Consider the following 288,358-nt stretch of genomic DNA (forward strand, 5'->3'; position numbering starts at 1 on the left):
GGAGCCCCTCAACCTGCATCAGTGGTTTAAAACTATTTAAGACTTCCGCTTACCTGTCTTGAAGCAAAGTACTAGTACTTCTAATAATAATTTTTTTGCAATGGGGGATTGAACCTAGGGGTGTTATTCTACTGAGCTACATCCTTGATCCTTTCTATTTTTCATCTTGAGACAAGTTCTTGATCAGTTGTTTAGGGCCTCGCTAAATTGCTGAGACTGGCTTTGAACTTACTGTCCTCCTACCTAAGCCTCCCAAGCCATGGGGATTATAGGAGTGCACCTCTGTACATGGCCCTCATAATGATTTTAAGGCTATTTACATAGTTATGAATTACTAATTCATACTTCCTAATTCTTCAAGATTTTCTGTTGTGCTCAAAAGGCTTATTTTGCAAAAGGTTACAGAAAGTAAAGTGTCCAATCTATTTCAAAAAGCTTATTCTCAGTGCAATACCAGCAAATAATTGCCCCTCTCTCCTCTCTCTCTCTCTCTTTCTCTCTCTCTCCAGAAAGACATGTAGACATATATCTATAAATCTATCTAGATCTAGTTGTATTTTGTGAGCACAGGTAGAGATAAAAAAATAGGTTGCTAAAATCAGCCACTAATATCTAAAACTGATATGTCTGGAGGTCTAAAAATATTGCATGTATTTTTTTGAAAAAAATTTTAGTTGTTGATGGATTTTTATTTATTTTTTAGTTTATATGCGTTGCTGAGAATTGAACCCAGTGCCTCATATATGCTAGGCAAATTCTCTACTACTGAGCCACAACCCCAGCCCCTATTTTATGTTTTTCTAATTTGAATGATTGAAGGATAGTTCTGCCTAGAGACAGGAAGTTTAATTAGGTGATTAAGTAGATTTCTTCTAGATATTACATTCCTGAAGTTTATGACAGTTCTTGATGTAATAAATATTTCCAGGTAAAAAATGAATAAGAAGAAATTTACTGCTTTAGAAAACATATTAAGACATGATATCAAGTTATCAGTCACTTAGTGAATGATGATGATGATGCTTGCCTAATTACTAAACAAAACATAGTAGATTTACATTTTACCTGACCTAGGGTTATTGAAGTTACTATTGTCATGGAAAATGTCAGGAGACTGAGAGTGACCATGTGTAATAGTCCATGAAAATTTGTGCTGGTTCTGGTCCCTCAAATTAGAAGACTCATTTTCTATCATTTCAATATTTAGAGCTTGGACTGTTGTCAGGTAGCTTTTATGCAACATTTCTGACCTTCCTGTTTCACCTGTCTGTGGCAACAGCTCTATGCAGATTCCTTCCAGCCTCATGCAGGTGCAGCAGGGTTATGGCCTCTCTCTCAAGGCCATCCATGTCAGGATGACCCCATGGCTGCTTTGCATGCCTCTCACCTCCTGCACACAGGCTTCCCATGAATGACCACCCTCAGCATGTGCCTGCAAAATTTGGAAGAATGAAGGAACTTATGCCTTCTGGAGCAAAGCTCATTTGGATAAATGTCCCTTTCATTCTATCCTAGAGAAAGAGTTCTGAGAAGTATTTCTTAAGGCTCTTCATCGACTTGCTAACATATCTAGTGTTGGCTCTTCCTTTCCCCTAATTCTTTGCCCTCTACCCTCCTGTTGTAGAAAACTCCTAAAAAACTTCCAGTGTCTTAGGAGTCTCTTGGTATTGTGACCTTCAGGTCACACCCTTGGAACTGGAGTTAGGAACTCTTCTAAAAACTTATTGTAGCAACAGAGATATAATGCCATTTCTGAGATTAGGTTAGAAAAGACTGATTTCCAACTTGCTTGCCTTCTTTCGCACCTCATCCTCTTGAAGTCCTTGTTCTGAGGAAGGCAATTTGCCTCATTTTGAGTAGCCCTGTGCAGATACCCATAGTGGAAAGAACTGATGTCATCAACCAGTAGCCAGCAGGAATGTGAAACCTGCTGATAGCCATGTGAGTGAGGGGGAAGGAGCAGATCCTCCTCCCATCCAGCCTTGGTGACTTCAGCCCTAGCAGACACCTGGATTCCAGCTTTGTGAGAGTCACTTATTAGCTAAGTGACCCTGGAATCCTGACTCACAGACATTGTGCAATAATACATGTGTGTTGTTTTAAGTGGCTAAGTTTTGGAGTGTAATGTAGCATTTGTAACACAGAAATTGGTAACTAATACACTCTATGTCCTACCCCTACTCCCACCCTTCTTCACTCCAGCTTCTTGGGGTCACACTCCCTAAAAAAGTGCTCAAATATAAGTTTTTGCCTCAGGCTGTGCTTTCTGAGAAATTTTGGCTAAGATGTATTTCCTTCGTGTTTTCTGGCATGTATTTCTCATTAGCTCATTCTCTATGATAGATGCAAGCCTCTTTTGAAGACTTATTTAACCTAGATGAAAGCTAACTAGATTTCTCATTCCCTCTTTTCTTAGCTAGGATAATTTCTCAGTCTTGTTTTTGTACCAGTTTTTCTCATGTCTCCCTAGGGAATGATCATAAGTTTGGGGTGTGCATCTCAGCTCCTCCCTGCCTGTTATTGCCTCTGATTTCTTGCCTTCCTTTACATTCTGAAATAAGTGCTCATATTAGTTTTTTACATTTCTGATTTAGTTTTCAAGTAAGTTAGCTGTTTCCTTACCCATTCTAAATGACAGTGACTTCTAAAGTTGGTAAAGATACCTTTTCTGAAAAAGTTATATAGATATTTCTAATTAAATTTTACATTGCTTTTGTTTGACTAAAATCTATTTTGAGATATAGATTATAGTAATAACCTAAAGGAACTCAGGTAAAGGGTAAATTAACTCAGGATCAGAAGTGTAGCAATGACATGGGGCCAACTTAGAGAGTAAGGAGACTATTGACTTCCTCTAATGATAAGTACATCTATATTGTAATAATGCCCATGTTTCCCATGAGATGTGCCAGCTACATGTCCCTCTTTCTATGTGTTTCTATGATGCTACAGGTTACCTTTCTGTGATTCCTTGTCTTTTTCAAAGTTACTCTTGCTAGTCATTCAAGTTAGATTCATGTATATTAGAATATTTAGATATGGACTTTGATTTATTCCATAGCCTTGGAAATAAGCAAGCAATGCCTGTTTCATCAATGAAAAAAACTTGTTCATAGAGCAGTTCAGTAAATTTATCCAAGATCAGAAATCTGGGGCAGTGGTAGAGAATGTCATGACATTCTTGTATTTGCAAGAAATGCTTCATTTTAACAATGGCACTAGTTTAAAATAACAAACATATGAAATTTTAAAAAATATAAATTGAGACTGTGAGTGAAGACCTCAAAATTTATCTTCCGTTTCTGTGGAGTTTTTTCTTCCTTCCCTCTTTTACCAACTCTGCCAATATTTCAATCACTGATCCCTTGTCAAAATCTGGTCTCAGCAAAGGAGCTGAATCTATACCCTCATAAGAGAAAAGTATTTATGAATGTTTAGATATTACTTATCCCTGAAAATTAATCTCTATTTGTAGAAGTTGGGGGCTCTGAACACTGGGAAAGAGGATTGGAAAACCAAGGTGAAGAGTCAGGAAAGAAGTTGGAAGAACATTTCTTCTGTTGGCTCTTGGAGTTCACCATGTAATTTCCACTTAATTCCCTTGCCATTGGAACACGCTTTGCAGAAATTAGCAGATGCACCCAGGTGGTACAAGAATAGTCGTCCCACTTGCTCAGGCTTACATTATGATATGTGAAAAATAGTTCCTCTTTTGCATTAATTTACTTTTTGGCTACTGAGAAGCAGCCAACACAGCCGGGATGATGTGAAAAGGACATTTTATTCTGATAACCATAGGACAGGGAAATCTTTTTTTTTCTTTTTAATATTTCTTTAGTTGTAAGTGGACACAATACCTTTATTTTATTTATTTATTTTTATGTGGTGCTGAGGATTGAACCCAGTGCCTCACACATGATAGGCAAGCACTCTACCACTGAGCTTCAACCCCAGCCCCAGAGCAGGGAAATCTTAAAATCCACAGTTTATTTCTTATCACTTTCCAGCTGCTTGTTTACATACATCTCATCATTAGCAGCTTGTACAGAGAGACCAAGGGATAGAGCATGTGGCATCTGGAATTGAGGTTACCCCTGGGGATTTCTGCTGTATTCCCTGTTCTTGGAAATTTTGGATCTCAAATCCAAGTATATGTCTCATATGGCTGCTGGACAGGCCCTGTCTAATAGCACTACTTATCAATATAATGAATTGGTTCCTCCAATGTGTAGTGATCTCATTTAATAACAAGCACAGTTATTTTGTGATAGCATGCATGTTTCCCATGAGATGTGCCAGCTGCACATACTATTTCTAGTGTGTTCTCCCCAGGCTACAGGTTTCCTTTGTGTGATTCCTTAGTTCTTTCAAAGCTACTCTTGCTAGTTACTCAAATTAGGTTCATATATATAAGAATATATTGATTGGTCAATATTACTATGATTTATTCCACATCTTACCCTGGTTGTAATTTCCATTCCCTTAATAACTAATGATGATGATCATTTTTTCATGGGTCATTTATATGTCTTCTCATGTAAAATTTAAATATTTTGTACATTTTAAAAGTTAGGTTGTTTTCTTGTTGAGTTGTAAGTGTTCTTTATATTCTATGTTCTATGTCAGATATAGATCACAACCAATAATTCTTTTTTCTAACCTTTTTAATTAGTGTCATTGATAATCAAAAGATTTTAATTTTGATGAAGTTCAACTTAACCATTTTTTTCTTCTTCATAGTAGTGCTTTGTTTGCCTATCTAAAATCTCTTTACTTAGAGGACATGAAAATATTCTCCTGTACTTTGATCTAAAATTTTTAAATTATTATTTTTTACCTAGGTCCTTTATGAGTTTTTTGTGTGGTGTGAGGTAAGAATCAAACTTCATGTTTATTCATGTGGTTATTAGTGGTTCCAACATTATTTGGAACTGTCCTTTCTTCAGGGACTTACATTGCAACTTGTATCAAAAATCAACAGCCCAGCTGGGTATAGTGATGCTTGCCTGTAATCCCAGCAATTTGGGAGGTTGAGGCAGGAGAATTGCCAGTTTGAGGCCACTCACCCTCATCAACTTAGTGAGGCCCTCAGCAACTTTGCAAGACCCTTTCTCAAAATAAAAACTAAATAAAACTGGGGATATAGCTCAGCGTGTCTGAGTTTGATCCCTGGTATATACAAATTTTTAAAAATCAATAGTCTAGCTAGGTATGGTGGCATATGCCTATAATTCCAGCTACTCAGGGGATTGGAGCAGGAGGATTACAAATTTAAGGCCAGTTTGGGCAACCTAGTGAGACCCTATCTCAAAAAAAAGAGCTGGGGCTGTAGCTTAGTGATGAAGCACTCCTGGGTTCACTCACTCCCCAGTATAAACAAACAAACAAATAAATAAAGTCAATAGTTCATATACATGTGGATCTACTTATGGACTTGCTTGTTTATTCCATTGATCTATGTGTCTAACTTATCACTAATCACACACTGCTTTGATTACTTAATTATAGTGTGTAAGTCCTCTAACTTTGAGACTTCTGTTTCCAAATTGAGGCTCTTCTGGTTCTGCCAAGATTGTGTAGCCCATTCATTCCTCCCAACTCTTTCCCCTTACAACTAAAAATTTCTAGACACCACAACCACAAGCATACAAAGTCTCTAAAGTGTGGAAAAGAAGTGGACTTCCTAGAGACTTTGGGATTTAAGGAAGAAGAAGGTGGTATGCTTTCAGGTATCCTTATTGTCTCTCCTATATTCTAGACAGGGAACTGCAAACCCTCAGATCTAGACATCCAACAGACAGGACAAAGAAAGCTAAAAGTAAAAGCCTGTTTACTCTCATTCTCTCAAGAATGGGAGAAAGGGTGGCCTAACAACAAAAAACATTTTTGTCAACACCCACCCTACTCCATTCAAACATCAATGGGAAACACTGAGTATGCTGATTTCTCTCTGCATGGTGGTGAATGGAAGCTGATCTTCATTCCCTGTCCAGTGAAAGAAAAGGGTGCTCAGTGTCTCATGTCAGGGCAGTCATGTCTGCAGGGATCAGTGGGCATGGAGCTTCCACCCTACCTGTAAAGCAACCAGTAAGAATGAGGCAGTAGGAGGCAATTCAGTCATCACCAGGTGAAAGGAGAAATTAGCAAACCCACAGGTGGAGACTTCAATATCCTGCTCTCAGCAATGTATAGATTTATGAGACAGAAAAATGTTTTGGCTATTTTAGGTCCCTTATATTTTTCCTATAAATTCCGACTAAGCCTTTGAATTTCTGCATAATATCTCACTGGGACTTTAATTGGTATTATGTTTAGCCTGTAGGTTGTAAATCCTACATGTGAGCTTAAAAGAAAATAATTTCTTAATATTAAGTATTTTAATCTATAAACTGTTTATCTTTCTATTTATTTAGGTCTTCTTAAACTTCTTTTAGAAATGTTTAACAATTTTCATGTACAAAAGTAAATTTATTCCTAAGTATTTAATAGTTTTGGTAATATTTTCAACACTTAAAAGAAAATACAGGGGCTAAGGTTGTGGCTCAGCAGTAGCACGTGTGAGGTCCTGGGTTCGATCCTCAGCACCACTTATAAATAAATGAAATAAAGATATTGTGTCCAACTACAACTAAATAAATATTTTTAAAAAGAGAAAATACAATATCTTGCTGCGTGTGGTGGCACATACCTATAATCCTAGCAACTCAGAGGCCAAGACAGGAGGTTTGTGAGTTCAGGGCTAGTCTCAGCAACTTAATGAGACCCTATCTCCAAATAAAAAATAAAAAGGTCTGGGGATGTGGCTCAGTGGTTAAGAGCCCCTGGGTTCAATTTCAGGTACAGAAAAACAACAACAAAAACAAAACAAAACAAAACAAAAATACTAGCTTTTATTTTTGTAGGATATTTTTGGTTTCTGGTTGATATAGAATTTGGATAACAATATTTTTGTTTTTCAGCATTCTACAGATGTTGCTTTATTGTTTACTTGCCTCCGTTGTTTCTGATAAGAAGTCAACATTCATTTGCATTGGACCCTTGTACACAATGTGTCATTTTGTTGGCTCCTTTCAGTATCTTTCTGTGTTTACCTTTCTTTCTTTTTCTTTCTTTCTTTCTTTCCTTCCTTCCTTCCTTCCTTCCTTCCTTCCTTCCTTCCTTCCTTCCTTCCTTCCTTCCTTCCTTCCTTCCTTCCTTCCTTTTCCCTAGCACTTGAAGTATAGTTTTTTTTATATTTATTCTTCTGGTATTTGGTGCGCATCTTCAATCTTTAAATATGTTTTCTCTAAAGTAGAAATATTTTTGGTCATAGCTATTCAAAAACTTTGGTCTTTCTGCTTCCTCTCCTGTTCCTCTATAACTTTAGATACATTTATGTTAGACCTTTTTATATTGTTGTACAAGTCCGAGAAGCTCTGTTAAATTTTTTTTTTTCAGTCTTTGGTATTCTTTCTTTGTGTTCTTAATGAGGCAGGAGAAAGGGTTAAAATGAACAGGCAGGAAACTTGGGGTCCTTCAAGGTCAGGTCTCTGTAGCAGGGCTGAGAAACTATGGACACAAGCCAGGCCTCATCAAGGTCAGGCCAACTCCTTCACAAGTAGAGAAGAAAAAGAACTAACTGATAGTGAGACATCTATTGCCTGGTACCCAAAAAAGTATGGTAACCTAATTGGACCAAAGAGCACATAAAGAGTTCATGGACCCTGAGTGCCTTAGCTGGGATGGGTAAAGGGCTAACTCCCTTAACCCGGTAGATCTATATAAACCCCATAGACAATACACTCTCCAGTATCCCTCTCTTGGGACCCCTCCCCTTGTGTCCATGGATTTCATTTTTTGAATTCATGAGACAAACCCATGTTCTATGTTACATTAATATTGGATAATCTCTATTGATTAATAATCAAGTTTCAAATTTGTTGCTCCTTTTATCTGATTCTTTATTGAATTCTCCCCTCACTTTCTAGCAATGAGGGTACCCTGAAATCTGTATTCTATTTCTTCAGTCCAAAAAGACTGGATTTTCTTTCAAAAATTTAGTTACCCTGCATAATATAGATGCAGCCTGTCTTTAGACTAATGCCATAAGAAATAGGAAACTCACCCTTTGTCATTACCTCCTTCCTCTGATCCAGAATCTGACTATTTTTTACATTCCAGGCCTTTAGATAATATTGTTTTTGTTTTTTTCCTCAAAGCTTATTGTTATTATCTATGGAAGAGTCTGACCAGTACGACCCCATTTAGCCATACTAAAAATAAAATACCCAACAATATTGTTTTTAAAATTAAAAAATCCATTCTTCATTTTTGCTAATGCATAGAATTATAATGGGTTTTTGTATAAGAACCTTATGTCCTGTGTCATTGCTGAATTTACTTTATAGTCACTTTCTTGTACATTATTAATGTTATATATATCTAATATATTTACATATATGGAGAGAGAGATACAGACAGAAAGACCATGACAGTTTTACATTTTCTAATCCAATCTTTATGTCTTTCGTCTCTTTTTTCTTGCCTAATAACACTGGTTTCAAATCCCAGGACAATACTGAATACAAGTAGCAATATCAGAAAAGCTTCCCTCGGTTTTGATCTGAAGTTGAAAACTTTTGCTATTTTACCATTAAATGTGATATTGATGTAGGTTTTTCATAGATGTTCTTTATCAAGATAATCCCTTTCATTCCTTATTTGCTGAAATTATAATTTGGTGTTTAATGTTGTCAATTGCTTTTTCTGCATCTCTTGAGATGATCATGACTTTTCTCTTTTAGTCTGTCAATATGTTGAATTACATTGATTTTTGAATGTTAAACCAAACTTCCACTCCCAGAAAAAATTCCATTTGTTGATGGTGTATTTTCTTTTCTCTATATTGCTAGGTTTGATTGCTAAAATTTTGTTTGAGGATACCGGCATTTCTGAGGGACATCAGTCCTGCCCTTTTTTTTCCTGTAATGTCTTTGGTTTTGTTTTCAGTATAATGATTGGCTAATACAATGAATTGGGAGTTGTTTGATCTGCTTCTACTTGCTGAAGGAATATTTTTTTTTTTTAGGATTGTTAGTATTTTCTTCATACATGTTTGAAATATATTTGTGAAACTATTTGTGACCCAGGTGCTTAACCACTGAGCCACAACTCCAGGCCCCCCACTTTAATATTTTTTTAGAGATAGGGTCTTACTAAGTTGTTTTCGGGCCTTGTTAATTTGCTGAGGCTGGCTTTGAACAAGTGATCCTCCTGCCTCAGCCTCTAGAGTGGCCATCTGGCTGTTTTCCTTCTTAAAATATTTTTAATTATGAATTTTTATTTATTTCCAGCCTTTCTATTGTTTTTGCATCAACTTGATAATTTATTGCCTTTTAAGAACTTTTTCCATTTCATTTAAGTTGCTATATTCATTGGTACAAAGTTATACCATAATATTTCCTTAATGTCCCCTCTTTTATTCCCGATATGGGAATGCATGTTTTCTCTACTTTCATCTCTAAGAGTGCTGAACTTATCCATCACAGGCTTTTAGGAATGTTAAAAATATTGGGCCACGCCCTGAAAGGGGAGTGCCACCTTGGGCTAGGCAGTTTCCTAGCTTAAGGCCAAAGGTAATGAATGCTCAGTTAGGGACACTGCTGTGAGCTGTTAGCAATCCACTCTAGAAGGAAAAACACATCTTGAGTGTGAGATAACGTTTGAGCAAAAGCAGTGTGTTAAGTAGAAAAGGTTTGTATAGATAGTATGGAGTTTGGCTTGGTGAGGGCCAAAGAATAGAGAAATAAATGGGGAAAGGCTCAAAGATAGTGCTGACAACCTGGGTTCCTTGGGTCCCTAGGGGACTGGGGAAACAGTCATGTGAATTCTAGAAACAGTGACAATTCTGCCCCCCTAACTCTATCAACTCTATTTTCTAATCTTAATTACCTCAAGCTTATGAATACCTAGACCAATGGAGATGTATGTTCATTTTTACTCAATAAATACAGTATACTTCTATGTTCCTGATCAAGAGAGTAATTTTAATGTATTCTTAAATCTTAAGTCCAGAGCTGCAAATTAACTCTGGAAACACAATTTTGTTATTGTGTATTTTACACAGGCTTTTAAAAAAAATTTCTCTCTTAAAAGGAAAAAATAATCTTACAAAACTTTAACTGATCATCATTTGAGTGTCTACATGCAATTGTAGTATTTATCATTCAGAAATTATCCAGAAGTGAATGTATTATGCAAATGTCATTTTGTATCCCCTCTCTCAAATTCTATCATCCCACACAGAGATAAGTAGGACTTTTTTTCTCCTAATCTTTGCCAGAAGTAGAGACTGTTTCTGATTTTAAAGGCTATCCATCTTTTCCTTTTTAATTTCTAAAATTCCTACCCTTCTTGCCATTAGAATCTGTTCCCAAGAATATATCTGAAATTCAAAGAACAAGTGCTAATTATCAAGATTATCCTTTCCAAGTCAATTTTTAGTCTAATAAGAATTAAATAATAGGAATTAAAACTATAGGAAAATGCAATTTTAATTAGCTGGTAAATATAATTTATTACAGATACTCACAAATCTAAATCCCAACTCTTCCCCAAACTGCTATATGTCCCTTAAACTGCTGGCAAAATTGCTCCAAAGTTTCTTCTGCCTACTGGCTCCTTCACCTTGCTTGGGTTGACCAGAGCTGCTACATGGAACAAACATCAAATTCATCCTCTTCTCTCCTCCCACATTCTGATTTTTTCCCTCCTTCAGTCCTCATTTCTGTGTACCCCTCAGCCAACCCGTTTCAGATCTCAGTGTCAACATTGGCTTTCCCCTCTTTCGCTTTTCATATTCAATCATTCACGCAGCCACCATGGTTCTACCATGAAATCACACTGCATTTTTCCTCCTCATCTGCCTGTGTGTTGCTACATTCCTAGAGGACACTGTCATCACCAAGATCCAGATGCTGCATTAGCCTCCTGACCTTTCTTGAAAGATTTCTGTTCTCCAGTCCCACCTCCATGGTGACAAAAAATTACTTTTCTAAATCATGTTACTCCCATGCTCTAAATTCTTTAATGATGTGTATTTCCCCATAGTCCTCAACCCTCTGGCCCAACCTAGTTTCTATCTTCTCTCTTTTTTCTCTTTATCTAACCCATCAGGTTTTGACCCCCTTTTAAGCAGGTTGAAAACTTCCCTGTTTATGGCCTTCCTTGATAGAAGAAGAGGCCTGTAGAAGAGCAGGATTCTACTATTCACCTGTAAAGGATTTTCAGCCCTCAGCTTGTAACATCTTTGCTCCATGAAAACCTTTTCTGGCTATTCTGATACAGAGATCTCTTCCTCTCCTGTGAACATCTGGAACTCAAATTCTATACCTACTTAATATGTATTACTTTATATTGTTAGTTCCCTTTTTTGCTGTACCAGGTTAAAAATATGTTAGTCATAACTATGATCCATGTCCCTCATCTACTGAAAGTGGATCGAAGGTTGAGCCTATTCTTTTGTAGAGCAAATGGGAGGAGCTGGTAAAAGGGGAGATAACTGCCTACAAAGGTCTAGTGGCTAGGAGGGCAGGCTGAAGAATACCTGAGAGAGAGGATAGGGGCAGAGAGGAGGAGGAGAGGTAAGCACAGTGGCTGGACTGAGAGAAGAGACATAGGGTTTCTACAATACAGAGAGAAAGTCACTGTGTATGACTTGGCACGACCTTCTTTCACCCATTCTCAACAGTCCTTCAATAAGGGCTTACATGACTTTATATTGAAGATCATGTCAAATGTTTTCTCATTAAGTCAGACACTGGGTGGAGGTGAGATTTCAGGTGAGCTCAAGAAGGGCTAAATCTGTATATACCCCCCCCCACACACACACACGCACGCACACACAGTTCTTGTACTTCTTGCTGTCCCATGCATTGCTAAGCAGTACTGGGAATATAAGGAGCCCATCTGCTAACTTGGCTATTTGTCTCTGGTGTTTACCTTTGTGCCACTCTTCACTCAATTCTCAGACCTGTCATGGTCTCCAGCTGGTATTCCACTGACATGCAGGTATCCCAGTGATTCTGCAAGGGAATCTATCAGGGTTTGAGAAGAAACTAAAATGAAAACAAAACATATATGCACACACACAAAATTGTCTTCTAAAATGTTAGTGTTTTATAAAATTCATGCAAAGTAGAACTGGCATTAAAAAACTGTTTAACAATGACAGATAAGTTGTAAGTATCCTTTGAACAGATCTAAATTTCAGATGTCCACTCCTGGATATACTTCAGGGAACTGTGCATTTTTAAAATACAGATTCCTAGATATCCTGGAAGACCTACTGAATTGTCATCAAGTGAATGTTAGAAATGGGAATCTGAAGTTTAACTAGCTCCTTAGTTCATTCTGAGACAGCCTAGCCTTGGCTCTGCTTTCAATGAAATCTAAGCCCCTCATTTTCTTGAAAAGGAAACCAAAGCCCTTACAAACAGAATGACTTACTGAAGCCATGGCAGATTAGTAGCAAGCCCAGACCAGAATCCCAGTGTTGTTCTTCTAATCCCATGCCGGTTGCATCTTTATTCATGTGGTTGATTTTTTAACTATGAACAGCATTTTCTAGCATTTTTCAGACTCTCATTTCTCCCATTCTATCACTCTGGACACTTCCCAGGGGTTTATTATCTGTGGAAAGATACCCAGTATGATGTCATTAACATCACTGCTAACAGAATCCTGCAGTAAATGGCTTGAGGTCCAGATGGAATTTACAGGGAACAAATTAAGACTACTAAATTATGTCCATTATAATTGGAAAAATGCAAATCAGACTCATTTGACAGAATAAGCGAGTGAGTACATGGTGCTCCTCACAATTAAAATAGAGAATTTAGAAGGAACAGGTTTAGGAAGTTTGCTGATATGGTTGTTATCTATTTCTATGTAACAAATGACCTCAAAATTTTGTGGTTTCCAACACTACACCACTGGGGTGCTGCTCAGCTACATGCCTCAGGCTGGACTTTTCTCACAGCTTGGCTGGGGTTACAGTCTCATCTGAAGGCTTCCAAGCTCACTCACATGACTGTCAGAATTTAGTTCATCAAGGGTTATTGGCAGGCCATTTGTTCCTCAGTTCCTTGCCACTAAGTCTCTCTATAGGGCAGTTTACAACACAGCAGTATATTTCCTGTGGGTGGACAGGAGAATAAGAAAGAGTGAGTTCAATCTCCCCACCCCCATACCAAAAAAAAAAAGGTGGAATCTGTAGTTTTTGTAATATAACATCAGAAGTGATATCTCATCTGCTCTAATGTATTCTGCTAGAAGAGACTCATTAGGTCTAACCCATACTGAAGGGGAGGGGATTATCCATTATCCCAGGGCGTGAATCCTTAGTGGTGGGGATCACTGAAGGCCATCTTAGAGACTGCTACCACAGCAAGTTTGAAAACTTGTGGGAGGAGTAGGTGGAGGCTTCCAGCAGGAACTTGGATGTCTGAACTTGAAGCTCTAGGGAGAGGTCTGGGGTGGAGATACTGATTTGAGAATTAATAGTATTATAAGCTGGGGGTGAAATCATGGGAAGAGATAAAGTAGGGCAAGAACCCCCCCACCCTTTAGGTATCCACTAATTACTAGTATCCACTAATTGCTAAACTTTTAAGAGAAAATTCAATTGAAAGTAAAAACAAAAACAGATGTAGAAAAAGATAAATGTCGCTAGCTAAGGCTAGTTGTCACTCTTAACTAGGCTTTCTGGGTTGGCCATGAAAATATGGGTTAGAGCTTATGGTATAATCAGAATATTATTAAGAGCCTGAGAAAAAGTTCATTCTCCATAAAAATGCCTTGATGTAGGTGACTAATTGAAACCTGGAAAGTTTCCTGATGGAGAAAAATCAAATCTAGTTTGCCCTTCATTAGTTTTAAACCAGAGATCAGATGGATCTCAGTGTTTCCAAGTTTGGGTGATGGATATTATAAATAACCATATAGTATGATTAATCACAGTCTAAAGAACTGCTCCCACAGGATACCCCTCCCCTTCATAAACACCAGGTTCTGGGCGTGTTTCAGAAACCTTGGAGAGCTAAGGAGTATGTCACAATGAAGGATGGGGAAACACCTCATCGGTCTCCATTGGCCCATGATCTTCCCCTCTTCTGTGCTTTTGCCTCCTGCTCATCCCTTCTGCCTGGAATGTTCTGCCCAGACTGTTCTATGCAGCCAAATCCTGCCCTCCTTCCAAGGCTCTTCTCAAATCCCATCTCTTCCATTAAGTCTTCCTGACCAGCCCAGCCCAGCACACCCCACCCCATTTCTGTCCTCTCTGGACTCCTGTCTTGGTGACACCCAGTTTGGAGAGGAATCTCCAAGTCATTTTGTGCACTAGCTTTTTTTCTTCTACACCAGGAGTCAGTAAACTATGGCACATAGGACAAAACCTCCCCTCCTCCTCACTGCCTCTTTTTACATAGCTTGTAAATTATAAATAGTGCATTTTTAAATAAGTTTAAAAATCAAAAGAATAATATTATTTTATTACACATGAAAGTGAAATGAAATTCAAATTTTGGGTAAAGTTGGATTTTTGTCTGTAAGATGCTTGTGGGAATTGGCCTTCATCTCTTTACTCTCTGTCACTTTTTGGAAGTCTGTTGATAATGCAGTCATTTTCTCTCTCCTGAGAGAGGGTGTAACCCCTTGGGGCAGGAAATAGCACTGACACTTTTTGGTGGCTTCTACCATAGTCTGAACACAAAGCTGATGTTTGGTAAACACTTATTGAATGGAGCTGAGAGAGAATGTGTTTTTAATTTGTGATGGATACAATGTTATATCCTTTCCTGCTGGCCAGGCCTCTTCTTTATTCTCTTCTGCTGTTGGGCTGGTATCTGTTATGTCTGGTAGAAAAAATGACAGGGAATACCAGGGTGGGTCACAGAACTCATGGAAAACACAAGTGAAATGAAGTCTGGGAACCAGAGCTTTTGTTTTGGGTGGAGAAGAACTGTTTGCTTTGGGGGATTGAGGTAATGAAAGTTATTTCAATAACATAATTCAACAGTTGTACATGCTCTCTGCCAGAAGCATGGCTAGGCAAACCTCACCCAGGGACACCATCTGCAAAATGCAAAGGTTAAACACTGACGTGCTGAACAAATTCTGTTCAGCAGAAGACAAAACTATATATACTCCAGGGTTTTGACTATGTAAGGTGCACCAGGATGACAAAGACCAGAGGGAAACAGAAAAATTCAAGCAGTTGCAATAAGGTGGTGAGATTTGTGAAAAATACTTTTTAAAAAACCCTTGAAGTTGTTAAAATGTTTTCACAATAAATAAATTTTGGTAAATCATGAAAATGAAAAAAATTCTTATTGTTTTCCTAGCAATATTAACTTTCACCTGTTTTTAAGAAATTTTTTTTCCATATTTTTCCCCTCACAAAATCAAAATTTTACATTGAAGTGGGAATTACTCAGGATTCTGGATATAACATACAAACACATACAAATTTTCCCTAAAAGAAAATATCGGTTTATGTCATTTTAAACTGAGTTTTTAAACCTTAACCTCTATGAATCTGTAAAATTGGAAGAACATTTGTAGCATCTCACTTAGAACAGTATGTGCACTAAGAAAAAGGTGCTTGTCACTCAAAGGGCCTGCTCCAATGCACTAGGCCTTATGATTCTTGCAAGCAGAAATGCATCCTCTTTACAGTTGAGGCTTCAGCTCTGGCACAATATTTGGCAGATAGTGTCTAGCTTTCATCAAAATTGTTTAAGTGAATAAATGAACTAAACAGTTTAAAAAGAAAAAAGGAGACCAAAGCAGAAGGATTGCAAGTTCAAGAACAGCCTTAGCAAATCAGTGAGGCCCTAAGAAACTTAGTGAAATCTTGTTTCAAAATAAAACATTAAAAGGATGGGGATGTAGCTCAGTGGGTTCAATCCCCAGTACCAAAAAAGAAAAGAAAGGGTCATACACTATGTTGACAATCAGGCAACTTAATTCTGTCTTCAGGTCCTCACAGCTGAGATCTGCCCATTCCTATTACCCTAAAGAAGGGAATAATGGGACAACTGAAGTGCTATTGGGCAATACCACACACTAAGGCTTTGTGAGTGGTTGGGTAGTTGTAGGTCTTCCTTTTACACAGAGCACAGAGGATGAGAAAGAAGAACGGGGTGAGATTTTATAGTTCTCATCGTGTCACCATCTAGATAGGAAATTTATTTATTCATTTGTTCATTCATCTAATATTTATTGAGCACCTGCTGTGTATGAAGAATTGTCCTTCCAGACAAGAACTTGATTGGGAACTAGAAACTGTAGGAGAGAGGCAGGTAAGTTGACTATGGAGGCTCTTGTGATCCCTGGGGAGAGTGTGGTGACTGCAACATGAAATAAATGGAACTCCTAAGTAGGATAGAATACAGATTTAGATCACAATGAGGCTCGAGGGACAAAATTGTATCTTTCCTGAAGAAGGAAGCAAAAGTGTTGCAGATACTGGGAGTAGCTCCAAGCTACATCTACCCTAGACCTTGGCTTAGATTTTGTGGCCACAGATGAGGTAGCAGTGATGAAATAAAAGTTCCAAACCTGCCTCTCCCTCTGATTTTGTAAATCTGAACAAATTTATTAACCCTTCTGAATGTGAGTTTATTCATCTGTAACAATTGTTATTTGTTGTGACAATTTTTTTCTGTCATAAAATTTGGAATAGTTATATACTCCTGCTGTATGGAACCACTCTAATAACTGAGTGGCATAAAGCCACAACAATATATTTATTTTGCGGATTGATTGGTTAGTTCTGTTGCTCTTCTGGGCTTGCACATGTAGCTATGTGTAGCTGGAGACTTGGTGAAAGTCTTGACTGAGCTGGGACATCTGGGGCTCTCTTCACTTAGCTTTTTACCTTGGACATCTTGACAGCATGGCCATCTAAGAAGAGCAACATCTAATGGAGTGAAAGAAGAAGCTGCAAGGTCTCGTAAGGCCTAGTCTTAAAGTCATACAGTGTCACTCCACCATAATCTATAGGTCAAAGAAAGACATAAAGCAAACTCAGATATAAAGGGTTTGGAAATAGACCCTTGATGGAAGAAGATAAGAAATATTGTAAATCTAGTTTTCAATATACTGTAAAATTGTGGTGAAAATTGAACAATATTATGTATGTGAAGCTATTATTTTTCTCCACATGCCTGTAATTAGGTATGATCTGACAGCAGACACACACACACACATATATATATATATATATATATATATATATATATATATATATATATACAAAATTCTATAATACTAAGAGTCAAAAGTTAGTTTTTGATAATATAGCTAATTACATCATGAGTGATCTACCCTCAATGTGGGGAATTGGAGCTGTGTGAGAGTTTAGTTAACTCTTTCTGTGAAGTCATGCTTTAATTTGTAATGTTAGATCTCGGGAGCTGAATTTAATATATTTCTTATGCACTTGAAAATGCTTTATCTCAATACGTTCTAAACATAATCAAAAATTTGTGAGATAATGTTATAGACATCTGAAGACTTTTGTGTGTGTCCACATCAATAATTCCCATTTTTGGCGTATAACCAAACTCCATATACACAGCAACTCCTTTCCTGTGGCATGCATTCTCGTTGGGACCATCCACATAAAATGGTCCATTATCCTCCATTATTCAGGATCATGGGCAGGTTCTCTGAAATATGTAGGTCAATAGGATCCTTTGAATTTAAATGCTGAGAGGAATGACAGAAAGACCAACATGGCTGGAATTGATTAACCTAAATGGCATCACCCTGAAGAGATAAAAAGATATGAGAGTGGGTTTGAAGCTCAAATGCCATATTCCAATTGATTAGTCAATAAACTATTTGTCTTTTGCTATAGTTTTTAGGACACTGTGCAAGTTTCTGTGAATAAGATATGCAGAGATGGAGTTGTGGCTCAGTGGTGGAGTGCTTGCCTAGCAAATTGACCCCACTTGGGTCAATTCTCAGTACTACATATAAATAAATAAATAAATAAATAAACAAATAAAATAAAGCTCCATCAACATCTAAAAATATTTTTAAAAAAGAAATGTAACCTTGTCCTTAAAAATCTACAGTATAGGTAAGGACAATAAGTAGCTTGAGTGCAGGAAAAAAATATATAGTTCACTCTAACAATAGAATAAATATTCTAATTGTTAGTACCTAACATAGTGTGTAATGCATAATAGGAATACTATAATTATGTGTCATTATTAATTTCTAAGTAAATTATTCTGTTAATAAATGCATTAAATCTGAACAAGAGAGACTAGCATAAGCTGTATCTTCTAAACAAGGAGAAAGTTAAATAGATTTTCTTAGCATAACAAATTTGCTTGAAATGAAAAGGTGGGACAAGGGAATTATAGCTCAAAGACTTATTTTGCAAACAGTGCTATGAACTGTGCTAAATTTAAAGAGAAGTGCATCTTGAAACTCCTATTGCAAAGATGAGCGTTTTCATTATCGGTTATTGAATTTTGTTGCAAATAGTGTGATGATTACCTGCCCAGAAAATGTGGCTATTTCTTACATATTTAAAAAAAATGTATTTTCTTTTCAGTAATCAATTAAGTTATCCTCCCCACTCCCCCCTCAGAGCTTCCACTATTATGGTTGAATTTCTCAAAGAGTGAAATATATGCCCTAAAGTTCCTTACCAATATGAAGAGAATTAAAGAGTCTTTCCTCTACTGGAGGAAGGGGGCCAATGAAAAAAGAGAAAGATGGAAACCAAAGGTCAGATAAAAGCATTTAATCTAAATTTCTCCCTTGGAGGTGAACCCCTGGAGGACAGTATAGGGTTGAGTTGGGAATAATAGAGATGTCTGGAAATGCTGGGAGGAGGAACTTAAGGAGCACCAGAGTTTGCTCTTTGCTTCCTGGGCCAAAGCCTTATAAAAGCCCTGCGTTTGGCTGCTGCTGTCCTGTCCAACGTGTCACTGGATGGGAGAGTGTAAGAGGGGCATGTGGTGTCTGGCATGCTGCTGGAGTACAGGGAAAGAAGGTGGGATTTCCACATTCTATGTAAGGTATAAAACAGTCCAGAAAACTCTGGAGGTCAGGATAGGGCCGTCCTGGATCTCTAGCAGCCCTTTCTCTCTAGTTCTTCTGCTTAGACCCTCTTCCTATCCTAAATAACTTCCTTACCTCTCCATTTAGGGAGCTTTCATAAATATCCCTGTCAAGGCTCTACTCCAGAATCTCTGGTTTGGGGTTCTGGTATTGGATTTAAACAAAACAAAACAAAACAAAACAAAACAAAACAAAACAAAACAAAACTCCTCAGGTCATTCTACTGTGTAGCCAGGATTAAGAACCACTACCCTCTCTACATGTTAAGGCTAGTCATGTTTTAGATTTGAGTTAAATGTTGTTTCCTCCATCAACCCTAACCTAGGTCAAGTCACCCTGTTATATATCCTCCAAGCAAGCAAGTACAATTGAGTCATTATTTGTTTCAAGTTTGCCTTTCCCTGTAGGTTACTTGTTGTGTGAGGAGAGAAAATTTCTGTTTTGCTTACCAGTAAGTCTGGGTCCTCCATGCACCATGTGGTAGAAAATTGGTGCTCAAAAAACACATCTTGAATGAATGACCTACTTTACTCAAGTGAGGTTGTGTGACCAAGGCTTTAATTCATGGATTCGTGAAGAGAATTTTTCCAGGTAAGGATTAAGTTAGACAACATACTTAAAAGACTATGACTTTAATATATGTTCAACACTTTGAACGTGTTCATCATCACTATTATAAGTCTGTGTGGTCCAGCTTGTAATTAGAAAGAAGTTGAGTAACTTTCATAAGCCCCTGGGCACAAACTATTGCAAAAAAGGAAAATTCCCTTTAAAAGATGCATACTTTGGGTTCCTGTTTGTGGTGAACTCTTATTCTTGTCTTGAGAGCTGGTAGTTGTAACTGGGGCACTTCAGTTCCAGAGCTAGGGTCCAATTTGGATTCCCTAATTTCCCTAACTTCTATAGGTGCAGGCAATACTGAATTTTCTAAGGACGCCATAAATACTATGAGCTCTGGAATCATTGTATTCATTGCACCTTGCATATGCTTGACAAGCAGCTCTCTCTCTCTCTCTCTCTCTCTCTCTCTCTCTCTCTCTCTCTCTCTCTCTGTGTGTGTGTGTGTGTGTGTGTACACGTAAAAGAAATCATCCATGCAAACAAATCTTAGTCTAAACTATGGGCTGGGTGAGGGGACTATTTCTTCATTGCCCCCATTCCAAATCCCCGTATTCACAGGCCCCTGATTCCGTATCCGGCTCAGACTCTTCCAAGCATTTTGGATTTAGCCTGGGTGCGTGGCTTGAACTGAGTCTCAGAAAAACCACTCCTCCAGTGGGCTCTGTACACCCCACAGCAAATGGTCGCAGCAGAATCCCCTTCCCCGCCCGCACTCAGTCCCTGCAATGGCCCAGGCCTGTGATGTGCCCTGCCTGTCCGGCCTCCTGCCTCTGCTCAATGCTGGATCCAAGAGGCGCAGAGGAGGCGGCGCCGAGACGCTCGGGCAGGCAGGATGGGTCTCCTCTCCGGCCAGGGCCTCCCGCGCCTCCGGGCTGCGGTCTTCAGCGTGCATTCTTGGTGCAGGTGGCACAGCTTTCCGCGCCGACTGGCTTCCTGATCACGGGAGAGGTTAATCTCGGGTCCAGACCTCTCAACCACAGAACAGGGTAAACCGCTACTCCACTTCTTCCCATTCTCTCTCCTCCCCACCCCAAAACGAAAAGTCCCAGGCCAGGCAGGACCCGTTCACCTCTGCCTCCTCCCACTGCACTAATCCAGCGAGTGAGGGAGGCCCCGCGCCGAGGCGGTGGCTGGCAAAGGGGAGTGGAAAGGGAGGATGGATGGGGCTGGGGGGTGGGGTGGTGATGAGGGGGATGTAGGAGGGGGTGTCATTTTCTTTCTTTCTTTCTTTCCTTTTTTTTTTTTTTTTTAAAAAAAAGTATTTCTCTCGCGAGAAACCGCTGCTCTGACGATACTTGAAGAGGTGGGGAAAGGAGGGGGCCGCGGGAGCCGGGGCAGACTGTGGGTGCCACAGGCGGACAGGCGGCCACAGCTGGGACAGCTGCGGGCGGAGCGCAGCGCAGCGCAGCAGCGGCTGCTGGGGCCAGGTCCGAGGAGCAGTCACCGCCGCCGCCGCTTCCGAGTCGGAGCCGAAGCTTCTCCAGTGGGTGCAGCCGAGGTCCCGACAGGGGTCGGGCGGCCACCAGGGCTGGGGATCCAGCCACGGAGGCTTTGCGTTTGCGCCGCGCCGAGGGCAGGGACAGGGACAGGGGTGAGGGGCTGTCCCGGAACATTCACAGCTGGCGCTGGCTCTCTCCTGCCTGACAGCTTCCTGGCCCGGGGCGCCTGGTGCCGGGCTCGGCGTCAGTTGCTCTGGGGGCGGTGGTAGCCTCCGCAGCCGGCGGGACGGGTTTCCAGTCCCGCGACTTGGCGGAGAGGACGGGCTAAGGAGCTGGGGCGTTCAGAGAGCGCAACGCGCGCAACTCGTGCTTTTAAAAACTAAACGCAGCAAGCTCGCCCCGGGGCTTACGACCGTTTCGGGCGTGGGTACTTTGTGCCGCGCTAGTCAGCCGGAGCAGAGGAGGCCGAGGGGTCCGCTGGAGCCGCTGCCTCCGGGGGCCTGGGCTTTTCAGCCAGATGTGGACCAAACGGTCTTCACTTACCCAAATTAACTGCGCCACGCGCAGGCGGAGCGCGGGTTGGGCTCCGGAATGGGGACCGCGAGGCTTTAGCATCCCGATGCCCTGAATCTCTTCCCCACTTCGGGGATTTGTTTCTGTTGCAGCTGGCAGGGGCCTCCTGAAGTGGGAGCAGCGCCTGAGGAAGGCGGGAGGAGCCCAGCCCCGGGGACAGGCGGCGGGACAGCGGGACCCCGGCGGCGCGGTGCGCTTAAGGGCGCAGAGGCTACTCGAGACACAGCCTCGGGTGCGGCAGGAGGAGGCGGGAGCCGGCGGCCGCTCGGCATCATGCGGCGAGAGGGGCTGCTGGAGATCGCCCTGGGATTTACCGTGCTCTTAGCGTCCTACACGAGCCATGGGGCGGATGCCAATTTGGAGGCTGGAAACGTGAAGGAAACCAGAGCCACCCGGGCCAAGAGGCGAGGCGGCGGAGGACTCGACGCGCTTAAGGGGTAATGTAACGGGTCAGCTTCTTTGGTGTGGGTCTCCCTTCCCCCTCTCCCGAGTTGAGTTTAAGATCTAGAGCAACTGACCGGGTCAATTCTCCACAGTGCCACAGTGGAAGGATCCTTAGCAAGATCTCCCGGGGACACCTTGGAGGTCCTAAGGTTACACATTCTTCACCGCCTTAGGAGCTAAGCCACCTTGCTCTGGCTCCTGAAAGATTCTGGCCCCAGCAGAGGGGTCTTGGTTAAAAGGAATCTTGGGCCATTGTTGAGGCAGATTTTGGGAGGCGAGAAGGGTTCCTTGAGGAAAAAGGGGAGGAGCTGTGACTGAGAGAAAAGGAGAAGCTCGTTCCTTTCCCTTCAACGGTAATTCGGTAATTCCGGTTGTGTTTAGGGCAAAGTAGTTTGCTTGTGGGGGTCTTTGCAGATACTCTTTTTGTAAGGGAGCAAAGATAGGAAAACATTCCAATGACAGAGAAGATGCATGGTTAATAGCTGGCCCTCCGGAAATTATGCTTATTAAGATTGGGGACTGAGTTTCCTGGGGGTATACACCCCCTCAAATATCAACACTGGAAGCAAAGCTGGACAAGTGTTTCTGAGCACTTGTGGTTGGGTTGTGCTGAGCTTTCCATGTCACTGCTGCAGTTATGTCGCTGTGGCTGGTGTGTGTTTCAAACTAGTGGTGTATGTGTTACCTGCATGCAGCATTATTTCACTGGCTTTAAATGCTCCTCTTATAGAAAATAGTTCAGCAGGAAAGTTTAAATTAGGTAGGTTGAACTAAGTGTTGGTTGTCAATTCCCTGAATGGAAGGAGGGTGTGAATGAATACACTTTAAGATTTTTTAGATCAAAAGAGAAGTCACTTTCTGAGATCAAGTTCAAGCCTGCATAGAAATAGTAGGATGGATTATAAATGATCCCTTTTATCTACTTGGAAGATCCTTTTAAATGAACTCAGGCAGTAAACATACAGTTTTTTAAAAATAAATTTTTATAATTCTCACTGATGCTCTTTTCTTGAATGTTGTGTAGCTTTATTATATGGCCTTGTATGACCAAGTGAAGGTGCCCACTGGATACTGTTTTTTTTTTTTTTTTGCTATGGGCTGTTTCAGTTATGTGTATGTAGTGAAGTTTGTGTTTTCATAGTCCAGGTATGAGAAGAAGATGTGTGGTGAATGGAGCAGACCAGTTTTTGAGTCCTAGTCTGGACTAAGGACAAGATGCTTGTGAGAGCTGAGTATGTAAACAGCAGTGAAATGTGTGTGATTTTCTAACCCCAGAAAGTAGTCACGATTAATTCAGTTTCTGTCTTGGCTGTTGTGGGAAATAAACCCAGGATTCCACCAATACTGGAAATGAAATTTGCTGATCCTGATCAGGCGACAGACATTTTTGCCCTGTATGCCAGCCATATGATAAGTTCAATAGATGGACCGAAACTTTACTTTTCATGTGTTCTCTAAAGAGCTTCATTTAATCTCTCATTTCCCCCTCAAAAGTATATTTCTGTTATACAGTATTATCATAATAACTATTCTTGATGACATTGCTTCTATGCATATAGACAGAGGAAGTTGGAGTTCAGTTCTGTGGATAAAAATCTGTGGGGAGACATTAGGTCTGGCCAGACATTTGTCTCATCTCCATGTGCTGTCACTGACCCTAGTATTTCCTTGGGAGGCACAGACCCCATGCAAAAACAGAAACTAAGCTTTTCTTTGTTGCTTAACAGGATGCCACACTTTACTCACACCAGCACTTATTTCTGTTGATTTTTCTAGTTAATTTTTTAAATCACCAAAGAAATCACTCTTTGTACTTCTCACAGATTTGATCACTAATGTATCATTGCACTAATGGATCACTAATATATCAATACTATTGCAAATTATTTATAAGGTCTTCCTAAAACATATTATGAACAGATTAGTAATTCTGAGTGCTTTTGTTTGCCATGTTATCTATAAAGTTGCCTATCTATATTTGCGGGTTCAAAATAATAATTTTGAAGAATATATAATTAAAAGTACTTCTCTCCTGACTTTCAGAGGCCATTTTCTTATGTATTTTCCAGAAATAAGCATGTATATATACACATAAATATATGTATATACACATATGTATATTATATATACATAAATATATGTACATATGCATACATCACTTTTAGTACATGGAATATACTATACATAATGTTCTGAACTTTGTTTACTTTTTATGTATTTCTAGTGTAGTTATCCATTAAGTCATATGAATCTAACCTATGTGTTTTCTTGGTGTATAGAATTCCATGATGTGGCTGGAACAGTTCACTAATGATGGCTGTTTAGATTATATTAAATATTTTGCTGTTACTAACATTTTTATATATATACCTATGTGTATATGCACAAGTTTATATGTTGTATAAAGTTATAAAAGTAGAATTGCTGTATCAAAGTTTTTCCCATAGATTTTAAACAAACACCCATTCTGATGTTAAATTTGAACTGCATTTGAAATTTATTCTCTACTTATTGCCATTAGAGTCTCACATGAATGAGTCTTTTAACCATGTCCCGCTGTGTAAATCATCAGGAAAAGCAGCTATGTATTACATTTTTCCAGTTACTGCTTGAAATTTCTATTTTTTCTCATTAAAATATTATCCGCTTCAAAACTAAGCCTTTGACTGCAGTAAAACCTGCTTGCCATTTTGATGGAGATGCATAGTTTATGAAGTGAAAGTGATTTGTAACCCCTAAGCTGCCTGATGTGAAGTTGGTGGCAGCAACTTTCAGCACCTCACTAATATTTCCCCTGGCTAAAAGGTGCTTTAAGCTCATTGGTATCTGATGTGCACTGGTCTAATCTCCCCCTGAAATACTGCCTTCCAATTTTTCTCTGATGTGTCAAGTGACTCTAAAATTTGCCTTGCTATTTTAAAAATATATATTCCTTTCCTTTCAGCTCCTTCTCTTCATAAACTAGGAACCTGCCTTGTCTTTCCTCCTTGGATATGTCTTCCATCCTCGCTCATGTTCCTTTCCTCCTATCCTGTTGCAGGTGTTTTTTTTTTTCCCCCCTCCAGTGGGCAGCAGAATTTGTTCCACAGTGGAAATTTAAGCATCCTCAAGTTTCTTCCCAGCTTTTTCTGTTTTCTTAGACTAAATCGCCAATTTCTGCTTTTACAGGAAATCCTTTTTTTTTTTTTTAAATATGAGTGTGGTCCCCATTCACTCTGCAAAAAATTGTGCTTTTCTCCATTTTCAAGTAAGAATTTTGCAAGTTTTAAAAATATTTTCAAATAGTGAATGTATAGTAGTTTTCCCTTGGGCATGGCTTAACACGTGTGAAATGACTTTAGGAGAAATAATAAAATCCTAACTTTGTCTGTATTTCAGTTCACAAGAATTTTTCTCAGAGCTAAGTTCTAAACTTCTGTGATTAGGTAAAAAGTGTGGGAGACAGTACAGTATTTTTTTTTAAAAAAACACATGCATAAAAAAAACTAACTCTACTTGAATAGCAGTAGTTATATGCCCTTTATTTATGATTGCCTTATTGCTTTGGCTCCCAAATATGGAAATACTGCAGTTTCATGTCAAAGGGAAAAATTCCTTACAGTAAGACATCCTTTTCCTAAATCTCCAGTAATATGGATTGAGTCTTCTGTCCTTTCTTCTCAGCTCATAAGTATATGAGACCTGATTGTAGTTTGTACCCTCATGCATATTCCTTTTGGTCTTTGTTTATTTGTTTACTTTTTCCAGAGGTCTTGTTACCAGAAAAATACACATGGAACAGTTCATACACAGGGTAGATTATGTGACGGCAAACTCCAAGGGATTAATTACACAGAAGTCTGCTATTAAAATAAAGAACTTTAACAGAGAACACAGAAAAAGTTCTGTAAACTTTATACAGTCCATTTTAACTTTACAAAGAAGACTTTAATACTTCATCTGAAGTCAGATGGGCTGATAATTAAATATGGGGGAAAAGACTCATGCTGCGGTATGATTTGATTTTGTATTTACCAAAAAAATTAAGCTAAAATATTGAGACACAATTTTAAAAAGATATTCCTGAATAGAAGGTTTCAGTAATTCCACATTTTAAGCAAAAAGATAGAGATAAAATATTTATTTATGTGACTCTTTTGTAGCATTTAAGACATTTGAGATTCTTCACAGAATTGCATAAATTATTGGTAACACAAATTAATTAAAACATCTCAACCTATAATGAAACAAGGTGAGGGCTGAAGGAAACAGAAGTATAGACATCTCTTCAAGCTTACTTGAAATTTTAAAGACTGTTGAAACATTCCTTTGTTGTCTTCTGTAGCAGAAGAACTTAAAAATTATAGTATTATACCCATGGCTCAAATACAATAGTAAATAAATTATTAGGGTATTCATATAATAAACCAAATAGCTTATCTGGACAATCTGGTCATTTTTCCTTTAATTTTTAATGTGACTGTTTTCTTTAAAGAGAAATAAACTAGTTTAACAAGTTTTTTGTTTCTAAAAAATAATATAGCAATGGGCCTACCTTAGTGACCTAATTTTTTTGCCATGAAATTCTTTGTGAAAACTGAAATCTATAATATAACAGGACTAATTTACACAGGAGAGTTTAGTGTTTCACCATGATTAAACTTGATTTTCCCATTAGTTTGTAAAATCATCAAAGGCAAGAGTCCGCTTGTAAGCATTTTACCACTAACTCGTCATTAAGTGGAGTTTCAGAGTTCATTAATTCAGGAGGGCTTGATTGAATGCCAGTCTAAATGTAGCTTGTGGAATGCCAGAATCATACCCCTCAGCCTGGAGGGGCTGAGCAGTGAAAGTAGGAGAATGGAGAATAGGAACCAGGAGTCAACAGGCAGGTTGCGGAGGGCATGTAGTCTAGTAGTCAATAAAACAGATGAACTTAAAATGGGGTTCTGTCCTGATAAATGGTGCCACGCATTTCGGCAAAGCATATCGCACCAGCATGTTCACTGGCCTAGGAAAAGAACAAAATGCAAAATTTGAAGCATGGTTTCTAATGAATAGTTACTGTTTTCACATCATCATAAAGTAAAAAATTGTAAATCCAGAACAGTCAAGAGCCTCTGTAATAATAATTGTAGCTAGAGTAGGTAATATTTAGATGACATTTATGTGCCAGACAACTCTATATAAGATGGGTCATTTTATTAATTTCCTTTTAAATGAGAGCTGAGGTATGCAGAGGTTATGTTCTAAAGACAAAGTCTTAATACTAAAATTGTCTTTCTCCATTAACGTTATGGTTTTGGTTTCTCATTCCATTGGATGATAATGTAGGACTAATCCATTGGTAAAATTACACTTAAAATTCCTATTATGAAATTAAAATTAAAAAAAATCCTAATATGCTATGTGTTAGTTTACAAATCCTAAGTATAGTTAATGGTATAGTGTTTAAATTAGAAATGTTCTCTCTCATTTCTACCATGATACTGATAAAACACAGAAAGAAACATAGAATGTCACAGCCAGCTGGCACCTTGGATGGAACATGTATTGTGTGTGTGAGTGTGTGTGTGAGTGTGTGTGTGTGTGTGTGTTTGGTACTGGTGATTGAATTCAGGGGTGCTCTACCACTGAGCTACATCTCTAGACCATTTTATTTTAAATTTTGAGACAGAGTCTTGGTAAGTTACCTAGTCTGACCTTGAATTTGCATTCCTACTGCCCTAGCCTCCAAGTTGTTGGGATTATAGACTTTTGAGAATCTGCCTGGCACATATAGTATATTTTAATGTCATATTTTGATTTTTTATGATGGTGGTAGAGTCACGACATTCTCCTTCTACATTGTTCTGGGTTCTGAGCCAAAGGTGTTGCTTATTATGTCATCAGGAATCTCTTATTCTCATGTCCCATGTGAGAAATTTCTCTCAGATAGAATTGCACATGGTTTTTCTCTTGCCAGAGGAAACAATATGTCTTAAATCCTTACTGGTAAGATAAGTTATTTAATGCTTTCTGTTTAACTTTTTTGCTTTGGTTGCCTGTGAACTCAGATCCATCTATTTTTACATTAAATTGAAGCAATTGGGGTAAAAAAAAATAACAAAGTCTGATTTGTCTCTTAATGATTGCACTTTACAAATACTAATTTCTTTAATACAAAGTTCCTCATGTGGGACATTAAACTTTTTTGCACATTTAACAGGTGAGGAAACAGTGACACAGAGTTTGGGTAATTCTTTCAGGGGTGTAAACTTACTTGGAGTAAAATTGGGAAATCTGGCTTCATAGTTAGATCTCTTAACCAATATATGTTACTGCTCAATTACAATAATTCTTGTAGCTGGTGAATTTCTTTCATTCATATCCTTCATGCCTCCTTTCCCCAGAATCTTCTTCTACTGTTGCTGTGGGGAAGGCCCAACAATTGTTGAAGACAGATGCTATTACAAGCCAAGGGAAAGATCACAATGGGAATGGGTTTTATCAGAAAGCTCCAAGTACTAAAAGTCTCGAGGTTGGCAAATTGTGGACTGAGCCCTTTTGATTTTGAAGATTGAATTTTATTGAGACAAAATCATGCCCATTTTTTAATGGATTTTCTGCTTGTGCAATGTGGCAGCAGAGTAACTATGACAGAGAGCATGGCCAGCAAAACTGAAATATTTGCTCTTTGCCCTCTAAAGAAATAGTTGACCAGCCTCTGATCTATGTGATAAAAACTGACAGTCAATTAGGACTGAGACTTTCTTGAAGGTAGTGATTCTGTTGTCTTATTTATCTCTAGGGATACCTAGCAACTGGACATGTGGTAGATGGTCAGTAAATATTTTTGATGATCAGATAGTGAGCAGTTTTGGTTGATTGGCTTGACAAGTTTGATTATATAAATGAAAGCTTAGAGGAGAGTAGGAGAGAAATAAGGGAAACATTTGAGTGAAAAAGGCAGGAAGTGGAAAGGATATGAAGTGTTTGAGATCTTGGGACATTGAGATCAGGGTTTGCACTGCATGGCTCCAAGCAGGGTTGCCCCCAGTGTAGTCTGCTGACTAGTGCCCCTGGAATTGTGCAGTTTGACCTTGTGAGCCTGTGCTTAGCTTCAGAGTGATGTTTGGGATAAGAGAGGTACTAATAAAAACATAATGTTCCTGCTTATGAAAGGTAAGGATGGGGAGCTATTAGAGGCTGCTAAGATGGGAACATGATCAGATCTTCCCACTAGCTGTGGTGTAAACACTGGGATTAGAGAGCAGGGAGACAGAGATGGGAGGCTTGGGAGGAGGGTGGGGCAGTCAGAATGAAAGTGTATGATGGTCTTGGCTAAGGCAAGGGAGGGGCTGAAGAGAAAAGAGGCTAGTGGCTGGAGAGAGTAAGGGCGAAGGCACCTGGAGAGCTCTTGCCTGGTCCACATTAAACATGTCACATGCAAAGACATCGTAGCACCATTCATGAGAAACCAAAGGCGAACAAGATCGATGCTTAGCTTCCCAGTACAATGCAACCAGCTATTCTCACTTGTGAGTGTTTTGATTTTCTTATTGCTATGTAATAAATTCCCCCAAACTTAGTGACTTAGAACAACTGACGTATTATTTCTTATGATTCTGTGGGTCAGGAATTCAGACAGGACACAGTGGGGAATCTTGTCTGTGCTTTCCACAATGTTGGGCTGGATTGAGCTGTAGCATGACTTCATGTATGCATGATGTTTGCCACTCTGTTTGCTTTAGCATGATTTATCTAAATGGATAGACGGATGAGGGGACTAAAGAAGCAAGGAGCCATTTTCTTGCGCTGGTGGGGGTGTTCTAGTTTTGTTTTGTTTTCCAATACTGGGGATTAAATCCAGGGCCTCACACATGCTAGGCAAGCACTGTTTCACTAAGCTATATTCCCAGCCGCCAACCTTCTAGATTTTGAAGCTCTCTTTCATGAAGTCTCTGGCTTGGATCTGCCCCTGGGGATGGAGCCATTGAGTATGTTTTTCGAAATAGGGAAAGTAAGTATCAGATGCAAAGTAAACCTTGCTCAAGGTTTGTGTCTGTTTGGGCTGGTTCTGGAACTACAGTCTCCTGACCCCTGGCCTCATGCTTGAACCCTACATGTTGAGTGCTTGCTGACTCAAATGGCTGGATGGACTTGAATGGGCTTGTTCTTGTCCTTGATTTTCCTGCATATAGTGTCAGGTTGTCTCCTTTTACACTTGGCCTCTGTATATTATCTTTCCAGCAGCAAAGCTAGACCTTTTACATGGCAACTCAGGATCTCCCAAGAGCAAGAAAGTGGAAGCTACCCAACTATCTTCAAATAGTCTTGAATTGCATGACTTGGAATTGCGTGACAGTCACAGCCTTGCCTAGATTCAGGGGCACGGACTAATGCCCTGCCTTTTGATGTGAGGCATCTTAAAGGAAAGGAAGAAATAAATGAGGCCATCTTTAGAGACTAAAGCTCAGTGAAGCAATGGATCTTTGAGAAGGATAATCATATATTTAAATTTTTAATTATAACTTGGTCTAGTCAGATTAGCTGAGCTCTCTTTTGAGGATGCTTCATTGTATTTTGCTGCTGTGACCTCAGAATGAAAAATGCTCTATAATAATGTGACAGCATCTCCTGTTAGATAAGCGATAAGGGCATTGCTCTTAGTTTATTCACATTTCCGCATTTAAAGAACTCAAACATCAGGAACAAGATTATAGTTCCTAATAAACTGATGCATTTTATTTGAATATAAAAATTATAAAACTCCTTACCTTTTTTACTTTTAGCTTTTAAGAAACTCTGATAAATTTAATGCATAATCTAACTTATTTAACTTGGGTATTTGATATGTTTTGCCTTTCCCCTATATGGAATTTTACTTTAAATGTCTATTAATAGCCTCACTTTTATATGTCTGTTGGTGTCAGCCATCTCATTTTTTTTTTCAGTTAGGAGTTAATAATAACAATCCAAATAGATATACAGTTGCTAATAGAATTGATATTGTAAAACAGTTCAACTCTTCTACTAGAGGGCCTTGTAGGTTTTTTTTTTTTTTTTTTTCAGTACTGGGGATTAAACCCAGGGCCTCACACATGCTAGGCAAGCACTTTTTCACTGAGTGCTTTGTCACAAATTAAGCACATTGTTAGTAGAATGAAACTAGATTAGAACCTTGGTCAGATTTAGATTGTGATTTTTCTATACCGTATTTAATCTTAGTTTTAAGTTTCTTGTGGCTCTCTAACTTCTCAACTCAAGTGGCTTTCTATGGCTAAAGTAATCTCTGAGAATATTTATTCAGCCCCCTCAGAGCGGAAGGGAGAAAGGAAAATTCCCTATCTCCACCTTTCCCAGCCAAAGATGTATTCCAGACAGCAAGCAGGCTCTGAGCAGGAGAACTGCTCCGTTAGACAAGTGATTCGGGTCAGTGTTTTGAAGGGCTGTGAATTCCTAGACCATCAGTCATACTTACATTCAAATATAAGTATCCAAACACATCTAAGTCCAAATATAGTACACCATTTTATGATATTGGTGTCAGGAGACAGGATTTATGTGGGCCCTATGGATACACTGTCTGCTAAATTTCATGGTTTTGAACTGAAGTATGGCAATGGCAATATCTATTAATAAAGTGAATGTATTCCAGAGACAGGGTTTTATCTAGTCTTTTGTTTGTTCTCTTTTTCTTCCTTCCTCTTTCTCATTGTCATCTTTATCTTTTTCTTTTCTTTATTCTCTTGTCTCATCTTTTTCTTCTGTTTTTTTTTGGGGGGGGGGTGGGAGGGGAGGTTACTGGAGATTGAACTCAGGAGCATTTGATCATTGAGCCACATCCCCATCCCTATTTTGTATTTTATTTAGAGACAGGGTCTCCCTGAATTGCTTGGCACCTCCCTTTTGTTGAGGCTGGCTTTGAACTCATGATCCTCCTGCCACAGCTTCCGAGCTGCTGGGATTATAGGTGTGTGCCACTGTGCCTGGCTTTTTTCTTCTATTTTTAAAGTGCCTTCAAAACCTGAGCTACAAATAAAACAAGGAGAGTAAGAATATCAAATAAGAGTTGAAACATTAAGAAAATAAATAAATTTGGAGTAAAATGTAAAAATTTTACCTGGGAAGCTTGGGGTCTTCAAAAAGAAAAATTGGTGTAAGGTTTTTTTTAGGGGAAGGAAGGAGGAAGCTGAAGAGAAAGGAGGAGGAGGTGCTGGAATGAAGAGCCCTGTCACCCATGGACCTGAGCTGGGCAGAGCAGGTGCTGAGTTTCCACAAGTGTGGATGAAAGCTTCCTCTCTCCTCGAAGCCCTGGTACCAGTGACCTCAGCCCTTCACCAGCCTCTTTAGAGGACAGAGAGCTTTGAGGGGAGAGTCAGAGCATGACAGAACGACAGATACTTGAATATGAAAAAAATGTTCCATCAAACCATTTAGAGGAATGCAGTGGAAGAGCAGGTTAATCCACGTTTACTGTGTACCGTGTAGATACCATGTAGAGTTTGATGTATCCTCTTGCCCCATGGATGATGGTGATTGTCCATAATTTCCCCTATCCCTTCAGTGCTAATTTATCAGAGTGTGTAATCAGACCCTAATAGGTTTGTACCTTTGATGAATATCTTTCAAATGCTCTTTTTCTTATTTTGTAATTGAAGCCCTGACTCGGGTCTTCTTCCATAGTCAGATCTTTCATCTTCACAAAAATATTACAAATGAGAGTTAAACCTATCCCACTGGACAGATTTTAGAAATTCATAGATGCTGAAGCCAGAGCCAGAGAAGGTTCATTATAAAGTGCTTCATAGTTAGGGAAGCCAAGTCACATGGTGTCAAGAGCTGATTTAAGCGGAAGTGTGGTGTTGGGTAGAAGATGGTGCCTCTCTGTGTTCATATCCTGGACAGCTGGCTGCTCTCTGCAAGTCCTCCACTGAGCTTGATGTAAGCAAACCATCCACATAACGTAGGCAGGGGTGCTTTTCTTTTTCTCATTTATTTGGCTTTAGAGGATGTGATCAGTGATTCAGTGGTCAGTCCTTGGTGGCGGGGGTGTCGCTGTGTAGTAGGCTTTTGGATCCATAATGGTACCCTTCTATTGATGGAAGCTTTCCAGATTAAGTAGGGTTGTATGGGATGGGACTTTTCCGGGGAGGTTATTGCTAGTGAGGTAGCAATGGGGGATCAGAGAGAGAAGTAGGAGTCTTTTCTGAGAGCCCTTACCACAGATGATCTTACACTTCTAATTGACAGTTAAGGTATGAAATGTTCCGAGGTGCACCAAGGCAATTCTGGATCTGTGTTTGAGCTCAGTCTCTTATTTTATAACTTGATGACTAAGTTATCCATGTACTAACTTACACATTTAGATTCCATGCAATAAGTATGCCAAGATGAAAGAATTTCTTGAATTCTTGCCTTTTCTCCTATATCATCTCCCCAAATAAATTTGTAGAACATCTGCATAACCCAAATGACAACTACTTATTGAGTATTAGATGTGTTTTAATTGGACTGACTGTTTAATTCTCAGAATGAACATCTTGTGTGAAGCCTACTGATACTATTCTCTTCTTTCCAGTGATTGTAGGCAAAACCACCATTTAGAATAGCTTTCCCTTTACTGAGGGGGTTAATGTCGGAGGTGACGAGAATAAGTGCTTTGCAATGAAGAACTTGATATGAACCTTCAAGTCGACAAATAGTTTTTAATCTTTCATGGACTGCTGCTGCTTCACACCCCAGAGTTTAGGCCACTGACCTCAAGTTTGCAAATTTTATATCCCATTACCACCCTGTGAGCTCTGTACTCCCCAGGGCCACATAGTTGATGTTTTAGCTGGAATCTGAGAAAGTGTCTGAACATTTCCTGAAGAGCTGGCTAGAAGCTATTTGGCAGTTCAGTCATAAAAACCCAGAGCTAGTGGCTGGGGTATATGCTATAATTACCTCACACTGTTTCCTATTTGAGCCTGGTTGTGGGTCATGGGGTAGAGTGGTATTGCTTGTGGGACTGTATTTTAAAGGACTGAGGAATCGTTTTCAATGAACATTGGCCATGTTTTCAGGGAGGCTTGAAGTGTGTGTGTGGGGGTGTGCATGCCTGGGGTCAAATCCTGGCTCCATCACCTACTAGGAAGAAACCTCAGACAAGTGGCTTGACCTCTCAAAGTCTCATTTATTCACTTGTAAACAGGATTATGACACACACTCTTCTATATTGCCCCAAGAATTCATGGGAGTACATTTCTGGTTCCTAGTACAGTGCCTGACATGTTTGATTGTGATGGTTAAGATGTGCTATTACAGGTCAGGAGAATGGGGAATGGAGTCATACAAAATGTGATCTTTTCTTTTATGGCCAGAGCCAAATACTGGATAATCACTAGTATTTGAATATCACATACTTCACTTTTTCTCTTCTTGGAACTGGTTATTTTCAGAAACATAGGAAGCAAACTTGGTATTTAAAACATTTTTTTCAATGCAATTTTAATAGAAACATTCTTTTTCTATGCAGATCTGGTTATATTTAAAGGTAGTATGTACATAAGTTTTTACTTTTAGATTCCACCCCCTCCCCACAGTTGTGTTACCTTTATTGGGAAATGAACTAATATATTCCCCTGAACTTTTCCAAAGAAATTTTACTCTTTTAATTGGCATATCTAGCAAATAGGCCTCGTCTCCTTCCTAGTGAGTACTTTTTTCCTTTTCCCCTCCTTCAAGAGCTTCTGTGAAAGAATTTAGATATTAGGAAACGGAAGGACTGATGAGAACCACTCTTTTTGGCAGCAGTGCAAAGAAATATTCTGGGAGTTAGGACTGTTTTGTAGCAAGATGGTTGGTCATTATTGAAAAGTACTTTGTCTGCCTTTATTAGTGTAAGGACTTGGTTATGATCAGGTAGACAAGATGATTACTGGCAATTCCAGGCTTCAGGACCATCCAGCCCCAGATCTAAGGTAGGGAGATGAACTCCCACATCACATCTCCTGGAGAATTCAGGTACTTCTCTGATCATGTGCACATCATGGTGGCCAAAAGACTGAGCCATGTGTCAGTCCTGTCTGAACCATGTGGAATGGCTACTAAGCTTTTAGAATCAAGAAGAGTTTGGGGGCTGGGGATGTGGCTCAAGCGGTAGCGCGCTCGCCTAGCATGCGTGCGGCCCGGGTTCGATCCTCAGCAGCACCACATACCAACAGAAGATGTTGTGTCCGCCGAGAACTAAGAAAAAATAAATAAATGTTAAAATTCTCTCTCTCTCTCTCTCTCTCTCTCTCTCTCTCTCTCTCTCTCTCTGTCCCCCTCTCTCTCACTCACTCTTTAAAAAAAAAAAAAAAAAAAAAAAAAAAAAAAAAAAAAAAAAAAAAAAGAAGAGTTTGGTTAGAAAGGAAGGGGAAGGGGTATTAGGTGGGTAAACCTCCACTCACTTGGTTATCCCTGTCTCTCAGGGTAATTTGTGAGCAGGACCCACTTGTGTGATTGGGGCCAGGCTGACGCAGTTTGGCCACCCCTGAGAAGAAGCAGAGCCTTACTTTCCAGCTGAGTATCCCCTTTCTTTGGCTTCAAGCCATGTAGCAACACAATGCTCATTTGGTACAAAGGGATTCTTGTTCCTTGTTTTTTCTTCCATGCCCTATTTCTCTTCAGAAATTAAAAATCTTTTTATATCTTCATTTTTCTTTTAATGATTTCCATTTTGATTTTAATGGGGGTGGACTTTCAGAGAGATCTTAAATATTGAACATCTGGGAAACTGGAACAAATCATGCATTATCTTAATTTAGGCAAAGCTTGGAAGAGTCCCTGTACTCTGCACCCTACATGCCAACCTCTGGTTAACTGATTGGCAACAAATTCTAAGAAGTTGTGTTTGCTTCATATTCATTCACAGCCTATAAAAATAAAACCATTTTAAATAAGGAGTGGCTTAAACAGATAATGGTTAGTTTTCTATTTGCCATTAGACATGTTTAACTTCCCAAATGTGGCTCTTCTGCTTGGGGTAAATCATACCACCACAAATACAAAGTTTATAAAAACTGCAAAAATATAAAAACAAATAAATATCAGGTACTTTCTGGGCTCCAGTCACTTCCCAGGAGAAAAATAAACCTCAAATAAAATAAATGTTTCTTTTTAAAGTTTTGAAAACCTTTCAGGAATTTTACAGGAATATGCAGACCCTTTTTTCCTTTTGTAAGCAATTCCAATTTAATGTAGACATTGTCGAACATGTGACAGCAAGACAACAGGGTCTGTTTGACCTCAGACTGACTCATCTGCTCAGTTGCTTTTGGACTTTTCTTGAAAGTAGGTTAACACACATTCTCACACATGGAAGGCTCAGAAAACATACCAGGATTCCTTGCTGAATAATTTCCTCCCCTCATTTCATAGTTCCCATGACTATAAGTATAAGAATCCTGGCATTTGTGTACAGAAAAGCCAAAATTCAGCACTTACAGACCTAATACGAATCGATACCTTTCCCCTCAAATTTTTCCCTTAGATGCATCTTTTGTTACCTGATGGGTTTGTTTGTCAAAAAGATGAAGTATACTTATGAAAATGAATCATGTCAGAAAGTAGTGTAATGCCCAAGGGAATCTCAATTATTATTAAGCTCAATTATTTGCATGAGTGTAGTTAAGCCATTTGTTCTTGGATTCCTCATCTAGTGAATATTAACCTTATTTCATAGCTGTTGGATATTTGAAATTCACATAAACACTGGCCAGCCCTGGCCACTTATTCAAGATGGCAAACATGCTGGAATTGGATTGTTATTATCTCCATGTCTGGGCCCTTGTCCCTCTGAGGAACATGAAGGTATATTAATAGATGCAAGTGGTTCATCAAGTGAATGAAGAAAAGAAAACTGAAGTGTGGTGTGATGTTACCCATCAGGACTTCCAGATCCTGCTGTTGTCTGTTTTATTCAGTTTTTTAATGTAGAATTTCAGATACCTACAAGACTGGAGAGAGGGATGCAATGATGCTTCAGCTTCAGCATTTATCAATTAATTGGCGGTCTTGTTTCATCTATTCCTCTGTGCCACAGATTCTTTTGAAGCAAATTCTTGAAAAATTCTTTCATTTTTAAACATTTAATATATATCTCTAAAGATAAGGCTTCTTTAGGAAACATAAACACAACAGCATTATTACATTTAAGATTAACATTAATCTTTTAGTATTGTCGATGATTTGGTACGTTTCCCTGATTAGATCATATATATGATCTAATATTCAATCCCTGGTATAATATATATATATATAATATATATAATATATATATATATTATATATATATATTTTGCAGAATTATTTCCTTCCTTGTCTGCTCCCTCAAGTGTCAGGACCATTCTGTGTGAATTGTCCACAAGTGTCTCCCTTATAATAGCCAATCCTTCCTATTAGACATTACCTAATTTTTCTACAACCCTCAAAGACATGGATCAGAAAAAGCAGACCCAGCAGCACTGGGTCTTAATCACTGAGCCACATCCCCAGACCTTTTTCATTTTTTGAGAGAGGGTCTTGCTAAGTGGCTTAGGTCCTCACTAAGTTGCTGAGGCTAACTTTGAACTTGCAATCCTCCTACCTCAGCCTCTGCATCACTGGGATTACTGGTGTGTAATGCTGCACCTGATTCATAAATTTTATTTGATTTTCTTGACATAGTTCATTCAATTCAGGATCCAAATGAAGTCTGTATTTTGTAATTGATTGATATCTTTTAAAATTTTTTAAAATATATTTATTTATTAAAGAAATTGGTCATGTCCTGTAGAGCAGTGCTTCTCAAGATGTGAGTCTACAAACTGTCACCAGTCTGGAAGAAGACAAGAAACTTGTGCATAGATATAAATTCAATATTTTATTAAGTGCACTATTTAGCTCAGCTTATGTGTTTTCCATAGCAAGACTTTATCAATGAAGGAGGCAATAAAATAATTTACATTCTACTTATATTCCTTTTCTCATTAAAGACTAGTAATATCTAGTGTGTGAATCAGCACTGGCCAGTCCTTGGGCCACATCTGGGTACACTGCTGTAGAGTTTCTCATAATCCAGTGACAACTGCACTCCTCTGGCGTGGAGCTTACCATGTTCCTTGGTCTCCTGTGTGTGTTGTGAATTGCTAGCTATGGCTAAAAGTTCTATCCATCTCAGAATCTTGATAAGGGGAAAGTGTCATTTCATTTGGAGGCACATTGAGGCACATTTACAACCACTAGTTTCTCTATTTGTGACTTTAGCAGCCATTGGTGCTCATTGCCTAAACTCACTAATTTATTAAAGCCCCAGGGTGGAAATATTTTAATTCAGTTTTTCACTATTTATTTACTTACGCTGTAAAGTTTTATACCTAGTTCTGAATTTACACCCAAGTTTCACAGCCAGCAATGTCTGCAGTGCTGCTGGGTCTGCTTTTTCTGATCTATGTCTTTGAGGGTTGTAGAAAAATTAGGTAATGTCTAATAGGAAGGATTGGCTATTATAAGGGAGACACTTGTGGACAATTCACACAGAATGGTCCTGACACTTGAGGGAGCAGACAAGGAAGGAAATAATTCTGCAAAGATCTATAACTCTGCCCTTATCCTACACTATTTTATGCAAGTCAAGATGGAAACACTCAGTGTTATTTTAAGGAGTTCCAGGCAAGGACATTATGAAAAATTGGTAAGATTTTGCACTACTGGTGGAAAGAAAAAGACATCTTCAGATCTTCTAATGTTCAGAAGGGAATGTTTGTACCCTCATTTCAGCATGTCTTCCTCAGGAATGCTCATTTATTTAAGAAACTGGCCTGAATATAACTTTAGCAGTTCAAATGAAAGGTTCTGAAAACCAGTGGTCCACCCGGTGCCCCAACAGCTTCTCTCTGAGTGCTGGTGAGGATTGGTGTGTGCTTGTGCGTGTGTGAAAGGTGCATTGTCTGCATGCATTTCATGTCATGGAAGGTCACTGTGGTCCCCTAAGGCCAGGTTCATTTCTATTAGGTGCAATAAAACTCTCTGGTTTCGAGAACAAGATTTTAGTTTGTCGTCAGGGGCTGCTGCAAAGGATTAGAAACATCATAGGTACATTTGGAAGTAGACCTGGCATATGACAGCGACAGCATCCACCTTAGGTGCTCCTTAGGTTGAAGCTTGCACTGGCATTTAGCACTCATTCTACTTAATTATAGCTTGAAACACAAAACACTGTCACCATCCCCAGAGTGGAAAGGGGTTGAGAGGACAGTGTTGGCACCAGTCAGGCTGAGAGGGAAATCCTTTGGACTGGATTTCAGGAAAGAGCTATGTTGGAGGTGGGGATGAGCAGGGTTGCCGCAACCTCTTCCTTAAGTTACAGACTGTGAAACTGGAGGTTTTAGGACCATCTGGGTCACCTTGGCCTTTGGCCTTTGTGTAACTCATTGTCTTCAGGGCTATCTCAGATGTTTGCTGGTATTGCCTGATGATTTTGCTTCAGAAACTGCTTTTCAAAAGACGAGACACACCCATGTTCAAGGGTACGTACAGCACATATTTCAAGGTCTGCTCTGAGTAGGTTTCAAATTATCTACATTTTAATTGTTATATTGCTCCCCATTCTCAAATACTGGACATGTTAAGAGATGACTGGTGTTTTTATGAGAGGAAGCAGGACAGGATTCTCACCATGCAGAAGCTAACTCAGGATCAGCTCTCTCTCCCAATATATTTTGTAAGATTTGTTTTAAATTTTTTATTTTTTGCAGAACTGGTAAAGGAAAACCAGAGCACAAAAAATGTTGTACAAATGAGTTTATAAAAAAGAGAACAGATTCTCTTTGAGGTATTTATGCAAACATCTTTCTGATCTTCAATCTAGAAATCGTTAGCATTAATCTTGGAATGTTTTATTCATAAATTCTCCCTTTTTTAAAAATTAGTGATTTAGGACATGTTTCCTTTGGGTAACCTTTGCAGAAGAAAGATTACTTCACTTCTCTGCTTTTCAGTTTCTTCATTTGAAAATGAATACAGCATTACATTTTCTTGATAGGGTTTTGGGGGAAATTTGCATGATCATTTTGTAAATTATAAAGCTCTCTGAGAATGGCTAATTATTTTTATTTTACAGTATGACTTCACATGGACTAGATAAACTACTGACTTAATTATATTCCTTCACATTTAGGTTATTTTATTTAAAAATTTCCAGATATCTGTATGCTTAGAAATAAATGTTTGCAACCTAGTTTCAATTGCAAATTTTTTAAAAAAAAGCTTGTCAAGTTTTATACCCCTAATATTAGGAAATACTAATTTCAGTGAATGACCTCCAAAGCTCTATGCTTTTACCCAACTTTCTCTGACTCTTTAGAAACTTAAAATTTATCAATGATCTCTCTCTCTTTATTTTTTTACTTTTTAGTTTCTTAGCAACAGTGTTATTTCTGCTTTGATGAAAGGGTTTGGTAGAGAAATGTTTTAAAAGATCTGTTGCCTGTTGACAGCTATGAAGTAAAGTCTGAGCTAAAAGATACATGAGTTTGAGCTACAAAATATGGAAGGCTTTTGAGATATAAGTTTCTAAGTGATGCATTTGTAGTGTGGAAGAATTATACTCTCAGACTTCATGTATTCCACTGATGGGTTATCTTTTGTTTTGCATTTTATTTTTTAATTTTAATTTTCTAAAACTAAAACACAGTGAATGAAATGACATTGATTTCTTACTAGTAATTATCTTTTTCCTTTATTATTTCTTATAAACCTTTCCAGTAAATTAAATACTATTGTGATAGAATTCTTGCTTGCATATGTTGTCTTAGTTGGAAGTATGTTTGAAACCCTAAATCTTTACTTACCACTTAAGATTTAGATATTGTGTTAGCAACTGAGGTTACAAAGATAAATCTGAACTGTCTTTAAGGAACCCCCATTACAAAAGAGGGTAATTATCCAGTTCCAGGGGATCTGAAATGCTTGAATAATTTGGAATGAAGCCACCAAATAAGGTTCAAAACTGACTTACTTCTTTGCCTCATCTGGAAACCACTCTTTTAGGAAATAGTTCACTAAACTCTTGGTCTTTGAGCTAGGTCTGGGTGCTGATTTTGTATTACAGTTGTTGGCAGGGTGGGATCTTTTGGTCTTTAAAATAAATCAGGTTTAGAAGTTTAGAACATCCTACAACTTTTTCAGTCCCTAATTTATGGCCTTATGGATATTCCATATTGGTCATATTGGTCTTCTGCTTGGGGTTGGGGAGAGTGTTGTACCTAGGGCTGGCTGCCCTCTTAGGACTGTGTGGGGTTGCTTGAGTTTAAGGTGTTGGGTTCTACAGATCACTGGGCAGCTTACTACAGCTGAGGCATGGTGGGTTTTCATGGCCAAGTTTCCTTCAGATTGCCTGCTGTGGAATGTTCCCCATAAAACAACATTTTTAAGTTGTGGTCAGGTTCCCAGACCAGCCCACAATGACCTATTTAGCTGATAATGTAGCCTAGAGACCGCTATTTGACTAGCTTGGGGACTAAACCACCACCTATTAACATTGTTTCTGTTGGAAAGGCCATTCCAACTTCTAAATACCAATGTGTAGAAATGAAATTTTAGAGCTTACCTGTTTGTCAGTTGGGAGCTGCCAGTATTCAAAACTAACATATCAAATCACCTTGCACTCCTAGATCCTGAGAACCCACTTCTATCCTCTACTCTTGACCCCATTGGCTGGTTTTCCTGAGGCTGCCAGAACATTCAAAAGATATTATCTCCCGGGACAGAACTCTTGGTTTGAGGATTTCTGGGAAGTGGTGAGAATCATGGTTTCAAACCCACATTGCTTCTGTGAGGGATAGCAAGGAGGTGAGGGGGAGTGAATTCCATGACACCACCCCAACCTGCCTCACTGCACAAGCTCTGTATTCCCACCCTGCTTCACTTGTTTTGTGTTTTTAATCATTTCTATAATTTTGTCTACCCTTTGGAAAAGTACATTGTGGCTTTGGCTTGAATAAAATAGAGCAAATATCCCAGTCAAAGAAAATGTCATGGTAGTTTGAACTCATGGGGAAAGTCAGGGAAGGTTGCAGAGTTCTGGGAAGCAGTTCTTCAAAACACCGTGTTTTTGTGATGTCATTGGTCAGATTTTCTCAGATGTTCAAGAAACACAAATCTGAGATGTGCCATTTTGTGTGTGTTTGTTCGTTTTGTTTTGAGGGTGCCTTTTCTCATCCCTAAAGGGTCAAACAGTAGTTCCAACTTAGAAATAAATAACACCTCTCTCCATATATTTAATGGGAGCACCTTTTACATCCTTGACAACAAGTCAAGGATGCTAGCAGGCCAGAGACAGATCCCTTCTCCAGAAAGGAGGTCCAATGCAAAGTCAGCCAGCAAGTTAAATCATTGCTATTAGGGAGTTTGGGGAGCCACTCAGGTGGTTTATCCATCTGAGCAGAATCCTGGGTTCTTAGTGATATCTAATCCAGAGATCAGAAGCATGAAGTGCCTCATGCCTCAGAGGAGTCAGGACTTGCCGGGCACAGATGTTCTTTAAACATCTGTGCTTCTGGTCTTGGTGTTTCAATGTCTTGTTTCCTGTTATAGTACACCCCATGGCTTTTTGAGCTTTAAATCCACCCCCCTCAAAGAAAAACACATAGAAGCACATGTTCCAGTCTCCTATAAAAGATTCTAACAGGATGTAAATTGGCTGTCAGTTTAAATTGACCTCCCAGATTTGGGGAACTCTCTTTTCAGCTTTCTGTTTCCTCAGCTCTCTCCATGTGTGGGGTGGAGGGCATGCCTGGTGCCCACAGTTGTTAGTATTTATACTACCATGGTACATTTGTCACCGTTGTGAACCAGCATGGATACATCCTCATTATTTTGAACTCTATTCTTTTTAAAAAAATATTTTTTTAGTTGTTGATGGACCTTTATTTTAATCATTTATTTGTATGTGGTGCTAAGAATTGAACACAGTTCCTCACACATACAAGGCAAATGCTGTACCACTGAGCCCCAGCCCCAGCCCTCAAAGTCTATTCTTGATTCTCACATTTCCTTAGTTTTTTCCCCTGAAGTCATTTTTATGTTCAAGATTCCATTTTGAGGATGCCATATTATAGTTAGTTGTGAAGATTTCCCAGGCTATTGACAGTTTCTCAGACTGTCCTTGTTTTTTATGACCTTGGCAGTACTGTAGAGTGCTGGTCAGAAATTTCGAAGAATGAGCCTTAATTGGAATTCTTTGATGTTTTTGTCACCATTAAACTGGGATTATGGGTTTTGGGAAGAAGACCACTGAGGTTGGGCTTCATCACATCATCTCCAGGGTTTATAGTATCAAAATGACCTTACCTGTAAACCTGGATCACCTGGCTGACGTAGTCTTTGTCGGTTTCTCCTCTGTAATGTTGCTTTTTTCTCTCCTTTCCATTCTGTGCTCTTTGGATGGACATTAGAATGTGCAACCTATATGTAAGGAGTAGGCGTCATGCTTCATCATCTCAAAGGCAGACCATCGGGCTTTGTAACGCACCAGCACAGGAGATTCATCACTTTTCTCCCATTTATACATTTATTCAATCATTTATTTATGAGCATGAACTCATGGATATGTATTTTCTAATTTGGTCTACAATCCAATGTTACTTTTGTGATTTTATTGCTCAGAATTTCTAGCTCTGGGCATCCAGAGTTCTTTTACTTGGCTCCTGTCCCTTGCCACTTCCTGGTCATTGTGAGTATTTGTTTGCGGAGCACTCTCTTACTCTCTGTAACTGCAAGATGCTATAGACTCATCTTGTGTATTTCCTTTCCAGTCTTAGAATTGGTTGTTTCTCCCAGTGTCTCTGGTACTTTTTGTGGCGAATTGGTCTAGAAACCAAGTTCTGAGAATTAGATGTGCTATTAGTCACTTTCATTTCTTGTCTGACAGAGTACTTGGTACATAATAGGTTCTCATTAAACATTGATTGGCTAATGGCTTTATGCTTGTGGGCAAGGTACTTGATCAGTTGTGTACCTGTTGTGTGTGTGGTGATGAACTTACTGATTACACAGGAAGATGAACCACGGAAAGCTGGTACAGTGAGTTCAAAGTGGTAACAAGACATTTGATTCTGTATGCTCTGAAAACAGGCACTGAACATAGGAGGGGGGAGGGAGAGAATATGAATGAATCAGAGAGAAGGACAAAGGAGAGAGAAAAGGAGAGGTGAGGAAGAGAGGGAGGGAAGAAAAGGGGAGAGAAAAGAGTAAAAAACAGATTCTTCTTGGTTTGGAGGAAATGATAATGAAGTCACTAGTCTACTGGTGATGGAGAAAGCAAGGAAATAATAAAACTTTGGAAAACCAGGGTATGAACTATTCTTTACGTTCCTTTTTAGATTATTTTTATTAAGAAAAACTGCATGAAGTAGGCTATCGAGGTTGGCTGGCTTGCATCTTCAAAGTAGAAAACCAGGATTGCCTGCGTCCCCGCCAGTGTTGAGCCAGACAATCCCAAACTGAGTCTGTGATCTACAGAGCCCAGCTGAAGCTTGAGGAGGCCACAGAAGTTGTTTTCATTACCAGGGTTTTTGACGTTTTATTCCTCTAGTTGTTGTGACTGGCAGACGGGCTGGGACAGTCACACGTGGTATTCAAATCATTGCTGAGAGACTTGACCTCTGCCTTTAGCAAAGAGGATCAGAATGAAGGTGTTAAAACAAAGGTGGGGGTGGGTTTGCAAAGTCTGTTGAAGAATTATAGGAACCCTCAGCAGACAGCACTCAGGGATTTTCTTTCTATTTTTTTTTTTAATCTTGATAAAAGTTTGTCAAAATCAAAATCATGATGTGTAGTTAACAATATATAGAGCCCATATGTGTTGGTCCTATAATTGTCCTGTGACCTATCACATTTTTGTCATTGGAAAGTGTTTTCACTCTGGAATAGTGGGTTATTAAGGTATTATCTTGGAACATATTACATGAGCTTTTGGGTGCCTTTTCTTTTGTGAGGGACTTGGCATTTTGATATCCCTTCACATTTATACTCTAGAGGTCAACTGTCATTTTCCCTTGAAAGATCAAAAAGCAGGCTACTCATGGAGCAGGGTCAACCTCATTAGCCTTTATCTGATGCTTAGTGTTCTCCTTGCCCAGGGTTTTAATCACTACGCAGCCTGGGAAACTCTCACATATGAAATAAGAGCCCCCGACCTTGTTTTTATTACCCCAACCTTGTCTGAAAAGGAGTTTGCACTTGGGAGAAGAAGCAGAAAGGCTATCTTGCTATATGAGAGGCCAAACTTGCAGAAGTGGGTTCTGGCTAAGGAATGTGGACATGCTGCAGACATCTTGCACAGAGGCCAATTCTTGCAATGATGTGGTCAGATGTGGTACAGCCCAGCTGTTTGCTCCATCGAGAGAGGCTTTAGTTAGCCCACACAATCTCTGAGTGCTGTGTCTGAACCGGATCCAAATATTGAGCCTGTTGAGGCTCACCCATCCCCCAGAGTGATGGAGTTGGGTTGTTACAGAGCACAAAATTTAAAGTAATTGGTAAGAGAAGTTACAGATGAAAACTTGGCTATTTTAAAAAAAAATGTAACAGTGGTAAAGTGTAATATGAACTAACTCCTTTGCCCTGTGGACTGTTAGAATACAGGTTAAAAAGACAAAATATGCTTTATCTTTAGTCTATTGATGGATGTTGTGTAGTTTTTATTACTCATGTCATTACAAATGCTAGTGGGTGAAATATCATCTTGTCTTTTAAAATGAACCTCTGCTCTGACATAGTGGTTTAAAGAATGTAATTCAGGTTTCCTGAGTTCCCAGCCCCATTATGTACTTCCAAGCTATGGGACCTGGGCTACTTAGTTTATCCCTCCTAAGCCATAGTTTCCACAGTGTAAAAGATAATAGCAATAGAACTTATCTCAAAGAGTTGCAATGAGGATGAAGGAAAGTATCTTTAGCATTTAGCACAAAGTTGTTTTCCCTGCCAAGCATGGTGGCGCGTGCCTGTAATCCCAGCTACTTGGGAGGCTGAGGCAGAAGGATTTCAAGTTCAAAGCCAGCCTCAGCAATTTACTGAGCCCCTAAACAACTGAGTGAGACCCTGTCTCAAAATAAAAAATAGAAAAGGACTAGGGATGTAGCTCAGTGGTTAAGTGCCCTTGGGTTCAAATCCTCATGCATACAAAAATCTTTTCCCTTTGAATATTAATTCTTTAATTTACTAAATACTACTGCTACTAGGTAGAGTTTTAACTCTGACTTTTTTGGGGGAATGGGTTGGTGGAGATGGCTTTTGAGGAGAAAAGGAAGAGAAAATGGTGTGAATGATACACTCTTATTTATACAAAAGAGTAACTTTATTAAAAATTTATCTTCTTCATAAATGCTGTTTGTACTGAAATCTTAGAATAAAGTCTTTTATAATGGAAGTAATCCAGCATGTCTCCTTCAGACTTTACATGTTTTACTGCTTTCCAACTTAAATAAGACATTCATTTATTTCTAGAATTAGAGCTATTTTCTTTCTGTAGAAAGAAATGCCACCCAGCTTGTTTGAATGAGTTCCGTGAGTTTGCAGTTCTGAAGACCAAAATTAGCAGGGGAGAAATTGTAGATCTTTCTAATACTTTTTGTTGAGCCACACAATGTAATAGTGTTTAACACTGCTAAAGAATGTCAGGGAAAGTAAAAGTCATTGTCATATGATATTGTTGATTGAAACAATTGAAAATTAAATGATATATCACTAGTTAGAAAAGATAAAGTTATAAAATGAAAAAGTCAGAGATGCAAACACAATCACAATCTAAAATTATATAGAATTTTAAGAAGTGGGGTAAAATGAAAATGGAATATACTAATGAAAGGGAAACTGTGAAAGCATTCTGTTTGAAAGATAAGATAGTCATACTTTAAAGTAATGTTGCCTTAAAATATGGATGTCTAAGTGTAAAAGCACAAATTTTGTGAATGGGCATTAGATGACAAAGCAAAAGAAAGCTCCTTTTGCTCTCCTCGTTCTCATCATTTAAGGCTGGTTTTAATCCTTTCTGTTTTGAGTTCTTCTCCTTTTTATCTCTACAGCACCATCTACTATGCTTGCACTTCTGTGTTTAGACAGTACCCATTGCTATGAAAGGTGAGGACTTATCACCAAGAGAGCTATATTTTTTCTCTCTTCTTAATTTTTTAAAATAATTGCAGTAGGAACTTTACTTATTGGGTATTTTAAAACACTATGTAATAAACTCTTTCTTGTGTCAACTGCCCCCGCCTCCTCCTAACTCATTTTCTAGTTTGTTCATCTATCTGTGTCATTGCTTTTACACTGTGAAATTTTATTTTGTAACTATAATAAATTGTAAGATCTTCCATGTTTTGGCTGTAAATTGATTCTAAACACTGCAAAAAAAAATAAAGATATTTTATAGTTCATAGTACTATCATTTTCCAGGTACTTTTGGGAATTCTTATGCATATCTTACTTTGGAGGACTGAAATGACTGATTTGTGACCCTTTTCTGTTAGCTTTTTCACCCTGTTATATGTGTTGTTACTCCATAAATACGCTCATTTTTGTCAGACAATATGACCTGATTTTTGTTTGAAAAACATAGTTACTGCAGCCACAGGGCACCCTGTGAAGGCCCAGGGGTTCTGTGAAGCGATTCCAGGATTTGCTTTGGGGTTGGACTGGATCCAGGGGAACTGTTATACTGGCTTTTGGTGGGAAGGTTTGAGGCAGTTGACTTTGGCCTGGATTATCGTTTCAAATTGAGAGAAATTTCATAAAATTTGGAAGTTTTGAGTGTCTCCGTCCACATGCCCTATCCTTCTACCCTATCTTCTCTCACAACTGTTTCTGGGATTCTGAGTCTTCCCAGAAAGCTCTGGACACTGATTTTGGGACACTACTTTTTCACAGGATGGAAAAGGGGTTGAGAACATTGGCTTAGAATCCTCAATACAATGCTTCTCCGATAGAATCCTTTGTAGTTCCTTTGGCTGAGTGAGAGGACGAGTAGGAGCTCACACTGGAAGACGATCCCATCATGATGATCATCTGTGCTGCACACACATTGTCCTTTTCACACATGAAACCTTGCATGTAGACAACTGAGTGCCTCACACCCAGCCGGGGAGTTAACTCAGTCACGTGTGAGGATGGTCTCCCATAGTAGACAAGGCAAAAAGTTTATTATCCCGATCTGTACAGAAAATAAAATCGGACTCAGAGAGGCCCTAAAGTCATACACATAATAAGCCTCTTTCCAGTTATTTCCCCTCTTACATTGGGGCAGCCCCAGGCTGCTGGGCGTGGAGTTAGGGACCTTTCCCTGGCACCTCCGTCTTCCTTCCTAGTTCTCTTTCTGATCTTGGCATCAGTCAGTCTGAACCGTGTATGTGTATATTGTGTGCTGCACAGTGATCCAGGCTTTCTGGGCTATGAAAAGAGTAAAGGACAGAGCAAAGACCTTACCTTGGTTTTCAATCCTGCAAGAGGTGGAAGGAGAATTCAGAGGAATTGCAGGAGGGCTCCATGCCACTGCCTATGGTCTGCGTGTGGAGGGAGAATGTGTGAGTGCCCCTCGACTGAGAAATAAATATACTTTAGCTATGATCTTGTGTTTAGAGGCTTATGCTTGTGGAACTACAGTATTTATGCTAGCAAACCTTGGAACAGCCTCTAGTTTGTATAATTGATTGCAAAACGTTTGACCTTCAACAGCTAGCTTCAGCATTTAGGCTCAAAGGATGCGGCAGAATAAAGTGAACATTTTCTTCTGGGTCTCTGTGTGTTACATTGTGTTTCACTTTCCAGTGAAGGAGTAGCCATATCTTTACCTAATTGCTCCCTGACATTGTTAAATATGGATCATCTGCATTCTGAATGGAGTCTGTGCTCCAAGTCATTTTGTGATGAGCTGTCTGTAAACAAGAACCCCAGAGTGACACTGATTTTATTTTCCTGTAACTGCTGGTAGCAATTGTGTTTCCAAACTTTTGCTAAAATATATATATATATATATATATATATATATATATATATATATTTACAAGTTTTTGCCTTTATTTTTTCTGACTGATGTTAAGAGTTTGCATTCCTGTAATTTTGGTGAAAGGAAGAATGTGGTAGCATTTTAGATGTGAGCTGGGCCATAGGAAAAAAAAATATATCCAGTTTGAAAGAGTAGAAATTTAGATCTTTGTGTGCGGTAGATTTTATTATGACCTTTTAAAACTAGATTGGTAGAAATTTTATTGTTTAAATTAGACTCCTGTGGCTACATGAATTTTTACACCTGTGTACTACCATATGATGCACTGCATTTTGCATCTCAGGATTTTATTGTCTCGATGTACTGTAAACATAGATGATATTAAGGGATATCTCTATCTGTATCATTATGATAAAATGTCCCAAACTACTAAGCTAACATTGAGTGCCATGATTTTATTTTCTCTGTTTGCCAGGATTCATCCTGCTTTTTAATTTAAGAATTTTTACCTCCTTGTTATTTAGTCATATCTTCTCTTTTAAAAAAAAGTATGGAATTTTATGTTTTTGTTTCAGACCTAATGTATGTGGATCACGTTATAATGCTTATTGTTGTCCTGGATGGAAAACCTTACCTGGTGGAAATCAGTGTATTGTCCGTAAGTACACATTATTTTGCTTATTCTTTTGTTACTTTGGTTGTATGATGATCTTTAGAATTTGTTCCCTTGTAACCACATGCCATTAATATGTTTAAAGTTGAATCATTCAACTTTAAACTTTTCTTTTTTCTGAACCCCGGTTAGGATTGCATTAGTTTTGTCAAAGTATTTTCACACTTTTAACTCGATGATATCCTTTAGAATGTTACTGAGATATAGAGCTTAAAGCCATAAAGATACTTTGATGGAGGTTGTATGTCATTTGCATATGTTGTGCTTGGATGCACAGACTATGTAATCACTTTGATGAGACTTTGAGATAAAGGGTATCATTGCTGATTTTCTTATTGTAATTTCTAAATTTGTTGGCCACAGCAGGCCACAGGTCTCCTCATACCATGCACATTGAATTAGGGTAATCAGAAGCAGATCTAATTCTTAGACAAAGGTGAAAGAAAGGGGACAGAGAATCCAGGAAAGATCAGGAGAAAGACTAAGGAAGAACTCCAGAGGCGTCAGACATTCTTTTATTGATTTCCACTGTATGAAAAACCTCCATATTCTCATAATTATAACAAGTGTTGAGTGACAATCACATGCCAGACAAAGTACTATTTAATGGAGACACTAAGTCAAATGAGTGATGGTGTCTTCCCTCCATGAACCTTTACAGACATTATTCCTGTGAAATAAATTCCAGAAAGGAAATCCCATTAGTATAATGAGAAAATATAGAGCTGAAAGAACATTAAGGAGTCACTTAGGTCCACTTTATTGGCCATAATAGTGTTGTATGGAGAAGAGAAGAATAAAATATTTTAGGCATTTTTTTTTTTTTTGGTATCAGAGATTGAATCCAAGGGCACTTAACCACCGAGCCACAGCCTCAGCCCTTTTTTATATTTTATTAGAAAAAGGGTTTCAGTGACTTGCTTTGGGTCTTGCTAAGTCGCTGAGGCTGGGTTTGAATTCACCATCCTCTTGCCTCAGCCTCCCAGGTTGCTGGGATTACAGGCATGTGCCAATTTGCTTGGTGACCTGAAAAAGTTTATCCATTCCCAATTCTTGACTCTGACTAGAAAGTTATGTTATTCATCTGGCATAATGTGGTTCATTTTAAGATCAAAATTGAATCACTAGGAGGGGGAAATAATGGTATTTGGAATTTTCTAAATGAGCTTGACAACAAAACCATTTCCCAGTGATCTGTAGAATTCTCTGAAAAATGTTATCAGCAGGTACTGAAATAAATGTTTATAGAATTCTTTGACAGTTTATTTCATAATAGTTTCTGCTCTCCATCCTAAGGTCTTTTTGTGTTTTAACCCATTCTGTCTCATCATCCCAGATGTGAAATACCTATAAAAACTTAAACTAAGCAACAAATATGCCACTTATGGTAATTTTGAAACAATATTTGAATATTATGTTTACAGAATGAAAACTTGGGACTTAATGAGTTTAATGCAATTAAACTGAATGTATTTTAGCCTGCACATTATGCATGCCTCTCACAGGACTGTGCAAGAATGTATTATTTAAACTTACTCCTCAGACCACTAGCAGAGAGTTTGGAACCAGCATGACATTGGTCTTTGGGTGGCATGAAAATATAAAACTCTAAGAGATGAAGGGTTTCCTAGTGGGAGTCAGAACTAGGGCAGTGGATTCCAGATTCTCCCCTCAGGCTGTCAATGTCATTCAGAACCAGACAAAAATTAAACATTAAACACTTAACAGTAAAATTGTCTCCCAAGAATATTACTGCAATTTTTTAATCATTAAATTATAAAGTTAGTAAAAAATGGAGTTCTTGTAAGCATATATTTAGGTGCAAGATTTTGGTTTTTTTTTTTTTCCCTTCATAGCCAGTCCTGAGCTTTTGATAGATTGAGTGCTGTTGAGTAAGTAGAGAGAGACTGAGGATCACTAACAGGGTAAAGGAGCTACCAACTTCTAAGGAAGTTTTAGTCCAACAGACTTGTTTTATAGGTCAATATACCTGAGGCTTAAGGTCATGTTCCAACAGTGGAGTTAGTGAGGGGCCTGAGAGCCCTGGGCCCTTCAGTTGAGTACTGGATCCCTGAAGTTAACCGTGTGCTCAGTCTACATGCTGACAGACCTCTGGTTTTATTCACAGCCATTTGCCGGCATTCCTGTGGGGATGGATTTTGTTCGAGGCCAAATATGTGCACTTGCCCATCTGGTCAGATATCTCCTTCCTGTGGCTCCAGATCTAGTGAGTCTAACATGTCATTATATATAATATTATTTTATGTGGTTACGCCCTATTTTCTCCTAAATTTGCTTTTGGCTTTTCTCTTTGCCTGCAATACATTTTTTTTCACTAGAACATCTGCCTTGTCTGCTTTGCCCAAAATACTTGGAAAGGCTTTCCTCAATCTGGCTTTGCATTTCCTTCTTCACTCTTTATAGGAAAATTACCTATGGGGCATAGTTACATGAATAATATAAGGATTATGACTTTCTATGTAGGTATGGCCTTATTCATCTTTGTATCTCCAACATAAACACTGTAAAAGATGCTCAATGAAATGATTGCTTACTGACCATTTTTGGCTCAAGGAAACAAAGCATTTTTCCTTGTGGTACTGAAATATGAATTTGATTAAAAACTTGTTTAAAACTCAAAAGACCCCTGCCTTTGCAAGAAGAAAATTTAGCAAGTCTTGATGGCAATTCCTGGGGATGATTTGTCATGAAGCACAAATGTATTTTCCTTTTCAGAGTTTTGCCACTTTTTTCTATGATCATCATCCTATGATGCCAAATAAATGTCTATAGTTCATCATAAAAAGCCTGTGCTTTTTTTTCTTGTTCTACTTTTTTTAAAGTGTAGTATCTACAGCAGTGAATTAGGGAATTGTGGGGGTTGAAAAGGAGGTGAGTCATTAGTTGTTTAAAAAGTTGAAGTTTATATCTGTATAAACAGCCTCTCAATACCTCAACCATCACCAAGACAAAAACAAAAACAAAATCTAGAGACCTTTTTCCATTTCTAATTCTTAGTGAGAAAACATGTTCTCTTTATATTATGTTCTGTTTTTGTCAGGGTTTTAAGAAAAAAAAATGTTGTGGAGTAAATATTTCCTCTTGATTTCAAATAGAGACTTTGATGTGTCAAGGTCCATTACCTTTTTTGGAGGGAACTGGGGTGCTGGGTATTGAATTCAGGGGCACTTGAGCACTAAGCCACATACCCAACCCTATTTTGTATTTTATTTAGAGACAGGGTCTCACTGAGTTGTTTAACACCTTGCTTTTGCTGAGGCTGGATTTGAACTCACAATCCTTCTGCCTCCGCCTCCCAAGCTGCTGGGATTACAGGCGTCCTCCACCATGCCTGGCTAAAGTCCCTTACCTTTTAAGAGTCCTAGCATTTAAATGTGTCTCTCATAAACCAGTTAACAGGCTAGGGTGAGTTGTTGTGTTTAGAAGACCCTCTTGGTATCCATTCACGTCCTTTGTGAACACAGGTGAACAGGGCAGACTCTGCCTGAGAGCTTTGTATAATTTTTCTGGCAGGGGATCATGCCATGTCTAATGTATATACAGGGCAAGTTAGAAGTGCTACAGAGTTAGTGGACTTAGAATCAAATTTTAACCAATGACATATGGAGAGTTGTTGGATAAGGGTCCCAGCTTCCTTGCCTCCTAGTTGTGATAACTACGAGGTTTATCCTGCACTGTCTCCTAAAATTCCCCACTGAATGGAAATCTTATTCATGGAGTTAGTAGACTTGATAATGTAATTTATTAACTTCTTCCTTGTCCCACTCGCCTATCAGTGTTTCATGGAGTTACTTCAAAAACAAGTTACATCCATTGAAATTATTGTCTCAGAATCTGCTTCTGCGGGAACCCAGCAAAAACAGCTTAATACTAAAAACAGCTTGTTGTAGATTGGGATAGACACCTCCCCATAGGATGGTGACTTTTTGCTTATTGCACTAAATGTAGCATATTATTATTTGACTTCAGCTTAGTTTTGAATGTGCATTCTCCAAGTAACAGCAGGTTCACTCAACACAGCAAGGGCACATGAGCTAGAGAGATAGAAAAAGACAGAGAAATCAGCAACTCCAGGATTATGTCAGACATCTCTGTCTCTATCAGGAAGACCTCCAAGCTGCCATGGAGGAGGGACATTCTCAAATTGGGTAAGAAGTATAAATAACCAGTTGGGAATAGCTCCCATCTCTCAGAATCACCTCACACTGCACTTCTCTGGGGGAAGAAAATAAGGCCAGATGGCAAAACGGGGTTTCCAGCTGGAAAGATCTTCAATAATAGTGGGAACTGCTCATGACTTCTCTGTCAAGTAAAATTCATGAGATGTGGAGACAGGATATTAGCAAGGCCAGAAGGGAAAGTGTGGTCCCAGTATACTTCAAACTGGACATGGAATGGGAGTTAGAAGTGCTGTAATAAAGTAATAAAGTCCTGAGGCCAGATTTAGGCAAGAGATTGAACTCCAAGACTTGGGGGTGGTACTTTCTGAAGAAGTTTGAATCTCATCTGTAATACCTGGACATTGGACAAAGTCCCCAAATGGCCTGTAGATCAGAGTGGTAAAAGGAGGATGATCTGATTTTACCAGGATTTTTTTGAGGTATTTGGAGCCTTTAAAATTGTTGACTTGGGCTCCCCCTGAACTAATGTTATCTATCAGCTTGCAAAATTTAAGATGTCAGGTTTTAAATTAAGGGTAATTGGAGATGATCAGAATTCCTTTCTGATTCTTGGATGTTCTAGGGAAGAGCTGGTCATTATACAGAACTCTCTGGTGACAAGGTGGTAGACAGCAAGGTAGAGAGATCACTGGATAACTCTTCTGCTAATAAGATAACCTCAATTCAGTTAAAGGTTTGCATTAACTACCTATCATTCTACTAAAAAAGACCAGTTAGATCATTCCACCAATTTTTCCTATGTTTAAATTTGTACTTGCTCTGTGATTGGGTGAAGGAGGACTATCAAGTCGTGGACCTCTTAGGGCCTTAGTTTTCTCATCTGTAAACAGAAAGAATGTTATCAGGGCTGCATTTCCAGGTGGTTTTTGACTTGAGTGTCCTGTGCCTCTGAGAATAGATAGTGATTTTTTTCTTGGTGGTCTAAATGAGAGGATGCTTTTCTAGAAGGTTCAAACCACCAGTCAGCAAATCTCTTGGACATCAAGCTGTGGCTTCCCTTAATCCTGGGGCAGTTCTTTACACTGGTCATTGAGGCACCAAGGCAAAAGAAGGTCAGAATAGTGGTTTATCTAGACTTCAATTCCAGGTCTCTTTAGGACTCTTCTTTACTCTGTCAGCCTCTGAGGCTAGAGATGGATGCTGAGCAATCCTAGTTCTCATAAAGACCTATCATGGTTCACTGATCTGTGAATTTACTCTAACTCTTCTTAACTATTTATACACACACACGCACGCAAATGCATGTTAGCATGTGATACTGGGAGTAACAAACTCTTCACCTTAATAGATTGTCCTAGTCCATTCAGGCTGTTCTAATAAATGCCTTAGGAACATTCCTAACAATTCCAGATGCTGGGAAATCCAGGGTCAAGGCACCAGCAGATTGCATGTCATCTTCTGCATCCTCACCTGGCAGAAGGGCAGACCAGTTCCCTGGGGAGTTTTCACAAGGGCACTAATCCCATTCATGAAGGCTCTGCTGCATGACTTAATCACCTCTCCAGAAGCCCCACTGCATGCTAGCATCACACTGGGGATTAAGTTTCAGCAAATGAATTCTGAAGGAACACAAACACTCAAGAGTACAGTATCTATCTATCTATCTATCTATAGTTATATATAACATATTGTTGTAACATTTATTCTCTATACTTTATATTTTAGAAATTTGTAAAATTTGTATTTGGAAGTTTACTTTATGTTCATCCTGTTTTAGTTTTCACACTCTTTAAAAAGGACTTTTAAAATTAAACATTGAGATGATTGTATGCTCAGAGACAATTGTAAGAAATAAATTGGAAAGAAATAAGAGACCCAGAATAGCCTGGAAAGATCCTGAATACCCTTTACTCAGTTTTCCCCATAATAACATCCTGCAAAATTTTGGTACAGTATAATAAGCAAAATACTAACATTGGTACAGTCAAGACATAGGACATTTACATTATCACAATATTTCCCTCACAGTCATTTCCTTCTTGCCCCCTGCCTGCCTTTATCCTGAAAACTACTAACATGTTCTCCATTTCTATAATTTTGTCAATGCAGGAATGTAAATGGAATCACACAGTATATAATCTGGGATTGGCTTTTTTTCACTCAGCATAATTCTCTGGAGATTTTTCTAGACTGTTGCATGCATCAAACAGTTCATTTCCTTTATAGTTAAGTAATAATATATGCTAAGTTATGCCATGGTTGGCTTACCCATTCACCTGTTGAAGGGTATCTGGCTTTTTTTTTTTTTTTTTGTCCAAATAAACCAGCTACAAACATTCATGTGTAGGCTTTTGTGTGGACCCACTTCTTCATTTTTCTGGGATAAAGGCCCAGGAATGCGACTTCTGGTTTGTATGGTATTTGCATGTTTATCTTATTAAGAACGGTCAAACTATTTTGGAGTAGCCATACCATTTTACATTCTCACCAGCTGGGTATAAATGACCCAGTTTTTCTGCATCCTTTCCAGCTTTTGGTGTTGTCCCTATTTTTAATTTTAGCCATTCTCATAAATTTTAGCATATAGCCATATCTCATTATGGTTTTAATTTGCATTTCCCTAATGGTCAATAATGTTGAACATCTTTACATGTGCTTATTTGTAACTTGTATGTATATCTTTCTCAGTGAAATGTGTCCTGATATCTTTTGTCCAGATTCTTATTGGATTGCTTATGATCATTTGACATATTCTAAATACTAATTCGCTGTCAGATGTGTGATTTGTAAACATTTTCTCCTACTCTGAAGCTTGCTCTTTCATATTTTAATGGGCTCTTTTATAGAGAAAGATTTTAGATTTGATGAAGTCCAGCATATCAATTTTTTCCTTATTAGATTATACTTTTGGTGTTCAGTCTGAGAATTCTTTGCTTAATACTAGATTTCAAAGATTTCCTTCAACTTTTTAAAAAATGTTTAATAGTTTCACACTTACATCTCTGACTCATGTTGAGATACTTTTGGTCTGAGAACTGAGGTTGAGTTCTAGGTTCAGTGGTTGCTTACCAATGTTCAATTGCTCTAGCACCATTTCTTTCTGAAAACGCCTTGAATTATTCTATATTATTATTATTCTATATTATTCAATACTCTATATATGAAATATTCTATATTATTCAAGGCATTCACACCTTGAATTATTCTATAGTTTGAATCTTAAATGTCCCGCAAAGGCCCATACATTGGAAGTTTGGTCCCTAGGGAGGAGCTTTGGGAGGTGGTAAAGCCTTTACAAGGCTTGGTGGGTGATGTGCCCTTGAAGGGGATTATGGGACCCCATCACCCTCCTTGTTCTCTGTTGCTCCCTGGTGACGAAGTTAGCATTTTTTCTCCACCACACATTCCTGCTGTGATGTGCTGCCTTACCACAAGCACAATGGGGCTAATGAATCATAGACCAAATCCTCCCCAACTATGAGCCCAAAACCTTTTCACTTAATAAGTAGATTATCTCAGGGATTTGTTATAGTGACAGAAAATTGACTATCACACACACTTTTGTATCTTTGTAATATATCAGTAGATTTTTGAGAGTCTATTCCTGGATTCTGTATTTTATGTCATTGATCTACATGTCTGTCATTGAATTACACAATCTTGATTACTGTAGCTATAAGATAAAACTTGAAATTGGGTAGACTAGTTCATCCCACTTTGTCCTTCTTTTTCAAAATTGTCTTAGCTATCCTAGCTCCTTTGCCTTTTCATAAAAATTTTAGATCTTGTCGATAGATCTACAAAATCTTTGACTATTTTGTAGAAGTTATGTTAAGCTAGTATATCAATTTGGGGATCATTGACATTTGGGGTAACTACTTAATTTTTTTTCCAAGTCATATCATTTTTCATTTACTTCCATTCAATGAGAATTAGGAGCACTTGTGCTCTCTACATGAATCTGAGCTCTAAAGCTGTAAGAAGGCTGAGGAATTCTAAGCCATGTATTAGCAAGTTTGAGGGAGTGTAGTGTGACCACATGCCAAAAGAGTAAGCATGCTCAGAGGAAAGGTAAGTGGTACTGTAGCTGACTCTGGAAGATATGGTCTTGGAAAAGTTCTTCAAAGAACTGTTGGATTTATATGGGCAGGTAGGAGAGGAGTGCATGGAATCTATTCAGACTTGCCTTTAGAAATAGTTGTTTGCTTTCTGGTTAGTCCTCAATGGAAGAATCTTTATTGCTGCTGTCATTTAGTTGTCCTTCTCTGGACCTTTTCTATCCTTGATAGGTTTTTATATTTTGAAATACTTTATTGACATTGCTCTCCTGAGCTGTGTGTCTTGAAGCATCACAGAACATTTATGCATTTTAAGGGAAATGTCATTGCTATTCTCTCTCCCATTGAAAATTATTTTTGTCCTACAGTGACTTTGGCTGCCCCTGTGGATTGTTGTCTCAGTTGTAGTTTCAGGAGTTGGTCTGGCTGTTGAATTTGTTTGTGCTTTCCTTAGTACCCAAATTAAAACACATGTTCACCATCAGATGTTTTTTGCAGATTGCTCCCAGTGCTCTTTCTGTGGGTTGTGCCACCCAGAGGTTGGCTTGGTCTTAAAAATCATTCCAGAGCGAGGGCACCCCAAAGAGAATCATTGCCTGAGGTGTTTAGATACAAGTGCCAGCCCTGCATCTCTTTGTTCGTATAGCATGCTCATGTCATTCTCTTCTGGGTATTGATTTTTAAGAATTAATTTGTATTATGCTGTCATCTAAAGAAAGTCTCTTCTGCTGCTCTTCCTGCTGCCTGGGCAATGGAAGGTGTTTAGTCAGAATTTGATGAGTGACTAAAACAGATGACTGACATCTGAAAAGAACATAAAATGATTCAGGATCTTTTATAAATGCAGGCAAATGACAACATTGTCTGTTACTTCTAGATAGTGAGCCTTATGTGAAACCCTTTGATTCTGTCTGTTCATCTTCAAGGGGACATCCTTGAAGTAAGGACTCACAGGGTCACTGCATGTGGCAGCATAAGATGAACACTGATGCTTTGTCTCCCCTAGCATTCTCAGTTTCTGCTAAAATATTTTTTTAAGATTATATATATATATGTATATATATATATATATATATATATATATATATATAAATTTGTAAATGGACATAATACCTTTTTGTATTTGTTTATTCTTATGAGGTGCTGGGAACTAAAGCCAGTGCATCACACATGGTAGGCAAGCACTCTACCACTGAGCTACAACTCCAGCCCCTCTGCTGAAATCTTAATACAGATTGAGTTGAGGAATATGTTTGGATGTGGGGTATTTAGCTTATTCAAAGGATATAGCAACCTTATGGATGTAAGTGGAGCACCTATTTTTTTAGCTGGCTTTTTCTAGAGCCATAGAACCTGTTCTGTTATTCATGACACATAGGGAATTCTTGTTCAAATAAGAGTAAATTTAGAATATGCATCAGTGGCAGGATTCAATCCAAATTACAACCAAACCATCTATATGTACTCTCTAAACTGTTTCCTGTTTGGGTAGAGAAGTTGCATATTCACTCCTTTTATTTTCTTGCAGATATCCTGAGTGACTCTCACACCTTTAAAGAAATATTTTTCCCCACTAAAGCTCTAAGAGACTCACAAGACATGTGAAGTTTCTCATGGTGAACATGTTATAGTAAAGCAGGTGATGAAGATGCCTTCATTTGACAGTGGACTCATTCCCCTTCCTCCCCCAAGGATCCATGGTTCATTAGTTTGTGTGGACCACTGGACTAACCGTGTCTTACTGTTTTAACAGCCTGAGCAAGTGGTTTTATTTTTTAAAAGAGAAAGAATATTTTATGATAGAAGGAGTTCACCTGAAAAACAGAGTAAAAAAAAAACATATAAACGCATATCAAGGGAGGTTTTAATTATACTGCATTTAAATGTAAACTTAATCTTTCTTCCTGGGAAGAATTTATTCTGATTTTTCACTTTAACAAATAATGTAAAGTCACTATTTAAACTACTGTTGGTCTTTTTAAAAGTTTTATCTCAAAGTAGCTAAATGGCTTTGTTGCTCATGTGGGAATGGAAATTAGCTCTTGGCATGAACTGCTTTAATTGAAATCAGTTTGTGGGCTGAGTTCCTATGCTGCTTGACTGATGACATCATTTCCTGTGCTTTTCCCAATCCTTACTGTTTTTCTAAGATAGGATGAAGCTAAGTATAACTTCAGATTTTAAAGCAACTGTACACCTTTTCCTGACCTACTTAGAATATTATCCAGCATTTTTATCAAATCCTTTTTGCCTTGGTATCTTTACAGATAACTTTTTAGTTAAAAAGCATTTTGGCTGAGATATTTTAATGGACTTATAGGAGCCTAAAATAACAGTTTGTTTGAATCAGTTTCCTGGGTTGCTTGACTTCTATAACAATGCTCCATCAAAGGAGTTATTTCAGCTTTTATGCATAGAGAAAAAAGACAAAAATATTTTTAGTAGCAGTATACTGTGTAAGTGCTGTGTAAGTGCTTAGTACACAATAGGCAGCTTCTCAGTCTCAGTCTTTGAGCCTGGCTTTTGATTTCATTATCATGTAGCATGAGTTGAGAAAATAGAAGTTAATTTAGCACCATTATGTATAGCACCTACATACAGGTAAGGTGCTACTCTAGGCGTTTGAAGGGATGTAATTAATAATTGTGGCATTCTTCGCTCTCAAGAAGTTTTAGGATAAAATCAATTGGGAATAGGAGAAATAACAAAATAATACATATTCAAAGAGAAATATAAAGTACTTTGAGAGGAAGGAGGGTTTGGGAGAGGGGAGGGAACAGAGATCAGAAAAGAACAAGAAAAAGAAGATACATTTGAAAAGGATGTTGGAAGCAGGTGGAATTTCAGGTTTGTGAGAATTGTGTGTTGGTGATTGAAAATTGGGGGGAGGGTGCGGAGGGAGAGAGAGACGAGGTGGGGTGATTAGAGAGGCGATTCCATGAAGAAAGAGGCTAGCACAAAGCCCCTGGCATAGGCATGCTGCATAATAGGCATCCATAAATATTTGTTAAGAGAATAAAAAAATTGATGTGTAGATTGGAGGACTGGTTCACAAGACATCTTATGAGTGTGCAGACGAGCCATGAAACACGTCATGTTATCATGCTCAGGAGAGCATTTAATGCTGAGGTGCAGGGAGTCCTTCATGATGATGGTGTTTCAGTAAGTGTGTGGCTCTTGAAAAGGCATATTGTTTTCAACTAGACTCTGTTTTCTTTTTGTTGTTGGTTATTTTTTTAATCTAAGAGGCCATTATAAGTATTGGGTTCTGCATCTTTCTTTCTCTGTTGTCAGGGTGGTTTGTGTAGCTGCTTAGTAAAATGGCCCTTTGTCCTGTGGCCACTTTCTGAGACTGTTCTGGACTCTCCATAAGGGGCACTGAAGGAGGGTGGTTGCTGGGAGGAGTCTTCTCTGGTTCATGGAGAAGATTTGGCCCCTGTGCCTCAGGAAGATTGAGCCTCAAGAATGAGCAGAGCAGCCGATTTCAGCTCTTGGACAGAAAGAAGGAGTTCTTTTCTCCTAACATAAAATTGTGGAGTATTTTCCTCCCACAACATAGAGGACAAAATAAGCTAAACTTCCAATACCCAGTTCTGGCCTGTTTGTATAGAGATGTGTTAACAAGAATTCATGATTAATTCAAGCCTTTAGTCCTCTCCATCCACTCCAAGTAGGACACTTCTAGATGATGAGGAAATAGCCTGAGATTTTGAAAGTGCTATCAGCATACCTAAGCTTCCCAAGTATATCTATGCTGTTATTTCTCCTAGTGGAACCTCCTGGCATTTTTAAGAATATAGCATCTTCTGCTGTCTCATGGTCTCAGGTCTAAGACTATCCACCCTAAACCCTGAAATGTCTACTCTTGTAGGTGAAAATGTGGCAAAGAGTGTATTCTAAACACTGAGGGTCTTCTTGAGTTTAAGGTTACAGTTTAAACAAGCAGCTTTTTCTGAGCCCAGTCCAGCCTCCTCCCATCTTCAGGCAGCCTTGTTATTAAATGCCTTTCTAGGTATTTTTTTTTCTCTTTTCTGCCTCCAATGTGGAATTTATTACTCTTGTTTCCCTGGCCACCTACCTGGGACTCTGAATCATTTCACGGAAAAATTATTGCTATTGTAATTTTGTCTTGTATCATTACTCACAGCACTACTTTCTTGTTGATATAAATTATAAGAAATGACATTGAGTTGTAAGTTGTGCTACATTAGGGAAGTCATTTAGCACTATTAAAGTAAATGCCAAAGAAACAATTACAGTGCATTGTAAATGATTTTGTGCACACAAGTGATAACATGCTTAGCATTGTTGATTAGGTCACTTCTGCATAAATATGTGAATTCTGATACATTGTTTTATTTTCTCTTCAAATACTACAGATCAAATGAACTGTTGAAATCTATGCACTTAAATTGCAAAACTGAATCATTCTCCTTCTTCTTTTTTTTTTTCCAAGTACAACACTGCACTATTCGCTGTATGAATGGAGGCAGCTGCAGTGATGATCATTGTCTGTGCCAGAAAGGATACATAGGAACTCACTGTGGACAACGTAAGTAAACCAGGTGGTCACTTCCATGTAGACACATCATAGCGTAATGAAATAAGTGCTGATGGATTTTCTTTGATTCCCCGGGACACGACATTTTTAAAGACACCTAGGGACCCTTACAGATGAACACATCACTTAACCAACATATTTGGCACCAGATTTCCTTTCGGAATATTGATAATAATTTGTTTGATTCATTTTCCTCTTGTTTGTCTTTACCACCCTGCTTGCCTCAGACCTTTGATTGACAGTTACTACCTAAGGTGCAGGATCATTGTTAGTTCCTAATGTTACCTTCCATTCATTTGCTGAACTTTTCCATTTGGATTTTCAGGAAGCATCTCAAATAAAGTATTTGAAAACTCAACCTCATGTTTCTCCCTAAACATGTCTTTTCTCTTGATTAATAGCATCTGCAACTCTTTTTAGTTTCCCACACTAGGTTCTGCTACTGTAGTACTTATTACACAGTGTTCATTCACAACCACCATTTATTGCATCTGCTCTCTACCAGTCCCTGTGCTTTGCAGAAGATGAAAATTCCTTTCAAAAAGCTTATTTTTAATTACTCTAAGAAGAATATATAGAAACTGGGAAAAGTTAAAAATATGAAAAATAAATGATAACTAATTCCATCATCCCTGATGCTATCTTCTAGATTTTTAATGCATATTTAGATCTTATTCTATTCAGATCTTATTGTGTATAATAATTTTTCCTACAAGTTTTTCACTTAAAATTTTATTAGAAATATATTCATATCATTAAACATTTTAAAATACATTTTAATGGTTTCATAAAACTCTATTATATTCATGCTTTACTACTTGCTTAATGGTGAATATTATTTATGTAGTTTTCAGTTTTTGCCATTGTGTATATATTTGTTATGATGAAAACTACTATTATAAATAAGCCAAAACTTATATAATACCCTACTGACCATCCCCACATTGCTGCTGGTAAGAATATTGACTGAGTTTTGTGCAGCTCAGCATGGAGAGAGAAGAAAGGCAGTGCAGCCTTCCCCAGTGTGAGCGACCCTTTGGCCTGAGTCTCGAGGGATGCTTCAGAGTTTACCTGTCAAGTGATGAAGGATGGTCCTTTTAGGCAGATAATATCATGTTCCAAAGCACTGCAATAGGACAGAATAGGGAATGTGGGATGTAGCAGGTGCTTTGGTGTTGCTGGACGTTAAATATGGAGAGAAGTGAGGAATGGGAATAAGGTCAAATAGGAATCATGGGCTAGGTTTTGATGTCTTTATACATATAATCTTCCTTCCGAAGTCAAGACAGGAAGGGATATTAAGGTAACAAATGACGAAGTGCACTTATGAGTTACTTACTCTATGCCTGACACTTTTAAAACACTCTTTACATGTTTTAACTCATTTAATATAATGGCTTTTTGAGTGGGAAACCATGAATACTACTTTCTAACAATGAGGAAACTGGGGCACGGAGACTTCAGTACTTTCTCTAGGGATATACAGATGTAACTGCAGAGTTGGTGCTGGAACCCAGGCAGTCTGACTCTACAGCCCATGTGTTTAGTACTATGAATACCCATCTTCTATACTTTATTTTAAGAGGGTTTACAATGAGAAAGATCATTGTGGCCACAGTGGTGAATCAACTGGAGTGGAAGAAACAGAAAGCAGAAAGACTAGGCTAAAGTAAGGCTCTGGTTACAGAGATGGCAAAATGGGATGGATTCAGAGGCATTTGGAAGGAGAAACAGGAGGGGCACCTCTCTTGCTCCATTTGACGCTCCCTGGAGGGGGGAGTTTAGCCCAAAGCCCTGCACACAACAGGTGCTCATGTAACTCTTGCTGAATTCGAAAACCAAACCTTTCCTTAACTTCATTTTCCTCATCTGTAAAATGGAAGAGTTGGGTTCAGCAATCTCAAAATTTCTTTTTTCTGCTTAAAATCTCTTAATATTTCCCTGACTACAAATGAAGAGGTGAAGCAGAACAACTAATAATCATAAATCTCTCTAGTTTTTATGATGAGAAATAGACACCTGTCATAATTTTAAGCATTAAAAGGTTATATCAGTTCAGGTCTTCTGCTGCCAAGTGGATGCCAAGAAAGCATTAGATGTATAAGAGATTTATGTGGGGAGAGGCTTGTGGAAGATAATGGGGAAAGGAAGCAGGATAGTGAGGGCTTGGCTTTCAGATCACAATGTGGTCTGTTTAAGGAGAGAAGAGAGGAAGAACAATTATGGGGTAGGAGCCTCAGACAAGTGCACCTCTGATAGAGCCTTGGCTAGGCTGGTGACAAGCCTAGAGCAAAGATTGCCCATCAGAGTTTCGTGTTGGCATCAATGGCCAGATCTTAGTCATTGGCTGAGGGGGTGCCTCAGGTGAGACTGTTGGAGCACATCTGAAGGTGTGGCAGCTGGAAGCTGACTGCCAGCTCAGCTCCCTGCAGAAACTTCTCCAGAAGGGAGAACTGAGTGGCTCAACTTCACAACTGCCACAGGAGTAGAAGCAAGGGAAAATGTGTGAAGGAACCTTAAATTTAGAAGGAGGTAATAGGAAAAGCATCATGGAAGAGTCAGGTTTAGCTGGGCTTAGAAGAAAGGATGGGATGGCAGATTTGGTAGGGAAGAGCCTAGAACCTGTGGTGAAGATGCCTACAAAGTCATGCCTGCAGAGTTATAGGAAATTGTACAGGGAGGAGTTGTTTACAGCATAAGTTTTCAGCTCTTATTTTAATGCCTTTTCTATCAAGGAAAATGTCTCTCTCTCCAGCATCTCAGGGGTTATCTCACCAATTCTATTATGACACTCCATTGGGTCTTCATTATGACACTCAAATTACTGAATCATTGTTTGCAGTTAATTGTGTAATTTTACATGCTATATTTCTGTAAGGGTGATATCAGTGGGAACAGATATCATGCTTCCCTTCCTGGGAGCCCTCTCTAATTGAAACAAATCATAAGTCAAAGAGTCAGCTTGCTAAAATGTAGTTGCTCTCTGGTGAAGTTTTCCAGAAAACACCACTTTGGATGCAAGACAGAAAGCATTGCTCAGATACTGCGTGTGATGTGACTGTCAGCATTAACATGGAAAGAAGTCACTGCTCAGGCAGTTGCCTGAGGGACGTCTCAGGATCTCTGACTGTGGGGCAGCTGTTCAAAACAAAAACAAATACCAGAGTGATTATGTATATTTTTATTGTTTTCCTTTCAGGGGACTGCAGTGTTACCTCATTAGCATCTATTTTCAGGTAAAGCTTCTCAGTTCTCTCCTTATCTTACAGCTGTCTGTGAAAGTGGCTGTCTCAATGGAGGGAGGTGTGTGGCCCCAAATCGATGTGCATGCACTTACGGCTTTACTGGACCCCAGTGTGAAAGAGGTAATGTATTTTGAAATCATATGCATAAAGACCTTCTGATGGCTAACCTATTATTGATTTGTATAGGCCCTGGATTTGTCCAGCTATGTTTTGAATTTTGCTGAGCTTTATGGAGGTTTCTGAATTGTCCCTGGAAAGTATGACAAGGCCTTGGCCCTGAGTCTGTGCATGTTTTTCAGCCATCATGCTGGTGGAATGCAATATTCCTTAGGAAGCATATATGTAAGATTCATAGATGTCCAGGGATGTCCCAGGAGTACTCCAAATAATAAACAGCTTTAATTTTAATGTGAATTTCTGTTTTCAAGTTTAAAGCTCACTGTTACTTCTGATTAAAAGAACTGTTTTACCTGATTTGCCTGCCTATACATGCAAATATGATGTTGAGATCTATATGGATGTGCAGTATTCTTAAATTTCCCCCCATGAACTTGGCGTTATTAATCATTTTGTCTCTACATGTTATTTTCTCATCACTCCTGATTTTATAGTGAACATTTAGGAAGTTCATGTCATTCAAAACTGAACTGGAAGATTACTTGGGAACTTTTTAAGTGGCACTTGTCACTTTTATCCAAAGTTGTATAAAAATCTTCTTCTAAGATGGACGGTAAAGATTAAGTAGCAGATATTCAATGTGTGACATTTAAAACATAGCTGAGAAAAGCAAAGAGCAGAAAGTGGTATGTGAAAAATTGTTTATTTTCTCTCTTTGTACATGTTCAACTAAATTCAGTCATTTTCTAACAAATCAACAGTACATATTTTGGTGAGCAACTCTAGGTCAATTGCTGTTATTATTGGATTAAAATTATATTGTAATTTAATTAAATCCCTGCAAGGTATTGCTGATGATGCATAATAGACCCTTGGCATCCTTCTGAAGTCCCTCCTTAAAACTGTCTTACAACTTTTGCACTGGTTATTTTTGTTGATTTACAGCTAATATACATCATCCAGTGGTATTGAGAGTAATAAAGACAACTGTTTATAATAGGTAGTATCATTCTATACCTTATTGTTTACTCATTGAAGATGTTGGAGATTAAAATCGTTTACATGTGAAGATAATTTCTCAGATGATAATGCTGAGTTTTACTTGTTTTGGAAAAATTACTAATAAAAGGAATTTATAGGTTATTTTTATTTCTAATGAAGTTGTTAATCATTTATTGAAAAGAATCTTGATTCCAATACTTCAGATATTGATGATAACAGTCTGAAATAAAGAGGGCATAATATCGAACCTCTCTACAGTTATTTCTTCAAGATTTTATCTTTGCTTAAGAGGAGGAAATGGCTTGAATGGGTTAAGTGTTACTCAGGGTTTCTCCAAGTTTTGGGGTGTCTATAACTACTCCCTTTCAGGGAGAAAGGCTATCCTGAAACCTACATAAAGGTGTCAATGTCTGTTGGCCCCAGAGAATCTTCATAGTGGTGATTATGTAAATCAAAACAATCCCTTAAATGACAGCTTTCGGGGCCTTTGTGGTAGTGGAGAGGGAGTGGAGAAGCAGGAAGAGACTGTCTCTATTCATTGTCCTCTACTTATTTGGACCATGAGCACAGCTCTGACCTTCAGTTGGTCCAAGGAGACACCAATGTCATTTCCCTCATTATATGGGAGAGGGGAATCTTTTTTATTCCAGAACTGTGTTTCCATTTATAGAGTCTCTGCTGTTTGAGGGCTCTTCTGAAAGTTATCCACTTAATTCCTTAAACAATTAGAGTCAGTCTACCCTCTTATCAGATGTATGTTTGTGATTTCAAGAGTGAAGGATAAATATGTGGAATCAAGTCAGGACAAATCCATCCTGAAACACTAGAAAATATTCAGCATGGTTTCTTGTGATGGTGAGTTAGTATACTTCTTAAGTTGTGAATAGCAGGATAATGCCTAGGCTAATTGTAATCTGTTTTTATCAGGGTGTGACGTTTTATTTTTAAAAAATAAATTTGCAGGAAGCCTTCACTGTTTTCCTTGCTCAACTCACATTCTCACTAGTTCTTTGTCTATATCTCTTTTTTATAGCACTTACCACTTTATATCAAAACTTCAGATTTCTACTTACTCCACTAGAGTGCAACCTCTTTGGGAGTAACTATAGTTTCATTATCTTTTTTTTTTTTTAACATACATGACAGTAATGGAATGTATTACACTCATTATTACCCATTTACAGCACAAGTTTTCGTAACTCTGTATATAAAGTATGTTCACACCAAGTTTAGTGCCTGATGCATGGCACATGATTGATAGACATTGAGCTGGATTCCTTGTATAGTATCAGAAGATCTGGAGATATAATTATCAGATATGGCTAATATCTTATGGAAATAATTGCTGTTTGCCTGCTGTGGGTAGTCCAAGAAATTGCCTGGCTCTCTCAGGAACCCAAAGTGACTGTGCAAGACCCCTTGGGAATGAGTGGCAGGCTTTGGATCACTTAATATCAATAAATGAAACTTAATAATCCATGAACATCACATTTTGGTTTTTGATGGATATTCATGCTTGAATTATGAATCATAACATTCAGACAATCATTGATTATCAAATTTGTCTCACTTGCAACATTTATCCGTTAAAATAATTTGTTTAAATGTCTTGGTTAGTTGGCCACCTTAGGCAGGTAGTGATGATATATTGTAGCATTGCCTGTCTTTCTTCACTCAGAGAAAGAAACGTTGTAACCACTGGGTTGTTTGACCTGCAGGGCTTACTTTGTAAAAACTGTATAGGAATAGCCTTAGATATAGCCTGGAGTTTATCACAGTCCCCACCACTTCCTGTTGTTACATACACTGCTTACTTCATTCATTTAGCTTCCCCTGGTCCCTGTGGGCACTTAAGTTTGCCACCTCCTGCTGCATTCTTTATCAAAGATGGTATCTCTGTTTTTTTTTTCTTTCCATTTTTCTTTCTCTTACCGGTTTTTCCTATAGATTTACATTTATGGTTTTCTTGTTGTTCCCCATCCCCTTTGCCTTCTCTCTTCCTGGGCTTTGACCAAGCAGTAGAATTTATCATTGCCTTAGCTCAGTGGTACAGTATGTTAACATTTGTTATCAGAATACTGAAATGAGGTCAGTGCCTGTTTTTGCAATGACAACACAAGTGAGTTGTGTATTGCTATAGTTACTGCCAACAAAAGACTGTGTGGAGTCATGCTTTCTCTTGCCATTTGCTTTAAAATGCAGACCATTAAAAATCTTGTTAAATGATCTTGCATCAAACACAGTGAATCATGTGAGTAAATGAGGTCTTTGAAGGTCATGAAAAAAAGAGAGAAGAATGATGGGGACAGACCTGAACTTGGAGTTGAGGGTGTATGTCATGTGGATAGGCATATAGAAAGAAAGAGAAACAAAGGAAAGACACTGGGGAAACATGAGGGGAAGCAAGAGAACCAAGACAGCAAGGAGCCAAAGAAACTGAGCCAAGAGGGAGTTTGAGACTTAGTTTGGTGGTCACAAGACTTACTGAGGGGTCAAGAGAATGAGAATCACAGAGGCTTTTGACATACTAACAACTGATAGGTACTGACTCTTTTACAATGTCCCAGGTGATGTGTTGAGCATTTTAGCTTTTCTGCAAAAACATTATGAGAAATTTCCTATAGTGAGACCCATTTTACAGGGAAATAACAGAGGTAAAAAGAGATCAAATCTGAGCAGTCTGGCTTTTAAGACTGTAAACATCAGCGCTGCGCTACACTTGGATTTCAGTGGGAAGGGGTCATTGCTTAGCCATAGAGAATTTTCTGAGGAATGGTAAAAAGAAACCCAGAAGCATGAATTTTAGGGTAGCAGTAATACTTTTTAAAAAGTGCCATTCAAGAAGTTTGGTAGGCTGGGGTTGTGGCTCCGAGGTGGAGCCCTTTTCTAGCATGTACAAGGCCCTGGGTTTGAAAACAAAATGACAAAAAACAAACAACTACAAAACACAAAGATATTGGGCTAGGTGGGTGGTTGTCCTCCATGGTAGGGTTCAACTAAGTTGTTCTGAAATAATTTTAAAAAGCAAGAGAAAGAAGCGTTGAGTATTGCTTGGATGTGTCTAACACAGGGTTCTAGAAAACTCTTCTGTTTGATTGATTTTGGTGATTTAAAAATGTCCACTCACTCTTGGGGAGAGTGATTTCTATCTGTTTGCAGAACATATAAATGGGCTCCAAAGGACCAAAACAAAACATGCCTAAACATAGATGTCGGAAATGAATATTATTGTTTAGTGTGGTTACCATGGCAGGCTATATAGTTTTCCTACAATGATACAGTTGCTCAAAACATATTTGGAATCTTCTGTTTTTGGAAATGGCTTTACAGAGTCAGCAATACATTCAAATGAACATGTGGCCATTTTTCCCCTTTGGGGAGGAATTTTGAATTTTTTAGAAATGGCCTAAAATAATTTAATGCTAATTCTAGTGACAACAGTGGGTAATTAAAAGTTTTAGCTGTTTGGGGTCAAACATGGGCTTAGGAGAAAATAAAACAAAAACTAGTGAGAATAATTTTCTCACATGGCTCATAAAGCATGTAGAATTGGATTAATGTTTTAATGTCAAATTTTATGTGAGCCAGAGGATAAAGCCTTTTGGAAGCATAAATGCTAATAGCAAGAAGTTTCCTATCATTAGTCCATCTGGAGATCTTCATCATGTACTGTCAGAATGTGAACATGCACAAGAGTGCTTCTAAATCCCGATTCATTTGTTCTGTTAAATTCCTACCCATGTCTAATCTGTGAAAACAGTATTTGGATTTTTGCCAGCTCCAGAAAGTCTGTTGGCTGTTTCACTGACTATCAGTAGGTAAGTATAGGGTAAGGAATTGTCAAATTGGTAGCTTGAAGAAAAAGAGACAACGGGGACAAAGGTGAAGAAGAAAAAAAATGAAAATATGGAAATAGCCCACATCCCCCTAGAGAAGCAGATCAGGGGAGGTGAACTAGATATGCATGAGTGCATACATGCTTCCTGGGAATTGCAGTGTGAATGGAGCTAGAAAGGCTTTAGTTTGTTTGCACAATGAGGGAAAGAATAGAATGAACAATAACTAGGTTAACTGCAACCATCTCATTTTTGTATGGGCATTTGTCTCTTGAGAAATTGCTGTCCTCATCCGTTAGGTTATCTTATGATATATACATGATGATTTTACCCAGATATCTTTATGATAATTTCATTGATCAAGTATCAGAAAAACATGTCACATTAAGTAGTCAATAAATAACTATTCATTGTGTAAATCTTGGCAGTGAGGTGTCTACACTGTTCCTAAGGAATGGAAAATATTAATATCTAAAGATGTAAATTGATAATAATCGGATGGTCCACTCTGGGTACACTTATCTCATAAAAGAAAGTAGAAACATGACCTTATCTCAGAGGCCTGTTTGGAGAGCTTCATGGTATCAAGAGTTGCTTTGTCTTTAAGAATTTTTAAAATAAATTTTATTATATATTTGCAGTTTACAACATGTTTTTATGTGATGCATATAAGGAGTAAAATGTAGCCAAGTGCACTGGTGCACGCCTGTAATCCCAGTGGCTTGGGAGGCTGAGGTAGAAGGATGTCAATTTGAAAGCCAGTCTCAGCATCTTAGTGAGGCCCTCAACAACTCAGCAAGACCCTGTCTCAAAATAAATAGGACTAGGGATGTGGCTCAGTGGTTCAGCACCCCTGGGTTCAACTCCCAATATATCCCCCACACACCCCAAAAAAGTAAAATGGCTACTATAGTGAAGCAAATTAGTTTATCATCTCACAGTGTTACTTTTTGATGACAAAAGCAGCTGAAACCCACTTATTTAACAAAAATCCCTAGTACAATTTTATCAGTTATAGTCATTGCAGCATTACTCGTAACATCTAAGATGCGAAAATAATCTAAGTGTCCATCAGTGGATGGCTGGGTAAAGATATGTGGTATATCCATATGTGTAATGGAATAGCACTGAACCTTAAAAAAGGAGAACTTGCCATTATCCACAACATTTATGGACCCATAGGACATTATATTAAGGGAAATAAGCCAGACACAGAAAGAAAAATATATTACAGTCTCACTTATACCTGGAAACTGAACAAAACAATTCAAAGGTCAAATATATAGAGATCAAGTATAAAACAATGGTGGGTCAAAGTAGTAGCAGATATATAGGTTGAAGAAGTGTAGAGATCTAATTTATAAGAGGAGTTATTTTTCTTGTGTTCTTTTTCCCTTGGTATTTTCTGAAAGACATTGATCAAATGTATATTTCATGTCTTTCTCAGTGTGCAAGTAAATTTTACATAGCACAGTTCGTTCCTTCCTTCCTTCCTTCCTTCCTTCCTTCCTTCCTTCCTTCCTTCCTTCCTTCCTTCCTTCCTTCCTTTCTTTCTTTCTTTCTTTCTTTCTTTCTTTCTTTCCCTGGGACACTTAACCAGTCTGAGCCACATTCCCAGCCCTTTTATATATATATATATATATTTTTTTAGGGACAGGGTCTTGTTGGGTTACTTAGGGCCTTCCTTAGTTGCTGAGGCTGGTTTTGAACTCATGATCCTCCTGTGTCAGCCTCCTGAGCCTCTGGGATTATAGGGATGTGCCACTGCACCTGGCCAAAGCTCAGTTTCTGATACTAATTTGATCAAATTTTAAATTGTAGGTGGCTATTTTTTAAGTTCCTAGAGTAAATGCCAAAGGCTGACCCCCATTTGCAAGTGCCTTTGGAAGGCAGAGCTCTATGAACTATGTATGTTTCTTTTTTTTTTTCCTTTCCAAAAGGTAACAAGCAATAACCTGTTGTTGATAAAATATGTTGAAGCCTTCTGTGAGTCTCACTTCTGGTATTTAGTTGAAATGGAAAGTAAAAAAACAACAACAACAACAACAAAAAAAAAAAAAAAACAAGGTGTAGATAGCAGAAACAGAATGCCCTAAATATTACTGTGCATTTAAAGTGGTATTGTAACATTTGGCAGCTGGTGGATCATTAAATAAACTTGATTTTCCTAGAATAGTTCCAGGAAATAGTTGACAAAAACATTCATTTTTATGGTTGAGTAACGGTATGCACTGAGGGCATACTCTCTAGCCTGCCTGTCTATGTGCCTGGTATGCACAACAGGACTGGTGGGATGCAATCGGAAAGCAGCTTGATTCTCATCTCCCAGCTCACTGTGCCTTTCTTCCTACTCTGTGTGTTGTTAGTTCTGCTGGTGGATAAGATGTTGTGATCCCTTTCAGAATTTCTTCCCTGCAGATCCCTTAATATGGGCAAAGGTGTCCATGTTCTCACTGTTGCTTACATTTCTTTCCTAGCCTCTGATGTCCAGTGGTAGCTCCAGTCTCTTGCATCCTTGTTGCTGCCCCAGGCAGCCCTCCGGGAAAGGATCCAAGCTCACCCCACATCAGCTTTCTCTCATAGTGGCTCACTGCTAGAACCACTCATGCATTGCCACAATAAATTGCTGGAGTGCAAACTAATTTTGACACAGTAGCAAACCCTCCTTGGACCAGTGACTTAGCATCTGGCCAGCCAATTTCTGGACATTTGACAGTGTCCAGTGCTCAGTGTCCTTCAGAGTGCAGAGGATATATGCATGTGGTCCAAGCAATTGCTTTGAAGTTTCTCTCATGAATGGGATCATAAAGTTTCCCAGAAAGAGCTAGTGACAGCTCAGCCTTCTCCCAAGTAACTTCCCTCTCTTTTCCATCTCTTCCTACCTTGGATACATTAATATTTTCTGTATGCATAAGGGTTTAAGAAGTCATCACCACCACCCACATTACAAATTATGCATCATAGTGTCACATTGAATTTTGAACTTGTCATCTGTTTGTTCTGATGCTTCAACTGAAATTTTCATTTCAACATGGTTTTATGTTAACAAAGCTATTAATAATTTAATACAGCTATTAAATTTGTTGTAAATTTTGATGTCATGGTTTCATTTTCAAAGTTTGTTTCAACTTTTTAATTTTTAAAAAATTTTTTCATTAAAATTCTTTTTAGTTGTAGATGGACACAATACCTTTGTTTTATTTATTATCTTTATGTGGTGGTGAGGATCAAACCCAGGGCCTCACATATGCTAGGTAAGCACTTTACTGCTGAGCTACAACCCTAGCCCAACTTTTTTAAAATTATTTTTTAGCTCATGCAAACTTTAAAAATGATAACATTAATTTTTGTAATTTAGCAGCCAAATTTAATATTTGGACTACTTTTGAGTCTTGGATTAAAAACATTAACTCAGCACTGACCAAAAGAAATATAATGTGAGCTCCATTATAATTTAACTTTCCTAATAGCAACATGAGAAAATAAAATGAAAAAGTTGAATTTTATTTTAATGTAGTATATATTGTTTAACCCAATATATCTAAAAGTTTTATTTTGATACTCAGTAAGATATATTGATAAGATATATTGTTTTCTTTTTTCCATACCAAGTCTTTGAAACCCAATGCATATATTATACTGCATCTCAATTAGGACCAGCTGATAGCCTCATATGGCTGATGGCTACCATATCAGACAGCTTAGTTCTCAAACCTTGCTTCCATTGATTTACATCAAAACTTTAAGTAGGTGTCTATAGGTCTCCAGTTTCCCTTCCTTCTCCTTCTCTTGCTGCTGCTTCTCCAACTTTTCAGAAAGCAGCACCTTAGTAAGAGAATCAATGAGAGGCTATGTCATTATTTGAAAATCAAACCAATTAAAAAAATAGAACCAGGGGCCTCAAATTAGAGTTTAATTCCTCAGGATCTTTTAGTGGAATCTTGTTCAAATAAAAGTGATAAGCACAATCTTCTGCAGTCATACAAATTAGATATAACAACTATAACAAATATTTAATGAAAGCTCAGCAGAGAGCTAGGCACAGTGATAGAATCAAGTAAATGGTTCTCATCATCATGGCCTTAAGATGTTTCTGGAAAGACAGACAAATATACATGAATCAGGGTAAGGATTTAGCTAGACAGGGAAGATGAGGGAACGTGCTACAGAAGAGAAGAGAAAGTATACATGTTGAGGCTTAGTTTGACTTGGGGCAAAGAGAGGACATAGTCCGTAGGAACCCCTCCTATGCCAGCTTTCATGGTGCTGGAGTCCTGTGGGAGAAGAGGCGGAGGTGCAGTGCTAATTTGCCCAATTTCAAAGAAGGGAGAGTCTATTGCATGCCTCACCTCCGTTCTTCTCAACTGTGCTTCTGCGCATGTTCTGTTGGAGGCAGCATATTGGGATTTAAGAAAAATTCTCCTTTGTGTGTATAAATTGGGGGAGAGGTCCTATCTATTTCTGAAACTGTTTTAGCTTAATCTTATGGATAGCAGTCTGGAGACCCTTACCAATTTTTATAGGTTCAATTGAGAGTATTCAGAACACTTAGTGTTTATGCTCCCTAGTAGTTAAGGTCTCTAGAGAGTCTATGCTGTTTTTAGTTTATGAATATATGTTGGACAAATATATGGAGCTTCATGGTCCAGATGATGTGCCAAAGTACTTTTTGTAGAACATTAGTCCCGTGGGGGCTTCCAAGAAATGAAGTTTCCATGGTCAATATCATTTTGGAAACTCTATTCCATGTCCTTTGTTGGAGAGGCACTGAGTGTATTAGCCTATTACCTCTTGGGAGTCCTGCAAAAAGGAAACTGTTTTGTCTTAGTTTAACCCAGTGATTCCAAAACAATCAATTCAAGAATCCTTTCCCTCATTTTTTTTTCCTTTAATACCTTCAACATTCTTATCCTGAAAATCTGGATTCTGATTATTTTGTCATTCATTGGATAGGTCTCTTACATCTTCGTATTCTAGGTAGATATTTTATCTCTATACATCATCTTTATTCTGAAGAGATGAATATTTGTCTGAAAATCTAGACGTTTTGGGGAGGAAGGTCTCTGTTATATAGTCACTACCTTTATGTTCCTAAGAAGATTAATTTGACCATAAATTTAAGTGTGGCATAAGATACTCATTGCCTTGCTTCTCAAAGATTTTAAAGAATGACTTACAAAAAGTAGGTTATCCCATTACACACTGGTAAACCCATGGTTCTAAATGGTGTGATGTGCTTGGCATGCATGTCTTTCTGTTTCTTATCAGCCTTGGGGGTACTATTTCTAGAACTAGTAAAATCAAGAATTCTTAAAGCTGGAGCCCATTTTTCTAAACTGGTTAAATCCTTTTCTTTCTGTGTCAAGTGTAAGGCTCATTCTCTCCTCAGTCATTTCCTGACTATAGGGAGCTTCCTCACCTAACTTCATCAATTTCCATGCAACTTTGCTGACATCACCATCTCTGGCTTCCTGAACCCCATTCATCTATTAAACTTTTGGTCTTTAGTCATTCGTGTTAAGGATTACATAAGCCATTTTAGCCTTTTTAATCCTCTAATGCGTTCTTATTTTTCTTATTTTTTTACATTTTAAAATAATTGGGTGAAACACTCCTTGTCTTTGGAGATATGTATTGATGGTTTTTAATGATATTTACTAATAGATTAATAATTATTCGCCTTGCTCAAAAACTTTTTTCTTTGTATACTTATTGATTCTTGTGTTTAAATACTAATATCACCACAACACCTGGAATCCTGTGTTAGGAGTTTCAAGAAGCCTTCTCAACAAGTTTTAATATTTTAAGTTTTCTTAAAAACATTTTCTTTACTGAGTGAAACATAAATGATTTGTTGATTTTTTAAGATGAAGTAATTATGAATGTATCTTTCAGTATTTTTCCTGAAAAGTGGACTTGGCCTATCAGTTCCATGATGTGGAAATTATAAAATTTGCTAATCTACTTTGAGGATTACCAAAATACTGGTTTACGTGTATCTCAGTCAGTCTTTGGCACTTTCCACAAAACAAAGACCAAAATTATGTCTGTTGTTTCCCCCTAAGGGCTATAAAGAAAGTAGATATTTATTAAGCATTTGATGATTTACCTAATTTAGCTGTGGAATAATCGTTACTAGGAGGTTAATGAGAGAATATTAAATGTTAAATATATCTGTTTAATGTAAATTTTTAAGAAAAGGTACTCTGAACAACAGTAGTTACAAATCCATCTGTATCTAATATGGAAATGTGAATATAGATATTTATAATCGAAATGTGTGGAAATGAATTCTATGAAGCACGTGAAAGGAGCTTGTTCTCCAATTCTCCTACCATATTCCCTCAACAATACTCCCTTTTCTCAAACTTATTTAGAAGAGATTTATAGGTAAACATAGATTGGGATATATTTGTTTCCTCAGAAAATTATATTCTAATGGTTCAATTCATAAAATAGGCCCATTTCTATTCCTGTCCCTAGAGAACCCTTATGTTCTTACCTGCCTTCTCATATGGGACCTCATTGATCCTCACTGTTGCAGGACACCAAACCAGGCCAAAAGGGAAGGCTTGCAGGTGCCCAAAGTGAAAGTGGTTGTGTAGGCATGCATGAGCTCTTAAGCAGTTACTTCTTTCCTAAAGTTCCAGTGGAAATGCTCATATTCTGTTAGGGATTCCAGTGATAAATCTTTAAACTAAAGCAAATGACCTTTAGAAGACCAAGGCAAAGCCATAGTCCTGCAAAAGTAAATTTTGATTCATTCTTTATATAATGATTTCTAAACTTCACTTGAAGAGTGATTATTTTGGAACCTTCTTTGTATTATGGGAAAAATAAAAGTAGAGGCATACTCAGTGTCTCAGTGATATAAACCTGGCTTTGGAAAGTAGTGTGTAATAGAATTTGAACTGTCCTTTCAAGAAAAACAACCCTTAAACACCATAGAAAATTCTTTAATTTTTTTCAGATAGCATAATTTGGAGTGGGATATGGCTCTTCTCTTCCGACCTTATTTAGGCCTCCTTTCTTTTTCCAGTGTTTTTCCACATTGCCAAGCAGAATGAGCTATCCCAAAACCTAACAAAAGGCCACAACTCTGAGAAGCTTTCACAGCTCTCTGATGAGCCAACTCCAGTGTACACAGGGCTCTCCTGTTCTCATGACTCCTGGGTTGTTAGTCTTTATTTTTTATGAATGAGAACCAATGATAGGGAAATTATTTCCAGAACTAAATTTTATCCCAAAGGAATCTTCATTCCAACTTGTCAATATTAAGTGATTATTTTAATCTTTTCATTTAAAGTGCTTATGTAGGTGGCTATGTTTTTAATTGCCTGATCAGTCCTAGAAAACTGGTTAGGAACTCAGACTCTGAAGATAAATCCTGCCATTTGAGACTGTGGGTCCTTGGGCAAGTTACTGTCCACAGTGTCTCCGCCTCAGTTTCCTAATTTATACAATGGGAATTATAAGAGTACTTATCTAATGAGATTGTTGGGAAGGTTTAGTGAAATCATTCATGAAGTACTTAGCACAGGGCCTGGCATGTAGTACATGTTTAATAAAAAAATGTTAATATTTTTATTCTCATAAAAATAAGAGTATTCTTGCTTGAAAATTGATGTTTCAGCTTGGTGTGGTGGAGCATGCCTATCATCCCAGCCACTCAGGAGACTGAGGCAAGAGAATTTCAAATTCAAGATCAGCCTGGGCAACTTAGTTTGACTCTGTCTCAAAATAAAAAGGCCTGGGATTCTGGCTTAGTGATAAAGCATCCCAGTTCCCAGTACCAAGAGGGAAAAAGAAAAAAGAAGAAAATTATTGTTTTATTAATGATATCATGAAGTTTTCATGTATCGCTAAGGTTGGACCTAAACTTAGACACCCCATTGCACTTTTTTTTTTCCATTTAGAAGTTTTGTTATTTTATGTGTACAATGTATTTTTCGGATGCTCTATTCAGATGGAGCCAGCATTCCTTGATGGATATGAGAGCAACCACGAGCTTTTCTGCAATCCACACCCAACTGCTGCAATCCCAGCAAAGCCTAAAACCACAATAGGGCAAATAGCAACACAGGGAGGAGAAAGTGAAGGGGCCACAAAAACCCTTACTGTAACACGTAATGTGACTGTGGCCCTGAGAAGCATTTGTCTTCCTAGCAACTAACTGAACATTAGTAAAAGTTTTTTTGTTTTGTTTTGTTTTCTTTTACTGACACATATTCAGATACTGAAGGGGAAGTGAACTTATCTCTTTATAAAAAAGCTCACATTGAAATATGAGAGGAACATTAGAAAAGTGCTGTTTTAGAGATGAACCTTTCTAAAATACATGGGAAGTAAAGGACACTTATCCATCAGCAAAATAAATTGAACACAAATAAAAAAATAGTCTGTTTTGAGGTGGATTTGAGTCTACAATGTGGCCTTGTCAGGTGAGATGGGGGTGAAGAACTGCATGCCTTTCTTCTTTGGTTTTAAAGGAATAAAGGTGTTAATCTGAAAAGAAATTGTTCCAAGAAGGAAAAGAGATGCATTTATCTGTAGTGCATCATTTATTTTCCAGGCACCATGATAATGACTGGAGATGTGTAGTAGTAGAAGAAATGCAGCTACTGTGGTGTTCCGGTGGGGAGGAGTGGGCAAAGGACGCCGGTGGGAAGCATTGCAGGCAGCCCATTAAAACATGTGCAGTGCACCATGACTCCTGTCAATTTTTCTACTACAGCACATCAGAAGCCTGATGGCTTAGGCTGCCCATGAGACGATGCCCTAAAGAGCCTCCAAGTACTGGCTCTATTAAAGTGAGAGAGTACTTATGTGTTTCCAGTCTCGGGCTATTTATGTTGCTTTTCCTCTAATCTTCATGCTCCTGTAGGAGTGCTGACCCCTGACTTCCGCATAGTTTATTTAAATGGAACTCATGTACCCTAAAAATGCACAGAACAAGCATACCATGAAAGTGGTTTGTTTAGGCTTCAAGCATTTTGAGATAATGCATGCTTTGGAGTGGATGCCTGCAGACTTGTCCCCAGGGAACGCCTCGGGATGTCATAATAGAGGAACTTGCCTCAATAAATCATTTGGTATTTGGACAAGCTGTGGCCACCACCTCAGTCACCAGATATGTTTGTAATGGTTTATGTAAACAATAACAACAACCACCTAGCAACATAATACTGTTTGGTCATCTCATTTTCGTATTGCCACATGTAGGTTTATAGGCTTTAGAAGGTAAAATTTTACTTTACTGTGTCTAAAAGACATTGAAAATTAAACAGCATATATTGTTGGAGGCCCACTGTGCACAACAGGTGAAATCAGGATGCATGGTGTGTGACTTTATATAAGAATGATACATGGAATTTTGCATGCAAGTACTTTTCTACTCCAGGAGAGAGGAATTGTATTTGTCTTGTTCACATTTTATGCCCAGGGTCTAGCATCCCATAGCTCTTGAAGTAAGCATCTGTTGACTAGATATATGAATCTCTGAGTAGTTTTTAGGTGTAGTTTATATCTTCATTTTTGTGTAGCTCAAAAAAGAAATGAAGGATCTACTGTCCATACCTTTAGTGGATTGTTTTCCTCTTGACTTCTCTCTCTCTCTCTCTCTCTTTTGGTACCAGGGGTCGAACCCAGGGGTGCTTTACCACTAACCCACATTGCTGGCCCCTTTTTATATTATAAGACAGGGTCTCACTAAGTTGCTTAGGGCCCCGTTAAACTGCTGAGGCTGGCTTTGAACTTGCCATCTCCATGACCTTTTAAAACCACGAACAGTGTCAAACATAGCCAAGTGAATTCTGTGAAATGTTAGTACTTCAGAGAAGCCAAATTTATGGGATCTTTCCATTTATGCAGAGCTTATAAACATACCCTACCTCAGCCGGTCCTTGGAATAACACATGTTTTATAACCAAGGAACCTGAGGTTAGAGGGAACCTCTGTGACTGCTCAGGCAGGTGCCTAGGAACCAGATGTGTGTCTTTTGAATCAGCTCCCAGATAATGGTGGTGCATGTTCAGCAGTGTTTTTAGAACTCAACAGTTGTCTCTAACGTTACTTTTAGCCATTATTAACTCTCCTTTTATAGTAGCCCTATCTTTGTTCTTTCCTCTCATTTCACATACTTCCTTGGCTTCTGGTTAGGCTTCTGGCACTTGGCCCTTTTTGTTCCATATATTTTCATCTTTTGGTCAGTTTTTAAAATTTTTCAGTTTTAGGTAATTAGATAAATCTTTTGGATTGGGGAGAGCTCATCTTTAATTGTGAGTGGATGTGGTACGGTAAAAACACTTCTGCTCAGGCTGTGATGAAGATAGTGAGGGATGTGGGAGTCGCTGAGATTGAGCTGTGGATGGAAGAGGAAGAGAATGTGGTCCCAAAGGAGCCTGAGGACACACAGGACAGAGAACTGCAGCACGTGGATGGAGGTAGTGCTACCATGTGGTTCTGCCCAGAACCTTCTGCTGGTATAATTTCTGTAAGCATAAAGCTAGACCAGGGTTGGAGTGATAATTCAGGGAAGAGTTGAGAATGAGTTTCCTTTTGTGATCAGTTTGATACACATATAAGGAAATTTGAAGTTTCTTTCTTATAAAAATGACTGGGAATTTAGAGTAGGATTGTCTCATGAGTTCCACGAGAATTGGGATTTTTGAACCATCTTGTCATAATCATTAGAAAATGTCTGACACATAGTAGATGCCCAATATATATTGGTTGAATAAAAGAATTACCCAGTGTTTGCCCATCATATCACTTTTAGTAATAGGACTGAGTTCAGAGTGCAGTGAGTGCTTAGCTAGGCCATTGCTGTGATGAGATTCTGAGTTTACCCTGCCCCAGTTGTGAAATGACAGCAAGCTCAAGCCCTGTCAGAGTTGGAATTTGGTTCTCTGCACCTCTGCTAAAGTCCTGCAGTTCTAGTCACTGTTTCAGTGGGTTGTTTCCTACCCATCTGACTCACTATACTTGATTATGAGATTATAATTGGCTTTAGTTTATAAGACAGAATAGTAACTGTAGCTAATCTGTGGCTGAACATAGGGGGATAAGAATGAAAGGAATTAAAATGGATTGCTTTGGGTAGCCCAAAGTGACATGGATTAATATGCTATCAATTTTCTTCCCCTGAGAAACATTTGGTCACAAGGAGATCTGGCTTTCGGATGAAATTCAAATTTGGGTGTGTGGCTTTTGGCACAGTTCAGCAACACTGGAATGGTCTAAAGTAGATTTTTGTTTCCTTTTTCCCATGCCTTACTGTGGTTGCTCAGAAAGACCCGGGTCTTCTGACCGGAGGTTTGTCTGCCATCCATAGACTGAGCATTGTCTTGCTAATCCTTATAGAGAAACCAGTTTTCAGAGTCCACTTGGGGCAGTGCAAACACTAGGCTGAAGCATCTCAGAGAGCCTGAAAACTGATGACAAGCAGGAGAGAATATGAGCTTCCCAGGAGAGTGGAGAAAAAGACTGATTGATTGTTTGGTCTCCAAAGGGCAGGGGTTACATTATGTGTTTCGTAGTACTTGGAAATGGCACACTTTTAACAGAAGTTTTTCAATTGCCCCAAGAAATACAAGTGTCATGTTTGTCAGCTTGTCAGGAGTAAATGGTCTTAAGGATTAAATGTTCTCTTTAAGCCATGCTTCATGTACAGGCTTTATCTTCTCTGATAGTGTCACCATATGGCTAGGTATGAGGATCTGCTGGCTGAGGAACAACTGGAAAAATTGGACGAGGAAGAAAAAGAAAATGAAAATGAGATGTTGGATTGAGAAATAACAAGTAGGATGGAAATTTTAAGCTTTTGCTTTTAATTTTAACTTCCATAACTGCATTAAGAAGAAGAAGAAGAGGAGGAGGAGGAGGAGGACAAGGAGGAGGAGGAATCAAAATGTCAGACTCTATCTCTTCAATTTCAAAATGTATATTGTGTAATTATCCAGTGGCTCTTGTTTCTTCTTTATGCTCTAACTATACATTATTAGACATATTTTGGAAACTTTTTCTCTAAAGAAGTGTAAAGTGTTAACATGAGGTTGCTATCACAGGGGTATTCTCATCCAAAGTATTTCAAAGGAGTTACAAGGCAGGCTATTTCCTGTCTTAGAATCAAGGAAGAACTTATTCCTTTATCCATCATGAATTTATTCTTACAATTATTATTTGGGCTCTTTCCTTCTATTATCATTCAGTAGTTTGTTCCATCCTAGAATAACGTTTGTCAATATACAGTAATCTGATTTTAGAATAAATGTTGTTCTTTTAAGGGTCTCCTTTTTAAACTTTGTGAAGTCATTACTAACGACAACTTCTTTAGTATCAATGGTTGCTAAAAATATATGCATCCAACCCCACTGAGGACAATTTAGAAGAATTGAATCAAAGTATGTGTAGGTTTTATTAAGTATGTAAGAGGTATTCATTGATTAAGAGCATTTCATAGGAGCCTGATTTGTAACCTGATATTTTCCTCCAAACTCTTTGGGAAGAGAGGGACATAGAGTGTCCATTCTTTTCTTACATAGTTCTTTCTCAGATCAGTGTGGACTGAGATAAACTTTATAGATGAGTGAAAGAACTCCACATAAGTCAAAAGTTTTCCAGAAGTATTCTCCCCATTCTTCTGCAGAGTCCCAAACCATCCTAAATATGCACAGATTAAACATACTCTAGAAAGTCGAGACTTTCTAGAGTAGAAACAATCAGCATATCAATTCTTCCCTATTTGTTTGTAAAGTACACATTCAACTGTATGGAGTTGAAACTGCAATATAAAAAGAGAAAGTAATGATCATTATTAAAATCAAGCATCAGAGTTAACGGTAATCGTGTTGCTATCTTGCTTCGTAAGTGGGATTTATTCCTAAATTCAATTGATATGATATTTCTATGAATTGACTTTTGTCAGGAAATTGTCAGCTCCAAGCATGTAAAGAATAACTTCTTATTTTCCACCCTTATTGCTGCACTCTGATATTTAGTATTTCACAGAGTAAGATTCATTGCTCCTCTTAAAAATCTCTGGTTCTCACATTGCATTTGCCCTGCCTGCCCTCCTTTCTAGGCTGTGTTCAGCCCTCTAGTACCTCATCACTCAAAGTGTCTACAAGCTTTAACATGCTGGAGATGCATTTCTGCAGATGACATTTTTCACTTAATAATAAATCACAGGCTGCACTTTGGAGAGCACATGTCTAGAAGTGGAACATCAGCAAAGGGTAAGTCAAACCACAAACACTTCTAGTGGATTCAGTTCACAGTGTTGCCACACAGCCTGAAAAAATAACATGAAGACCAACAAAAGTATTGTCCATAACTGTTCAGTCATTACCTTTGTGAACCCGCCTTTTGCAGAGCCATGTGGATGTACAATGCCCTGTTCCTCTTACCTTGGAACTGGAATTTTCTTCCCTATTTCTCTGTTTTAATGAGTGAACTAAAAACGAATTTGAGCTATTTGTCAACCTTAGGTTTGATTTAGAAACATTTTTTCTTCTTTTCAGATAGTTGAACCAACAGAATCACTTTTGATTCCTTATTCACATTCCCTGGACAAAAATACATATTCCAGTCTTCAGGTTCCTCTTGTAGACAGCCTGTACCAGGATTATTTGTTTGTTGGTGTGGAGACATACTACTTTAGGAACAAGTGCATAATAATCGTTCAAGGCTCTTTTGAAGTGTTAAACTGAATAAATCTATCTTCCACAATAACAGGAATGTTATAAATACACTAATCTTAATCGTGTTTGCACCTGGGACTGTGTGGAAAGGAGATATGAATAGGATGTTCATGCTGTTTTAGCCGCCTCACTTCCTAACTTACGTTAATTCATGGAGAGTCAGCCATCAACATATGAAATATGAAAGAAGAAATGGCACAGCTGATGAACCACAAGCTGTTGACCACAGGGGCAGTGGACATTCTTAATTCAAGAAAGAACAGGGTTTCTTTACTTAAGAGCCCAGTTCATCTTTTCCTGATTATATTCTTATTGTGAGAATGCCAAAGTATATTACAATGGATAAAATTGGAGAAAAAGAGTATAATTTAAGTGGGCGAGGGAAGAGTGGTGGTAGATGTTTGAATGCCCCCCTTGGACTTAATCAGTGGTTCATAAACCTAAAATACTTTTTTGTTTTGAGAACCAAGTTTTGGACTCGAGTTACACAAGAGAAAGTGTTATTTGGCTTGAGAAAGGAAAAATCTTGGTTCACATGAATTTGCGCACAGATTCTTTTATCATGGGAGAATTGTAATTAGGGATTGGGATCCTGAGAACATGATTGTGACCTAGTTATTCCCGTACTGCAAGTACTCTTGGAGGTACTGGCTAGATCTGAAAATAATGAATTAAAAGATTCCAGCTGGGATGTGATGAAAGCATTTTTGGGAATCTCTGTATCTTGGCTGGATCACATGGATTATAACTTGGAGAGACCTGAACTAGTAGTAGTACATTGACAGATTTATAGTCCAATTGATGTTGGGCATCAGAAAAAAAGGCTGAGGTTAAAAAAAAATGGCTTGAGAATTATGAGTTCTAAAAGATTTGCCATTGGAAGAGATGCTGAAGAAGAAAAGCATGAATTCCTTAGATGAAGAGAAATAAATGTTAAGGAATTGAATGAGAAACATAATAGTTTGCTTTTCATAGCAGCCAACGTACCCTAACTATCTTTGTTTTGTAGTCCTCCATGGTACCTCTTCCACCTTGTCTAGCTTATGGTTATCTATCTCTTCGTTAGATTATTAAACTTCCTGAGGGCAGGGACTCATCCCCTTTCCGACCCCTCCTCTCTTTCTCTCTCAATTCCCCTCTTCACTACACTGATCTTCCCTATATTCTTGTGGTATCCAAGTCCTTCATATCCCCTCACTTAGCTCTAGCTTCCACACACGAGAGAAAATATTTGACCCATGACTTTCTGAGTCATGGCATTCTCTAGTTCCCCAGTTTCATCCATCTATTGGCAAATGCCACAATTTTACTATTGTTCGTGGCTGAGCAAAACTTCATTCTGTATATGTACCACATTTTCTTAATCCATCCTATGAGCATCGGGGCTGGTTCCACAACCTGGGTATTGTGAATTGTGCTGCCTGAGATGGGGGATAGGTTACCTATAGGTAGATAGAAATGAGATAGAAATGGAGACTTGGAGAATAGGATCCCACCACCCCAGATTAAAACCCTAGGCTAAAGCATATATATATTTTTTTGTTTTGGGGCTGCCTAACTGGAAGGCCCCACTTATGCTTGGGTGCCCGTACATTCTGTTGTTGCCCCAGGCTTCGTTGACTACCCTAACATTAGTCAACCCTAAAGAGTTGTTTTTGAACCCAAGCAATTCTTATATTTTAAGGAACAAGTACAGGACAAACTCAGGTTAACAAACACATTAAACCATTCCATTATGGGAATAAGCAATTCAAATTGTGTACTTTCAATTGAGTCAGAAAAAGAAAACAATTGGGAGACTTTCCTATGAAAGTTTAATTCCTCATCAAAACACTAGAAAAACCTCTAGACAGAGAGCCACCAACAGTACCCTCTTTGGGACTCCTCCCATGCTGTAGGAAGTTAAGGAAAACATTTTCTTAATAGACACTTAAAGATTCGAAAATTAAAGATTTGTAGAATCTAGAAGGACTTGTGAGAGTCAATTTTTTAAAAAATGACTTGGTAAAAAGGATAAGACCTGGAAGAACAAGCTAGCATGATCGGGAAGAGTGCCCATAGTTCATTGGAAATGGAGAGAGATGATCTGTAGCAGTGACCCTGGAGGTACTAAAATAGTCATTTTAAAATCATTGACTTTGCAGGGTGTTTTGTTGTTTTCATCAAGTGAACCGAATAGATTTCACAGCACTTCAAAGACTCAAGGTCACTCAATGTGAGATTGGGTCATCCTGTCCATACATTTCCTAGCTTCTTTTTGCCCCTGTGCCCCCGACCATGTCCTAGGCTAAGAGTTATGTGAGTTCTGAAGCAGGGATGCCATTTCCTTGTCAGTGCATGATTCTCAGTGTGGACACTTTCATTTTAGCTTTTAATAACCAGGTTCAAGGCTGTTAGGTTTATGTTAGGACAATGGCTCTTTCAGGCTAATTTCCTTATCTGTGATTGTGAGTAGGGCTTATCTCTGAGACAATTCACATGTCTTTCACGCTATTCATTTGAGTTTATGTATACTTCATGCCATGCATGGCCTATTTCTGATCTCTAATCTGCAAATGTTGCTTTCTGGAACCTGTTTTTATGTTTAAAACTATAGGCTTTAGGAACATCTAACTGTTAGGTAAAGTTAGATTACTGTGTTAATTTGATCTGAATTTTAGTGATTTAAAAAAAGCACTAATATCTATATGTGATGGATTCATCATCATATGTATGCATTTAAATTGACACTTAATATTATATGAACAAAACAACAACAATGATTTTCATAAAATTGTATGCTATTTTGTGTCATACTTGAGTTTCCAAATGGAAACTTCTGATTATCTTTTCCTAATGCCACATGGAAGCTGCTACCTTATCCTGAGCTTCTTTCTGTTATTAATAATTTTGGTAACGTTTCTTTGAATCTTTTCTCAATTATTACATTTATACTGGTCTGGCATTATAGTGATAACAAGAATGGGAAATATTTAGGGTAAAGATGTATCCATATATGTTGTTTGCACAAAGTAAGTGCTTAATGCATATTTGTTGAAGAGTGAATCAGAGTTATATTTTTAAAATTGACATTATTTCACTCACTGCTTCCTACTTCTTTTATGAAAAAGTCCAGGTTTTTTTGTAGAGCTACTCGACCATTTATAATCTGGAATTGGTGGACCTTTTTTGACTTTATCACTTGCTGTCACAAAATGATGCAGTCTGTAATATTGGTAGCTCCATACTTCACTCATTTTATTCCTTCTGTCTGACATATTCTTACTGATCCACCAGATGAGAAAACCACTCTAACTGTACAGCAGAGGAATGTTTTATATGTATTTCCATGATAGCTCCCACTTGGTCATTTTGCTTTCTGTATTTATGTCTTGTTTTGGGTGGCATAGGAGACAGGTTCTATGTTACTTACCTTTGCATCTCTATGGTCTAATGTTGTGCCTCTGAACATATCAGACTCAGCAATATTCTTTGAATGAATAAATTTGGTGAATAGGCTGTGTCTTTGCCTGAGAATCACCTGGTTCCATGGCCCCTACTCCAAACCATGAAGACAGGTGCCTCGCAGTTGCCACAAGGCTAAAGAGGCCTGACCCTCAGCTGGGGTATTGTAGGGTCCTACCCACACTGAGTTTAACCTGAAGCCTCTTACTTGGCCACAGGCTGTAAGAGTGACTGTTGCCTCTTTAGGAAGCCTTGGGTCAGGCATGTCTGCCTGGCCGACTTCAGAGATGATTCCTTTGATTGTGCTGCTCTGGGTCCGTCACTAGAAGGCTTTCCTGAGACAGAAGATCCCTCAGAAGTCTATGTCTAGTTCTGATGGTTCTCTTACTTGTTTGTCAAGCATCTGCTGAAAGATATTATGACAGACATCAAGGGATTAATGAGAATCCAAGGTCTCCTTACTGGGCCATGACTTGTAATTAAGAGCTATGTCTTAGGAAGGTAATATAGATTGTGTGATTTTACATTTGCTGAAGCCTCTCTGGTATTTAACTGCCATTTCATTTAGCCTTATAAGACCTTTCTATTTCATTATAATTATTATTTTAAAAAATTTGGCTATTTGTTTTCATAACATAGTAAGCCATATTTTTAATGTATAATTTACTATATTCTATTAAGATATAATGAGACAATGATGATGTTTAGTACACAAATGTGATGGATATCACTCAGTGTGTCATATAAAATTAATGTGCACCATCACACATCCTGGCAACCATGTGTAAACCTTCTACCTGGCACTAAAGAATATCAGTGTTTTATGAATTTTGCCATTTATCTCAGGTAAAACTTAGATCTTTTTTCTGCTCTGCTTCTTTGGCCATTCCTCTCTCTAGAGGCATCTGTCTTCATGAATTTGTCCTTAAGTTCAGAATCTCTACAAAGACCTTTAAAATTTTCAACTATTCCCTTAAAAATTCTGATCTCAGGGTAATAACATGTTCATAATAGATGATGTGAAAATTACCTAAAAAGTAGCCAGAAACATTCAGAGGAGTTGGAAAAAAAAAAAATCATAGGCCCCTGGGCAACTGCTATGAATATTTAATGTACTTGTTGAAGAAAATGTAGAAAGCAAAGGGAAGTAGGGGGAAAACTATCTATCATGCTAATATAATCATTATTCATATTTCTTTCCAGTTTTTATTTTTTTACATAATAATTTCCTTTGTAATCAGGTTATAAGTGCAGTTTGTATTATCTGTTTACCTACACATAAACATTTTAAAAATATTACATAATACTCTGTTTCCATTTTATTAAGCCATTGGGCTCATTTTTTTTCTATTGTATTACCTTTGTACATAGAACTTTTTCCTGGACTTTGACCAGAGTACAATTATTGAGGTGTGGTTATGGAATAATTCTTAAAGGTCTTAATATGTATTGTCATTGTGTTCATGTGTGTGACTGAGTGTCTTAGTTCTGGTTTTGCCTTATTCTTCTCAACATGAATTTTTCTTTTCTTTTCGAGGTCATTAAGAAACTGAAGTTTTTTAATTTTATCTTTTTAGATGAAATATTTCTATTTAGGTCTTTCAATCATTTAAATCTTTTTTGTTGTCATTTTTCTTTTTAGATGTACATGACAGAACAGTATATTTTGACATATTTATAAAAATATGGAATATATTTTATTTTAATTGGAATCCCAGTCTGGTGGTTATACATAATGTGGAGATTCATTGTGGTGTAGTCATATATGTACATAGGAAAGTTATGTCAGATTCATTCTACTCTCTTATCCCTATCCACCCTCCCTTCCCTTTATTCCCATTTTTCTAATCCATTGAGCTTCTTTTCTTCCCCTCTCCTTTTTGTATGTTAGCATCCACTTATCAGAGAGAACATTCGACCTTTGGTTTTTTTGAAATTGACTTATTTCACTTAGCATGGTAATCTCCAGATCCATTCATTTATGGGCAAATGTCATAAAGTCATTCTTTTTTTTATAGATAATATTCCATTTTCTTTTTTCATTCATCTGTCGAAGGGTACCTGGTTGGTTTCATAGCTTAGCTACTGTGAACTGAGCTCTATAACCATTGATGTGGCTGTGTTTCTGTAGCATGCTGATTTTAAGTCCTTTGATTGTATACTGAGGGATGGGATAACTGGGTCAAATGGCTGCCATTCCAAGTTTTCTGAGGAATCTCCATACTGCTTTCCAGAGTGGTTGCACCAGCATTATATGAGATACGCTTTTCCCCACATCCTTGCCAACATTGCAACATATGAGGTTTTTTTAATATTTATTTTTTACTTTTAAGGGGACCCAATATCTTTAGTTTACCTTGATGTGGTGCTGAGGATCGAACTCAGTGCCTCAAGCATGCTAGGCAAGCACTCTACCATTGAGCCACAACCCAGCCCCAACATATGAGTTTTTAAAACAAACAAATACACAAAAAAAACCTCGTTCATCTTATTGATAAGCCTTACCTGTTTGTAGAATTAAGTTATTAAATCTTTGATCACCTTACTTACTTTAAATATTTTTCAGGTGTTTTAATTTCTATTAGTATTCAGATATTTTTAGTTTTTAATGTTACATGTGGATCTTTGTGATTTTGTCTATGGCTTTTGAGATTAGAGAGTTCTGCATCTAAAGATTCGATAAATATTTTGATTTATATTCTACTTATTTTATGGTTTGATTTTTAAATGCATTGGATGCTTTAGTCCAATTTGAATTTGTTGTAGCTTTAAGATAAATGCTACTGGGTACTTTTGTTCTGCTGTATCAGGTTCAAACCAGTGGTGAGTAATGGATTCCAGGATTCGTCCTGGAACCTGATTTTTTTCTAGAAAGTATTACTTACATCATACTGAGGAGTGTTTTTAATATGTTGGGCTGACCCTGGACTTCCAGTACCCAGGCTGCCTTTCTGTGGCTCAGTGGGAATCTGAAGGTGTGTTGTCTTTGTTTTTTGAGTGTCTCCAGCTAGTTCATGCTAGGTCTTTGGCCTTTCTTGAACTTGTGAGCTCTGCCTTCCAGCAAATAATGTGCACTCAGCATTGGCCATTTTCCTTAGGCTCTGGAAGGTCTAAGACAGAGGGTCATTCATCTGCAGGCAGAATCCCTTCTAGTCATCTTTCCTCCAGGCCCTGCTCACCCTTCATCCCCTGCAGCCTGGCTTGCAAATGCCTGTTTGCGTGACCTACTCTGCACACATAGGCCTCCTTAGTAAGCTGAAAGGTTTTCTTTTCTAGCTCCACAACTCTAGAATAAACAGAAATGCTGTTTATAGCAACAACATTGTTTTGTTTTTTAAGGAATGAGTATGGTGCATATGATTCAATAACTGAGTAAGCATTGACATTAAAATAAGTGAGACTATGTAGCAACTACTTAGAAGGTAGTCTCTCGAAACAGTCTTACCTACCCTAAGATTCTAAAATTATATGTGCATCTCGTTTCTGACTTTTTCTATTTTTCTCAAAGCTTTCTCAACATTTATAGTCACAGAGACACAAAACAAAGTTTTTAAGATCTAGGGCCAGTTTGGAGAAAATAGATTCTAAAAAATATAGGAAAAAATAGGATTGGAAAGTGAGTTAATCTGCCCCAGGGATTAGAAACACTTAGCAAATAAAGCAGACAAGTAGTAAGCCAATATACTAGGATATCTAACTGCAGACTCACAGGATTTAGTTTATTGTTTCATCAGTTGATAATATATGCATCTTTTCAATAGTTATAGGAATTGATTCACTGATATTTTTTCCAAAACAGCTTTATGGAGATGTAACTTACATACCATAAAATTCACTTATTTTAATTGTACAGTTCAATAGATTTGCATAAATTTAGAATTTTGGAACCCTTGCCGAAATTCAGTTTTAGAAGATTTCTATCATCCGCCCCGTAAGAGATCCCTCGGGCCAATTTGCAGAAAATTCCTGCCCTCAACCCCAGCCCTGAACAATCACTAGTTTTCATCTCTAAAATTTTGCCTTTTTTTTCCCCTTGTGTATAAAGGAAATCTTATATAGTCTTTTATATCTTGCTTTCTTGGCTACGTATAAAGTAATAATATGTATCAGTAGTTTGTTCCTCTTTATTGTTGAATTATGTTCCATTGTATTGATATACCACAGTTTATTTTTTCATTCAGCAGGTAATGGACATTTTGTATTGTTTTCAGCTTGGGGCAATTAAAAATAATTCTGCTTCATACATACAAGTCTTTGTAGGGCTCAAAAATTTTTTTCTCTTAGGTAAATACCTAGATATGGAATTACTGGATCATATACTAAAGTTTATGTTTAACTTTTTTTAAAACTGAAAAACAATGATTTAACATACTTCCAGGGTATAATGTGATGTTTCAATACTTGTATTATTTTTTTTGTGATAAGAACATTTAAAATCCTCTTTTCTGAGGATGGTTAATGCGTACGGGGGTGCAGTTGGATAAAAGGAAAAACTTCTAATGTTCTATAGAATGGTAGAATAACTATGGGTGACAACAACTAATTGAATATTTCAAAACAGCTGATAGGATTTTGAATGGTAACAACACAAAGAAGTGATACATGTCTGAGGTGATAAGTATGTCGTTCACCCTGATCTAATCATTACATATTGTATACATGCATTAAAATGTTACGCCATACTACTTAAATAAGTACAATTACTATATGTCAATTAAAAATGAAAATTTATAAATTAAAAAAACTTTAAAAATCCTCGTTTTGAAATATTCAATATTAAACATTGTCAGCCTCCTATGCAATAGAACACCAGAAGTTATTGCTCTTATCTCACTGTAACTTTATACCCATTGACCAGTTATTTAACTTTGCAAAAACTACCAAATTACTGTCTAAAGTAGCTGTACCAGTTTACAGTTTACAGAAGCATTTTGTGAAACTGATATTCTAGTTTCTCCAGATCCTCCTAAATACTTGTTACTGTCTTTTACATTGTAGCCATTCTAGCAAGTGTGAAATAATGTCTTATGATTTTAATTTTTGTTTTCCTAGTGACTAATGAGATTGAGGGTGTTTTCATGTGCTTGTTCCTGTGCCTTCGTAGGTAAAATATCTATTCAAATCTTCTGACGATTTAAAAAATTGGGTTATCTTCTGATTGAATTGTAAGGGTTTCTCATAGTTTTTAAAATGCAAGTCCTTTATATGATATTACAGATATTTTCTCCAAGTCTGTTTCTTGTCTTCTCATTTTCTTAATGATTTATTTTGAAGTATATGTTTTTTATTTTGATAATGTTCAATTTTTTTATGACTTTCATGAATCATGCTTTCAGTATTTTATTTAAGAACTGTTTGCCTAACAAGATCTTAAACTTTTTCTCATGTTTTCTAGACATTGTATAGTTTTATCTCTTATATTTAAGTTTTTGCTCCATTTTGAATTAATTTTGTGCATGTTCTGAGGTAAGGATCATGTTTTTTTGTTTGTTGTTCATTTGCAGTAGATATTCATATCCAGTTCTCCTAGTGCCATCCTTTCTCAGTGAATTTCTTTGACACTTTCATTGACCAGTTGGAAGGGTTTATTTCTGGCCTTTCTATTCAGTTCTGTTGACATAATTTCTATTCTTCCTTCACTACGACTGTCTCTTCATTATTGTACATGCAATGATAGTAAGTTTTGAAGTTTCCAATGTAATTTTTTTTTCTAAATTGTCTTAGTTCTCGAGTCCTTTACATTTCCACATAAATTTTAGCTTTATCTTGCCAATTTCTGTGAAACATTTCATTGGGATTTTGATAAGATTGTCTAGAATCTTTGGACCAATTTATGAGGAAATTTTACGTTAACAGTATTGATTTGCCCATTCCACGAACATGGAATATCTCTTCACTTATTTAAAGGTTCTTTAATTTATCTCAGCAATGTTTTATAGGTTTTGATGTGCAAATCTTACACTTTTGTTGTTAAATATATTTCTATAAACTTTATTGCTTTTGTTGTAATTGTGAATGGAATTTTTGAAAACTTCATTTAAGATTATTCACTGTAGTATATAGAATCTTATATTCTGTGACCTTGCTAAATTGTTTATTAATTTTTGTAGATTTCTTTAGGTTTTACGTGTACAGGATTATGTTGTCTGAGACTAAAGATAATTTTACTTATTTCTTTTTATTCTGTATGGTTTTTGTTTCTTTTCTTTGCATTATTACATTGGCTAGAACCCAAAATATAATGTTCAATAGAAGTGGCAAGAGTTGATGTCCTTGCTTTGTTCTTGATCTTAGAAAGCATTATTATTTCAGCAGTGTGTATTGAGACTATCTCTAAGCTTTCCATAGATATCCTTCATCAGGTTCAGTTACTTTCTTTTTACATTTTGTTTAGAGTTTTATTATTATGAATGAACAGAATTTTTCAGATGCTTTATCTAATGAAAAGATAATGTTTTTTTTCTATAATTCTATTAATATGTTTATTACATCAATTGATTTTTAGATGGTAAGCCATCTAAAATTTCACTTGCCAGATAATTCTTTTTATATGTTGTTGGATTTATTTTGACAATACTCTGCTGAGGGTTTTGCATCTCTGTTCATAGGGTGGGGTGAAGGTTTTACTGTCTTTGTCTAGTTTTGGTCTCAAGGAATACTGGCTTATAGAGTGAGAAATAAGCCAATTTTTTATTTTTTCAAATGATTTCAGTTAGGGTGAGGGAAGAATGACGTACAGAGTGTTTCTTGCTTTATCTATAATGTAATTTCATTTCAAAACAATTTCTCATCTTTTTAGAATTGACATTTTTATAAGATACAATAGAAATAAATCACTATAAAAATTATATAAAATATGCAAATACAAGTCCCATTTATAAAATAGATTCAACCTGTTTTAAATTACTCTGTTAAATTGATTCAAATGTTTCCAAAGGCTTATTCTTAATTTCTATATTTACTTCACCACAGACTGGACACACACAGTTCTCACAAATCTGAGACTCAACTTTGAGTATGGTGTAGATCCAATCAACTGGTGTAGATCCATGCTTCTCAAACTTTGATATGCCTCATAATCACCTGCGGAATCCCATTTGAAAGCAGATTCTGACCCAGTAGGTCTGGGACAGGGCACAAGGCTCTGTATTTTTTTATTTTTTTTTATTAGTTGCTCAAAACATTACAATGATCTTGACATATCATATATCAGACATTTGATTCATATGGGGTGTGAATTCTTATTTTTCCCACGTGTACAGATTGCAGGATCACATTGGTTATACATCCACGTTTATACATACTGCCATACTAGTGTCTGTTGTATTCTGCTGTCTTTCCTATCCTCTACTATCCCCCCTCTCCTCCCCTCCCCTCTCCTCCCATCATCTCTCTCTGCCCCATCTACTGTAACTCATTTCTCTCTCTCTCTCTTTTTTTTCCCTTCCCCCTCACATCCTCTTATATGTAATTTTTCTATCAAGCTACAGGTGATACGGCCACTGCTATTAGTCTTCGGACCACATTTGCATACCAAAGCTATGAAATACAATGCAGACAGTAAATAATGTGAAATTTTTTACAACCCTGTAAGAAATTGCTTTGGGACATATTTGGTTTTTCAAAGGCTGTTATATTGTTGCTCAATCATCATGATTCTCTAGATATCAGTTGTTTTTCTTGGTTCGTAACCTTTCTGGGCCTCCAACGGCTCATCTATAAATCAAGGGACTTGAACTAGAAGATTTCTGAAGTCCCTTCCAGATCTCACAGTCTGTGATTTTAAGTCTTGATGCTGTGGGAGAATTATGGCTACATTTGCATTTTCTTTTCATATAAACCTAATAAAATATGAACCCAAAGTTTTATGTTACAACAGTTCTTAACATGATGTTAAAAAATAACAATAAACATACTTTACTAAATTTTGGATGATCCGGAAAGATTAATATCACCAATCAAGGATTTTTCCATGTTGAAGTCTGGGAGAAAAAGGGCGGAGGTCTTGTTTAACCTTATAGTTGGAAATCCAATTAAAAAATAATTGACTTTGCTTAAACTGTGGAGAGACAAGTAAAATAGGTGTTTATATTATAAAATTCAAGTTGACACAAAATAGCTGAAAGGCTTCAATTTTAGCCAAGTAGAAATGATCTCATTTTCCTTTATATTTCATTATATTTACTGAAGTACTTGAAACTTTTCCCTTCATTGCCTAAAAGCAAATGAAAAGGGTGGTAAATCAGTGATAGAAATGTGTTGTCGAAACCTCCAGAGGCTGTACCCTCAGCCTTTAGCACATATTAGACTGATTTTGCTATTCTTCCTACAGAGGATTACAGTAAATTCTTGCAATGAAGGGTGAGGTGCTTGGTCAGCCTCCAAAGAAAGTGACTAATAATTGACCTAATGTACAGAGCACATGAATAACATATTCTTTGGGTAATAGAAAAAAAATTCTGGTTTACGGGGTGTGTTAGAGTTCATATTCCTTTTTCAGTTCTTCCAAAAGATTTAAAATACTCAGCTCTTCTATTACATTTTTAATTCGTCAGACTCAAATGCAAATCACACCATTATGTGCCACTATTCAATTCCATTTAAGAGCAGACTTTTGGGCTGGGGTATAGCTCATGGTCCTAGGTTTAATCCCCGATATAGAAAACAAAAACAAACAAAAAACAAAAAAAAAGTTTAGAATTTTGAACAGAAATAATATCCATTTTATCTCATTTACTCTTATAGTGATGCTATACTATAAGATAAATGTTTAGTTTTGTACCATTGAACAGTCGTTTCCCTTGATACTGTTGTTTCCTTTGCTATAGAGATATGAAGTCTCCAAAAATATGGGTTTTTAAAAAATTTGCTAAAGAGATTAATGGAAAGTAGAATTTTCTCATTTTTCATTTAACACATTGAACATCATTTAACTAAATGATAAACTTACCGTATTTTTGTTATTCTTGGCTTATCTGCAAAATATTTTATGTGGTACATTTCCTTTTATTCATTTAGAATAATGGAGTCAGCTTGACAGACCGTTTTATTTTTAATTAACACTTTACCATAGCACTTGTTAAGACACATCCATTGATGTTACAAAGGTCATGGATCAAAATATTTGCAGGGGTTCTTCCTGAATGATGGGATTATAGTCAAGATTTCATTTTCTGCTTTTCTTTTTATGTCTTTTTAATGTTCTTGGAAGACCAATAATTTTCTTGGTTTAAAGACCAGGGATCTTTATTATTTATCCACAGAGGAAGAGAACTTTTCATGTGTCTATGTATGTGGTATATCTACTATATGCCAGGCTTTGTTGAGTTGAGAGAGAAGGAGGTAAGTGAGAGCCAGCTGTTTACTTTGAGTTCAGGCCCTGGTTCACCATCTTGCCAAAATACGATCAATGGGGGATAAGAAATGGTACCCCATTACAATTACCATCTGAAAAGTGGCAGTGATTCTGTGCATCTCACCTACAGTGTTAAAAAGAATTGATTGAGACTGTGCATGTAAAGCACCTGTCTCATATGTGGTACGATGAAACTTGTCATGGTTATTGTGCTTCACATGCTTGTGGTAATGGGAGACTCATTCCCTTCAGAGGCAACTTAGTCTGTGTTTGGATGGTTTGGAGAGAAAATTGAACTACACACCAACTTAAATTTGTCTCTGGAAATCTCTGCCATTCCTGCAGTTGCTCTTCCACGAGGCATCCTTTTAAATACTAACTACTAGAAGTTTGCCTAGTACCTTCATTCCTTCCAAGTCAAGTTTCTTTTGGAACTTTTCTCTAAGAAAACATCTCTGGTTTTATCATGAGGGATAGTGAGAAACTAGGATTTATATTTTGTAGTTACGCAACTATTTTTATCCTGTAGATATTTATTTTGTAGATATGTGAGGGTCACCTGAGATTTTTGCCTTTCAATTAATTAAATTACTTATATATTATTACTAGAAAATGAGCATTTGAGAAGAAATAGATATAACTAGAAAAAAAAATACATCCAGGATTATCTAAAGCAGTTCAGACGAAGAAGACATTGAGTCCAGGAACTTCCACTTAAGTCTCTCCAAAGTGTCTTTCCTGTGACCTCACAACAAAGCACACTTAAAACCTCACTGGCATTGTATCATAGAAATGCTTCTCTGTCCCAGCAGGTGATTCTAATAAGTTTTCTTTATTGATCTTGTTATAAGGGATACTGTCCAACAAATAATCCTGTACAATAAAAATTCTCTGGAGTGACCATGGAATGGGCTGGGTGGTGTTGGTGTACAGGCAATGGTGAGGATGATGTGAGGAAAGCTAAGCTAATCACAGAGTCTCTGTTCTGCAGTGAAACAGCCACAGTGTCACTCCATGCTCCCCACATGCCTGCCTCCCATACCAAACATTGCAGCCTTCCCTGACATTTCTAGACCACCCACTGTAATAATACAGTATGTAAAAGGATCCAGATGCTTGGAAAGAGAATGGGTGAAGTATAGAGCACTCATGACACCTTCTCCTTGGCCCTGGGAACTTTGGAGCATTGTTTTCACATAGCTGGCTCACTAAAGAGATCAAACTTCATCCCCAAATCTACTTTTCAGAGCACTGTGGTTGGGAGTGGCAGGATTAAACATATTGCAATATATACACAGTTTTTTAAAATGTGCTTAATTCGGGGGCCTCTGTGTCTTTAGAGCCTGCACCTCTTTTCAGTATTCCTTTGAGAACAGGGAAAGTGGGTTGTAGGATGTGCACACACATTGACCTCTAGCAATAGGTTGTGAGGAGTAGAGGAGAAAGCAGAGAGTGTCCCATGAGAGAGAGTGATAATCATGAAGAGCAAGCATCCATATGTGTGGAGTTATCCATTTGCAAAATAGCAGAAGAGAGCTGGCTAAATACAGATAACTTATAGTTTAAAGCTTCATTTGGCAATTTAAAAACATGCTTCATTTTATACACTTTTGGAAATAAACATATATTTGGAACTTAGGCCAGTTGGCAGTTTTACTGTGGTTTAACTGGTGCAATAATGGTTTTGCAATAGTTTGTTCAAAACAAATTTAAGGTGTGGTTTTTTCACCCCTCCACCTTCCCCTGAGAACAGATTTATAAAAGTCATCAATCCTCTTCACAGGAGACTCATTCATTCGTTTATTTATCCTAATCCCTTCATTTTCTATCACCATCCTATCTAATGTTGCTCTCCTAGTCCCTCTACTACATGATTTTGTTTTAAAAATATTTTTCCCAAGTTCTACTTCTCTCTATTGAAAGTTAGTGTCCGAAAAGTAGGAGCTAGCTACCTGTTTTTGATTTGTTTTTTTTTAACTGTAAATGTTCATTATTTAAAATAGTGCCTGACAATAGGTACTCAATAAGTATCAATGATAAAACATGGCTTTTCACAGAATTCATGACAAGAATGTGAGGAATAAATGTCTTCTTAGTTCACTTGTTTCTTCCTTCATTCATCTATCCCTCAAACATCTAGTGAAGACCTTGCTAAGAACTGTAGTGCTGGGGGGGGGTGTATAACCTTGCTCCAAAAGAATTTACATAGATAAAATCACATTAAACTATAATGCAGCATGATGTCTTCATTAAATAAAGGAAAAACTAATGAAAACTCAATTTAAAATGTTTCATTAAAATTTTTAGTATTTCAAAAGACCAAATTTGCATTTATCAAAATAATAATACATTTTTTTTCCTTATAACTTAAATGTTGTAATCAGAGGGCTCATATGGGATGTTCTCTGCCTGATTTAGACTGACAGCCGCAGTTGTAGGGGAAGGTGCTTTCCCAAAGCTAGGGGCATAAGTTGGGTGCAGGTTGGTATGCCAGTGTTGGAGTGACAATCTGCCAGTGGGCCATTACCACCCAAGTGCTATCTCTAAAGGTAGCAGAAATTTTATCCTTGAAAATGAAAATGTTTTGGTTTTAAAAATATGCTTCTCTTTCTAAGAAATCCAAGGCACAGGTTCCCTTAAAGTCATGCACATTTCCCTTTGCTAATGGCTGGACTCGTTCGCATGCACAAAGCACTATTCCATTTGAAGTTTCTGACGTTGACTTAGTTCCCAATTTGTAATACACAGAATTTGACACAAATAAGTTTATTAAAGCAAAGAAAAATTGTAGAATACTGTGTCGTATGCTCTTTTAGATTATGCAGTTACCTGATGTAGATGCATCACAATAACACTCTGATGTCTGTGACCCATTGTCCATCAAAATTGCCCAGAATATCCCAGCATCATGGCATGGACCTGGAGAGGGGGACTTGATGGCTATCTGGCTCAATCTCTGCTTTTTGTAGGGGATTCTATGGTGTTTAAGTGAACCACAGTTACTAACCAGAGTGTCACACAGCTAGTTGGTGAGAGTCAGATTTGAATTGTCTCTCCTAACATCAGTCTAAGTATTTCCCACTTACATTGTAGTTGCTATGATTCCTCAGTAAACTGTAATTTATGGTCCCCAGTGGAATCAGAATTAGTGGGGGTTCAATCCAGATATTTACATTTTATGCACACTAGCATTTGGGCTTATACCAAGCAGCCTCAAGACCTTCTTCCCAGGAAAAGCCATTTGCTAAATAGTTCTTCCAGAATACTTTTTAAAGGAAAAAACTATCTGCCTTCTTATTTTGCTCTGTCTGCTGAATATGTTGACTGTATAAACTTCTTAAAGATAAGCTTTAAAGATGAGTGAAAATATTGCTCCTAGAAGCTAAAGCCTCTAATTTAGAGAGAAATTTTCTCTATAGTGTAAGAGTGGGAAATTTTCATTTGAAGGTTTTTGATTAATTGGATCAATTGGAATTGTTGATAAAGTCTAAAAAGTTAAGTGCGAGTCTTTAGTATTTTGAATTGTGTCTAATGGATCTTGAGTTGATACTGAATGCATTCAATCTTCTTGTGCTTTCACAGAAATCTTTATGGATGAATGTTTAGGGTTCTAATAAAGAGGCTTCCTGTTTGGTGGGAGGAACTGTGCAGAGGAGAGGCAAGGAGGGAAGGAGGCTTTCCATGAAAACTTTCTGTGCTTCTTGATTCCTGAACCCTATGAATAGATTGCCTATTCACAAACTTTGAAACAATATGAAAGTTTAAAATATTGTCATGCATTGTAAGGCCTTTGTAGGTATTCACTCTAACTGTGCCCATGCTTCACGAACACGTATTCTAGAATCTACATCTTCCTGCAGCAGAAGGTAATGAACATTGCTAAAGGTCAGAGTCAGGAAGGGAAAGACTGCAGATGCAGCTAGTTTAAAGGAAATCACTAATTGGCTCAAAAATATGGGCCATTGTGATGTAGCAATTATACCCATGATCTTAAAGCCCCTCCCTGACAGGCCACTCATCACTGAGATTTGGGTGACCTTGAACAGACCACTTAACCCTCTTGAGACATAGTTTTCTAGTCTAGTAATAATGGACACTCCCTGCTTTTCAATTTTCCAACTATTCTGAATACATTATTTCATTTAACCCCCATAACAACTCAGGGGTGGGCCGTATGCTGCCATCTCTATTGTTCAGATGAGAAAATTATCGCCCAGAGAGGTTACATGGTTTAGGAAGGGTCAGCTAACTTTCGTTACTGGACTCTTTCCAAAGTGACATGAAGGGGACATGAATGAGGCAATTTCCAGGGCCCTTTCCAGCATTAAAGTCCATTAGTCTGAGCTATTCAAGGATCGACTTTTGTTGTAGTCTTTTGGAGAAATCCAAAAGAAATTGTAGCCATGGATCCTCAATTTTAGGAGCTTGCATTGTAATTAGAGTCAAAGAACGTGTTCTTTTGAAGATAACTGAGGAATAGTTAAGAATCTATATGTTAAAGTATGCAAATTATAAATATACTAGAAGATCTTTTATCACATAGCACAAACTCTGTACCAAACTGCCAAGAGAGTAGACCATCCCAATTTCCAGGGAATAATAACATTTTACTGTCTCATCCTCTCTATGAATAATAATAGTTCAAAGAGAACACTTTGACCTAAGAATTTGTTGTATATCATCCCATCTTACCCTTACCACAACCCTTTGAGGAAGGTATTATTATCCCAATTTTATAGATAATGCAATTAAGAGATCAAATGATTTGAGTGACTGGCTTGTCGATGGTAGAGCCAGGTCACTTGCCAGGGCTCTTTGTTGGTTTTAGGTGTGTGAGCACTGTCTTGGTGCCTGTCTTGTCTTCGTAGTGGAGACTGCATGCTTGATTTTCTTTAGAGGCAATTTAAGTCACCTTCAGTGGGTCTGTCTATCAATAATGAACCCATGAGCTCTGGCATTCTTGTCTTAAACTAGTATGTGAGCCTAGTTTCTCCTAATGTAGCATGTTACCTCATTTTGCCTTCATTTATAATAAGTAGAAGTAGAAACACTTCACTCTGGTAGGTAAGTTCATTCACCTGAAAGCAAATGATAGGCATAGTAAACAATTTGACAGCCTTTTTCTCTGTAAAAGAAGGTTTTCTGGGGAGTGAGGGTGGGGGATTAAAGTACTTTCAGTCTTTTGAATATGTTTTGTTCATTATTTTTCTGCCACTTAGATATGAGAACTTTTTTATCATGCTTATGCCATTCTTTCTTTCAACCCCTTGCCCATTGCCAGGGTGAATTCATTCTTCCCATGAATGCTGAAGAAACCCCTTGGCAGTTAAAAAAGACTTAGCATTTACTCAGTCATTCTGGGAAGAGAAGGGAATTTTCTTCGTTTCTTTAGTCTTTAATTCACATGGACCCAGGCAAGGTACATAGCTTGGCTGGGTTGGCAGGAGGCTTGTGAAGATTGTAAAAACTGCTTTGCTTGGGACCCTGGCTCCTTGCAGAGGTCTGTCTGCTTGTCCTTAGTCTGTGTCCTCGGCAGGCCTTTCACTTGAGTCAGACTCCTCTAATGAGAGAGTTCTTGGGTTTCAGTGTGGGGGAACCCAGCCTCCACCCGCCAGACTTCCTGGAGAGCTCTCTGCTGATGCTCAAAGTGCCTGGAGCCTGGAGGATTGGATGCAGCTCCCTTTCGAAGGGATCTCAAAATTCTTTAGACATAATATATTTGTGGCTACAATTTGTTAAGAAAGGAACGAGGCCGTTGCAGCCAATAAATTGTCAAAGGAGCACATACCTAAGATAGAGAAAATGGTTTGCAGTAACGGCTCTCTCACTCCCTTTTCTAGTGCTCTGCATTCAATATTTCCAGCAACTTTCAGTAAAAGCTTCTAAGCAGACTTCTGGCTCTGCTCTTTGCATTTACCAAAACCCTCGGGGCATGTGTTGACTGAGGGAATGCCTTTTTATTCACCTGCTTCCTGGTCGGAACTTCAGGTAATCAGTGCTGCTTGTTCCCAGTGGGAATCCAAAGAACTCTGAAACAACATTTTCTTTGTCAGGGAAGTGAGATTTCTCTACAAGCATGTATATCATAGTTCACTGAGTAAGCTTATCTAGAAAGTTTGAGCTCTCTAGCACTTGCAGGAACTCCCAGATTACTTCAGAGATGGCCTTGACATTATAAAAATTAGCTCTCAGAAAAATAGACCTCATCACCTCATCCCACAGTTGTTGCTTCTTTGAAAACGCTGTTGATATCTATTTCTACTAACTCTCTAAATCTGATCCCTCTGATATTCATATATTTCTGGTTTTGTATTAGTGTATTCTATAGCCAGATACTTTGCTAGTTTATATGAGTTTTCTTTACCTTTTCATAATTCCACCCAACTTCTTAGATATAGAATTTCTAAAGCTAGTTGTCAGTGTGCCAAAACAGCCTTCACATTAGCAAAATTACTTCATGCTTCACTTGACTGGGCTCTAAGATGACTTAGATAATTTATGTTTCCTTTTACCGCATTTAAGGGAAATGGTCTTATATCCTGGCTTGGAATTTATCTAATAAACTTAAACTCTCCCTCCTGGAATTACCAAGATATAAAATTAAGCCTCCTGCTAATAATGCTGAAATTGAATTGATGTTCAAAATGATACCCAAATATTAACAGTTCTTTATTTTTTATTTTTATTTTTTAATAGCACAAGCTTTATAAAGGAACACCTTTTTTTTCACATTGTATTAGCAGTTCTTTATATCCTGAACTATTTTGTTTAGATGAACAGAGAGGAGATATGCTGGGATAGGAAATGGTTGACAGAAACAAGACTGTGCACAGGAGTATAGGAAACATGTCACAGTATGAAAGGTTTACCAGATCATACAGAGCAAGGAGAATTAGCAGGGAGGTGGAAAATGGGGTGAGATGGTAACTTGGCCTGGCTGAGAAGACATGGGGTGCTAATTACTACTTATGCCCAACTTGTTTAAGAATTCTCTTCTACAGGAAATCATTTTTGAATGGAGGGGAAAACCACTTTAACTTTTGACTTAGCCACTCACTACAGAAGAAGGCCACTTACTCAGACCTGAAAGCCTTAATCCTGGCAAATTCATCTCTTAGTGATGGCTTAATTATATTTTAGGATACTGTTTAAGGTGAAGGTTAAATATTTTAATTTTTAAAGCGAGAATAGAGCAGAAGCAAACATATCAAGTGATGGCAAATGTACTAGGGAGCCTCCATAAGCAGCTGAGTGTGCTCTGAGCAGCCTCAGTGTGGGACAGATGCCATAGAGGAAAACCCAGCCATCCAGTACCTTTCCTTCAAACTTCACCTAATCATTTTCTCTTGCTTTCCTCAACCCAGACCCATCTTGCCTGGCCTTCTCAATGAATGCTTGGCTTGAACTTCGTTCACTCAACTCCATTGCTGACACACCCGTTGTACTGACGGAATCCTGGCTGGAACAGAGCTTGCTCAGCTGTGCTTTAGACAAACCCTGCTGGCTGACCTGGTTTAAACCTGGCTTTCTTGACGCCATCTCTGGCATGTTCCAAGGTGAAAAAGGCCCCTGCTGCCCCTTCCATCGCTCCTCTGGAGGGGGAACCAGTTGCCACTTGGCACCAGAGTTTATCAGGCTTGCATCCAAAGTAGTAACATGATTTAGTGAGAATAGTACTGGACAAGGAGGCAGGAAACTCGAGTTCTGGTGCCGGCTGTGCTTTTCAATAGCCATATGACCTTGGGCAAATCATTTCACCACCCAACCTCAGGTTTTACAACCGTAGAGAAAAGTTAGACTAGATGTTCCCTAAGGACCTTCCTGATCCTGAAAGTTAGGGATTCACATTAGGCTAACAAACTCTCAAATGAAGAGAATTTGATTCCACATGCATTTCTGTACCGTGCCCTGCTGTCTCTTTCCATGGAGCACAGATGCTTTCTGTGTAGCTTCAGCTTAGCTCTCCATCCTGGGATTACCTCGAAAGCCTTTCTTTCTGCCATACAATCCACTGCAAAGAAGGGCATCTTACAAGTCTATAAATTGGGCAGGTGACTCTGCTTATTGACTCATCTCTTATGGATGCTTTACATTAATTAGTTTAAGAAACTTTTTATTAAAAACTTACTCCTTTACTCATTTTATTGTCAACCCCTTTCTGGATGAGGATTTCAAAGATATCACTGATTTAAAAAAAAAAAAACTGTGCTTAGAAAAAGATATTTTACATGTAATATTTCCCCCAAACCCGAACAACTTTAAAAGAACTTCTGTCGTCTCCACTTGTCAAATGAGGGAATTGAGGCCCACTGAGGTTATACAGTGACCCAGCACTAATAACCAGCAGGATTGGAATTTGCATCAGACTCATGTACATCCACAGCCTGAACTCAACTGTGGCACTGTCTTCACACTGAGAAGTAGCTGCTATTATTTCAAGAGTACCTGGTATTTTGTGCAAGAGGTCTCAGGGAACCCTACTCGTTAAGGTCTTGAAGAAGATGATTTCTAACTGCATTTCACATGCTTGGAATTTATGCTCTGCCATGCACTTTTCCACTTAATTTTAAATCCATGAGTATTTCAAGGGGAATTTAACCCATATGGTTCTGATTCACTTGTACTTAACTCATCAAAGAGGATTGTTTTGTAAACCTTAGTCTCTTCTTATGAGGACTTTCGAGCTCATATTTGGCTGGCATTGCCTGGATTTTGAATCTGCCATGGTTGAAGCTTGATTTTAAATCCTCTTTCTAACCACTATTTCATGGTGGTTTCATCCTGCAAGTACATAAGGTGAGTCATAAAAATCTCTTCAAAAACTGCACCCAGGAGTCCGGTCGTCTAAAAGGAGAGCTACTATCTTTTGAGGTTTGTTGCACTCACCTAAAGCATTACTCAATAAGTTGTTGAATCATGCGTGGATATGATCTGTGAGAGTAAAAAATAAATATATAGATGCTACATCCCTTGGAATGACATGGAACAAAACCCTCTTTGAAATATAAGTTATTCCTGGTTGTTAGATATATTGCTACTTTGGAAAAGGGCTTTTAGCATAGAATTTTCGGTGTGTGAGACATTAGAATTGTATAGCTAGTGGAAAGTTTCATTCAGAGACCCCCATTAGAAATGTAGAAGGCAAAACTTGTTTATTATCTTTGCATTTAGATGCGTTGGGTACATTCAGTTCTGATAACCTGCTGAGTTGGAGATTTAATTAACTTGTCAAATTAATTTCACATGAGCTCCTCTAAGGAATGTGTCTAATTATTGGTAGTTGTGCATGACCCAAAGGGAAGTAAGAATGATTGTTGTACCTGGTTAATATATGTTTGGTTCAATAAACATGTATCGAGTATCTTCTGTTCTTGGCTGTTGGAGCTAGAGGACAATAGTACAGAGATGAACAAGGGACTTTCTCTCCTAGGGAATTTGCCATCTGTAGGTGGTGACCTGTGTGCTTCTCTCTGTATCATAAGGCCAGATGGTGTCACTGCCAAATAGGCAACATAAAGCAGCACAACCATGGAAGCCTAGAAGATGAGGATGTTCATTTTGATTGAACAGCAGGATGGACAGGCTATCCCCAAAACGTAGTGTTTAAATTTGGTCTGGAAGGATGAGAAGACTTTTGGAGGAGGAAGGGCATTCTGAGACAAGGCAGCCTGACACGTCTTTGGGTAATATGACAGTGCCAAATAGTCTTACCAGATTTCTTCCCTGCTTAGACATGGGGTGGGGTGAGTCTGCAGAGATGATCAGAACTTTGGAAGCTTACACAGAGCTAAAGGGGGTTGTGTCCTTCAATAACGAGCAGCTGGGATTAGCATGATAGCCTTTAACTGAGCATGGATTTTCAGAGCTGGGACAGTTTAGTCTTGGATTACAGAGGGAACACAGGAAAAGGGCAAGAAAGGGAACAGAACTCGAAGGAACAGTGTGTGAAATGTACACATCACCATTGCATGCCATATGTAAGTAGGACACTCCACATAACATCTTAACCTGGCCATGTATTTGAATAGTACACAAAGCCCAATTCCATCTGTTGTTTGAGAAACCAATCCAATGATGTATCTTAAGTAAAAAGATTTCTTCTATTTACAGAGTGATTGTCATGGAATAGAAAGAACTACAATTAGACATAAGATTAAATATTTATCTCCTATAATTCTTTCAAATATCTTTTCCTATTATTATCACTGTTTATCATTGAGAAAACTGAGGAACAGAGAATAAACAACTTGCCCACTCTTACATAGAGACATAAGGTACTTCCAGCTCAATCTACACATATAATGTGTATGTATGTGGCTTACCATTTCTATTTTTCAATGCTTTTCAATGTTCTATGACCCATGTAAAGAATACACGTCACTATGCCAGTTACAAATTGAACAAAAGTATGCATATCACCCAACTTACACGCTAGAACATTACCAATATGTATTTTGGCTTCTTAACCCCATCTCCTTCTTCCCCCTGGGGAGGTAGCCTCTGTTATACATTTTAATACATGTATTTTTTAGGTAACATCAAAATTGCTTCTGTGTTATCATGGTTCAGGGTGAATATATTTATGAAAATAAAATAGGGATAATCAGCATTTCATGCAAATAATACCCATTACTGCACTGGGGATTTAAATATAGCTAAAGATTTAGGAGTACATGAGTGAGAATGCTGAAACTGATCTAGACATGGCTTTTATTCTGAGAGCTATGATTTAATCCTGAAGCACAGGAAGGCAATGGTGAGTCCGAAGAGGAGGCATGAAGTAAGACAGGGCCTGATCTGAGATTTGAGAGATTTCAGTTCTAATTCTGTTTGCATTAATTTGTTTGGTGACATTCAGAAAATGACTTCACCCACTGGGTTTTAATTTACCCTTGTGTTTTTAGTATGATTTCTTTCAAAAAGACAAAGTATTGGAAGAAAGCATGGGTTTTAGAATCAGAAACATAAATATTTGAATTTTTAAAAATATATTTTTAGTTGTAGATGGACACAATACTTTTATTTTGTTTATTTTCATGTGGTGCCGGGATTGAACCCATTGCCTCACGCATGCTCAGCAAGTTCTCTATCATTGAGCCACAACCCCAGCTCTGAATTTTTGATCTACCACTTACTCTGTACAACCCTGACAAATTTCTTAACTTTACTTTGAGCCTCAGTTTCCTCTTTTGTAAAATAGGAGAAAAGTCTTCCTTCAGAGAATTAAATGAGACAGCATGTTAAAGTAGCCAGCATCATGCTCCAAAAATGTCCATTGTTTTTCTTCTTTAAGTTTCTTTCCAATTCTAAAATAGGAGATTCCAACGCTCATCTTATGCCTAAACGTTTGAAGCACAACCATCTCATAATTATGGAATTTCCTGTAGTAAAGGACTCAACATTTCTCTCAAATCAGACTTGTCATCAGAAGACTTTCCAAGGTCTGGATAAATCTTTTCAAATTAATAACAACATCTGGGATTAAAAAAAGTTTCCTGGTCTGGGGTTGTGGCTCAGTGGTAGCGCACTCATCTGGCATGTGTGAGGCACGGGGTTAGATCCTCAGCACCATATAAAAAAATAAATTAAAAAAAAATCCTCTCACACTCAGAATGAAGAGAAAGGAAAAGAAAGGAAAGAAAGAAGTTCACTTTTCCTTGAGCCAAAACAATAGGTTCTGTGGTGAAGACTCTATTTTTATTATTTTATAAGTCATCCATATTTACATAAAGTATCAGTACTGTTCCCCTATTTAAAAATTGAATGATTTCCCCATGTTACTGCAATAGTTACCTCTTGGTGTTCTTCTGGTGTCTTCTTACCTGTATACTTGCTAAGCATTTACATAGTTCTTTGCTTTCTTCTCTGTCCATTCTTATAGTTTGAAATTGGCCACTATTTGGTAATAACTCAGGAATTCTGTTATTTTGATATATACACTATATTTTTATGTCTTTATGATTGTTATGGTAACATCAAATACATAATATTTGGGAAACAGGGGAAGGAATGGTGGTCATCTGTCTACAATGAAGGTAACATAGGATGTATCACATTGAAAATATCTCAATCATCTATAAAGTAGAGAAACACAGTCTTCTAACAGAGGTATTAACAAGTTTATTCTCAAAAATGGATGAATTTTACAAATGAGCACTGATGGCAATGATACACATGGCTATTTCAATGTTGATTTAATTTGAAAAATATATATACCTCAAAGAGAAGTATATTAAGGCAGGTCACCTGAGTTGAGTCATGTCCCAGCATTAGATATCTTACCCAGTTTCCAGGAAGGAAAATTGAATTGATTCTCAGAATACAAATTGATGAAGTAATAACATCTCAAATTCTCATTTGAATTTGGATGAAATTTGCTTATGCACTTGACCTACTTTGCTTGATCATTTTGCTCCCAGTCTTTACAATACATGATACATAAAAATTCCAGAAATTAGTATCTTACTCTTGAATCATTCAAAGGACAACAAAATCTATGCACTGATGTCTCCACCAGAAGTGAGTTTGGATGCAAGTAAAATAAAATTCAGCCATAATGGCTTAAACAAATAGGGTTAATTATTTTAATGTATTTGGAGGTCTAGGGTATTAAGACTCAGTGATAGAGTATTTGTCTATCATGTGCAAGACCTCAGACTCAATCCCCAGCACTTCAAAGGAAAAAGAAAATGAATCTGGAGGTAAAGAGCTGTAGATGGTGATTCAGCTGTTCAAAAATGTCACGAAGGACTGGGGCACTGCTTGATTTCTGTTTACCTTCCTTAGTGCATGAACTTGAGTCTTCATGATTTCAAGTGGGCTGATGTACTCTTAGGCATCACATCTTTCTAGAAGGATGAAAGCGTTAAAGGGCAAAGGGTGGTCCATGTGAGTATCCCTCTTGTTATCAGAGAGTGAAAAGTTTTCCTGAACTCTACTCTGGTGGCCTCCCCTTGCATTTTATTGACCAGATGGGCACGTGTCCACTGGTAGCTTGAGGGTGGCTAGGGAGAAGTGGGTTGTGAAGGAAGTGGATCGGTTCTTCACCTGTCTTTTGTCTTAGAGCATGATTGTCATGGATCCAGACTTAGACTTGTATTAGAGCCCAGCTTGCACGTCACTTTTATCTTGGCCCTGTTTTGAAAATTTGGTGGCATCATCTGTTTTTAGAACATCAGAATATATTGGTCATCTGTAGCTATCCTATATGAGGAATTGGGGAGGACAAATGCAAGCACCTGGGACTGTGGTGGGTATTTTATATATGTGGTTCCTTTCACTACTCAGACAACCTCAGGAGGTAGATCAAACTGACTCAAAGGGTAACTCACTCACTGCCACACGATGATCAGCATTCCAGGACTCAAATTAAGCATGGTTGATTCATGGAATCATAAGAAGTTAATTATGCCTCGAGCACAGGGAATGAAGAGTGTAAAAGATTAAGTAAGGATTTAGACTCACTTAAAAATATTTCATTGTCATTTATTCATTCATAAGTACTTGCATGCTTATTAGGAGACTACAAACTATTCTAGGCCAAGGGGATACAAAGTTTAATGAGACAAAAGAGGCTCACGGTCTGATGAAAGACAATCATATTAATCAGTTTATCATGAAGTGCGATTAGTGCCACAGAGGAAGGAAGGAGAAAATGTTAGGGAGGATTTCCAGGAAGAGGATTTAGCCAGAAAAACAGAGGGAAGAAAGGCATACTAGGAGGAGGGAATAGCATTTGGAAAAATGTGTGGGTAGGAAATGTGCGTAAGTTGAGGAATGCCAGTTCTCTCAGTGCTTCTGGAGAGGGACTGCAATTAAGGAAGAGGCCAGAGATGCAGCTGGGCATTGTACCAAGTGCCTTTGTCTCACACAACTTAGGTTCCCCCTTACAGGGTGATAGGAAAGGGTGTCTATACTACCAGCAAACAGTGGGGTTTAGAGGGGCAGGTAAAGAAGCTGTTGAGTCAGTCCACTGACAGGGTCTGCAGGTGACTGAGTGTGGGATGAGAGGAATACTGTGCCTCTCACCCAGGCCTGTGGCTATGTAAGTAAGCAGGGCTATGACAGTGGCCTTCGCCAGAGTGAGAAGTGTGGGAGCAGCAAGTCTGTGGCAGGAGGAGCTCCAGTCAGAGACATCCATCTGCACACTCCGCCCTTTCTGCAGGATAGAAACAGCCTACTCTCCCTCGCCTGACTGCTGCCTTCCTGGGTCAGGCCTGATGAAAGCTCACCCTGGCATCTGGCTGGTTCAGGACTTGGCCTCTTAGACCCCAGTAGGCAGGTGAGATGTCTTACTCAAGACACATCCGGGCCTGGAGTTGTGGTTCAGTGGTAGAGCACTTGTCTCGCATGTATGAGAGAGTTTGATCCTCAGCACCACATAAGAATAAATAAATAAAATAAAAGGTATTGTGTCCACCCGCAAGTAAAAAAATACATATTTAAAAAAAAAAAAAGACACATAGCCAATTAGTTGCTGATCTGAGCCTTCCATGCAGGCCTCCTGACTGGTGGGCCTACTGCTTTCAGTTCTCCCCTGCTCCATGTTTTGCTCCAACAGGTGAGCTAAGATTATCAGAACATGCCTGCCATTGTTTGGGGAATATCAGTCCAAATTTTGTGTGTGGCTGAGGTTACCTACCAACTTATATGTGGCTGTGATAACTTTCATGCAAATTTATCTGTATCTCTGTCTTCTTTTGAGTTATAACTAAGGGAAGGTGAAAGCTGAAAGGCCTTTTTTTGGGGGGGGGGTGTTGTTTTAGTTTCTTTGTGATTGTGCTCCTAACTGGGAGCTAGGAGGTGTTTTATTCATTCATGTATTTATTTTTCAATCTCCTTCAAGAATGAGAAGAAAATATAAAGTGTTTTTGTATAGATCTGGACAAGTCACCTAATTAGTATCACACTCCATTAATTACTTCTTATTAAGTAGTGTGGAGCTTTATCACTGTTTCGAGTCATGGATACTTCTAAGAATCTGGTAAAAGTTGTAGACTCTCTTCCTCCAAAAAGGTACATACTGGATTGGATCACATTCTGCTGGTTTCAAGGAAGGCACTAGCTTAAGCAGAAAGAGGAATTTGTTATGAGGAACTCAGGGCATCCTGATTTCTAAGCAACTTGGGGAAGGAAGTCCTGAAATAGGGCTTGGCCAACAGCTGGAAGCAAGGACCCGATGCTGGGGCTCTCTCACGAGTGACATGGTCTCTCCATGTTCCTGTCCCTTCTCCATGCAAATGCACTTCTTTGCATCCATGTTACCTCATGGTTCCCAAGACAACATCACCTGAGGTTCTAGCCAGCAGCAGAAGTAAAGGCCAATGTCCCTTAATCCCAATTCCAAATTTCTGGAAGAGAACATGAGGTTGCCTACTTAAATTGTGTTCATAGCTATCAAACTTGTTCATACGATTTATGTATAAATTCAGGGCATCTTTGGACCTACTACCCCCAAACTATGGTCTTCAAGTGACAAACCCCTGACTAGAGAAATTAGGTGCTGATAACCAGCAGTATTACTTTTTAGCTATAGAACTGCTACAAAAAAATAATAATAATACATTTGAGTAGAGGGTACTTACACAAATATAGAGCCTAAGAACATTTGCTCTGTGTAGGAGTTGTGAACTTTGAATGTCAGTTGAATGTCAATAGTTAAATTCCAGTATGGTGAATATGATGCATATTGAATTATAAGTTTCCAAGGTTATTGATACTATATTCATAACTTTTGCTCTTAAATGTTTAATAACAAGATGATAATATAATGTTATATTGAATTATAACCGTTTCCAAGGTCATTAATACTGTATTCCTAACTTTTGTTCTTAAAGGCTTGGAAGATTCAATTTTAATTACTGTTAACATGCTTCATAAATATCCAAGGGAATATAATGTAGACCTGTTAATACATCCAAAAAGCTAAACTCTGGTTCAAGTTGTTTTTTCTTCCACAGTTGGAGAAAATTGTGGTGTTTGGCTTGCCTCTTGGGGCATGTTAAACCACTTTTAATGCTGTCTTTTATTATTTTCTAACCATATACACTTTCCACACATATCTAACTAGCTGCCTTAGATGAAACCCCGATGTCTGGCCAAGCAGATGTAAATCTCAAGCAAGTGGCAAGTGGTAACTGAGGAACACAGTCCCCTGCTTGTGGTCCGACAGTATACGATGGAATGATTATAGACCTCATGGTCTCAGAGAGAAAATTAAATTTTTTTTTTCAGTTCCATAAGATGAACTGATAGCAGTGGGCAAAAACTGGCTAATAACTGGATTGACCTATCTGCCTATATTATATAGTATTAATGGTTAACTCTTTGGATCATTTACCTGGGATTTCTGGGACAATTCTTCACTTCAAAGAACAGAGGCATATTTGTATTGCTGTTCTCTGCTGTAAACAGTCACCACTCACATCAAAATCTGGAGGTTTCTGTGAAGGTCACAAGATGCCATCATGATGCCCTGTTAGTGACATGTTCTCAGTCCATGTAGCAGATCTTAAAAATGGATACCACTAAGTAACCGCAAAAACCCATTGCTGAGAGTTTAATGTTTTTAGTCTCTGGTCTCAGAAAATCCACCTTCTGTCATATTTTAATATCTGGGCATGCACATATTTTTTTCTCAGTAATCCTCTTTTATTGACTAATTCAACCTACATAATTGGGTTTGGGTACCACTGCCTGTCCTGTCCCCACAGCTTCCATGCCTGTCCTTTACACAGTTCACTCACGTGTTCTGAGTAACGCTTGTACTTTCTTCCAACTTGGCTGGAAACAGTCTCAGGAATTTTTCATTCATCAGACATTTTTTTTCCAAAGTTCTGAGACTAGGAGGGCCACCTTGAGAACTGCTTAATAGTGTGTTAGCATACTTCAGCAGGGTGTGTGTGTGAGTGTAAGAGAGAGAGAGACACAGAGAGAGAGAGAAGGGTGGGGGGAAAGAGGACAGAACTGCCTATATACCACATGCATATTTGGTGAGGGGCCAATTCTAGAAATAATACTTGCCAGCCAATATATCTAGACTATCTCACTGCTGTTATCTGGCTTGATATTACAGAAAGCCCATATTTATATGAGACATTTCTCAGTGGTGGTTAATAATGACTGAACTTTTGTCCTTACTTTAAGTTTTCCACCAGATCTCTCAGAATTGATGATGTCACTGGAATGAGTGTGTATCTGTTTCCTGTAGAGTGAACTCAGAGCTGGCAGCTAGATGTCTAGTGGTCTTGGATTCCCATGCCCTGTTATTTTCAAAAGCAGCAGCGAGGTTCCTCTGGAGGCAATCCCACCCACCACGCCAGAATTGCCAGAATTCTATCACATATTATTGGTCTGGACCGTGTGTACTTAACACTCAGGTTTCTGTGAGAATTGGCCAAATGTGTTTGAAGTAAGATTCTCATCCATAGCATTTATGTGTGAATATCTGAATATGATTAGAGTAAATGATTGTTCACAAAGAAGAAGGGAATTAAAAGAAATTTAGTGAAAACATACAGTCAAGATATAATTTTATTACATGCAGGTTTTTTGATTGACAACATCAAGATTTTCATTCAAGGCCAGTCTCATCAATTTTAACCTTCTGTCCTGCACTAGATTCTTTTTTTCTTTTTAAGAGAGAGAGAGAGAAAATTTTTTAATATTTATTTTTTAGTTTTCCGTGACACAACATCTTTATTTTATTTTTATGTGGTGCTGAGGATCGAACCCAGCGCCCCGCGCATGCCAGGCGACGCTCTACCGCTTGAGCCACATCCCCAGCCCTAGATTGTTTTTTTATATATTTATTTTTTAGTTGGGCACAATATCTTTATTTATTTATTTTTATGTGGTGCTGAGGATCGAACCCAGGGTCTCCACGTGCTAGGCGTGTGCTCTACTACTGAGCCACAACCCCAGCCCCCTGCACTAGATTCTTTACTGTGAAATGTGAAGAATTTTTATACTGACTTTAAATAGTTAGTGTCTACTCTTCCCTCCGTTCCTCATGTTAGTGAACGAGTGTTCCTATACTCCACTACAGAAGCCAGAAGCACCGATTCATCCTTGTCTTTGATTTCCCTCATCCTTCACCTCCAGTCCATCAGCAAGCGATGTTGATCTTGTAGCTCAGGGACATCCCCTACCTCCAGGCTTTCTTCATTTCTATACCATCAACCTTGCCAAGCCACCATCGACTTTCACCTCAAATCCTCAGTAGCCTCCCTGCCAGCCTTCCCATGTCCTCTTTGGAGGCCTTGGAGCAGTATCTGAAAATAATACATCATGTTTTCAGTAGCTTCTGGTTGAATTTAGGGCCAAATCCAGATTCCTTACTGTGGCCTGGAATGTTTTGTATAATCCCGTCTCTGCCTAATCCTCCAACAAGGAGGCGTCCCCTTCTTTGCTGTGGTCGCAGTGGCCTTCTTTCATTACTGGAGAAGCCAGGTTGTCTCCCAGCTCAGAGCCACTGTTTTTGCTGTCTCCCATACCTGGAAAGCACCTGCGCACATTTTACACAGCTGATTTGTTCTCATCTTAGGCCTTGGTTTAAATGTCACCTCCTCAAGAAGTCTTCCCTAATCACCTTTATCAAGCTAGGAGTCTCCATTCACTCTCTATCATAGCAGCATACTTATTTCATGTGTAGACTACATCATAATCTCAAATCTAAATTATTCTTATTGTATTTACCTGTTTATTGGCTACTTCCCATACCAGATCATAAACTTTGTATGGGCAGGGACTTCATGCTATGCTACTCACTAATACAGCACAGTAACTCCATAAATATTTGTTGAGTGAATAAAGAAGCCCTTGATTCTAGTTTACAGTTGTAAAGTTTACTTCTTGAACCTAAGCATTGAAGTAAAAATATTTAATTTTATGTTGTAGGATTTTTTTTTTTTTGTGTGTGTGTGTGTGTACTGAAGTACACATAATATGAAATTGACAACTTTGACCATTTTTAGGTATGTAGTCCAGTGTCATTTAGTAAATTCACATTTTTGGACAACTATCCCCACTATCTATTTCCAGAACTTTGAAAAATCTTTCTAAACTGAAACTCTTTGTCCATTAACTCTCCTTTTCTCCTTGCCCCCCAACCTCTAGCAGCCCGTATTCTACTGATGTCTTTAAGAATTTGACAACTCTGGGTACCTCACAATAGTGGAATCTACAGTAGGGTATTTTTAATAAATTTATTTTTATTGCCCTTTTACTAACATAGGCCTTTATTCAGTACTCGATGTTGCTAGTGATCTGTTACTGAAAATCTCATTTGTAATAATACTCTAATGATAAAACATTAAGATCCACTGAAATTTTTGTTCACCTTTTGTCGAACTTATAATTGGAAAATAAATAATCTCATAAGGCACCTTTAAGATATGCAGGTTGATCTGGAAATATTTATATTTAATGTCATTGATTATAGAGCCCTGTACTGTTATGTTCTTACTTTTGCTTTAAGATTGTAGAGAATGTTCTTTGCTTGGTGACTTTGAAGAAATTGTAACAGAGCAACTAAATCAAATTGTTCTCTGACACTGTTATTTTTTTTTCTTGCTGCTGCTCAGTAGTTGCTGCTCTGTGGTGAAAATAGAATTTGATGTAACGTGGCACTTCATACAAGCCATTTTAAAAGTGAATAAATCAGAGCCAACTGGTTCTTTGAAGTAGGATATGCAGACCATTAAAAATGAAGAAATCCTCTATGATTTTATTATCTTGATGGTAATATGTCACCCAAACCAGGATTTGACTTCTACCCATTTCCCATCCATTTTTTCTAGTAAACGTAGTTCAGTGATAACTTTGGGGGAAAATTCAAGTCACAAATGTAATGAAGGATTTACAATGAAGAAATAAATAATATCAGGTAAATTGTTATTTCAAACTGAGATATTCTCTTAACCTGAACATGATTTCTTACTGTTTTCTTCATCATGGAACAGAATAAAATGTGGTAACAATTTTCTATAGTTGAATTGCTGCCACACATAATTGGGTCCCACAGAACTTCAGCCAGGATTTTGGTGAATTGCTTAGTCTGCATGTTAGATTAAAAGGTGTACAACAAACTACCTTGTTTCTGCAGTTTTGAATAATATTTATATTTAAGTTTATAGTGATAATACTTTTAATTTATGAACAAATTTAAAATAGAAAGTACTAACAGAAATATTTTGTGCATATTCTTATGCTTTATTTTTAGTTATTTTAAATTTAGTGACAGTTAAAGCATGCTTGAGAGACAGTGGCTAAAGTAGAATCATTTTTCATGATGTTACTTAGTAAATTTTTTTCTTTTCTTTCTTTCTTTTTTTTTTTTTTTTTGGTGGTGCTGGGGATTGAACTCAGGACCTTGTGCATGCGAAGCAAGCACTCTACCAACTGAGCTATACCCCAGCCCCTGACTTAGTGAATTTTGATTATTGTATTCAACCTAACTACCAGCTTCAGCACTGGGAAGGTACAGTACATGGACATTCATGGTAGTGGCACAAGGTCATATATATCAATGCACTTTGAAAAACCAGGAAGAGGGAGACTGGAAATGGATTCCAGTTAATTATTACGACAATGCAATAGTGGACAATCAGTCTTTTAAAATTTTGCCTTTGTTATTTAGTGTGATGAGTTTTCAGTTAATGTAGTTTATTATAATATAATTAGTAAAGAATATAATAAAGTTTCATAAGAGAGCAACATTTTGGAAATGAATATTATTTTGCCGTGATTAGAATGTCCATCCTAGTGAAGAAATACTGGGTTATGTTGAAGTCAGTGATGCCAGTTTATGGGCTATTTTATGTTTTTAAGGTTTTACTTTCATGTAAGCAGTTAACCATCTTACAGACATCTCCAATTCATTATGGAACATTAGCACTCCTCAGTAAAACAGGGAGAGAGAGAGAATTTTGAGACTTTTAGGGGAATCACCCTGGGGAGCTTTTGCAAAATGTGGATGTCTGGGTCCTATGCCACGTGTCCGATTTCATGGGGGAAGTCTAGGAGGGGACAAGGGTGTGGCCCAGGCATCAGTATTTTGTAAAAATTCCCCAGGTGATTCTGTGATGTCCTAAGGTTAATGATGACTGGAGGAAGAAGAAGTAACAGCTATTATTATGAGGCGGATTATGATAATGGGGCCTTTTTTTTTTTTTATTTCCTTTGGACTAAAAGTTCTCTGAACTCCTTCCTCTGAAAGTTGTATTGAAATCCCACAGACCAACTTACCTGGGAGAAATAGGCCTACTGTGACCCTCTCTGTCATAAATAAATTGATATCTCATTCTTTTATTTGTAATTTTCATGAAAAGAAGGATTTAAAATAATTGGAGCCTAGTGCCCAAAATTATATCCTTGTGCCTTCCCTGCAGTTTGTGGTTTAGTGACTGGGCAGGAGTGACAAGAATTCTTTGCACCACAGAATATTCTTTCCCTGTAAATGATGCATTGGCTTCAGGGTGAAGTCTGATTAGAAATGAAAGTGAAATAATGCTGTAAACCACAGCATTCTGAACTGCAGAGCTGAGAGTGAGTTGAGCTTAGAGGCCACAGTGCATGGTCTGAGCCCAAGCCTGAAGGACAGATTGAATAGGACTGAGAGAAGTCCTTGTACTAACCACTCAGAATGGGAACATGTAGTAGCAGAATTTCCCCGGAACCAGCCACACTGCAGTAAGCCAGTTAAAAACAATTAAAATTTCATTTTAATTTTGGAAAGGCTTGGCCTGTTGCCCTAGTTCATGAAGGTCTTTTAAAGAAGTTATTGTAGAGCAATTCGCACATAGAAAGTAGTTCTAATACTATATTTTAGTTACTGTTAGTTGCATTCAGAATGATGATTTACATTGAAGCCAACAATGAGTCAGATGTTATACAAGCATTGAATTAGGTATATTCCTTGTCCAGTGTTGGGACTATCTGAAAATAAAAGAAAGAAAAAAAGAGTATGTAAATTTAGCTTAATAGCACATAAGTGCTATGTGAATAATTGTAAATAATTGGATTATTACTAAAGAATTGGGAGTGTGGACAGATTTCTTTCTCTGGTTGGAGTATTGAACTAAAAAACAGCAAAACTTTGGCAAACTGAATGAAGTGCAGGACAAAAAGCATATGCCGCCAAATCGGAATGACATTTGAAAACCACGTTAACACACATTTCCAAGAGATTTTTATCTCCAAATATATTTTATCCACATTATACTTCTCTCCAATCAGAAATTTTTAGTAAAAATATGAGTCTCGAGTATATTTATGTTCACTTGCTAATCTTTATTTTTGTGGAGCGTGGGGTGCTGGGGATTGAACTCAGCAGCACTTGACCACTGAGTCACATCCTCAGTCCTACAGCCGCTGGGATTACAGGCATGTGCCACTGTGCGCGGCCACTAATTTTTACTGTCAAGCCAATTCTTCCTTTTTCTCTACAGACAAAATTACTTTGTCTGTAGTGAGAAGTATCTAACATGGAAGTAGGTGAAGTCCATAAATTCTATTCCATATACTCAAACTATTTGCCAAATACCCAAATAAACTTAACAAAGATAGGTCCCTATGAACTATGGAGACACTTTATGTATGTTGTCAATTGACAAGTGCCATACCTGTCCGATGCTTTTTTTATTGAAATAAGAACAGAAAAATCTTGAGGTTTCTTTCCTCCCCTTTTATGAAGATCTTCCAACAAGGAATCAAATCTGAAGTCATGAACCAGTGTGAGATAGGACCAAATTGAATTTTTCTTGGCATTTCACGGGGTGCCTGGATTTTGCTGGTGTCACAAACAGAACTCTATGTTGCATCTACCCTGAATTTTGGCAAATCTCGTATATAATTCCATAGAGTATTTTGGCAAAATGAGGAGGGAAAACAAATTCAAGAAGTGTTGAAGAACAAATTATAATAAATTTAAGTTCACTTTCCATTATGCTTTTTCAAAATAGATTGAAAATGGCATGCTAGCATGAATCTGTTTGATTAAAGCATTTGCACTTGTGTCAGTAAATTAGCGGGAAAGAAATAAATGAAGCTAAATTCTCTTCCTTGTTAGCTAACATAGGAAGTTGTAATTATTTTTTAAATAAAAGATTACACTGCTGTAATCTTTTTAATCTCACATACAAAGTTCGTAGAATCATAAAAAACTTGATGGCTGTTGCATGAACTAGACATTTTTCATTCTAAACAGACTTCATCATCAGTGTACACTGAACATTATGTATAATAATGAAAAATTATAAGCAAATTAAATGATACATAGTAAGAAAATTATTGAATAATTTATAACTTGATGGAAAATGAGAACAGTTAAATTGTTTTGCAATAGTATTTAATTACTTGGGAAATGTTGTTGGCACTGTTTAGTGCAAAAAAATAAATATTTAAAATTGTATATTTAGTAAAATATTTTGTGATTAAAAAATAAAACATGAATTTATATATGATAATATAATCAATGTTATCAGGTGGTTCAATATGAACAATTACATTTCCTATTTATGTACTACTGTCTTTTCTGTCAGGCGATGGGGCTAGGTATGGCAAGATGATGTAGAGATTGGGAGAATGGGTCTAAGTTTGTTTTTTTGGAAAGGTAAGGCTGGTGATATTCATGTAGAATAAACACAGTTTTTTTTTCTTTTTTTACCAGTTTGCATATCATTGTGCTTATGTACCCTTAAATTTTTTCTTTAAACTGAGTTAAAAGTGTCTTTAGGTCTAAGGATATATATAATTCAAAGTATGCTTGCCTAGCATGTGTGAGGCCCTGGTTTCTATCCCTAGCAGTGAAAAAATAAAGTATTTTAAAATTCATCATCATGCATATATATCTGTGAAATCACAAGTATGGCACATTTATAGCTCTTATTAATTAAAATTAAAACAAATAAATGACAATAAAATAAAATCCAAAGGGTGTTACATCCCATCAGTAATGCACACAGCACACTGGTAGATGCTGGCTTAGAGGAGGGGAGATGTGGATATGAGGACTCACGTTTTACCATCCTGCCTGTTTCCCAAGTGCTATCATAATTAGAGCTTGTTTCAGTGTACTTTCCTGGGGTGGAGTTTTGTGCTTGGAATTCCTCTGAAGGATGATCTTGCAGCATGGGCTTTGGGGAGGTGCTATTTCTGCAAAGCCAGTGACCAGAGGTTCACTCCAGACACTACTGTAAAGAAGAGTTGTCCTTAGTAAGTTACATGTCTGAATCCTATGAACTGTTTAAATAAAGAACAAAAGGAAGTAAGGAGGAATGGAAGGAAGGAAAGAAGGTAGGGAAGGAGAGAGGAAGGGAGGGAGGGAGGGGAAAAGAAGAACAACCCAGTGGTTTCACTAGCATGACAAGTGATTTTCACAAAACTGCAGAATTAGTGGTGAATAGCAATTTTGGGATCATTTAGGTCAACCTCAGTCTCATGGAACATTTTACAGTTTCAGAGATGACATAAGGAAGTGTTGGGAGGTAGAAAGGGCTTATGAGTCCTGCCCTAGCCCTGCCTCCCCTATCTGTCAAGGTCACTGCAGAACAGAAAGAAGTACAAGGGCCCTGGTTCTCTCACATGCTGGATTTCCTCCTCTGTGCTCACTATGCGCCTTAATCTTCCTTGTTTGTTGGTTGCTGAGTTCAGATCTACCTTCTCCCTATAGGGCAAACAAAAAATAAAAAGGAGAGGGCTGTGCTTGGAAATCCTCCTGTGCCTTTAGCTTTTTTTTTTTTCCTGTTTGCTTTAAGATGGTCCTTTAGCCTATCATCCTTACTGTTCATATTAAATACCTGTTGTGTTATATATGAGTACATTTTTCTAAAAAAGAAAAAACAACTTTTGTTTAGTTGATTATTTTTATTGAAATAAGATGATCCCAATTCAAAAGAAACAACCATTTTTTTGTTCAAGAAATTCTCAGGAAGAAGGTTCCATGACTTGATTCATTGAAAGTTTTGAAATTCTTTGCTTTCTCCCACCCAAATAAAAACAGGCTATAAGCTCTTAGAAGGCAGGCATTTATTCTCTATCATTTAATTTCTTAACTGGTACACATAAATATAAAAATAGTCCCTAGTAATGTGGTAATGTGAAGCTTTAATACATCTACATATTGTATCATGTTTAAACCAGGTTAAACCTATCTATCTCCTCAAACACTTATCATTTCTTTTTGGTGAAAACTCTAAACATACCTTCTTCTAGTTTTTTATATGTATAGGTAACATTATACCTATCTGTAGTCAACTAACTGTGCAGTAGTACTCCAGAACTTCTTTCTCCCACCCAATTTGGTACGTATTGGTCAGTCTCTCGCTGCCATCCTCTCTCTTCCCTACTCCCCTGACCACCAGCTTTAGAAACTATCATTCCACTCTTAACTGCCAGGAGATCAGCCTTTTGCATTCAACATATATGAACTAGATCCTGGGGTACTCACTTCTGTTTCTGGCTTGGTTCATTTAACATGATGATCTCTACTTCAGGCCCATGATAGGATTTCATCTTTCTTCAAGGTTGAATAGTATTCCACAGTGTGTATGTACCACATATTCTTTATCCATTCATTAGTCAATGGACTCTCAGGTTGTTTCCATTTCCTGAGTATTGAGAACAGTGCTGCAGTGATCATGGAAGGGAAGAGTCTAATCGACAAACTTATTCCAGTTCACTGAAGCATCTGTGTCACACACAGGGCTGATTCAGTGTATGCACCACAGATTTTCTTAGTGAATGAGTGGACAATAATATTAAAATGTTCTATTTTTACAGCAATTCACAGTTATAAAGAGTTTTCTACCAGTTCACCTGATCCTCACGATGGCACCTTCAAAGTGGCTAGGAACAGATGCTCAGAAGTAGAAAGGTCAGCCTAGGGCTTCACATGGAGTCAGTGATGTACAATTCCCTCCCAGAATCCAATTCTCCATTTGGAGTTGAACAAGACAGGGCCTAGCTGTTTCTCTGTATGATTGTTCTTGCTTTTCTGGACTGTCATGGACTCCTTTATTTTCAGATTACAGAACAGGCCCATGTTTCACTGTGGTCAGCAACCAGATGTGCCAGGGACAGCTCAGCGGGATTGTCTGCACAAAAACCCTCTGCTGTGCCACGGTTGGCCGAGCCTGGGGCCACCCCTGTGAGATGTGTCCTGCCCAACCTCACCCTTGCCGCCGGGGCTTCATTCCAAACATCCGCACAGGAGCGTGTCAAGGTAAACCTGGGCTCATGGAGTTGAGAATGAATGCATCGTACCTGCTGTAGAGATGTTCTCCAGTGGAGTCAGGGAGAATGGAAAAGCAGTGTCAGAGACATAACCCCACACTTTCACTGATAGCGTGACATCCAGCTAAGGGCTTAGGAACGTAGCTCACGAGAGAGAAGCTGAAGTCTCAGTGGGTTTTCTTGCCAGCAGCTTCCCCCGGATCCAGGCTGTGTTTCCATGCACCTCTGACCCCAGGGGTGCTGTGATTCTATGTTAATGCTGTGTGGAAGCACAAAGCAAGATAGGTGAACAAGGTAGATTATGTTGTTCTTTTTATTCCCCCTTCATTTGAAACTGAGTACTAGGTCTCGTGGGTTGTACTTAACTGACCTGAGGAAAATTGTTCCTCTGGACATTTGACATGCTACATTATGCATTTTTTAAAACAAGTCAGAAATAAATTAGGATTGGTTTCACAGTTTTAAATATCCCCAGATGTCGCCTGCTCGCTGCTTCTTCTACCTCCCCTAGAAGCCCTTACTCTGTTTTTGGCTTTTATTCCTGTTCCTCCAGCTGTACAAATTCTTTTATTGTCTGGCTGTCTGGCAGGAAGGAGGAGGAAGTGAACAGAGGCAATTCTATTAAACTGATGGGCCTGAACACTCTCAGGCTATCTCTGTTTCCTTAGATGTCTTCAGGGCTTTTTTTAAAAGCCAGTTGCAATATTTTCAGAAAATTCAAGATATGCTTTTCTGAAGTGAACAGATAATAGTTTGGCTTTGTTCTATATGTTAATTCTAAGGGTGAGATGCAATAAAGCAGAACTTGAGCTTGGTCTCATGGTTTTGTGGGTCTCTGTTAAATTATACTTTGATAAATTCCACATCTGATATGGCTAGTCCTGCACCCTGGCTTTCAAATACAACAGACAAATCCTTTGTATGCCTTTGAACATATCCGAAGCAGCCAGAAGTCACTTTGGAGCCCTAAAATTATAAAGGGCTTGATCACTGGATTTTATAAAATTAAGAGTAAGTGCCATGTTTGATTCCTTCTTATTTTCCCCATTCTTAGAAAGGCCCAGAGTTTTGAAGAATTTGTTGGTTTTAGTGTTCTGAAGCTAGCCATGAACTTGTTGACAGAGACTAGAAAGGCAGGCCTTGAGTGCCCAGCTGCCTGTCATCGAGTCATGGTCCAAGGCTAGGGTGTTGAGAAGTGGGGACAGAGAGGGACAGGGAGTGGGAAGAACTTGCCTCCTCTTTAGATTGATGTTCATTCCATATAATCTGGATTTTTCTCCAGTTTGCTTCCTGTTCCTTTCTGACTGCTATCCAACATCTAAGGAATTTTTTAAAGGCTTTTTTTTTTTAAATAAGAAAATTTGTGAAAACCCATGGGGTCAAAATAATTGTTAGGTTGCCACTTGGAGAATAGAGTCCTTCATTTTATTCGTTATTGTCTTTGTTGTTGTTGTTTGTTTATTTGATTTTTTATTTTTTGGACCATCATGGGATATCTTCTTGCTGTTTTCCCAGACCTTGGGCCAGATGTGAGGAGTTGCTGGCAAATAGGTTCATAGAGGAGCCTATTCTGTTGTCAGTCTTGGCTCATTCAGCCAGGGGAGAGTTGCCCTCATAGACATTTCCTGTTGGCCAAATATCTTGATCAGCAAGACATTCTAGATATGTTTGTATGTAAAAATCTTGATTTCATATAGCCTTTTAGTAAACATTTAACATATCAAGGGAATGGAAAATTCCAATCTAAGATTAAACTGAAATTGGCTATAAAATAAAATTCAATTGTATTTCAATATAGTAATTCATTTGTCAGAGCATTTAAAACAACAAGTGATATTTTTATATCAGAATAAAGAGCTCTTACTCCTTTCACTATGTGGTGACTTTTCTTGAGAACACAGATGAAGGCCTTACAAACAGAACTGGCTTCTTTACTCAGTAAAGAATGAAACTAAAGACATTGGTCTTCCAGGTTTCTAGAACAGAGTACAGGAGGAAACAAATGTTTCAATGAGGGCTCTTTTTTTAAAAAAAATTCTAATTTGTTATATGTAACAGCAGAATGCATTACAATTCACATTATACATATAGAACACAATTTTCATATCTCTGGTTATACACAAAGTAGAGTCACACCCATTCATGTCTTCTCACATGGACTTACTGGGGGGTCTTTTTCTGTGATGTGAAGGGATGCAGAGATGGAGAGAGTATGTGTGTACTTCTGCAGTCTTCATAGATGAATGCAGTGAGCCTGAGATGATTAATGTTGTTTTGGGAAGTTTAGTATTTGGGGTTACACAGAGGAGCACAGGTTAGTCCTTAGGTGCTGGGGAAAGAGCATTAAATAAAGTGGACAAAGTTTCTGTTCTTTGGAAGCTTATATTGAAGAGTTTTCAAAACAAAACGAACATATGTATTAGGTCACTTGGTGTTGAGGGTCAGGGGGCCAGAGGTGGTGATTTGACTGCTCAAGGAAAAGCTCACTTCTCCAGTGGCATTGAAGCAGAGACTGAAGGATGGAACAGCATGAGCTACACAGCCCTCCAGGGAAAAACATTCCAGGCAGAGGGGCCACCAATACAAGACCCTAACACAGGAACACCCTGGATATATTTGAGGAAGACTGTGTGATGCGAGGGGAATGAGGGAGAGTGGGAGGTGAGACCAGAGAGCAGAAAGGTTATGGAGGACTTTCTGGGACTCAATGTGGACTTGAGTTTTGAGCTGGGAAGGGCATGATCTGACTTATCTTTTAAAAACTTCCTTCTGGCAGGTACTCTGCCAGCAGGGGAAGGCTTCAGCTGGGACGGCATGTTCACTGGGAAACATCTCTCACTGCTTGCCCTGATTTTTTGAATTTTTACCACACAAGACAGTTCTTCAGAATGTCAAGACAACATTTCTCACTTCATTTATACAAAAAAACATTAGCTGTCCTTGTAGCCTAAGATATCTGAAATCAATTGTTCTAACTAAATCATCAGTACAATTCTTAAAAATAGATTCACTGTAAAAATAGATTGTATTTTGATTTTAAGGATTTCTTCAATAACTAGTTATTGCTTCCACTTTGGAGATTAAAGCAAGGCAGTGAGTTAAAAAAAAATCATTGTACCCTCATACTTTGTTGCAATAAGACCCACAAAAGCTAATACAAATATTATCCTCTGTATGAGGAAAGATGGAAGGTGGGAAAATAAAGAGTACTTCTTACAGAACATTACTGACAACTATATAATAACAAATTTTATTTCACATAACATAATTGTGAGAAATAGCTTCTCCCATCATAGTCCAAATATGGTGTTGGACAACTTGATATAAATATGGTAATATAATCGTGGACAAACTGTCACATTTTCTTCTGCAATAAATTTTATATGAATCTTTCTCTCTCTCTTCTAAAATCTGACAGATGTGGATGAATGCCAGGCCATCCCTGGGCTCTGTCAAGGAGGAAATTGCATTAATACTGTTGGGTCTTTTGAGTGCAAATGCCCCGCTGGACACAAATTTAATGAAGTGTCACAAAAATGTGAAGGTAAGAAATCTCGTGCTTTGCAGCCAAGGGAGGTGGGGGAGGGCAGACAACTCATCAGAAACAAGCTTGTTTTCGAATTTCTCCTAAATCCTTCAGTCTTTGTCATCCCCATGAAAGTGTAAATATAATATTCCTACCAGGAATAATATGCCTTTGTGCCATTGAACCAGAAACACCCTGCAGCTTTTTCCAGTTTTGTAGACCCAAAATAAGAGGTCCATCTGAATCAAATTAAATATTAAAACATGAAATATTTTTGAACCAATATTTGGTTTAAAATGTTCAAGACACATGTTTTTGCATAGTTCTAGAGACATGAATTTAAATTTGATCATTAGATAGCACTAAAAATGATATATCTTCTGATGTTTTTCATGTTAAAAATGTGTGTTTCATTTGGGGGAAGTGGGGAGACCTGTTAACTCTTACATTTAAGCTTCTAGTACAAGTTTAGAATTTTCTGGGGTATGACATATGCCTATCAAATGGAAACCTTTCTAATGTTAGTCAAAAAAAAAAGAACATGGAGTACATTTTTATATATGCATTTAGTTTATTGATCAGGCTTCTAAAAATGTGAATTATAGAGGATGTGTTCATATTTGCTACTACTGTTATTTGCATAAAGAGGCCTGGCTTCCAAGTGTGGTCATCATTTCTTTGTGAGAAGGAAGCATCAGAAAAATAAGTAGGTGGCATTGAATTTTCTTTTCTTTGATGACCTCATGTAACTTTCATATAGCAATGTCCGATAGCCATGGAACACTACCCTCACAGCTACATCACTCATTGAGCTCAGAAGAGAACATTTTTTCCTTTGCTCTCAACTCATTCTTCCTAGAGTGCTCTGAGATTTATTTAGGTGCATGCATTTTTATTGAAAACAGTTGCTGTGGTATTCATTCCTAGACTCTAGCAATGAGGAATGGTTCATTCATAGCTCTATGTCTGAATCTGAAATCCTTAACCTCTTTTTTAGTTGCCCAGTATAAATATCAGCAAAAGACAGTTTTAAATTTAAGGTGCAATTCATAAATTACATGTCAGATATTAAATATCAATTTGGCCTGAGTGGAATATTCTAACTTTGATAGAATTACATGTATAGGTTGGAGTTGTTTTTATGTTGTTAAGTCATAGAATTTATAATTACTGTTGCATTCTTGAATATGTTATACATAGTTATTTGAGGTAGCTGTGAAAAATCCTTTAATTCCCTCTGAAGTAAGCCTTCTTAAAAACATTTTTTAAGTTTCACAGAACAGTATAATTGACTCTCTATGGCTGAAAGTACTTTAGAAGTTTTATTGTATATTTGAGTTTGAAGCTGAGTGTTGATACTGAAAGGGGCAAAGAACTCTCTTAGTTCCACCCTTTGACATTATAAATTAAGGGACTATGTCTGTAGTACATTAAGTGTTCTGCAAAGTGCTAAAATTGGCCTTTTTTGACTCACACTCTGTTGTTTTTTTGAGCTATTTTGTATAGTCTTCTTTCCTAGATGAAAGCTATTATATCTACTTTACCAACTATACTATCTAATATTTGGAACTCTGTAAAATATTAGGGTACAGGTTTTCAGGTATTGCCATACATATCTGTTGTGAAGTTTATCCAATGAACTAGTAAGGTTTCTCACATGCAGAGCCCATCTCAACAGTGGATTGTGTCTCAAATTTTTAAGAATTATCAGTTTAACATATTTAGCTCCAAGATACACAGTCAACTTCAAGATTTGGGGCAGTATAGACCATGTTTTCTGGAATAATGATAGCTTCCAGGCTCAAATAGAATTGACTTTTTGTCTTTTGATTTTTACTCAGACCACGTAGTTAACAGGAATGGTCCACGGATGTGGACTAGACAGAAGGCACAGATTTAATTCTCACATTGAAAGAAAAATGATTCAAATCCTTTTATGCTAAGGAACTAATTATGGTGGTAAATCAAATGGACCAAAAATTCAGCCTGAAAATTACTTAATCCTTTTACACACACACACACACACACACACAATTTTTCCAGCTTCATATTAGAATCAGTAGCAAGATAAAAACAGAATACTTTTGGCTAGACATTTTTTTCCTTGCCATCTACTGTTACATTAAATTTGGTTGATGTTTTTTCCCCCTTCTTTTTTATTTTCCTATGCAAAATTGATATTAGATTAGAATATCCTGTTAGTACTGCATGTACTCTGGCCTGGAAGATATTTAAGCTCTGTTGACCAGTCTTGCTCTGGTAGGAAAGTCATCAGAAAGTCCTCTGAGAACTCTTGGCGAGCTGAATCCACTCCTTCAATTCCCTTACTACTTTCCAGTTATGGAACCTCACTAGTTGGCATAGGCTAGCCTCTAGATAATCAATACAGAGAACCCAGGAAATCTGGCTCACAACCACTGAAAGAATAAGAGAGCCTCTTTGTATCCCAGGAAGCTGATCAGGCATAACTGTGGCATTCTGTGCCTTGTGTTTTACTCAGCTTCCCATTACTGTGACAAAATACCTGAGGTAATCAACTTCAAAGGAGGAAAAATTAATTTTGTGTCATGGTTGCAGAGGTGTTAGTCCATAGTCTGTTGACTCCATTGCCTAGGAATATATGTTATGGCAGGAGCACCTAGTAGATGAGGCCTGTTTACCTCATGGCAGCAGAGGAATAGAGAAGGGGTGAGGTCTCAATAATCCCTTTAAGGGCACACTCCCAGTTACCTGTCTTCCCTCCACTAGGCCCAACATCCTAAAGGTTAGACCACCTTCTGCGCTGGTCCTCAAGGGATGGAGCCCTTACTACATGGATCTGTGGAGAACATTCTGAGATCCAAATTATAGTAATTCAATCAAATTGGTCTTAGCAGTTCCACAAGATCCTAATCATCATGTCTCACATGCAAAGTCTATCTTTGAGTTACTTTTTATGAGATCTTTCTTTTCCATAAATCTCCTTTTTTTCCTATACAATGTCCTTTTCCCCAAATTTAAATAAAATGTTGCAGACCAAGATTTATGTAAATATGCACAGTTTAGGTACATTTAAAATGTAAATTAATAAGCTGAACTGATTAAATAATTATTAAAGTTTCATACATTTAAGAAGAAAAAGATTGAGATTTATAGCTGTGATTTGAGAAAATGAGAAATTAAGTTCATGCCCATCTTTTTTGTTGATTTTTCCAATGACTGTAGGGTGCATGTACTGAAAGAACACATGAGCCTTTTCCTTTTGGAAACCAAGTCCATATTTGCATAGGTTACTGTGGGAGGAAATTAAGAAATAAAAAGTGTAATTAAAGGATTAAGTTTTACTTTTGGAAGAAGTCCCTTGGATTCCTAATTAACCACTAATATTTTGGGATTTAGATTATCGTCAGCCCAGCCTCTAACAATTAGAATAGCACTGCATGATGCAAAAGACTTTTTAAAAAATGCGGCTCTTAAGTCCATGCACTCCCTAATATGTGAGCCAAAAACCTCAGGATTTACCCTTTCTAAAATAATGGCTCTTATTCTCTCAGGCACAAAGAATAATTCCTGGAACTGTTTAACCCATTGCTCCAGGTAGGCTGCATCATCTGAGCTGGTTGTAGGTCCCTGACTCTTACTGCTCCAGGTAACTAGTTCTCCATACAATTAGTTGGATAAAATCTCTGCAGTATGGGCAAAGAACCCTGAGAATAAAGAAGAGCTGGCCCTCATCCTGGTCAAATCACTAGTCCTCTTCATAATCTTAGACACATCAATTTCCATCTCTGAGTTACTTCACTTGTCAGATGAGGAGGTTGAACAAGAAGATATATGGAGGTTCTGTTCAGTTTCACATCCAGAACCCACCTTTATTATTTCTAAGTTGTGATCAGTTAACTGATGCCGCATGAGTAAGAAACCATGAAAACTGAGTACGCGGTTGGGGCTCTAGAATAGCACGGCTGATGCTCTTCTCCACGAAGCTTGAGGAGTCAGCTTGTTTCCTTTTGAGTCACACCTTTTACACTGAGTTGAGTTTGTATAATAAAACAAAGTTAATTTCACAGACTCAGTGCCTTCATAATCTTTAGTGTCACACATGACTTTTAAACAGTTGCCACAATTTTTAGGTTGTTTTTTTTTTTTTTTTTTTTTTTTTGGTCTCACTGCGTCAGTGATTTAGACAGTCAGGATCAGGTAATTGGTTTCCCTTGTCAAGTCCACAGTCTTGGACAGAGCTTCTGGGTGACTGAGTGTCTGTCTCAGTGATGCCCTTTCTGGAACTGGTAATCATGCTCCATGCCATCTCTTTTCTTCCCTTCAGGAGTGAAAGAGAAAAGAAACCACCAAGGGTAGAACTGAAGGTTCTAGAATTAACATATTATCTAACGGCACATTTTAAGACAACTAGAGAGGGAAAGAACCTGCCACTTGTGCTTCTTCTCAGGCTCCTATCAAGAAATCCGTGAGGCCATGGCAGCTCCCAGGAACAGCTACTTCCTACCAGCTCTGCCTCTCTCCTACCACAAGGAGACAGGAGCAGGTGCCCAGAGCACAGTAATAGCTCTTCCCAGCCAAGCTCCGTTGCTGGCCGGCCTCCCCAGCTGGTTGGCTTTTACAACTGGCATTTGATACATTCTGACTTGCAGAAACTCTGCAAAAGTCGCCATTCTCAATTTCTCTCTTACTTGGGATTCGTGAAATTCTATTAAAAGGAAATAAATGCAGAGTGGTAAGCGTGAGGGAATAAACACATCAGTATGAATGAGCATCAGAGTGTGATTCCCCTTCAGATGCTTTGTTTTCCTCTCAGCAGCTCCACCACAGCCTCATAATGAGATCAACTTTTACTTTTCCATTTAGAAACAATGGGAGAAGAGGTGGTTCAGGAAAGTTGAAAGACAAAAGGTGCCTGAAGGAAGAAGTATGTCACTGAGGAGGGAACATTTGGGAAGCACAAAGTCATTTAAGCTGCTTTGAACATCATAATCTGTCTTAGTCCCACTTTTATTTGAGTGAGAATTAAGAAGCTGTGCACTCGAACATGTTCCTGACCTGCTGGCCTCTAAAGACACGTACCCAAGGAGACTCCCCTGACCCCCACCAGCCCTGGTCAAGTGGAGACTTGAGTTTAGCAGAAGTTTTTAAATGATGAACTCCTTTGCTTTTATTTCAAATTTTACCCATGTCAGTTTTCTGAAGGTCTCTGTGGAATGCCCAGGCACCAGAGGTGTAGGACTAAGGTCCTGTTGTCACACCTGAATTGTGGGGATTGGATGACTTGATATCCAGTCAGCATTTAGACAATGCCTGGCACTCTGCATTTATGAACTCTCATTATTATTATTGCTTTTATTATTATCTTCAATAAAGGGTACAAATCTAACCTAACCAGCAGGAAGAAGATGTTTTCACCATCTAGCCAAATTCTGTTTTTTAAATGTCTTTTTTAAAAAAATATATATATATGCAGTCCCTTTACCTCTTTGGCTATTGAAACATGTTGAGTCGACTTAATAAAGATGATAGCAGTTATTTATATTAATAGATAGAAAAAGTCTTTTTAATAGATGATGTCCCCTCATGTGATGTTTTGGTAGGTATTCATAATAGATAGTGTTCTCTCCTGTGATGTTTGTGACTCAGACATTAACTTCTAGGGACGTTTTGAGAAAGATACATTTTTATACCTTTGCCTTATAGTTCTCTGTCCTTAAATGAGGTTTTGAGCCCTGTAGGCTCTTTGATAGTCTTGTTTGGGTTTTTTGTTTGTATTAAGTAAAGTGTGGCTGGGGGAATACAGAAGGCTCCATTTTAAGGAGCTGTCTTAAAAATGCGCCTTGAGATAATATGTTGATTCTAGAACCCTCAGCTCTGCCCTTGGTGGTTTCTTTGCGTTTTTCACTCCAGTGAAATTTATATCTGTTGGAATAGAGTATGCACCTTACCATTACATAAATTCACGATGGCAGTGCTGTTTATGTTAGCATTGACTCTGACTTCAGCAGTGAAATATTGCTTGTTTCAGCCTCTAGCCTAGCATGGAAGGATGGTGATTTTGCTTTTCAAAAGGTTAAACTGCTTATAAACAGTGTCACTGCTGCCTTTTTGACTAACAGGGTGAACTTGAGGTAGAATGTACTTAAATCTGATCCACTTAAAACCCTATTTTTTTTTTTTGTTTCATTTATCATCATCGTCATTGTCATCATCATTATTACTGAACCCAGGGGTGCTTAGTCACTGAGCCAGGTCCCTAACCTTTTTATTTTTCATTTTGGGACAGGATCTCACTGAGTTGCTGACACTGGCCTTCTCAGGCATGCATCACCACAACCAGCTTTATTTATTTTATTTTATGCTTTGAGACAGGGTCTTGCTGTGTTCCCCACGCAGGCCTCAAACTTGCAGTCCTCCTGCATTACACCTCCATGTAGCTGGGATTGTAGTGGCCCACTGTGCTTGGCTCCCTATTTTGGTTTTTAAATGAAGAGCAGCTCTAGACTGGAGAAGACATGTTCTTATTTTGAGGTCCTAACCCTTTCTGAGTTTCACTGGTGTCAACCTGGCCATTGCAGCATTCCTAGAAGGCTTGGGGCAAATCCAGCCAGTCCTAGGTCCAGCCAGACAGCCCTCTATTTGTTTTAAAGAGGAGACCATGTAAATCAGGGGGTACGGAGCCCAAGCAGGAAGTTCTCAGTTTCATCTCTCCCCCTCCTGATGCCACATATTGAAGTTTGTCTATGTGTGAGTTGTGCTGTGGAAAGCTTCCCTTGAAGGAAATGGTCGTATTTGACCCAAAGGACACACTTATTGCTTCCTTAGAGGAGATCAATGACCAGGGCCCTAGAGGGCTGACCCCAGCTTTGGCCTCTGTAACATTTAGGATGCTACTAGGGAGTGATGTCCTTGATCAACCCCTGAGGAAGAGAGGGGAAAGGACAAAATTGTGCAGATGGAGAAGGTGAACTGGAGCTGTGGTGTGGCCCAGCAACAGCCTCAGCTGACCCCATGGGGAAGTGGAGAATTGGAGTGGCCTTGGAGTTGTCCACTGTGGGGTTGAAATGATCAGACCTTCGTTCCTCTTCCCAATTATCTGTCATCAGATGAGGTACCTAGAGATGGTGTGACCTTGGGCAAGGCAGCCCTCTACAGCTTGGGTGATCCCTAGAGGGGCTGGCAGCTTCCATCGACTGGGGCAAGGCCTTCCTTGAATAGAATCTGGGGGAAGCACGAAGCTCCATGACAGTTATTCATCAAGTGTGCATTCACCACACCCACAGAAAATCATCATCATGGTAGTTTGGATATGCCCCCACAAAAACAGAGTTAGTACCCTTATGCTTTGAGACAGGGTCTTGCTGTGTTTTACCCTTAGTCTTGTCCTCCACGATGGTCAATTCTTGGTTAGCACCCAGACCACAAGGTCTTCTCTGAAGGATTTCAGTGTATGCTTTGTAGAAAATCAGGTTGAAAAAAAGTACAGGAAGTGGAAATGATGCCAAATTTAAAATCATAAGTAGGGGAGTTTAACTCAATGCCAAACATGGAGAGAACTGGGAAAACAGAATTTCAAAATAAATGACATCTGGCATGTTATTATAGTATTAGCATGCTGTCATGACTTTGTGAAACAATTGTACACAATCTTAGATTCTAAAGGGAAATTAGTTTATTATGTTCTAATCGCCTGAATTTGACCAACTCCTTGGGCAAATCTGCTGCACGAAGTACTCACTCTTGAAATGGACTATTCTCTACACAGGTTTTCTGTAAAGATGGCTATTTCTAGTCTCATGATTTGACCAATATTATATGTGAATCATAATGATGAAGTTCTATACTGTTCTATGAATACTGAAACTCTTTATTATGTTCCAGATATTGATGAATGCAGCACTATCCCTGGAGTCTGCGATGGGGGTGAATGTACAAACACAGTCAGCAGTTACTTTTGCAAATGTCCCCCTGGCTTTTACACCTCTCCTGATGGTACCAGATGTGTAGGTAAGTTTAATCATAGATAGCATGTATGGTTTGTATAAGTCAGTTCTGCAGTGAACATCTTTCTCGACAAGTTTGTTAAGGGGGACATATAATCTCTCATTTGTAGTAAAAAAAAAATGTGCATTTATGGAAATATATTGAACTGTAGAGCACTCTCTCAAAGAACAGAGGAATCTTCTGGTCTTGTTTTGAGATTCATTGTCTCCTATGAAAGGTGGATAATCCAAGAGACACTACAGATATCCTCCAAATTAGCAGTGCAGTGGTGCAGTGTCAAATCTTGAAGCTATTATCTATTTATAACCCCACCTTCCATCATTTCCTAGGGTCTATGTTAATTTAGGACAGAAATTTTGCAGTAATATCTTAATTGGTCTCCCTGTTTCTTGGCTTCTCTACAATCCATCTTGTCAGATTTATCTTCCTAAAATAGTGCTTTGATTAAATAACACTCTTGCTCAAAAATCTCTGGTAGTTTTCCACTCAGGCTTGGAAATTAGCAGTTTTCAGTCTGTATCCATTGGATCCTTCAGGGGTACAGACTCTTCCAAGGCTGCTGGGTATGAAGGGGACAGTGACAATAGGACAGGCTCTTCCTTCATACACATCCTCCACGCTGGCAATTTCACTCTTATTTGTTGTGGCCTCCATGCAAGTTGTCGGTTAAAGGGGGCTCTATCTATTTAAAAAGTAGGTTTGGCAACTGCTGGATTTAGCAATTGTTAAGACTTCCTTCGAAGTCTATTGTTTTAGAATAAAATTCACATTCCAGAAAGCACAACCTGATAGTCCAGGGGCTTCACCCTTCCCAGCTTTACTAACCTGGCAGCACAGTCCAGCCTTCTCACCACCAAGTGGGCCCTTCATTTAGGGCCCCTTCATGCCTCTACTCATACATGTTACACCACTCTGAACACGCATCTTCCGGACTCCCACCCCTTTCATGCCTCCACACAGGTTTTCTGTCTTTGAAGATGTCCCAGATCAACTTACTAGAAAGCAACTTACTCCCTAACTTGAAGACATGCCTCTCACGAGTGGCCTTGTGGGGATACCTGTGTTGGCATGTTTTTGTCTTCCCCATTCAGTTGAAAGCTCTCTGTAAAGACTGGTAACTGCTCTCCTTGTATTCCTGGTGGTTCTCAGCACACTTTCTTGCACATAGTAGGTACTCAGTATTTGTTGAATATCAAAAGGGGTCATTCATTATTAGCTTTAGGGTAAAGCTAAGAAACCTGTGGCACAGAGCCTTGCCAAAAATAAATGCTACTTTTTGATGTTTGTGTCTGGTCCATAATCTCCAAGACACTCAGCTTCACATCTTCATCATGTATTTTGGACCAAACTGAAGCGCATTTGAAGGTCTGGCCTACTTTTTCCTCAGTCACATATAATAACAACAACTGAGGGAGTCTCTTAGAGTTGATAGCTAGTGAGGAAAGTCTACCTGAACTTTTCTTAAAAACAGCAGTGGTGTCTGGATTGCCTGGTTTCCTGGAATAGTCATTGGAACTGCAAAGAAAGAAGGACAAGCGCAATCCACATAGCTCCTTTTTCTTCCCAAACAGCCCCAATTAGCAAGTGACCTCCAGTGGGTCTAACCAGCAAAAAGAGAGAGATGAGGGGCTTTTCTTGTCCAGACAGTGGGTACATTTTGTTTTTAACTCTTCAACAAGAGCCCTGGATTACATTAAATGGATTAAAATACATTTACATACCAGATGGTTTATATTTTGAAAATTCTTTATTTGATCAAATCTATCCATGCTGCCTTTTTACAAAGGAAGAGGGGGAGGGAACTAAGATTCACGGATCACCTCTAAGGTGTGAGGTGTTTTATGGAAACTGATTTAATGTTCAAAGTACTATAGTTGGGAGGAAGCGGAATTTAGAGAGAGGTTAGTAAATAATTTGGAACAATAGTTTAATCAGGAGATAAGCCTGGGAGCTGGGATCCCATGGTGGGCCTGTATGAGTCTGCAGTACAAACCTCTCCCCTTACTTTCTGCCATGAACATCAGATGCAGTCACAACTTTCTTGCCATTACCCCAGACACGCACTGTTTTCCCATTCCTGGAACCTTATTGCAACCACAATTAGCAACTTGCTGCATAATTTGACCCCAGTGACATGGCTGCCTTTCCTGTCACTCATATTTCCCTCCAACCATAGAGATCCCCAAATTTTCCCCAGTGACAAGAAAATACAAATAGTCCCCAACTCAAACGAATCCAAGGTTTGTTTGTGAGATGGTTGTTTAGAATTAGTGAATCTAAGTAATAGAAAAACCTATTTGTAAATAGTCTTATGTAGTATTTTCTTTATGCATCTCTTACAACAATGAAATTCCCACTGTTACCCTCTGTCATCACATTCTGACCCTCTCAGTCTTCTCACCTGCAACACTCCCTCTTTTCTCTGAGCTCTTATAGTACCACTTGATAATAACTTTTATGTAGGACTTCCCTTTTATATTAGTGTGACTTATCACTTCAACTTCTTGGGGTGATAAGGATGTCCTGTTCCCACTTTAGCTTCACAACTCCTAGGTCCTAGTTGGACACAACAATGTTAATGATTCATTAGGCGAGGCCTGGGATGATTTGAAACTATCTATTTTAATTTTTTTTTGGTACAATATGATTTTTGCATCCTGAGGATAAAGGACAAGTGATTCGTAAGATGGGAAAGGAGGAAGGTTCCCTACTCCTTGTCTGCCAGGGCAGATTGAGAATAGTTGAAGATGTCTATGATTCCTCCTACTTCTCTGTAGGCCCTCCAATTCCTGACAGTCTTCATCCCTGGCTCCCGTAGGTCTTCAGGTTTCCTAAAGCCACCCTGACCCTCTATGCAAAGTAGTCCAGGTCCTGGGAGGGCTGCTTTCCCCCTTACTATGGCACTGCTACCTACAGAAGTGAAAAACTTCAGATTGTTCTGAGCTCAGTTCCTCCAAATGGTCCCTGATTTTCACAGTTTTATCCTTCGTTTTCTCATTAGCTTTAGGTTTTCTTTAAAATTAATCCATAAATCAGGAACTTCCACTAATCCAAACACAACTTGTAATTTTTTGAGCGTGGACATTTACCATTTTGATCATTTTGAATTAACTTATTAGTCAGCCAGATGGGCAATAACATGGTATCACAGTTAATTTGCAAAATAATAGACATTAGCCCATTAAGAGTTTACCATTGGCAGCTGTAGATTCCAGTTTTTCTCTGAAGGAGATAGGTCATACTTAAAATTATATGTACAAATTTCATAATTTGGTCAAATGTTTATACTGGGTTTTGAGCACCAAAATAGTTTGAAGCTGGGATCTGAGCCAGTTTGAAGTATCTCTTCCTATTCTTAATAACCATTGGTTTCCATGCCCCAAATATTTACTAAATGAGTATATAGAGTATTAGTGGCTTTAAGGCACTGCAAATCAGAATGTAGGAAGTGCCATTCCTCCCCCCTCCCCAGGCTTCCCAGAGTTTGCTCCACAGCCCCTTCTCTAGCCATTTGCCCAGCATCAGGCTAGAATAAAACTTATTCCAGCTCTTTACTGAGACTGTTAATCTGACCAGAGGTACAGAAACTGGAACCACAAAAAATTTCTGGAAAGCACATTTATACTTGCTAGTGGTTTTAAGTACTTCTCAGAAATAATCTTATATCTGTAAGTCTGACCTATAATTTTCTTTTACGGTTTGTCTAGGTTTGTTTTAGCCTTCTTCACTTAATGTTAATAATTGAAATGTTTCAAAATTAGTTTTTTTTAATTTTATTTTATCGATTTATTACAACCCTCAGAATTTGGAGGCTCTGTGTTTTTAAGAATGATGTTGATGATAAGAATTATAGGCATAACCCTCTGTGAGAAAACTTGATGTTTAATAAGTTAGACTCATAGGAAACATAGGGATGGATTTGGGACTAACAGATCTTTCATGTTACAAAAAGATTTGCTATTTATATTTTTTTAAATGACAAGCATAGTTAAAATATTATTTATTTTTCAAAACATAATTTTATAGGAACCAAGCTGAGATATATTGTACTTAAAGAGAGGTGCACCTTCAACATGTGCCAGGTAGATAAAGGTGTTTCATACTTTACTGCTTCCTTCTCTGTTTTATTAGGACTATCTCAAGGCTTTTCCTATGCTAGACACTCTTTTTGATAATCCAGAGTCATACTGCCTGTGTCAGATATTGTCATGACAGTCAGACATGATGTAACCCAATAAAAGTGATAAATAGAAATGTGTCTTACCATGTTGCTTTGAGAAGATACCTTTCTGCCAAAAAAAAAAAATTAAATCTTCTACAATTCTTATATTCTATAGGGCTAAGAATTTGGAATCCTTTATGCTTTGAACTTGTAAGTCATTACAGCCTTAAAAAAAAATCTGTTTAGGCCCCAGGACAAAAGGAATCTTGATTAATAAGCATTAGATCTAGCTGTGAACTGGCTCATTTCTTAAAAAAAAACAAAAAACTTACAAGCCTGACTCACAGTTTCAGACTAAAATATAAGAAAGATCTTTTTGAAACATAGACTATAGCTCAGACTTAATGTTGTTTTAAAATAGATTTATATAAATATTTGCCTAAAGTGGCTCAAATTAAGTAGATGGAAACCAAGGACAACCTAAGTCTCTCTTCAGTACAGAGACATGTCTTTATAAATAATTAACTGTCACTGCCGGTGATTTTCTTAGTCTCTCTTTCCCTATGGCACATATGGTTTTAATCATTCATTGCCACCTTGGGTATGGAATGTGGGCCTTTGGCCAAGTGCACCAGTGTGCAGGGGCAAAAGGTGCGAGGCAAGACATTTCTGACTGAGCCTTGCACAGGCACAGTGCTCACAGTGTCCCCTGCAGAGGACAGAGGAGTGAGTTCACCCAGCTGTTGCCCACGCATGAGGCATAGAGGTGCTGAGGCAATGGGGTGTGGTCACTGATTGGATCTCAACCAATGAGTGTGTGTTTCTTTGTTTTCTCAGATGTTCGCCCAGGATACTGTTACACGGCTCTGGCAAATGGGCGCTGTTCTAACCAGCTGCCACAGTCCATAACCAAAATGCAGTGCTGCTGTGATGTCGGCCGATGCTGGTCCCCGGGGGTCACTGTCGCCCCTGAGATGTGTCCCATCAGAGCAACAGGTAAGGTCCCTTCTAGTCATCTACAGAATATCCCAAGCCAGTGACAGTGTGCATGATGCGGATCTAACGGAAACTTAGGTAAATAAGTAAGACTCCTGGAAATGTAAGAGATGACAGCCAGGGATCTTTCCCCAGATGATGTATAGGGAATCGCAGATGTTTATACAGCAAGGACTGTTTTGAGACACTACTACTTACTTAGCTTGCATGTCAACACTGAAGAGCCACCTTTTCAGGAAGTTCTTGTTTTCTTTTATTCTCGCTTAGGGACTCAGTAGCTCATGTTCAGGAATCAGACTCAGTAGGATAGAATTCAGCTCCCCCAGAACATATATTTCCTCTTTGCCTGACATTTGAAACTTTGCTCTTTCTGTTGATAACTCCTGCTGATTTTTTTTCTTCATGACGTTTCTTTTCTCTGTTATATTCCTTTCACTTTCAACTAAAAGCTTATTTTTCTCTGGCCCAAACTATTGCAGTAGCCTCCCAAATTGTCTACATGAAATCCAAAGGCGCCACATACATTTCCCAAAGTCTAACTCATCTAAAGTTGAGTTTTAAAATTATGTCTGGAGAAGAAGTAAAGAGAGATATTCAGAAAAATTTTCCTCAGAATGAACTTGGGCAATATTCAGTGGTCTGAGTCACACCTAAGATTTTACTACTTAGTATGGCGTGATTGATGTCCCCAAATCTGATCTCCAGATCTTAATCTTTTAATGTTCTTTTTAGTAATTTTATTTCCTCATTAAATTATATGATTGAATTTTTTTCTTGAACTCAGTCTAAGCATTTTTAAACTCAGTGTGTCCTATTTTTCTGAAATCCTTGCCTAGTTCAGGTCTTTACTCCCTACTGTCACCCTTGCTTGTTATAGACCCTCTGGTGTGTTAAGGACCCACCTAAACAGGACCTAATCCTTGGCATCCCAAGGTCACCACAGCTGGAAATGCTCCCTTGTGCTTTGGTGGTTCCAGTTTGTACTTTTGCTGTGGCTCGGCTTCGTGCCTACATTTGTTCACCATATTGGGTTTTTTTTTTTTTTTTTTTTTTACTATTTGATAAATTTCATTAAGAGGTCTCTTTCATCATTATAATTTCATATTGTTCATGCTTTTTTTTTTTTTACTTCTATAGTCAGCTTTTTACTCTTTAAAAAAAAATCAGCATCATCTCTGAATTAAGTAGGAAAGCTAGACATCAGTTGAGCAAAATTAGCCCCTGGTTGCTGATCCTGACCACAAAGGGTTTCACTGGAAAGTTATTAATCTGTAGAAAGTAGGAAAGAGTAAAGGACCTGGTGTGAGACACTTTCCTAGAGGGCTAAGACCAATTTAATGGCATTCTTAAAGTAATATACCCATCTAATTAACAGAAATGCTGATAAGCTATCCAACTTCTTTTACATAAGTCCTAAAGAATTAAAAAAAAGAAAGGCTGAACTGGTGCTTACAGGTATTTGGAAACAAAGTGAGTCCCTTGATATGGTTGCCATTCAGTTAAATCCAACTCATAGTTAATGAAATCCTCTTATGTGCAATTTACAGGATTGGGCTAAAAGTGAGAATTAGTTATGAGTCGTATATGATCCTTGACTTCAAAGACTACACAGTCTCAGGGGTAGAGATTTGATGAAAGCAAGTGCCCAGGGATTGATGGATATGGCATGACCAGATAGAAAGAATGACTGTGATTTGACAAAAGGGATTTTAGCATCCTGAGTCAGGGAAACACAAACAATATAAAAGTCTTTTCCAAATATAGGGGAGTACTATGGAATCTTGTAGGCTTCAATTCCAGAAAGTAATAATTAAAAGGTAGTAATGGAAACTACTGAAAACATCAACTTGTCTTGAGTTGGAATGTGAAGTATGATGAAAGAAGGTTTAGAAACAGACCAGCAGGTTATAGCAGGATATGTGGTGGCTTGGTGTAGGTAGCCATATGTAAATTGTCATCCTGTTCCATGAGGTTGAATTATGCATGCATCTCAGTAAAACGTTACTATTCCTTAGAATAAGTCAAAATTCAGTCCACATGAAAATGAAGATATTAGCCTGATCTCTATCAATGACTAAAACTAGTATAGAAAGTATTTATGGAAGAATCACTGTGTGACTATGATAATATCAACATTCTGGCAAAAGATTAAAAATTTTAAAATCCCATCATTAGTTTATAGAAGGGAATATAGCCCTTGAAATATAGCCCTTGAAAACTGGATATTATCTTAAAATATATTTTTGAAAGCTCAGATAAGATGCGTAACAAACCAAAAGATCATTTATTCTGATAAAGACCTAGAATTGTGAAAAATAGTATCAACCTAAACATTTGCTCCCTACTGATAACTACAAAACTTAAGCTTTTCCTCTAGACTTCAAATTCTCTTCTACAACTGCTAAGTGATGATATCTGACATATCAAACTTGTGTGTTCAAAATGGAACTTGACTTCCACCCACCAAACCTACCCCCATGGCAACTTTTTCCCTCTCAGTAAGAGACACCAGTGTCCACCCACCTACTCAGCCAAAAAAAAAAAAAAAAAAAAAACTAGAAGTCATTCTTGATTTTTTTGTTTCTCAGCTCTAACATTTACTTCTTTACCAAATTCTACTTATTTATCTTTAAAATGTGATTGGGCAAATTAGTTCACTTCTGCCAAATTTTATCACTACTGGTTTTGTCCAATCATCATTATCTTGTCCTTGGTTTTCTGCAACACTCTTGCCTCCTGCCAGTTCATTCTCCAAATGTCAGCAAAAGTGATCATCTGAAAAAATTTTATCTGATCGTATTCATCCCTGCTGAAGACCTCCAGTGGTTTTCAACTGCACACTCTTTAGTTCTCTGAGGAATCCACAGGAGGGACCATCTTATGTTTTAAAACTTATGTAAGAATCATCTTATGTTTTCCATGAGGTGAATTTTTATATAGTCCATGACTTTCTGGCTTTGGGGAGGAACATATTGTGCACTCTATGGTGAGTTTGGAGTTTTGAATCATTGTTCCAATATGGTTATTACTATGGGCATAAGAAATGCAAATGAAATCCATGTTTTTTCCTTTTCTCCAATTGTGCAATGTGCTTTGAAGATCAATTTTTCTTTTCAAAGGGTGATTACTCTATGATATCAGCTACAGCTCAGCTTGTTGTATTATGTTGTGTTGTGTTTTTCCAGAGGATTTCAACAAGCTTTGCTCTGTCCCAATGGTAATTCCTGGGAGACCAGAATATCCTCTTCCACCCGTTGGCCCCGTTCCTCCAGCTCAACCTGTTCCTCCTGGCTTTCCTCCTGGACCTCCACATGTAGTCCTCAGGCCACCAGAATATCCATATCCATCTCGGGAGCCACCAAGTAAGAATTCAAAAGTCATCTTATTTTTCTTGTGCTAGTCAGGGTGATATTTTTTATTTGCTTATGCTGCTTTAGTCGTTGATAAATCTATCAATTATTGATCTGTTTTTTAGTTTATATAGTATTGTATATAGTTCTTAATTTTCCTATTGAATAGATAAAAATGGAAATCTTTTGTATTTTCTAGAAGTAAACGCCCTTTTATTTTTGATGCTTTCAGCCACATGTGGGAGAGTTATAGGAAAGACTGAAATCAGATTCACAGGATGAGTTAATAATAGAAGATTGCACTTCAGGTTATATAGCATACAAAGAACTTTTATAAATAGTTAAATATTGATAATTCGCTTCCTTAGTTGTTTTCCCAACTGAAGGCTTAAGGGTGAGTTAGCAAATGGGAGTCTGGAGTAGGCAGAGGAGCAGGCTGCAGCTGGGCTGCAATACCTCCCCACCTGCAGCACAGTGCAGAGGTGAAATCTCACATCAGGAATGGAAATATGCTCTGTCGTTGCTCCTGTAGCAATGACTCTGCCCAGAGATAGCCCTTCTTCCTTTTTAACTCAGCATCTTGTCCGTTATTGCCATATTAAGTACTGATAATTTTAATGGTGTTATAAGTCATTTCAATGGGGTTCAATGTTATTTTTCTAGGGGTGCTACCATTCAATGTCACTGATTACTGTCAGCTGGTCCGCTATCTATGTCAAAACGGGCGCTGCATTCCAACTCCTGGGAGCTATCGGTGTGAGTGCAACAAAGGATTCCAGCTGGACCTGCGGGGGGAGTGCATTGGTAAGTGACTGATCACTAGGTTGGCACTGTATTAGTTTTCTATTGCTACTGTAACAGAAACTCTCAAACCTAGTAGCTTAACACAATACAGATTTATTATCTCTCAGTTTCATAGGTAGAAATCCAACACAGTTCTTAATGGGCTGAAATTCAGGTGTAGGCAGAGCCATGTTTCTTTTGGAAGCTCTTGGGGAAAGTGTGTTGCCTTCCCTTTCCAGGTTCTGTAGGACGCGGCCTCTCCTAGGACCTCGTGGACCCTTCATCTTCATAACCTATCTCTCTCCAACTCTGTTTTTCTCTTCCAATTCCTGCTTCCTCATTTAAGTTCCTTTGTGATGACATTGATCCACCATCCAAGAGACTCCCCATTTCTAGTCCGATGATTAGAAATCTTAGTTTCATTTACAACTTTAATTCTCCTTTACACCATGTAACATATTCACAGATTCTGAGGATTAGTATATGAGCATATTTGGAGGGACATTATTCTACTTGCTACCAATGACTTCAAACCCATTATAAAATATATTCAAGGCATTGCTGGTAACTCTAGCCTGAGTCTCCCTATCAAAAGCTTGACCATTAAGTTATGAAAGCCTGACCCAAATTATGAAATTTTGTACATTTTACTAATGTAAATGTAGAACTTACCTACTTTCTTCAGTTATTAAAAACTGAATAAAGAAACTTCAAATCATGGGCAAAGCATTTAAGCTAGTGAAGGGAAGAAGTGTAATGCAATCAGTTTATTGATTGGATAAGAACAATCAGGTGCCCTCTTATTTAAAAATAAATTCATCTCTTAGTTCCAGTAAATTCCAGAAAATTCTACAATTGTGAGTCAGGCAAAAATTCTTGTTTTCTCAAGCTATTTCATTTCCTGGTGATATGAACACCCCTTCTGGAGGTCATCCAAAGCTGGGTCGGAGAGGGAGCAAGTAACTCAGGGTTAGGGAATGTGAGGTCAGCCTGCATCTTCCCCTAGGAAGCCTGTGGACAAGAGAGTTATTTTCACTAAACCCTGGTTTACTCATCTTTATAAGCAGAAGGTAAAATAGTTTGCCTCTACTTACACTGATTATTCTAAACAACTGTAACGGCAGTGGGACTTCTTATGTTGAGGACATCTGGGGGTTGGCGTGGACTCCATGTTGGGTGATAACTGCCCTTTAAGCAACAATTGCTTCATGTTTTGTTCTAATATTCTTAACAGAACTGAACAGGGGATGTTAGATATAGGTAGGCCTTCTTTATATTAGAAAAAAAAATAGCGGAGCATTAAGAGATACTCTGAATCCTATCCAGAAGCCACTTGTGAAATGTTAGCCTGTTCAATTTTTTTAGGTCAGACTCATGGAAGAGAAAATGTTTATTAGCTTAGAGTGTTGAGTTGCTATGCACTTGGAATTTTTCTCTGAAAAATGACACATGAAAGCAATACACTTGAACTGTTCTACCAGTCTTCCAATGGCTAGAACCAGCATGCATTGTAATGGAAAGGAAAAAGAGCCTTTCATTGTGCTATTTATTTCTTTAAAGGAACATGTTTTATACCTGTAAAAGAAACCTATAAAGTCTTATGAGCTGCTGCTATGTAATCTCTAAAATACACTATGTAATCTCATCTAAAATGCACTGTTTTGCAGATGTTGATGAATGTGAAAAAAATCCTTGTGTTGGTGGAGAATGTATTAATAACCAAGGCTCATACACCTGCCACTGCCGAGCTGGCTATCAGAGCACACTCACCAGGACGGAGTGCCGAGGTACAGTGCCCTCACAGAATATGAGCCATCTGTGCCTAATGAGCTCTTTGCTTTGAAGGAGCTCAATGAAATTTAAATAACCCTTGCCAGAGAGGCAAATCCAGCTCCATTGCTTTTTGCACTTTCTTCCAGGAATTTCAAATATGGTACTTTCAGTCTGAGGACAGGACCATAAAGTCCAAATTCAAATTATTTTAAAAGATAACTTCTCTGACTGGAGAAAAATCTTATTTTCACTTCTTTTTTTGTTTCCTCACTGCTGTCTGTTAGTTTTTCGTTTGGAAGCTGGGGAATGGGACTATTCTTTGTGTCACAGAAAGTGAGGAAATATTCAGGTGAAATTATGCAGGCACCTCAGTTTTTAGCGGGACGGTCTGAAGGATAAAGGAGTTACCTATAAGTCCTTGCTGTATATTAGTACACTTAGCAGGGTTTCAGGTCCCACCTCAGACCTTTGGAATCAGAATCAGCAATTTAATAAGATTCCCTCATGATCTACATGTATATTAAGGTTTGAGAGGCATTGCTATAAATGTTTTCTCATAAAAATCTGCCTTCAGGTTTATTTATTAATTAATTGTTAAGCCATTCAATATGGCTTCTATTAAATGACATTTATGTACTAAATTTCTGAGGTAGAAATAAATAAGATATACTGCCCTCCCTCAGAGGATTCAGATCTTTATCTCTGTCTATAAATTTGGCACAAACTGAACTGTCATTAATCCAGTAAAACCAGATAAGATAAGCAAAAACTGTTAAAATCAAATATGATGAGAAGTAAGGAGTTGTATATCACTAGAAAAATTGGAAGCCATTAATAAGATGTAATTTTGTTTGCCTCTCCTAGCAAAAGCCCTTTATGTGCATTGGCGACACACAGAGGTTTTCATTTTTATCAGCAAAATGGTCTCACAATCCTTTGAATTTTCCTCCGACTTAGAGATTTATTATCATCAGTATTTTTTAAATATACTATATTGAAATGGCAACTTTGAGTAGAAAAAACTATAAGGCAGCATTTCAACATGCTGATAATTCTATTAATGGCCTACTACAGAATTTTAAATCAGATGGGCTAAGTATTTAACTGAGTTGAGAACCTTCTTAATATTGCAACTATTGGTTCAAATAATTAGCAGTACTAAGCATTTTAAATAATAAAGAATAAAATGAAACCACTGACCAGAGGCTACACTGTTAAATAAGCAAAGATAAATGATTATTGAGTAGCCTAAATGGGAATGAGGACCAGATAGTGTAAATGCATGTGATTGTCATCAGTCTGGGATTTAAGGTACTGGAGACTAAAGATGACTTGCAGGCTACCAGCTTTGTCCTCTTAAAGAGTTAGTACTAAGCCATGTGCAGTGGTACATGCCTATGTTCCTAGCAACTGGGAAGTTTGAGATAGGAGGGTTACAAGTTCAAGGCCAGCCTCAACAACTTATTGAGACCCTGTCTCAAAATAAAAAACATGAGAAGAACTGGGGATGCAGTTTAGTGGTAATGCACCCCTTGGTTCAATTCCCAGTACAAAAAAAAAAAAGGGCTAAGTTTATCCTGAATAGAAGTTGAGGACACACTCCTGTTATTTGGTAGATGAAAGTCACTGCAGAAGGGTCCAAAAGGCTGTGTACTTAGCAGAGAAAAAGTACATGAGGGAGTGGGTAGAAGGGGACAGAAGAGATAGAAACACAGTTGAGATATTTGAATGACAAGCATTTCATTTGTTTTATAAGGCAGTGGAGCCCCATAGCATTCTCAAGTTGGTGAGGAGGGAAAAAGATGAACTCTTTTTCCTGTTTATGTTAACCTTTGCCTCAAAAAAATTACAGAATCCTTTAAAAAAAAGTCTGTACAAGAATATATGGCTTTTACTACTTTTTGGAGCGTGGAGCAAGTCAGATTTTAGCAAGGATTAAGAAATAAAGGAGAGAGAAAAGATCGTGGGTTGTTGGCACAAAGATCAGACAGAAGAAAAGCCCAGACTGCCATAGCTAGTCCAATGACTTGTGTGGAAACCACTGCAGGATCTGCCCAGAAAGAAAGTGCGTCTGAAGGTCAACCACAAGACACCGTGCAGACAGAATAACCCAGACGCCATAAATGCACATTCTTGATGTCCAGGGGATATGTGGGGCACTTGTTCTTAACTCTGCACAGATAGGTCTGCTCCCATTCAGATCTGCACAGTTTCCTATCTGCTGAGAATGAGCCCTGAAAACAGCTGTATGCTGGGTAGACAAGACAGTCTGTGATCATCCTCTTTGATATTCAGCCAATTTGTAGCCTCTACAAATAGAGGAAAGCAGATACCCCAGGGCACCATATTGTTCACTTTGGGTGGGTTGTCAACCTTTAAGTGAGAGATCAGACACAGGTTATTTGAGTTATTGTCATTTTTAAAACTTTCATATCAAGCCCTATAGTTTACTTTGGCATAATATTAAGCACAATAGAAAAAAGGAGAAATACACCCAAAGTACCAATATTTTATTTGGTAGATAGAGTACTCATAAAATTATTTTTAAAAAAAAGACTAAGAATAAATGATCAATAACACTGTTCTTGGACCAGAACTGCCATAAGGAAGATACATAGATATCTCACAGTCACATGATTGATGGTATTCAGGGGGAATTAAGTAGGTTTTTTAAAATAGCATTTCTGTCTTCTGTTCTGGTATAGCTGTAATATCTGCCCTTTCAATCATGTATTTAACAACACCAGCCAAAGTTCAATAAATACACACACACACACACACACACACACACACACATACATATGCAGACACACACATACACACACACTCAGTAAACTAGCTAGGAAAATGGTAAAGAATCTATTTTGTTTGCGGAATTGATTTAAATAGTCTTAATACAAAGGAAGTTAGATTGAATGTGCTTGTATAGGTGTATATATTTTTCTGTCAGGTGTCTACTAATAATCCTAAACATTGAGTTATTTGGTGCCCAATGTATGTTGAAGAGTATTACTGAGTAATTGAAACCCAAAGCTAAGGCCGTGAGTTTTGAAATGGAGGGAGGAAAAAATAATCTTAAATCCCCTAACTAAAGCTGTTTCTTCCTTTTCTTACTGGACTTTAGACATTGATGAATGTTTACAGAATGGCCGGATCTGCAATAATGGACGTTGCATCAACACAGATGGCAGTTTCCATTGTGTGTGTAATGCAGGCTTCCATGTTACCCGAGATGGGAAAAACTGTGAAGGTAATAAACAGTGTGATAAGCCCATTTCTCTTCTTCCCTCATAGTCTTGAGATCAGGAGTCTCAAGGCAAATATGTCAAATGTATTTCACATATTGTTATCTGAGAAGGAAGACTACATTTCCATAATATTCCTCTCTATAACTGACACTCATATGAGTCAAATAACATTCTAATACACTGAGAGCTTGCTTCTGAAAAAAATCACTAGTGATGAGGAAACTTTTATAGCATAAATCATTGCTTTCTAATTTTATCCAATTGGACCATATATATTATGGAATTCTTTTATGAAAAAATTGGAGACACCTAAGCCCATATATTCTCTAGTAGCTTGTAATCCTTTTGTTTGAAGTGCCTGCCTAATAATCAAATACTACTAGTCAGTGTCTCAAAATGTCAGATTTGTTTAAGGCTGACTGCTGAGCACCAGCCTTTTCTGTTGCCTCTTGCATTTATCACCTCATTTTGAAATGGGATACTTCCAAAGTTTTGTTTTTGCTCTTGACAGTCTCCCCTTGATTAGAAAATATGACTATTATTGATGGGTTTTCACCTTGCAGACCTTTAGCAAAAAGTAAAGAATGCTGTTTATCCTGTTTCCTAATGTCTTTGGGAAGGTCCCAAGAATCTATTCATACATTAAAAGAATTTCAAAATTGTTCTTAGAAACATTTTTGGCAAAATACTATCTCAGTGATTCAATTCAGAGACATAATGCCAAAATTCCTGGTTGGAATAGAATCCTGTTGAAAGAAAGAGAGAGAGAAAGGGGAGTGGGAGAGAGAAAGAGAGAAAGGGGAAAAGGATAATAAATTACTCTGGTCTGACTAAAGCTTGTAAGTGAAGACATATCATGTCTACAGGAGCAAGTGCCTCCCAAGATAGCTGTAATATTACATAAAATAGCATGTCGATGATTTTAAATAAAATTCCCCATAATCAAGGGATCCTAAAGGCTAGCTGGCTAAACTATATTCTATAGTTGAGTTTTGCATTTTAAAAAATCCATTTTTCCTACTCTTATTTAAAATTGCTTCACGCTATAAGCTGTCTTCTGCTTTCCACTTTTTAAAGAATCAAGATGTAGCCTAAATACATTTCAAATTCCTCCTAGTCTTAGCTTTGAAGTAATATTCTGTATTAAAGTAATGTGATCCTGTGAAATAAATATATTCACCAGACTGTAAGACTTTTACTAAAACTTTGTGTGTGTACATATATGTACACATATAAATCTAGTTGTTTGCACATATGTCAAAGCTTGAGAACTTGAGATACATATTTTATGTGATCTCTCTTTATGTGATGTAATTTGGATGAAAACCTTGAACATTATAATAACAAAGAAAGAGATATAAGAATAAATATTTTGTACATGCCAAAAAGAAAGAAAGGTGAAGAAATAAAATTATATTCATGCAGGTTGGTTTCCTTTTGTAAGCTTACTCTTTGGGGACCCCAGGACACTCTATGTGTTTATTTTTCAGATATGGATGAGTGCAGCATACGGAACATGTGTCTTAACGGGATGTGTATCAATGAAGATGGCAGTTTCAAATGCATTTGCAAACCTGGATTCCAGCTGGCATCAGATGGGCGTTACTGCAAAGGTATATGCTACAAAGCTCAACCCGCATTCTCTGCCTTCTTTTGCTCCACTTTTCCATGTGGATTCTCCCCACATAAAGCATCCCTTATTCTGGATTAGGCAACATAGCTCAAATTCCTTCTGAAGTCCAGCTATCCAGATAGTGACAGTTTATGACCAGAAGGCCATTCTTATTTCACAAAAGGTATTTGAGTCCTTTCAAAGGATCCTAAAAGGCTTCAGTGTAGCAAATACATAAGCTAAACTGCCGACTGGTTTTCATATAGATTTGGTTATCTTTCTAAATAAGTGGAGTTCTGCCTTTTCTTTCCAGCTGGGGGATCAGAGCATTTAGACTTCTTGATGGTCGTCTCTTACATCTTCACGTGGACAAAACATTGTAGATTCTCATTTGCAGTGATGAGATATCAACTTCAGTATCAACTTCCCTGAGATACTAAAGAAACAAGAAACTTTTTTGTGGTCAATATATTTAAGTTTTATCAAGTTATATAAGCAAAAAGGAAAACAGGATTAAGCAGAAGACAGAAACAAACCAGGAGCCATTGTTTAGCTTGATGACTTTTGAAATCATCTCTTTGCTTCAAGTACTGAAGCAGAAATTAAGAGGAATTTTTTTTTGTTCTGTTGAGGTCAGGATCCTAAGAAGAGTCATCAGAGATAAATTCATGCTTAGTCTTCTGCCTTACATAGTCAGGGATGAGTGATACCTGCAGTTGGTTCTGAGATCTGAACTAGAACCAGACTTTTCAAAGAACCTTAAACTCAAAATAGGTCCATAAAATCTGCTAAAATGGTGTACTCAGAGCCACTCTCCAGTTCTGGTTGCAGAAGTGTAGCTCATCCAGCTGCTTAAGGTGGAGAAAGCAAGAAAAAGCCATGTGAGGCCTCCTCTCTGAGTGTCCCTAGTAGACAGTTTGGTAAAGGTGTTATGGAAGAAAGCTTTGTATGTGTTCAGTCCTTGGAAAGATGTGCTTTTTCTTGGGGCTTAAAAGAGCTTCTAGGCCTTGGTTGTTTACCTACATTCTCTATGACCTCACATGGGTGGCTCTTAATATTGTGAAAATCTGTCTTCACAGCAAGAGAAAACAGTTGAATTTTTCAAATTTGAGGGAGGAAAATGGTTTCTGTCATTTTAAGCTCCGTGCTGGGCGGAACTTACATGGGAAGACAGGATTAGTACATGGAAATATTCTACAATGTAAGACAGTACAAAACAAAGTGTCAAATTGTGCAAATTAAGTGCTGTACAAGTAAAAAAAGAAGAAGAAGAAAGAAAGAAAGAAGGAAGGAAGGAAGGAAGGAAGGAAGGAAGGAAGGAAGGAAGGAAGGAAGGAAGGAAGGAAGAAAGAAAGAAAGAAAGGGCAAGGGAATGATTGCTGGAATATTTGGAATTAAGCTTCCAAACAAAATAACGGAAGGAAATGTGAAAGCCCCTTTGTGAGCAGGACTTCTGTGAGAATACTTACTCTCCTGCCAATATGCAGCACACACTAAGGTTCGCTTTTAGTGCCTCAGGGCTGCTGGTGACCCAGGCAGCAGTTCCCCAGCATTAAGTGTGACCAATGCATAATGCTATTTCAGAAGACATTATGACCTCATAGATGGAACTGGTTTTGCAACCATTTGCAACCATTGAAATAATATCTTCTCAATAAAGGGATTGTTCCATTCAAAGCATTGATGATTCCAATGGTTTGCTTTGACTTTAGCATTCTGGCTTTAAGAGAGAGAAAGAGAGAGAGCATGCAAGCAAGCAAGCTTGAGCTCCAAAGCTCCATGTTATTGCCCTTGTTCTTCTTTTTTTCTAGTGTATAGAATGTAGAACATACACACACAGTAATAAGACTAACAGAACAAGAAAAGAAAGAATTCTCTTAAATTCTGACTTTTCCCTTTTTTATTCTTTTCTCTAAGACTTTCTTAGTGTTAAATATACACTTACTTCTGAGCCCCACAAAGAAGTGACTGTTTAAGGCTGATCAACAATGCTCATTTAATCTCAACAGTGAACTACTCCAATGAACAGCATGGCCTCTCTGATCATTTTCTAAAAGTTGAGGCTGCCAACTCTGAGTGACCTTCCTCTGGATCTCTGTGACATCTTTGTCTCCATTAAAAAGCCCTTGTGTTACTTTTCAGACTGTAGTCTTCACTGTTTTACTGTAGATTTCAACTTGAACAAAAAGATGACTGAAATAACTGAACCAATTTGAGTTCATGTATTTAAATATAACCACTGTTTTAAATACAATCTGTACATGGAATCTTGGACCATCTGAATATATTTTGTGCCAAACAACACAAGCTAAGTAAAACACAGAGGTGTTTCACTCTCAATTTGCCTTTTTAAGGTCAGAAAAAAGGAAATAGTCAGATATACTAGTTGTATATTGTAAAAGGAGTCATTATAAAATGACTTTCTTCTAAGCATCCTGTGTTGTCCAACACACAATTTTAATACCTTTTCCTGTTTCCCTATATTAAAGGAGGAGAAATGTCTACTATTACTATTGTGCATCCAATAAAGTCTTTTAACAGACCCCTCTAAGTATATACATATGATAGTACAAAATAAGGAAGACTTTTCTTTGCTGGCTTCTAGTTACTTACAGTGCTGTTATTGGTCCAGAGTCATCATCAAAATCATCTAAGTTCATTTTCTGTTCTTTTCTATGTTGTTCCTTTAGGGCTTCAGTTGCTCTCTTTTAACACTTTGTCCCAGAGGGCTAAGGCAAGGGTAGTAGATCAGAGACACAGCCCGGGTGTTGAATGCCAAAAGGAAAAGCTTCCTGCCCAGGGCAGAGATGCAGTTTGTTATCAAGCCAGATTTCTGGCACAGCTACCATGGGATGCATTACACAAAGCCCTTTGTCTTTCAGCAGTCATTTTTCTTCTTCCTCCAATTCTGTTTTGGCCTTTGTGATTTTTATTTTGGACTTAAAAAAAATCTCTTGGGAGAATATTTATATGGAAGCTTTTTATGGAAAAGAAATAATCTTAACAATTTTTCTTGTTTTGTTTCTGTTCTTTTAAAGGAAACTGAGAATACATCTCATTAAGCTTGTATTGTTGATGCTGAATGATTTTCCATCGTACCCATTTTCAAGTGTTACAATGATAAACGATATGGTTTAGATAATAGTCACTTCATTTTTAATCAATGTCTCTTCCCACTGCAGATATTAACGAGTGTGAAACACCTGGGATCTGCATGAATGGGCGCTGCGTGAACACTGATGGCTCCTACAGATGTGAATGCTTCCCTGGACTGGCTGTGGGTCTGGATGGACGTGTGTGTGTTGGTAAGCAAAAGCAATGGCTTGATTTATGATAGAGAGGCACCTTCCATCCATCAACAAAGCCAACCAATAACAAATGCCCTTTACCATAGTGGGTAGGATATAATGGATAGTTGCAGAGCCAGTAAACCAACAGGGTCAGGTCTCTTCTTGCATAATTGTATACTAATTTAAAGAATAGAAAGATGAGCTGAAATAAAGGGAAAGCCAAGGGACCCTAACCTCTCCTTCTTTCTTTCATTCTCTAAATACACAGCTAACCTCAATTTTCTCCAACTTCCTTTTGTAGATATTTTGTAGATATGCTCACTCTCTCATGGTCAACATCTTAATAATGAATTAAATGACCAAGAAAAGTATAGAATGTAAAGAATATGGATAATTGTGAAACATGTAGGATAATAGTTTTGTGTGACTTCATAAGAAGTTTGAGCCTGTATAAGAAGATTGAGAAATAGATACGAATTTTATCCAAATTATTTTTAAGAAAGGTACTCAGAAAACCCTTTGAATTGGGAAAGGATTGGGCACAGCCAGACACTCCTTCCTTGGTGGTGAAAATAACATGGCTTAGTTGACCAACTTCTGCAGATTTATATAATGAACCTTTTATAGATCAAACTTTCTCCTTTTTGGAAAGTACACCTAATTCAGATGTTCAATAATTGCATGTTTACTTTGGGGTAGGATGCCTTTCTAATAAAGGTCTTATTTATCATGGTGTGAATTCAACATTCTTTCATCGTTCATTAAGTGCCTGCTCAGTGCATGCCTAGGGAAGACAAAAATGAATGAGACATAATCCCAGCACTTAAAGGCCTCGCAGTTTGGTAAACCATGGTAATCCCCAAGAAACTGTCAGAGTCTAGCCATTGGTTTCCACTTTTGGGGAGTTAAATGTGTTTTGTTGTTGTTTGTTTGTTTTGACTCCTAGTACCAGAGGCATTCTCAGTGAGTTAGAACTATGCATATATAAAGGCAGCTTCAACTCTGACTTGGGGGAGGGATCTCATGTGTTGAAAGTGACAGTATGATGATAGGTATTTCTTCCTGTTTAGACACACACATGCGGAGCACATGCTACGGAGGATACAAGCGGGGCCAGTGTGTCAAGCCTTTGTTTGGTGCTGTTACTAAATCTGAATGCTGTTGTGCCAACACTGAGTATGCCTTTGGGGAGCCCTGCCAGCCATGTCCTGCCCAGAATTCAGGTATGTGGTATGGTCATGGAGGGGTCCTCACACTTCTAGCCTTCTGGCTCCATCGGTGATCTTTGCATTTATGGAAGAGACATGGAATGATTACATTATGCTTTCCAGGTACACCATGGACCTTGCTGGGGCCTTGGCAAGGTCTAGCCAGTGTCTCGTTACATTTGACTCACCCTCTCCTCACAATCATTTGTAGTAGGCAGTATGTTTATGCCTCTGGTGTGAACTCTGCCACCTCAATAATAGTCATGGTCTGTAGAAAACATGCAAGTTCATGATGTTTGCATTTTGCAGGAGCTAACTATTATAAAAGCAGAATTTTATATGGTGTGAAAGTAAATAATTTTCAGACTACCTGAATATTTCCAGCAGTTTCCCAGAAGGCCATTTGTGAATTTTGTTCACATCCCATTTGTTGATTTTGGTGTGCTTTTCTTAAATGATTTTATTCAACCTAGGGGAAAAAGTATTTTCCTGGTGGCATGACACAGTAAAAAGAGAACTGGATGGTGAGTCAGAATTATGCTCTCTGTTCACAGGCAGACAAATTACTTAATTGGGTGTTTAGTTATTTGTACATTTTTTCTCATTTAAGGATTTGAAATAACTTACATTAACAAATATGATTATAAAATAGAACAATAAGGAAAATGGATTTTTGGTCTTCTAGAAAATGAGTTGCCTTAGATAACACAGAAGGTTCTATGCAGTTGCAAATGATTTGTAAAGCAAAAATAGTTTATTGAAATTAAAATAATAGACTATCAATATTTGAACATGATTTTAAGGTAGTTTAGCAGATGACTTCTAAAGTCCTAAAATAAAGTTAGGCCTAATATTGAAAATACTTTGTTCCAGTGGGTCAGTTTACATATGAGATTCTGTCTGTTCATTTCTGCAATAAATAAAATGAATTAAAGATTAACCCATAATTTTTAAAGATATGTTATTTTTAAAAATGTTAATCTTTGAAGCTAGAGAGTTAGAAATTAAAATATACTATGAGACACTAAATATGAAGGGAAGACTGTAAATAAAATGAGGAATGTCAATTGAAAGAAAGCCTTATTTTAGCTTTTTACTTCACTAAATGAATAAGATGCAAATTATCATTTATATATGATCAACAATGAACTAACTACATGTTTAATATACTCCAATTATACATAAATATCATTCCTTCAAACCAAAATACTTTGATGCAACTTTATAGTTGTGTGTTATTAATACCATCCTTTGCCTGTTAACTATTCAAATGCTTTTCTTACATACTGTAAATTTATATGATAGATGAGTGTCATGAAAGCTGACCCACACAGTGTAGGTGATTTGTTCATGTTGATTTGTTCATGTTGAGGTCCAAGACTTAGAATCCAGGGAACTTGATGCATACAGTTTTTTGCTTTGACATTTTCCTCTGGACCAAATGCCTCTCCAAAATAAAGTCTTACGATACATAGGGGAATGGTGAGGGTTTAGAAAAACGATGACCAAAAGAGACTTGATTTCTCTAAGCAGTAAAGCTTGAAGAGAAGTAAACTTGAGGCCCAGGTCTGCTAACTTCTGATTTTTATTTGAATGAATTTGCAAAGAAAAGGTCCATTTGTGGAAGTGGTTTCGTTTAGTTTGATTTCTCTACCTCTTTGGTGGATGAAAATTCCAAACCATGAAAGATCCAAACATGAGATAATCCATCATTTCAGGAGAGAGAGGGGGAATTTTAAAAAAATTTATTGATACAATATAATTATACATATTAGTGGTATTCATTGTTATATATTTATACACACGCAAAATAATTGAGCTAAATTGAAAAAAAAGGTTTTTTCATATTTTTATTGGTGTGTTATAGTTATACATAATGGTGGGATTCATTGTTCCATATTTATGCATGCATATAACAATATAATTTGGCCACTATCATTTCCCAGTATTTCCTCTTTCTCTCCTCTCCTTCCTTCTTTCCTCTACTCTACTAATCTCCTTTCCATTTTCATGAGATCTTGGGAGATTTTTAAAGGTACTAAAAATATCCACAAAAAAAATGTCTTTAATCCATTGAATGAGAAATTGTAACTGTGCAACCTCTAAAGTTATCAGTGAGTGGAGCAAGCTACATATGAAGCTATTTCTCACTGACTAGAGAAGCTGATTTACATGGCTCAGCAGGCCCTCTTACTTCCTCAGCCTTCTGACAGTGGTGTTTACTCCTCACAGAAACTAGTCATTTAAGCCTGCCTGAGTACATTTCTGAGAATTTTCCTGTGTGACCCCAATACTGCCGTCTCCATGATGCTACCTTGAGGTAGCTCAGCAACATCTACTACATCAGTGTTTGAGTTACATGTTATCTCATTAGATTTACAGACCTGTCATATGAAATGGATATCATTAGCCCCAATTTGCAGAAAAGGAAACTATCAGAGGGAAAGTATTTGCTACCCAGCAATAAGCACAGTCTTCAACATTCAAACCCATGATGATCTGAATTCACCTCAGAGTCTAGTGCCAGATCCTGCTCAAATGAAAAACAATGGAGATGATACTTTGATTCCATTTAGGCCAAGCATCAGCTAATCTAAATTACCTGTAAAAGTGCTTTTTACAAAACTGGTATGCTCTTGTTTTGTCTTATTGTTTTAATTAATTGCTTATGTGAAAGAATAAAAAGGACTTTTTTTTCTCTTTTTCTCTGGCTTTCCAATAAAGTGGTACCCACCTTTCCATTTGTGCCTTTGTTGGCCCCTTTTATGATGATTTTAAAAAAGAAAGAATTTTACTTTTTTTGTCATATTAACATTTGTTAGGTGACACACTTCTGAAGGATTCATCCTTAAACTTATGTTTGTAGAACTCATTTGTATCTGCTGTCATTAAAATGCAAATCTCTAGCCTATGGAAATACAAGAACTATTTGCTTTAGCAGTGAGGTTCAGCCAACCTCTGAAAAAGAGGCCCATTCCTAATATCCAGTTGTCTTTCCACTTAAGCACTAGAGATAGTGGCTGCCAAAAATCATGGGCAACTGAGGGACATGTTACTTTCCTTTCCTTGCATAAAATATGACTCTAGTTATTTCTCCATTCACTCTTATGTTCATTGAAATATTATTGGGACTATTTGTAAAACACTGTATATTTTTAGTAAACTTTCTACATATCAAAATTTTTTTAAAAAAGATCTCACATTTTGATACTTAGCAACGCTTTCCCTTTGAATTTATCTTAGAATTTATCTACTATCCTGATGAATATTACCTTTTAAAATACAATTTGAACACACACAAGAGTAGACACCTTGTTGCTGTTCTTCTGAGGGGAGGCTAGAGAATTTGCAGAGAAAAGTGAAAAAAAAATATTAAGAACTTGATTGTACTGAAAAAAGAGCTTGCACTCAGAAAAAAATTATTCCCAAGATGGTGGGAGAAAGTTTTATTAACAGTTAAGAAACCACATTTTAACAGGCACATTTCACTGTAAAGTGTAAAGTGTTCCCTGGTGAACCAAATCAAGTTATGGGAAAAAATGCCTTTTCCAAAAATGCTTTGCACAAGGAATTGCTATAACTTGCCTGTATCCTTCAAAGTCGATTTCCTCGGTGATGCGGATCCTTTAAAAAAGAGCCTGGTATAAAGGTGACTCCCTCAAGAGATGCCTCCTTTCCCTTTACCACGTTATTTTGGTTCTGCTCACTTTGGAAGAAATGATGTGTGCAAAGCCAAGGGCAGGATTGACCTGTTCTGCAAACAAGGGAATCATTTACTATCTGTTAATTTATTGCAGCGGAATATCAGGCACTCTGCAGCAGTGGGCCAGGAATGACGTCAGCAGGCAGTGGTAAGGATTCGTTTCAAATTTACTACCTTAAGCATGTGCTGAGACAGCATCTGGCCTTCCTGTGGGTTTCCAGTTGGTCCCTTGACACTAGTCTGGCCTGGCTCCTCTCTGGCCATCATTGCATGATGTACCTGGGATGCCTAGAAGTCCCCATGGCAGAGCCACTATGCCCGCCCAAAGTTTCCTGGGATTTCAGGATGTGGGTTGCTCGCTGAAGGGGCTGGGATCTCTCCCAGGGCACTTGATCAGGGAACATAGGATGAGATGAAATGATTGTGGTTGTTCTTTCTTGAAAAGAGGCAGCCTGGACCTTCTTTAGATTTTCCTCCATCAAGTATACCTCAGTATTATGTGCCTTCTTATCTCTCAAGGACTTGGTCATTATAAGGTGACAATAAGGAGCCATCTTATATGTCGTAGCAAGCAGTGACAGCAACCAAGTTGGAAGAAAATAAGATGTTTGTGTAGGAGTTAGAACTAGAGAAATGTTGGGACCATAAAAAAATTTAAAGAAAAATGAAAAAACTAGAATATGTAAAAAGAGGTGACAAGAAAGAAGAAGAGATTGGCTTACTAATATTAAACTAAATGATTTGATTAAGAGAGTTCTAGTGGACTGTAGAATTAATTGTCAATTCATTCAATATGTATGGATGAAGACAAGGAGTGGGTATTTGAAGGAGAAAAGAGGAGAAATTAGGAAATTTATAACAAATTCGGAGCTAGTGAGTAGACAGTAACAAGTTGTAATTGGAACTTGGAGAAGGAAAAAAGAATCAACCCTAATTTTTAAAAGGTTCCAGCAACAGGATTTGAGGCTACCCATGCACTGATGGTCAGTCTGCATCTCCATGACTCCTAGAGCTCTGTTTAGTCTTTGAGAGCTCAGAAGAGAGAGGACCCAGCTCATGAGGGCAGGAAAGTGAAGGCTTTTGGTTGAGCTGGCTTTTGATAAAAGAAGAGACCTGCTCCAGGCATTACCTCCACAGAGTGAAGAGGGCATTGTGTATTCACAGAGGAGTGAGAAGTTTGGAACAAATAAACAAAGGCTTCATATTTCAATTTAATCTTGAGGATATTATTGAACCCACAAAAGTTTGAGCCAAGGGTATGACATGATCATCGTGCTTTTAGGATGCTCAGAATGGTGCAGTGTGGAAGGAAAATGAAAGAGGGAAGGGCTGGGGGCCAGGAAACCAGGGCTAGGGACTTGAGCTCTGTAGTGGATCTACTTTTCCATCTTGGTGCTTGAACCAGGAGAAGTCCAGGATGTCTCTTTCAGCTTGATTCAGGATTGGTAATCTTGAAGTTCTAGCTCAGATGTGGGTTTCTTCTCAGGGACTGGTGGAAGGAAGACTTGACTTAGGAATATCTTAAAATGAGAAAAAGGGAATGAGCTTTCCTCTTCTAAGTGAACCCTTCAACCCTCCTTAAATTCCAAATCTATTACATTTATTGTGCTGTTATTTTTTAACAGTTAATTTGATGTTTATTTTAGAATGTCATTGATTTTGAATTTTTTGGTGGTGCAGATATAAATGAATGTGCATTAGATCCTGATATTTGCCCAAATGGAATTTGTGAAAATCTCCGTGGGTCCTACAAGTGTATATGCAATTCGGGATATGAAGTGGATATAACTGGAAAAAACTGTGTTGGTAAGAAGTTCCACCTGTTTTCTTTTTTAAAAAAAGTATTTAAGTATTAGAAATGCAAATCAGATCCACATCATTGATTAATGGTTCAGGGTTTTTTTTAAGAGAGAAAGAGAGAATTTTTTGATATTTATTTTTTTAGTTCTCGGCGGACACAACATCTTTGTTTGTATGTGGTGCTGAGGATCGAACCCGGGCTGCACGCATGCCAGGCGAGCATGCTACCCCTTGAGCCACATCCCCAGCCCCATCCACCTATTTTCTAAGACACTTCATGTATAATGTATCCCTTCTTTCATTGCTTGGAGGAAACTGCTTCTGATTAGCTTAAAGGACTTAGCAGATGAATTCTTTACACTTCGTGTGTCAGCACTGCATGTACATGTCTTAATAGCAAACATTCACATAATTGAATCTTGATAGTTTATTAATAGCCATGTATCAGATTCACTCCATAAAAGAAGCTTCCATAAAAGGAGCTTCTTAGATATTGTAAAAATGCAAAGATTTTAAGCCATTCTCATATGGCTACAAAGTCATCACTACTTTCAATAAGAGAGAAACAGCTCTTCCAACCACTTATTGCATTTAATCAGAATACAGCTTATTTTCGGTAATAACTACTGTTTCCTAAGTTGAGCAACACTAGCTTTGATGCTCTAGCAGTCTTTATTTATTTGTTTTATTATTTTTTTAAATACACGACAACAGTAGAATGCATTACAATCCTTATTACACATATAGAGCACAACTTTTCATATCTCTGTATATAAAGTATATTCACGTCAATTTATGCCATTATACGTGTACTTTTTTGCATTACAATTCTTAATACACATATAAACCACAATTTTTCATATCTCTGTTTATATATAAGGTATGTTGACAACCAATTCAGGTCTTCATACATGTACTTTGTATAATAATGATGACAGTCTTTAATGAAGTTACCAGCCAGTAACTAAATGAATCAGTTGGTTGGGAAGAAAATGTTCAACATGGGTCAGTTTCTTCCTAGACCAGTATTTTGTGAAATGCATTGTCCATTCTGTAGTGGAGTGACATATACCTCAGGTTTTCTGAAGCTGAGCTTCCAAAGCTAACATACTCATTTTTATAGAATATGCCAGACTGTGCCAAAACTAAAATGTAAGATGGTACATCTTTTTGATTGGGAGACCAAACACATTTTACATATGAGCAAACATATGTTATGGAATAGGACAAAAATTAATATACTTTAAGATGAACTAGGGGACCTCAGATATATTTTTTACTGCATGATGTACCTGGGATGCCTAGAAGACCCCATGGAAGAGGCACTATGGCCCACCAGGTGGGTCCTGGGATGAAAAAACTGTATTGATAAGAAGTTACATTTTTTTTCTAAGACATTTCTAGCTGATGATGTAATCAGACCCTCTCAATGCATAAAAAAATTTCTTATGAATGTTCTAGCCCATTTCATAGGCTATCTGGAATAATTTAGCTCAAAGGGATATTACAAACTGCATAATTTCTACATTCCCTATATAGTAATTCATATGTTAAATCTTGTTTTTTCTTCAGATAGTCATATTATTCATCAGGAAACAAGGAGTTTTCCTCAGCCCTCTGAATTGCAAGTCTGAATTCCCATGACAATTATAAACACTACAAATTGCTTCATACTTTATAAACATAACTGGAGACAATTTAAATTATTTTAAGGAAGAAATGCCCATCCCAGAACTAATGCATATCAAAGATGGACCACACTTTCTAAATATTTATCTAGTTTCTTAACACAATAAAATTGGTTCTGAGTCTGACACAATGAAGCAATTATACAAAGCAATGATAAATGATTTCCAGCAAACCCAAGTTTTCTTCATACTGAAGAAAGTGAATTAAACATTGTCTAGTGACCTAAGGCTTTATAGATATCTGGTTTTGATAACCAGGTCAAGCTTCTATTTTCCTAAAATTACCTCATTTTGTGAAAACCAATGGTACAGGAGTTTTACCTGTTTTGGTGTAATTAATCATGCCATTTTAAAAGATCTAATCTAAAAGAGCAAAGAAGTTGCTTTCAAGAGATGGGCTCTTTCAAATGTTCATTTTCATTGACTTTCCAGATATTAACGAATGTGTGCTGAACAGCCTACTCTGTGACAACGGACAGTGTAGAAACACTCCTGGAAGTTTTGTCTGTACCTGCCCCAAGGGATTTATATATAAACCTGACCTGAAAACCTGTGAAGGTAAACCATATGTTTTATTCTTATAATATGTACTTTGCTTTCTTTTGGAATGTCGTTGGAAAATCACAAGAATAAATTAGAGTCACTTCTATTTTAGACAATCATGCCCATTTTTAATTGAAGTCCTGTGGCTCTAAATGGCACTTGTACATACTTTGCAAGCCACTGATGGTATTTGTCTTCAATTGGTGTATTATTTGCCATTTAAATGCCACTGTGTTCATTTTGCCTGGCATGTTATTTGCTATCACTTAATAAATGAAGACAATATTATACATGTACCATTTGAATTCATAATTTGGGATCACATGTACCTTTGTTCCACATTTTCTGAATTAAAAGATTCAGCCAATTACTAGATTCCATACCAAACAGAAATATCAGTTCATATTTTGGCATTTCATCTAGTAGAGAAAAACTATCCAGTCCAAGTTTTGCTATCTGATGAAGAGTGTGTGGTAGCAATCAGGCCAAAAGCGAAATACTTCTTTATGCCCAAGACTAGCTTTTAGCAGTAATGTAGACCTGTTTTTGTTTCAGACATTGATGAATGTGAATCAAGTCCTTGCATTAATGGAGTCTGCAAGAACAGTCCTGGCTCTTTCATTTGTGAATGTTCTTCTGAAAGTACTTTGGATCCAACAAAAACCATCTGCATAGGTATTTATCTTTCTGAGAATGATTTTTTTATGTTTATTAGTGCTGCTATACTTAACATCAACTTTTACTGAGAAGAGTTTAAGTGTGGGAGCAGCATTTAAAACCATCAGTATTCCTTGTTTTGTCATGCTATTCCTGCTATAAGTAAGTCCAATGTGCATGTTTGAATTTTGATATAGGTTCTACTAAATATCCATTAAATATTATCCTCCTCCCCTGCAGAAACCATCAAGGGCACTTGCTGGCAAACAGTCATCGATGGGCGGTGTGAGATCAACATCAATGGAGCCACCTTGAAGTCCCAGTGCTGCTCTTCCCTCGGTGCTGCCTGGGGGAGCCCGTGCACCATATGCCAAGTTGGTAAGAGATATGGTGCTGTTCCCCCCACCCTCATCCACTGGTTGATGTGCTTAGAAAGGGAAAGACAAGTATTTTATTTATTTAAGTTCACCTGGGAATTTTGAAGGATTTGATTCTGATGGCCTCAATGAAACATTCTTGAATAGGAAATCAGAGAAGTGTCAAGTACAATAATTTTATGTGATTTGGTTAATTTCTATCTCAAAATGATGATGGGGTTAGTTTGTGAGTCTTCCTTGAGGCACCAGTTCCTGGTAAGGGTCCTGAGCTTTTAGCAATTCCAGCTTTTCTTCCAAAACTCTAATTGTTATAAAGAAACCAACATTTATGACTAAGCTTTATAAGGGTTTCTGCTCAACTTCTAAATCTGTTGGGAAGCTGAGGTTTGAGAGCCTTGCTAATCGTTTGCTGATCCAATGTTTTAATATATCAGTGTGTGAATTTATGTGATGTGAATTCTGTGGGGCTTGAGACCTCCAAATTCTTGGCTTTCTGCCCCTTTTCATTTTGTAGTAGTCTGATTCCCATCTTCAGGATAATAGAAAGAAACTTGCACTGGGTTTCCTTCTTAACTGTCACCTTAGTGTGATGTAACTTTGTATCTTTTGAGATATCTTAGAGGAACTGAGCTTTATCATAGGAGACGTTTCATAATTGTTCTTCCTCACCTATGCAGTCTCAGAAACACTGTATCTCATCCTTATTCATAACATCTAATTCCTGTTCCAGGTCCTCTTTTGTGTTTGTTATAATACATCATAACTACAAAGTCTGGATATTGTCACCTTTCTTTCTCCCCCCCGCCCACAGATCCCATATGTGGTAAAGGCTTCTCAAGAATTAAAGGAACACAGTGTGAAGGTATTTCCGATTATTTATAAACCATACATTTCTGGGTGTGTGAAGAATGCTTGTGTTAACTTGTGCTTGTTAAAGAGGTCCTGTAACTTCACAGGGAGAAATACACATCAGAGGAAAAGAATGGCAAGAACTGCAGAGCAGAGCAGATGTTAAGTTCACAAGCATGTATGGTGCATTTCCCAGTGTCAGAGCACTATGGCCAAAGGTCAAGGGGGCTGAAAATGTTTAGGTTGACTAAGGTTTAGAGTGACTGCACTTTCAACATGCCATTTATCAGGAAGAGGAAAGCAGGAAATTTTTGATGAAGCCGTAAAATTTGTATTTCCTTGGCTCTCCCTGGGCCTTGTTTGTTTGTTTCGTGCTCATGGCTGACTTAGAGGGATGCACTCCCTTGCCTCTTTTTTGAGTCTGGGTGGATTCTCTCCAGTTTGCAGTGATTCTTTCTCATGGAGTCCCAGATAGATATAGGTCATGGTGACTAACACAATCTGACATGACACAGCAGCTGAAATATTTTAAAAACAGCAATTAGTCCCATATGTGGGATGAAATGAAGTTCTTTCCCTGTTAAAACAAAGAACACTACAACCCCCACCCAAGGTCTTGCTTTCCAAATGATGACTGAATCCTTTGGCCTTTTCCTGGTCCAGACCTGCTATAATAACTTATCTGAGCTCAACAGCACATTTTGGTATTTGAGTGGCCAGAATAACAACAACAAAACAAACAACTAAACAAAAACCAAAAAGGTATAGTCTGTCTGCTCCCCATTTTTCTCCACTCCAAGGAAAGATACAGAAATTTTTTCAACATTCCTGGCTTAGAAAGTTATTTCTTCAAAATAGGGACATAGTTTGTGTGTTTCTTAACTAATGTTCTCCTTTTTGGCACTGGCAAGTAAGTACCTTTCTTTGGACTAACTGGATGATGAATGTTTTTCCAAATTAAGTACAGTGAGCACACGGCTCCCATTAAGCAGACAAGGAAGGATTGGTCCACTTGAGAGAGATTGGGTGAGTGATGAATGGATGCACATGAGTGAGCACCTTTGGACTCTCCTTGATCCAGGCAGGGACCACCATGATATTGCCAGGATAGCATGAGACCACTGCTAGGTTAGAACTCGTTACACAATTTCTAGTGATTTAGCACTTATCAAAAGAGACTCCCGACTGACCCACATATCCCTCAGGATTATTTTCTGTGCTCACCTTCAGGCTGTTCTTTTCTTTGATAGCTTGAAATAGCAGGTTTCTAATTCTCTGTTTCCAGACACACATGCTAGGCAAGCACTCTACCGATGAGCCATAACCCCAGCCCTATAGAGAGAACTTTTAAGCTTTATGAGACACTTCATCTCATAAAGCTAATTATATGGCCCCTGGGAACCTTACCTGTCTATAGCTACTAGATCTGTCCCCAAGAACTCACACACCCACTCTCTGACTCAAAAGTTACCCTTGAGACTGATGGAGAATCTCTTATATTGTTAGTAATAGGGTGCTATTTAAATACCCTAGAAATTCTACGTGAACTGCTTGTATGGAAACTAGTTTTTTGAACTTATCAGTTTCAAAGTGGCCTTTTCTATTGTGAGAATAATTATGAGTGTATAAGTGGACTAAGGTAAAATTACCTTATACATGTATGTTAACTTCATGCTTTTTTTCCTTTTCTTTTTAGATATAGACGAATGTGAAGTGTTCCCAGGAGTGTGCAAAAATGGCCTGTGTGTCAACACCAGGGGATCGTTCAAGTGTCAGTGTCCCAATGGAATGACTTTGGATGCCACAGGAAGGATCTGCCTTGGTAAATACTGAGCTCGTTTTTCTAATAATCCTTTCTTAAATATTCAAAACTCTTAATAAGACACAGCTGAATATTTGGTTCTAAGCACCAAATTCAGACAGCAACATTAGGATCCATGGTAATTTCCTTGACAGATGGCCTTCCTAACTCAAGTTTTATGTTCCCCTTTACAAAAAGTATAGAGAAAGGATTATTGAGAAGAAACTTTAGGCCTTTGTATTATATAACTATTCCTTAAATCAGTCTTATCACAGCTATTATTCCAGAGTTCTGAGATCTGACCCCCTATGCCATGGAATATAGGATACCAGGTGAATGGTGACAAGAAGATAAACATTTGCACTTAATAGGAAACTATAACCAATGACTTCTAGACATATCCTGTCATTGGCCAGGAAGACAGGTCCTTACAGCAAATGCATGTGGGTATCAGGAACAAAGATACCACTGCCTTGGGGAGTAAACCTGAGGGAATCCAGAGCTATTGTCACTGCCAGTTAGGTGGGATCCTCCAGGCCAACTGCTGGAGCCCAAAGAAGCACCTCAAACCCAGTCATCCCATCAGAATGAAATGGAAGAGATTGGATGAGGAATCCAGAATGCTTTCTTTAGAAGGCTGACCCAGGGGCAGCAAGTTTGAGTGCCACTTATGCTATCTAGCAGCATTTCTTGGTATAACTACTGTAGCTTCTGACTGTCAGGAATATGCCCCTTATATTGCTCATATCTGAGCCCATGACTCTGGAAATTGTGCTCGGCTTTTGCATATCTGAAACTAAACCACTCTAAGAGCATCGCTAGTCAGTGTAGGAGGTGAAAAGAGTTCATGCAGCTCAAGGTTTTGATCATTTACAAATTAGAGCTAACAAACCTTTATAGAGAGAACTTTTTTAATATATATATTTTTTAGTTGTAAGTGGACACAGTACCTTTATTTTATTTAATTATACGTGGTGCTAAGGATGGAACCCAGGGCTTCACACATGCTAGGCAAGCACTCTACTGCTGAGTCACAACCCCATCCCTACAGAGAGAACTTCTAAGCTTAAAGCTTAAGCAATATGAAATATAAGGGCAAGTTCAGAGCCCAGAATCTTTTTGTAACTGAGAATGTCAGTTAATCACATTCTTAGTTTTAGTTTCTTTGTTTAGGGAGAGTCAGCATTTAATAAAAGTCTTCTTCTAGGTTCTTCAGTTATTTAATTTAGGATTTGTTTTTTAATGACCCATCTTGATATAGGCAAAACTGAACATAAAGTTGCAACTTCAGCAACTTTCCATCCAATACGAGAGGTTCAGACATTGCAGTGAATAGTCAGTAACCCCATAGCAAAAGAGACAGAGAAGAAAGAGTACAACTTACATTTTAATTATACTTTAGTTTTCAGGTGCATAATCTCACCTGAGCTTCACAGTACCTCCTGAGAGATGGGTGCAACATTATTTAACAAATGTAGAAATTAATGTTCCAGGTAATCATTTGTCTAAGACAAACAACTTAGTTGTAGAACATTTCCAGAATCCAGGTCTTCTGGGCCTTTGGTCTTTCTACTCTTCCTCACAATGCCATGAATTTGGAGTTGGGGCAAGAAGAATTCTATTTGTATCCTGAAAAAATGTGCACATGATCACATGTTGAGGTGAAAAGAATACTTGAGAAGAATGGATGGCTTCTGTGGTTCCTCCAAGTAGGGCAGACTTTACAAAATGAAGTGCATCTGAGGAAGAGGTGACGGAGCTAGCTTAGATGTGCTCCAACAACAAAGAGTGCAGTTTGCTTTTCACTGGGGAGGACATGCCAAGACATTCTGGACTCTCTGACTTAGTGCCAAGTGTGTCAGGGAGCACTGTGGGAGTTTTCAGAGTACCACTCCTTATGTAGGACTATTAGAAAGTACCTGGGGTTGAAAGGGAGCTTTCTTCAAATAAGAGGGGCAAATATGGACCTACAAAGAAAAGAGAGTGCTTATTAGTCAGGAATATTTACCACACACTTGGTTTCTTTGAAGGAAAAAACTTATTCCAGTCAATAAGTAGATAGAAAATTAGTCCGTGTATTATCCTTTGCCTAACAAAATTTGCAGTTAAGGGTAGTAAAAACAGAGTGGCCCTCTGTGTTAGTCAGCTTTTCATCACTATGAAAAAATTACCTCCTGAGAATAACTTAGAGGAGGAAAAGTTAATTTGGGCTCATGGTTTCAGAGCTGTCTGAAACCATGGTTGGCTGTCTCCATTGCTCTGGACCTGAGGTGAGGCACAGGATCATGGTGGAAGGGTGTGGCAGAGGAAGGCTGCTCAACCAGGGACAAAATATAATTCTCAAGGGCATGCCCTCAGTGAACTACCTCTTTCAGCCACCCCCCACCCAGTAATCAATTTGAAGTATTAATCCATCAAATGGATTAATCCACTGATGAGATTACAGCTCTCATAATCTCATCATTTCACTTGTGAACATTCCTGCATTGCCTAAAATGAGCTTCTTGGGTGATACCTCATATCCAAACCATAGCTCCCTCCTCAGCCTCCCTCTGTTCCTCTGACAGATATCCGCCTGGAAACATGCTACCTGAGGTATGATGATGAGGAGTGCACTCTGCCTATTGCTGGACGCCACCGCATGGATGCCTGCTGCTGCTCTGTAGGTGGAGCCTGGGGCACGGAGGAGTGTGAGGAGTGTCCCATGAGAAACACCCCAGAGTATGAGGAGCTCTGCCCCAGAGGACCAGGATTTGCCACGAAAGATATTACAAATGGAAAACCTTTCTTCAAAGGTACAATGTTTTGAATGGTCAATTGGTTTTCTTTTTAGACCAACAGGTGCCTTTGCATGATCCCAGCGTTCTACTAACAGAAAAATTACCATGAACATTATCTGTGTGGCCATCTGTTGGTCATCTCAGCATAGATTTTTAGCTTTCTGAATTATATATGGCAAAAAGTTTACTCTATGCTAGACTGTCCCCACTTCCACTCCTCTAGACTTCCCTGGGTCTCTGGGTCTCTTGCTTCTCCTATTTAGTCATTAAGTGGTAAAATAAATTTTTATACTATCATAAGCCAGAAGTAAATCAAAGAAAAATCTGCCAGGAAAATTTACATGCCATCTACTAAAATCAAGTGATATGACCATCTGTCTCTTGTCTTGAAGCATCCATATCACTGCCACCCACCTTAGTGTATAATGGAGGGTAAGCGGTGTAAGAAACCAGTGCCAAGTCCTCTATCCAAATCCAGCAAATGTCATTTTTCAAACACACTTTGCTTCTCTAACAATGTTTTCTATAATGGAAAAGTTGAAAAGGCTAGAGATGTTTACAAAGTCATGCCTTATGGGTCATCACACATTCTTTGAAATGAGTATTGCTACCATCTTAACTTACTGGGTAAGTTAACTCACTGAGACCACCCAACTAGTTGCTTACAAACTTTTCTCCCCCATGTTTTTCTTGAAGATATCAATGAGTGCAAGATGATACCCAGCCTCTGTACCCACGGCAAGTGCAGAAATACCATTGGCAGCTTTAAGTGCAGGTGTGACAGTGGCTTTGCTCTTGATTCTGAAGAAAGGAACTGCACAGGTCAGTATGAGCTTCCAGGAGCAAGAGAGGTTACATTCTTTAAAACCTATCCTCTTTCATATTGCCACAAGTGTTAAGGCCATCCTGATACTCATTTGCTGCCACTTGTTCTCTTTGTGCAGATATTGATGAATGCCGCATATCTCCCGACCTCTGTGGCCGAGGCCAGTGTGTGAACACCCCAGGGGACTTTGAATGCAAGTGTGATGAAGGCTATGAGAGTGGATTCATGATGATGAAGAACTGCATGGGTAGGTTTGTGGTCATGTGATCCACACAGGAAGAAAAGGAATTCAAGAAGCTTGGGTGCCTCATAGCCTCTGTCACAGGTTCTTCCAGCTGCCTACCACCCTGTGCTCCTGACCAGGGAGTCAGAAATCAGTCTGTGGTGGAGGGAGAGTGATCTGCAGAAGAAGTGAGGGAATTTGTGTTTTAGGGTTATGGGTAACTTTGAAAATCAGTTGTGAACCTTTGAGAAGTGAATTTAATGCCTGGAATAGACAGTAAATTGAGAACCATTGAAACTTAAGCTATAAAAGAAGTCCCATTAGAGGACTTCTGGATTTTACCCAGATTTCTAGAAAAAAAGAGATTGATTAATCTGACTGCCTTAGATCAGATTCCCTAAAAAAAACAGAGTCTGAAATGGGGATTCTTATAAGAGTGCTTTGTTTTGTGGGAGTGTTCTGGGGAAGAGCCTGTCAGGAAGTGAGAAAGTGAGAGGAGCAAGGTTAGTGCAAGAGAAGAAGATAAGCCAAGCATTTGGCTGTCTTGCAACTTTAGTCTGATCCCACAGGAAGTTCTGGAGTATATATGGCCCCAGAGAGGTGTCCCATGTTGAGACAAGGTCAAGATTTTAATCTTCCATGTCAGTTCAATCAATTTTTCACCAGGGGTGGTCACTGGCTTGGGAGAGGGGTCCAGTCTCTCACATCCTAGGCATTTTTGAATGTGGTGGACTGGCCATTAGCAGCCAGGACTCCCAGCAACTGAGGGATGGTAAAGGGGATGGCCTGGAGAGGGAAAGGGTCCCATCAGTGTATTAAACACAGGTCATTTCCATTTTTCAGATATTGATGAGTGTCAGAGAGATCCTCTCCTCTGCCGAGGTGGTGCTTGCCTTAACACAGAAGGCAGTTACCGCTGCGAATGCCCACCTGGTCATCAGCTGTCCCCAAACATCTCTGCATGTATTGGTAAGGAGGAAGACCTTCAGACCGCTTGCTCTAGGTCAGTAATTTGACCCACATCTCTTCCAGAGTCAGCAGCTTATGTTTGCTCTTCTTTGTTCCTAAATAGACATCAATGAGTGTGAACTGAGCGGGAACCTCTGTCCCAATGGCCGCTGTGTGAACCTCATAGGGAAGTATCAGTGTGCCTGCAACCCTGGCTATCATTCAACGCCCGATAGGCTGTTTTGTGTTGGTAAGTCCTAAACTTCTTTTTATTTACTATTTTATTTTAATTGGTCTCTTTATAAAAGAAGCAATGTATTCTTTTCCTCACTCATTACTTTTACTTAATATTTCTTATTTTCCTATAATAACACTTTTTAAATAGTGGCTCTTGAGCTTTAGATGTCACCTTCCCTACCTGTTTTAAAGAACTACTTAAGGGTATCAGATGTTTTTGCTGTAACAAATATAAGTTGACCCAAGTAGTTTTGAAAAATGGGCATAGTAGGTGCCTTGTTCATGCATCTGCTTGCCAAGGCTGGTCAGCCAGTGGTTCCTGACCACCTGAGATACATTTCACATGATGAGTGCTATCAAAAAGAAAAGAAAAGCCTAGAGTGAGGTCTTCATTGTGGGTGGTATGAATCAGCTAAAAGATTCAAAGAATAACTATGAGAAAGAAGCCCATGGAACATTGATATCTTATATTGAAATAGAGACCATGCCTGGCACTCCTTAAAGATGGGTTTTTGTGGGACAAGCATTTTGTTTTGTGGTTGGACCTCTGTAGGTTTAGTCATGCTGTGAAGGGTGGCACAGAGGCCCTGTGGCTTAATTGTGCCTAAAGTCAAAGTAAAATTTCGTAGATGCTGCCAGTTTTTGCCTGGTTTGGGGTGTACACCGTGTGGAACTGCCAAGTTTCACATGGTTTCCACCCAAAACCATAAATCAGCACAAATTCTTCTGAAACATGGCCCAGGACAACTCAGAACTTCAACTCGGGTTCTTGAAAATGATTGGAAACTCAGTCAGTCAAACCAAATTGCAGGTTTATAACTGAATCTGTGACCGAAAGCATTGCCATGATCATAAACACAGAAGAAGGTGTATTGGTCCATTTTTGTGCTGCTACAACAAAATGCTTGAGACTGGATAATTTACAATGAATAGAAATTCATTGGCTCACAGTTTTGGAGACTGAGAAATCTAGTATCAATGTGCTGGCATTGGCCATGGCCTTCTTGCTGTGCCATAACATGGCAGAAGGCAAGAGGGTGAGAGAAAGCAAGAGGGGGTCAATGCACCCTTTTTAAATGGCACCAGTGCCACCTGTGAGGGCAGAGCCCTCATGGCCCAAATCTCTCTTAAAGGGCCCAGCCTGTTAATACTGTCGTAATGGTATTTACATATCTTTGAACGAATAAATTGAATTTTGAATGGAATAAACATTTAAATCTTTTCTCTTAGACATTGATGAATGCAGCATAATGAATGGTGGATGTGAAACCTTCTGCACAAACTCTGAAGGCAGCTATGAGTGTAGCTGTCAGCCAGGATTTGCACTAATGCCTGACCAGAGATCTTGCACTGGTGAGTGGGTTTTAGTTTCATATTGAAATCCCTCAATAAAAGCTCCCGAAGTATAGTGGTTCAGGATTTGGGCTTTTTGGATTCAGACATTTTGAGGTTCAAATCCTCTTTTGTCACACATTTTAGCTGTGCATTTTTGATGAGGATACTTAGCACCAGATTTTTTCATCTATAATGAGTTTAGACTGCCTGTGTGAAAGAGTATGTACAAAACTTAATATAGCACCTGATATATAATAAGTGAAACATAAAATGCATTTTCTTCATTAATCAAAATTTGAAAGAGTTCAATCTTTTGAGCAAATTCCATGCCTCCCTGGGTGTGTTCCCTGGACCTACAGCATCAGCATCACTTGAGGACTTGTTAGAAATGTAAAATCTCAAGACCCATCCAAGATCTACTGAATCAGATATTACTGGGTTGTCTCAGTAATCTGTGTCTTCATAAGCTCTCCGAATCATTTGGATGCATTCTAAAGTTTGAGAGCCTCTGTCCTACTTTCTATTGTATCACACAGGGCTGGAAGAGCCATATAACCAACTAGAAATGAGAGGAAATCGGTGATACAGATTTTGATTTTAGCTTGGGCCAAAAAGAAAATTTGGGCTGAGGAACCACAATTATTTTATGGGATCTAGAAAACTCTCCCTAAAAAAAAAACCCTCTTGATATTAACTATAAAAAGCAAATGTTGAAAATTAGTATTTTTACCAAAATTTCATTAAAGTAGATTCTTGTTTCAAGCAATTTTCACCTTTTATCATATCTTAAAGTGTAAGTAAAACAGAAGATAATAGATCTTTGGCATTTGTGAGTTGTCAATGAGAAAATAAGATTCATAATCATTTTTGAATGATAAATTCATATGAGTTAAAGTTTATAATTTAAATGATGGACTTAGAGTGGGTGTGGATCTCATCCTTAAATAGTATAGTGAATCTTGAAAGTTTTTCTCCTTTCACCCAGGATAACCTGAAAGGACAATTTATATAAAGTTTCATTTGGATTTGAGAGTTAATTGTCTTATGCTAGTAGGCTGAATTTATTTGGGTTGGGTCAAATTCTCACTGAATAATGGACCCAATATCAACAACATTGTTGGTTTTATTCCTTGTAGACATCGATGAATGTGAAGATAACCCCAATATCTGTGATGGTGGTCAGTGTACAAACATTCCTGGAGAATACAGGTGCTTGTGCTATGATGGATTTATGGCTTCTGAAGATATGAAGACTTGTGTAGGTAAGCAAAGAATTTTCCATTTGTCTGGTTACTCACAAGCATTGTTAAATTACGTAAATATTAGTTTGTTTAGTTGAAACATAGATCCCTTGAAGAAAGCAAGAATATTTAAGGAGATGGTACTCATATTTTAAAGACAGCTTTCCAAAAAGGTACTTTCTTGTTTCTGTGATGATGCTTTTGTCAGATATGTTATGGGAATTGAGCCAATCACTGATCAACTCCATGTAGATTTATCTTACATATCTATCATTATTTCTGTCTACTTAATCCTCCTTTTGCTCTGACTAGAGTTCAGGCTTTTAAAATGCTTGTCTGAAGCCACACAAGATTTTATCTTCGACAAGAATGCAGAGAACTCTAGAATTGACCATATGTGTTTTGGATAGTTTCCATTGTCGTGCCTTCAATTGGTTAGCTTTTCTTCTGCAATATCGCATCTGCCTTTCATTCTATCATTGTATTTTTCATCTCAGACATTGTAGTTTTCATCACTAAAATTTTACTTTGGATCTTTTTTCCATATCTTCCTTGTCTCTTCTTACTATGTTTAATCATAGAACACATGGAATGTAGTTGTGACTGTTTTCGTGTTCTTGCCTACTAATTTCATCATTCTTGTTAATTCTGAATCATTTCAATAAACTGACTTTCCCATTTTGGTTCATGTTTTCCTCCTTCATTGAATGCCTGGTAATTTTGATTGTTAGCCAGATATTGTAAATTTTACCTTAGTAGGTGCTGGATGTTTTCATATTCCTAGAAATACTCTTGAGCTTTGTTCTGGAATGCAGTTGGGTTACTTGGAAACAGATTGATTCTTTCAAAGTCTTCCTTTTAAGCTTTTAAGCAGCAGCTAGACTTGGGCTAATTTTGCTGCATTACTGAGGCAAGACCCTTCTGGATACTGTATCCAGTTCCCTGTGAATTATGAGGTTTTCCAGTTTGACTGTTGAAAACAGGCACAATTCCAGGCCTTCTGTGAACTTTCAGGATCGTTGTCTCCCTCATTCTTTTGGGTCATGCTTTCCCCAGCCTCAAGAGGTTTGTTTCCTTATGAGTGTGTGCGTGCCTGCTCTTCTGATCACTTGAGGAAGACCCTCTACAGATCCCTGGAGCTCTTCCTCTGTGCAGCTCTCTTCTGTCCTTTTCTTTGCCTGTGAACTCCAGTTATTATCTTGACTTTCAAGGACTTCTAGGTTCATCTCCTCATCTCCGTAACATCACCTTGTTCCATCCAGCATGCCCCTCTTTATGCCACTATCTTAAAACTTCCTCCATACAGTAACCTGGGGGCAATCTAGAACTCACCCAGTTTATTTTATTTCTCTCAGAGATCACTATATTTTGTTGCTCAGTGTCTACTGTCTAGAGAATCATGTTGCATGTCCAACTTTTTCTTGTTTTGGGTGGGAAGGTCATTCCATCTTGCCCAGAAGCAAGAGTCTAGAACTGCTTGTATCTAAATTCTTACCATGTTTATCTCTTCTGAAAACCTTTACTGAAAATTTATGAAGTCCTAGGAATAGAAATGAACACTTAAAAAATAAATAATTTTTTAACTTGGGAAAGAAATGAGATTTATAATTACTTACACTTAGCAAATTTATCTTTTCTTTAAACTATGGAAACTAAATTATCTGCATTGGCAGACTGAATTAAAATTTTTATTTTGCAATAGAGTATGCTGTTTTAAAAAGTTTTCTAGACTGTCACATGAACAGGCTCTACACTCACCCTTGAGTTGATCCTTATTTGATCACTTGAGCCCCTCCTTTTGGACCACATAAAAGCCAATTTATGTAATTAGCCTACAATCTCGAAAGCCAATGTGAAGTGGGATCCTTAAGTTTGTTTTTTTTTGTTGTTGTTGTTGTTGATTTTTGCTGAGTGAAAACATTTAAATGTAGTACTTAATAATATTTTTGCTGAGTGAAAGTATTTCACCTTTTCTAATTTATTTGACATATTTATTTTATCTCAGAAAGTATTAATTTGTATAAAACAGTTGTGTATATTAATAACATCTATGTTTTTCAGATGTCAATGAGTGTGACCTGAATCCGAATATCTGCCTAAGTGGGACCTGTGAAAACACTAAAGGCTCATTCATCTGTCACTGTGATATGGGCTATTCAGGCAAAAAAGGGAAAACCGGCTGTACAGGTGTGGGTTTTTTCAATAAAATAAAAAGTGGATAGAGGCTGCTATCATAATTATAGATTAATACAAGTTTCAAAACTACTAACATTTTGACTGCAATGTAAAGTGTTTTGTATACCACTTTCCATTAAATTTAGCTTTTACATCTTTGAAATTTGCCAATTTATATTAGCTCCAAGTTGGAGTTTTTTTCTTTACCTGTAGGAAAAAAAAAAGATGTATAGAATAACACTACAAATGATACAATTTTTAAAAGGTTAAAATTAATTTTCATAACCAAATAGTGAACATGGTAATTATCAAATATTCATATCCCTTTATCAAAGTATTCCTTTCTCAATAATCTCCTTTGCCAATATTTCACTTAAGGTTGTATAGCTAAAATTGTCTTTTAAAGAAATACATCTGACAGTTCCAACATTTCATTAATTCTCTCCAATCTTCCAATTCCTTAAATTAGATCACTTTAATGTATCAATTTACCCAAATAAGTGTTTATTCATTGGACTTAACAAATCTTGTGAAGTGCTAATTGAATCATTTGCAATTTTGCTTGTCTAATACCAATGGCACCCGAGAAAAATCTTTCACAATATTTGTAGGAGACCATCCTGTTAAATGCCAAATGGAAGCAGTCACTCTATGGCAATGACATTGTTTTTTAAGTGTTCGGTTGCTATTTCCAAACATGAGGCAATGATATTAAGTGTATGGAATAGCATAATAAATTTCTCCCATAGTAATATATTAACATAACAGATTATGGCATATAACATAATTTAAAACATAGTGGAGATGATGGTAAGCTTGAATTAGGTAACCGTATAATTTTTTGTTTTCAAATAACATGCTTTAATTCCAAAAGCCAGTTTGGCAAGCCCTTGTGACTTAAAACAAACATTAAAATATTTGCAGATTGGCAGTGGTAAATGTACAGATCTTCCTCTTCACAGTATCAACATATTTCAAGAAAGCACTAAAATATATCTCTCATCCTCACAAACTGGCTGATGGTGCTGTGTCAAATTTACTAACACATGGAATAATGGCAGTAATATTGCTGTTGGTTCAAAACTGACAGACTCTATCCAAACCATGAAAAGAAGCATAAAGCTGAAATGTTTTCATGCTATGTTGCTCTTCATAGGAAGCCTGGCTAGGGGGTCCATTCTGATAAATGGCATAGTGTTTAAAATTTGAACTCCCCCACGTGGCCTCACAGGTCCAAGTGATGTTACTCTGTATGTCTGTGGTTCGAGCTTTATTTTTAGCTTTGAGTGTAAATACAGGACTTGGTAAGCAGTGGTGGTCTGCCAGTAATGAAGGAAAAGGTAGGATAGCTCTATGCTGTGTTTTACCTATTAAAGGGTAACACCATTGTCTGGCTCAGCTGAGCTCACTGAAGTTCAGGGCAAGGTCAGTGATACAAATGAAGGGAGAAGTTCATCTCATGAGACAGTCCCCGTTGCTTAAAAGAAAGGCTCTCTAGAATTTTGTTCTCCAAACTTCAGCCAATTGGGACGTAGGTAGTGACTGGTTATTCTAGATCTCTTACCATGAAGAAAACTAAAATTTTCATGCCATGTTAATATCATTTTAGGTAAATGAGATATAATGTATATAACACCCTTGGCATACTGCTGACCAATAAATAAGAATTATTGCTGTCATATTAAATGAGGCATACAGACGCCAGGTCTGGAGGCCATTTTAATGAAAGACATAACTTCTAGTCCAGCAAAAATTCTACATTACTGTCTGTCTATTGGCACATGCTTAAAATCAGTTTTTTAAAAAAGGAAAAATTTTACTCTGTATATTGAAGGCTTGTTTTTCATAATTGAATTTACAGAGATATTGAGGCTATGGTGACAAGAGCTGTGTACTGCATGTTAGATGAGATGACATCAGTTTTATATTAATAACAGCAGCCCTTTAGTAAATGCCACAGAAACTAGATATGAATTTGAAGAAATACTTTAGCTTTACAAAAGGCCGATGCCTTCCTCCCATTTTTTTTAACTTTCAACCTGGATGATTTTTCAGTTTGATAAAATTCATTTAGCATTGTCAGAAGAAGACTTGAGCTTCGTGACCCCTTTGACATCAGTAACATAATGTGATATTCTCATCTAAAGGGTAGAACCCTGAATTCTATTTCTTGCTCTTGAACTAGCTTGTGATCATGAACCAATCTGTAGGTTGTTTGGCAGTTATTCACGTGTTCCCCTCAGGTGACACTGGCCCGTGGAAGGAGGGGCTGCATGAGAGAAGAAAAAAGAGATCCTCTGTGAATACTGTTATTAACAACCACGGGTATCACATTGGATTGGAAATGACTTATACCAACAGGAACTGGCAGAAAGTTTGGTACACTTAAAAACAAGTTTTTAAAAACATGGGCCAAAAAAAAAATTTTTTTTTAATCCCTTGTAACTAGGGCTCTTTTAGCCTGTTTTTGGTTTTAAATTAGTGTCACTTGCAACTTACAATACCATCAGTTACCTTGGTGATGGTCATACTAAAGACAAGTGTTTATAATGTTCCAGGCAACTAATGTAAATAGAGATATGTATCTGGCCTGATTGCATAAGCAAGCCACAGGACAACTAACAGCAAATACAGACTTCAAGAACTGTGCTGTGATCATAGACAAAGGGAATAGGTCTACTTATTTATTTGTTTATATAGACTTTTTTAATGAGCTCTCTGGAAAGGAATTAGGAAAACATGCATGCTATTTCATAAGGAGGAGCTTTGTTTCATGAGAACTGAAGAATGTCCTCTGGGCTCCATCACAGCTTTGTCCAAATGTTTCAGCTTCCTTGTCATTACTGATTGTTTCCATTTTAACAAATAAACATGGCTTTCCCCCCAATCTCTTCAGCAGTGTTAAGAATCCACCCACTGACTTACATTCCCAGCCCACACAGATGCTCAGGGTTTCTTTTACTCTCCTTAAGCTTTGTCCAAATTGTGGGCATTGATGAGGGGAATGTTTGATTTAACCAAGAGAGAATGTTCCTTTGCTGGAATCCTAGAGCACAGCCCTTCTATCCTTGGCTGAAGTGGACTGGGTTGCAATTTTCCTGTGACCCAATATAAGCCTCCTGCTGCTCATTTTACATAATTGTAATTGGAAGAAGAAGAAAAAAAAAAGGTTGCTGCTGGTTGCCATCCTGGGCAGGTCTTGGCTCCCACAAGCTCCTTTGTAAGAACCTACCTGCTATCATATGCTTAGTGAATAAAGCATGCACCCATTAGGTAGAATAAAATCAGAATTGTTTTCAGTTAAAATAGCTGGATTTCTGGATAAATGCATTTCTCCAATTGTCTGATTTTTTTCATGTGAGAAATGTTTCTGGTGGGTCTCAAGTCCATGGGAGAAAATCATGGACTTCATCCACCAGCAGTCAGTGAGAATTGGTGTTCATTTCCTTCTAGTTTCTTATCATTGCTAATTCTCCTCCTCTGGCTGTCAGCCTGTGAAAACTCCATGGGTGTTCGGTTAATAGATTTGGCCCAAATTTCAATCCAAACTAAGAAATCCAAGTAGCCTTTGCACTTGGCCTCTCCATTTGCTGTTACATCCTCTTCCTCAGCCCTAATGGAGACTGCAGTGTGCCAGCTCTGCTGAATCAGGATCCACGTGATGGAGGTCCAGGTGGCCGGAAGGCAGGCTCTGTGTGGGTGATATGGCCTCTCCCTGTATGTCAGTACCAGGCCATAGCAGCTCAGAGCATAAATCCTCCCTTGAGTGGCAGACTCACATGGGGCACACAGAGCCTGCACACAGGGCTTGCTCAGCCCATGCCCTTGCCCTTCAAGGGAGCGAGGCTCATAGAACCTTGTGGCAAAGGATTGCTGGGGTTAAGGAGGTTGCAGTGTCAGCCTAAAATTTGAATTTCTTTGCTTTTCTTGGCTTATGCATATTCTTAATCTTAAAAAGGAATTTTCTGTGTGGAGCAAACTTGTGGGGGAAGAGAACATTTGCACAGAAAGAGATGTTCTTGGCAAGCGTAAGCGGTTTCCTTCACATTATTGAAGTGTTTCAATACAGTGATTTTGTTTGTTTTCCTTATGGCTCAGTTTCCCCTTTTATTGCCTCTATAATGAAGTACATCTCTAGGCCCAAGTTGGGTATAGAAGCAATTAATAATAGTTGGTGCATACATGCACATACACACACATGTAAAAACATTTTATTCAGAAATCCCTCTATTTTATGACCATATTATCTTTCTCGTTCACTTTTTACACACTGAGAATATAAGGCATTAAGAAGGTGACTTACACAAATGGTCACAAAATGGAAAAGTGAATGTTGGCTGAGTTACCCTCTCCTAGCACCCCAAAGCCCATGACACACAGTCTCTTACAAATATATATATTTTTTACCTTGAAAACATTGCAGTAAAAATTAAAAATATTTTGTAAATTAGAATCTTAATTTCAAAATTAACATATTGTTAATAATAAAAATAATAATGGGAGATTATCCATTTAAATGAAATGAAAATTTTCTTAAATGCCAGATTAAATATGGAAGATGAAAGTCATATGAAAATAAAGGTATCTTTGGCCTTAGAAAATTGGAAAGGAAAAGATTACAGAATTACTACATTGATAGGTTCTGATCATCTGTGAAAATTGTGCTTAGAAGAGATTCATATTCCTGTAAGTCCGTCAATATTTACCAAATTTTGAGAACTCTCTAAAGCCCAGTTTAGAATAAAATCCTGAAGTTCCTAAAGAAATAAATTGGCTCAATGGGGCAGCTATGCCCCAAGGAAAGAATGCCAATCAGGAAGACAGGAAAACTGAATCCCAGCCTTTTCTGGCTCTGTCCCTCACTGTCTGTGGGACCCCACCCCTGTGTCCTCCTCTGACAAACTAAGGATGGGGAGAGTGGAATTCTGAGTTCTTTCCACTTAGAAAATTCCTTGATTCTCTAAAAGTCTAAAGCCTTTCAATACTTATGCAATTGAAGCTCATTGTTTACACCTAAGATGATTTGCCAGCAATCCTGACAAATAGGAAGTGAAATTAAGGCAGGACTGCCCAAAAGTGGTGGTTGTGTCTTTACTTCTGAGGGAAGTGATTATCTGAGGAAAAAGAATGCATGTTTACCAGTTCTGCATAGGAACTGCACATGTCGGGCATAGGAAGGCTCACCCTCTGAATCCCTGGGCCTGCTCACCACTCTTGTCCCTGGGTTGGCCTTCCTCCTCCTTGCCTTGGAATGTACAGTGCTCAGTTATTCAGTTGGTTAAAGCTCCCTGTCACAAGTCTAAAGCTGCAAGCCTCCCTCAACCTTCCTTAAGTACTCAGTAAGTGCATGTTAAAATTCAGCTATACCATACGTGTAATTCTAAGGACATTCTTCCTGGCACATTTCCATCTTGGAATTATTAGTGACATTACAAAAAAAAATTTCTGCAGGAGAAATCTGTCATTGTTTTATTTTATGTTTGCTCTAGAAGCTATGAAGAAGCCAAAAATCCCAGGACCATTTCAGGACTTCAGATGGAACATTTGGCAAACAGCATTTTCCCAAACACGTTCAAATCATTTAATTGGGCTTCTTAAGTAAACAAAAGGGTAAACATAAGTTGCTTGCCCGGTTTCTTTCTCATGCCACTATTCAAGTGATCCCTGGAAATTCTTGCAACATTTTATATGTCAAAATTATCCTACTTGACCTAAGTTTTGTGTGAAGTATTGGTTTTCATCAAGAGTCATAGATCCTATCTGTGAGTTCTTGTTCTAATAAATGACAAAGTTGATTATGAGGGTAACCCATTAATGTAATGGGTTAATTCGGGGAAATACACATATTTCACTTCATACCTTATAATTCTGTAACACTTTTATGTGATATAGTCTCTGTTGGCTAAATGTGGAAATGGAATTTTGAAGAATGGAAAATTCTAGAGAATTTGGCATCTTGTAGTAATGTGACCCTGATCTGCTACTCCTCCTTCTGACACAATTCCCACTGGGTTGACTTGAGTTTTACATGAAATATGCAAGAAGACTTGGCTCTCCAATGTGGAAGGACTCTCAGAAACTAGAGTAAAATGGTTCACATCTTCCTTAAGGAAAATTTTCTGCATATGTTTGAATGAGCAGTACCTAACAGGGTGAGATGTTCTGGGTGAGAACAGTGTACAGGAATAAAGCATAAATAAATAAAAATGTTTGAAGTTTAAGAATAAAATATGTCTGATATTAATATGATGCAAGTTTTCTGGTATACCAAAAACATTGTTTTCCTTTGTGTACGTAGGATATGAAAAGATTGTGCATCATAACTCTGTAGTTGACAATAATAAAAATATTGGGAATAGAAATGTTTTTATTAACCATAAGCATTAGTACAGAAGTTCTTTTGGCAACTCACTTTTTAAGGTCTTTGCCTGGTCTTTTTCTTTGTGTTGACTAGACACATTAGAATATGGAAAATAATTAGAGTTAATAATAGCAAATACTATCAAATAGTTCTTTATAAATTGAAATGTGAAGCTGTGAGTATATAGAGAGTTTACATGTGGATACTAAACCAATCTGTACTACTTTGTGGCCAGTGTGAAGGCTGGTCAGCTTTTGAATATTGTTTAGATATTTAAAGACCAAAAAAGGCATTTGTGCCAAGTTTTTTTCTAAACCACTGGTTATTTTTCCAGACATCAATGAATGTGAAATTGGAGCACACAACTGTGGCAGACATGCTGTATGTACCAACACGGCAGGAAGCTTCAAATGTAGCTGCAGCCCCGGATGGATTGGAGATGGCATTAAGTGCACAGGTGACTTGGAAAATAATAGCAATTCAGCAATGGCTTGTCAGGAACAAGCAATTAATATGAAAATATTAATCCTGTAAAGTCAAATTTAATTTGTGCACTATTGAATTTAAATGCCACACTTTGTGCTAATAAAAATATGAACCTTTTTCCTTCAGATTTGGACGAATGCTCCAATGGAACCCACATGTGCAGCCAACATGCAGACTGCAGGAATACCATGGGATCTTACCGCTGTCTCTGTAAGGAAGGATACACAGGTGATGGCTTCACTTGCACAGGTAAGCTTGCCCTGAAAACAGCTGGGGAAACCTTAGTCAGAGAAGCAAGGTATTCCACATCTCTCAGACTAACAGTTCTTTTTAAAGTCTGAGTCAGTTAACAGAAAACAGACTGGATTTGGAGCCCGGTCAATTAGGGAATTAGATCTCAGAAACTTCTCTCTCTCTCTCTCTCTCTCTCTCTCTCTCTCTCTCTCTCTCTCTCTCCCTCTCTACACACACACACACACACACACACACACATTATATTTTTCATTCATATATATTATTGCATCTGATGGTGTTTTTAGCTTCAAACAAACCACACTTCTTTTTACGTGTCTTCACCTTTGTATTTTTGTGCCTCATTCTAACTGATAACTTGCTTTCCAGGATAAACTGGCTATAGGAAGCTATGTAAAGAAAAAGGGTGAGATGTTCTGGGAGAGAACAGTGTAAATTTTACTTCTACTAGCCATTTTCATCACAATCAATATTTTATATTGGTATAAGTAACAATCCATAATGTCTTTAAGGAATTCATCCACTTCCAGTTTTATAATATATCAAGGAAATGTTCTTCCTTTTTAGCTCTAATTAACAGTCACAAGATTAACGTGTTACTACATATATTTTGATATATATGATTGAGACATGATTGTATATAAACTATACATATACTTATATGTGCATATATACACAAATGGCACTTGTTATGTCAGAGCTTTGGGATTAAATAATTTAATAATTAAATTATTAAATTAATAATGCATTACTTGGCCATCAAGTAGAATAGCTATTTATATGACTTAAAGCATTAATTTATCCTGAACACTTTGTTAATAAGATGTCACTTAAGCACAAAAGAGGTTAAGGTTTATTAAGTGATTCATTTAGAATTTTTTTTTAACTCACTGAAAGTTTTATCAGAGTTTAAATCATTTCTGCTCACTGGTGCTTTGTCATCATGAACCTCCAGTTTCATGATGGACTTGTTATTTCTGGTCAGGGATATGTCATCCATGTGGATGACCTTTCTTGAAGGGGACTTAAATAATTCACTTGTCTTGATATTCATTTTACAGCATTAGGGATACTTTAGCATCTGAGATTCTGAATCTGAACCCCAAGGTTATTGCACATTCAAGATTAGCATTCAAATGAGAAAAGCAAATGAATTTAAATATATCAAATAGAAGTTATGACAAAACATGGCTGCACTCAGGACATTGACAGTTATAAAAATTGTAGGATCTGAGAAAGCATGACTTGTGCTTCTTTCTGCCTATAGACCTTGATGAGTGCTCCGAGAACCTGAATCTCTGTGGCAATGGCCAGTGCCTCAATGCCCCTGGAGGGTACCGCTGTGAATGTGACATGGGCTTCGTGCCCAGTGCCGACGGAAAGGCCTGCGAAGGTAACTGCTGAAGAAGCTGCTGGGAATCTTGCAGAACTCCATGAGATTGGGTTATCTTAACACTTCTGGTGCTTTTCTTTTTTAAAAACTGAGGTTTGTTGGGGCTTCACATCTATCTAAGTTGGTCAGTTCAGTTTGTGGAGGGGTTAGGTCTCCAGCTGGACCATTTCTCTTTGGGCAGAGAAAAATGTCTGCTGTCTTGCCATAAGCTACACATCCAGTCTTGGCCAATGGTCTGCAGGAGTATACCATCAGGAATAAGAAAAAGAGAATAGCCAAATGTAACTAACCCAGTGAGACTCAACTGTTTCTAATGCTGGGGGAAAAGAACTCAGAGTAACATTAGGTCCCTTAGTGTGCTGTTGGAGGATTATCTTTATAAATGCAGTTGTCAATTTCTACCGTGGTTTGGTTTCTAGAAATAAAGCCTTTAAAATAATGACAGAGCAGATAGTCTTCTCCTTATACAAAATAATGACCTGAGGATATTCTCAGAACATTCTCTAAACATCTAACATATATGAACATGGAGTATTATTTTGCAAACCTGCTCAGTAAAGAACCCCTGGACTAATGCCATGTGTCATGGTGTCCCTAAGCTCCAGACTCTGTCTTTCTGTGAAATGTGGGTCAAACAGGACCCCAGGGACCTGTTGGCTAAGGATAAATTCAGTTAGGAAACTAAGATTCTTCTCTTTACCCACACTTAAAAGTTTAAAGCACATTATTTTTCTTTGAAAATAACTAGTGACTACAATGAATTAAAAAGAGTTCAGTAGAAATAAACAAGTGATAATAACATTTGGAAGTTTAAACAAGGTCCTGATTAATGTATTAGCTAATAGTCATTGCTTGTTAACAAGATGTGAACTCAGAATCAGTCTTCAGCTATAATATCTATACCAATTTCTTCATGTATTTCTATGAACATACTTCATTTTGTTATGGAACCATTGGGTTCTTTGTACAGCTTATATTTAATATGCAGAGTTGATGTAAGACTCCTCTGAGGCAAGAAACTAGATTATGTTCTTGATCATGTGCCTGATGCCTTGTTTACTTTTGTTACTCCAAATATCCAAGGAAAACAGGTACTGAGCCACCTTTGGTAACACAAATAGTCACGGTAAAAGTTTTGCTTCTTTTAATGCTATAAGGGAAAGTTTTGTTTGTTTGTCCATAATATAAATCACCACTGGCAGAGTAGTCATGGCTATTTAAAGTCAGTCTCAAGTCTGAAAATGTGCCCAGGTAACAATTGAATAAGCAGATATTAATGTGAAGCAGGGCAGAGGTCTGGAAGGGGTATCCGCAGTTTTTAGCTGTCTATAAATACCAAGCACATACCATAGTACTAGGGGCAAGGATTATAAAGCTGGTTATAAAAGTTATCACAAAGAAAAGACTTTGTGATGCTTAAAATTTAATCTCACAACAAAAGCAGCATATAGATAGATAAGAACGACCAAAGAATTTAGTCTCCCATGACCTGTTTAGCTCAGGTAGACTTCATTTTCCCAACACTGATATCATTTGCCTAATTATAGTAGGCAGTTTCTTTAGCAAAAAATAAATCTAACTTCTCCCTTTTTTACTCCTCCCTCAAGATATTGATGAGTGCTCCCTTCCAAACATCTGTGTCTTTGGAACTTGCCACAACCTTCCTGGCCTGTTCCGCTGCGAGTGTGAGATAGGCTATGAACTGGACAGAAGTGGTGGAAACTGCACAGGTAAGACATCTGTTATCATGGCTGGCTCCCGGGTGTCCCAGGGAACCCTACAGTTGGGGCCATCATTGGGACCATACAAGGCTAGTCAGAGAAGAAAACTAAAGCAGGGTGAGGGAACAGGAACCCAGACTACGTATTCTCAGACTCGGAACTGATTAAATGTGAAGATGCAGAGGAAAGAGTCAAAGACAGGAAGGAACAGAGCTCAAAGCCTTACAATTGCTCTTCTGGCTGTGGAGGAATGTGCAGTGTGCTCCAGCCATATGGCTTCCCAGCCATTTCTTTTTCTTCATGGGTGCATTTTCAGAGTTACCTTCAGACGGCCATGCTCTAGGATCAAGGGTTTTCTCCTTGGACTTTTCCATTGCAATACCTACTTCTTCCCATCCCTGCCCCTGACAGTGGTCACCAGAGTGCTGATACAGAGAGCCCAGCTACCCATTTCTAATGTATGAGACATTTCCTTGAAGAACAAGGACTCTCAGGGAATATAAGGAAAAAAATTAGAAAAGCCACAAGCACCCAGCAGATTGCCTTTAGTCCTCTTTGGCAGTGATAGCCATTTGTAATTCTCCTGATCCACCCTTCTGTTCAAGGGTATTGAGGAAATAGATCCCGTTCTGTAGGAGTTTAGGAGTCAGGAGAATTTTTTTTTTCCTAGCCACCTAAACAAGCCATGACTCAGTGGCTCTCCAGATCAAGACCACTACCACCACCACCACCTCCCCACAAATGCTATGGACTCAAGTATTCCTCCCTAGGCCCACATCTTCTCTAGGCATATATCCTACTTTTATAAGCAGTAGGATGACACCAATCAGGCCTCTAGAAGACCTCAGGAAGTCACCTCTCCATGGTGCATGCCCTCTCTTCAACCTCAGTCCCTGTCAGCATCATTATAACCTTGTTTCTCTTGGCCTGACCCTGTCCATCCAAATTTATGTGAGATTTGAGCTAAAGAATTGTTTGTTTGGGAACCCATGGGGGTTACCAGTTCCACAGGGAACACCCAAGGATAAGGTGTCCCCAGTCCCCAACGTCTCTTCTCTGAATCCATTTACCCAGTGTTGATTATTTCCTAAGTGTTCAAAAGAGACAGAAGGATTGTACAGGGGTGGTATTTGCCAAAACCCATGTCCTAAATATCTGGAACACTGTACAAATTTTTGGAATAGAAATTGAAAGGGAAACATTCAACTCAGCATCAATAATGAGAGAGAGACTCTTTGCAGACTTGAAGACACACTCTAAGCCCCATGCGTTTATGTGGAAGAAACAGCAGAAATTACCTGCTCCAGAGAGTTCTCTGGGACATCTTGCTCTAATTTGACAAAATAACAAGCCACACATATTAAATATATTTTTTCAAAACCTGTGTCTGAAATTTTGGTTAACTGAGGTCACAGCAATGTTTTGCCTTCGGTTACCTTCACTGGAATATTTTTTGCTAGTTCCAAAGTTATATTTTATCCTGATGACAAGTTTGGATAGTCAATATGTTCTAGGGGTGGGGGGAGATCAAAGACCATGACATATTTCCTTCCTGAGGGGTTTTATTTCAGAAGTGGAGGATGACATTTCTAGGTGTAATTACAACTAGTGACTCTTAAAAGTTCTTGTTGGGAGCCCTAGACTGGGTGGTGTGGTTTATGGTGATGTTGGCCCCACATGGACTCACTGGTAATTCTGGCCCTGGCTATTTGGTTTTAGATGTTAATGAGTGTCTGGATCCAACCACATGTATCAGTGGGAACTGTATCAACACTCCGGGCAGCTATACCTGTGACTGTCCACCTGATTTTGAGCTGAATCCAACTCGAGTTGGCTGTGTTGGTAAGATCTTAAAAATCTTTTCAGAGGTGCAGGCTGTTTATTATGTTTAAACAGCACTCAACATCCTATTTTTAAAATTTGCAAAATAATAATATAGAAAATTCCTATTATATATTCTTCGACATGTTTTAGTTTCTAAGTAAAAGGAAGTCAGGGTTTTTCAACAGTTTAGGAAATTAGTTTAAATTTTCAACCCTCAAAAAGAAAGAATCTGCATGACACTTTTTCGTTTATATACGGTAAATAGATACCCGCTCAGGAAATTGCTATTTGGATATTCGGCCCCGTGGAGACAACGGAGATACAGCCTGTAGCAATGAAATCGGAGTTGGTGTTTCCAAGGCTTCCTGCTGCTGTTCTCTGGGTAGAGCCTGGGGTACTCCCTGTGAGCTGTGCCCTCCTGTGAACACAAGTAAGTGGGCATCCTCCTGTTCCTTATTATTCCAACTCAAGCCAGTTCTCCTTTCTAGACTCACAAAAGAGAGCCTACTTACCAAGGGAGGGAGCACCTGTAGTCTTTATGCCTCCATCAGGAAAGGGCGATCATGTTCTCACCCCATGGAGGGACCTCATTCCCTACTTGGGAGTAAGAGAGTGCCCCCTTTGTCTTTCACTAAAAGCTCAGGTGCAACAGGGAGTGTCTCATTTCTCTCTGCTGAAAATCAGGCAGATAGCATGGCTTAAAGATTTTCCAGGTGAGGTTGCTCTTCCCAATTGCTTCCCTTCCAGGGACACATGGGTTGATCTCTCCTCTTCTTATCTGTCGGGTAGTTTGGGAAACTCTGGAACAGACTCAGAGTATCCCTGGGCAAAAGAGAAATAATTAGTTAAGCAACTATTAAATGGAAGATTATTCCATTCTTAGGATGGGACTTGAAAGAAAGCTCTCAAATGTGATTTTTAAAACATAAATAATACATCTCCAAAATAAATAAATAAAAGGACTTTCTGTTTTTCTAAGTGAGTCCTGTATTACAATTCAGTCATATGCCGCTTCTTTGGCAAAAGTCAGAGTCTGCTGCTTATGGGAGGTATTGTAGGAGTCACTCAATTTTTTCCTTGCAGAAAGGTCACTTATTCGTTTCTTCTGAAAATGTTTGTCAAGTACCTGTAGCACCTATTTTGAAGGTTCAAAGATGAATTAGACTAGATCCTGCATCTTCCAGGAATGTGCAGCTTAATAGGCAAAATATTACCCAAACATCAGAGCTATAGTCTAACATAAGTCTCAAAAATAGAAGAAACAAGAGCAGACATGGCCAAAGAGCACACCAAGTTCAAATTAGAACTCTACCACTTACTTCCATGTAACCCTGGGCAAGTTACTTAGCATCATAGAATACCTCCTAGTCCCCAGCATGGTCCCCAGAGCTTAGCAGGCACTGCCTTCCCTCTTCTTTTCAGAGATATGGATCAGTTCATGTTGGAAAAGAGGACTGATAACTGTGCAATTTTATTTTGAGCCTTCGATTTAAAGAACCGCCCACCCCAAATCTGTATCAAAATTAGAAAGAGAATGTGTACATACTTACACGTATGCACATGGTACATATGATTTCAGAAAGCCAGGACAGGGATGATCAGGAAGGACCAGCATGATTATGAAAAGATGGTGCTGCCAATTAGGGTCACTCTTATTCGTGTGTTCTTATATGTATCACAGTGCCGGTGCATGGCACTGGAATAAATGTTTCTGAGTGGAAAACCTGGAGGAATGGAGGAATGGTGGAATAAAAGACACTGTAGAAAGTTGCTTTTGGAAACCAGGAGAATTAATATTGCCATCTGTAGAAATAGAGGGGGTAAGAAAGAGCTCTAGGTATTGAGCAGGACAGTGGGCTGGGAACCCAAAGAGTCACTTTTACCTAAGCTCTGTTTAGAAAAGGTTTTGGAGACAGGCTGAGGAACACTACTAATGGGAGTTGTGATTCTAGGGAAGAAAAGCTGAGTAGAACATATAAATGGAGATGAGTTTCTTGGAAAATAAAAAGGAAAAGAGAACATTTTAAAAGAAATAGTGATGGAGATAAGGAACAAAATGGTTCAGAAGAACATAAGGACTCTAGTCACTAGAGGGTCCCAAGACTGAGGACACTGGCAACTACCCTTAGAAAATGACCAGTGTGCACTAAGATGATAACTTACTTCAGCTGGGTGGAGTGAGGGCTAAAGCTTCCTGAGAGTGAATATTTCAGTTCATTTCTCTTAAGAATATTATTTCTAGAAATTTTAGATTTGAGATAACTCTCTTCAAATTTTTTGTTTCAATAGCTGAGTACAAAATTCTGTGCCCTGGAGGAGAAGGCTTTCGCCCAAACCCTATCACCGTAATACTGGAAGGTAATTCTTTTTCCTTCATCCTAAAATGTGCACATTTTGAATTTCCTTGGATATATTTACAATGCTGAAGAAATTCTTTTGTTTTCTTTTGATAGACATTGATGAGTGCCAGGAGCTGCCAGGGCTGTGCCAAGGGGGAAAGTGTATCAACACTTTCGGCAGTTTCCAGTGCCGCTGTCCAACGGGCTACTACCTGAACGAGGACACCCGAGTGTGTGATGGTAAGTGGCCCCATAGGAAGACATGATCTTTCAAATAGTGAGAACTCGCCTGAAAAACCAGAGTACAGTAACCAGGAACTGAGGACTTAGCAACGTAGCACTGTGGTCTAATCATGAACGTAGCCCGGTAAATATGCCACACATGTGGTCACTTGCACTAATGTTACTGAAATGATGTCATTTCCAGTAAGTCCTAAAGCTCCTTCTTTTCCTGAGAAAAGTGGAGTTTTATTATGCTGGGCCATAGTCCCACTTATGCCTACAAAACAGTTTTCCATGGTCCTCAGCAAAGCTACTTAATGAGAGTAGCACAGGCCCCATTTCAGTAACCTATGTTACTTAGATGAGATGTGCACTTAGATGAGATTCTTTCGGAAAGCTTTGGCTTCATGATACTGCTGACAGCTCTGCAGCCCTTCTTCACCTCCATTACTGGGAAAATGGAGAATATTGACCATTTTACGGTTTTAGAGCACTTGAGCCATGGACCAGGGCAAGAGCGGTGGGTTGAGAGTCACATGAGTAGTTAGGGAAGAGAAGTCCTTGTGTTCCGTATAAGAAAAGTTCCCCTGGCTCTCCCAAAGTCTCCACAGGACCATGACAACCTCATTAAATTTAAGTTGAGCATCCAGTACATAAGACATAGATCTCAGACTCACTGAGTTAACAAACATCAAATCATCCCCTTTATTTGAATATGGGAAAGGGGACAAAGTACCTGCTTCCATGTCCCCTTACCAGTGGAGATTCCTGAAGCCGGCTGTTGATGGCTTAAGGATATCACTGTCTTTCTGAAGGATATTGAGAATTAGACTTTCTGTATGGTTCCAACTCTGCATGCCTTTGAGGATGTTATGGGCTCATTTGTTAGGAATTCTTATCAGAAGGCAGGAGTTCCTTTCTAAAACCTTCTTTCCTGAAATTGCATGCATTTGCATAGATGAAGGACCCTGATGAACTAAACACATGCTTTTCACATCTGGATTATAAAGTGCCCTGTGGATTTTCTCCTTTGTTATGTCAACATTTGTATTGACATTGAGGAGCATGGCCACTTCAGAGAGTGATGTTTTCATATTCACATACCACTTTCTCTTTGGATTATAGATGTAAATGAATGTGACACTCCTGGAATCTGTGGCCCAGGGACATGTTACAACACCGTTGGCAACTACACCTGTATTTGTCCTCCAGATTACATGCAAGTGAATGGGGGAAATAATTGCATGGGTAAGTCTAAGTTTTTCTCAGTTAGGCATGTTTAGTTCTTGTGTAGAAAGCCCAGCAAATGGTCCTGAGTGCTAGACTGAGTGCTGCCATCCTCACTGTCTCATTGAGAGCCTCCTCCCCTGTAAACCGTGAGCTTGGTATTTTTTAGCACCTCGTGTGCGTGGTTGGGAGTTTTCTTTTAAGTGTAATGTTGGAAAATCCCAAACAAAAGTTGAATAGTGCTTCTTTTGTTTGACTTTTGGGTGTATCTTTATACAATTATATTTACAACACAGACCTACAGTATTAAAACATCGTGAGTCGGAAATGAGAAACTTACTGCCAAATAGCAGTGGAGAATTGTTACTAGGAGACAGGGTGGAGAGTCATGTAAAGTTTATTAATGCTACAGCCACATAATGACTTAGTTCTGTGGCATAAAATACCAGGGAATACATTCCTCAAAGTCCTTTTCTTGTAACAGTATTGATAGCTAAAATGTTGTGTCTGAGTAGGCTTTTCCTGCCCTTATTAAAGTCAGCTTACAGTACAACTCAAAAGAGCTTTCTCTTTGAGTATCCCCTTAACATGTGTTGTGCTTCCCCAAGGGCATATCCAATCCTTTTTTTTTTTTTTTTTTTTTGGCAGGGGGCGGGGGTTGGTAGTACTGGGGATTGAACTCAGGGGCACTTGACCACTGAGCCACATCCCCAGCCCTATTTTGTATTTTATTTAGAGACAGGATCTTGTTGAGGTGCTTAGTGCCTCACTTTCGCTAAGGCTGGCTTTGAACTCGTAATCCTCCTGCTTCAGCCTCCCCAGCTGCTGGGATTACAGATGTGGACCACTGTCCCCGACTTCCTATCCTTTTTTCCTTTTCTCTTTTAGATATGAGAAGAAGTTTGTGCTACAGAAACTATTATGCTGACAACCAGACCTGTGATGGAGAGCTCTTATTCAATATGACCAAGAAGATGTGCTGCTGCTCTTACAACATTGGCCGAGCCTGGAATAAGCCCTGTGAACAGTGTCCCATCCCAAGCACAGGTGAACTTTAGCTTCACTACTACTAAAAATAGAGGTTGATCTATCACCCATGAATTGTTAGGAGAAATCAGTCTCAGCAAAGAAATAAAAGTGTGCATGCTCATTTCATAAGGAAAAAATTGATTCACAAAGGCAACTGTTTAGTTCAGAGTTGACTATTATCTATCCAGCTGAAAACTGCAATCACAGAATATGCTTACTAATGTGTACCCTAATTCATAACCAGAACTGTGGACTCAGCATATCACAAAAATATAAACATTGTTATCATTGTTTCAGAGTTCACCATAATAATTAAAAGACTGGAAACAGGCAAACCAAAGTAATAAACAAACCATAACTCTTCTTGTTTTTATGTAATATTCAAAACTAGTCTTATTCCCAAAAGAATTAAGGCCAGTCTACAAAGATGTAATTGTAAAATAAGAAATAACTGTAAGGCAAATGACAAAGAAGAGTAAGAAAATTACACAGGAACAAGGCCAATACACAAAATCCAAACCGGGAATTCCTACACAGTTGCCAGAGATGAGCAGTGACTTTGGTTCCAAACTTCCTAGCAGCTCATTTGAAAAAGGAAACCTGATCAAGTGTAAAATCCTCAGTAACTACAAAGCAAATTAAACACTGAAAAAAATGCATCTCTTCTTTATATTGAGACAAGAGAAATTTCTTCTTACATTTTTTTGTAAAGGAAAGAATTATACTATGTCATTCATTTTTAAGTACATTTATTTATTTATTTATTTTTATGTGGTACTGAGGATCAAACCCATCACCTTGCATGTGCTAGGCGAGCGCTCTACCACTGAGCCACAACCCCAGCCCATGTCATTCATTTTTTAAAAGACCCAAATGATATTCTTTAAATAAATATATAAAGTAAAAAAAATTGGTGCAGTATTCTTAAATCATGTGATACATGTTATGCATCAAAGATATTATGATGGGATCATTTGCCAATATTATGATTTGCATTAAATTTAATCCATGCAAGATATTGATTAAGGTATTCTGTAGTACCTATCCCATCCCACACAGTGATATGTAAAATTTTAAATTTATTTTTGGATTCTATCTGATCATTTATGCAACAGAAGATTCTTTTTTACTAAATTATACCATTGTATCCATTGTTTGCTCCAAAAATAATGTAATAACCATCACTTAGAACTGTGATTTACCTCACCTCTCAAAGGGTATCTAGAGCAGGGTTGACAAACTAAAGTTTATGGGCCAACTTCAATCTACCACCTGTATTTGAATGGCCCACAAACTAAGAACAATTTTTACACTTTAAATGGGTGGAAAAATCACAAGAATAATATTTCATGCCATATGCAAGTTACATGTACTTCAAATCTTGGTATCCATGAATAAAATTTTATTAAAACACAACCACACTAATTTATTGACCCATTATCTACAGCTGCTTTCGTGGCAGAGTTAAAAAGTTTTGACAGAGACCATGCGGCTTGCAAAGCCTAAAAATATTTACTCTAGTCCTTTAAGAAAAAGTTTGCTGACCCTGACTGAACAATGGTCTTCAGGATCATATCTTAATGAAAAATCTGGAGGGTATACAAACTTGGCATGTGTGTTTATATATAAAAGTATGTGCATGTATTTGTTTTAAGTTATCTTGAAAATTGCATTTGTTTTTTGAGAACTGTTCCAATATAAATTATACAGAAAATACGTCTTTAGAGAGATCAGATTTTACAAAAATAGAATTCCGACTGTTTTCTATTTTGTCCTAATAGGTCATTTCAATTCTCCTGGAGGCCACTTTGGAAACCCTTGATATAGACAATATTTACTTTCAGAAATGACTGTCTTGAGTTTTAAGAACCTATATATGCATCATTTAAAATTCAAGATTTCTTCTTCATGATAAATATTGGCCAAATCTAGTTTTGGCCTTTCACTAACTCTGAAATTTGCACATATTTTAGGAGTTCTTGTAATTTCTCTGGATGACAAATGTCAGCTGTTGTGGCAGTTGTTCTAAGTGGACACTCATAGTCTAAGAAAATAAAGCACTAGGAGAATAGCATGCTATATGTTAGGATTTTTAAAAATGCTTTAGAGATAGAGTCTCACTATACTGCCCAAGCTGGCCTTGAACTCCTGATATCAAACAATCCTTTGCCTCAGCCTCCCAAGTAGCTGGGATTTACATATGCCACCATGCTTGGCTCAGGCTATTTTCTAATTCAAATAATTCCAGGAAGCTTTTACTCATTTTCTTTAGGCATGACCAGAAAGGCAATGGCCATCTTGGATTTAGACTGATACCATACCTTACCAGTCATGCTTACCTGGAGTTACAAAATCTCCAAGTTAGAGCAGATCACCAATAACATTTAGCTCATCTTTTAATACCAACTTTGATGAATTCAGGGAAGAGAAAGAACAGGAGTACATGAGTGCCATTCTGAGTAAAATCCAGGTCCAAAAACCAAATTAACGATGAGGTTGGTTTATAGACATGAATTGGCCATTAATAGATCTGATGTTAAGAACTTGCCACAATCTGCCTCCAGTCTACTGAGAAAATGGCTTCTGTAAGCATTCCTTGGACCCTATATAGATCCCTCATTACAGAGTGGAGAGAGGCACTCTTGTCAGTCTCTGGGTTCAGACCTGAACAGTATTCAAATAGAAAGCTCAATTCAGAGGCAGCTCAGAGGAGCCTGTGGCATGCGACATGGAGACTTCTACTTCTCCCTGGTTATCAGTCAACATACCATTCTTCCTTCAGCGTTTGTCTTATAGAGAGAGAGTTACATCTGTAGGAATTTCCAGGTTTACTTCTCGTTGTCAGTTCTTCAAAAGAGAGACCATTTCAGTATTGTAATATTGTTTAAAAGTAACTTCTTCCACACCAAACCTTTTGGGAAAAAGAAAAAGTAATTTCTTTCAGCCAATTCTTGCTCTTTTACTGATCCCCACCCCTCCTGTTGTTCAATTATTGCAGATGAATTTGCTACGCTCTGTGGAAGCCAGAGGCCAGGCTTTGTCATCGACATTTATACCGGCTTACCCGTAGGTGAGTTAGGAGACAATGTGCACGTGAGCATTGTCAGGACTTTCTTTCCTTGTCCTTGTGTTAGAAAAGGGAGTGCATACTGTCATTTTCTGTTTATTTTCTTTGTCTTCTTCTTATTGAAACATGGATTCTCAGTTTGGAATAAGCTGTGCAAACACCCTGTGTTGCTCCACCTAATTGGCAGAAGCATTTGCTGCTCATGATTAAGGGGACTGGAAAGCTTTTCACAGAATTACAATCAAGCTTAGTTAAACCAAGCCTAGGCATCAACAAAGAGAGAGATTCTGGGAGGATGGCCAGTTGACATTTGATTTGACTGTAATTCCCATTCCTTCCTTCTAAGATGAGTTTACATGAATTTTTCACACCAATACTTTACATGTGGGTTGTTCATGTAAAGTCCTTCTTGTGGATCCAATTTATCTTACATGGGTTCTTCTTGGATCACCTGCTTGGAGAATTTCAGAATTAAACTAAAAATCTTCTCCATCTAAGACCTTGTCTGATAACTGGAACAGAGACCACCACTGTGATAGAGGTGCTTATGTAAGATTCACAAGTATTACACAGCGTTCAGCCAATGTAGGCAGTGCCCTTGTGGTTTAAACCAAATAACATAAAAGTGATGGAAAGCTGTTGTGATCTCAGAGTTTTTCCCTGGTGTGATTTATATGTATCCTTAGATGCCCCTAAGTCTGGGCTGTTGTGTGTGGTAGCAAAGATCACCACTTGCTTTGTTCTACCTTGTTCCTAATAAGTAAACTGAAAACTACATCAGCCTTTCCAATGACCTTGTTTAAGGAAACAAGGATCTGGTCCAGCAATCAGCCTGGCTTCCTTAGTGCCAAATCCATATAGCTCCACAGTCTAGTCAACATCCAAAGAAACTTCATGGTTTGGAAAGAAAAACTGCTAAATGACATTGGCATGAAACACCTGGCCCTAGCTACTTTGTTTTTCCCCTTCCTGAAACAGATCTTTTAATCTCCTTAGAATCTGTGATCAGCAGATAAGTGGTCTTTGGTAGTAATGGTTCTCCATGGGCAGACTAGGCGTGTACTCTAGCAAGACTTGCCCTCCAGGATGGGCAGGAAGCAGCTTGAAACTGCATTAGCATTGTCCACTAGTAGGCTGGAAAGACCTCAAATGCCATCCAGTTCAAATATCTTGCTTTACAATTGAGGGCCCAGAGGCCCAGAGAGGGAAATGGACTCATCCAAGGCCACCTAGCTAATTAATAACAGAGCTGGGACCTGAACCCAGCCCTGACTCATGGCTTGCTTTGCCTCCAGCTCTTGAAAACTGGAAACATGGTATTTAGCAATATGCTTACTGTTACCAAATTCCATCAATGACAAAATATTTAGATGGCTGAAAAACTTTGTTTTATTTAAGCTTTATATTTTCTTTCTGAAAGGTTTTAAGATTGTTGGCATATAGAGTCCATTCATATGGGACTAAAACCATAGTATGTTTATTAATCTTGTCTTAAAATATAAACTTCTCTAAGTTGAAGTTCAAATAAAATCCAGACAAGAAAAGAAAGCAAGATTTTTAATATATCTTTTTGCTATTTTACACCTAGCAATGGCTAGAGATTTGACTCAGCCTGTTATTGTTAGTCTTGGTAATATATATCACATTTAAACAAATGAATATGAATATGATATTTCATGTTTTAATCTGCACCAACAGAATGGATTCTATTGGTTTTCTTGTTGACAATATAAAGTTGTGATTTGATTTCTCATAGATGTTTAACAACATGAGAAAAGTGTGAAAAGACTGAAAAACATGAGTGCCTGTATTCAAAATAGCAGTGTTTTGAGACTGTACCCTTTGAGATTTAAAACTTTTTTCCCCCATTAAGTAGATCAATTTGCTTTCAAACAGAATCAAGCCCTTTGAAAAAGGGTCTTAAATCTACCTGTGGCCTGTGAAATTTCTCCTTTGAAACAGGTTGGTTTTAGAATGTGATTCTTCTGAATCTGCAGCAGCTCCTCCAGGTACCCTAGAATCTGTGAGCATCTTCCTACAATTTATGCAAAGTACCTTGCAGAGGCTCCTGGCTATAAGTAAACCAAGAGGCTCAACAATAGTAATAGAAGCCTAGTGAAAGGGTGACTTGTATCCTAGACTGTAGCTTTACGTAAACCACAGTGGAAGTGTTCTGTCACACTGTCAAGGGATTGCTGGAGCGGTCCTCCAGGGTAACAAGCACTTTGAAACCGTCCTGTGAAGAATATAGGATGGTTATGTGGAGAAGCATAAGGGAACAGGATATCCTGTTAGCAAGTTTCATCAAATCCTGACTCTGTCTCTCATTGACTACGTGCTCTTTGGCAGGTTACCTCCTCTGGCTTGGCCTCAGTTGCCTCATCTGCACAGTGAAGACAGGCATAGGACCTAGACACCATTTCACTGGGTGGCTGTGCTGATTCAGTGAATAGATACAGGTCAACTCTTTGAGAAGCACACTAGCCATGCATCCAGAGACTGGGAATACTATTATTATTACTATTTTTACTGTTATTTCAGAGGACATTTATATGGCCTGGAGTAGGAAGCAGGTAGGAAGCAGATGAGGCAATCGAGGCTGCTGAGGAGGCTCTGAGACTTGCTCACAGGTATCCCTTTATAGCTTCAGATATTGATGAATGCCAGGATCCTGGCTCTGCTTTCATTCCTACCTTGGTCCTGTTTTAATGTTCACCAACCCATTTCCAGACATGGGTTCTTTTATCTTTTTTTTTTTTTTTTGATACCAGGGATTGAACTCAGGGGCACCCCTTCACTGAGTCACATCCCCAACACTATTTTGTATTTTATTTAGAGACAGAGTCCCCTTGAGTTGCTTGGTGCCTCACTTTTGTTGAGGCTGGCTTGAACTTGTGATTCTCCTGCCTCAGCTTCCCAAGCCATCCCAGGGGCTTACAGGCATGTACCACCACACCCAGCCAGACACTGGTTCTTGATGTAACAAATTAGAATTAGCCATTTACCATTTGTCAGAGTGCTAAGGACAAGTAGAGCTGTCCCAGCCCCCAGCTTCAGGAAGCACACAATCTGCAGTGACATCCTTCCTTGGTGCTAACCCTGTCTTCACATTCAACTCCAGCCCAGCTTGCAGCCCCACATCTCATTTACTCCTTTCTATAGCCACATGAAGGAGGAAGGGGGATTAGAAGTAGAACTTGAAAGATGGCACTTCTCCATAACATTGGACTTCTCTTCTGTTCCTCAAGTCACCTTTCCATTTTTGCCAAACACGGCTGCACACTTGGAGGCAAGAGGCCATTTCCTCTTGACAGTCACTTTTAACCTACTCATCTGGTATATCCACAGTGCCCAGTGGATATGAAGATGGCTCCTACCTGTGCAAAGTTGGTGTTCTGAAACAAAGCCAAAAAGACACTAAATCCACAAAGACACATGAATGTTTGGAAAGTAGCTTAGTTATTTCAATTTGCTCTTCATTGATTTCTCCTCCTCCCATCACACACAAACACATACACACATTCACGCATGCCCTTTCAGTCCTCTCTTTCCCTGTGCAGGGATCACATGTTGCACTATCACTCACAAGCAACTCTCTGTTTCTAGATATTGATGAATGCCGGGAAATCCCAGGAGTCTGTGAAAATGGTGTGTGCATCAACATGGTTGGCAGCTTCAGATGTGAATGTCCAGTGGGGTTCTTCTATAATGACAAGTTGTTGGTTTGTGAAGGTAAGTGGCATTGTAACTATGTCATATCCAGCAATGAGCCAGCTGATGAGCTTCTTAAACACACCCTCACCAAACTTCATAACTTGAAATTTCAGAAGTGCTTCAAACTCTAAGTATAGTGAAGGGCATGGTGTGGAACAACTTGAAGTTTCATGCAAAAACCTCTCTAACTCCCAGTGGAAAAGCCAGGATGTGCATTCCGCAGCCCCCTCCCCCAAGACACAATGTATTAGATTTCCTGACTGATATGAAAAATCTTTTGGGTTCCTGGGTGTGTCACATAGATTTCTTTTGTTTCACATTGCTTGAAAGTAAACATCAGTGGACAGTCATCTTTACTTGAATCTTAAAGTCAGTGTTCTCTTCCAACAAATGGAGACTTTGCTACTCCCAAGTGAAAACAAGGTTAGTGCAAATATTCCAAATGCATGAGAGAATTCCAAATGGCAAGGACAGCAAATTTGATTTTATATGAAAAATGTTGGCATGCATGCAAAAGGTACTTTTTTTCATTTTCATATTACCTCCTATTGCTGTGTACACACACACACACACACACACACACACACACACACACACACACACTCTCATATGTTATGAGTCTAAACATTCCTTATAGCACTTCATATTTCTTCCTACATCTGGGGAAGATAGTATTCTTCTGTATTTTAATAACAGGGAGACATTACTGGATATTAAATATGTGATGTGCCTGAGAATAACTGGAATAATTTTCTATTTAATACTTGAACTTTGGTCCTCTGGTAGAGTATTATGCATTATAGAAAAGGTTATCATCCTCTTAGGGCACATATTATAGCATGTGTCAACATTTTAATATTTAAAAAAACATTTGGTTTTCTAAACTAAAGATGATTTATATACCACAGGGAAAGTTCTAGTTTGTTAGTAACCACATACCTGTTAAGTTTTCTTAACAAGTGTTTAAGAGAACTTTGCACATGTCACTTCCCTGTCTGCTGTGTTGGTTGTGAGAATGGGGGTGACAGCCATTCAGAACACCTCTAAAGAGATTGCCAGTGCAGACCTTGGTCCCAGTCCCCACCTTCTGGAGGTCATCCAAGACCAGGTTCCTGGAGAGGAAACATGGACACTGGAGAGGAGAAAGGAGGCCGTGGCAATGATCTTATAGTGCTGGAGATGGCCGTCTTCCTTTTGGTCATATTCTTTCCCCCTGGTACTTACCCCACCAGGATGTTTGTCAATTTCTCATGGCATTTCCTCTTCCCTTCCATTCAGAGGTCTCTTGGGTGATTACCTTGGTACCTCTTCACTACTTATATATGCTAAAGCAGCAGCCATTGGCCAGAGTCAACCTAGACCTTGCAACATACATGAGTTGCAAATACCATTTGTCAGAGTGCAAAGGACAAGTAGAGCTGTCACCTTGCTGTCAGGGTAGCATTTAGTGGCCAATAAGATGACTGAGGGCTCCAATTTTTGGTTTCATACGCTCTTCTTCTTCCATGTGAAAAACTAATCAGGCTCAGCTGCTTCCCAACACTCTTAGTTCTCGGAAACACACTCTTAGCAAATCGGAAAATGAAGGTTGATTTAATACATGCCTCAGTAGCACTGAAACTGGAATGGATTCTGGAAGTGGTTTAGGGAGCTTCCATATGTCTGCTCTCCCCACGTATGTGTTTGATCAGACTTTAGGCTGATGCATCACAAAAGTGCTTGTCCATGACACTGTTTGGCTTCTCCAGTGGCTTCTCCTCTGTGTTTCTTTATGGTCTTGGTTAAGATCAGGGCAGGCCTCGTGAGTGAGGTGGTGTTGGGTCCATCATAACAAGGCAGCATACTTTTGCTCTATCTCTTGCATGGAAAGGCATGATCCACCCCACCTCTCATAGGAACTCCCACTCACTGAAGTTCATACTAATGGTCCTGCAGTTCTCCAACCACAGAAACACACACCTGAGAGGCATCTGCTGATGCATTTGCCACCTGCTGGTAGGACTTCTTTGACTGAGTCCACTTCTGTGTGAAAACCCAAAACTGGTGCTAAGGACTTCTCACCAGTGTTCCAGATATTTCCTTTACTGGACATAGACAACTAGATCATTCTGTTGAAGCAGGAGAGAGGGGAGCATGTATTTTGCCCCATGAGTTGTGCAATAACTTTTGTGATGTCATGAAATTGAACTATATCAGGTATCTGGGGTTTTTGTTGTTTAAACAAGTGTTTAAGAGAAATTCGCACATGTCACTTCCCTGCCTGTTGTGTTTGTTGTGGACAAATGGGAATTGGGGTGAAAGCCATTCAGAACACTTCTAAAGAGATAGCCAATACAGACATTGGTCCCAGTTTAAAAAAATAAAATAAAATAAAAGCAGGCAAATAACTCCTGAGCAAAGTAAAAGCTCTAGAACACATGATATTCATTTTATTCTTTGCTTTGATATTGAGAGTTGGATTGTTTTCAGTAGTTTTATGTGCAATCTCCCATGTTTGCTTTCTTGATTGGACTGCCTTGTGGCAGTAATTTAAGCAGCAGTCTCTGTAACCCTGCAGCTGGAAGGCAGGAAGCACCCCAGTCACCTGGGCGCTTACTAGAAATACAGACTCTGGGACCATTCCCCAGATGTGTTGAGTTAGAATCTGCTTTTTAACAAGATCCCAAGTAATTCATATGGACATTAAAGTTTGAAATGCTCTGCAGATCTTACACCCTTCCAGACCAAAGCAGCCCTGTTGAATCATAAAATCTTGGGGATCATTAGACTATACCTATATCAAGTCCTGGCCTTAAAAAGCTGAGTTTCAGACTTAGCTTTTTGTTTGTTTTTGTTTTTGCTGGGGATTGAGCCCAGGGCCTGTGCATACTAGGCAGGCATGCCATTATTGACCTGTATCCCTAACCCCAAATGACTTTTTTTGTTTTAAAGATATGAGCATCATCAGAGTCCATGTGTAATTATTATCAAGAAATTGCCTATATGAATGATAATACTGAAGTAGAAAAGCTCTGGAGTTTTTAGATAATGGGTTTTCAGTCTTCTGTTTTTTTAAAAAAAAACTTTATTTTCTAGGGTAGTTTTAGGTTCACAATAAAATTGAGAAGAAAGTGCAGAGATTTTTCATATACCCACAGCCCTATACATGCATAGTTTCTTCCATTATCTACAACCTCCTTGCATTTGTTATAATCAATAAGCCTATACCGACGTGTCCTTATCACCCATAGTCCACAGTTCACTGTTGCTATTGTAGATTCTGTGAGTTTGAATACATTTGTAATGCCACATATCTATCAGTATAGTATGATAGCATAGTTTTGCTGCCCTGATACTTCCCATGCTCTGCCTGTTCATCCCTCTCTCCTTCCTAACTATTGGAAACTACTTTGTCCTATTTACTGTCTCCACAGTTTCCTCTTTTCTAGAATGTCTTGTACTTGAAATCATGTACCATATAACCTGTTCAAATTGTCTTCTCTCTCTTATAGTAACATGCATTTAAGTTTCTTCCATAACTTTTCATGGCTTGATAGCTCATTGTTTTTTTAGAAATTTAGACTATTCATTAATATTCCATCTAGATGTACCACAGTTTACTTATCATACATTCACCTCAGAAAGCCATTTTGGTTGCTTCCAAGTTCTAGCAATTATGAATAAATGTGCTATGAAACATCCATATTGACTTTTCAGTAGATCAGATGTAAGTAAGACCGCATTGCCTGGACGCCATATTCTGTGCTCTTTGGAATTACATTCTCTTCTGCTTGCAGATATTGACGAGTGTCAGAACGGCCCCGTGTGCCAGCGCAGTGCCGAGTGCATCAACACTGCAGGCAGCTACCGCTGCGACTGTAAGCCCGGCTATCGCCTCACGCCCACAGGACAGTGCAATGGTAAGTGGTGCCCACCGGCCACTCTTATTTCCCTGCAGATCATCTTCACAAGCCTCTGATAACTAGATTTCTTTTGAGATCTAAGGCTGAAGAATATATGAGATATGATTGAAATAGATAAACTCTAGCAAAATTAGAAAAATGGAAAATTGTCAAAATGTCTAAACTCTTAGCTTTTTCCCACTTTATTGATGAGGTATTTGTAAAACAAGAAGGAGATTGTTTACATAAATACATTTCAGGTTTGCCTATCTACTGTCCCACATGCAAACACCTACCCTTACATATATTCAGTATTCAGGATCAAATTACTTTTTTTACTTCCATACCTTCTCCCTGAGCGGCAGGGGAGGCTTCTCCACCTCATACCCCAATCTTGATTCTCAAGCTGGACCAGATCAACCTGAAGAGAAGCATTACTTGTCTTCCCAAATGTCTTACAGACAAAAGATCACCCACTAACGGCAGAAAACATCAGTAATCTTTTATTAGCTGTAAAACACTTATAGTAAATGAAAAACTGTGTTCCCTAGAGATTTGAGTTGTTCATGGTTCACTTTGGTCAAGAATGTGGTAGAAATAAGGATGGGTGCCTTGTCAACTTATATTGATAGTGAATTTGTTCCATGTTTGATGGTATTTTGTAGCCAGTGGCATGAAGCTTAAAACACCAGTGTTTCAAACCAGAAGCAAATTAATACCTCAGAATAATTTTCCTGTAAGTTTTAAAGTAATTATAAATCATTGTATATTTAGCAAAGAGGTCAGGAAAAATGTGTTATTCTGCTTACGGATCATTTCCAAGTGAGTTTCCTGGATATTTTATGCATTTGTGAATGAAACAACTCAAGGGAACATGGTCAGATTTTCCTTGGATTTCCTTGCCTGCCAGTGATTAAGTGGTAGGAAGTGCAGTGCTCTCTGAAGGGTATTTTACATTGTTTTATGAGACCTTGGTGGGAAGCGGGTGTAAGAGCAGAACAAAAAATCACTTTGAGAATCAAGACTTGTTTTGTTGAGTTTAAAGGAACATGTGCAAGTATTTAGCATTTTGTCAACAGAGCTGTTGTTATCCATATTTAATACAGGACAGGAAAAGTGGGGACGTCTCTGATATGAACCACAATACCCTCCATGAAACTTGGCATTGATACCATTTCCCTGCATTTTACTCTTAATTTATATTTCTTTGGAACTGGGTGAAATAATTCCAGTCAAAATAAAGAACTGCTGATAATATAGAATGTGCCATTTCACACCTTTTCATACTTGGGCATGAAATGGGACAGAGCTATTTATACATCAAGGTAAGACATCCAGCCATAGCCTGCTGGGGCTTAAGCCCTTTCACATTTTCTTGAAGAATATTAAAATACATAAAATGCATCTGATTCTATCAGGATAAGTGTAGTGAGTGACTGTTTTTGTAGCCCAAAGCTCAATTTCCTTCATTCATTGAAATCCTCTGAAGAAAGGGAATATATTTGAGTTGTGTAACTATTTGGCCCCTAGGGTTAAAGACTTTATTCTGGAAATGTCTTCATTTACATCCTACTTCAAAAATCTTTTTTAAATATCTTGAAATGCTAACCTCTACCTGGCAGTTTTCAGGCATATTGTAAAGTACTCCTCTCTGCCTATGCTTAAAAGGGAAAGAACTAAAACCTTCTATCATATGGTTTTTATTTGAATTAGTAAATAGATTGATTCTAATCCCAAATCATGACTGATTTTAGCAACTGCATTGCTGCTGAGAGAATAACTAGATATCTCTGCTCGGGATGTTAGTCTGACCTCAGAGGTGGATAGCAAATGCAGCTGCCTTCTGAAATGTCCATCTCAAGGCAGGAAACAGTTTCTTTCCAGTCATTTCCTGGTGGTCTCCTCTATCTCTGCTGACTATTTGGGTTTTTTCCCCCTGGTAGTATGGCCAAACCTCTTATTCCAACTTCAAAAATTGTCTCCTTGGAGTTCAAATCTTGGTGCTTGTAGAAACCTAGTTTTCTGGTCTCAAGACAAAGCAAGAATTTAGCAAGGGAGTTCTCTAGAATGGTAACTTTTATTTCACCTCAGGAACCTCAAAATACTCCATATTTTCTTATTTATTTTTTAACTAGAATGAAGTAGGGCAATAAAGGAGAAAAAGTACTGAGAGTCCCTTTTTATGAAGATCCTCAGTGCTCTCTATTTCCTTGAGGGACCCAGACACAAGGCAGTTCCGGTCCCCTGCACACTTTCTGATCCAGTTCTCCCTGAAAGTGATAAAGGCCTTCCTCAAGCTCGGCTCCCTTCACTGGAATTGGGATTGAAAATTGATTTCCTCTGCCCATTGTAGGAAGCAGTTTGCTCATTTTAAATTCATTTTCTAAAATAAGAATAATCACAATTTGCTAACTAGCATTTCTGCACAGGCTAGCCATAGGTCCTGAGCTGCTCAATCCCAATTTCCTTCTCATAATGATATCTTTAACCTCATTCAGGACTTTTAAACAGTATGGTGATCCATAGGCTCTGCTAAGAGTTGCAAAAATGGCAGCCTGCACACACCAAACAGAGGAGATATCTGTCCTGGGACAAGCAGCGTTACTCTATGTAGCAAAAAGAGTTCATTCCCAATTGCTGTGTGCTCGGTAGAGAGGGCAGGCAAACAGTCTGAATTTTCAACCAAAAGTAGGACACTGTATGGTCAATGGCACCTATGCAGAGATGTTTTCCTTTGTGATAATAGGAAATGAAGATCTAAAGCCCTTCAAATTACATTTATTCTAAACATAGAGTCTTGAAAGCTTTTAAAAAAATAGAGATGATAAATAGCATGTAATTATGTCACTTGGGAACCTATGCATTAAATTCCACCCCTCAGATAATCAGATTTCAGGAAAGCAAGAGATTCAGTTGATCACAAATCTAATTTAGAGCTTAAAGACCAGCAGAAGCAAAGCAAGAGAGCTCTCCTATGAATAAATATGAATAAAGACACATTAGGATTGTCAAGGGTTAAAAGGAGTTGTTGGAGAGATGAAGATTTGATCAGATAGAATTAAAAGATATAGGAATTAGATAAAGCAATGGTGACATGGGACAATATGAGTGACCATCAAGAAAAACTAAATTTCAACATCCAGATTTGTCTGATTTTGTCTTCTAAATCTCACTTAAAATGCTTTGTTTTGCAGATCGCAATGAATGTCAAGAAATCCCCAATATATGCAGCCATGGACAGTGTATTGACACTGTGGGAAGCTTCTACTGCCTTTGCCATACTGGTTTCAAAACAAATGCTGATCAAACCATGTGTTTGGGTAAGTATGTGATTATCATTTCATTTTTTTCACATCTTATTGGAAATTTATTTGCATCTGAATAGATATGAAATTGAACATTGGTCTTTCTATAGTTATTTTGCTATTTATAAAATAAAAACACAGGCAGGTACGTAGTAGTGATATATCATTTGATCTTTAGCAATCTGAGTATGCCTCTTTCTTGATATTCATTAGGCTGTCACAGTTTTGGAAAAACTTTTTGTGTGTGGTGGTGGTGGTGATTATACCCAGAACCTCGTGCATGCTAGGCAAAAATTCTATCATTGAGCCACACCCCAGTCCTAGAAAAACTTTTGACCAAAGGATAAAGTTACATATCCCATGAAGGCAAAAAAAAAAATTGAAGAATCATTTCTCTAGAGGAAAAAGAAGATTTTAAATCTCTTCCTTGGTTTCAATAATGTCAGGATACTGACCTAGAATAAACTTTCAATATGTAATCACTCATTTTCTCACCTTCTTCCTTTCTTTTCTACTTTAAAGTCCTTTTCTTCCATTAAGTCTTTTGGGGGCTTTAAAAAACATAAATTAATTTCACATCTGGAAGAAGAATCAGTAGAGCAATGTTTAAACCGCTCGCCCTTGATGATAACTAGTTCATCCATCAGACAGCATTCTCATCAAGTTTCATCTTCTCCAGAGTCAAGTTAAAGGATCGTAATCAGCCCTGCTGATCTAACCCTTGCATAGCTCTGAGATGCTCCCCAACCTTTTTTCTCCTTGATCCACCTGAATTTTCTGGAATCTCCTAACAAAGAATGTGTCCTAATAAAGAACTCCACCAGCTTGGCTAAAGAACAATCCAAGCAGAGGCTCTTGACTGCTGGCACAGTGGCTGACTCATCTGGAGGCAGACTTCAACAGACACTGGTTAGAGTCACTTTGGAGACAGCAATCACTTCCTGATTCAGATCATAGATAATTTATCTTCATGCCCACAATCTGATCCTAACTCTAATCATCACCTTTTGCTCTCCTTAAGTGTTGCTTCCCCATCCCCTCTCTTCCTTCATTCTTGCCCCTCCTCATGGTGCCTCACTCTTTCAAGCCAGTGGTAGCAACTTTCTTTCACTTAGTTTTGTTTTTGTTTTTGTTTTTATTTCCTTAACATGATATGACATTTACCAACTCTTTTTAAGAAAGATGCTAGCTGCCGTGGTGAGGTGCAAAAACATTTAAGGTGCCAGTTATTTTGTTGCTGATTGCAGAGTAATGCCAGGTGAGTCACTGCTTTTTGGTAAATTGGAGTGAGAATCCCAAAAGCTGAAGTTTGCCAAAGGTGGCAACGATTCAAGACCCAGATGCACACAGAATTTTTTCCATTTTTAAGTGAAAATATTTGAAAAAAGTAGCAAGGGAGGAGAATTCTAGAAGTAAATAGAATAAAATAATTCTCATCTAGTTCTCATGTCCTCAGCTTGCCTCTTTTCATGTGCCAACCAAGGAAACCATTTACTCCCAAAATTTAAAACCTGGCCTCTTTGGTTTCTCATAGGAGCTTCCTCTACTGTGTGTGGAGCTGTTGCCAATATGGAGAAGCTTTCAGCCTGCATAGGAGTGTTTTTTAACTTCAATGACCCCATGACCACGTTTCTCATTAATAATTATGGCCTTTCTTCCTTCTAGACATAAATGAATGTGAAAGAGATGCCTGTGGGAATGGAACATGCCGCAACACAATTGGTTCCTTCAACTGCCGCTGCAATCATGGCTTCATCCTTTCTCACAACAATGACTGTATAGGTGCGTGTGCAAAATAGCGCATCACCAAGGGACATCAGTTTTTATCTGTGTTCTTTGTAATTAGGATCATCATCAGTGTGCCAGCCAGTTTTTGAAAAAATATAGATGTTTTGTGCATACAGTTGGTTAAAGACTTGTCAATTATAATGTGCTCATTGAAAGTCAGCTACACTAACTACATCCATTACTTTTACTAAAATGCTCATTCAGCTATCATTTTTGTATCTACTTTGTTGTTTATTAATTAAATTTCAAAAAAATTGGAATTAAGTTTTAAAATATACAAAAGAAGTTCCTCAATTCAGGAATAATGTAGACCTTCTCATTTAGATATTTCACCGCAGCTTCTCTTAAAAAAAGTAAAGACCAAGTGTATAAAATTCCCTTTATGCTAGGGAACAGTAATGAACCAAATATTGTATTGAGCTAGAAGCTCATTTTATAGACCTCTAATTGTAAGAATATTAAAGAATATTTTAAGCTGACTTGAATAATCAGTTTTACATAATTCAGGAAATTCATTTTAGCTTTTAAAAATAAAATATAAATGAATATCAATGTGAAATCGATATAAATTTCTAAAGTAAAATATCAACCTCTAATATAATAATGTCACCTTGTTGCTATATCTGGATAGATGCATAAACCCAGGTCTGTTGATGTAAACCAGACCTTCATTGTAATTTCTTATGTTTGGCTGAGTCCACAAAAGCCATGGAAATTCAAAATAGATACTGCTGGAATTTTGACATTTTCTTTGGAAAATGTAAAAAAAAAAAAATTTGTTGTTGTTGTTTTGTTTGTTGGCAGATGTTGATGAATGTGCAACTGGAAATGGGAACCTTTGCCGCAATGGCCAGTGCATCAACACAGTAGGGTCCTTCCAGTGTCAGTGCAATGAAGGTTATGAGGTGGCTCCAGATGGGAGGACCTGTGTGGGTAAGTACAAGCTCAGGAAGACCCTGGAAAAATGTTCTGGAGACCAATCACAGAATCAGCTGGTCTCCATTCTAACCCTTCCTTCTAGAAGCCTGGAGGAAAAATCAGAGTAGAATCTTACTTATCAGTTTTGTGAAGACTTTTCTTCTTATTCTTAAACATTAAGTTATCATACTTAAAATAAAAACAATTAAACTGTTTAAATCAATAATTAAGCAGTTGCAGTTCTATTTATTGTTTATTTCAAATACTTTTGTAGTATGCTCATATTATTTTATTTTATTTATTTATTTTGAAATCAGGGATAGAACCCAATGACACTTAACCACCTAGCCACCTGCCCAGCCTTTTTATTTTTCATTTCCAGCGCTAAGTTGCTTAGGGAGTAGCTAAATTAATGAGGCTGCCTTTGAACTTGTGACTCTCCTGCTTCAGCCTCCCAAGTCACTGGGATTACTGGCGTGAACCACTGCGCCTGGGTCATATAATCTTTTGTGTGCCCTTAAATTCATTGTGCTCACTGACTTTTCATATACTACATTTTCCAAGATACATTTAATTTGTGGTAGATAGAATAAAATATGGTTATTATATTATATACCTTGGAAAGCTGATTTTTTTTAATTGAATTATTTATTTTTCTTTTTGGTAGAATTGTGGACTTTAATTAGCTTTATGATTGTGTTTTACTTGATTCCAGTTTCTTTGAATTTGAATTGCTTGGTAGAAATCATGCCCGTAAGAAACCTTTCCTTCTTTTTCCCTTTACTTTGCAGATATTAATGAATGTCTTCTAGAACCTGGAAAATGTGCACCGGGAACCTGTCAAAACTTGGATGGGTCCTACAGATGCATTTGCCCTCCTGGATACAGTCTGCAGAATGACAAGTGTGAAGGTAGGAGAGTTATCCATGCTTGGAAAGGAGCTGTATTTGGGTATCGTACTAGAATCACCACAGTAGCCTTTCTGTAATGGTGTTTTCATTTTTAAATACTTCATTTTTAAAAATCCAAAGTCAAAAGGTAGATATAGTTTCATCCTTCTGGAGAGACAGGAGTAACTTATCCTTGTACTAATCTCTGATGTAGTTGGTCATATGGCTGGTCATATGACCTTGATTCTTTTTCGCTGTGCTCTTCTACAGCTTATGAACATGCTGTGTTCCTCTGCCAGTATACTTGAATCATGTTTTTAAGTGGCAATAGGTGAGAACTAATAATAACTCCTGAACTCACTTAAAATCTTTAAGTGACCACATTTGAAATTGAATGAAAGTAGTTATAGAATTTCTCATTTTTTTTAACCTATAGAGCAGTGGAAATGTGTTACTACAAATAAATTCTCTGTAAATTTTGTAGTTTTGCATTCCTTTACTCTCAACACATGTCATGGCATTAAGTTAATAGTAATTAAATGGATTTTCAAGAGGTCACCTAACTCACCAGTCTTTAAACTCATCCACAATGAGTACCCATTTTCTTTTTTTACTTTCTTTCTTTTTTTATATTTTATTTCTTCTAATCATATGGAGCTCAAAATAGTTATCAGTTTTAAATATTTACAAACCATAACCATAACATAATAGTTTGCTTTATATGTAAACATTTTATATGAGTGACTAAATAAATTCCAGGGTGAAATCAGAAAATTTACATTTTTTCTACTCTTAATATTTGTCAATGAGGAATTTTATTTTATATCCAATTAACATCTCTGTCAAGTGGTGATATATTAAAAATGGAAATATTTTGTCCAAATTAAGTCTAAATGAAATTTATTAAGTATTATATTACTTTTATTAAATACTGAGTTTTATTTACTCTTTAATTAATGAATAATGTCCCTATATGAACAGAATAAAAAAATATAGAAAGAAAAGTGACCTCTTAAATGGTCAACAGATCTGCCCACTCTACAATATTTGTTCTCATTATTAAAAAGCTGGCACCTACAAGCTAATTTCTACTATAAGAAAAAGAATTAACCAATGACAAAAACAACAACCAAAAATAAATATTTGAGCATTTTTACAGAAAAGGTTGGATGTGGGAATGGAGGGTGTGTGGGATTAGAATAATTCAATTGAGAGCAATTGAGTTCATTAATAAGCCACAAGGAATATGATAAATTTTAAAAACAATCTGATAATATGTAGTGATGGAAAAACTGACTTTGCATTGTATAAGAATATAATTACTTTGAATTGCATAGATATTTCTAGAATATCTAATTGTGTTATTTACCATATGAAATCAAGATAATAAGTTAATTTCTTAACTTTTCCTGAGCTGGATGTTTTACAAATAAAGTCATGTAATGCAAATACATTTTAACATGAGCATAACTATTGGCACAAGCATATTAAAATTAGAGCCCCTTGATATAAGAGATATTTTATTTATTTATTTATTTATTTATTTATTTATTTATGGCACTGGAGATTGAAAGAAGGGGCTCTCAACCACTGAGCCACATCCCTAGCCCTTTTTAGTCTCACTAATTTAGCTGAGGGCCTTCCTCACTTGCTGAGGCTGGCCTTGAACTTGGTGATACTCCTGCCTCAGCCTTCTGAGTTGCTGGGATTACAGTTGTGAGCCACTGCACCAAGCAAGATATTTAATATTTTAATAGAAAAAAACTTTCCCCAAAAGAGAATGGCTCGGGATTCAATTTAAATATTTCTTCACTGCAAATTCCTGCAAAAAGTTGGGGAGGGAGATGTGATGAGTGATTTTTTTTTCAGAGAGACTGGCCACACTTTTTCTAAAAGCAAAGTGATCATGCAATTTATAGACCAAATTGAGACACTTTTGGAAGTGAAAAAGGGCACTATCAATGATGAAGTGAGGTTAACAAGTATAAGCTGAGAGTCTCCCAAGCAAAGTAGGACATGTGGTAACCCAGCATGTGTGAGGTCCCAGGTTCAATCCTAAGCAAAAGGAAGAAAAAAAGGGAGAAAGAAGAATTTCTGTGTACTGTATAGTGGTGAAGTGGAGTTTCTTGCCGCTTTCTTAGCCCAGGGCAGTATTGTTCCAGTTTTTCAATTAGCTAAGCAACCAGTGAGAGATTTGTCATTGCACCTCTTAGAAGACCTTCGCAGGTAACCATTTTTACATCAAGAACGATCAAAACTAATTTTTAAAACATCACCACAACTTAGAAGTTCAGCTCACAGTGTTATGACACAGGGAAAAGCTTTCATTATTGGAAATTTTTTTTATTGGTTGTTCAAAACATTACAAAGCTCTTGACATATCATATTTCATACATTAGATTCAAGTGGGTTATGAACTCCCATTTTTACCCCATATACAGATTGCAGAATCACATCGGTTACACATCCACATTTTTACATAATGCCATATTAGTAACTGTTGTAAATTTTGAAGTTCCATTGCACTTTGTTCTTGTACGTTTTGCATTTGGTACCTGATGGTGTCTCCATTTTACTCTGACTTTGTTTGACACGTGTAATTCTTTTAGATATTGATGAGTGTGTGGAGGAGCCAGAAATCTGTGCCTTGGGAACATGCAGTAACACTGAAGGCAGCTTCAAATGTCTGTGTCCAGAAGGGTTCTCCTTGTCCTCTACTGGAAGACGATGCCAAGGTAAATGCACTTGAAGGCTTCAGAGGTTTGCTATCCTGTGTTTAATTGTTGTGGTCTTCCATTTTTAACATGGCAAAGCTCTGATTCTTTGTGAATGGGAAGATGGAGAGTTTTCATTCACCAAAGGTCTAATGATAACCATATGTCAGAAGGTTCATTTTTAAGATTTTTAAGATTAAAAACTCATCAAGTATGGTTGCTTAAACTGTCTCAGCACTTAAACCCCTTCTCCCCCTAAGAACACGGATGATGATAAGCCTATCAGTGGAGTATCACCAGAAGCCACTGAAATACTAAAGCCTAGGTGACATTCAGCCACACTTGCCCTGCATAACTGTGGATGCAAACCTAGACCTTCAGACAGAAAGACATGCAGCTTCACCAATGTGCCCTCAGGATCAGGTGTTCCATCCCCTACATCACAAATTCTCTAAAAAAGAATACTATGTGTCAACTATTTCAGTAAAGATTTTCAAGGTTCACCAGGTTGACTTTCAAATTAAAAAACAAATCAAAATGAGCCTGATCTTAAACATGACATAGTATATACTTAAGTCTCAGCAAACACCTTAGCTGTTTCTAAACAATGGGATTTTTAGGTGGCTATCCACTTATACAAATTAAGTCTCATGAATTCCAGGGGACCCAGAAATACACATTTTTGTTGTTGTAAAATGTGTTGGGTTTTGTTGTTGTTTTTTTGTTTTTTTTCCCTACCAGTGGTTTTTGGTGTGGAGTTAGGGTTTTCTGTTGTTGTTTAGTGTATGTGGGTATTTTTGTTCTTACTTCCATATTACCACATAAGAGTTGCTGGGTATCATTTAAGATTCCAAAAATTGAGTTTGGGGGCCCAGCGTATCATGTTTTAGCCTGGAGCAAGTCCTTTAATGTTTTGGGAGCTCAGTTTCCTCATTTCAAACAATAGTAATACCTGCCCAACTGATCTTATTGAATATGTGACAAAGCTTTGTTAGTTTCTGAGTCCTCCATAGACCCTTGTTACTATTATTCTGTCTGACTAGCTATTTACCTTTCAGTTGGTCATTCAGAAATCCAGAGTTGAGAGTCCTTTGGTTAGTTTGGTCTTGTAGGTCCCTATCAGAGGTCCACATGGATTTCAGGGTGGTGAGTAGGGTGGAGTTTGATTCAAGCAGATATTCTGTATGGATAGCCCAGACAGCCCAGATAAAGTCTAGCTCCGGCTCCCTTGTTTGTGTGTGCCTTTGGCTCAGCCAGGGCTTGGAAAGAAAGCAGTGAGAAACCAGGTGTGAATCTGCCGATGTGGCAGCCCAGAGGAAACGCTGAGGCTATTAATTCAATTTGCACTGGCCTGTCACAGAGCAAGCTGACATTACAGGGAGAATCAGCCCAGCTGTGAGCAGCCCTGCCACATGCTCAGCTCCAGGAGGCAGAGCCAGAGTTGAGGAATGCAAGCAGGGAAAGTGACTTTCGTAGTTCTGAAGAAATTTCAGAGGTCAGTAAGGGCTCTTTGCAGATGGACTGGTAAACAGGAGGCCTAGCAAGCCCTGAAGTACCTACCTGTGCCAGCACGGCTCTCCTTCCCAATGCAAGCACCTTTGATTAACAAACCGACTCTAGAGAACCACCACCAGCAAAAGTAAATCTCCCACAGACAGCAGATTTTGCTGGAGCCCGGAAATTAAGGCCTGGGTTTTTCTTGTAAGATGTCAAATTAGGAGCCAGGGAGAAAATTCCACAGAACCATGGATTATATTTTTGAAGCAGCAAATGCCATGGCACTCAGGTGGACAGATACTGTTCCTGGAGACCACAGGTGTAAATGAGCCACTCCCACTTGCAAAGTTTAATGAAGGGAATTTGTCACTTACACTGACTTGAAACTTCATGCATTTAAATCTATCTAAATCCAAGATTTGGGCCTAGGGTGGTACAGTGAAATGGGGTGGGGAAGATAGGGCAGGGGTCTGGAATAAGGTCAGCAATTGAAGGAAAAGAGGGAATTTTAACACCTCAGCAGTAGAACATGAATAGATCTAGGCTTAATAGAAATACAACAAAATAGAAGACAAAGGGGAGAGTTAAGTTTTATAAAATTGTTGACAGTCCTAGGCATAAATAATAAAGCGACTCTAATGACAACAACAACAAAAACTTGAATAAAGGAAACCAAAAAGTGTCCTCCAAGAAATAAAAGTTTGTTAAATCTTCAAGTTTCTCAGCAAAGTTAACATGGGTGGCAGATATGCTGAAGAACAAGGACTGAATTTTATCACTCTTGATCTTCAAAAGGGTAGTTCACTGAAGGGGGCCTGTCAGAAACTGACTTCAGCAGGTGGGAAGTGGAGTGGAAACTGCAGAGACATTTTCTCTGGAATAGTGGGTAGCCAGGAAGAGGTGAACAAGTTCATTGGGGAGGCCGGCTGAATTTGACTAACAAAGTTTGAAAGTTAGATAGATCCATAGATAATTTTTAAATTTAACTCATGAAGATTTTTCTTCCACAATCTGTAGCAACTGGTGTTTTTACCTTTTGTAATTAAGGCTGGTGAACTTGCCTTAACATAATTGCACAGTTGGTTCTCACACACAGTAGGCTTCCTGGGGTTGGAAAACAATCATGGGAGAGAATGAAGAAGGCAGAGATGGTCAGCATTTAAGAAAATGGATATGAAAGCATTTCCCTAAAGCCTGCAGATTGCAGCCTTTGTGTAATGAGAGGAATTGTGCAAGGCCTTGGAAGTCGAGCTTGAACGAAAACACATTCCAGACCACTGGATGAGCTCACTTCTTAGAATCACCCAATTTGTTCTGTAAGAATGGAAAAGTCAGTTTCCAAAATTATGTCAAGCAAAATGTTGGAGAATTTTTTAAGAGATCCCATCTTCCTTGGAGTCACCAAGCAATAATCAATATTAAAGAAATATGTGTGTTCTTTGAAAGAAAGATTGTTCTACTCCCACCCACCTATAGTTCTGCCCTCCTTTTTCCTTCCTTCCCTCTCTGTTGAGCTAAACAAACATCTGTTGAAAATTTAACTGATGTGGCCATGTGTTTGTAGAATCTGCAGAAAGCTCCACTTGCAGCTTGTCCCCAACAGCTACTTCAGTGACTGACCTTTATGTTGTTTTCGACAATCCACAAAATTGCCATTTCTTTACTTGCTCTACACCTGTGAACTGGGGTTTTTGTTTTGGTTCCACAGCTGAGGAGGTTCAGAATCAACAACTAAAGTGTGCTATCACCTACATATTAGGACCATAAGTCTTTCTTACCCTAGTGCTTGCCAAATGTTATATGGAAACCCGTGGAAGCATAGCTATCAATGAGCGGATCTTCTGAATGATTCCATCTGTGAACATTCCAATCCTGAAGTCACTAATGGATATCAGTTTTGAAAACTGACATTGTTTGATTTTATTATTCACATCAGATTATTTTGACATACTGGCTGAAACAAGAAATAATAAGATTAAAACTGCATTGGTTTGTTCATCAGATGTTACCCAGGACTTTAACCATCTCGGCTAAGGCACTTAGTCATTTATGGAGTATTGCTGTAGTAATGAGAGAACACGTTTGACTTGGTGGGTTGTTTCCTATTGACTATTATACAACAAAGTTTCAGTAGAAAAGTAACTGAAGGATATCATGAATTTATGCTGCAGATTTGCGAATGAGCTACTGTTATGCCAAGTTTGAAGGAGGAAAGTGTTCATCCCCCAAATCCAGAAATCACTCCAAACAGGAATGCTGCTGTGCCTTGAAGGGAGAAGGCTGGGGAGATCCCTGTGAGCTGTGTCCCACAGAGCCTGATGGTATGTCTGACATTTCTATTTCTCTACATCATCCCATGTACAAAAAGGTCATGAAATAATTAAGATTATAGGCTCAAAGAATAAGACAATTTAATTTGAGGTATAATTAGAATGTTCATTAAAATTCATTTTCTCTCAGGGGCTAGGTATCTTCTTGGTTATGAGTCAGAGATGCCTAAGGAGTAGGCACCATACCTTTGGGAGTCTTGTTAACTTCCCTTGGTTTCTGGGCCTTATTCTTATTCATTACTTCTCAGTATGTGCAGCATGAGGCCATTTTGCTGCTGCAAAATGCTTGGGGGAAAGCCTGTGACTAATTGCCACTAGTCTGTTAATGAGCTTGTGTCTCCAATGCAGAGGCTTTCCGCCAGATCTGTCCTTATGGAAGTGGGATCATTGTGGGACCTGATGATTCAGCAGTTGGTGAGTAGCTTGTACTAGATTCTCAACATTTCTGTATACTCAGCTAGCCTCTTCTTTGCCTTTCTCTAGTCCTTATTTTTCCACATCTGTCTTGAAAAGTTAAGCTCCACATTTTTGTTATTTCATTCAGATACTGATTATATTTGACACAAATATGTATTGATTAAACTGCAATGATCATAACTTACCTTTTTGTTAAGAAAAAATTCCTTTTTATTCACCACTTTTTCCTTCCTTTAAGATATGGATGAGTGCAAAGAACCTGATGTCTGTAAACACGGGCAGTGTATCAACACAGATGGCTCCTATCGCTGCGAGTGTCCCTTTGGTTATATTCTAGAAGGCAATGAATGTGTGGGTGAGTAATCAGTCAGTTTCTTCCATTGGGATGTTGCAGATTAAAAATTAAGCTACACAGCATTCATACTGGGAAGTATAACTACCAACATGGCACTTTAGGTCCGTCCTTCCATTCACGTTTCCTTCACTTAGAACCCATAGCTGAGTCTCCATCATTTGCCCCCCACCATGCTAAGCTCTGGGGCTGCTGAAGTGAACCGAGCAGAGAAGGTCCTTCCTGACACAGACCTCACCATCTCATAAGGAAGACAGACACAGGACATGTCTTAAGAGAGAGAGGATAGGATGACACCGTTATGAAAGTCTTTATGAAAAATTTTTTTTAAAAATAAAGTTAATGGTCAATAATCTTATTCTGTTAGTATGTAAAATACAAAATTTATCTGGATTTTATACATTAATATGAAAGGCCCAGTTTAAAGTTCTCTTGCTTTAACCCTCTTAATAAAATTTCAAAGAATGGCTTCTGTGACGGACCTCTGACCCTTAATGCAGACTAACTACAAGTTAAATCCAAGTGTTGTTCTTATTTATCTAAGAATTCCCAAGCAATTCGGTGTAACCTGACTTAACAGTGGCAAAAGTGCTGAGAGTTTGTGTAAATTAAAAAGTGTTCCTTCATACAAGGAAACAGGTTTGAGGATTTCAGCTTCAACTAAGGCAAGGGAGCTCAAGCACGTTCTTAAGCCTTTCTAGACCTTTGAATGTAATATTATGCCGAAGAACTAATTTATTTCTAATTACCTTTGCGCTCTAAAATGCAACGATATTGTCATTTTTACCAACTTGAAGGAGACATAATACTCTTGACTGTGAAATGTGAATTAGTGGCAGAACAAATTTGTCAACACTTTCCTTTGGGAGTCTTCAGTTAGTACTCAAGTTCATGCGCACAGTGAGCCTCCTTGCCATGGATCTCTCTCCGATGTCCTCCTCTTGCCTTCTCTCTCTGACTTGAGGACCCCAACATAAGGTGTAACCCTATGATAGTCCACCACTTTTCTGAATGTTGGATTGCTAAAATAACAATGTTCTTTCTATAAAAATCTTTCCTTTCCCAAGGGAAGATACTCTCCCCAAAGGATATGGCAGCATCAAGGACAGAGTGCTCCAGGTGGATGGGTTAGGGGGCACATATATTTTTTATATCTTCTTGCTAAGATGTCTTCTCTCTCTACAGTTGTTTAGAGAGGTCATACCCTAAATATATTTTTTCTAGCCTTTCTTCTGCCTAATGTAAACCATCTGGTTTTAACAGAATCAACACAATCTGCTTGAATCTTGATTTTATCCAGTGTATTAATTCTGCTTAACCTCTGGTCTCTTATTTTGCGTAAGTTTAGTCTTCTATTTTATATCTGGCCAGAATCCACCATGTTTAAAGCTTCTTGTAGAGTGATGTAATGTAGGGCTGAGCTGGAGATGTATTTCTATCTTTAAACAAGCAGAAACTTCTGACTGCTTATAGAAGCCTTGTGTTAACCATTAGGACATCTACCTCCAGGAGAAGATACACTTCTTTATAATGTGGGAGACTGGAGACATGCAGAAAGGCAGTATAAGGGCCAGAAGTTTAGGTACGCTCACTGTCAGTGACACAGAGCAAGTCAAATTTCACCTACAAATCTGTGATCATGAGATATGCAAATTCCTTCCCTCTAAGAATAGAATAAGAATTAGATAAGATATTATAGACCAGAGTGCTCTGATAGAATGAAAAGGAATATCTGAATCCAAGCTCATCTCATCTCAATGCATCATGTTTTGGACATACTCTTGGTCACTTGCAGATACCGATGAATGTTCTGTGGGCAATCCCTGTGGAAATGGAACCTGCAAGAATGTGATTGGAGGATTTGAGTGTACCTGTGAGGAAGGATTTGAGCCTGGTCCAATGATGACATGTGAAGGTAAGTCTCTTAAACACAGTAGGTGGGTAGGTGTATTGATAATAGGAACAATTTGGTTGATGAAGTTCTTTAATATTAAGTACCAGGCAAAATGTGTAGAATAAAAATCATGTGGACCTGATGAACCATTCCATCATTTATTCTCTATCAGGGCTATCAATATATTCTCAGTCAGTTAGATTGGTCTTGGACAGCAACAGGATCACCAAGGTGGTCTGTTTAACCCTCCTTTTCAAAAACATATTCTAATGGTTCTAAACCATGAAATCGACTGTAATCTCTTTTGTATATTAATGATGAAGTCATTCCTATCTACTTAAGGCTGTAATCAAGACCTCTCTGTGATCTAGGTCTCTCTGTAAGAATACAGTGATCCAGGATGCTCTTTTCTTGAGCAGAAGAATCACTGTTCTCTCAAACAGGAACCTTTTGGTATGGGGAGGGGCAGTTAACACTATTAGAGGGTTCAGCTGCTGCTCTGAGCACAATGGTTTCGGCTAAATGGGGCAAAACAGATCCCAATTCCATATAACTGTAGGAGGTGGGAGGTGGTTAGCCTGAGTCTTCTAAGCCAGAAATTCAGAAAAGTCCCCTGGATGAGGGTGACTTATAATTTCTCATCCACCTAAATAACCATTAATAATTACACCAGGACAACAAACAAAACTGGATGTATGATCACCCTACTTATACCAAATATAATAACCAATTTATTTGATAATTTCCTGGAAATCAGAGAGTGCTTGGTTCATCCAGGCTTATGACAATTTCGACTTTTGATTAGAGTAGGTTTTTTCTAGTGTTGCTGTTGATGTCCATGATCCATTATTTTCTCCTGCAGATATAAATGAATGTGCCCAGAATCCTCTGCTCTGTGCCTTCCGATGTGTGAACACTTATGGGTCCTATGAATGCAAATGTCCCGCTGGATATGTTTTGAGAGAAGACAAGAGGATGTGCAAAGGTGAGATATCCACATTCAAGCTCAGCTAAGCCAGGAAGCTCTAATGCTATCTATGATGGGAGATGTCCCTCCAAAGCTTCCCTTGGTAGAGGAGGGCTGGGAATTTGTAAACATTCAGGCCATGGATAATTTAGGGGTTTTCCCTGCTACCTTTTCTCCTAAGCTGTAGCACTACAGTTCCATTGTCAGTTTATTGGGCAGATCCTGCCTGAAATGTGCCTGTAATTCCACAAGATGTGAAGGTATAAAGAAAAAATATTTTCCCACATCCATGGGAAAAAATTTTTTTCACATAAATATGAAGCAATATGAGATAAGATATAAATATGTAAGCATAATACAGCATGATAAGTGCCATGGGGGTCATATAGACATAATGATCCAAGACTATGAAGGAAGGAGTATATGAGAAAACAAAGAGAAGATATCCCCCTCACTGTGGATATTGTGTTCCAAGAATGGGCTAGCACATAGATCTACCCTACTTAAACCACATCCGTTAAAAATACTACACATGCAGTTTCCAAAGCTCTGACTATTCTGCATTATGCAAATCTGGATAATCCTGCACCTGGCCCTTGAAGAGCTCCAGTGTGTTCCTCCCAAGGTCTTAAATGAGCAGACACCTGTTCTCTCAGGTGGCTTCAATACAATTATGCTGAAGAACCGGGAGATTTCCTAAGTGGGAGCTCCTGATCACATGCAGGATAAAGTCCAAATTCCTCAGCTCAGAACACATCCAAGGGAAGAATAACAAAAGAAGGAAATGCAACACAATGGAAAGTAAAGAGCAAAGAAGCCCAGCCAACCCCAGAAAAAAGGATATGAAAGAGAGAAGAACCAGTGGAAAATAAGATATTGTAGATGCTTGTCTTTTCATCCACATATAACAAAGCTTTTATTATCCCAAATATTATATCATATTAATGAATCTGACATTATTAAAATAAGACTGTATTATAGCATATCATGTTATAACTATTGCATAATGGAAGTTTGGGTTTATTATATCATAATCCATTATGCTTTTATAATAGCATGTTATCATATGTCATGATTATAAAGCTGTTATATTATCATTATGTTAAAAATAGTATATTATAATAATAAGACCTTTAGTCAAAAAGAATCAAAATGCTTCAACAAAGAAATATAAACCAGGAAGGGGAATAGAAGAAAGGTATGATTAGAATCATGCTTCTGAAGGGCTTATCTGTTGGTTAGGTAGCAATTACTTCAAGTTTAAAGGTGGTTAGATGACTCCTTCCCATTATTAAGAGGTCAGCATTCAAGAAATAATGAAGGAAATAAGGCCAATGCTGAAATAACATAGATGAAAATTGCTTACTTACTGCTGTTCAGTTTAAAAGGCAGGCATTTTCATGCAACTTCTTTTATGAACTTATGATTACACATTCTTTACAGATGAGGATGAATGTGAAGAGGGAAAACATGAATGTACTGAAAAGCAAATGCAATGCAAGAACCTCATTGGCACATATATGTGCATCTGCGGACCTGGGTACCAGCGGAGACCTGATGGAGAAGGCTGTGTCGGTAAGAGGATCTCTGTGCAAGGAGCTTAGGGGAGACAGAAATGAGGAAGAGGAGGAATCCATCTTTCTATAAAACAGTCAGCTGACTCTTTTTGTTTTGGGCCCTTGATGAAACCAAACAGATGAGAACGAGTGTCAGACCAAGCCAGGGATCTGTGAGAACGGGCGCTGCCTCAACACTCTGGGGAGCTACACCTGCGAGTGCAATGACGGGTTCACCCCCAGCCCCACCCAAGATGAGTGCCTGGGTGAGTACCTCCACCCCACACTGGGATGCTTGAGACCCGGGTCTCTGCTTGGAAAATAAGAGAAAATGTCAAAATTGAGGAAGGGTTAAATGTTCATATTTTGGAGATGACTTAGTGACTGTGATTGTCCCTTGGGCTAAGCACCACCCTGCAGCTAAATTCTTCCTTTACTAATTGTATCACTGAATCACTTGCTTGGAATTTCTTTGTTGGCTGCCTTTGTTGAGCCCTTGGTGACCAGCCTCCATTTCCAAGTTTCTCTGCCCCTCTTGCAATAGCATGACTATTATGGCTATTTCTCCATCTTTTGGGGAGCACATAGAGTTATAAGCTTGTCTAGGCCGATGCCTTTCTACCAATTTACTGAATTTCTTGTCTTGTTTCCTTCAGACGTCATCTTTCCTCTCTCACTGCTGTCTCCAGCTTTCCCTTCTCGCCCCTTCTTGCCCAGGGTAAAGTGTTACATTCTTTTTGGTTTTTATATCTGACCAAATTCTTAATACCCGAGTTTGCTCATAAAATTCTCTAAATCCTCTTTGCTTCATAATGTACCTTCCAGACAACCGGGAAGGGTACTGCTTCACAGAGGTGCTGCAAAACATGTGTCAGATCGGCTCGAGCAACAGGAACCCTGTCACCAAGTCTGAGTGCTGCTGCGACGGAGGCAGAGGTTGGGGTCCCCACTGTGAGATCTGCCCTTTCCAGGGCACCGTGGCTTTCAAGAAACTCTGCCCCCATGGCCGAGGATTCATGACCAATGGAGCAGGTACTTGATTTATCATGCAAAATTACTTTCAAGGAAACTATTTCTCTGTGAAATACAGATTAGAATGTGTAATCTATGATATGGGGCCTAGGTTGAGTTGCTTATTTGAGATTAACAAGAACTCTTCATTATAGTGTTTTAGACATTCAAGTTCATTTGCCAAAGTGTCAGTGGTCCACTAGAAGAAGTTGTGTGCACTTGGACCCCTGCCTCTGCATAGCAAGAATCTTCAACTATTTAAATAGAAGTTTTCTGTAAATCAGTTGTAGGTTACTCAGATAATTTTTTAGATAACTCTTTTGACATAAGTGATTGCTAAATTCAGTCCACCAATAAGTATGTATTTTAACTCATAAAATTATCTAAAACATATAGCATCAAAAATCATAAATAATGATGTTATGCCAGCAGTTAGACACAATTGCATCTTTAAGCACAAGCTGCTTCAACCAGGAGGAGGTAAGGAGGCTGTTCAGTGTCTCAGGCCTGTCACTGTATATTTCCATGTTTAGCAATGGTTTTTAGTTCATAAAAGGACTGAGAAAATGAGAGAGTTGGGTTTGTTTGTTTGTTTTTGTCATTGTTGTTGCTGTTTTTTACGGGGTTTGTTTTGTTTTATTGAGCTCCTTGGGAAGAGGAAATTGTAGGTGAGAAAGAAAAGAGTTTTAAAAGGTTTTGTTTTTCTGTTAGAAAGATGTGGCAGAAAGCCGACTAGTGAAACTGGGTGTGGTAAAAGACAGAAGTGGACAGATAGGATGGAGTGACCAAAAGCAATTTATGCTTCTTTGGAGGATGTCAAAATGAGGTGGTGGAAAAGACTCATTTCCTGAGACCAAAGAGAAGTGTGCTAAATGACACTTCAGAGTAAACCTGGAAAGGTCAGGCACACCCAGCCATTGATATAGAATGGTTATTTGGCCATCAGGGGCTGATAACTCGCGTGCAAACTACTTGTCTTGGCACAGGAAGGAGAAAGATGGGTCAAAAGGTGAAGAACAGTGGCTTTAATGCTCAGCAATGCACACTGACCGAGTCAACGGGTGGAGCCCTGAATAAGAGTCTCTCCTCCACCCCAGAGCCCTGGTTCATCTCCTTCCTCAGCAAAGGAAGGAAGTTGATCCCATTTCCCCAATATTACCTAATTAGATATTCTTCAGAATTAACTTCAAACACAACAGGGAGAATGTAAAAGAATTTTTTTTTATTCTGAACATGCAATATTAGAGGGGGAATGGAGTTTCCCTATCAAAAGGGCCCACTGCTGTGATTTGATTATGATATGTCAGCAGTGGGCAAGCTTGATGGCACAAGACAGCAAAAAAACCATGTGTCTAAGTGGGGCGTTGTTTGAGCGGTCCAGAAGAGAAAAACAATATAAATTTAGAAGAGCAATTATTTTTAAAAGTTTTCCTCTAGCCTGATCAGTTTGTCACAATGGTCTCACGAAGATATTAGTCTGCATTTCAATATAACCACTATTGCATATGAAATTTATGCTGACATCTCTTTGGTTTAATTTGATAGGACCATAATATAAATTCAACACAATCTGTTAGAATTTACACTGAAGTGACCCCTATATAGTCATGCTGGCCATTTAATAATAATATCTTTATTATTTAAATTTATATTTATTAACTTACAGATATTGATGAATGCAAGGTTATTCATGATGTTTGCCGAAATGGAGAATGTGTCAATGACAGAGGATCATATCACTGTATCTGTAAAACTGGCTATACTCCAGATATAACTGGGACTTCCTGTGTCGGTGAGTGCTCTAAACAAAATCCAGAGTTTAAAGAACTCAAATCACTCAAGTCCATTGTTCACGTACAAAGAAGGAAAGAAAACTTTATGGACTTTTTATAATTCAAGAAGAAAATTCACAAATACAGAATCCTTTCAGAAAATAAAGATGCTACTCAAATATTTCCATGGAAACAAAAGGTTTTTTGAACAACCATCCATTGCCCACTTCCCGCACAGGCAATGGAGTCAGGGTCACTCCGTGTGAATTGGGCTGACAACGAAAAGACCACACAAACACAGAAGTACCTTTTTCGGGGGTCAGAGATGGCTCTGAGACCTGAGCCCCCACACTGGAGGGCAAGGGAATCAGGGAAGGCAAGAGGCAAGAGAGTGAGCGCACCCCAAACCCTTGTTTTTATTTAGGGGAAAGACATTGGATAGAAAATTCCACCCAAATAAGGCAAGGGATTGTGTTACAGCAAACACCATTGGGTGATGCCCACTCCAAGAGCTGTACTTCCTTTCCTTTCGAAGATGAGGGCCCACCTGCCTCCCCTCGCACTGTGTGCAATGCAGTTCCACAACCCCATTACTCAAGGCTAAGAGGGTGTGCTCAGCTCCAGTTCAGGGTGGCCCCCCACAACCAGATTTCAACATTTCTAGGTGGCTTTAAGTTTCATGACATAAGAATTAGTATTAATCTTTAAAGTTGAGATAGAAGACCAGTATTGAATTATCCTTTATCACAAATTCTGGTGGTTTATTCCTGAGTGGAAATTTTAGGTATGCAAAAACGGAAAATCCCCAACTAAAAATCTTAACAAACTGTTATTTCATAGGAAAGGGTAGGACAGTGATCAAAGGCAACAAATAAACAGAGTTTATTTTTACCCCTAAGCTAAAATTCTTTATTAAACCCAGTGAATGTTCAACATTTAGATGTCTGTTTAGATGGGCAGTCACACTGTATCTCTTTAACCATAGATCTGAACGAGTGCAACCAGGCTCCCAAACCATGCAATTTTATCTGCAAAAACACAGAAGGGAGTTACCAGTGTTCCTGTCCGAAAGGCTACATTCTGCAAGAGGATGGAAGAAGCTGCAAAGGTAAAGTAGAATTTGCCCTTCCTGATCCCCTTGCCCATTCACCTGCCACATCATCACATTCCTTGTGCCTAGGAGGAATCCATAAACAAGCCAAAAGACCTCTGCTCTACAAGCAAGAAGTTCTTCCCTGGGGGTAGCGCCTTTGTAGGAAGTTGATCCCTGAGAGAGGGAGGTTGCAGAGGATCAGTGGCAGCAGTCACGTCACTGGATACCCACAGTCATCCCAGGGGCCATTCGCATGCCACATTTTTTATCCATTCATCTATTGAAGGGCATCTAGGTTAGTTCCACACTTTAACTATTGTGAATGATGCTGCTATAAACATTGATGTGGCTGGGTCCCTGTAGTATGCTGTTTTTAAATCCTTTGGGTATAGACCAAGGAGAGGGATAGCTGGGTCAAATGGTGGTTCCATTCCCAATTTTCCAAGAAATCTCCATAGTGCTTTCCATATTGGCTGCACCAATTTGCAGTCCCACCAGCAGTATATAAGTGAACCTTTTTCCCCACATCCTCACCAACACTTATTGTTGTTTGTCTTCATAATAGCTGCCATTATCATTGAAGTGAGATGAAATCGTAGAGTAGTTTTGATTTGCATTTCTGTAATTGTTAGCGATGATGAACTTTTTTTCATATATTTGTTAAAATCCCAGGGGCCATTCAGGTGAGTCTCAGAGTTGTCTGTAACCTCGCTCCAAGACTCTCTGTTGAGGCCAATTCTTAATTGATTACCTCCACTCTGCTTTCTATTTTTTGCAGTTATGCTGTCTTAATTATTCAAAAATTGTATAGTCTCAATCTCCAGCAAAGTACAGCTTTAGAATAATCAGTGTCACGATCCCAGAAGACATTGTGCCTGATTAATTAAACACCATGTCCAGATTTTTTGGTCTGCAAATGAAAACCATTCCTGCCTTCTAGGAGCTTACCTGAAGGATAAGAATTAAAAAACAGCACAACTCTGGGCAGGAATCCCTTCTCCACTAGAAGTTACCCTTTGAGAATTCTTTTTGTGTAAATTTATTCCTGTAAATATCTTCCTCAACAATAAGAACTCCATATTGAGTGAGTGGCATAAATGAGTTATTCTTAAGGATATATTTGGGAAAGGAGGGATTTGGAGAAAGAAACGTAGACCTGACGGTAGAACAAGAATTATTGTATTTTCTCAGAGAAGTAAGGGAAGATAAAGGATGGGGTGGAGTGGGGATAGACAGCAGTGAGAAATGGGCCCTAGACCTCTTTCCTGTGTCTGAGTTAAGAGGTATGTGAGAGGATGAAATAAAGGGCAACTGCGTGAGACTATCCTGTACAGCACAAATCCTATATAATCCTGTAGTTTTAGGAAAGGAAGTTGAGAGACCTACTAAAAATTCTAACCATCTTAAATGAAAAGTTGCTCCTTGTTTTGTTCTTCTCAAACATGGAACTCATGCTTTTATGGATCAGGGAGTCCCAGGCAATGTGAGGTTACAACTCAGAGCCAGAATTTTATCCATGTAAATGAAACAAATTCAAGGGAAAGAATACCTCTCATTGTGTGTGCTATCTGTAACAAAATAAATTTTCAAGATTTTCGTAACCTCTAGTGGCACAAAATCCTCAAAAAGTTCCTAGCAATTAAGAGATTCAGAAATGGAAATTAAATGCATAGTGGTCATTATGTTCTTTCACAAAGGAAAAAAAAAGCATTAGTAAATCCCTCTTTATGGCTTTAGGAATGCAGAAAGCAATTATATGATTTTTACACATTCATTTACAAGATAAGTCCCTTTCTCCCCTTTTCCTCCTAACCAAATTTCTCCACATATTTACCATGGCTGACTAAAAATCAAAATAAGTGGTACAGACATATATCCCATTGAAATTGCGAAGAAAGAGGCTAGAAGGACTTGGGAGCATCTTCCCTGTAAAAGAAGGGGGGTCCAGTTAAGAGGAAAGGAGGAGGGAAAAGACAGAGGTGAGAACAGCAAGTGTTGCTGTTCTTAATTGTGTCACATTTATGAAGTGGCATTGTTTTAAGAAATCATAGAGTTGCCTCTCTCACCTGGTACAGGTGAGCATCAGTGAATGTGTGATGGTGCTTTAGCAAGGTTCCTAGGGCCCTAGAGAGGGAAAGCTGGTCCATGGGTTCTGAGAGACCTGAACATGGGTCAGCCTCTCTAAACCATGGAGTACAGCATGGGCTCCATTTTCAGGGAAGTCAGCCCTGGTACAAACATGGGGAGGTTCTCTCAGGGTAGGTCCACTCCAGCTGTCACACGAGCCAGGATGTAGGCACAGTGGAGCAGATGCAGTCACTAACAAATCTAGAACTGAGCTGCAACTCCAAAAGTCCTCTGAGAGGTGGGTGCTTGGTAGCTGAATTTGTGACAAAGCATGTCTGAATACACAGCTGGTTTAAAAATATTTACTAACTGGAGTGAGATGAAAGCTTAGAGTAGTTTTGCTTTGCATTTCTCTAATTGCTAGCGATGATGAACATTTTTTTCATATATTTGTTGATTGATTGTATACCATCTTCTGAGAAGTGTCTGTACATTCCTTGGCCCATTTATTGATCGGATTATTTGGGTTTTTTTGTTTGTTTGTTTTGGTTTTTTTTTTTTTTGGTGCTTAGCTTTTTGAGTTCTTTAAATACCCTAGAGATTAGTGCTTTATCTGATATGTGAGGGGTAAAGATTTGCTCCCAAGATGTAGGCTCTCTATTCACCTCACAGATTGTTTCTTTTGCTGAGAAGAAACTTTTTAGTTTGAGTCCATCCCATTTATTGATTCTTCATTTTAATTTTTGCACTCACTGCAGTCATAATGGCAGCAATTATAAAGACAAACAACAATAAGTGTTGGTGAGGATGTGGGAAAAAAGGTACACTCATCCACTGCTGGTGGGACTGCAACTTGGTGCAGCCAATATGGAAAGCAGTATAGAGATTCCTTGGAAAACTTGGAATGGAACTACCATTTGACCCAGCTATTCCTCTCCTCGGTCTATACCTAAAGGACTAAAAATCAGCATACTATAGGGACACAGACACATCAATGTTTATAGTAGCACAATTCACAATTGCTAAACTGTGGAAGCAACTTAGATGCCCTTCAATAGATGAATGGATTTTAAAAATGTGGCATATATACACAATGTAATATTATTTACAATAAAAGAGAATAAAATCATGGCATTTGTAGGTAAATGGATGGAGTTAGAGAAGATAATGCTAAGTGAAGTTAGCCATTCCCAAAAAATCATATGCTAAATGTTTTCTCTGATATAAGGAGGATGATTCGTAGTAGGGTAGGGAAGGGGAGCATGGGAGGAATAGACAAACTCTAGATAGGGCAGAGAGGTGGGAGAGAAAGGGAGGGGCAGGGGATTAGAAATGATGGTGGAATGTGATGATCATTATTATCCAAAGGACATGTATGAAGACATGAATTGGTGTGAGTATACTTTGTGTACAACCAGAGATATGAAAAATTATTCTCTATATGTATAATAAAAATTGTAATGCATTCTTCTGTTATATATAAACAAAAAGTAATTTTAAAAAATTACTAAAATTCAACCAAAAGCTAGACATTTTAAAATACTTTTGTAGTTCAAAATGAGCCTAGAAGTTGAGACTATGAGGAGAGAAGCCCAGTTATATTAGAGAAGGTTTATGAGTTGAGAAATAATGTTCAATAAATATTGTAGTCAGCATTTTCTAAAATGCTCTTAGCATATCAGATGAAAGTTTTGTTTTTGTTTTTGTTTTTCCCTTTCCCGTATTTCCTTCTGGATTGCTCAATTTTGTTTTATCCAAAGGAGAATCCCTAACCAAAGAAGTCAGAAATTTTTGACTACTTCATTTGAGTAGATTAAAAACAGCAAACAGAAAAGGGCTAAACAAATTAATTTCCAGCCTCAACATTTCTTTTTATGTTTCAACTTAAATGCATCTTTTCAGTTCTCTAGAAATTTTTCAGGATCAGTTTTTCCTTCACTTTCTAGTTTGTTTAAAATGTTAGAATGAATTTGAAATTCCTTTGTTGAAAAATTCCTACATTGCTAAAGGGAATTGGGTTAGCCTTGGGTCATACAAAGAGCTATCTTATTTTTTGTATTAATTAATTAATTTATTTATTTTGTCTAGATTGAAACCTCATTTTATCTTTCAATGTCTAATCGCCAGGGTTCTTTCTAGCCATTTTCTGTGTTTGTGTTCTGGCCAGTGTCATGTAAGAATTACAAATCAAAACTTAGGGCTGCTACCTAGTTTTTACCTGCCCAACTCCAATGCCATCTTGCATTTTCTTGTAGATCTTGATGAGTGTGCTACTAAGCAGCACAACTGCCAGTTCCTGTGTGTTAACACCATTGGCGGCTTCACTTGTAAATGTCCTCCTGGATTTACCCAGCACCACACTGCCTGCATTGGTAAGTAGAAGAGAAAAAAGCCCTATATGAATCATAGCTATTCACTTAGGGGTTATTTTCTACTCTCTCTGCTGGTGGAATAAGAAAACAAAAATATTGAAAAATGTGTTTGTGTGTGTGTGTGGACATATATAAGGGTTATTGGTCTTATTTAGCCTATTCTAAATCATTGAGTCCCTTTCCTTTTTTTAATATTTTTTAGTTGTAGTTGGACAAAATACATGTATTTTATTTATTTATTTTTATGTGGTGCTGAGGATCGAACCATGTGCTAGGCGAGCCCTCTACCACTGAGCCACAACCCCAACCTTGTTCCTTTCTTTTAAACAGTACCAAGAGCACTTTGGGGAATTTTAATCCTGTTTTCCCCCTCTGCTTCTCATAGATAACAATGAATGCACCTCTGACATCAACCTGTGTGGCTCTAAGGGCATTTGCCAGAACACTCCTGGAAGCTTCACCTGTGAATGCCAGCGGGGATTCTCCCTTGACCAGAGTGGTGCCAGCTGTGAAGGTGGGTGGAGTCCTCAGTTGCGTCCACCTGGTGGACCCTTGTGGAGATGGCCTACGTGGCTATCAGCACCTTCAATCATCATTTTCTATGAGATGTCAGGGCTGAGCTCAGGGGCAGCACCCAAACATTTTGCCTGGTTTGCATAGGTCCCATACCTTAGAGATTCATGCTTGGTTGTATTTATAACATGCTTTTTTTTGTTTGTTTTTGTACTAGGGATTGAACCCAGGGGTGCTCAACCACTGAGGCACAACCCCAGCCATTTTTTTGTATTTTATTTTGAGATAGGGTCTCAGTTGCTTAGTTAGGGCCTCACTAATTTGCTGAGACTGGCTTTGAACTTGTGATCCTCTGGCCTTAGCCTCCTGAGCCACTGGGATTACCAGCGTGCATCATGGCGCCCAGCTATAACATACTCTTCCTAGGTATAACAAAACTTTTCTGCTTAGTTAATAATGTCATCTAATGGGAATAACTCAGTCAAGAAAAACAGCTAGATTCCTGGTTATTGTGTCCTGAGCCATAAAGGAATTTCCCCAATGTGCACTAAACATATAAGGAGTAACTCTTCTATTAATAGGTAATTAAAAGTTTAAATGACATTTTTAGGATTTTATTTTTGCATTGACACCTTTTGACTTCTAATTCTAGTGCAGGTAAAGGAACACAATAATGTATAGAGCTGTCCCACAGAATGCTTTGAGCTTTGCACAAATTTCAACATGATCTTTATTTGTAGACTTTACTGGGAATCCCCAAATGTTTTTCTTCTTAGACTTAGTAAAAGCTCCATAGTAGATATTCTTGAAGTTTTTGGGTGGTAGAATAATTTTTTAGGAAACAGATTCTCATTAGAATTGCCATTTACCTCCACATGCATATACCTGTTGCTTCAGAGAGTGACTCCGAGATCAGTGTTGATGTGGCTTAAAGTCAACTCTACTTCTTTTTCAGATGTGGATGAGTGTGAAGGCAACCATCGCTGCCAGCACGGCTGCCAGAACATCATTGGAGGCTATAGGTGCAGCTGTCCCCAGGGCTACCTTCAGCACTACCAGTGGAACCAGTGTGTCGGCAAGTAGCCTCTGCTTGTTTCAGTGTATCGCTCTCAACTCCTATGGGGCAAACTTGGCTCTTTCTGAAAACCTTTGTTTGGTTATTGAAGCAACAAGTACTCATTTCAAATTACCCTAACCTGATTAAAACCAAAGGGGAGTAATAGTCTTTGCAAAATAGCAAACTAAGAAAAAATATTATGATGAAGTAGCTTTGAAAGCATCTGTAATGAAATGTCCTTAGAATTCCTTGACTATCAACACCCCCCTGCCTTTCTGGAGCCTTCTAGAACACTTGCACTCTCTTTATATCAGAGGCCAACAAGTTCTACTTCTGACTGAAATATCAGCCAGAGGCTGTTTTGGGTGACTCGTTGGCCTGAAGAAACGGAAGTAGTTCTGTTCAGCCCTACACATCCTTGAGGCAGAAAGCAAACTGCAGAGACAGAATTTTTTCAGGATGGCTAAATTCTTTTGATAATTAAGAGAGATCAACAGACTCCTTCATTAAGTTGAAATGATACAATCTTTGATTCCACAATGTCACGGGAAAATAACTCTTAATACATATCAGAAGGACACCAGAGATGATCTAGCACAAGCCCTTTAATGAGGATCCAGAAGCTCAGGGAAGGAATAAGATGTCTTTTGTTCTTTTATGACATGTCTGGAACTGGAACCCAAGGCCTTTAACTTTCAAGTGCCATGGTCACTTATTTTTTCATTCAGCAAGTATCTAGGAGCACCACCACAAGCTTGGTGCTTGGGTGACCTGTTCTAGTTGATGCATTCTTAGGTATAAAGCCCTCCTTAGCAAAAACTTGAGAAATTATTGCTTCCTGTGCAAATGTTCTACTTTACCCCGAATGAAGACACATTTAGTATGTTTTCACTTACCAAATTGTCTCTCATCTAGTTTGATTCTGTAGGAGACAGTTTTTCAGAGAGGTATATGGGCTGGCTAAGTGGCCCCAGTGCTAGAAGAGTTTAGATTACACAACTGTCTGTGCTATCTGGGTTTAATAAAAACATCTTTGTTCATTATCAACTTAAGGATGGTGGAGGCGGGGGGTCTTTGATTTGGATCAGCAGTTTCTGACATTGCTCACAAAACTTCAGAGTGAACTTCATTGATTCGATACCCAGTATATGAGCCTTTTTGTTATGGTTATGCAGGTTGCTTGAATGAATTTGGAGCTATAAGGAAAATTGTTAAAGAGGACAACTTTAGTCCAGGGATATTAGAGACCGACAGGCTTTGCCCTAGTTGCCTGGAGAATCTGTTTTGGTCCTATGAAGATCATTTCCTGGCTGGATGATCTGAAAGAATAAGTTGATTAGGAAGAAGTCTGGGGATCCTGATGTCCCTCCAAAAGCAAACTGACCTCATAAATCTCAAGAATTAGAGTTCTCCAGAATGAGTACTGCCCTGGGCTTAGAATGGCTTCCTAAGAGCCATGCAGAACAGAACAGATCTGTTGCACCAGCCCCACCTGGATCTCACTCCTATCTGTCCTCAGGTTAACTCTCCCAATGCCTGGGTTTGGAGAAAAGTGCCACTGATTTCATTGCAAATACCAAATTTTAAGCTTGCAGTTGGAGTCAGCCCATTTTTCCCTAGACAAATTTACTAAAAAGAACCTAATCAGACATTTGAATTTTTCCTGCTGGTACTTTCTAATACCACAGCTAACTTACACTCTGAGCTGATACTGGAGCCTCCAATTGTAGAGGTCAAACTGTGGTGCTGTTGATTCACTTTTGTGAAATAGTTTTCAGAGACCTTAATGCTGTTTCAATAAAAGTAGAATTTTCTCCTTTTTATAAAAAGAACAGACCCCTTATCAATTGAAATACCAAATGAAAGAATATGACAAATATTTCAGAGTGTAGAAAAATTCCTTGCAGAGCCATTTGCCCCTGGATACATGGGATGAAAAGGGTTGGAAAAAATGCAGAACACATTCACCAAATTGAGGAGTGTGGATATTGATGAGAAGGTTTGGTGCACAAGTTTTCTAGCTGTAAACACTGAACATCTGCCGATTTCTTACCTTAATCTGTGCTCCACCCCGTCACACCTCTCTGATCCAGATCAGCAAATTTAATTTACACTTTTATTAAATTCTCAAGAGGAAAAAAAAAGTAAAATATGATAGAAAAATTATGAAAGGGAAGGAGGAGAGTTCCTAGTTGGGATGAGTGTTTGTAATAACACAGACAAATTAAGAAGAATTAAGAAGAACCTCAGAGATTATCTAGTCTAACCTCTTTCCTAACATATAAACCCCTCTCCAGCCTCCTCATCATTCCAGTTTGACCTGAAGACCACTTTGAAAGGCACTTATTTTCTCCCCCAGATTGCCCAATCTAGATACAGACAGCTTTAATACTTAGAAATGTCTTTTTTATAAGGGACAAACTTTCCCTCCCCCTAACTTCTAACCAATGGTCCTTTTGCCTTTTGTCAAAAAGCAGAATAAACTAAGCGATGTATTGAGAGATCTTCCCCTTTGTCCACCCATGCCTTATAGGCTTTATTAGTCAGGGTCCCAGAAGAAACACATGGCTGAGCCCAATCCAGAGTGGAGGACAAGGGAACAGAGCTGTAGACACTCCACACAGATCAGCTTCCTGAGAGTGTGCCCTGGAGGGACAGAGAAAAGAGGGCCAGGCCAGGGCTTCTCCCTACCCAAGAAAACACCCTCAGCCCTGGAGTCTGACAGAGGGCTTAGTGCCCTTGGTCTTCATGAGCCTCTATCACACATCTCATCCCTAATTTAAAATTAGGGGAAAAGGAACACAGATAGTGGCCCATTCCACTATTTATATTTTAGATAGCTGTAGCCTCAGGTAGGGGACTTTAGAATCCTTGGATACAGAGGATCTTCAAACAGATATAGTCAAGCTCACACACCCGTAGTTGGAGGGGCAGAGGGAAGGAGGAGAAGGTACAATCAAGCACCCTGCCCCCACCACTTTTACTCACCTATGTTCTAACTTTAAAAAAAAAAAGAATAAAAAATAGATTTATTGGGTGTATTTTTTTTCCATTACAGATGAATATGTCTTAGCAAAGAAGGTAAAGCTAATTATGGGAGAAAGGCAGCACCAATTTAAATGTGAGCGAGTTTCTTGAGAGTAGCAGTGGTGTAAAGAAAATCACCTTTCACAGTCAGAAACAGCTGCCTGTGAAGCTCAGCCTTGCTGCAACCAGCTGTGAGATCAGGAGAAGCTCTCTAAACCTTATCTTCTCTGTTTATAGAACAGGGAATAGGATCCCCACCTCTCAGGACTGTAGGAAGGTTGCCTAAAGGAGTGTGAAACACCTACTATCTTATCTGTTGGTCAGTGGGTATCTAGTAAGGTTCTTTTCCTTCTCTTGCTAAGCAAATATTCACTAAGTGAAGAGCAATCCAATCTACCTGAAGTCACATGAACATGTGCTTGGAAATGGGCTGGAGCAATTAAGAAATGTCTTACCAGCAAGTTTCCAACCTGCCCTACAAAGGCAGGTCTACAAAACTGTATTGGAGATTTCAAAAAAAGTATAAATTGGAAGTAATGAGAAATTCAGTTTTCTTCCTTTGAATTGAATTTTTTAAAGTTAGATTCTTTTCCCTTCTTCTTACCACCAGATTTGGCAGGTCGCTGCGGGTATCCAGTCCTGCAGCATCTGTCTGTCTTGTGGGTTTCCCACAGTTATTGCTCCAGAAGTCTGCACCAAATCTCTTCCAGCCTCAATTAACTTTCAACATGGTTCAGACACTCCGGGAAGGAGGCTGGTTTGGATGCAGTGGGGTGTGCCACTCAGAGATGGGAACAGACATACCAAAAGGCACTATTCATCTCAAGAACAAGCACCTAAGGGCTTTTGCGGATTGTTGAAAAGGAAGTCCAAATGGGGCGGACACTTCCTGCAGAATAATAGTCTTCCCCAAGGCTGCACATCTCGTGAAAGGAGGGCTGAAAGAGCAACCTCCAGGGAAATGTTTTGTCTCTGCTTTTGAGATACTTGTCCCATTGCTGGGCACTTGTGAAGCAAGAGTACAGAGAACTACACAAATTCTTCCTTCCATGACATCCCTGGACCCTGAATCTGAGCTGTGAACCAGCCCCACATTCCTTACTGGGTGTTTGCATGGAGCAGAACTTTACTAGTATTAGTTTCCTATGAGAACTGGAGTCTGCTGCTCCTCAGAATGCCATCCTCCAGTCCTCTCCTCCCAGCACTTTAGACCTCATCTGCCACAATTAGTCATGACATGGCAAGAGGCCGAATCCACGCCCATATCTTGCTCTGTTGTTCTTCTCTCCACCCTGGCCACCCCTGCCTGCCTTCCCCTCCTGAGAGCTTAGCTGGAGGCCAGTGGCCAGCCATAGTGGCCTGGCCCAGACCCCTCATTAGAAATCTCTGGTCAGTGTCACACATCCCTCTCTTCTTGTTTTCCCTGCAGATGAAAACGAATGCCTCAGTGCTCACATCTGCGGAGGAGCCTCCTGTCACAACACCCTGGGAAGCTACAAGTGCATGTGTCCTGCTGGCTTCCAGTACGAACAGTTCAGTGGGGGCTGCCAAGACATCAATGAATGTGGCTCCTCACAGGCTCCCTGCAGTTATGGCTGCTCTAACACCGAGGGTGGCTACTTGTGTGGCTGTCCACCTGGTTACTTCCGAATAGGCCAAGGGTAAGCACTACTCCTCCTGGTTGACAATGCTTGTATTCATACCATATGAGTATATTTAACTCAACATTGCCTGTCTTACGAGAGGAGAACCATACTGTTTGTTCCCTTAGGTTATTTTATTTGTAAGGGGGCATCTGGATTTCTGAAGATCTCTAGAACATCGAACTAATGAAACTGTATTATAAATTTCTCACTGTGTGACTTCTCAGTCCCATTCTCTTGATCTTCAGATCTTGTTGGGAAGTTATTCTTCTCTCCATGGCACAACTGGACTCAGGCTGCCCACTGTTGGCTGACCCTTGTGCTGGGGCAGGCAGGATCCTCTCCTAGCTTCACATGCCCTCTTGTCCAGCTCCCACGAGGATAAGTCATACAGAGAACTAGTCCAGATAATATAACTGAGCATTAAACATTGAGTTGAAGTAATTAAGGTATTTTCCAGGTAGAAAATTTCACCAAATTTTAGCAAGGTATGGTGGCACATGCCATAATCCCAGCAATTCAAGAGCCTGCAGCAGGAGGATCACAAGTTTGAGGACAGTCTGAGAAACTTAGCAAGACTCTGTCTCAAAGTAAAACAAAGGAAAGAAGAAAAGGGCTTGGGATATAACTCTGTGGTAAAGCACCCTGGGTTCACTCCCCATAACTAACTAAATAAATAAATAAATGTCATCTAAGAAAAAAAGAAAAGAAAGTCTCACTAAATTATATGCATGTATATGTGAGAGTTGGAACAGGGAAGGCATTTTTTAATTCAACTCAATGATTTCAAACTTTAGAGGTAAGTTTTCAAAGTTTAGATATTTTCCCCTGCTGAATTAATCTGACTTGGGTGTCCATCTAGTTTTAGCTATCCTGTAAAGAGTTCTGACTTCACTTTTCAGTTAGGAACACACAGACACTAAATCTACATGAACTCCTGCATACTCTCCTCATTTACACACACACATGCACCCACAGAGTTACATATTCACACACACACATATACACACTCATACCAAATTATTGGTTTAGTGGTCTTGGATTCCTGGACATGTAAGCATCTAGTGATTTGTTGTGGGTCTGGTTAAACTTGAAGATTAAAAGAATGTTTCCTGGGAGAGTATACAGGATGCCAGCAACAGAACACAAATTCCCCAGGTGGTGGTGTCTGACTCTCGGTCCATTCATACTTAATGCCAGAACATTTTTCCCAGCAAAAATTGTGACACTCCAAATTGGCTTTTGGCCAGTGGGATTTTAGTCACACTTCTTATAAGTGGTGCTCTTGGGATATGAAAAGAAGTTCTGAGAAAAGAATCAAAGCCTGAATATTTTGATTCTTCCAATAACTTAATCATTATGAGAATGAGCATATATCATTTCATCCATTTTATTGTTTCTAGCATTTTATTGTTTTATTATTTCATATTGCAAGGTAAACAAGGAAGAAAATGTATTGGACCTGAGCAAGATTGTGGAAAATAGTAGGAACCTATAAATTGCTATGAAACACAACAAATATTTTGCTCATTGGTATTGTAATTTGAATCCTAAGGTCATACAGGGAAAATGAGTTGTAAAGAGTAGGTCAACTATTTCAGAAAAATAGATAAGTGATATTTGGTCTACATTTAGCTGCATTAGTAGAAATCTACCCTTTATAACAGTTTTGGCTTCTACTCACTAGAGTGGATTCTACCCCAAAATAAAGACTTTTTAAAGGATCATTCAAATGTTTCAACACATTTGGAAAGGGGAACCTGATAAATACACATTCCAAGTGGCCTCTGAAATAGTAAGCAGAATAACAAAACAAGGTACTTGTGAAACATGCAAGCCTCACTCCATAACTTGGCTTTGATAATTGAAAGGCAAAGAAAAACAGCTGAACTGGATCTCTCCTGGGCATGGGTTTGTTTATCCAGCTTCACATGAGTCAAAGCCAATGGCCCTAGTGGTTTTGAATGACTTGAAACAGTTTCCCACACTTGGGCAAGCTCTGATTCTTCAAGCATTTTATATGTTGATATATAATATAGTGTAGTATATGTGTAATACACATTGCACATCTTCACAGTTTATTACTAAATTAACCCTCAATTATTTCTTATGACTTTCTTACCTAGAGTAAGTAAAAATGAGAGGTCAAAGACTAGAAGTGGTTGCTTGGGGGCTTGAGTGAGGAAAGGTGGTGTTGGCAGTAGAAAAGGCCAAGAACTTGGACAGTGAACCCAGGAACACAGAGAGCTAAGGAAGGAACACTCTGAACTTACAATAACCTTCTCAAACCAGCAGGGGGCAGTGGTAGTGGTGGTGGTGGTAGTAGTAGCAGTAGTAGTAGTAGAAGTAGTAGTAGCAGTAGCAGTGAGAACTGACAAGTTCTAACCACAACAAGGTCAAAGTAGAGAATGAAGAACAAATACAGTGTCCAGGCAAGATGCCCCAAACATGGCCCATTCGTCCAAGTCCTTGATGTTTCCTGGAGGTGGAGATGGGAAAAGACCTTTCTCACATGCATAGAGTCTGGTTCACAAAAATAAGGCATATTTATTTAACCTGGCAACTCACCTAGTCTCCCTTCATCCCCCATTCTTCTTTGGTTTTCAATCTGTATCCCCTCCCCTGAACAAGTATTACAAAATTCCTACCCTGGTTGGTTTGGGAAATGAAGGGATAAATAAATATGCAAAACAGCATCTTGAGATGTAATAGAAAAAATCAATAAACTCACAAGACTGGGAATGAGAGACCCAACATAGAAGACCTTGGTGTGGTTCTAGCACCAGCTGATCATCCAACGGACAAATAGTCAACGTGCTCAGATCAGGCTTCTCCAGAATTCTCATATGGCATCCCTTGTGTCCTGGTTTTAATGAAAAACGCTTATGCTCTCTTTTTGATGCAGGCACTGTGTTTCTGGAATGGGAATGGACCGAGGAGGCTCAGATGCACCTGTCAGTGGTGAAATGGATGACAATTCACTTTCCCCAGAGGCTTGCTATGAGTGTAAGATCAATGGCTACCCCAAACGAGGCAGGAAACGAAGAAGTGCTAATGAAACAGATGCCTCCAATATCAAGGTAGGTCAGAAGGTTTCTCCTGCTGTATCCTATTGTGGAAACCCTTCCCAGATTCCTGTGGTTTCCTCTAAGGATGCTCCAAAGTGTGAAAAACCTCCCCAGGGAGAAAATCCAGACATTCCCTGAGCTCTGGGCTGCATTTTATAAGAGGTTGTGAGGCTTTTTGAAGTTTCTTACTCTTTTCGGGAGTGGCCATCCGAAGGTTTTCACATACTTACTCATTTCCTCTGTCTGGCCAAAAAGAAAGTCAAACACCCACCCAAAGTCTGCTGAAAGGACAAGGCCTGAGATCCAGGACAGCAAGTGGGCAGAATGGTGAAGTGACATAGTGCTCCCTACATAGGGACGCCAAGTTCCAAAAGCTAGAGGCTCCTCTACTGAAAGGAACCATGTGGAGTGTGAGGGAACTTGGACTGTAGACAAGAACAACACAGAGCTCAAGCAGCCTGGCTTTCTTTGCCTGCGGCTGCAGCAGCCTCTCAGTCAACTCGGAAATGCACAGATATTCACCCAGCCCTCTGGCTCCTGGCCGGAAAATCCAGCACATGTGGTCCCAGAGAGGCAAGGAAGAAGCCAGGTGAAAAGCATTGACTATTAGCAGGTCATCACAGTCAGGAAGTAGGTTCCTAGGTGTGTCCTGAGGAGGGGGTGGTATTGCGTCAGTGAACAAAATTAAAAGAGACTGATTCTTAGTATCAGCTCTACAACCACCTGCTGTGGTTTGGGAAATGAGATTAGTCTTTGGAAAGAAAATAATCTATTAGAACAGCAGTTCTCAAACTTGAGCATGTCTCTGAATCACCTGGAAGGGTTATTAACATGGAATGCCGGGAGACACGCCCAGGGAATTTGATTCAGTAGGTCTGGGTGGTGCTGAGAATTTGCACATCTAACAGATTCCCAGGTGATGCTGATACTGCTGGTTCAGAAACATACAAGTGGTTTCAAAGACAATGACTTCCTTCCTGAGTTCAGTTTAACAGTTTTTAGTATTATTAATATGTGCTAATTTAAAAACATTTGTGGTTTAAACAAAGTGCTTGATGAATGTGCATTTTCACCACAGCATGTACAACATGAACAGAAATTTGCATTAGCCTAAGAGTCTATTCCCTTTTTCTTTAATATGAGAACGAAGTGGCATATTTACACAGAATTTAGAACATTTTCGTATCTCCCCAGGATCTGTCTGAAACAGAAGCCAACGTGAGTCTTGCAAGTTGGGATGTTGAGAAGACAGCCACCTTTGCTTTCAATATTTCCCATGTCAGTAATAAGGTCCGAATCCTAGAACTCCTTCCAGCCCTCACAACTCTGACGAATCACAACAGATACTTGATTGAGTCTGGAAATGAAGATGGCTTCTTTAAAATCAACCAAAAGGAAGGGATCAGCTACCTCCACTTTACCAAGAAGAAGCCAGTGGCTGGAACCTACTCGTTACAAATCAGTAGTACTCCTCTTTACAGAAAGAAAGAACTTGACCAGCTACAAGACAGACATGACAAAGACTACCTCAGTGGTGAACTGGGTGATAATCTGAAGATGAAAATTCAGATTTTGCTTCATTAATTCACCATCCAGAGACCAAATAATTAAAAGAAAAACAACTATAGATAGGTAGAATTACATTCCTCCCCCCATCAGAATCTTCATATTATAGGTACAGTCTTTCACCAAGTAAATTTTTATAAATAAGCACTATTCTTGTATTACAAAAGCAAGGTACAGGCGGTTACCCTAGTTGAACAACCACTTTCTCAGGCTTCTCATATGTGTAGCTAAGCTACCTGGTCATGTGTTGATTCTTGAAAATTGGGACCTGTATATCCACTGGGGGGTTTTGGCCCATCTTGCCAATGTGTCCCTCCCAGCAGGTGGACAGGAATGTGCTTTCATTTGATGGACTATTCTGTTGTTATTGGGGTTTTTTTTTTCTTCAAATTTTGAAACTCTGCTTCTCCAAATACAAGTATTAGATTGGCCATTTATCATACCTATTTGGTGCTAGTAAATTTTCAAACTAGATTTATAAATGCACTGTAATATTTACACAACCTAGAAACCAAATTGCAAGTCTCCAGTTCAAATACTTCATTAATTTCAATCAACCAAAGTTAGTTCAATAGCTTATCTCAGTTATGAGTATAATACATTTCATGTAAATTAAGTGTGTGTATACTGTAATCGTGCTATTTTTTATCATTGAAACATTTATAAACTAGAATAATAATGCCCTTAATGTGAGGGTTTGTAATGGTGCTTATTAAGACCAAAGACTTGTTAAATGTCTACACCAAGTGGTAATGGAATTTCTGTGACTGGCCCACATGTGCACTGAGGTTGGGAAGGACCAGGAACCCACCTCAGCAGCCAGAGGATTACCAGTGCACCCTTCGTCGCAGCATGTGCAATATGCCAAAATTACTCTAGGTCATTCCTGTCAGCAAGGGGTCAATGTCATAAGTGTCACAATAAAACAATCTCTTCTTTTTTTTAGTTTACCCCTCGGCTTTGTGTTCTTGCATGGATTTGGGGTTGGAGGGGCCTTTCTGGAGGCTAAATAAAGTCTCCTGGATTTAAATTATTCTGGGGTCTGTTATTTATGGATAATAAAGGTGCCATATGTATAACCACTAGAAGAACAAATGAAAACATCTGAATTAGTCCCTTACTGTATTCATTAAAGATGGCAGAGTGCTGGTCATATTAACCTCACTTACTAATAAGAAATTTAGACTATCATTACTAAAACATGATCTCATTAATCCTGAGACTTTATAAACTCCCAGATTTAAATACTTCCAAATATGAAGTTGTCATTGTCTTAGATCACTCAAATTTCATTAGAGAAGATTTATGCCCCTTTCCCTCAAATACCCAGTGTTGGCAAGACTTAGGTGTTTCATCTTTTTTCCCTAAACATCTGTTGTTGGTCAATGCTAGCCTGATTACAAAAGACTAATGTCAAATCAAATCCAATTGAATGCTATAACTCTTGGTTTCTAAATGTCCTAATTTGAAAATGCTGTTTTATTTTAGTGCAATACTGAACTGTTAAGCTCATGTGGTTGATATGAGGTAGTTTTTGAAATCCCTAAGTGTATTGAAAGAATTCTATGGTAGTGGAAATAAGGTAAATTAAGATTATTGCTCAAAGGGGGAAAACTACAAGACATAGGAAAGTCCTCTCAAATTCTTTGAAGAGTTAAGCTGAAGAAAATAGAATAGGTATGTTCTGTGTTGTTCCCGAAGGCAAAACCAGGGTAAGCTGATGCAAGTCTCAGTTTAATATGCATCTTCCTAATTATGAGGCTACCGGAAAGGATGCGCTTCCTTCAATGTGGTGAGCTCCTGTCATGAGCTAGCAGAGTGTCAGTCTAGGCTTAATGACAATCACTGGACAAGGATACTTTCTTCCACCTAACAGGTGGGGAACATCTTGAAAATTTTTATTTGTTTGTTTGTTTGATTTTTAATTTCCATCCAAAAACTCTTTCTCATAATAGGTGCTAATAATCATGAGTTGAATGACTTGGAAGGGAGGGACTTGTGCCCTGAATAAGAGGTTGAAATAAAACTTGAAATTTCCTTTTAACTCTAAATCTATGTTCTGTGATAGAAGTGTATTAAAATTGTTAGAGAATATATAGCATATGGTAAACTACAGTTTGCATATGGAAAATGTCTTTGATAATTTAGCCAGAACTGTATTATATTCAATAATGGATTTTCTTTATAACAAACAACAGAAGAAAATGGAGTTGGCACATAGTGGATCACTTTGATATTTTTAATAGTCTAAGTCTGGATTTTATTTATTCCAGAGCCAACGATTTTGAACAGCATATTTTCCATGTTTCTGACTGTAACATAACATTTTCCTCATTGTTCCATCATAAATATTCCTCTTGTCAAAACCCTTTTTAATCCTGAGATTTCAATATGTACCTTTCAATTGTCTGTGATCTTTTAATTTCACTTTCAATAAGCAAGAATTTGGTTTTGTGAACCTCTCAGAAGCTTGAAAATATCTTGTCTCTACCCCTAGCCCATTTCATTTGCCAATAATTATTTTGTAAGTAGGGTTGAAATGAACTCAGCTGGCCTTGTGAGATGTTTAATATGCACAAACAACTACATTTTTGTTCAACAAATAGCGCTTTGCTCAGCCAAAATTGCTTTGGACTTTGCCATTACAAATACTGTTAAACTTCAGAAACCATGTTTGTAAATCAAATGAGCCAACTTGAAGGACAATTAGGTTGATACTATGTTAATATACTTAAAAGTTATATATCTATAAACCATATCTATTAAGACATACATTAAAACCACTACACTACAATCACAGCTTTTCCACAGAATATACTCTATTCTGGATTTAATTTAGTTTTTATTTAATTGAAGTATAGTTCTGTGTTAAAAATGCAATTATTAAATAGTTTAAGGACATTGTTTCTAAAGTTAGAAAATAATTTCTGCTCATGATTAGATAAGTTTTTGCATGCATAGTTGAAGAACATTATTAATTATTTGCCAATTTTAGATACAATTTGAAAAAAGCAAACCAATATATCTTGCTAAAATTTTTTGAAACACAATATAAGCCTAACGTTTATGAGTTATGAGCGGATTCTCAATATTATTTTGACTTTAGAGTTTGAGAAAAATCAGAAGGCTATGAATTTGATTTTGCAAATTCCCATATGTATCCACAACTGGATTCATTTACAAGACTGGGTCTCAATTAAAGTTTCTGACATTGTTACAAATGTCTGAATAAACATAGGGGTCTTGTACATTTGACACCCAACATGGTTTTGTCATAACCTGGCAATATCACAAAATCTGTTATTTCAACTACTAATGAATCCAAAAAAAATTTTTTTGCAAAGAAAATCATAAAGCTTTTTAGGATATGGCTGTTTTGCATCCTTGATCCAAACCTGAATTATGACTCTATAAGTCAATGTCAGTTCATTTTTACATTTGGACAGTGGAAGGTGCATCCTTTTCAATTGAATGAAGTCATAGCAGGTAAGTGGGTGTGATTTGCAGCTAGCTGCTCTTTCTTCATTGTTATATTTCATTCCTGTGACTATTCCCATTTCATAAAGGAATGCAATATTACCCTCTCTATGCCCCACTCTGCCCCTTGCAGAAGAGTTATAGTGCCAGCCAGACACCACAAAAACTTCTATGTACTTCTCAAATCCAGAGCTTGGGTTTGAAGCCAAACAATACTAAGATGGCAACATTAGGCAGAAAGCAGCTGCTCCATTCAGCAGTTTCTGCCTGACTTCCATGTCCCACCTGATGTGCTCTTTGCAGCTGTGCTGGGAGTTTTAGAAATAAGAGGAGATCTGTTTCCTTTTCACCGTAAAATACTCTCCCGGGGAGAATCAAATCAAACCTAAATGATTAAACTTTTTCTTCTCCTGGAAATGGAGACATTTGAAAACATCCTGATGATAATCACACATCTCATCCATCCTACCAGACATTGACAGAACGAGGTCATAGGCCTGTGTAGTTGTGTCTACAGAGTGAGCTCTGCTCTGGGTGTCCCCAATAGCTCTGTTGTGGAGAAGGCCAGACCTGCCAGGGAAGATTAATGAGATCTTGATACCTCAGAATCTCAGACTGGACTGGGTTTGTATCTGTGTATTTTTGTAACTACATGAAATCAGTATGAAGTGTTCTTCACCCTTTATGTTTTTGGTCCCCTTCATGTTTTTGGTCCCCTTCAAGATGTGTGCTGCATTTTTCTAGGGCTGTTCCCTGATCAGGCCTCAGCCAAGGTGGGAAGCTCCTTCCTGAGGCCTGCTGCTACCTGCAGTTTTGGAGATTAGCTGCAGCAGGATTATTCACAAGCCAGTGTGGACCACCAGGTAGGGGCATCAATGCACTGTGGAACCAGCTTCCCAGGAAACAGTAGCTCCAGTTTGTGCCTACCTGCTCACCCACCCACCCACACAGTCTCATACCTGCTGGGAGAGGACATGGATAGAAGCCAGGTACACCATTCTGGAGGGCATATGTTCTCAGCTGTAAGGTTTTCCAACCTCTTCCCCCCTCCCCTGCCCAGGGCATATGATTCTTGGTTTACAGAGTTTTGACCTTTCTGAGGGCTGCAAAGAAAGTTCACTAAGATCTTAATCTGGTCCTCTGAGGAGGCTTGACCACGAGTCCTGAGACTGCAGAACACCTGAGGTCAAAAAGCTGTGCTCAAGTCTCAGTTGCACCTCCTCGACGGCTCTGAGCCTGGTAATTGTGAATAATAGCAATACCTTCTCTACACTCCCACAGCATAACTACTACCCACTATATACATTCTTCTGAATCTAATTCCTCTACAGAGCTTCATAGTTTCAAAAGCGCATGTGAACTATGTCTGCCTCTGATCCTTACCTTGATCCTTGAAGTTTATAATCCTCATTGTGCACAGAATTGAGGTCTCTTGCCTTAAAGAGGTTGAACTGAGACTGAAAAACCTGTGATTTTCCAATACCACCACATATACTTGATTCACTGCACAGGTCTAAAGAAGGATGAATAAACTACCACATATGGAAGCAAAATGCGAACCAATAAAGCTACAAATTTCACTTGTGATTTAAAATCTAGGCTCACCTTTGCTCTTCCAGGAACCAAGAGAAGGTCAAGAGAGAGTGAGTCACACACTTCTCAGCCCTCTTTCTTTTCCCCTTGCCCACTCTCATCATAGCCTCTGTAACCCACTGCCTCCTCCCCTGCACCATGAGAGGCCTCTGCTGTCAAGGACTGGGCCTGCTTTGTCCTGCTCCATCACCCAGCTCAGTGCCTGGCACACAGTAGACACTGGATACATGTTGAAAGTTTCAATGAGTGAGATTGGAGGTTGTGAAATGGGAAAAATACCTTCATAAGAGCAATTTCTTCCCCTCTGCTCCCTTCACCCCTCTCTCTTTATCTCCCTTCCCTTCTTTTGCTCTTTTTCTCAGCAAATAGTTTTGGAAATTTGCATTATGCTTCTGCATGAAGCACTAGGGACAACTATGAACAAAGTCAGGTTCCTAGCTCATTGACACTTTAAATAAGAGGTGGTGGGGCCTCACTCCACCAATAGTACTTTAGTGGGGGCATGGTTACACTTGGTAAGCTCTTGAAGGAAGTAGCAGGATGTGTGATCCTCAGTTCCACAGTCCTAGGAGACAGAAGTCAAGGTACAGGAAACAGGAAACTTCTGTAGTAAGTCTACCCTGCACATCTGTAAGGCCTTTTGTCTAGACCTTTATGAATCACCAAAACTAGAAACACCATTCTACCACATCTCCACATTATACTGTGGTAATTTCCACAGAAAGTGGTGATTTTCATGGGTGAGTTCTTTTTTCAGAATTAGATTCATAAGACTAAATGAAATTCACCCTGAAGTCCAATATATAACATATAGGCAGAGCTGCATAAGTTAAAGCAAAGCTCAGCAGCCTGGAGTCCCTCTTCTCACTGCTCTGAAAAAATTCCTATTAACAATTACAACTAAAAGGTTTTTTAGAGTATTATTTGTTCCACAAATGTGAGAAAAAAAAATACATAAAATTAATTTTAGGCATTGATACCAAAACTCTAAGCCCATGGTTCTTAAATTATGGAGTGATAAATACCATGTCAACAAAAAGGCACCTTAAATATTTTTATGTTATTTGTCTGTGATAGAAACTAAGGAGATGTTCACTAACCCTGTTTATTTCCCCTTGGCCCATTAAAAGTCTATATATCTCAACTTCCTCTGCAGGGATTATGTGGTGGGATTCTAACCAGTGGGATGTCAGGAGAAGTGTTATATGCCACTTCCAGGTCTGGTGGGAAAAACATGCACTCATTCACACAAGAAATAGAGTTCATTGCATTAAACCAAAGATATTATTTTGGGATTTTTGTTGTTGTTATAGCAGCTACCATTACCCTAATTTACACACACACACACACACACACACACACACCTTTTCAACCACAAAGTGTTCACCTCTTCAGTTTTCACACTGATTGCATGTTAGAAATGTTTGGTGGGGGCTGGGGATGTGGCTCAAGCGGTAGCGCGCTCGCCTGGCATGCCTGCGGCCCGGGTTCGATCCTCAGCACCACATACCAACAAAGATGTTGTGTCCGCCGAGAACTAAAAAATAAATATTAAAAATATTCTCTCTCTCCCTTCCTCTCTCTCTCTCTCTCTCTCTCTCTCTCTCTCTCTCTCTCTCTCTCCTCTCTCACTCTCTCTTAAAAATAAAATAAAATAGTGCAAAAAAAAAAAAATGTTTGGTGTACTTTTTAGAAATCCCAATGTCCAGGTGGTACCCCAGACCAAATTAAATCAGAATCTGGATTTGAGCTCCAGTCATTATCATTTTTGAAAGCTATCCAGGTAGTTCCAATTTTGCAGCCATGGTTGAGAACCACTGCCTTAAATCTCTGAACACTCTGGAAGTTAGGCACATGATTGTGTTCTCTCAGGAAACTCCACCAGGTAATTCTGATATGCACCCTTTCCACTGCTGCTGCTATTCCGCAGGACACTGTTATTCCATAATAACACATGATGCTTCTTGAGTCTGCAAACTGTATCTTTGCACTGGGGCTTTTGGTGCAGCATTGTCAGAGAACAACCAAGCACACGTGAGGCTGGACTCATGGCCAGATACAAGTCATCTCTCCCACTAGCCTGCATTTTGGGTTGTTCCCATGGAGTCATCATCTCCAATGAGAAGACTGTTCATAGCAAAATGCTGAGGATGCCTCCTAAAAATATGTTAATCAGAAATACGGTCCACTTAACCCAGGTTTTCTCGTTACAAAACTGGGAGATACAATTATTTCCTTTGAAGCAGATAGTTCTTTGGAGTAAAAATAACCCCTTTTTGGAGAAGCAATCAGTTTCTTCTAAGAATGCACAAGTCACATGATGGGATACTGGGCCCGGCCACCAACAGCCTGCCACCCAGCCTCCAGGCTCAGATAGTTGGTCTTGAAATATTGAAATTGCAGCCTGGAACAGGTGATACATTCTTTTACCTAAAACTTAAACCTTAAGTTTTAGTTTTCTGATTCAGAAAATCACAAAAATCAAAGCAAGAATCATAGAAAATTGGAACGTCTTTCCCAATAGAGGGTCTGAAAAGGAATTTAAAATATATTCTGAATAAGAAAACTAAATTATGTGAGGTTAACACTGCAATTACAGATGATTGAAAAGATGTGATAAAAAAGTCATTCCAAGTATGTTTAAATGTTATGTTACCTGCATGTAATAATTTCCCTATGATGAATACAAAGAAAGGGATCTATTTTAATGTCTTCCTGTCCTTAGTAAATAAATGATTAATAATAAATGTTTAATGACTATCCACTTGAAGGGCACCAAATTATTAGCCTGCCTGAAGCAGCCACATGTCAGTACAGCCTACCTTTAAATCTCCTAGAGCAGTTCCCCCAGGCTCTAATGGGCATACATATCAGCTGTATTTGTTAAAACAGACTTTTGAATCTGAAGAGCTAGAAGAGGATCTGAGAGTCTGCATTTCTGACACCTATGAGATGCCCACACTGCACCAATAAACCTCTACTTAACAAAACAGGCACCCAGACCACAGTTGATAGTTTGCAGTCTGATTTTTTTAAATATTGCTTTAAAACATTGTATGCATGGTTCCTGAGCATTTTCTGGTGTACCTGATAATGGTGCCTCACTATCCTTGCCCTGTTCCCAACACTGGGTGCAGCCTCAGACCACACAGCATGTCCACCAGGTCCTGTTCTTTGTTTACAGTTTCTGGTCTTGATGTTCAAATCCATTAAAGTCTCTCAAGTCTACCCCCACTCAACATCACCAGTCCTCATCTCACATAAAATGTGTTCGAGGGCCAAAAATTGCAAAGTGATACTGTAATGTGTACTATTTACATATATGTGTATGTTGTTTGTGAAATTGTAGTTCCCCCTCAATGAAACTCCTTCTATCAGGGAAATGATTGTTAAGGCTTTACTACAATTGTAGCTGTTACGTTCCCTGATGCTGTATGTGTGCTTGCATGTATGTGTGTTGTGTATCTAACCCCTTTCAAAATTAAGTCCATATACATTTCAAAAAATTTTTTTGAATAGTCTGAAATGTTTCCTATTGGTTGGGCCTTTTCCCCCTATCTACTATCATTGGAAGAGTTGTCGGTGTTACCCTCCTTTTCTTAAAGGGCTTTTGTGAGATGAGGTGAGAAAATATATTAATACGCAAAAGGCATGTCAAAACTGACAGACTGAAGTGGAGCTACAAAGGCCTCCTCAACAGTCTGATTTTCCTTAAGATTAACTAACTGTGTTGGCTTACGACAACCTCAGATAATCCATCATTCCTTCATTGCTCTTATTCTTTAAATATGTGTCCTCTTTTCAAAAAACATATTGACACAATGCCCAAAATCTCAACATACCAATCTGATGAGATGGTCGATCCTCATCAACTTGATATTTTACACTGGGCAGGAGGGCTTAGTAACATCTTCCAATTCAGAGATTTCATCATATAGTTCGTGTCTACAGCTTGTTATAAAAATATGAAACAAGGTCACCTCTGGCATGGCTTCTGCACCGTCTATTCCCAAAGAGCTCTATATTCTGCCTCTCCCTTCCCTGTCTGGACTTTGCTTCGTTTGTTCCAAGCCACAAAAGCATTTTTATCCAAATTAGATCTACCCATTTACTCACATATTGTGAGGAGTAAGTTACACAAAAATACACTTTGAAACCCAAGGGTAGAACTGGGCCTGTGGAGAGAGTTGGGTAGAAGAGAGTAAAGGGAGAAGATTTGTAATGGGATGGGTTGGGATGGCACGGGGGATATCTTAGAGAGGGAGTGCAGGAAGCTCATTTTACCTGTTTGAAAACAAGGTGGTTTGTTCTTCTTAGCAAATAATTATCGAGACATTCTATGAGCTTTGCACTGTGCTAGACTTAATGGAGAATGCAGAAGGTTCATAATGTTGAGCTACTACTCAAGAAACCTATACTTCAGTAGCAAGATTAGCATACGGGAAGCTACTATGTTGGAACATGCACACACATAAATCAAATATTTGGTTTCTACAGTATCCCAAGCACTTCAGAAATATACTCTTTATTCTTCACAACCATCCTGAAAAGTTAAGTACTCCTGACCCCTTATTATTGATGGATAATCTGAAATGTAAGTTTGGTAATAATCTTCCCAACATCACACCACTAACTAGTGGCAGAGATGGGATTCAGTTCTAAATTTATGTTTTGGTCAAGGAAAATCTCAGTGGTTTAACCTAGTGAAAATCTGTTTCTTGCCCAAAGTCCTCTGCAGCTGTTCCTGTTTGGCAAGACCATTTTGGAAGATCATTCTCCAAGTGTGACTCAGGAATCCAGGTTCGTTCCATCTCGAAGTCCCATAATTTCCAACATATGGCATCCGAGATCATCAAAAAGGAAGGGTGAGCGATGATGGCATGTTAGATACTGTAACAACCCTACCCCAAAGTGACATAAGTCACTTCATTATACTGTCCATAATTAGTCACATGTAAATTAGTTATAGTAAGAAGTGCGGGAGTTGGGAATGGAGTGATTTGGGAGCTGTGTCCCAGAAACAACTCACTCTAATGGAAGGAGGGCAAATATTCTGGTTCTCTGATATAAGCTCCAAAGCCACTAAACCTCACTGCTTTTAAATCACTTAAGAGGAAGAGCTAAATTATGTGGTGCTAAATTACAAATCCTGAAAGAAGTTGAAAGGAGTAGGAGATCATAAGTTTGGAACAGAAAAAGGGAACCCGAGTACAGTGCTGAAAAGTGAGAGTGAGGAAGACTGCGGTGGCTGAGAAGAACCAGAGTGGATATCCAGAATTGGTGTGTTCATGGCCACTCCCAGTGACGTTCATGTGATGCTTCATGATATATATCACAGGCTAAGTTCCCAGGGAAGGACAGCTCTCTGAAAAAACAGAGCTTAGTAAATGCTTTTCAGCTGCTGCAGACTCTGTAGACGTTTCAGGAATTTCTCAAAAATGTAAACACACAGAGGCCAGGGGTCCTGCTCTGCATGCTGTATTTGCTCTAATGTACCCAGGACTTGGAAATTGTTCAAAAGAGATGAATTATGAGTGTTCTGTAGACATGCTTGGGCTTTCAAGAACTTCCAGAGAGACAGATAGTCCAAGGTCTTTCAGTTTCATCCTGTCTAGGATTGGGTTTTTCATTACCTGAAAAAAAAGAGTCAGAACTTCCTCAAGTCATGTAACATACATCCTTTCCAAGCTCCTAAAATGTGGTGTGGTGTTATAGCAGAGGTGGTGAGAGGTCCTTCCCATTGCAAGTGTTGGCCAACACTTCCTGGGGATGTGGTGGCTGAGCTGGGCTTTTCCATGGAGTGGACATCCTGAGTGAGGCACTGAAGTGGGCAAGAACAGAGTGGCTTTGGCCAGCTGGCAGGTTCCATGTGGAAATGGAGCTGGGTTATGAGGTTGTGGTTGTGGGGGCAGGGGATAGGATGCCTGTCTGGAGTAACTTGGAATACCGTGGGCTGCTGTGGGACTATTAGGAATACCGATCCAGCAGGGGTGCACAGGATGTCTGAAAAGCCAAGGCATGAGGTGGTGGACTGCATCAGGAAGCCCCTAACTCCCCTTTGCTCATTGACAGTCACTTGTCCATGGCCCACCCCCAGGCCCATCTATCACACTGGTCACTAAGGCCTGAGGGAAAGGGCTGTGTGGGCCTCAGTCACTCACGGGGAGTGCAGTCCCTCAGGAGTCCATGCAGGAGGGCCTTTCAGCCGGGTGATGGCATTGGGCAGAGGGAGGCACGCATGGATAAAGAGGTCCTTTTTCTGCTTGGTTGTGCAGGAACCTAGGCAAAGCCACTGTTCTTGGGGTCTCGGGTTTTCCATCTTTATTGTAGTTCCTTACAGAATTCCAGGAGGTGGGACGGAGGAGATGGGATTGCAGAGAGGACTGTGGAAGACTAAACGCAAAAGGGTACATTGCAGGACCTTGTTAAAAGAAAGGGGAGGTGAAGCCGTATGACAAGTTGAAGTGGACCTGGAGCTGCCACATTAGCCCAACAAGCCTTGGGCACTCTGCCTTGCCAGGACCCTCCTTTTGCCCCTCCAGCAGCCAGTAGACCAGACCTGCCACCCACCTGCTGCCTCTTCCTGCTGCACTCCAGTCTGTCTCCTTGTATCCACCTAAACTTTTACAAGAGTCAAATGTTTTACTTCCTATCTATCTGCTCCTATTTTTTTCCAGCCACCAAGGCAAAACCACATTCTACCAATCAGCAATTCCACATAAACAAGATGAACCCTTTTGTTTGTATCATGGCGTTCGTTGGGTGGGGAGGGTGCAGCAGGTCTGTGCCTCTGATGGCACATATGTAAAGGGAAGGTGCCTCGGCTCTGCCTGGAAGACACCCTGGAGACCTTCCTCATCTACCTGTCCCCCTCTCCTCCTTCTGCCACCATCCCTTGCACTCCCAGCTCTCACATCCTGTGAGAATCCATGACTGGGACAGCTCCCCACAAGTCTTTCTCCACCTTTCTGGTTTCTTTGGGGGCACAGAGAAGGTGCTGGAAAGAATAAGGAATCCAGGTGTTGCAGACTGCCGTAGATAGTTTGGCAGCTCCATCCCGACCTGACTTGTGTGATCAATGTCAATCTCCTTCTGAGAGAAATGACACAGGACCCCGTGCTCCAAAGTTCTAAAAGTCCTACAGTTAACTCTCAGGCCCAGGCTTTGTTTGGAAAAAAAACTTTCCAACTTGCAGAGCGCTGTCATGCAGGCCTGTTCTTCCTAAGACTGGGGATGATAAACAGCGACAGTGGAGCCCATGACCTGGCTGCTGTGTGTTCCAAGGGAGGGGAAGCCTTCCTGACCGCAAGAGGCACCCCACACCCTCTTTCCTCCCTTTCTCACAGCCTCCTACCCCCCAGGGAGTGCTGGAGGAGATGAGCTAGCGCTCAAGGCTCCCAGCTCTGGCAACTCTGGACCACTCCCTCCACCTCCTAGCTGCAGCCCACTCACAGACGTTCCTGCCTCGGATTTGAAGCTGGAACCAGAGGGTCTCAGGAGAGGAGCCCAGCAAATTGGGTCAGACTTCTGTGCCTGGATGGGAGATTCCTTGGAGTCACTGGGTATGTGTCGGCTGCTAAAAGATTCCACTCTCTTCTCCCAGCTCCTAAGACGCCGCCCTCCCCTTAGGGAGCTCCAGCTGCCAAGGAACACTGCTCTGTCCTCTGGCTGCTAAGGCACGTGTGCTTAATAGTAATGAGCATTGTTTATGGAACCCTTGAAATGTGTCAGGCAGCTTGCTATAACCACTTCACAAACGTAACTGATTCACTAGCTTGGGATATAAAATATAGTCACATTCTCTTGTGCATGCACACTAAATGCCTCAGCCCCTGCAATGTCTGTGAAGGATCCAAGACCCCCACGAGCCTTCCTCAGTCCAAAGGGTCAGTCCAGTTGGGCATGGCTCCATGGCATTGAGCATAACACCTCCTTTCTTCTTCCAAGGAGCCTCGTTGTTTGTTTGTTTGTTTGTTTTGGCATTAGTTGCCTCTGCTCATAGTCACAAACCCCCTCACTGGAGGCACCCCCCCCCCAGTGAAATCAATGACCTGGACCTGAGGCAGCCTCTTATTCCAGGAGCCAGACCCCTCCACACAGGCATTCCCAGCAATGCCAACAAGGCCAAAGGCACTAGGGATGTCAGAACATGCACCTGCTATACACCACTGTCTTCTGTCTATGCCAGTTCAACACAGCGACCCTCAGTTGTCAAGCACCAGTTCCCAGATCTGCTCCTTACACACAGTTCTCTGATTCCAGAATAACACAAAGTCATTCTTCCTGGCTCAGCTTCCCACTACACTTTCTACTGAAATAAGGATCTCATCCCCATATGTATGGAAGGGCCCCCTCTACATATGTGACACCAATACTATTTTTTTTTCAGCACAACTGGCATGCTTCTCAAGAAAAGTCACCCCACCTTATTATTAGTGAGCAATCTTTCTAAATTCTCACACCTCTTTGTGTTATTTTCATTTTGCAAACAAAGCAACTGGTGCAGCAATGCTAAGGGAATTGTTCAAGGTCATACAGCTAATACATGGTAGACATGGGATTCAAACCTGCACTCTGGACACACTCTCCACAGGACTGCTGCCTCATGCTAAAGCAGTTGTGGTCGGGACACCCATCTGAGTTAAAGTCAAGGAAAGATGTTCCTTAGGTAGGTACATTTGGGTCTCTATGGAGCTGGACGTGAGGAAGATGGGAAAGCCAGGAGGAGGTGGCCAACCTAAAAGCTCTCGTGTGAATCCTCCCAGAGGAAGGGAACACCCAAGTGGTTGGTGAGTCGTCAGAACATGTCATGCAACATGTGGGGTGTGGTGTTTTAGTACACACATTGGCCTTGGACTGTGGCCTGGTCTGGCCTGGCACATTTTCTAGGCCAACAGCCAGGGTTAAGAAGACCCAGAAAGGTGAAATATGAGAGAACCCAAAGACATGTGTGTCAGCCATGAGCCTCTGTCCACTCCCAAACTGTCTTTGGCCTAAAGTTCAATGCTAACCTCCTTGGCCATAATTGCCTCTACACTGGGCCTGAAGCTTTTTGGACAGAAATCCATGGGAAGTGATTTTTTTCAGATCTTACTTGAAAGCCATTTGGATAAATGAACTTGATTTTTAGTACCACTCCTGTTACCCACTTCTGTCCCAATAAAGGCCCATGACAGTGAAATACTATCTGCTCCAAATAGAAGTTCAGATGGAAAATATTTGGACAGAAGTTAAATTTGCGTCCCAGTCAAGAGTCAAGCCATTGATGGAGAAATCAGAAAGCTAAGACTATGGGCACAGAGAAGAGAAGGAACAGGTGGCACTCAGAGAGCCTGTATTCTGGGGTGAGAAGTGGAGAAATGTTTACAGGAAGTAAGTGACAAACCACCATGGCAGAGCGAATACAGGATCCAAAGCTGCACACCTGGCCTATGCATAAGGAGCGTTGCCCAGATAGAACACAGCAGGGAGAGGAGTGGAGACTCAGGGCTCCTTGCTTAGCAGCCCACAACAGGAGCAGTGATGCATTCTGGGCTTTCCTTCCTGAATAATTCAGATGGGGTGTCTCTGCCCCTTCCATCTGGTACACTAGGTTTGAATCATATCACACACACTCCCTTACCCACTACTAGCCTGTGGACTCCAAAGTTCTCCCTCCAGTTTCTGTGAATTCCTGAAGCTTGTATTATCATTTTGTCCTTAGCACCCACGCCTCTATTTTCTAGTGTGTTTTTCTGTTATGCATCATTGTGGCCCAGATATGAAACACAACAGCCACCTTCTATTTTTACATACCTCCGCCCTCCTCAATTTCAAAGTAGACTTTGAAGGATTTGGGTTGGAGAAGAGAGAGAGGAGAGGCTACACCCCAATGGTGTAAAGCAGTTGTATGGATAACAATGTTTTATTCTTATGTCTGCTTGCATTTGGGCTTTTTCAAGGAGCATGTTGCTACTACATGTGGCTAAACATATGACATCTCTTTCATGACAGGGGTTCGATGTTAAAGCTAACAAGAATTTACCATGTGCCAAACACTATTAAGTCATTCATGTAAGTAATTTTATCCTCACAATTATTTCCATTTACACACTAGAAAAAGTTATTAAAGACTGAGTGGTAAAGTAACTTCTCCAAGGGTACACAGCTAATAAATAACAGGAATGGGATTTGAGCCCAGGCAGCCTGACTCCAGACTCACACTCACTGCTAGTGCCTGTCTAGATCCCCAAGACGACCCAGCACCACTGGGAAAGAGTGAAAAACTCCCACACGAATAGCTGGACCATCTGTGTGAGAAGCAGAGGACGGAAGGAGAGGGGAAGCAAATGGAAAGGCTTCACTAATGATTAGATGGATAGTATCTGGGCACTGAGAGAGGATGGTCTATTTCATACTTTGCTCTGGAAATCATGGTCTCTGGACTTAGGTCAGAGCAAAGCCCAGAAAATACATAAAGCTCTAGAGGAAGAAGGTAGCCTTAGACTGAACCTGGAGAAACGAGGTATGGAAGAGAAGATAAGACCCAGATTTCTTAGAAGTCTGGGCAGGAGGTTCCATTTCTGCTCCCTGCTGCAGAAAAAAAGAAGGTTCTTGATCACTTGCCACTAGTAATGAGAATAATAGGACATAAGGCAGGGGAAGCAGAAAAAGATAGAACTCTCTTGGGTGTCTGAAGGTTTTTAAATGTCCTGTGTGCACCTTTAATCTTCAAAGTTTAATTTTTTTCTAGAGGTAATGTTTTCTAATTATATAAATAATATTTCCTCATTGCAGGAAATTTGAAAACTACCAAAAGGCATATAGAAGGAAATCACGATTTCTCAGATCAATAATATTCTGTTAGAAGAAACTCATACATATAGGGAAACTTATTTTACAATAAGCTTACACTGTAGATAGATGGGAAAAGTGAGTTTTTCAATAAATGGTGATAAGTAGATACATTTGCAAAAGAAATTAAAAATTTTCATTTGCAAGATTTCTTCCCAAATCTAAATATAAGCTATATGTCCCATAGAAAACATAGGAGAAAATATTGTCATGAACTTGGAGAAGGGTTCTTAAATTAGGCACCAAAGACACTAACAATACAGAAAAGTTGATCAATTCAACTTCTTCACAGTTAGAAACTTCTGTTTATCAAAGACCTATAAGGAGGGTAAAAAGAAAAGCAACTAGTTAGAGAAAATATTTACCACATATATGGCTGACAAAGGACTAGTAACCAGAATATATAATGCACCCCAGGGCTTAGAGGATAGCTCAGTGATAAAGCACTTACCTAGCAAGCACAAGGGCTAAGGTTTGACCACCAGCACTGCAGGAAAAAAAAAGAAAACATTTTATGAATTGATAAGAAAAAAGAAGTTCTTGAGAAATAAAAACTTAGGTCTACTCAAAAACATGTAAACAGTTTAAATAAAATGCATTGTCATCAGATAGTGGAATATTTTTCACAAAAAAAAAGCAATGAAGTACTGATACATGTTATAGTATCAACATGGGTGAATATAAAAAAATTGTAAGTGAAATAAGTCAGTCACAAAGGACAACAGATTTTGTGATTCTTTTTATATGAAGTGTCCAGAACAGAAAAATCTATAGAGATAGAAATAGATGAGTGACTATCTAGGCTGGGGGACTATGGGAAAACTGGGAATGATGGCTGAGGGTTGCAGAATTTCTTTTTTTGGATAATGAAAACATTCTGACATTGATTGTGGTGATGGATGCACAAATACATGAATATACTAATAGCCATTGGATCATACATCTTAAATGAAAGAAAAGAGATGGCATGTTTAAAAGGATTTAAGAAAATTTAATAAAGACACTATTTAAGATGTGAGCAGTGTTAAAAGAGCCACAGGGATGGCAAACCTCTGGAGACTAACAATGGGATGACCTTCCCACAGGTAAGCCTCAAGTGCAAGAATGGAATATTACCAGATCCTTGCAAGAACCAGAACTTAAAAAGTGCAGTGCAGCTGCCACCAGATGGAGGGGAAGCTGAGGAAATCAGGGGATAAAACCCTCAACTCTTCCCCACCCCCTCCCCATCTCATAGAACGGCACCCCACTTCCCAAACTAACTAAAAGTCTGGTGATGTGGTTCTTAAAAGGACACAGAGCACAACGGAGGAAAATAAAGAAAGAATGGAGTGAGGGGAGGGGAGGAACAGAAGATGACCTGCACCTCCCATGACCCAGCAAGTCTGCTTGAGGTTTATATAGTAAAGAAGCTCAATGCAATGCTCAGGTAGGAGAGCACTGTAGCAGCGTGGTCTGAGGCAGGCCCAAGCTGGAGACCACTCAAGTGTCCACCTAGAGTACAATGGAGAAAGAAACTGCACTGTATTCACTCATACAAAGGAACACTAAAGCAATGAAATTAACCCAACTAACCACACAAGGGCAAGAACAAATTCCACAAACATTGTGTTGAGTGAAAACACAAGTCAGATTCTACAAATATAAAGTTCAAAATTGGGCTAAATTATTTCTTTTACAGAAGAATACACATAGGTGATAATAAAATATATAGAATTTGTATTATATAAATGTTTATATATATATTAAATTACATATGAAGAATGTAATTCTCATAAAATCAGGATCATGTTTACCTTGAGTGAGTGTGTGTGTGTGTGTGTGTGTTTGTGTGTGTGTGTGAAATAGAGTCACAGAAAGCTTTACATACTATGTGAGGGGAGGAGGAAGGAATACGGGCCCTTTGGGTGCTGGCAGTATGCTATTCTTGATCTAACTGCAGTTATACAGATGTTTACTCTACCTATAGTCATTTAAAATGTTTATCTACATATTTGTCATGTATTTAGTGATAAGAAATTGAAAAAATTTTGATACCATTTATATGCATTTGCTAGGTATGTCAATATATATTTGGGATTATTATTGCATTTGCAACTTTTCTTACTTAACACTAGAGTATAAGTATTTTCTTATATTAATAAAAAGCTCTTTTCCAAGTTAGTTTTCAAGCTATATAATATTGCCAAATAGTGTATATTATAAAGTACTCTGTATCCCCTTGTTGAGAACATCCAGGTTGTTTTATTGCTGTCTCATTTATAAAACTTCTTGCTCCTTTTCATGAATAGTTACTTTAAGAAATTCTAAGCCAGACTTTTATATCCTACCCTTCCTTTGGGTGATAAGAATTTTAGTTAATAGTTCCAATTGATCCCCAGTCTAGGTTATGTCTTCCTACAATTAGCCCCATCACCCACCCTGCTACTTGTCCTTCATGCCATTTATTGTAACTGTAGATTGTTAATTAGTTGTTCCTGACCTACTTGGTTAGTGTCCACCTCTTCTACCCACTCCCCCCTACACCGCCACCCTCCCAATCCCTAACTCTGAGGGCAGAGAACACATTTAAATACAACATAAAGCCTGCCTGACACAAAGGTGCTCAAATATTTATCAAAGCATGAATGGATGAGTGGATGAATGAATGGATGGATGGATGGATTATTGGACACAAGGACTGACAGATTTGGATTTGAATCTTTCTGTCGTTCTGTCCTAACATCATTGAAAATGAGTCCATCTCCTCCAAGAAATAAAGTCACCATATAGAGACAACACTGAGTGTCCAAAGAGAGGCCTCTTAACCAAAATTGGGAGAGACAATGTTGTCTATCCCTTCACTGGGTGTGATTTGGAATAGAGTGCTCCAAAGTCCTTTCTACTTCCTAAAAATACTGTTTTCAGTCACTGGCCCCGAGCCCTGTACCTGATTAGAGAGAAAATATTAGTTTAAAAGTAACTGAAGTATTGGAAGTCCTAATCTTTCCTACTGAAAAAAATAAACCTTTTTTTAAAGCTTATTTCTCTGGCCATATAAGTAAAAGACCTTCAAAGGAATGAAAGGTGGGGGAGAACCCTTAAATTGAAGTGCAGTTCAAAAAAAAAAAAAAGCTATTACTCAAATTTGGAAAGGCTTAAATAAACGATGCATTTTTTTTTTTAGTAGTTTGTCTCAAAAAAATGAGGCCACTATGTCCATGGCTCATGCTTTTTTATACTCAATTGAGAAGTATTCAAAAAATGGTGAGGCTCCCCCACACCACCCTGCACACACCAACCTGCACACACTGCCTTGCACATTCTTATTGGAATTTGGAACAAGTAATATTTCTTGTTAGAATATAAAACAGGTTAAAATAGTTCACATATGTTACATAAAATTATTTTTTCAAAAACTTTTCTGGAAAGAGACAGAATTGTGCGCAATGGAAAATTGAAAATTCTCCAATTTCAAGATGAGTCAGCAAATAACTTCTCCATGACAGCGACCTGGGAACCCTGCTGAACAGACAAACCTACTTTAATGGGAAATCGGCTCGGTTTCCTGGCCTGCAGGAGCCATAGTCATCTGAAGACAGTTTTTAGGTGATGTCTATGTCTTTGCCTTTGAAATTTATTAGGAACAGTGTATGATACTCCCAGGACAATATTTACCCACAGGAAAGGATTTGCGTCTAATGGAATGTGATTACATCAGGCCTCCAAATACCACCCAACTTTCCGGTCCTTTTTTTCCCACATGGTGCAAGCTGTTTGGTTGACTGCTGGCTTTTAATTAGAAATTCTCATATTTGCAGAGAAATCATTGACACCTGGATTCCTACCTACATGAATCCCCAATCCTTGTCTTTCCCCCTTCCTGATATTAACTTCCCCTTGCTCCAAAAGAGGAAATGCTTTTGCCAAGGATTCTTAATCCTTAGCAACTTGTTCCCCACAGGAAAGTGGGGAAAGCAGTGAGAAAAGAAGAGATGATGAGCTTTCTTTGTGAGAGTCCAGATGATTTTGGCCCTTTATGGTGCCTTATTTGAGACTTCCTTTTCTTTGAGACAATGTTGCCCAGCATGAAAATTACTATGTATGCTTAACTGATTAAATCAGTGTTCCATTTCCCCCTGGAACTACAGAATGAGTACTTAAGAGTGTCAAAATCCTGAAGCAAGAACACCAATTTAATTAGTACTGTTCCCCAGCTTCCTCCTAACTCTACATCCATCTAGTTGCCTCAAATTTTCATTTAGCTCAAAATTAACTTTCCTATTAAAATGATGTAAATGGTAAGCAATATCTAGTTCACAAGACCAGCTGGAGTTGAAAAGATGCTATCTTCCCCTTTCACAAACCCAGAACTAACCAGATGGACGTGCTGTGTAATATACTGGTCACCTTTTGTCTGTCTGCCCAGAAGCCCTCTCTTTTTTTCTGGGAATAGCAGTGCCCTCTTTTTGGCTTCACCATTTCTCTAACCAGGTAGGTTTTGTTGAAGCAGTAGGACCAGAAGGGCTGACTCTACCAGATAGTCTGCCTAAGGTTCTGATACACTGAGAAATTCAATTTATCTAGCAGGATTTCCAGTGAAGCAGTGGAATTCATTTTTACCCAGAAAAGCTGCCAATGGGTTTTGCACCAAGGTAGATTCAGAGGCCATGTTGAGATAGATCGTACTGGTGCTTCCTGCAACCACCAATGACCTCCGTTACACAGACTTGGCTGCTCTCCATGGGAAAGGTGTGTCACACAGTCCAGGCTCAGAACATTGAGGTTTCAGTGGATGTCAGCAGAATTAAAGACCCTCTGATGGATTGAGACAGTCCAGTCAGAGGTTCCCAAGGACACTAAAGGCCCCAGGGAACTACTCCCCAGGCAAGAAGAAGGAATCTGGATCAATTAGCAGGGTTCCTGGTTTATAGAAAGAACTGGTTCCAGGAGCCTAGCTGGAGCTGGAATTTTCACTTGCTTATCAAAGTCCATCCACCTTGGTGAGATGGTGGTTTGAAAGGCAATAACTAATTCTCAACCTGTGAACACAGAGAGCCCTAACCTCAAAGCCCAAGGATGAGGTGTATTCAGAGCCAGTGCAGGGCTCCTAAAAGCCTCATCATCACAGTGGACAAGTATGCAGGGGACTCAGCAAACCAGGCCAAGGCTTTAGCAGCACCAACAAGCTAGACCTCCAAAGTTGAATCAACACTTTCAGATTGAACAAGTTTCTTGGGTTTCTGTGCAATTCAGGGTGGGAACAAAGGCTTCAGGAAGAAACACCGAATTACTTACTAATACAGGCAGGTAGAAAACGTTGTCAAACAATTAATTGGAACAAATAAAAATCTAGAAACTAGATAGACACTCGTATTGGTTAAATAGGCTACACTAGTGACATTCCCCACACTCACCTCTATACCCAAATATTTATGCAGAAGATTTTTTTTTAATGTACACTTTTCTGTCAGTGATGTAAGAATTGAAAAAAAAGGGGGGGCACCTTTGTATGAATGGTTTATCAGTCAAGAGGTGCTTGCAGCAGAGCTTTGAATGCACATCACTACAAAGTACTTGTGCATTTCTCGTGCACATCTATTTAATGCATCTGTCCAGGACTTCAGAGTTAAGTCCAAATCATCTCCTTATTTATTTCAGCAAAAACATTCATAAATGAAAAATCAAGACCAAAGAGGACAAAATACTTGAAACCAAACTCGATAAGGTAATGATTTAGCAGGTTGGTTTATAAGCATGAATCTAGAACAAATCTGTCTCGGGTTTGACTACTCACTAGCTACATGACTTTGAGAAAGTAACTTGAATTTTCCATACCTCTCCTCCTTATAGAGTAATAATAAAACTCATAGGGCAATTGTAAGGATTAAGTAAGTGAATACATATAAAATGCTTAGGACAGTGCCTGGCATATAGCAAGCACTTAATAAAAATTAGTCATTATTATTACCATTAAATACATTAGCTTATACAAGATAAATAATTGTGCTATGATTAGTAATAATAACAATAGCAGATATCAATTGCTTTTGTAGTTCAACAAAATTTCCTCTTCTGGTAATAGCACTTTTATTTGTGGAAAATACTAGTTTAGGGAAAGACCTAGTCCATCCAAGGAGACTTAATCCATTAAATTTGTTGTAATTTTCAGAAAGGGGAAATAGCTACTAGAATTACTAGCTGGGTGGATAGTATAAGCCTACAATGACCAAAGGCTGACTCAGAGAGACTATCCTACAAATGAAGCCATCTGAGTAGACAGTTGCATTAGGTATCTATTGCTACATGAAAAATAACCCCAAACCTAGCAAGTTAAAATATCAAGTATGTATTATCTCACATACTTCCTGAGGGTCAGGCATCTAGGAATGGTTCAGTTGGGTAGTTCTGGTTGAGTCTATTAGGAGGTTGCAGTCAAGTTGTCATCAGGGACTTCAGTCATCTGGAGGCTTGACTGGGGCTAGGATTCACTTTCAAAGTAGCTCCATGAGGTATCAACAGAAGAATTCTGATTCTTTTCATGTGCAACTCTATGTAGTGCTGTCTAAAACATAGTAACAGGTGTCCTCCAGAATAAATGAAATGAGAAGAGAGAATTAGAGCTGAGAAGGAGGGCGGGAGGGGGAGAGAGAGAGAGAGAGAGAGAGAGAGAGAGAGAGAGAGAGAGAAAGAGAGAGAGACACTAGTCCCCAAACTTGGAAGACACTTATTTTTTCTGCCATACTATATTGAACACACAGAACAAACCTGTTAACAGTGGGAAGAAGGATTCAATTATATAAGAGTGATATTATCAGAAGGTCTGGATCATTGGGGGCCACCTGTAAGGCTAGCTACCACCCAGCAGAACTAAGAAAGAGAGGGGTAGACTGAATCTTTTTGTTTGTTTTAATTAGTTACACATGACAGTACAATGATCTTGACATATCATATATTTTAATCAGATGGCATATAATTTCTCATTTTTCTGAGTGTACAGGTTGCAGAATCACATTGGTCATGCAGTCCACAATAATAATGTCTGTTTTATTCTTCTGTCCTTCCATTCCCCCCTTCCCCACCCCTCCCCTCCCATCACTTCTCTCTACCCAATCTAATGTGACCCACTTCTTTTTTTTTCCCCTCACATTGTCATACCTGTATTCTGTATATAGAAGAGGGTCTCCTTCCATCTTCCATGCAATTCCCCTTCTCCCTCCTTCTCCCTCCCACCTCTCTTTCTTATCTAGAGGTAATCTTCTTCTCATGTTCTTCCTCCCTACCCCATTTTGAGTCATCCCCCTTATATCAGAGAAGACATTCAGCATTTGTTTTTTTGGGAATCTTACTGACATTTCTTGAGTCCCTGAGCTATCCATGTCTTATATGAATTAGTGTTATGGTTTACATATGAGGTGTCCCCCCAAAGCTCATGTGTGAGACAATGCAAGAATGTTTAGAGGTAAAATGATTTGGTTATGAGAATTATAACCTAATCAGTGGATTAGTCCACTTGAATGGATTAACTGAGTGGTAACTAAGCAGGAAGGGTGTGACTGGAGTAAGTAGGTTACTGGGGGTGTGACTTTGGGGTTTATATTTTGTCCCAGAGGAGCAAAAGTCTCTCTGCTTCCTAGCAGCCATGCCCTGAGCTGCTTTTCTCTGTTACGCTCTTCTGCCATGATATTCTTCCTCATCTCGGGTCCAGAGGTATGGAGTCAGCTGACCATGGACTGAATCTCTGAAATAGTGATCCACAATAAACGTCTCCTCCTCTAAGTTGCTCTTGTCAAGTCTTTGGGTGACAGTGATGCAAAGCTGACTATAATTAGTGCCTTTCTGTGCTTAGGTTGTTGTGAGCTGTTTTTTTTTTTTTTTTCAGTGCCTTTCTATCAAAAGGATCTTGACTAGTATAATTGAGCACTTAATCAATGCCAGGAGTGTGTTATGTCCTTTCCATGGATTATCTCATTTAACCCGTGGAACAATCCCATGAGTTAATGACTCTATTTAGTTAGTTATTAGTGCTAAGAATTGAAACCAGTGTGCATACTTGGCAAATGCTCCACCACTGACTATACCCCCAACCCCTAATTTCCTTTTTCAAGATATGAATGAACAAATAAACAAATAAAAACTGAGGCTGAGAGAAGTTACATGGTTTGGAAAAAAAAATCATTCAACTGGTAAGTGATTGTTATGATTTGCATCTTAAATGTCCTCTAAAGATCCTATGTTGAAGGTTTGGTGGCCAGCCTGTTGGTTACTGGGAGACGATGGAAACTTTAGGAGGGGGGCCTAGTGGAAAGGAGTGAAGACATTAGAGGCATACCCTTATTCTTGAAGAAGACTTGGAGACTGCAGCCCTTCTTCTCTTTTCACTTCCCAGACACCAGGATGTGAGCAGCTTTGCTCCATAAATTTTGGCATCACCACAAGCCTGAAGAGATGGGGCCAAGCAACCATGGGCTGAAGCCATATGCCAAAACAAGTCTTTCCTCCTTTTTTAATATTTATTTTTTAGTTGTAGTTGGACACAATACTTTTATTTTATTTATTTATTTTTATGTGGTGCTGAGGATCAAACCCAGGGCCTTGCATGTGCTAGGCGGGTGCTCTACTGCTGAGCCACAACCCCCCCCCCACCACCCCCCCCCCATTTCCTCCTTTTAAGTTGTTAAGGATTTTGTCACTGTGATGGACAATTGACTAACACAGTGGGACATCAAGTTTCAGGTCCAGGAGGTTTTACTCTAGAACCTAGTCTCTTAGATTACAAAAGGTTACTATTCATGCATTTCCCCCTCTTGACTCAAGTTCTTATCCCGCATGAGATGGGCTCTCAGCTTGAAGTCCCCTGTGGAGGGGCTCACATCCAAGCTGACACGGGGCTTGTGAACTGAGTCCATGGCTCAGGATGCAAACCGCATGAATCACAGGAGGGAAAACTGCTGCCCTGCTAAGCCATTCCCACCATGGCATCCACAGGGTGTATCCAACAGAGGCCAGAAGCCAACCACTCATCCATCACTGACCCAAAAGGTGCCTTCAGTTTCTGATGCTAGTAATTGAGGACATGTGTTACTCTGAAAACAGTCCTGGTGGGAAATGGCCGGGTGGTTTTCCCCCTCTACGCTTGGGAAATGAGAGAGGAAAAGAGATGAGGAGGGAGAAGGCTAAATATTTTCATTTTTGTATGTTAACAGCTCTGAATGATTAAGGGTAAGCAGGCAATGGCAATGGAACATAAAAATGCCTTGTGCAGGGTTCACATTTACTTGCAATTTTAACTCCACTGTGGCTTATTAGTTCATGGGAAAAATGACAAAAAGGAATAAAAACCTGACAATGAATCCAGTATCAACAATTTGCAGTCATGGTAACCAAGGAAGTGCAACTCATGAATTAAAAAAAAATAATAATAATAAAAAGTGTGTGAAAGTGTGTCTATCCAGAAGATGTCAGGAAATGGTTACCAGGTGAAGAAAGCAGTTAACTCTGGTCAGTAAGGCAGAGCAGCTCTGGAGAGGCCATGCACACACCTTGTACATCTTATGTATATCAGGAGTTGGCAAAGAAGTTTTAATTCCTCTTTGATAGAGCTTCCAACTCAGCTGTAAAAATTCATTCAAGGACATAACGTAAAAGAGTCTGACAAGAATTTTCTTGAAATTTTTGTTTGTTTAAGTCAAATTTGGTTTGCATTAGTTCAGCCCAGCTCCACTGCAGGGAGACAATAGGGTATGCAGCTTCTCGTGTGTTTCTGCAGCTAGTGTTAGAATGACTTGAAGCTGCCTTGTGAGTCCAATTCAGAAAAAATATTGCAACCCTGGATGCAAAACGACACTCTGTCCCTTCACCTTTGGGATATAAATAATCTGTTTCTTATTTGTGTAGCCAGATCCCAGTCATGTGTGGGGAGGAAGTCCAAGGAAGTGCCAATAGTTTTGAGGTCCTGAGTGAATCACCCAGATGGGAACTGTGGGTTACTCAGGAACCACTCAACTACAAAATGTGGGACTGGAAGCACCTCTAAAGGCCCAATGAACAATACCATTCTGACCCTGTGTCAGAGGAGGTTCATCCCTTGCTTAGACCCCCAATGTTTCAGAAAGAGTTTCCCTTAACTGGAGGTAATTTATAATTTTGAGTGCAAAATGCCCTTTTTAAAAGAGTCTGTCTCTCTGCAAATTACTACATGCTGTTTCTTCAAGCAAGTCAAATCCTCAAATGCCTACTTTTATCCACAGAAGATTTCTCCAGTCTATATACAGAAATCTTGATTATTCTGTGTCTAGTTATCCCCTGAACACCTCCAAAATCTCTCTTAAAACAGTCCCTCAGCTGGGCACAGTGGCACACATCTATAATCCCAGCTGCTTGGGAGGCTGAGGCAGGAAGATGGCAAGTTCAAAGCCAGCTTCAGCAACAGCAAGGCACTAAACAACTTAGTGAGATCCTGTCTGTATATAAAATACAAAATAGGGCTGGGGGCTCAATGGTTGAGTGCCCCTGAGTTCAATCCCCGGTACCAAAAACAAAAACAAAAAAACAGTTCCTCAAATAAGCACGACACTCGGTGCATATTCTGTCCAGGGAAAGGAACCAACACCATTATTAGCACCCTTTTTCCTGAAATTCTGTTAACATTGCCTCATGTTACATAGTTCTAAAAGCCATGTGATATTTTGAGTTCATAATGAATTTACTTCCCACTAGAAATTTACTTCCCACTAGAACATTACTCCTGACCATGGATACCAGTTCTACTCTGCCCCTTGAGGTTGGCTGTGCTCATTGCAACTTAAGAAATAAACATTTGGTTTCTACCCTCATGTCCTGGGACGTAGTTCCTAAAATCTTTGGGATTTTCAAAGTAATAAGTTTCTCTTTGTATTTTAAAGAGATGACTGGTTGGGGGTGGGGGGCTTTCAGATAGCCTCAGGATGGAGATCGGCTGCCAGTGGAACTAACCATGTAGATTGGAAGGTTGGAACTTTCAGCTCTACCTTTCCCTTGTCCTCCCAGGAAAAAGGACTGAAGATCAAGTTGATCATCCATGGTCAGCAATTTAATCAGTCATATTACATAATGAAATACCCATAAAAACCTAGTCAAGAGGATTCAGAGAGCTTGCATATTGGTGAACAAGAAAGCATCCACTTGTAGGACAGTAGAGCATACCAAACTCCATGGGTACAGAAGCTCCTGTGGTTAGGAGCCTTCAGTGGAAGTATCTCGTAGACCTGAACCCTTAACCTGTGAGATCTGCACTAACTCCAGGACATCCAGCTACAGTTCACTAAGAATTGGAGAATTGGTTGGTATGGAGAAAATCCCCACACATTTGGTGTTAGAAGTGTTGTGAGAATAGAGAAAAACAGTTTTTTCTTAATACTCTTATTACCATCTTTGGCCAATAAGAAATGAACACGAGACAGCTGAGGCATTTAAGTGCCCATTCTCAACTCTCTAGCCCACTCTTTCCCCATCAAGCAACTGCCCTTGCACATGTTGACATGGAAGTGCCTCAAACTGAATCAGCTTGGAATGCTGAGCTGGTGACAAGCTGCTCCAGCGCATTGCCTCGACGTGCAGCCCACTCTGCTTGATTTGGGGGTTGTTGTTCTAGTGCGTAAATTAATCTGACTCGACATATAAGTATTTTTCATAAGTAGAAGCAGATTTCCCATCTACACTTAATCCTATACCATCTTTTTGAATTTTAGTAACCGATTTTAGAGTTCAATTCGGGGACTTATATCTACTTTTCTAATGAAAATTAATTTTAACCATCTTAGTTCTGTAGTCAATTGATTTTAAATTTGCAGGTATTTTGGTTGCATCAAAGAATTCATTTGTGCCAGGCACTGTGATGCACACCTGTAATCCCAATGATTTGGGAGTCAGAAGCACAAGGATTGCAAATTCAAGGCCACCCTCAGCAACTCAGCAACTTATCGAGGTCCTAAGCACCTTAGAAAGACTCTGTCTCAAAATAAAATATTTCTTTTAAGGGATTGGGACGTAACACTGTGGTAAAGTGTCCCTGGGTTCAATCCTCACTACCAAAAAAAAAAAAAAAGTATTCACCTTTCAGGAGCAGTAGTACAAACCTACAATCTCAGCTATGTCAGAGGTAGAGGCAGGAGGCTCACAAGTTCTAGGCCAGCCTGAGCAACTTAGCAAGATCCTATATCAGAATGAAAAATACAAAGGTTATAGCTCAGTGGTAGAGCACCTCTGGATTCAATCCCTAGTAAAAAAAAAAAAAAAGTATTTGCTCTTCCTGCTACCTTCCTTACATTTAAAAATTTGATAAGAAAATAATAAGACTAGAAAGAAGAAATTTCTGATGAAGTACTTTGCTTAGCTCTCTACCCTCTATTCTCACACTAATGTCCAAACCTAATGAAGACAGTTCTAAGTTTTCTCAACTCAAAATAGAGGTTTTAAAAAAAAAATCTTCAAGTTCTATAGTTTGGATTTGTCTCCCAAAGTCCATGTGTTGAAAGCTTAATCCCCAGTGTAAGTATTAAGAGGTGGGACCTTTATGAGCTGATAAGGTCATGAGAGCTCTGCAAGTGGATTAATGACTGGGTCATGTTAGTCGTTTGTTATTTCAGAGTTCCTGATAAAAGGATCTATTTGGCTTTCCTCCTCTCTCTCTCCTCTCCTCCCTTCCTCCCCTCCCTATAGCTTACCACATGATGATTTCTGCCATGGATGGATGACACCACAAGAAGGCCCTAGCCACAGGGGACCCCTCCCACCTTGGACTTTCCAGCCTGCAGAAATGTGAGAAATGAATCTCTGTTCTTTATAGATTATCCAGTCTAAGGTATTCTGTGATGAACACAGAATAAGATATCAAGAGACCAGTAACCACTGGAAATTTTGTTGTCTTTTTTTAATCAATTCTTCACGGACTCTTCTTTTTTTTAAAATATTTATTTATTTATTTATTTTAGTTTTCAGCGGACACAACATCTTTGTTTGTATGTGGTGCTGAGGATCGAACCCAGACCACACACATGCCAGGCGAGCGCGCTACCGCTTGAGCCACATCCCTGCCCCGTGTCTTTCTTTCTTTTTTTTTTTTTTTTAACTAGAATATCTCTCAGTTCCTATAATGTAAACAAGGCAAAACTATGGAAAAATAAGTAATTATCCTACTTCATTCAAATTCAAAATCATTCAGTGATGAGGACTTTTGAGGGAACTTAATGACATATAAGACTTTGTTACTATTCTTACCAAGTCTAAAGTTAGACGAGTACACATGTTGGCAAATATCATCAGCACACAGGAGTACAAGGAGGTCTCCTGAGTGGAGCAGGACTCTATCTGGACCTCTCAGGTTCTTGACTGTGCTGTAGAAAAGAATTTAAGGACATGTCGTATTGTTAGTAGCAGAGCAGAAGATTTCCTATAAAGGGAAAGGAAAGTGCACAGTCAAGAGGGGGAGTGTGGGTGATCACAGAGAAAGGATATCACCTCATCTTGGTCTGGGATTTTAATATTTATAGTGGGGCAGCAGCTAAGGGGATGCACCAGAGGGGGAGCCAAGGTGGAGTTAGTTTTGTACCAGTTTTCATCATGGTTGTGCATTCCCCTTGCAATGTTCAAATCATGCTACTTTCTATATCCAATATTTCATTACCATCTTAAATCTCCAATGAGGAGTGTGCATTTTAGAGGCATTTAGCTAGGGGCATTTCTCAGTCTCCAAAATCTCTAATGCCCATACTCCCTAAAGGAATGGATGCCTGCTGATTATCTTTCAGTTTTGTTGCTTTTTCATCAGTCAATCAGCAAGACTTGGCCGGGGACAGGAGCTCAAGAGCACAGGCTGGGCTGCTCATGAGTTATTTGTTTTGTGTTCTGATGATTTACGGTTGCTCTTTTGAGATTCAGTGTTGTTTCTATATCCCTAAAGTCCTGTCCTATTGAGATACAGTTCCAAGGATATCACTGGTTCTGCATCCAAAGGCCATTTCCTCCAATTTCTTCCAGTTGAACAAATCCTGATTCTGTTCAGGTATTAATTAGGCTTCCACTTTAGGACTTATCCACTCCTTCTCTTTGGGACAGTTATGAGAACTTTACTTTCCTTGATCATTCATCGATTTGAGAGTGAGCATGAAACACAATTTTGGCCACTGAGAAGAAGGAAAACTCTGCAGAGATGTTTCCAAGAAAGTTCTTCTCACTCTGAAAAAAGGGACACGGGGAGGGAGGATTTCCTCTTCCCGCCTCAGCTATGGCTATGTGAGAAGATGATGTTTAGAGATTGCCTGAGCTATCTGACCATTAGAGAATAAGCATGAGGACAACAACTGACAGGCAGCCTGGCTGTCCCAGAAAAGATGGAAAGAGTTAGGATCTTTATTACACAAGCAAGGTGCTGAATTGCCCAGTCCCTGAACTGTTTTACCACTGAACTTCTCACTAGACATGCTGAGTTGGGAGGGTTTTTGTTACTTGCTACCAAAAAGATCCTGGTTGTTCTAATAATTAAGAAAAATTTCAGGGTACACATCATTATAGTAGTACTAATACTAATGACCATATTCTTACAATTATGAGAACCTACTTTGTGTGAGTCACTATGATAACTGCTTTTGAAAAGAAAAAACTTCCCCTTTACTTTTCCTACTCAAGCCCAACTCTCATCTTGTCTGGGCTATCATTTCACTCTGCTCTGTCTCAAGTGCACTCTTCTTCCTAGACCCTAGCCTTCAGAGAAACCAGGAAGTTGAGTGGTTCAGAGTCACCATGGTACAGTTTACCTCTGGTCTTAGTCCATTCACAGAGAAGGTCCACCGCTGCACTTTATGCATTCTGCTGGTGCTATCTTTGTGCTGTGGCTCCACTGGGATCTTCTACCTTTGAGGCCTTGATGGAGGAAGATGGGGTGCAACGGCAATACAGGCCCTCAATGGCCATTTCACATGCTCCAGCTGCTCCTTGGGGACAGCCCCAGAGCAGGGTTGGACCAACCAGGGGCCCCCATCAGTGGATATCTACTTCTCTGATGGTCATTCCTAGTGTTAGGTGATATCTGTGTGGCTAGAAAAATGGACAAGACACAAGTGTGAATTTACTAAAAAGGGCACTTTTGTTAAAGCCTGGACTCAGGGGGTAACTCTGCAATGTTCTGGCTCTCTGACCCCAGGAAAGTAGTGCAGTCCTTCCTTCTTTTATAAGTGAATATTCCTGGCACTAAAGTTCAATGATTAGTAGTTTCTGCTATTTAAAAAAGAAAAGATACAGGCATGCTGCCTTGGTCGCTATAAGGAAAACATCCAAGGCTGGATATTTGGCTCCGGGGTAGTATGCTTGCCTAGCATGTGTGAGCCCTGAGTTTGATCCCTAGTACTACATGGGAAAGAAAAAAAGAAAAGAGTCTTCCCTAGCCTGTTGCGTGGACAATAGATTGTAAAGAGGTAAAGACTAAGTTATGAAGATTATGTCTTTTTTTATATCTATTTTTTAGTTTTTGGGAGACACAACATCTTTGTTTGTATGTGGTGCTGAGGATGGAACCCCTGGCCGCACGCATGCCACATCCCCAGCCCTGAAGATTATATCTTGCTATGCTGAAGACAAAGTATTACTGGATGAACATTTCTTTCTTCAAGACAATTTGAATTGAATTTCTGTCACTTATAATCAAAATCTTGACTAACAGCCTTATTTAAAATCAAACTCAAGGCTTTGCTCTATGAACTCTGACCCAACACTGATTCCAAACACAAGCCCATTCACAATCTTTTACTCTTCTGAACTTAGACATTGCTCATTTAAGCACTTTCCCTATCCTGTCTGGTTTGTTACTTAACATTTTTATGTACATAGCTTGTTCTCCCAACATGTTTTTAAACTTCCCAACACGAACAGCGATAGATTCCATGCTTACATTTTCTGCCATAGAAAGATACAGTTCTGACCACATAGTAGACGTGTAACAAGTGCAGTGGACAAGGCACTTTCCATTGTAACCAGAGCCAGGTTCACCACTGGTTGTAGATACATGTGAGCATGTCTGATGGCTTGGCCGGTCAGTTTTCATGGAAAGAATTGTCTTAAAAGATGGCAGAGTCAGGCACACAAGGTCTGTCCAGCTAAAGTGTCCCAGTCAGCATAGAGGCAAGGGAACTCAAAGCATAAACATTCCTGAAGGACACTGAGAACATCAGGCAGTCTGGTGAGAGGGGCACTTCAGGACCATGCACTTTGGCCCAGTGCAGCCTTAGAATGACATGTGGAAGACATCACATTCAAGCCCAGCTTCAACCCTGCTGAGGATGGACAAACCAGCTTTCACAGACAGCAGCAGCAATGCTCATCATAAGAGACCCAGAGAGTCTGGTGGCATCCTGAGCACTTAAAGGAATGTGCTGGTGGGATCCTGCTGGAGGGATCTTGCTGGAGGGCAGGTCCTGGCATCCAATCAGTGAAAAAGAGCACTTGGCTAGTCACTGAGAGTAATTCAGGCATTTTTTTGAAGTTTTCCCAAAGTGACCAGGGGTGCATCTCTGGAATCCGAACAGTACAGTGGCGCCAGCATCCCGTAATGCCCTAGAGTGGCATTTTCTAGGGAAACATGAATTATACTGACACGTTAAATTATGGGAGAGAAGGACTCCAGAGCCACCACCAGGCTGCCATCTGGCTGTTGAGGAGTGGAGCACTCGAGCAGAGCTGCTCTCCTCCTAGGCTCTGCAGAGAAGCTCCTGCTGCAGTGGCATGTTCCGCTCTCTGGCCAGCTCTCCACCTGACTGCTTTTCCTCCCAGCAGCCCCTCAGTCAGTAGGGGCTCCATGGGACTGGGAGTGAGCCTGTTGCCTAACTGATCCCTACCCCTATCCAGCCCCCTAGTTCAACTCTTTTTTTTTTTTTTTTTTGGCTCCAATTCTATTTAATTCTTAGAAATAGAATTCCTATTTGGATTTGTGGTTCTGTCATTGTTTTTCACATGATTTAAAAAATCAAATTCTTGAATATCATGTTTCTCCTTTCTTTTTTCTGAGAATGGGTTTAACTATTAAGGTTTGAACTCATTCAATATAAAATACAATCTATGGTGTTCTAAGTTTGACCAACAGATATGTGTCAACATGAGATGACCCAGAAGTTTGTGATGGCTTCGAAGTATAAAGATCAATTAGCTTAAGCCTGCGTTTTTCACTCTGTGGTATGAAACATTGAACTGACTGTAGCAATGTTTCCTTTAGAGATAATTACAGATTTGCAGAAGCAGCATTAACACTTTATAGCTTCTATAGTATCGATAATTAAATCTTGGTTTAGAATTTAGGAAAGTGCCGGCCTACCCTCTGCCTAACTCCTGGCTTCCTAATCTCTACCCCTGCTTAGTTCACCTTGCTGCTTCAATTGCATGAGCAGGTGGCTGCTAACTCACTTGAATTGTGGACATATCCAAAGGGCAGATGTTAGGTGATGTGGTCAAAAGTGGCTTCCCGTCACCTGGGGGCTCTATGATGCTCTTCATAGTTTATAAATGCTTCAGCTGAGACCAACATTAAGTGGCCATCTTGAGAGTCACCTCCTGTGTCTGTCCAGTTGGTCACTGGGAGGGAAACGAAGCAGTCATTGTTCCTTCCTTCCTGGTTTTCCCTCCAAGAAGGCTGAGTTGCAGGAGAACTATGTCACTGGAGAACATGGGTAAACAGGTTGCAAATCACTGTTTACGATTTTCTTTTCACATTTCAGCAACAAGGCCACCTGTGAAAATACAATGTTCTCATTGACATATTCAAGAACAGAAAATGAAGGCATGTGGGCATTGGGGACGATGCTTCCTGCCCCCTTGATCATTTCCAGCCTCACTGGACTCAGTAAATAAACTGCTCTTCTAGTTGGCCATGAAATCCCAGCTTAGAAACAGTAATGTTTGTTTTCTAAGAAGTGAAAGTTCAGTGCAGATGTTAGTACCTCAACCATTGTACTCTGGGAGATATGGAAGTATGGAAAAGGAAAATGAAGACATAGTATATGGAAAATGCAAAAGAGAAAATTCATCCCTGGTGGTTACTGAGTGCTCTCCATCCTGAATAGGTACAAAAAAAGTGTAGCACAATTTAATTTTAATTTCTTCAATTTCATTTTTTTGTAAACTACCACTATAGACATGTTTTTTGCATAACCAAAACAATTAACATTTATTTATGCTCAGTTGCCAGGGACCTGTGTTTTGTCTATTGATTCATTTTACAAGGTAGAAGTCAATATACTGTATTTGTATCACTGTCTTGAGTAAGTATTAGTCACTGCTGAACCAAGTAGTATGCTAGCATTACATTTTCTTCTCAAAAGACTTCTGGAATATGTTTGGGAAACATTTAGCATCAAGGGTAAATGGATTCTCATGTTTATCAATTGCTTAAAATCATACTTTATTATTTCCTTCATGTTTGGACATTTTCTTGTCTTGATTTATTTTTCCTGTCATTTCTGATGGCCTTGACTGAAGCAAGGACACTGTGCTCTTTGTTACCAAAGATGTAGGGTGAAGGCCCTGTCTCCAGGGGCCCCAATGGACTAGATTCTATCTCCCCAGCTGAAAAGACAAACTATGGTGAGAGCAGGAAATGAACTTTCATCAGAATATAGTTACACTGAAAAGACAAAGGGATCCATGTCCTTAGCCCTGTCTTAAGTGGGTACTGACATGAGTTCCCAGATTATATAGGCAAGGGCACCAGAAGTATGCATAGCCAAGCAGTCTTGGTCCCACAGTGATCTGATTGATCATTGTCTCAGGATTGGTAGGTCAGGGCTTTGTTGGCTGCAGTAAGAAAGTTGCTGTGGCCTGCAAGTAGTCTTCTTCACAAGATGTTTATCAATCAGATCTTGGAATTCAAGGTGCCTGCCCGGGAGAATGACTCAGAGCAAAGCAGACAGGTGGAAAATGGAGCCAGAGAATGCCATATCCTGCTTTTTATTACTCACTGGGCATTTGCTGGCCCAAGTGAAGAGTCAGTGTTTTTTAACAAAAGCAGGCTGTATGTTCTCATTAGATGGTTACCAACTTGTTTGAGTATAGTGAGGCAGAACACAGGTGTACAACAAGTTTATATGAAAAAGCAGCCTGCCCAGGGTTTTATATCCAGAGTAACATGAATCACTGAGCTCAAGTGATGAAAAACATTCTCTTCTAGGTGGGTAAGGACCAGAGAGAACCTGGCCTATTCCAGCCAGACATTCTTTCTCCTGGAATGTTACATTCGCAGCAGGTTGTTTTTTTGTTGTTGTTTTTATGGTGTGTGTGTCTGTGTGTGTGTGTGTGGGTGGGTGGTGCTGGGGATTGAACCCAGGACTTTGGTATGTGAGGCAAACCCTCTACCAACTGAGCTATAGCCCCAGCCCATCAGTTATTCTTGAGAAGAGAGAAAAGGGAAACCAGCTTCCATGGTGCATGCCTAGAATCCCAGATGCTGAGGAGGCTGAGGTGAGAGAATTGCTTAGGCCCAGGAGTTCAAGACAAGCTTGGGCAACGTGGGGAGCCCCATCTCAAAAAAAAAAAAAAAAAAGAGGAAGAATAGAGGGTGTCCAAGGGCACCTAGAGAATTGCCTGTACCTTGCCTTTTTCTTCTTGACAGAATAATGTGAATCTCTGATTTTCTTCTCCTCCTACCCCAGGACTAGGATTGAACTCAGGACCTCACACATGCAAGGCAAGCACTCTAACCACTTAGCTACATCTCTAGTCCACTTCCTCAGAATTTTTCATCCTCTTAGTCAGAAGAGCCAATGCAAGGTTGCCTCAGCAAGCATTGCATCTCCTACTCAGGACTGGCATCCTGAGATCCACCTCTTCTCTGCTAGGACCTCTGTTTTCTGAATTCCATGTTTCATTTGCTTTGTTTTCTTTCTTTTTTCCTTTTTTTTCTTTTGGTACCAGGAATTGAACCCAGGGGTGCTTAACCACTAAGTCACATCACCAGCCCTACAATATTTTATTTAAAGACAGGGTCTCACTGAGTTGCTAAGTGCCCACTAAATTGCTGAGGCTGGCTTTGAACTCTCAATCCTCCTGCCTTACCTCAGCCTCCCAAGTCGCTGGGATTACAGGCATGTGCCACTGTGCCAGGCTTCATTTTTAAATTTTTTTTTTCCTGAAGTGCATTCTTAAATCACTTCAAGCACAGATAACTTTGCTTGTCTGGAAAGATCTTTATTTTGGTTTTGCATTTCCTGGATAGTTTGGCTATATTCAGGATTCAATATCCTCAGTCTTACACTCAGCTTCAAAACTATTTGAATAGGCAGAATTGACTGCATTTTCAAAAACATACATCCTCAAAGTTTTATTAAAAAAAAAAAAACGGGCAATTTCAAGGAATCTCTGAAATTCTGCTTTACCACCACCACCACTCATGGAAACTGTTCTCATAAGGATCACGAATAACTTCTTCATCTAACAAGATCTTTTTAATCTGTAATGCCTCAAGGTGGCAACTGTCCTTGAAACTGTTCCTTTGACTTGGAATGTTCAGGTACTTTCCAACATGCAAGAACCGAACCCTGAGGAATTGAGCATTTTGATTGAGATGGGAGTGAACAGAGAATAATAAGACCCAGAGCCAATAGTAGAACCAGAGGAATAGTAGTGCACTGGGAGGTGAGAAGAGACAGTAAAGAAATGAGGGAAAGAAGAGGAGGCTATTCATTCAGAAAGAATGTTTTCTTTCCCTTCCTTTGTCCTCCTGATTTTAATATTGATACTTGTATTTATTCCATTAGCTACATGCACTTGGGGCCCACACCTTTATAAGTCACAACTGTTATCTCCTGTCTGTATCTCCTGGTAGGGGAGACCTATGTGTCTGTGAGATCCATACTCATGAGGCAGCATAAAAACAAAATCTGACCGGGCGCGGTGGTGCACACCTATAATCCCAGCAGCTCGAGAGGCTGAGGCAGAAGGATCATAAGTTCAAAGCCAGCCTCAGCAGCTTAGTGAGGCCCTAAAAGCAACTCAGCGAGACCCTGTCTTTAAATAAAATACAAAATAGGGCTAGGGAGGTTGCTCAGTGGTCAAGTGCCTCTGAGTTCAATCCCTAGTACCAAAAAAAATCTGTCCTCTTGATAGTTTTTAAGGCGCCCTCCTGGTGACCAGTAGTATACTACCAAAAGACTCAGTTTAACTCAATCTTTGGAAATCAGATTCAGCTGGTTCAATTTCCACAGTCAGCTGTCAATTCCTCCACTTTGCAGATTGATAGAAGGAATGAGAGAGAGAGAGACTCTTTCCATTCCTTTCTATCCTTACTTGTTTACTTCCTCTTATTTAATAAATAATTAGTGATTTGCCCAAGATTTTCATTAAGGAGAACATGATGTCCCTACAAGGTTTTTTATGCCTAAAGAGTGAGTATATTCTTAGAAAAAATGAAGAAGTAGAATACACATGGTAAAATAAAATATAGCTCCCAGACTGCAGAGCTCATGGAGATGAGAGAAATCACCCAGTCAAATGCTTTTCATATTTGTATGCTCATTGCTCTTTTATCCTCCTGCTCACTTCCACTAAAATAATAAGTTTTTAAAAGATTGGATTTTATAGCAACATGATATTGAAACAAGTCTATCAGTGAACAAGAGGGAAGGAATAGCTTGAATGGAGATGATGATGAGAAATGCCAATCCCTTGATAAGATGAGCTACGAAAGGCAGTGCAGTTAATAAAGATATTTTCCTTTGAATTGAAATGAAAATATTTTAAAAGAGAAAAACAACTAGAGATTCGAAGAAAGCACGAGCCCTGGGATGAATAAGGAAGGGTGGAACTCAGGAAACTATAGAGCAAGGCGAGCAGAAAGAAAGGAACTATGGAAAAGAGAGTGGGTGTGAGCGGAGAAAGTGGTCCAGGAGCAAAAGATGATGCTGGGTGGGGAGAGGAGGGCATGGCCCAAAAGGAGGGTCGGGACCGATGATGGCACCCTGAAGAAGGTGAAGCAATCGCAGGAGTGGAGATGGCAGGGAGTGGGCCCAGAAGGGCTTAAAGGTCCTCTGGAGAGAGATTGGGAGGAGCAGAGAAGTGCAGGAGAGGACAAAGATGGCCCCAGTCCCAGCTAGTTGCACACGGGGTGTCTGGAACAGTGACTCATGGTGCCTCATGCAGGAGGTTTGCTTCCTGGAGCTCTGGGTTGTACAACTACTTGAAATCAAGAAGCTTAGCAAATTAAGAAGTTATTCAAAATATTAAGGGCAGAGCCAGCTATTGCTGCCAACTTTGTATGACTGACGCTGGAATAGTCACTTTTCAGCTCTATGGAGTCTGTCTTGTTATTGAGAACTCACACAGATTAAGTCTTTTCTTTTTTCTTTTTCTTTCTTTTTTATTTTTAAAATCTTTTCCTTCTAAACCCCTGTGGTTTCTTTTCTCTAATATCACTGTCCTGGAACTTGAACCTCATATCATCCCACCTCAGAGTAATCTAAGTGGTCATTAGCTAACTAACATTGGCATGGAAGAGTGACTGACCACAATCTTGGAAGATGTTCTTTCACCTGCGAAGGATTATTTAAAACTCAGGTGAGATCCTGTACAGTGCCACCCTCAAAAGCAGATATGATGACCATTGTTTCCAATCATGACTGGTCTTTCAAGGCCGCATTCTGCCTCGGAGAGGCAGCCCCTCCTTCTCCCTCAGCTTCAGTTCCTTAGTGATGACATGGGGCAGGAGCAAGCACAGAGTAGGGGTTGAACTGGGAATTGTCAGAAATGGCTCCCATTTCTTCTCACATCTTGGAGCTGACTCCTTAGAATGCGGTGTTGAAAGGGATTCTGAGACTGCATCATGGTTAACTGGGACAATGCTAACATGGCTCATATAAAAAAATGCATACCAATTTTTTTTAGTATCCTGTTAAAGTCACTGTTGTAATTGATTTATGCAAATAGTCTCTTGATTAGCCCTACTTTTTAAAAAATATTCTTTTAGATGTTGGTGGACCTTTATTTTTTTCATTTATTTATATGTGGTGCTGAAAATCAAACCCAGTGCCTCAAAAGTGCTAGTTTGAGTTTATGAACCATCCTCTGCTCTGTAGCACATTAACACTGGAGATGTCTATCTTTCTTAAATTTCCTGCTAGCACTCAGTTCACAGATTAGCTGTGTATTTATACCATCACAATGATGCTTGAGGGAAAAAAAAGCACTTCATTTTTTCTCCAACCTCTATATCCTCTGTGCATGTCTCTAGAGCACTCTGGGTTTCTAACCATGATTACAGACTAATCAAGATTCCTTGGTGATATATCTTTGTCTCCAGTACTCTAGAGTATATATTAATAATAACTTCAGAAGTATACAAAATGCATATTTCTCACAATACTTTTACACAGTTTATTTTAATCTATCATCACAACAAATGAAGTAGATGTAATTATCCTCATCAACCCAAGAAGAAATCAAGTCTTTGGGAGTTTAAACCATTCTTACACACAGCTGGAAAGAAACAGAACTGAAATTGGACACTAGGTGGTGTGACTCGAGGCCCACTGAACGTAAATGAGCAGGAAGTTGGTGAAAAACTTGAGAAAGAAATTGAGCAAGGGAGTGGGAAGCCAGTTTTACTATAGGTCACCCCCATCCTTTGCTCTGAATAGAATCCAAGAAGCTTGGGTTCAGAGGCAGGTCATGGAACCAAAGTTATAATTACTGCGTGAGTGGCTGTTGAAATGAGCCGCAAACTTTTTGGTTTCCTCTTCCCTTTTGGAATCCTGTGTGATAACAGTTTCCAATCCATGTTCTCAGGAGCCTTCAAGTTTGTGAAGATTCCTCAGGGCTAACATGGAAGCATGGGGGATCATCTCTGTAATGCCATGTTCATCTGTTTTAGATACTGGGCATCTGCTTGAGATTTAATTCAAAGAAAAAAACCATTCTGTTACTTAGGAAAATTCTTTGAGAATCATCATTATACAGGACTATTTAGCCTCTTGCCCACTTAGTTCTTTAGGACATCTGGATAATTTTCAGCCAAGGATTTTGCCATTAGGAGAGGGAAACCATGACCTGGACTGATACATGGGAGCTAGAAGCTGCAGTAATGATCATGCTTATGACATGAGATTAGAAGTCACTGGGACTTGGTCATCTAGGATCAGAGGGAGGTGGCCCACCAAGGTTGTGATGGTGGAGCTCTAAGCCAAGCAGGACCACTTTAGGGAATAAGTGCGGTGCAAATAGGAACTGAGAAATGAATATAGATCAAATTCCAGGTTTTTCTCATATTTATGCCAAAATTCTACTAATAACTAGTGGTCCAGGTTGGGTTTCACTCCTGGGAGCATTAAGTTCAACTGGAAATACTACCAGTCATATAAAATAGAATTGAATCTTGTCTTCTAGGCATATCTGGTTTACCTGTCACTTCCAGAAACACAGTGAAATCCACATTTAATCCTGTCATTCTACTAGTAAGCCTGACTCATTTCAGGTCCAGATCTGGGACTGGATAATGTATTAGGAACAAGAATGGATACAAAGTAATATTTTGATATAAAAATTACATTTAGTTATAAGCTATCACCATCATCATCATCATCATCATCATCATCATCATCATCATTACAACCACCACCATCACCACCACTATCCTGAACCCATTATGAATCACCAAGCAATTTTTTGCACTACAAAGGAAAAAATCAGGGATCATCTTGTCAGAAATCATTTGAGGGACTCTGAAATCAAGATATATCAGAAGCATGAAAACAAGACCAGCATTGCAATTAAATGATCCCATTTCCTTGACCCTTGTCTCATAGAAACAACAGCTAATACTGAGAGAGAGAGGAGGGAAAGACCTTGGGAAGTTTAATCCTGAATATTCCTTGACCTGGGCTGAATCTCTAGGTGGAGCACCAGCCTGCCCATGAGTTTTGGACGTTGATTCCTGAGTACTGAAACCACTCAGCCTAAGTCATCCCCCTGGAAATTATACCTCCCCACGGCATCGCCCTGAACTCACTGTTACATTAGGCAATTGTGGCAAGCTGGTAATCTGATAGCAGCACATTATGTAGTTATGTGGGAACTCTGGTTTCTGGAACAGATGGAGGTTCCCAAGCTCTGGTCTTGTGCTATTGGGGCGTGTCTTCCAACAACAACAAAAAAAAATATGTAAAAAAACTGAACAAAACACTAACTAGCACTATTTGGGGGATATTTTTCAACAGCAACATGAAACTGACACGTTTCTTTTAAAAAGGAAAAAATTTGGTAATAATAATAAATAACTCCCTCCCTCCCTTCTCTGCATAATGTTTATCTCCCAGTTTGTTTTAACACTTTTTGGACAAGTTATATTTTTACAAGTTAAAAAGTAGTAAAATAATTCTCTATCACCAATGATAGAAGCACCTAAACTCCTGTTTCTTAAAGAAACTATTGAACTTCATAGGAGGGCAATATATGATATTTCAGAGTTAATCAATGAAAAATGGGCAGGAGAAGTAATGAGGATTTAAGTTCCAGTTTATGCTTTGGATAAGAATCAAATTCCCTTGGCCCAGTTATTCACCTCTTAGAAATCTGGCTTTGGGAAAATAGGTAGGAAAGGAGACTAGGACATCTTCTTACTAAGTTTAAGGCACTACGGGACTTATAAGCTAATTCCTGTATTCTCAGAATGACGATTCAGATGTTTTGTGGGGATTTGGCTCCCCTAGGAAGGTATTCTTAAAGGTTACCCCTAAAGCCATGTTAGAAAAAGATGGAGAATATGGATTCACCTGTGACCAAGTGGAGTGGGAGGCTGAGAAAGAGGAGAAAAAGGAATGGATTGATGAAAAGGGAGAATTTCTGGAAGAATTAGGATAAGGGGAAAAGAAATCAGAAAAGTATAGATGGTTTTATTATACCTTTCCTATATACATGAATTTTAGGCATAATTTGGAATCTTGGACATCCAATTTGAGAAGAGAGAATTTCAGACAATATATTTAGTGTATTTGTCAACAACTGGGTTTGGTTTTCACAGTGTTATGACACTAGCATAATGGATGAGACTCTCCTTGACCTACTTCCTCTGGGAGCTCTCTTGTCTAGCATTATTATGCCTTTTTAAAAAAAATTTGCTTTCTGTAGTTGTAGTTGGACACAATAACTTTATTTATTTATATGTGGTGCTGAGGATCGAACAGGGCCTTGCACATGCTAGGAGAGTGCTCTACCACTGAGCCATAACCCCAGCCCCTGATTATGCCTTTTTTAAAATATTTTTTTTTAGTTACAAATAGACACAGTGTCTTTATTTTATTATTTTTATATGGTGCTGAGGCTCGAACCCAGTGCCTCCTGCATGCAAGGCAAGTGTTCTACCACTGAGCTACAGCCCCAGACCCATGATTATGCTTTTGTGTAGGATGTGTGCTGGTCACATACCTGAAAGATAGTTCCCCATCAAACCCTATAGACACATATGCTACCTCAGTTGTGGCATGTGGTCTTCGACACTCCCTCTAGTAAAAAGAAAAACTAGAGCTACCACATCACAGGAGTTTCCAGAGGTGAGATTTTAATGCTTGGGATGATGTAACTTCAGATATATTTGTAAACAGCTTTCACGTAAGGATAATTTCCAAAGGAAGGACAGTGACCATCAGGTGTCTAAATTTTTACTAGAGAGCTTCCAAAAACAATTTATGTCATAGGATATTAGGTCCGTTCCTGCTATATTAATTGTATTTTTTTTTTGCAATTTCTCATTTAAATTCAATATCTCAATGTAGTGTTTGTTATTAAATCTAGTGCTATGCTGTGTTTGAAGTTAGGAACCCTAAGTCATACTTTCGCCTTTGATATTTATACTTCAGCTGGAAGGGACAGACTCTGAAAGTCAGAGGAGTTTCAAACAGAGCTATTCTCCCAGACAAAGCCCAATAAGACTAGCACAGACATTGATCAATGGTAACTTATCCGTAGACAGGCAGGCTAGTAACCTCTAAAACGGGATACTTATCATTGCTAGTTGCTGTACACGTGCTATTGTGTGGATTCTCACAACTAGCATTTAAGGTATTAATAGCCATTTGTAAAAAGAACCTAAACAATAATTTAAATAGTTCAGTAACTTGTCCAGGTTAGACAGCAAAATAGAGCAAAACCCCATGGCTGGCTGGCTTCAGAGCTGATGTTCTAAAGGAAAAGTATGCTGTCCAAATGGTCTCCCATCAGGCCATTGGAAAAGGCACCGAGGAGTTGAGATGAAGTCCTTTGAAGGTTTGATCTTTTGCAAGTTTTTCCTCCTGAAAGTCTCAACAACAAAGAGTTGAGGATTAGATTCTATTGACTTCAATTGTTGGGACTTTCCATACAGCTGGATCTTTTACAAAACAAATCCTGGCCCAAGACATGATTACAAGAGAGGCAGCAGCTGTGGGGTGGGACTTGCATGTAGCCTCATCTGAGGTCAGCCTTGAGCAAACAAGGTCAGGCAAAAAATGGTGCATCTTGTAAAATCATTGGTAACATTTATCAGAGGGAAAGATTGCCAACAAGCCTTGGGTGGGCAGTTTATTGTGCCTGACTGTGGGGCGTTCACCAATGATGGTGTTCTGGCTCTCTGAGTATTTAGAAGGGAACACCTTATACAGTACCCTTAGGAAAACAATTTAGTTACAGAGTTTGAAACAGAAGCCTATGACTTTATTATAACTGATTTAAGAGGCACTGGTGCTCAAAGTAATGTTTAGCCTTTGTCCAAAATTGATAACATTTTGTGAGCTATCCCTATTCTACAAATAAGCAAACTTAAGAGCAGAAAGGTGGAAGTGAGTTATGCCAGGTAATATACAGTAAGCCCAAATCAGGCAAGATTTGGGACCTGGACATCCCAGGTGAAGGTTTTGCCCTCAGGTGCCTTGTTTTGCAACACCTGAGGAATCTCAGGTTACCTCATTCTTATTCATTCATTCATCATATGTATATTGAATGTCTGCACTCTGGAAGACGCTTTGCTAAATGTTAGAAAAGGTCAAAGAATAAGACAATCTTAACCTTGGAAGGTTGTAAAGGTAAAATTTCCAAGCTGATTCTAAGCCGCAGAGCCTGAGTTAAAGTGTAAAAGACCAGGCATCCTAAAGTTTCCAAAGTGCAGAGATTGGGTTAAAAAGTAAAAGACTAGGTATTGTTAGAGTCCCTCTGCTACCCCCAAAACCTGTAATCCCTGTAGCTGTTAGGACAATACTGGATCTGCCCAGTAAATATTTCCACTGACTTTCTGGTTGTTTAATAGCTAAGGGTTCCAAGTTGCTTGGCACGTAGGCATTGCAGGACCTAAACCAATCAGTTTAAATGTGTACCCCACCTAGGAGCACCAATCACTCCTGCCTGATTGTTCCCGACAATGTATGCACTAATCCTGACTCAGGGTTGTTGTTCAATTTTCCCTGCGCCTCATGATGATTTGTTCTGATGTATGCAAAGCCCCCCACCCTCTCCAAAAAGTGTACTTAAGTTCCGCTTGAATTCTGCTCTGGGCTCTGGGCTGCTCTCCCTTCTTGAGTGAGCACAGAGTCCCAGCGCGCTGGAATGGATCCCCAATAAATATCCCCTTTTGCCAATTGCATGGAGTCAGTCTCTTGGGTGGTCTCCCCCTCCGACGTTTCGCCAGACCTTTGCAAGGTGACATTTTGTATAGTAGCCCTCCATTGTGGAAATGGGAAATGCTACATCTAAATTCTCCATTGTGGGGTTAGGAAAATATAACTGTTCTCATATATGTGTATTAAATGTTTGTGAACACACAAGAAGAAGTCAACTTTGGTCTTAAGGAGTCAAAGAATGTGTTATAGGGAAAGGGAAGAATGTGTAAATGCTTTTTAGGAAGAAAAAAGCAAACTCCAAATAACAGAAAGTCAATGCATAGAAACAAGAAACAGCCAGGCTCGGTGGGACATGCCTATAATCTTAAGTTTGGGAGACTGAGGCAGGAGGATTGCGAGTTCAAAGCCAGTCTCAGCAAAAATGAGGTATTAAGCAACTGAGTGAGACCCTGTCTCTAAATACAATACAAAATAGGGCTGGGGATGTGGATCAGTGGTCGAGTGCTCCTGAGTTCAATCCCTGGTGCCCACCCCCAAGAAAAAGAAAGAGAAGACATTTTTGAGAAACAGGAAAGAATATTTTTGTCTGTGTTGTTGGGTTAAGGAGAAAAATTACCAAGAGTCAAATCATGAAAGATTTTGTATGCTAATGTAAGTAAAGTGTTAGATTAATGCCATAGGCATTTGAGTGACAGATTTTAAAAAGGAGTGATTGATCCTATTTTAGCTTTGGAAAATTGTAATGATTCAAATGAAACTCAGAAAATTAAAGATAAACATTTATATGTACAATCTGGAGAAATCTACTAAAAATGACAGTGAAGGAATTAAAAAGATATAATAAAATTCCCCAAGACAAAGAAGGCTGCAGAGGGATATTAGATAAGAATTGACAATCACATTTTAGAAGATGGAAAGCCAAAAAAAGAGCAGTAGTTGAGTTGGATGAGCAGCGTGGAGGAAAAACACTAAAACCTAAAAGCTAGTAAAAACTAAGAAGAGGAAGCCAAGAAGAAGGAGATGAGTTACTCTGAAGAACTTTGGAAAGGTCAAAAATTGATGGCTCTCGGTGCCTATGAAGATGGAGAGACTGTGTACAGCCAAAGAAAGATGTGTTGAAAGTTTGCCTAAGTAAGTTACACAGACCACCCCATAAGTACCTCTCTCCTGCCCTGTTCTCTTTAGAGATGCTGAACCGGCAATGTTCAATACTCAAAGACACCAGGGAGCAGAGTAAGAGGCAGATAGAAACAGGAGGATGATGTGAAAGTCCACACTAAATAGTCAGACTTACCTGAAGAATGAGACTTGTAAATCTTTCCTTGGTTTTGTCAACATTGATCTCTAATTTTATACACCCCATTAAGTTTCTTTCTTTCTTTCTTTCTTTCTTTTTTTTTTTTGAGAAAGTAACCACCCCGAAAGAAAATACCTACATGAACCTGACATGGTACATGGTAGTCTCCCAACCAATGCCTGGATACCACCTCCCCATTCTATAGGGAAACTCACAGGTCTTTACTCATACCCATGTATATAGGACTTACAATGAACTCTTAATTTCCCAAAACCAAAAAGTAGCCAGGAAGCCAATGATCTCCAGATACATGAAAAAATTCTCTTGTGTGAAAATTAGGTTTAAAAAAAAAAAGAACAATTACAAATAAACAAGGGGAAAACATAGAGAAGAGAGAGGCCATGAAAAGAGAAGAAAATTTCTACTAATCAAGAGTTATTGTATCATATAAACAACAGGATGCTGTATTAAGGGAATAATCTGTGAACAAGACAAATCTCTTGAAAATTAAAATATAATAGAAATATTTTTAAATCAACAAAAGGATTGGAGAAAAAGGTGAGATTATCATTCAGAAAGTAATATAAAAAAAGAAAGTGACTAAAAAT

At 38.7% G+C, this 288,358-nt stretch overlaps 1 protein-coding gene and 1 long non-coding RNA gene across 5 annotated transcripts; one reads left to right on the forward strand and one right to left on the reverse strand.

Annotated features, from left to right (window-relative positions):
• The first annotated feature begins 20,560 nt into the window (after positions 1-20,560).
• Fbn1 (fibrillin 1) lies at positions 20,561-242,932 on the forward strand. 4 transcript variants are annotated; one of them, XM_078049640.1, is made up of 66 exons: positions 20,566-20,729; positions 21,848-22,192; positions 49,743-49,825; positions 51,969-52,067; positions 62,497-62,592; positions 65,871-65,966; positions 123,324-123,521; positions 126,951-127,076; positions 134,922-135,047; positions 140,044-140,202; positions 143,388-143,564; positions 144,216-144,356; positions 146,003-146,122; positions 149,233-149,358; positions 150,847-150,969; positions 154,151-154,273; positions 155,329-155,481; positions 159,264-159,317; positions 160,850-160,975; positions 163,090-163,215; positions 163,756-163,875; positions 164,098-164,235; positions 165,046-165,096; positions 166,780-166,905; positions 169,452-169,679; positions 170,361-170,486; positions 170,609-170,737; positions 171,557-171,682; positions 171,786-171,911; positions 173,129-173,251; positions 174,370-174,495; positions 176,536-176,661; positions 183,345-183,467; positions 183,623-183,745; positions 185,016-185,141; positions 186,749-186,871; positions 188,582-188,704; positions 188,952-189,116; positions 190,976-191,044; positions 191,140-191,265; positions 192,373-192,495; positions 193,363-193,521; positions 196,502-196,573; positions 200,177-200,302; positions 204,061-204,183; positions 207,360-207,485; positions 209,136-209,252; positions 210,063-210,191; positions 210,968-211,087; positions 213,676-213,801; positions 217,449-217,598; positions 217,956-218,021; positions 218,263-218,379; positions 220,172-220,291; positions 221,133-221,255; positions 222,681-222,812; positions 222,934-223,059; positions 223,619-223,825; positions 225,471-225,596; positions 226,562-226,684; positions 230,992-231,108; positions 231,494-231,622; positions 232,577-232,696; positions 237,135-237,366; positions 240,254-240,428; positions 241,611-242,932. In XM_078049640.1, the coding sequence occupies exons 2-66, from the start codon at positions 22,029-22,031 to the stop codon at positions 241,998-242,000; spliced, it is 8,613 nt and encodes a 2,870-aa protein (XP_077905766.1). In that variant the 5' UTR covers positions 20,566-20,729; positions 21,848-22,028; the 3' UTR covers positions 242,001-242,932. The 4 variants fall into 4 exon arrangements, with proteins under 4 accessions (XP_077905769.1, XP_077905766.1, XP_077905767.1 ...); XM_078049641.1 differs by lacking the exon at positions 20,566-20,729 and adding an exon at positions 21,061-21,226; XM_078049642.1 differs by lacking the exon at positions 20,566-20,729 and adding an exon at positions 21,318-21,334.
• On the reverse strand, positions 26,337-48,845 carry LOC144377746 (uncharacterized). The gene is made up of 3 exons (XR_013438789.1): positions 48,648-48,845; positions 43,518-43,631; positions 26,337-27,189 (listed from the first exon to the last, which is right to left on the reverse strand). It is a non-coding gene; the product is annotated as an uncharacterized LOC144377746 (long non-coding RNA).
• Positions 242,933-288,358: the final 45,426 nt, after the last annotated feature.

The sequence above is a fragment of the Ictidomys tridecemlineatus genome, chromosome 5, assembly GCF_052094955.1.
Source record: "Ictidomys tridecemlineatus isolate mIctTri1 chromosome 5, mIctTri1.hap1, whole genome shotgun sequence".
NCBI classification, from domain to species: domain Eukaryota; kingdom Metazoa; phylum Chordata; class Mammalia; order Rodentia; family Sciuridae; genus Ictidomys; species Ictidomys tridecemlineatus.

What these genes read in the sequence shown, in the direction of transcription:
- Fbn1 (XM_078049640.1), top strand. Translation starts at nt 22,029, where the DNA reads ATGCGGCGAGAGGGGCTGCTGGAGATCGCCCTGGGATTTACCGTGCTC. An exon ending in AACAAAAACCATCTGCATAG is followed by an intron (nt 163,876 to 164,097) that starts GTATTTATCTTT and finishes CCTCCCCTGCAG; the next exon opens with AAACCATCAAGGGCACTTGC. An exon ending in CAAGTTGTTGGTTTGTGAAG is followed by an intron (nt 200,303 to 204,060) that starts GTAAGTGGCATT and finishes TTCTGCTTGCAG; the next exon opens with ATATTGACGAGTGTCAGAAC.